General features: G+C 44.2%; 4 protein-coding genes across 5 annotated transcripts in view; 2 read left to right on the forward strand and 2 right to left on the reverse strand.

The window, feature by feature from the left end:
• The window catches only part of TP53INP1 (tumor protein p53 inducible nuclear protein 1), a 19,538-nt gene extending 13,933 nt beyond the window's left edge, over window positions 1-5,605 (forward strand). Inside the window, exon 5 of the mRNA XM_038744550.1 lies at window positions 4,898-5,605. Coding sequence (XP_038600478.1) covers window positions 4,898-4,915 — 18 coding nt within the window. The 3' untranslated portion in view covers window positions 4,916-5,605. The remainder of the gene's footprint in view (window positions 1-4,897) is intronic.
• A 46,491-nt stretch (window positions 5,606-52,096) lies between these two features.
• CCNE2 (cyclin E2) lies at window positions 52,097-71,239 on the forward strand. The gene is made up of 11 exons (XM_038744947.1): window positions 52,097-52,125; window positions 52,264-52,360; window positions 52,798-52,854; window positions 54,365-54,516; window positions 56,713-56,848; window positions 57,563-57,709; window positions 60,552-60,647; window positions 65,528-65,662; window positions 67,714-67,825; window positions 68,327-68,484; window positions 69,836-71,239. Exons 1-11 carry the CDS (start codon window positions 52,112-52,114, stop codon window positions 69,947-69,949), a joined length of 1,218 nt encoding a protein of 405 aa, XP_038600875.1. The 5' UTR covers window positions 52,097-52,111; the 3' UTR covers window positions 69,950-71,239.
• INTS8 (integrator complex subunit 8) lies at window positions 71,170-143,304 on the reverse strand. 2 transcript variants are annotated; one of them, XM_038744946.1, is made up of 27 exons: window positions 143,153-143,304; window positions 131,350-131,524; window positions 125,486-125,626; window positions 123,563-123,634; window positions 122,314-122,365; window positions 116,813-116,995; window positions 114,728-114,835; window positions 109,717-109,872; window positions 107,903-108,003; window positions 106,369-106,510; window positions 104,838-104,908; window positions 103,656-103,831; window positions 102,752-102,885; window positions 101,071-101,181; window positions 98,614-98,815; window positions 96,984-97,105; window positions 92,853-93,037; window positions 90,088-90,121; window positions 88,100-88,150; window positions 87,954-88,015; window positions 83,198-83,316; window positions 79,336-79,439; window positions 78,997-79,047; window positions 75,121-75,194; window positions 74,970-75,034; window positions 74,759-74,802; window positions 71,170-71,392 (listed from the first exon to the last, which is right to left on the reverse strand). In XM_038744946.1, exons 1-27 carry the CDS (start codon window positions 143,280-143,282, stop codon window positions 71,276-71,278), a joined length of 2,982 nt encoding a protein of 993 aa, XP_038600874.1. In that variant the 5' UTR covers window positions 143,283-143,304; the 3' UTR covers window positions 71,170-71,275. The 2 variants fall into 2 exon arrangements, with proteins under 2 accessions (XP_038600874.1, XP_038600873.1); XM_038744945.1 differs by having other exon boundaries at window positions 88,094-88,150.
• Window positions 143,305-152,624: 9,320 nt separating this feature from the next.
• On the reverse strand, window positions 152,625-221,932 carry DPY19L4 (dpy-19 like 4). Its single transcript, XM_038745959.1, has 19 exons — window positions 221,900-221,932; window positions 207,474-207,581; window positions 203,891-204,015; window positions 203,465-203,555; window positions 194,634-194,755; window positions 194,142-194,287; window positions 192,144-192,267; window positions 188,631-188,765; window positions 182,843-182,974; window positions 182,631-182,729; window positions 181,988-182,061; window positions 179,428-179,586; window positions 178,548-178,667; window positions 171,901-172,021; window positions 171,230-171,286; window positions 165,633-165,715; window positions 160,721-160,853; window positions 157,525-157,683; window positions 152,625-154,339 (listed from the first exon to the last, which is right to left on the reverse strand). The coding sequence occupies exons 1-19, from the start codon at window positions 221,913-221,915 to the stop codon at window positions 154,178-154,180; spliced, it is 2,166 nt and encodes a 721-aa protein (XP_038601887.1). The 5' UTR covers window positions 221,916-221,932; the 3' UTR covers window positions 152,625-154,177.
• Between the last annotated feature and the right edge of the window lie 9,852 nt (window positions 221,933-231,784).

Raw genomic sequence — 231,784 nt, forward strand, 5'->3', positions numbered from 1 at the left:
ATAGAGACAGTCCCTACCCAACACTGGGCTCACAGTCTAAAAGTCTAAAACTTGAACCCGTGCCCCCCGACTCCAAAGCCCACGCATGCTCTTTCTGCCGAGCCACTGCTTGAAAATTACCCCATGCCAGAAAAATCACATTCACAGCTGAACGCAGTAAAGTTTGCTGTCTCGTCGTCTAATGCCTCTGGGCCCCTAAACTAGGAGAATAAATGCAATAACCTCCATTCTGCCATAGTGTATGTTTTACTGTGCAGCCGGGGCAGCGTCAGAAGGTCCTTCTGATAGGAGCCTGCGGGTGCTCAGCGTGTGCGACATTAGCAAACCGCTGCACTGGGGTGGGGGGGACTGCACCCCCTCGTTGACTGCACAGCAGCGCAAGATCACTTGTCTTACGCTGTCGAGTCATCTCCGACCCGTAGCGACACCCCGGACACCTCTCTCCCGGAACGCCCCACCTCCCACCTGCCGTCCGGCAGTGGATCCGTGGAGTTTCCTTGGTCAAAACTCTTAATTCAGTGTTCTGTACATCGTAAGCACTCCATAAATACCACTGATGGATTCTTGAGGGGCAGCAAGATGTGCAGAGTGATGTTTTAGCAACATTATCCAGGCAGCAGGGTTAAGTGTGCATTGGAAAGGGGGGAGAGACTGGAGGGAGGGGAAACTGACTCCAGTGGTAAATATTTTTTATAGCTGTCTCCCCCAGTTCGAATGCGGTTGGATGGTGAGATCCCTTGTACATTCAATATTTAATATGCCCTCCATCCTCAGCCCTTATGTACATATCTTTAAATTATTATAAATTAAACTTAATAAATAATATGAATATTATAAATATATTATATTTATATATATTATAATATATTATATGAATATTATAAATATAAATAAACTTATTCATAGAAATGTCTGGCTCCCCCTCTAGGCTGTAGGCTCGTTACGGGCAGGGAATGTGTCTGCTAAACCTGTTGGGCTATACTCTCCCAAGTGCGTAGAACAATGCTCTGCACATAGTAAGTGCTTAATACATGCGATTGACTGATTGATTAGGGAACATGCCACTTGGTTATTCTGTAATTCCCAAGCGCCTAGAGAGCATACTGCACAAAGTCTCCTAGACTGTGAGCCCACTGTTGGGTAGGGACCGTCTCTAGATGTTGCCAACTTGGACTTCCCAAGCGCTTAGTACAGTGCTCTGCACACAGTAAGCGCTCAATAAATACGATTGAATGAATGAAAACCCAGAAGTGGTCTACCATCCGCGCGGCAAACGCGAGTCCCCGCCCTCGGCTCGGTCCCAGGCCGCTGCGGCCCAGCCCAGGGGAGTCTTGACTTGTCGCGGATGGCCTTCCGCTCGCTAGCCGCTGGCCAGGCTAGGAATGGACTGGATAGGCCTCTGCGTGACTCTCCCTCCTAGAGTAGAGTGCTCTGCACCCCGTAAGCACTCAATAAATTGATGATGATGGTGATGATTGGTTAAGCGTGACCCGAAGTAGGCGCTCAGTAAGCCCCTTAGTTCCTCAGAGCTAAAGAGGAGCTCTCCCTCTCCATCCCCCCCCACCTTACCTCCTTCCCTTCCCCACAGCACCTGTATATATGTATATATGTTTGTACATATTTATTACTCTATTTTACTTGTACACATCTCTTCTATTTATTTTATTTTGTTAGTATGTTTGGTTTTGTTCTCTGTCTCCCCCTTTTAGACCGTGAGCCCACTGTTGGGTAGGGACCGTCTCTATGTGTTGCCAACTTGGACTTCCCAAGGGCTTAGTCCAGTGCTCTGCACACAGTAAGCGCTCAATAAATACGATTGATTGACTTAGGAGTACTGAGAGAACTTTTCTTCTAGACTTTGAGCCCACTGTTGGGTAGGGACCGTCTCTATATGTTGCCAACTTGTACTTCCCCAGCGCTTAGTACAGTGCTCTGCACACAGTAAGCGCTCAATAAATACGATTGATTGACTTAGGAGTACTGAGATAGAACTTTTCTTCTAGACTGTGAGCCCACTGTTGGGTAGGGACCGTCTCTATATGTTGCCAACTTGTACTTCCCCAGCGCTTAGTCCAGTGCTCTGCACACAGTAAGCGCTCAGTAAATACGATTGATTGTAAAGCACTGTTCTAAGCACTGGAGTATGTACAAGCTAATCAGGTTGGGCACAGTCCCTGTCATTCATTCATTCGCGCTCAATAAATTTGATTGATTGATAGTCGAGACGGTAGGGTAGTGGAGACTCTCCAGGTGCGACCCTGAGAGGGTTGCAAGATCACAGCCTTCATTCATTCATTCATTCAGTCGTATTTATTGAGCGCTTACTGTGTGCAGAGCACTGTACTAAGCGCTTGGGAAGTACAAGTCGGCAACATATAGAGACGGTCCCTACCCAACGATGGGCTCACAGTCTAGAAGGGGGAGACAGCAAAACAAAAACACGTAGACAGGTGTCAAAACCGTCAGAATGAATAGAATTATAGCTATATTATAGCCTTTAATAATAATAATAATGTTGGCATTTGTTAAGCGCTTACTATGTGCAAAGCACTGTTCTAAGCGCTGGGGGGGGGGTCCCACGTGGGGCTCACAGTCTTAATCTCCCCATTTTACAGATGAGAGGTAACTGAGGCTCAGAGAAGTTAAGTGACTTGCCCAAGGTCACACAGCAGACATGTGGCAAGCTGGGATTCGAACCCATGACCGCTGACTCCAAAGCCCGGGCTCTTTCCACTGAGCCACGCTGCTTCTGTATTATAGACCTGAGTATAGAGTTAACAAAAAAAGCCTCCGGTATCAACAGTATTGCAGCGCTTTCTCTGTGTGGCAAACTGTACCACAACACCAGGGAGAATACGGTAGGGGTTGGTAATAATAATAATAATAATGATGGCATTTATTAAGTGCTTACTATGCGCAAAGCACTGTTCTAAGCACTGGGGAGGTTACAAGGTGATCAGGTTGTCCCACGGCGGGCTCACAGTCTTTAATCCCCATTTGCTGAGGAAGCTGAGGCCCAGAGAAGTTAAGTGACTTGCCCAAAGTCACACAGCTAAGTGGCGGAGCCGGGATTTGAACCCATGACCTCTGACTCCAGAGCCCGTACTCTTTCCACTGAGCCACGCTGCTTCTCCGGTAGACACAGCTCCCAACCTCGACACAACTCCCAACCTCAGGGAGCTTGCTACTTAGTGGGGGAGACGGACGCTAAAAGAAAAAGGAAGGGAGGTGCCACAGAGTTTAAAAATACGGGCAAAAGTGATTTGGGGGTGAGGTGGCATTTTTGCGACTCCATCAACAGCCAAGTTTTTAAAGACGGGGGTTCCTTATCCAGAAGTATCTCCTAACTGTTCTCTTACAGTCCAATAGCTTGTTATGGAGGAAGAGGAAACGTTTTGAGATACAGCGGAGTTGGAGATGCGCAATTCCCCGCGCCTCCCACTGCCATCCAATGGCACGGATAGGGCGATGGGAAGAAAATTGTAGGCCAGAATTTTATTTTATTTTTTTTTTAGACCAAGGATGAACATGGCTTTATAAGAACGCCCAACTCTTCCTTTGTCCATGCAATAGCCAAGGGAAGGCAGTGTGGCCTGAAGGACAGAGCAAGGGAATGGGAATCAGAAAGATCTGGGTTCTAATCCCAGCTCCACCGCCTTCCTGCTGTGTGACCTTGCACAAGTCGTCGTCAATCCGTCAAATGGGGATGAAGACTGGGGGACAACCTGATCGCCCTGTGACCTCCCCAGCGCTTAGAACGGTGCTTTGCACATAGTAAGCGCTTAATAATCAATCAATCAGTCGTATTTATTGAGCGCTTACTGTGTGCAGAGCACTGTACTAAGCGATTGGGAAGTACAAGTTGGCAACATATAATATATATAATATAATATATTATGGTATGGGGATTAAGTCTGTGAGCCCCACGTGGGACAACCTAATCACTTTGTATCCTCCCCAGCGCTTAGAACAGTGCTTTGCACGTAGTAAGTGCTTAAATGCCATCATTATTATTATTATTATTATTATCATCATCATCAATTGTATTTATTGAGCGCTTACTGTGTGCAGAGCACTGTACTAAGCGCTTGGGAAGTACAAGTTGGCAACATATAGTAATATATATATAATATATAATATAATATATTATGGTATGGGGATTAAGTCTGTGAGCCCCACGTGGGACAACCTAATCACTTTGTATCCTCCCCAGCGCTTAGAACAGTGCTTTGCACGTAGTAAGTGCTTAAATGCCATCATTATTATTATTATTATCATCATCATCAATTGTATTTATTGAGCGCTTACTGTGTGCAGAGCACTGTACTAAGCGCTTGGGAAGTACAAGTTGGCAACACATAGCGACAGTCCCTACCCAATAGTGGGCTCACAGTCTAAAAGGGGGAGACAGAGAACAAAACCAAACATACTAACAAAATAAATAGAATAGATATGTACAAGTAAAATAAATAAATAGATAGAGTAATAAATATGTACAAACATATAAACAGGTGCTGTGGGGAAGGGAAGGAGGTAAGATGGGGGGGATGGAGAGGGGGACGAGGGGGAGAGGAAGGAAGGGGCTCAGTCTGGGAAGGCCTCCTGGAGGAGGTGAGCTCTCAGTAGGCTTCTCTGTGCCTCAGTTACCTCCTTGTAAAATGGGGGTTGGCTGGGAGCCCCACGTGATACACGGACTGTGTTCAACCCGATCAGCTTGTACGTACCCCAGTGCTTAGCACAGTGCCCGGCACATAGTAAGCACTTAAATACCATAAAAAGGATAGGTTCGCAAAGACCACTAGATGTAAAATGAATCCTGTCACCTCTAATTACTGTGTATCTTCGGTGTTAGATTAGAAACGTGCTCGTCCTAAAACTAACTTTTCTCCTTTTCCAGGAGGGAAGCACCAAATGAGCTGGGGCAGCACATCCGCTGCTACGTTACGGCCCTCGCTACTCCCACGACTTTTCTGGAACAAACCAAGAGCTTGCGCCCTACCCCACGGGTAAAAGAACACAGCGAAAGACATTCTCTGACTAGAAATAGCCTCCGTCGCCAAAATCTTACCAGGGATTGCCACTCCCGGCAAACCAAGCACAGTGGACTGATTGTGCACCAGCCTTGCCAGCGTCAGTACAATTATTGAGGATTTTTTCAGTTTAAATCATAACTCTGATAGAATACTGTGCGTGTGTGTGATACCTATTTGGAGACAATTTATGACCAATTTATCACAGAGCATGGTTAACTCTGAAACCACATTTCCATACTGTGTATCACTAAAAAATGCCTTACTCTTTGTAAAAAAAACTTTTCTAATGTTTTGAAAACATATCAGTACAACTGCAATGTTTCGTGTTCAGGAGATGTCTTTTTTGTAATGTTGTAACTCTACATAGTCGGACTTCATGGCTAGTTAAAGAAGTTCCTGGTTGAGCTGTGGACTAGGCATCCTTCACATGTTATATTTTATATTAATCAAAACAACTTATTCTCAGGGTCAGTCATACACTTTAATGACCAATACTTGATAACCTTTTCTGTATATAATGGATGCATATTCCACATTAACCAAGCATTAAAGGTGACTGTTGCCTAAGTATATGGTAGAATTCTGACTGAATTTTTCTATTGAAGTGTAACTTAATATTCCACTCCTGCCTCAGATTAGTCAGAAAGGTCACTCTGACACATCAGGTACATTAAGCTTGAAGGTAAATTAGATTTTTCACTTGCCATCCCTGTCTCACGTGGTACAGGCACTACAGGTATTGGAGACAAATTCCCACTTCGCGCAGTGAAATTAAAAGAAAGGGCTTGGGTAACTTTAGGTATAAGCCCATCTGTCCAGAACTCTGGCTAATAACAAAATCTGGTTGCCGTCCTCTATTTTTGACCACTGCCTCTCTCTCCCCACTTCTTAGATGGAATTCAGAAAGTAGCCGTAATCCTGTAGATTTCAAACATCACCTTAAACTTGAGTTTAATTTCCAGAGTTATCCAAGACGGATATACAGGGGCCTTGTTGGGGTCCTGCTGGAAGCTTTCCTTTGAAGCTTGATACTGAGGGTGGGGGAAAGTCTCTAATTCAGGGTTAGCAGTCATGTTCTGAGCTTTTTGGGTTTTTTTTTCCCTTAATGGAAGCTCTTAATACTGTATGGCTTTAGACAATCACATTTATTGAGCACCAGGTGTGTGCTGAGCACGGTCCTAAGTGCTTGAGGGAGTTAAAACAGAATTAGTAGGCATGATTCCTGCCTTCAAAGATCTTATTTTACCACTGTAGATTCTGAACTCCCTATTGTAAAAGGGAAGAGTAATAACTACCTCACAGGAAAGTTGTGAGGACTATATATTCTGAGAGAGAGAGAGAGAGAGAGAAGGTGGAGAGGCAGGGAACTGGATTTAGGCATTTATTGAATCGGTGGGGGGAAGGTGGCTGTATTTCTCCCACAACCCATATCCACTTCTAGTTTGCCCCTGCTCAAATAATATTTGCACTGTGCTTTATATATATATATACAAGTGGTATTGTGTTTTAAAACTGATCCAGTGGCAGGAGAAACATCTGACTGAGCATTCTTATTTTTAAATTCTCTCCGCATGAAACTGTCTCTTGAATAACCTGAGAATGGTGTGGTTAGAAGACCTGCTTAGTGTATTTAGATGCTAACGCTGTGTTGGTTCTTTTAAGGGGCCTGAAAGAAGTGCTGGGAAAATCCAATAATAGAAGAGATGTCAGTTTTGTTTTTTTTTTTTCTTTGCCTTCTCTACCCCCTCCCCTTCTTTCCCTTCCTTTTCCTGTATACTGCTATTTATTTTGTAATTAAGGGCCAAGATCACAAGGGTGATTTCCAAATGGGGCAGTGGATATCTTGTTGCGCCGTGGCTTCTCTAAACCAAGGCTAAGCAAGGAATTACCTAAAAAAAATCCACTTAAGGGTCAGCGTTCTCCAAAGTGACCACCTATGTTCAAATCCTTGATTCCTCTTGCCTGTTTAGCATGACTTGTGTGTGTGCGTGTGCGTGAGAATTACATGAAAGACTTTTTGTAAAAATTTTTCTTTCACGTCTAGTCAGTAAAACAATCTCGAAAATATCGGCTTAGATGATTTCTCAGAGGAAGCTTCTGAGCAGCAAGGAGTCCCCCTTGCTCGTGTGTTACCAAGAACGTGCCAGTAAATAGAGATGTTCAGAACAGATGTTCAACCGTGATTCATTTATTCTCTCAGACTGTTAAATGGAATCTCCCTCTTTGGGGGCCATGCTGATACTTTCAGCCATTTATATCTTGGACTGATACTTTCAGCCATTGATATCTTGGACTGAATTTGCCACATGGGCCTTGGGATTGAAGGCTTTGCAGGTTCCCTGACAATTGATGCCCAGCCCAAGTGACAGACATCTTATAATAGCTGCTTCCTGGGTAGAAACTCAGCTTTTGGGGAGTTCGAACTGATAATCCAAAAAGGCCTAGGATCGGTAAGGGGGCTGATGCTTTCAGACTGGCATGACAATTTCAAAACTGTTGAGAAATTGGAGAAAGTGGTTGAACTTTGAAGTTCTTCGTGGTATAAGACTTCACGATATAGTTGGAAACAGGCTAAGACCTGGGAAGAGTTCTTTGAAATCTAGCCAAATGTATGTTTTAATAGGACTTGATTTTAGTCTTCTTGATGCAAACTAGTATTCCCGAAAAGGCCTTTTGCTGTCAGTTGTATTACATAAAATTAGGGCAGTGGAAAATTCCTGGTTGGGAGAATGATCGACTATTGCTGTGTCCACAGTGGCAAAAATGAAATGTTTGGGGAGAAGGGGGACGGAAAAGTCCCTAAAATCCACAGCACACCGGATTTAAGTACTGCATTTTCCAGGTTTTGTAAATCACACTGTGTAGAATCAGCCTATAAAGTTTATCTTCCTCTACCTTGTAATTTCTGTCCTCTGCTGAACAGTTGAAGATTGACTGTCCACAATTCTTCCTTATCAATGCATTTACAACTTTTCCTTAATTTTCCTTTTTTTTTTTTTACAATATTTTGTAGACCTAATGACTGGATTGTTTTTAACTGTGTTCTGCTTTTCTTTATCCTTTCTTGTGCAACTAATTCCTGTTTACATGTTGTGGTTTCTGCTACTTTTACAGAGTGTTTAAAATATAGTATGTGAAGTCATTTAGTTTTTCATCACTTGTTCTTGTCAGGTTTTTGCATTTTGGTTCATAATTCTCTTCATGTTACCTCATTTCTGATATTTTCTTTTCCTTAAATTCATCTCCCAACTCCTGGAAATACCTTGCATTTACCCATTCCTAAGAAAAATGCCAATACCTAGAGCTTCATTTTCTTTGAGGTGGAAAAGTAAAAAATGAAGGAAGATAAACTCGTTTATCTTTGAACTGTAAGACACTTATTTGAAACGGGAGGTGGGAATTAAATGGTTTCCCATTTATAGACCTATTTTTGCCCCTCGAGGCAATTTGCCACTATTCCCTATCTGGGAGATTCTCTTGTTTTCTTAAAGTTACTGCACAATTTTGTGACACTTCTTGGTCTAAATGCTGACCTCAACAATTCCAGTGAAATTTGAGTTTGGTGTAGATCTTTGCCAAGAGCTGATCAGATACAATGTAACTTATTCCCCGACTACACTTCCACAGAAAACTACTTTATTTAGAAAAATGTACAGTGTTAATGTCTTCAACATTGCTATGTGTGAGTATAGGTAATATGCCACTCTTAAAATATTTGGCCACAGTTGCCATTAAAATAAAGGGGCAGGCTTAAGCAGTTCGAAAACTAGGAAAACCTAGCACTTTTTTAGTTAATGTAGGTTTAAAAAAAAAAACTTGCAACAGTATTTTGTTAGAGTAAATGTTCCCAGTTAGCAAAAGGCAGCTTCAGTATCTGCTTATATAGTTGTGTATCCATGATAAGTTTCTTTTTTTAATGTTTTTTGTATGCCCAAGGTAAAGCTGTACTTTGGTCTGGAATTTAGGTGTCTGTGTTCATTTAAAAGGATGGCTGTCTAAAAACCAGCCTTGAACGGGGGAGGTTGAGGGGTGTATGTGCTGAAATTTTTTTGTGGGTATGGGTATGAATGGGGTATGATTGCCTCTGATTTTATTTCCTTTCCCCGCAAGGCTTTGGACTGTAATCAATATTAAGTTTTTTTTTTGTTTTGTTTTCTGAAGTCTACGTAGTGAAGGGTGGCTTTGGTTTGTCGTAACCTATAACGTTGTGAATTAGTTTTACTGAAAGAATCCTGATGTACAGTTTGCCGAAAGACTGGCTACAGTAGAACTAAATAGGGATTATGTGCCTTGTTAGGGTTTTTAAATGTATATAGACACACAGATGATTTGGAAAAACTTGAAGTCACAAAAGGGATACTTCAGTTGGGATAAATACTGTAAACCAATCTATGCATTAATGGCAGCTTGTTCTTTGAGCCACTATTCCTGTATTTTCTGTTTTTTTGTAGAAATGTTTTGATATTGATTGGTTCATAGTTGGTCGGTTTTGCACAAGACTAAACAATATAATATAGCAGTTTGCCAAAAAGGAGTGTAGCAGTGCTTAAACAAATGTTTATACTAACACAAATTGTACAATTTGGGTTTCAAGGTACATTTTGCACCTCTGGAAAGAGTATATGGCTTTCATCTGCAAATAAAGATCTATTACTACCAAGAAACTGCCCGATTGTGTAATTTCAAGAGTGTTTCATGTAATGTTAGTTATGTTTCATGTAATGTTAGTTACTAAGCATATTGTCTTCCAAATTTCCATCTCCATTTTAAAACTTTAGAATCTCTCTGCTCATAAAGTTTTGGTGTGAGGGATGTACATGCGCTACGTAAATTTTTTTTTCCTCAAGGCCAGTTTTTAATTTCAGAAAAGCCTCGAGCCGGGCTGTATTTCGTAAAATATCTTTCTTACCGCAAAAGCACTGACTACTCAGTAAACATCCGTTCTATCAGTGTTGATAACTCGGGACAAGCGGCAGGGGCCTGGGAGTTGAAAGATCTGGGTTCTCATCCTGCCTCTGCCACTTTTTTTTTTTTTATGGCATTTATTAAGCATTTACTATGTGCCACGCACTGTTAATCCATTGTCAATCGTACTTCTTGAGTGCTTACTGTGTGCAAAACACTGTACTAAGCGCTTGGGAAAGTCCAGTACAACAATAGACACATTCCCTTCCCTTCAACACATAGAAGTGCTGAGGTAGATACAGGGTTGGACACAGTCCCTGTCCCACATGGGACTCGGTCTTAATTCCCATTTTACAGATGAGGTCACTGAGGCACAGAAGTGACTTGCCCAAGGTCACACGGCAGACACGTGGCGGAGCTGGAATTAGAACCCAGGACCTTCTGACTCCTTGTTTACTGTCACCTTGGGGAAGTCGCTGCTTCTTTGTGCCTCAGTGACCTCACATATAAAATGGGGATTCAAGACTGAACCGTATGTGGGAAATGAACTGTGTCCAACCTGACTGTCTTGCATCATCATCATCATCAATCGTATTTATTGAGCGCTTACTGTGTGCAGAGCACTGTACTAAGTGCTTGGGAAGTACAAGTTGGCAACATCTAGAGACAGTCCCTACCCAACAGTGGGCTCACAGTCTAAAAGGGGGAGACAGAGAACAAAACCAAACATACTAACAAAATAAAATAAATAGAACCCACCCCAGTACTTAGTACACTGCCTGGCACATAGTAAAGCACTTCACAAATACTATCAAAAGAGGGAGAAGACCTAGGACTCCTGTTTTCTAGGGAGTTATGCCGAAGAATAATGCTCTTGAGCCACAAAGTTGGGAGCTAACTTTTAGCTCACTCAGGGAAGAGGACTGCAAAGGAGATACTTGAGTCTGATTCCTCTGCCTTCTTTCCTGCTCCACACTCAACTTCATATTTTAATACTTGTCTTCCCCCATTAGAATGTAAGCTCAATGTGGGCAAGAAATGCGTCTTGTGCTTCTACTCTAACTCCCAAAGCACTTTGTAGAGTGCGTCTTGTGCTTCTACTCTCTCAATTGCTTTGCGCATAGTAAGCGCTTAACAAATGCCATCATTAGTATTATTGTAGAGTGTGATACTCTTCATTCATTCAATCATACTTATTGAGCACTTACTGTGTGCAGAGCCACGCACTAAGCGCTTGGAAAGTACGGTTCCGCAGTAAAGACGGACAATCCTTTGTCCACACGGGTTGGCCGTCTAGAAGGGGGGAGGCGGACATCAAAACAAGCAAACAGGCATCAATCTGAATGAACGGAACTATATATCAAAAAAAGTAAGCAGGCATCAATATAAATAGAATTTAGATATATACATAAGTGCTGTGGGGCAGGGAGGGGGGGATGAGCAAAGGGAGCGAGTTGAGGTGATGCGGAAGAGAGGGGGAGAGGAGAAAAAGGAGGGCTCCTGGAGGAGGTGAGCTTTTACCCCTTCAAAGGAAGGCTTAATTTGAAGGGGAGGAAGAGTGATTGGCAAATTTCAGGAAGGAGGGTGTTCTAGGCCAGAGGTTGACGGCGGGACAGGTGAGAACGAGGCACAGTGAGAAGGTTAGCACCAAAGTAGCGGAGTGTGGAGGCTGAGATGGAGCAGAGAAGGGAGGTGAGGTAGGAGGGGGTGAGGTGACGGAGAGCGTTGAAGCCGACAGTGAGGAGTTTTTGCTTCATGCAAAGGTCGTTAGGCAGCCACTGGAGATTTTTGAGGAGGGGACTGACATGCCCAGAGCGTTTCTGCACAAAGATAATCCAAGCAGCTGAGTGAAGTATAGACTGAAGTGGGGAGAGGCAGGAGGTTGGAAGGTCAGAAAGGAGGCCCATGCAGTAATCCGGTCAGGACAGGGCTCTCCATCCCCCCCCCTTACCTCCTTCCCTACCCCAAAACACTTGTATATATGAATATATGTGTGTACATATTTATTACTCTATTTTACTTGTACATATCTATTCTATTTATTTTATTTTGTTAGTATGTTTGGTTTTGTTCTCTGTCTCCCCTTTTAGACTGTGAGCCCACTGTTGGGTAGGGACCGTCTCTATATATTGCCAATTTGTACTTCCCAAGCGCTTAGTACAGTGCTCTGCACATAGTAAGCGCTCAATAAATACGATTGATGATGATGATGATGAGAGACTGAACCAGCAAGGCAGCGGTTTGGATGGAGAGGAAAGGGCGGATCTTGGCGATGTTGTGGAGGTGAGACCGGCAGGACTCGGTGACAGATTGGACGTGAGGGGTGAACGAGAGAGCGGAGTTTTGTTGTCTGTCTCCCCCTTCTCGACTGTGAGCCCACTGTTGGTTAGGGACCGTCTCTATATGTTACCAACTTGTACTTCCCAAGCGCTTAGTACAGTGCTCTGCACACGGTAAGCACTCAATAAGTAAGATTGATTGATTGACACCAAGGTTGCGGGCTCGTGAGACGGGAAGGATGGTAGTGACGGGAAAGTTAGGGAGAGGACAGGGTTTGAGAGGGAAGATAAGGAGCTCTGTCTTGGACATGTTGAGTTTCAGGCGGCGGGAGGACATCCAAGTAGGGATGTCCTGCCCCTGCCCTGCCCCTCATGGGACTCAAAATCTAAGTAGGAGGGAGAGCAGGGATTGACTCTAGACTGTGAGCCCACTGTTGGGTAGGGCCTGTCTCTATATGTTGCCAACTTGGACTTCCCAAGCGCTTCGTACAGTGCTCTGCACACAGTAAGCGCTCAATAAATACAATTGATTGACTCTCCATTTTCCAGGAGAGGAAACTGAAGCACCGAGAAGTGAAGTGACTTGCCCAGGTTCACACGGGAAGCAAGAAGTATCCGTAAAACTGAGGTCACGGGGAAACCGGGACGCTTGCAGCCTGGAACCTCCATGCAGCTGTGGGAAGTCAGTCAATCAGTTGCATTTATGGAGCACTTGCTCTATAAAGAGCACTGTACTAAGTGCTTGGAAGAGTACAGCAGGGTCAGGGATGTCAGTTCATTTAGCCTTTGAATTTTTTTTCAATGGTCTTTGTTAAGTGCCTACTATGTGCCAGGCACTGTACTAAGTGCTGAGGTAATAATGATAGTAATAATAATTATGCTATTTATTAAGTGCTTACTATGTGCCAGGCCTTGCGCTGGGGTGGATCCAAGCAAATCGGGTTAGACACGGTCAATCAGTCGTATTTATTGAGCGCTTACTGTGTGCAGAGCACCGTACTAAGCGCTGGGGAAGGACAAGAAGCAGTGTGGCTCAGTTGAAAGAGCATGGGCATTGGAGTCAGAGGTCATGGGTTCAAATCCCAGCTCCACCAGTTGTCAGCTGTGTGACTTTGGGCAAGTCACTTCACTTCTCCATGCCTAGTTACCTCATCTGTAAAATGGGGATTAAGACTGTGAGCCCCCCATGGGACAACCTGATCACCTTGTAACCTCCCCAGCGCTTAGAACAGTGCTTTGCACATAAGTACTTAATAAATGCCATTATTATTATTATCCATCCCCCCGTCTTACCTCCTTCCCTTCCCCACAGCACCTGTATATATGTATATATGGTTGTACATATTTATTACTCTATTTATTTATTTATTTATTTATTTTACTTGTACATTTCTATCCTACTTATTTTATTATGTTGGTATGTTTGGTTCTGTTCTCTGTCTCCCCCTTTTAGACTGTGAGCCCACTGTTGGGTAGGGACTGTCTCTATGTGATGCCAATTTGTACTTCCCAAGCGCTTAGTACAGTGCTCTGCACATAGTAAGCGCTCAATAAATACGATTGATTGATTGATTGATTGATTGACAAGTTGGCAACATATAGAGACAGTCCCTACCCAACAGTGGGCTCACAGTCTAGAAGACAGTCCCTGTCATTCACTCATTTATTCATTCAATTGATTTATTGAGCGCTTACTGTGTGCAGAGCACTGTACTAAGTGCTTGGGAAAGTACAATACAGTAATAAAGACAATCCCACATGGGGCTCACAGTCTCAATCCCATTTTACAGATGAGGTAACTGAGGCATGGAGAAGTGAAGTGACTTGTATGTATATATGTTTGTACATATTTATTACTCTATTTTCTTGTTCATCCATCAATCAATCAATCGTATTTATTGAGCGCTTACTAAGCACTTGGGAAGTACAAGTTGGCAACATATAGAGACAGTCCCTACCCAACAGTGGGCTCACAGTCTAAAAGACTGTACATATTGTACATATTTATTTATTTTATTTTGTTAATATGTTTAGTTTTGTCGTCTGTCTCCCCCTTCTAGACCGTGAGCCCGCTGTTGGGTAGGGACCGTCTCTATGTGCTGCCAACTTGGACTTCCCAAGCGCTTAGTATAGTGCTCTGCACACAGTAGGCACTCAATAAATACAATTGAATGAATGAATGAAATGGGGATTAAGACTGTAAGCCCCACGTGGGACAGGGACTGAGAGCACTCTGATGATCCTGTATCTGCCCCAGCGATTAGTACAGTGTCTGGCACATAGTAAGCGCTTAACGAATACCGTCATTATTATTAATGCATGAGCTTTGGAATGCCGCTCCCAGAAATCCAGACATCAGGTCGACCTTGTCCAGTGGGTATTCACCCCCGCCTGCTCTAATTTCGTCCTCTCATCTGCCGGGCAACAGTAATAATAATAAAAGTGATGGTATTTGTTAGGCACTTATTATGTGCCAATCAATCAGTCAATCGTATTTATTGAGCGCTTACTGTGTGCAGAGCACTGTACTAAGCGCTTGGGAAGTACAAGTTGGCAACATATAGAGACAGTCCCTACCCAACAGTGGGCTCACAGTCTAAAAGGGGGAGACAGAGAACAAAACCAAACATATTAACAAAATAAAATGAATAGATATGTACAAGTAAAATAAATAGAGTAATAAATATGTACAAACATATATACATATGTGTGTGTGTGTATATATATATATATATAATATATATAATACATATATATATACATATATATATATACATATATATACTTCACTTCTCTGTGCCTCAGTTCCCTCATCTGTAAAATGGGGATTAAGATTGTGAGCCCCCTGTGGGACAACCTGATTTCAGCCTCAGTAATCTAATCAATCAATCAATCAATTGTACTTATTGAGTGCTTACTGTGTGCAGAGCACTGTACTAAGCGCTTGGGAAGTCCAAGTTGGCAACATATAGAGACGGTCCCTACCCAACAGTGGGCTCACAGTCTAAAAGGGGGAGACAGAGAACAAAACCAAACATACTAACAAAATAAAATAAATAGAATAGATATGTACAAGTAAAATAGAGTAATAAATATGTACAAACGTATATACATATATACAGGTGCTGTGGGGACAGTGTGTGCCAGGCACTGTACTGAACGCTGGGATGGAGGCAAGCAAATCAAGTCCGACACGGTCCTCACAGTCTAAAAGGGGGAGACAGAGAACAAAACCAAACATACTAACAAAATAAAATAAATAGAATAGATATGTACAAGTAAAATAAAGTAAAATAAATAGAGTAATAAATATGTACAAATGTATATATTCAGGTGCTGTGTGGACAGTGGGTGCCAGGCACTGTACTGAACGCTGGGATGGAGTCAAGCAAATCAAGTGTGACACGGTCCCCGTCCCACGTAGGGCTCACAGTCTCAATCCCCATTTTCCAGGTGAGGTAACTGAGGCCCAGAGAAGTGAAGTGACTTGCCCAAGATCACACAGCAGACAGGTGGCGGAGCCGTTATAGAACTCATGATCTTCTGACCCCCAGGCCGGTGCTCTAGATACTTCTCCATCCTCATTACCTCCCACGCTCATTGTCCGGGACAGCCGTCTTAGACTTTTAATCCCCTCCTCAAACCCCCTGTTCTCCTGTAGCCCCCATCTCATGCCCCTCATGAACCTGGCCAAGTTCTTTGTCAATAAAATTGAAACCAGTATATATGTATATGTTTGTACATATTTATTACTCTATTTTACTTGTACATATCTATTCTATTTCTTTTGTTAATTTGTTTGGTTTTGTTTTCTGTCTCCCCCTTCTAGACTGTGAGCCCACTGTTGAGTAGGGACTTTCTCTATATGCTGCCAACTTGTCCTTCCCAAGCGCTTAGTACAGTGCTCTGCACACAGTAAGCGCTCAATAAATATGATTGATCATCATCATCATCAATCGTATTTATTGAGCGCTTACTATGTGCAGAGCACTGTACTAAGCGCTTGGGAAGGACAAATTGGCAACATATAGAGACAGTCCCTACCCAGTGGGCTCACAGTCTAAAAATCTAAAAATAAATAGAGTAATAAATATGTGCAAACATATATACACATATATATACTTCACTTCTCTGTGCCTCAGTTCAGGCCTGGTCTCCCTAAAATCTCCTCAGCTTCTCTCTAGTCCCTTCCTTCTCAAGCAGAGTGGCTCAGTGGAACGAGCCCGGGCTTGGGAGTCAGAGGTCATGGGTTCTAATCCCGGCTCTGCCAATTAATGATGGCATTTATTAAGCGCTTACTATGTGCAAAGCACTGTTCTAAGCGCTGGGGAGGTTACAAGGTGATCAGGTTGTCAATCAATCAATCGATCGTATTTATTGAGTGCTTACTGTGTGCAGAGCACTGTACTAAGCGCTTGGGAAGTACAAGTTAGCAACATATAGAGGCAGTCCCTACCCAACAGTGGGCTCACAGTGTAAAAGGGGGAGAGAACAAAACCAAACATACTAACAAAAAATAGGATAGATATGCACAAGTAAAATAAATAAATAAATCGAGTAATAAATATGTACAAATATATATACATATATATGTATATGTCCCATGTGGGGCTCACAGTCTTCATCCCCATTTTACAGATGAGGGAACTGAGGCACAGAGAATCAATCAATCAATCAATCGTATTTATTGAGTGCTTACTGTGTGCAGAGCACTGTACTAAGCGCTTGGGAAGTACAAGTGGCAACATATAGAGACAGTCCCTACCCAACAGTGGGCTCACAGTCTAAAAGGGGGAGACAGAGAACAAAACCAAACATACTAACAAAATAAAATAGAATAGATATGTACAAGTAAAATAAATAGAGTAATAAATATGTACAAATATACATACATATATATGTATATGTCCCATGTGGGGCTCACAGTCTTCATCCCCATTTTACAGATGAGGGAACTGAGGCACAGAGAAGTGAAGTGACTGGCCCAAAGTCACACAGCTGACAAGTGGTGGAGCCAGGATTTGAACCCATGACCTAAGACTCCCAAGCCCGGGCTCTTTCCACTGAGCCGTGCTGCCAATTGTCAGCTGTGTGACTTTGGGCAAACCACTTCACTTCTCTGGGCCTCAGTGACCTCATCTGTTAAATGGGGATTAAGACTGTGAGCCCCATGTGGGACAACCTGATTACCTTGTTATCCCCCAGTCCTTCGGAACAGTGCTTGGCACATAGTAAGCGCTTAACAAATGCCATTATTATTATTATTATGTACTGTCAACTCTCCCATCCTCCCCAGCAGTATCTCAAGATTAAATTTCTCACCTCCTCTCAAATTCTACTCCCTCCACCTGTGCTTCTTACCCCATCCCTTCTCACCTCATCAGAGCAATTAGCCCCCTTTCCTCCCCTCCCTGACTGCCATCTTCAACCACTCCCTTTCCAATGGCTCTTGCCCCACTGCCAAATTGTGCTTCCCAAGCGCTTAGTCCAGTGCTCTGCACACAGTAAGCGCTCAATAAATACGATTGATGATGATGATGGTGCTTTCACTTGCGCCTATGTATATCCTATCCTAAAAAAAAAACCCCTCCCTTGAACCCAAGGCTCTGTCCAGTTATCACCCCATCTCCTTCCTACTATTCCGCTCCAAACTCCTTCAGTGAGTTGTCTAAGCTTCCTCTCTTCAACCCCCCTGTAATCCGTCAGTCACTCAGTCAAATAGTATTTTCTGAGTGCTTACCGTGTACAGAACACTGTACACTCTTCTAGACTGTCGGGTAGGGACCGTCTCTACACGTTGCCAACTTGTCCTTCCCAAGCACTTAGTACAGTGCTCTGTACACAGTAAGCGCTCAATAAATGATTGATCGATTGATTGATGCACAAGTAAAATAGAGTAATAAATATGTACAAACATATACACATACAAGTCACTTCACTTCTCCATGCCTCAGTTACCTCACCTGTAAAATGGGGATTGAGACTGTGAGCCCCATGTGGGATGGTCTTTATTACTGTACTGTACTTTCCCAAGCACTTAGTACAGTGCTCTGCACACACTAAGCGCTCAATAAATCCACTGAATGAATAAATGAATGAATGACAGGGACTGTCTTCTAGACTGTGAGCCCACTGTTGGGTAGGGACTGTCTCTATACGTTGCCAACTTGTCCTTCCCAAGCGCTTAGTACAGTGCTCTGCACACAGTAAGCGCTCAATAAATACGATTGACTGACTGACCGTGTCCAACCTGATTTGCTTGGATCCACCCCAGCGCTTAGTACAATGCCTGGCACATAGTAAGCACTTAATAAATAGCATAATTATTATTACTATCATTATTACCTCAGCACTTAGTACAGTTCCTGGCACATAGCAGGCACTCAACAAAGACCATTAAAAAAAAATTCAAAGGCTAAATGAACTGACATCCCTGACCCGCTGTACTCTTCCAAGCACTTAGTACAGTGCTCTTTATAGAGCAAGTGCTCAATAAATGCAACTGACTGACTGACTTCCCACAGCTGCATGGAGGTTCCAGACTGCAAGCGTCCCTGTTTCTGCTGGCCCCCCACCCCTGTGATCTCAGTTTTACGGATATGTTGCCAACTGGTACTTCCCAAGCGCTTAGTAATAATAACGACAGCATTTGTTAAGAGCTTACTATGTGCAGAGCACTGTTCTAAGCGCTGGGGGGGGATACAAGGTGATCAAGTTGCCCCACGTGGGGCTCACAATCTTTTAATCCCCATTTTGCAGATGAGGTAACTGGGGCTCAGAGAAGTTAAGTGACTGGCCCAAGGTCACACAGCAGACATGTGGCGGAGTTGGGATTTGAACCCAGTCTTTTAGACTGTGAGCCCACTGTTGGGTAGGGACCGTCTCTATATGTTGCCAACTTGTCCTTCCCAAGCGCTTAGTCCAGTGCTCTGCACACAGTAAGCGCTCAATAAATACGATTGATTGATTGATTGATTGACCTCTGACTCCAAAGCCCGTGCTGTTTCCACGGAGCCACGCTGCTTCACCGTGAGCCCGTTGGTGGGTAGGGACCGTCTCTAGATGTTGCCGACTTGGACTTCTCATGTGCTTAGTCCAGTGCTCTGCACACAGTAAGCGCTCAATAAATACGATCGAATGAATGAATGGATGTTTTGTTTTGTTGCCTTGTGGACCGTGAGCCCGTCGTCGGGTAGGGACCGTCTTTGTCACTGACCTATTCCTGGCCTGCTCTTCCTCCTCGTCATCATCCACAGCTGGTTGTAGAGAATGCCATTGTCTAGGGGAGCTCACTATAGCATCCCCACCCCCAAACTCAGGGCAACTGAGGGACGAGTCAGACCGTGCTTCACTCCTCTCTGTTGCTTCCTCTCCATCTCTTCCCCCTTCTCTTCCTCCCAGGGTAGCAGCAAACAAGTTGCCCGGCGCAGAGAGAAATATACATATATATATTTATATATATATATATATTTTATATATTTATATATATATTTAAAATGGTATTTGTTAAGCACTTACTATGTACAAAGCACTGTTATTTATTTTTATTTACAATGGTATTTGTTAAGCGCTTATAGTGCTCTGCACACAGTAAGCGCCCAATAAATACGATTGAATGAATGAATGAACACTGTTCTAAGCACCTGGGAGAGTACACTATAAGAATATAAGAGATACAGTCCCTGCCCACAACTAGCTTACAGTCTAGAGGGGCTCCCGCTCACTTCAGTTCTTGGAAACAGCCCTCTCTAATCCTGGCTCCGCCACCTGTCTGCTGTGTAACCTTGGGTAAGTCACTTCACTTCTCTGGGCCTCAGCTGCCTCATACGGAAAATGGGGATTGAGACCGTGAGCCCCACGGGGGACAGGGGCTGTGTCCAACCTGATTTGCTTGTATCCACCCCAGCACTTGCACACAGTAAGCACTTAAATACCATTATTATTATTATTAATAAAGTTATTAATAAAGAGACAAATCCAATTGTCTCTACTCCAGTACTATCACTTCCGCCCTTCAAGGCCCTGCTGAGAGCTCACCTCCTCCAGGAGGACTTCCCAGACTGAGCCCTTTCCTTCCTCTCCCCGACATCCCCCTCTCCATCCCCCCTTCTCACCTCCTTCCCTTCCCCACAGCACCTGTATATATGTATATATGTTTGTACGTATTTATTACTCTATTTTACTTGTACAGATCTATTCCATTTATTTTATTTTGTCAGTATGTTTGGTTTTGTTCTCTGTCTCCCCCTTTTAGACTATGAGCCCACTGCTGGGTACGGACTGTCTCTATATGTTACCAACTTGTCCTTCCCAAGCGCCTAGTACAGTGCTCTGCACACAGTAAGCGCTCAATAAATACGATTGATGATGATGATGATGACTTATCCTCTCCTGCCTTGACTACAGAATCAGCCTCCTTGCTGACCTCCCTGCCTCCTGTCTCTCCCCACTCCAGTCCATACTTCCCTCTGCTGCCCGGATCATTTTTCTACAAAAACTTTCAGGGCATGTTTCTCCACTCCAAAACCTTCAGTGGCTGCCAACCTCCCTCCACATTAAGCAAAAACTCCTCACCCTTGGCTTTAAATCAGTCCACCACCTTGCCCACTTCCTACATCACCTAGTTTCTCTTCTATTAGCCCCCCCTCCCACGATGAAGCAGCGTGGCTCAGTGGAAAGAGCCCGGGCTTTGGAGTCAGAGGTCATGGGTTCAAATCCTGGTTCTGCCACGTCAGCTGGGTGACTTTGGGCAAGTCACTTCACTTCTCTGGGCCTCAGTTCCCTCACCTGGAAAATGGGGATGAAGACTGTGAGCCCCACGTGGGACAACCTGATTACCTTGTATCCACCCCATTGCTTAGAAAAGTGCTTGGCACATAGTAAGCGCCTAACAAATACCAACATTATTCATTATCTATTTATTACTACAACACAGCCCGCACCCTCTACTCCTCTAATGCTAACAGGAATATACTGTATACTGTTCCTCCCCAACCCCCCCCGCCGCCCTACCTCCTTCCCCTCCCCACAGCACCTGTACATATTTGTACAGATTTATCACTCTATTTATTTTACTTGTACATATTTACTATTCTATTTATTTTGTTAAGGATGTGCATATAGCCATAATTCTATTTATTCTGACGATTTTGACACCTGTCTGCACGTTTTGTTTTGTTCGTTCATTCAATCGTATTTACCGAGCGCTTCCTCTGCACACAGTCAGTGCTCAATAAATACAACTGAATGAATGAATGGCTGTGCCTGACAAGATTAACTTGCATCTATCGCAGCAATTCCAACAGTGCTTGCTACATAGCAAGTGCTTGATAATAATGATAAGGTTGGTATTTGTTAAGCGCTTACTATGTGCAAATAATAATAATGATGATGGCATTTATTAAGCGCTTACTATGTGCAAAGCACTGTTCTAAGCGCTGGGGTAGATACAAGGTGATCAGGTTGTCCCACGAGGGGCTCACAGTCTTCATCCCCATTTTACGGATGAGGGCTCTTTCCACTGAGCCACGCTGCTTCTCTATAAATACCGCAATTACTACTGTTATTATTATTTCAGTTTTATTCAGGTTTCCTCCTCTGCCTCTCATCCTCTTACTGTGGGCACTTCAGAAGGCTCTGTTCTAGTTCCCCTACTCTCTTCTCTCTCTCCATTCAATCAATCAATCAATCAATCAATCGTATTTATTGAGCGCTTACTATGTGCAGAGCACTGTACTAAGCGCTTGGGAAGTACAAATTGGCAACATTCGCTCTCTTAGGGAATTCTTCCACTCACATGGTTTAGTTATCATCTCTATTTGAATGACTCCCAAATCCAAGTCTCTCACCCTGGTGGAGAACTTTGAACCTTATGAACTGGAGATTAAGGAAAAGGGAAGCAGCGGGGCTCAGCGGAAAGAGCCCGGGCTTTGGAGTCAGAGGTCATGGGTTCAAATCTCGGCTCGGCCAACTGTCAGCTGTGTGACTTTGGGCAAATCACTTCACTTCTCTGGGCCTCAGTTACCTCATCTGTAAAACGGGGATTAAGACTGTGAGCCCCCCCGTGGGACAACCTGATCAATCAATCAATCAATCATATTTATTGAGCGCTTACTGTGGGCAGAGCACTGTACTAAGGGCTTGGGAAGTACAATATGGCAACATATAGAGACGGTCCCTACCCAACAGTGGGCTCACAGTCTAGCATATTCGGGACTAGACTGCTTTAGCACCTTCTTCTGTGGCAAAAAATGTAGTAATAAATAAAAAAAAAATTTAACAGAAAAATTCTGTAAACTACTCATGGCTGGAAACATGCTCCTGTATTTTTCAATATTAATGACAGTGGTGAAAAAAATGATAGGCCTGGTCACCTTGTAACGTCCCCAGCGCTTAGAACAGTGCTCTGCACATAGTAAGCGCTTAATAAATGCCATCATTATTATTATTATTACTATACTATTACTATATATATATACTACTATACTATTACTATTATTATTATTACTATTGAATCAACTTCATCATATTTATCGAGCGCTTACCGTGGGCAGAGCTGCGTACTAAGCAGTTGGGAGAGTTCAATATAAGAAGAGTTCGTAGTCACATTGCCTGGCCAGAATGAGCTCACAGTCTAGAGGAGAGACAGACATTGATATAAATAAAGAAATGATGGATATGCACATAAGTGCTATGGGGTTGAGGGAGCGGGTGAATAAAGAGTACAAATCCAAGTACAAGGATGACGCAGAAGGGAGTGGAAGAAGAAATGAAGGCCTAGTCAGGGAAAGCCTCTTAAAAATGTACATTTTTGAGGAGGGGAGCGACGAGAACTGACCCACGTTTATTTTACTTGTACATATCTATTCTATTTATTTTATTTTGTTAGTATGTTTTGGTTTTGTTCTCTGTCTCCCCCTTTTTAGACTGTGAGCCCACTGTTGGGTAGGGACTGTCTCTATATGCTGCCAACTTGTACTTCCCAGGTGCTTAGTCCAGTGCTCTGCACACAGTAAGCGCTCAATAAATACGACTGATTGATTGATTGATTTAGAAAGATGTGTTGTGATACACTGTAGCAAAGAAGAGGGTGTGTGGAGGAAAGAAAGAGGCTGATTGCGATAGTGAAAGCACGAGGTTCTTAGGGTCTTTACAAGGGGCACGGCTGTGAGAGAGGAACGGCTCAATAAATCCGTGAAATATCGAAAAGGAAAAAAAAGCAACAATATTTGGTTGACTGGATGTGAGGATCGAACAAAACAAGGGAAGTCAAACATGACTTAAGTTGTGAAAGTAAGGAACAAGGAGGATAATGCTATTGTTGGCAGCGGTGAGAAAATTAGGAAGAGGGGCGGGTTTCGGAAAGAAATGAGAAGTTCAATTTTAAGCATCTAACCAATCAGTGGTATGGAGTTCTTACTAATACACACTAATAATTGCGGTAGTCAATTGTAGTCATTGTAGGGGGGCATTGGCCAAGGCATAGTAAGGGCTTGCTATGTGCCAAGTATTATACTAAGCGCTGATTATACGAGATAATCAGGTCCCACATGGGGCTCACAGCCTAAGTACATAGTAAGCGCTTAATAAATGCTATCATTATTATTAAGTAGGAGAGAGAACAGGTCTTGGATCCCCATTTTGCAGATGAGGGAACTGAGGCACAAGTCACTTCATTTCTCTGTGCCTCAGTTACCTCATCTGCAAAATGGGGATGAAGACTGTGAGCCCCACGTGGGACAACCTGATCACCTTGTATCCCCCCAGGGCTTAGAGCAGTGCTTTGCACATGGTAAGCGCTTAACAAATACCGTCATTATTATTATTTTTATTAAGTGACTTGACGAAGGGCACTCAGCAGGTATGTGGGGGAGCTGGGATTAGATCCCAGGTCCTCTGACAATCAATCAATCGTATTTATTGAGCGTTTACTGTGTGCAGAGCACTGTACTAAGCGCCCAAGTACACCCAGGCCCGTGTACTTTCTACTAGACCACACTGCTTCTTACTCTGTAGAGTTGGCTGACACTATCCCTGCCCACAAGGAACTTATAGTCTAGAGGGGGAAACGAGCATCATCATCATCATCATCAATTGTATTTATTGAGCGCTTACTATGTGCAGAGCACTGTACTAAGTGCTTGGGAAGTACAAATTGGCAACATATAGAGACAGTCCCTACCCAACATTGGGCTCACAGTCTAAAAGGGGGAGACAGAGAACAAAACCAAACATCCTAACAAAATAAAATAAATAGAATAGGTATGTACAAGTAAAATAAATAAAACAAATTACCGATTGGAGAAATGGCAGACTATAAGTAAATATGATATGTACTTAGATGGTATCAGGCTGAGAGAGGGGTGAATATCCAGGGCTTAAGGGCTACAGATCCGGGTGCATAGGGAGGGAAAATTGGGGAAATGAGGACATAGTCAGGGAAGGCCTTTTGGAGGAGATGGTATTTTAGGAAGGCTTTGAAGATGGGGAGAGTGGTGGTAAGTTGGATCTGAAGGAGGAGGAAGTTCCAGGCCAGTGGGAGGATGTGGACAAGGGGTCAGCGGCGACAGACAATATTGAGGTACAATGAGAAAGGTGGTGTAAAAGAATCAATCAATCATATTTATTGAGCGCTTACTGTGTGCAGAGCACTGTACTAAGTGCTTGAAGTGAAGTGTATAGGCTGGATTGTAGTAGGAATTGAGGAGCAGCGTGGCTCAGTGGAGAAGAGCACGGGCTTTGGAGTCAGAGGTCATGGGTTCGAATCCTGGCTCCACCACATGTCTGCTGTGTGACCTTGGGCAAGTCACTTAACTTCTCTGAGCCTCAGTTACCTCATCTGTAAAATGGGGATTAAGACTGTGAGCCCCATGTGGGACAACTTGATCACCTTGTATCCACCCCCAGCGCTTAGAACAGTGCTCTGCACATAGTAAGTGCTTAACAAATGCCATCATTATTAGTAGGAATTCAGGGAAGTGAGGTAGGTGGGGGAGAGATGATTGAGTGCCTTTGAGCCGATGCTAAGGAGTTCCTATTTGATGCAGAGGTGAATGGACGACCTTCTTATTCATTTTAATGTCCGTCCCCCCCATAGACGGCAAGTTCATTACAGGCAGGGAATAAGTGTGCCTGCTAATTCTGTTGTATTGTAGTCTCTGACGCACTTAGAACAGCAGCGGGGCTCAGTGGAAAGAGCCCGGGCTTGGGAGTCAGAGGTCATGGGTCATCCTGCCTCCACTACTTGTCAGCTGTGTGACTTTGGGCAAGTCACTTAACTTCTCTGTGCCTCAGTTACCTCATCTGTAAAATGGGGATTAAGACTGTGAGCCCCACGTGGGACAACCCGATTACCTTGTATCTAACCCAGTGCTTAGAATTTAGCAAGCGCTTAGCAAATGCCATCATCATCATCATTATTATTATTATTACAGTGCCCTGCGTGTAGTAAGCGCTCACTAAATACCGCTGAATGATTGGAGGTTTTTGAGGAGTGGGGAGATGTGGATAAAATGTTTTCTCAGAAAAATGAGACATGGACTGGAGGGTGGAAAAGCAGGAGGAAAAGGCAGTAGTCAAGGTGGGAATAAAACGGGTATTAAGCATAAAGAACTGAACTGGAGGGAGGTAAAAAGAGAAACCATCAGGAGAAGGGGGTGGAGAAATATGTGTATGATTTGCTAGTAAAGCAGGGTCAATGGGTAGATAATGGTAAATAAATAGGCAATGTTAAGAACTGGGCTGGTAGTTACTTACCCTCGTATTTTCAAATTGAGAACTGGAAGGCAATCATCAGTCAGTAGTAAGCAGAGTACTGTACTTGGGAGAGAACAAGAGAGTTGGTAGATATAACCCCTGCTCACAAGGAGTGGAGGATTTTGCAACCTAGGGGACAAGAAAAATGAAAATTACGAATAAAAGTAAAAACCGAGTTAATGAAAATGCTTTTGTCAAAATTAAAAAAAAAATGCATTCTGCAAAATACAATTTTTTTAAAGGGCACTGACCTAGTCATAAAAGCAGACATGAAGAGTCTTTTTTGAACAAATCTTACACATCATTTTAATGAGTTGAAAACTTGCGAGTGAGGTGGAGGAGAGTGGAAAAGGAAATTAGAACGTGGGCAGGAAAAAAAAAAGCAAAAGTGCCAGTAAGTACTAATCTCCAGGTGCTGCCAGAGAGAGATGGTCTCCTCTGGGCTACACAATCAATCCATGGTATTTAGTGAGCACCAACTATGTGCAGGGCACTGTACTAAGCAGTATTTAGAAGAGGACAATACAAAAGAATTAGCAGATACCTTCCCCGCCCGTAATGAGCTCAATCAATAGCATTCCCTGAATGCTTATTCTGTCCTGAGTGCTTTGGACAGGACAATAGAGTTAATGGGCGCATCCCTGCCCTGAAGAAGCTTACAATTTTGGGAGAACAGATTCAATATTCCAGACAACATTCCCTGGATTTCTGAAAACATAAGCAAGCCGCTAAAGTACTGCTTGTAAATTTGTATAACATTGACACACATTTTAATGAAACACAGGGACTTCTAGACTCTAGACCATAAGCTCCTTGTGGGCAGGGAACATGTCTACCATTCTACTGTACCCTCCCATGTGCTTCGGACTGTCTTCTGGACACGGTAAACGCCCAGTAAATACCATTCATTGATGGTTTTAGCGCCCACCTGCTTTCAGGATACTTGAAAATAAAGATAGAGGGGAGCAATTGAATATTTACTCTAGAAAGGAGGATTGCTTGTTTTTATTTTGACGGAACCATTCATTGATGGTTTTAGCGCCCACCTGCCTTCAGGTTACTTGACGTGAAAATAAAGATAGAGGGGAGCAATTGAATATTTACTCTAGGAAGGAGGATTGCTTGTTTTTATTTTGGCGGAACACATCTGGAATGGCAGACCAGGGCTTTTAAATGGGCAACAAAAATAAGTGAAAAGATACTGCGCAAAAATGGTCTCTTCTAAAGAAATCCTGTTCTTGATTACCTGGTATCTATCCCAGTGCTTTGCAAAGCATGGTGGCACTTTGTATAATAATGGCATTTATTAAGTGCTTACTATGTGCAAAGCATTGTTCTAAGCGCTGGGGAAGCTACAAGGTGATCAGGTTTGGCATTTATTAAGTGCTTACTATGTGCAAAGCATTGTTCTAAGCGCTGGGGAAGTTACAAGGTGATCAGGTTTGGCATTTATTAAGTGATTACTGTGTGCAAAGCATTGTTCTAAGCGCTGGGGAAGCTACAAGGTGATCAGGTTTGGCATTTATTAAGTGCTTACTATGTGCAAAGCATTGTTCTAAGCGCTGGGGAAGTTACAAGGTGATCAGGTTGTCCCACAGGGGGCTCATAGTCAATCTTTTAGACTGTGAGCCCACTGTTGGGTAGGGACTGTCTCTATATGTTGCCAATTTGTACTTCCCAAGCGCTTAGTACAGTGCTCTGCACACAGTAAGCGCTCAATAAATACGATTGATTGATTGATTGATTAATCCCCATTTTACAGATGAGGTAATTGAGGCACAGAGAGGTGAAGTGACTTGCCCAAAGTCACACCGCTGACAATTGGCGGAGCCGGAATTTGAACCCATGACCCCTGACTCCAAAGCCCGTGATCTTTCCACGGAGCCACGCAGGCTGCTTAGTATGTGCTTACCAAATGTCAATCAATCATTATGTATTGAGCGCTTACTGTGTGCAGAGCACTGTACTAGGCACTTGTGAGAGTACAATATAACAGACACATTCCCTGCCAGATGCCTCATTATCATTATTATTGTATAGGACGCCTGGCATCAGAGAAAGAGCCACCAGTTTGGCAGCAAAATAACAACAGGAAGGCAGAGTGAAATTCTTTTCATTCATTCAATCGTATTTATTGAGCGCTTACTGTGTGCAGAGCACTGTACTAAGCGCTTGGACTTTTGTTTTTAAGGTACTCGTTAAGCGATTACTACATGTCTGGCACCGTGTTAAGTGCTGGTGAATATACGAGCTAATCAGGGTGGACCCCAGTCCATGCCCCATATGGGGCTCACAGTATTTATTCATCTCTATTTTACAGATCAATCAATGAATCGATCGCATTTATTGAGCGCTTACTGTGTGCAGAGCACTGTACTAAGCACTCGTGAGAGTACAATATAACAGACACATTCCCTGCCAGATGCCTCATTATCATTATTATTGTATAGGACGCCTGGCATCAGAGAAAGAGCCACCAGTTTGGCAGCAAAATAACAACAGGAAGGCAGAGTGAAATTCTTTTCATTCATTCAATCATTCAATCGTATTTATTGAGCGCTTACTGTGTGCAGAGCACTGTACTAAGCACTTGTGAGAGTACAATATAACAGACACATTCCCTGCCAGATACCTCATTATCATTATTATTGTATAGGACGCCTGGCATCAGAGAAAGAGCCACCAGTTTGGCAGCAAAATAACAACAGGAAGGCAGAGTGAAATTCTTTACATTCATTCAATCATTCAATCGTACTTATTGAGCGCTTACTGTGTGCAGAGCACTGTACTAAGCACTTGTGAGAGTACAATATAACAGACACATTCCCTGCCAGATGCCTCATTATCATTATTATTGTATAGGACGCCTGTCATCAGAGAAAGAGCCACCAGCTTGGCAGCAAAATAACAACAGGAAGGCAGAGTGAAATTCTTTTCATTCATTCAATCATTCAATCGTATTTATTGAGCGCTTACTGTGTGCAGAGCACTGTACTAAGCACTTGTGAGAGTACAATATAACAGACACATTCCCTGCCAGATACCTCATTATCATTATTATTGTATAGGACGCCTGGCATCAGAGAAAGAGCCACCAGTTTGGCAGCAAAATAACAACAGGAAGGCAGAGTGAAATTCTTTTCATTCATTCAATCGTATTTATTGAGCGCTTACTGTGTGCAGAGCAGTGTACTAAGCGCTTGGACTTTTGTTTTTAAGGTACTCGTTAAGCAATTACTATGTGTCTGGCACCGTGTTAAGGGCTGGTGAATATACGAGCTAATCAGGGTGGACCCCAGTCCATGCCCCATATGGGGCTCACAGTATTTATTCATCTCTATTTTACAGATCAATCAATGAATCAATCGTATTTATTGAGCGCTTACTGTGTGCAGAGCACTGTACTAAGCGCTTGGGAAGTACAAACATATATACACACACATATATATATATATATACATATACCAAACATATCAACATCATCATCATCAATCGTATTTATTGAGCGCTTACTGTGTGCAGAGCACTGTACTAAGCGCTTGGGAAGTACAAACATATATACATATATATATATACATATACATATAACAAACATATCATCATCATCATCATCAATCGTATTTATTGAGCGCTTACTGTGTGCAGAGCACTGTACTAAGCGCTTGGGAAGTCCAAATTGGCAACATATAGAGACGGTCCCTACCCAACAGTGGGCTCACAGTCTGAAAGGGGGAGACAGAGAACAAAACCAAACATACTAACAAAATAAAATAAACAGAATAGATAGGTACAAGTAAAATAAATACATATAACAAACATATATACATATGTTAATGAGGTAACTGAGGCACAGAGAGGTTAAGTGACCTGCCCAGGGTCACGGAGCTGGGATTATTTTACTTGTCCATATCTATTCTATTTATTTTATTTTGTTAGTATGCTTGGTTTTGTTCTCTGTCTCCCCACTTTTAGACTGTGAGCCCGCTGTTGGGTAGGGACTGTCTCTCTATGTTGCCAACTTGGACTTCCAAGCGCTTAGTCCAGTGCTCTGCACCCAGTAAGCGCTCAATAAATACGATTGATTGATTAGAACCCAGGTCCTTTTGACTCCCAGGACTGCGCTCTACCCACTAGACCACGCTGCTCCCCATTCTTGTTGATATAATTGATTCAAAATTGCCAATATGTGGAATTATGTAAAATGGGGATTAAGGCTGTGAGACACGTGTGGGACTGCGAATGTGTCCGACCCGATTTGCTTTTATTTACCCCGGCGCTTAGTATGGTCCTCACTTCACTTCTCTGAGCCTCAGTGACCTCATCTGGAAAATGGGGATGAAGACTGTGAGCCCCACATGGGACAACCTCATTACCTTGTTTCCCCTCCCCAGCGCTTGGAACGGTGCTTTGCACATAGTAAGCGCTTAACAAATACCACAATTATTTTTATTTCCTATCATCAATCGTATTTATTCATCAATCGTATTTATTGAGCGCTTACTGTGTGCAGAGCACCGTACTAAGCGCTTGGGAAGTACAAGTTGGCAACATATAGAGACGGTCAAGAAATGCAACTGATTGATTGATTTCATACACACTTGTTTCTTTGCATTCGTTCACTCATTCCGTCGTATTTATTGAGCGTTTACTGTGCGCAGAGCACTGTACTAAGCGCTTGGGAAGTCCAAGTTGGCAACATATAGAGACGGTCCCTACTCAAAAGGGGGAGGAATGTGACTGTTGGTTGTCATAGTACACTCTCCTAAGCGCTTACTCCAGTACTCTGCGTGGCTCAGTGGAAAGAGCCCGGGCTTTGGAGTCAGAGGTTGTGGGTTCGAATTCCGACTCCACCACGAGTCTGCTGTGTGACCTTAAGTCACTTCACTTCTCTGTGCCTCAGTTCCCTCATCTGGAAAATGGGGATGAAGACTGTGAGCCCCATGTGGGACAACTTGATCACCTTGTATCCCCCCAGCGCTTAGAACAGTGCTTTGCACAGAGTAAGCGCTTAACAAATGCCATCATCATCATTATTATTATTATTACAGTTCTTAATACACAGGAAGAGCTTTATAAATACTATTACTACTCCTATCACTATTACTCCTACAGTACAATAAATTCGTTAGACACTATCCTCACTCTCATGGAATTGTCAAAGCAGCAAGGCCTAGCGGAAAGAGCGAGGTCCTGGGAGACGACGGACCCGGGTTCTAAATCCGGTTTGGCCACTTGCTTGCTGTAGGTCCTTGGGCAAGTCACTTACCTTCTCTGTGCCTCAGTTTCTTCATCTCTAAAACGAGGGTGAAAATACCTTTTCTCCCACCCACGTGGACTGTGAGACCCATGTGGGACAGGAACTGATAAACTTGCATTTATCAAACGGGGATTAAAACTGTGAACCCCCCGTGGGGCAGCCTGATCACCTTGTAACCTCCCCAGCGCTTAGAACAGTGCTTTGCACATAGTAAGCGCTTAATAAATGCCATTATTATTATTATTATTTACTCTACTGCTTAGAACACGTTTGAGACATATATATGAGACATATGTTTGAGACATAATAAATAGTAGTAATAACAATAATTATGGGACAATCTCATTACCTTGTTTCCCCTCCCCAGCGCTTAGAACAGTGCTTTGCACATAGTAAGCGCTTAACAAATGCCATCATTATTATTATTATTATATTATTACTCTGCCCACACTAAGCGCTGTGAGCTCGCTGTGATCAGCAATGCATCTGTTGTTATATTGTACTCTCCCAAGCGCTTAGTACAGTGAAGCAGCGTGGCTCAGTGGAAAGAGCCCGGGCTTGGGAGTCAGAGGTCATGGGTTCTAATCCCAGCTCTGCCACTCGTCAGCTGGGTGACTTCGGGCAAGTCACTTCACTTCTCTGGGCCTCAGTTCCCTCACCTGTAAAATGGGGATGAAGACTGTGAGCCCCCCGTAGGACAACCTGATCACCTTCTATCCTCCTCAGCGTTTAGAACAGTGGTTTGCACATAGTAAGCGCTTAACAAATGCCATTATTATTATTATCATCATTACAGTGCTCTGCACACACTAGCGCTCATTAAATCCGATTAAATGAATGAAGGAATAAATGAAAAGAGCAGTGGGGGCCGTTGTGGTGAGAAATATCTATTGATTGCTGTTTATGAGAAGCAGCTTAGCTCAGTGGAAAGAGGCCGGGCTTTGGAGTCAGAGGTCATGGGTTCAAATCCCAGCTCCGACAGTTGTCGGCTGTGGGACTTTGGCCAAGTCACTTCACTTCTCTGTGCCTCAGTTCACTCATCTGGAAAATGGGGATGAAGGCTGTGAGCCCCCCGTGGGACAACCTGATCACCTTCCATCCTCCTCAGCGTTTAGAACAGTGCTTTGCACATAGTAAGCGCTTAACAAATGCCATTATTATTATTATTATTATTATTATTACAGTGCTCTGCACACACTAGCGCTCATTAAATCCGATTAAATGAATGAAGGAATGAATGAAAAGAGCAGTGGGGGCCGTTGTGGTGAGAAATATCTGTTGATTGCTGTTTATGAGGAGCAGCTTAGCTCAGTGGAAAGAGGCCGGGCTTTGGAGTCAGAGGTCATGGGTTCAAATCCCGGCTCCGACAGTTGTCGGCTGTGGGACTTTGGCCAAGTCACTTCACTTCTCTGTGCCTCAGTTCACTCATCTGGAAAATGGGGATGAAGGCTGTGAGCCCCCCGGGGGACAACCTGATCACCTTGTAATCTCCCCAGCGCTTAGAACAGTGCTTTGCAATAGTAAGCACTTAATAAGACGATCACCTTGTAACCTCCCCAGCGCTTAGAACAGTGCTTTGCACATAGTAAGCGCTTAATAAATGCCATCATTATTATTATAATTATTATTATTACAGTGCTCTGCACACACTAGCGCTCATTAAATCCGATTAAATGAATGAAGGAATGAATGAAAAGCGCAGTGGGGGCCGTTGTGGTGAGAAATATCTGTTGATTGCTGTCCTGTCCTCTCCCAAGCGCTTAGTACAGTGCTCTGCACCTACTAGTGCTCCTTAAATAAGATTAAATGAAGGAATGAAAAGCGCAGTGAGGGTCGCTGTGGTGGGTAATGTGTGTTTATTGCTGTATTGTCCTCTCCCAAGCGCTTAGTACATTCATTCAATCGTATTTATTGAGCGCTTACTGTGTGCAGAGCACTGTACTAAGCGCTTACAGTGCTCTGCCCACACCAGCGTTCATAAAATCCGATTAAATGAATAAACGAATGAATGAAAAGTGTCGTTGTGGTGAGAGATATGTTGATTGCTGTACTGTCCTCTCCCAAGCGCTTAGTACAGTGCCCTGCGCCTACTAGCGCTCCTTAAATACGATTAAATGAAGGAATGAAAAGCGCAGTGGGGGTTGCTGTGGTGGGAAATGTGTCTGTTTACTGCTGCATTGTCCTCTCCCAAGCGCTTAGTACATTCATTCAATCGTATTTATTGAGCGCTTACTGTGTGCTGAGCACTGTACTAAGCGCTTATAGTGCTCTGCCCACACGAGCGTTCATAAAATCCGATTAAATGAATGAAAAGTGTGGTGGGGGTCGTTGTGGTCACAAATCAATCAATATTGAGCGTTTACTTTGTGCAGAGCACTGTACTAAGCGCTTAAATGTGCTTAAATCAACAGACAAATGTGTCTGTGGATTGCTGAACTGCCCTCTCCCAAGCGCTTAGCGCAGTGTTCTGCCCACAGTAAGCACTCAATAAATAGCCTGGACGGACTGAACGAATAAATACCGATGGCTGGATTCCAGAATGGCCCAGGGCTCTGCCCTGAGTAAGCGCTCCATCAGGGGGGCCAACTTGTCCTTCCCAAGCGCTTAGTACAGTGCTCTGCACACTGTAAGCGCTCAATAATCAGAGGAGCAGCGTGGCTCAGCGGAAAGAGCCCGGGCTTTGGAGTCAGAGGTCATGGGTTCGAATCCTGCTCCCCCACGTCTGCTGTGTGACCTTGGGCAAGTCACTTAACTTCTCTGAGCCCCACTTACCTCATCTGTAAAATGGGGATTGAGACTGTGAGCCCCACATGGGACAACTTGATCACCTTGTAACCCCCCCAGCGCTGAGAACAGTGCTCTGCACATAGTAAGCGCTTAACAAATGCCATTATTATTATTATTATTATTATCCCGGTTCCGCCACTTGCCAGCTGTGTGACTTTGGGCAAGTCACTTCACTTCTCTGAGCCTCAGTTCCCTCACCTGTCAAATGGGGATGAAGCCTGTGAGCCCCACGAGGGACAATCTGACCACCTTGTAATCAATCAGTTGTATTTATTGAGCGCTTACTGTGTGCAGAGCACTGTACTAAGCGCTTGGGAAGTCCAAGTTGGCAACATATAGAGCCGGTCCCTACCCAACAGTGGGCTCACAGTCTAGAAGGGGGAGACAGAGAACGAAACCAAACATACTGTGCACATAGTAAGCGCTTAATAAATGCCATTATTATTAATAATAATAATTGCGATTGAATGAATCAATCAATCGTATTTATTGAGCGCTTACTATGTGCAGAGCACTGTACTAAGCGCTTGGGAAGTACAAATTGGCAACATATAGAGACAGTCCCTACCCAACAGTGGGCTCACAGTCTGGGACCGAATAAATGTACCAATTTAACAGCTCCAGTGGGGGAGAAAGTTGTGGGGTGCGGGGCCACTCCACGTGGCCGGGGCCCGGCCCGCGTGGGAAGGGGCCTCAATCAATCAATCAATCAATCAATCGTATTTATTGAGCGCTTACCGTGTGCAGAGCACTGTACTAAGCGCTTGGGAAGTCCAAGTTGGCAACATCTAGAGCCGGTCCCTGCCCAGCAGCGGGCTCACAGTCTAGAAGGGGGAGACAGAGAACAGAACCAAACATATTAACAAAATAAAATAAATAGATTAGATAAGTACAAGTAAAATAAATCAATAAATAGAGTAATAAATCCGTCCAAACATCTATCCAGGTGCTGTGGGGAGGGGAAGGAGGTAAGGCGGGGGGGATGGGGAGGGGGAGGAGGGGAGGATAAGGGGGTCGGCGGGGTTGGGGGAGGGGAGAGGGGGAGGGGGCAGCAGAAAGCGCGGCCAAGGCCTTCCTCCCGCCTTTTTTTGTTGGCCTTTTCCCGCGGAGACCCCGGACCAGCCGGATAATAATAACAGGAATAATAGGAATAATAGGAATAATAATAACGGCAATTGTTAGGCGCTTACTATGTGCCAAGCCCTGCAAATCCGACTGAACGAACTAATGTTCTAAACGCTGGGGTGGGGGTGGGGGGATGCAATAATAATAATGATGGCATTTAGTAAGTGCTTACTATAATAATGATGGCAATTGTTAAGCGCTTACTATGTGCAAAGCACTGTTCTAAGCGCCGGGGAGGTCACAGGGTGATCAGGTTGTCCCACGGGGGGCTCACGGTTTTAATCCCCATTTTACAGATGAGGGAACTGAGGCCCAGAGAAGTGAAGCGACATGCCCGAAGTCACACAGCTGACAGTTGGAGGAGTCGGGTTTTGAACCCAAGCCCTCTGACTTCAAAGCCGAGGCTCTTTCCACTGAGCCACGCTGCTTCTCCAATGTGCTACTATGTGCTAAGCCATGTTCTACACGCTGGGGTAACTACAAAGGCAAGTAGGTTGTCCCACGTGGGGCTCACTGTCTTAATCCCCACTTTACAGAGGAGGGAAGTGAGGCCCAGAGAGCAATAATAATAATAATGATGGTATTGGTTAAGTACTTACTATGTGCACACAGTAAGCGCTCAATAAATACGACTGAATTGAATTGAAATGCGCCAAGCACTGCAAATACGATTGAACGAATTAATGTTCTAAACGCTGGGGTGGGGGGATGCAATAATAATAATGATCATAATGATGGCATTTAGTAAGCGCTTACTATGTGCTAAGCCATGTTCTACACGCTGGGGTAAATACAAAGGCAAGCAAGTTGTCCCACGTGGGGCTCACTGTCTTAATCCCCACTTTACAGAGGAGGGAACTGAGGCCCACAGAGTAATAATAATAATAATGATGATGATGGTATTGGTTAAGCACTGCAGGTTGTCCCACGTGGGGCTCACTGTCTTAATCCCCACTTTACAGAGGAGGGAACTGAGGCCCAGAGAGCAATAATAATAATAATGGTATTGGTTAAGCACTTACTATGTGCACACAGTAAGCGCTCAGTAACTACGATTGAATTGAATTGAAATGTGCCAAGCCCTGCAAATACGATTGAACGAATTAATGTTCTAAACGCTGGGGTGAGGCAATAATAATAATGATCATAATGATGGCATTCAGTAAGAGCTTACTATGTGCTAAGCCATGTTCTACACGCTGGGGTAAATACAAAGGCAAGCAGTTGTCCCACGTGGGGCTCACTGTCTTAATCCCCACTTTACAGAGGAGGGAACTGAGGCCCAGAGAGCAATAATAATAATGACGGTATTGGTTAAGCACTGCAGGTTGTCCCACGAGGGGCTCACTGTCTTAATCCCCACTTTACAGAGGAGGGAACTGAGGACCAGAGAGTAATAATAATAATAATAATAATTATAATTATAACAATAATAGTATTGGTTAAGCACTTACTATGTGCACACAGTAAGCGCTCAGTAAATACGACTGAATTGAATTGAAATGTGCCAAGCACTGCAACTACAATTGAACGAATTAAAGTTCTAAACGCTGGGGTGAGGGGGGATGCAATAATAATAATGATCATAATGATGGCATTTATTAAGCGCTTACTATGTGCTAAGCCATATTCTACACGCTGGGGTAAATACAAAGGCAAGCAGGTTGTCTCACTTGGGGCTCACAGTCTTAATCCCCACTTTACAGAGGAGGGAACTGAGGCCCAGAGAGCAATAATAATAATAATGGTATTGGTTAAGCACTTACTACGTGCACACAGTAAGCGCTCAATAAATACGACTGAATTGAACTGAAATGTGCCAAGCACTGCAAATACGATTGAACGAATTAATGTTCTAAACGCTGGGGTGAGGCAATAATAATAATGATCATAATAATGGCATTTAGTAAGCGCTTACTATGTGCTAAGCCATGTTCTACACGCTGGGGTAAATACAAAGGCAAGCAGGTTGGCCCACGTGGGGCTCACTATCTTAATCCCCACTTTACAGAGGAGGAAACTGAGGCCCAGAGAGCAATAATAATAATAATAATAATAATAATGGTATTGGTTAAGCACTTACTATGGGCACACAGTAAGCGCTCAATAAATACGACTGAATTGAAATGCGCCAAGCATTGTTCTAAGCGCTGAGGGACATACAAGGCCATCAGGCTGTCCCGCATGGGAGTCACAGTTTTAATGCCCATTTTACAGATAACCCCCCCACCCTCCCTTCTAGACTGTGAGCCCGTTGTTGGATAGGGACTGTCTTTATATGTTGCCAACTTGTACTTCCCAAGCGCTTAGTATAGTGCTCTGCACACAGTAAGTGCTCAATAAATACAACTGAATGAATGAATGTTGCCAACTTGTACTTCCCAAGTGCTTAGTACAGTGCTCTGCACACAGTAAGTGCTCAATAAATACGACTGAATGAATGAATGTTGCCAACTTGTATTTCCCAAGTGCTTAGTACAGTGCTCTGCACAAAGTAAGCGCTCAATAAACACGACTGAATGAATGAATGAACTGAGGCACAGATAATGATAGAGAAGCACTGTTTTAAGCGCTGCGGGGGGAGTACAAGGTGATCAGGTGATCAACATTGCTTAGCACATAGTAAGCGCTTACTAAATGCCATCATTATTATCATTATTATTATTGTATCCCTCCCACCCCAGCGTTTATTACATTCATTCATTCAATCGTATTTATTGAGCACTTACTGTGTGCAGATCACTGTACTAAGCGCTTGGGAAATACAAGTTGGCAACATATAGAGACGGTCCCTACCCAACAGTGGGCTCACAGTCTAGAAGGGAGAGACAGAACAAAACAAAATATATTAACAAAATAAAATAAATAGTATATGTACAAGTAAAGCAAGTAGAGTAATAAATGAGTAAAAACATATATACATTAATTCGAAACACTAATTCGTTCAATCGTATTTGATTATGTTGCCAACTTGTCCTTCCCAAGCGCTTAGTCCAGTGCTCTGCACATAGTAAGCGCTCAATAAATACGACTGAGTGAATGAATGAATCAGGTTGTTCCACGTGGGGCTCACAGCACACAGTAAGCGCTCAATAAATACGACTGATTGACTGATTGATTGATCCCCATTTTACAGAACGTGGGACTCACAGTCTTCATCCCCATTTTACAGATCAATCAATCGTATTTATTGAGCGCTTACTGTGTGCAGAGCACTGTACTAAGCGCTTGGGAAGTCCAAGTTGGCAACATATAGAGACGGTCCCTACCCAACAGTGGGCTCACAGTCTAGAAGGGGGAGACACAGAACAAAACAAAACATATTAACAAAATAAAATAGAATACGTACAAATAAAACAGAGTAATAAATACGTAAAAACATATATACATTAATTCGAAACATTAATTCGTTCAATCGTATTTGATTAAGTTGCCAACTTGTCCTTCCCAAGCGCTTAGTCCAGTGCTCTGCACACAGTAAGCACTCAATAAATACGACTGAATGAATGAATGAGCTTGTTCCACGTGGGGCTCACAGCACACAGTAAGCACTCAATAAATACGACTGATTGATTGATCCCCATTTTACAGAACGTGGGACTCACAGTCTTCACCCCCATTTTACAGATCAATCAATCGTATTTATCGAGCGCTTACTGTGTGCGGAGCACTGTACTAAGCGTTTGGGAAGGACAAGTTGGCAACATATAGGCTCACAGTCTAGTCTCACAATCAATCAGTTCAGATGAGGGAACTGAGGCTCAGAGAAGTGACTTACCCCAAGGCGACTCTGCAGACCAGCGGCGGAGGCGGGATTAGAACCCAGGCCCTCTGAGTCCCAAGCCGGGGCTCTTTCCGCCGCTCCAGGGTGGTTTTCCCGGCAGGATGGGGGAGGCGAGCAGTCCTTTTCCTGCCGGGAAACGCACGTGGCGGGGCGGCGGGCCCGCTCCTTCCTCACTGTTTACATTCTGCGGCAGGTCCACGTGGTGGGGCCTCCCCGCCCGCTCATTGGTCGGCGCCGCGACACAGACCACGCCCGCTAGCCCGCTCATTGGTCCGCGCTGTCACGCAGGCCCCGCCTCCCGTCCGCTCATTGGTCCGAGCAGCAGTCCCCGCCCACCCAGCAGGCCTCGCCCTCCCATTGGTCCGCGCTGTAACACAGCCCCCGCCTCGCCGCCCTCTCATTGGTCGGCGCCGCGGGCCTCGCCCCCTCCCGCCCGGGGGCGGCTTCGCGGGACCGGAGCGCAGCGTCCCGCGCAGTGTCCTCTCCCCGCGGGCGGGAGAAACATTACTCTATTTATTTATTTATTTTACTTGTACTTATCTATTGTATTTATTTTATTTTGTTAATATGTTCTGTTTTGTTCTCTGTCTCCCCCTTCTAGACTGTGAGCCCGCTGTTGGGTAGGGACCGTCTCTGTATGTTGCCAACTTGGACTTCCCAAGCGCTTAGTACAGTGCTCTGAACACAGTAAGCGCTCAATAAATATGATAGATTGATTGATTGGGAAGAAAGGCGGCCGGGGCTCGGGCAAGTGGCGGGGAAATGCAGCGGGCGGGAAAATAGAAGCGGGAGAGAGGCCTGGAAAGAGCCCGGGCTTGGGAATCCGGTTGATTGATACGGTTGATTACGATTGACTGATTGGGAGTCGGAGGCCGTGGCTCTAATCATAAATACGATTGATTGAATGAATGAATGAACGAGTCGGAGGTCCTGGGTTCGAATCAGCGTGTATCAATGGAAAGAGCCCGGGCTTTGGAGTCGGAGGCCGTGGCTCTAATCATAAATACGATTGAATGAATGAATGAACGAGTCGGAGGTCCTGGGTTCGAATCAGCGTGGCTCAATGGAAAGAGCCCGGGCTTTGGAGTCGGAGGTCATGGGTTCAAATCCCGGCCCCCGCCAATTGTCAGCTGCGTGACTTTGGGCAAGTCACTTCACTTCTCTGGGCCTCAGTTTCCTCATCTGTAAAGTGGGATTAAGACTGTGAGCCCTCCCCGTGGGACAATCTCATTACCTTGTAACTTCCCCAGTGCTTTGCACATAGTAAGCGCTTAATAAATGCCATCATTATGAGAAGCAGCATGGCTCAGTGGAAATAGCCCGGGCTTTGGAGTCAGAGGTAAGGGTTCAAATCCCGGCTCCGCTACTTGCCAGCTGTGTGACTTTGGGCAAGTCACTAAGCTTCTCTGGGCCTCAGTTCCCTCATCTGTAAAATGGGGATTAAAACTGTAAGCCCCCCTGAGGGACAACCTGATCACCTTATAACCTCCCCAGCGCTTAGAGCAGTGCTTTGCACATAGTAAGCGCTTAATAAATGCCATCATTATTATTAGTATTTGGGCAAGTAACTTTTCTGGGCTTCAGTTCCCTCATCTGTAAAATGGGGATGAAGATCCTCTCGCCCTCCCCATCCCCCCCGCCTTACCTGCTTCCCCTCCCCACAGCGCCTGTATATATGTATATAAGTTTGTGCAGATTTGTTGCTCAATTTATTTTATTTGTACATATTTATTCTCTTTATTTTATTTTGTTAATATGTTCTGTTTTGTTGTCTGTCTCCCCCTTCTAGACTGTGAGCCCGCTGTTGGGTAGGGACCGTCTCTGTATGTTGCCAACTTGTACTTCCCAAGCACCTAGTACAGTGCTCTACACACAGTAAGCGCTCAATAAATACGATTGAATGAATGAATAATCCCGCCTCCGCCACTTGTCAGCTCTGTGACCTTGGCCAAGTCACTTCTGTGGGCCTCAGTTCCCTCATCTGGAACTGAGGGGTTCCAGACTATTATTAATAATAATAAGAATGGCATTTGTTAAGCGCTTACTATGTGCAAAGCACTGTTCTAAGCGCTGGGGGGATACAAGTTGAGCAGGTTGTCCCACGTGGGGCTCACAGTCTTCATCCCCATTTTACAGATGAGGTAACTGAGGCTCATGGGGGGGGATACAAGTTGATCAGGTTGTCCCATGGAGGGCTCACAGTCTTCATCCCCATTTTACAGATGAGGTAACTGAGGCTCAGAGAAGTTAAGTGACTTGCCCAGGGTCACACAGCAGACATGTGGCGGAGTCAGGATTTGAACCCATGACCTCTGACTCCAAAGCCCGTGCTCTTTCCACTGAGCCACGCTGCTTCGTGGGGATGACCTGATGACCTTGGATCTCCCCTGGTGCTTAGAACAGTGCTCGGCACATAGTAAGCGCTTAACAAATGCCATCAATATTATTCTCTGGGCCTCAGTTCCCTCCTCTGTAAAAAGGGGATTAAGACTGAGCTCCATGTGGGACAACCTGATTACCTTGTATTCCGTCCAGCGCTTAGAACAGTGCTTGGCACATAGTAAGAGCTTAACAAATGCCATAATTATTATTCTCTGGGCCTCAGTTCCCTCCTCTGTAAAAAGGGGATTAAGACTGTGAGCTCCATGTGGGACAACCTGATTACCTTGTATACCACCCAGCGCTTAGAACAGTGCTTGGCACATAGTAAGTGCTTTACAAATGCCATTGTTATTATTCTCTGGGCCTCAGTTCCCTCAACTGTAAAATGGGGCTTGAGACTGTGAGCCCCACAGGGGAACTACCTGATCACCTTGTATCTCCCTCTGCGCTTAGAACAGTGCTTGGCACATAGTAAGCGCTTAACAAATGCTTAGCAGTGTGGCTCAGTGGAAAGAGCCTGGGCTTGGGAGTCAGAGGTCACGGGTTCAACTTCCGGCTCTGTCACTTGTCAGCTGTGTGACTTTGGGAGAGTCACTTCTGTGGGCCTCGGTTCCCTCATCTGGAAAATGGGGGTGAAGACTGTGAGCCCCCCGGGTGGGACAACCTGATCGCCTGGCAACCTCCTCAGTGCTTAGAACGGTGCTTGGCCCATAGTAAGCGCTTGATAAATGCCATCATTATTTTTACCAATAATAATGATGGCATTTATCAAGCGCTTACTATGTTATTATTGTTAATAATATAATACAATATTACAATACACTATATATAATTACAATTATATATATAATATATGATAATAATATAATATGCTTAGTACAGTGCGCTGCACACAGTAAGCGCTCAATAAATATGAATTAATGAATGAATATAATATAATAATAATAATGGCATTTATTAAGCGCTTATTATGTGCAAAGCACTGTTCTAAGCGCTGATAATATAATTAATATAATTATATTATTACTATTATTATTATTATTATGGGTTCAAACCCCTGCTCTGCCCCTTGTCAGCTGTGCGACTTTGGGCGAGTCACTTCTGTGGGCCTCAGTTCCCTCATCTGGAAAATGATCGCCTGAGTAAGCCCATAGTAAGCGCATATTATGTTATTATTATTAATCATATAACAATATAATATTATTATATTATTGTTATTATTATTATGGGTTCAAATCCCAGCTCCGCCCCTTGTCAGCTGTGCGACTTTGGGCGAGTCACTTCTGTGGGCCTCAGTTCCCTCATCTGGAAAATGATCGCCTGAGTAGCCCATAGTAAGTGCTTATTATGTTATCATTATTAATAATATAACAATATAATTTGATATAATATATTATTATTATCATTATTATTATATTATTATGGGTTCAAATCCCAGCTCTGGCCCTTGTCAACTGTGCGACCTTAGATGAGTCACTTCTGTAGGCCTCAGTTCCCTCATCTGGAAAATGATCGCCTGAGTAAGCCCATGGTAAGCGCATATTATGTTATTATTAATAATATAACGATATAATATCATTATATCATTGTTATTATGATTATGGGTTCAAATCCCAGCTCCGCCCCTTGTCAGCTGTGCGGCTTTGGGCAAGTCACTTCTGTGGGCCTCAGTTCCCTCATCTGGAAAATGATCACCTGAGTAAGCCCATATTATGATTTTATTATTAATAATATAACAATATAATATAATAATAGTATTATATTATTGTTATCATTATGGGTTCAAATCCCGGCTCCGCCACTTGTCAGCTGTGCGACTTTGGGCGAGTCACTTCTGTGGGCCTCAGTCCCCTCATCTGGAAAATGATCGCCTGAGTAAGCCCATAGGAAGCGCATATTATGTTATCATTATTAAAAATATAACAATATAACATGATATAACATACTAATATCATTATGGGTTCAAACCCCAGCTCCACCTCCTGTCAGCTGTGCGACTTTGGGCAAGTCACTTCTGTGGGCCTCAGTTCCCTCATCTGGAAAATGATCGCCTAAGCCCATAGTAAGTGCATATCATGTTATTATTATTAATAATATAACAATATAATATCATTATATTATTGTTATTATTATTATGGGTTCAAACCCCAGCTTCACCTCTTGTCAGCCGTGCCACCTTGGGCGAGTCACTTCTGTGGGCCTCAGTCCCCTCATCTGGAAAATGATTGCCTGAGTCAGCCCATAGGAAGCGCCTATTATGTTATCATTATTAAAAATATAACGATATAACATACTAATATCCTTATGGGTTCCAACCCCAGCTCCACCTCCTGTCAGCTGTGCGACTTTGGGCAAGTCACTTCTGTAGGCCTCAGTTCCCTCATCTGGAAAATGATCGCCTGAGTAAGCCCGTAGTAAGCGCCTATTACGTTATCATTATTAAAAATATAACAATATAACATGATATAACATACTAATATGATTATGGGTTCCCACCCCAGCTCCACCTCTTGTCAGCCGTGCGACCTTGGGCGAGTCACTTCTGTAGGCCTCAGTCCCCTCATCTGGAAAATGATCGCCTGAGTAAGCCCATAGTAAGCGCATATTATGTTATCATTATTAAAAATATAACAATATAACATGATATAACATACTAATATCATTATGGGTTCAAACCCCAGCTCCACCTCCTGTCAGCTGTGCGACTTTGGGCAAGTCACTTCTGTGGGCCTCAGTTCCCTCATCTGGAAAATGATCGCCTAAGCCCATAGTAAGCGCATATCATGTTATTGTTATTAATAATATAACAATATAATATCATTATATTATTGTTATGGGTTCAAATCCCAGCTCAGCCCCTTGTCAGCTGTGCGACCTTGGGCGAGTCACTTCTGTGGGCCTCAGTTCCCTCATCTGGAAAATGATCGCCTGAGTAAGCCCATAGTAAGTGCATATTATGTTATTATTAATAATATAACAATATAATTTGATATATTATTATTATTATTATTATTATTATTATTATTATTTCAAATCCCAGCTCTGCCCCTTGTCAGCTGTGCGACTTTGGGCGAGTCACTTCTGTAGGCCTCAGTCCCCTCATCTGGAAAATGATCGCCTGAGTAAGCCCGTAGTAAGCGCCTATTATGTTATCATTATTAAAAATATAACAATATAACATGATATAACATACTAATATCATTATGGGTTCCAACCCCAGCTCCACCTCTTGTCAGCTGTGCGACCTTGGGCGAATCACTTCTGTGGGCCTCAGTCCCCTCATCTGGAAAATGATCGCCTGAGTAAGCCCGTAGTAAGCGCCTATTACGTTATCATTATTAAAAATATAACAATATAACATGATATAACATACTAATATGATTATGGGTTCAAACCCCAGCTCCACCCCTTGTCAGCTGTGCGACCTTGGGCGAGTCACTTCTGTGGGCCTCAGTCCCCTCATCTGGAAAATGATCGCCTGAGTCAGCCCGTAGTAAGTGCATATTATGTTATTATTATTAATAATATAACAGTATAATTTGATATAATATATTATTATTATTATGGGTTCAAATCCCAGCTCCGCCACTTGTCAGTCATGCGACTTTGGGCGAGTCACTTCTGTGGGCCTCAGTCCCCTCATCTGGAAAATGATCGCCTGAGTAAGCCCATAGGAAGCGCCTATTATGCTATCATTATTAAAAATATAACAATATAACACGATATAACATACTAATATCATTATGGGTTCCAACCCCAGCCCCACCTCCTGTCAGCTGTGCGACTTTGGGCAAGTCACTTCTGCAGGCCTCAGTTCCCTCATCTGGAAAATGATCGCCTAAGCCCATAGTAAGTGCATATCATGTTATTATTATTAATAATATAATAATATAATATCATTATATTATTGTTATTATTATTATGGGTTCAAATCCCGGCTCCGCCCCTTGTCAGCCGTGCGACCTTGGGCGAGTCACTTCTGTGGGCCTCAGTCCCCTCATCTGGAAAAGGATCGCCTGAGTCAGCCCATAGGAAGCGCCTATGATGTTATCATTATTAAAAATATAACAATATTACATGATATAATATACTAATATGATTATGGGTTCCCACCCCAGCTCCACCCCTTGTCAGCCGTGCCACCTTGGGCGAGTCACTTCTGCGGGCCTCAGTTCCCTCATCTGGAAAATGGGGGTGAAGACTGTGAGCCCCCCTCCCTGTGGGACAACCTTAATCCTTGTCACCTCCCCAGCGCTTAGAACAGTGCTTGGCCCATAGTAAGCGCTTAATAAATGCCATCATTATTAGGATTATTAGGAGGTGAATGGTGGGGGGGGGGGCTGTGAGGGGAGGAGGAGCGCGCGCGCGCGCGGGGCTGAGGGAGAAGGGGGCGGGGCCAAGGCGAGGTGTGAGGCCGGGGCGCATGCGCGCAGCGCCGGGTATATAAAGGATTGGCGCCGGCGCCAGCTGAGAGCAGACTGCTGTTGGCGGGGGGGCGAGGTGAGTGGGGGGCTCGGGGGGCTCCCGGGGGGCGGGAAACGCCACTGCCATCGGGGTGCATCCTTTCATTCCTTCGATCCTACTTATTGGACGCCTGCCGTGTGCCCAGCACCGTACTAAGCGCTCGGGAAGCCCAAGTTGGCCACCTAGAGAGCCGGTCCTTACCCACCAGCGGGCTCAACAGGCTGGAAGGGATGGGGAGAAAGGGCACCGACCGGCCTTATTCATAACGATGGCATTTATTAGGCGCTTAGTATGTGCAAAGCACTGTGCTGGACGCTGATCAGGCTGTCCCACGCAGTGCTCGCAGTCTTAATCCCCGTAATAATGATGGTATTTGTTAAGCGCTTACTGGGTGCAAAGCACTGTTCTTAGCGCCCTGGAGAGGTTACGAAGGTTGCCCCACAGTCTTCATCCCCATTTTGCAGATGATGGGAGACAGAGAAGCGAAGTGACTCGCCCAAAGTCACCCAGCGGACAATTGGCGGGGCCGCGATTTGAACCCACGACCTCGGACTCCAAAGCCCGGGCTCTTTTCCACTGGGCCACGCCGCTTCTCCTTATCCGCCGCCCGCTCCCGTGCATCCCATCGTGTATATGATTTAGTAATCAGTCGTTTTTATCGAGCGCTTACTGTGTGCAGAGCATTGTGCTAAGCGCTGGGGAGGTTACGAGGTGATCAGGGTGTCCCACAGGGGCTCACAGTGTTCATCCCCGTTTTGCAGATGAGGGAATGGGGGCACAGAGAAGTGAAGTGACTGGCCCAAAGTCACCCAGCGGACAATTGGCGGGGCTGGGATTTGAACCCATGACCTCTGACTCCAAAGCCCGGGCTCTTTTCCACTGAGCCACGCTGCTTCTCCTTATCCGCTGCCCGCTCTCGTTCATCCAATCGTATATATGACTTGGTAATCAATCAATCAATCGTATTTATTGAGCGCTTGCTGTGTGCAGAGCACTGTACTAAGCGCTTGGGAAGTCCAAGTCGGCAACATATAGAGACGGTCCCTACCCAACAGTGGGCTCACAGTCTAGACTCTATTTTACTTGTACATTTTCACTATGCTATTTATTTTGTTAATATGTGGTGGTGTCTGTCTCCCCCTTCTAGACTGTGAGCCCGCTGGTGGGTAGGGACCATCTCTATATGTTGCCGACTTGTGCTTCCCAAGCGCTTAGTACAGTGCTCTGCACACAGTAAGCGCTCAATAAAAACGATTGAATGAATGAATGGTGGGTGGGGGCCGCCTCTAGATGTTGCCAACTTGGACTTCCCAATAATAGTAATAATAGCATTTATTAAGCGCTTACTATGTGCCAAGCACTGCTCTAAGCGCCGGGGAGGTTACAAGGTGATCAGGTTGTCCCACGGGGGGCTCACAGTCTTCATCCCCATTTTACAGATGAGGTAACTGAGGCCCAGAGAAGTGAAGTGACTTGCCCGAAGTCACACAGCGGACAATTGGCGGAGTCGGGATTTGAACCCATGACCCCTGACTCCAAAGCCCGGGCTCTATCCACTGAGCCACGCTGCTTTTCTAGCGCCTAGTGCTGTGCACACAGTAAGCGCTCAATACTTAAAATGGGGATTAAGACTGTGGGCCCCCCCGTGGGACAACTTGATTCATTCATTCATTCAGTCGTATTTATTGAGCGCTTACTGTGTGCAGAGCACTGGACTAAGCGCTTGGGAAGTACAAGTTGGCAACATAGAGAGACGGTCCCTACCCAACACCTTGTAACCTCCCCGGCGCTTAGAACAGTGCTTTGCACATAGTAAGCGCTTAATAAATGCCATCATTATTATTATTATTATTAATACATACGATTGAATGAATGAATAGGATTAAGTGAATGAATGACTAAGCGAAGAATGCCCTCCCTCCGCACATCCGCCAGGCTAGCTCTCTTCCTCCCTTCAAAGCCCTACTGAGAGCTCACCTCCTCCAGGAGGCCTTCCCACACTCAGCCCCCCCATTCCTCTCCCCCTCCCCATCCCTCCCGCCCTACCTCCTTCCCCTCCCCACAGCACCTGGATATATGTATCTGTACGTATTTATTCCATTTTATTTTATTTTGTTAATATGTTTTGTTTTCCGTCTCCCCCTTCTAGACTGTGAGCCCGCTGGTGGGTAGGGACCGTCTCTAGATGTTGCCGACTTGTCCTTCCCGAGCGCTTAGTGCAGTGCTCTGCACACAGTAAGCGCTCAATAAATACGATTGAATGAATGAATGAATTTTTTTGAGCGCTCAATAAATACTTTGAATGAATGAATTTATTGAGTGCTGACTGTGCGCAGAGCCCAGCACTAAGCGCTTGGGAAGTCCCAGTTGACAACATATAAAGACGGTCCCTACCCAACAGCGGGCCCACAGTCTAGAAGACTTGTCCTTTCCCAAGTGCTTAGCGCAGTGCTCTGCACCCAGTCAGCGCTCAATCACTGAATGAATGAATAATAATCATAATGATACTTGTTCCCTTCATAAGCCCTACTGAGAGCTCACCTCCTCCAGGAGGCCTTCCCACACTGACCCCCCTCCTTCCTCTCCCTCTCCTCAGCATCTGTATATATGTTTGTACGTATTTATTACTCTTATTTGTACATATTTATTCAGTTTCTTTTATTTTGTTAATACGTTTTGTTTTGCTGTCTGTCTCCCCCTTCTAGACTGTGAGCCCGCCGTTGGGTAGGGACCGCCTCTATATGTTGCCAACTTGGACTCCCCAAGCGCTTAGTACAGTGCTGTGCACACAGTAAGCGCTCAATAACTATGAATGAATGAATTAAGCGCTTACTCTGGGGAGGGGCCGCGTCTGTGTGATGCCCATTTGTCCTCTCCCAAGCGCTTAGTGCAGTGCTCCGCACCCAATCGGCGCTCAATAAGTACCATGGAATGAATGGATGATGATACTTGTTAAGCGCTTACTCTGGGGAGGGGCCTCCTCTGTGTGATATCCGTTTGTCCTCTCCCAAGCGCTTAGTGCAGTGCTCCACCCAATCGGCGCTCAGTAAGTACCATGGAATGAATGAATGATGATATTTGTTAAGCGCTTACTCTGGGTAGGGGCCGTCTCTGTGTGATGCCCATTTGTCCTCTCCTTAGCGCTTAGTGCAGTGCTCCGCACCCAATCGGCGCTCAGTAAGTACCATGGAATGAATGAATGATGATATTAAGCGCTTACTCTGGGGAGGGGCCGCCTCTGTGTGATGCCCATTTGTCCTCTCCCAAGCGCTTAGAGCAGTGCTCTGCACAGAGCGCTCAATAAAATACGATTGAATGAATAATAATAATCATAATGATATTTAAGCACTTACTCTGGGGAGGGACCGTCTCCATCTGTTGCCGATTTGCCCTCTCCCAAGCGCTTAGGACAGTGCGCTGCACACAGTGGGCGCTCAATCAATACGATGGAATGAATGAATGATAGTGATATTTGTTAAGCGCTTACATTGGGGAGGGACGGTTTCCATCTGTTGCCTATTTGAACTCTCCCAAGCGCTTAGTACAGTGCTCTGCACATAGCGTTCAGTCAATCCGATGGAATGAATGAATAATAATGATAATGATATTTGTTAAGCGCTTACTCTGGGGAGGGACCGTCTCTGTTGCCGATTTGTCCTCTCCCAAGCGCTTAGGACAGTGCTCTGCACACAGTGAGCGCTCAGTCAATACCACTGAATGAATGAATGAATAAAGCAGCCGCCTTCTGGGGAGGGGGATCAGAGATGGGGACCCCGTTTGTTGGCCTATTTGTCCCTTCTCAAGCGCTTACGACAGTGCTCTGCACACAGTCGGCGCTCAATAAATACCAATGAATGAATGAATAAAAGAGCCGCCTTTTTTTGGGGGGGGGGATCAGAGAGAGTAGACTGGGAGCCCGTTGTTGCGGAGGGATTGTCCCTATTTGTTACCGACTTGTCCTCTCCCAAGCGTTTAGGACAGTGCCCTGCACACAGTGAGCGCTCAATAAGTACGGCGGAATGAATGAATAAAAGAGCCGCCTTTTGGGGAGGGGGGAGGGGGGAGAGAGAGGTGACGGGGACCCCGTTGTTGGCCGATTTGTCCTTCCCAAGCGTTTAGGGCCGTGAGCGCTCAATAAATAACTGATTGTTGGGTAGGGATTGTGTCCACGTGTTGCCGGTGTGTCCTTTCCGAGCGCTTAGCGCAGTGCTTCGCCCCCAGGGAGCGCTCAGTCAGTAGGGTCGGATGGGGAGGGGGGCACGCTAAGGCATGGCATTCAATCAATCAATCAGTCGTGCTGATTGGGTGCAGGGCACTGTGCTAAGCGCTCGGGAGCGGATAATTCGGTGGCTGGCCAAGAAGGGGCTCGTATTGGGGCCCCCCCCCGTGCCAGGATGGAGGGCACAGAGGGCCTGCCCCGCGCTTCTCCCGCTCCTCCCCTCCTTAATTCTCCGCCCCTCCCCGCCGCTCTCCAAATTGGCGCGGAACCGGCTTCCCCCGGCCCGCCCCCTCCCCCCAGGCCTGCCAGCAAGCGCTTAGTACAGTGCTCTGCACCAGGAATCGCTCAGTCAATACGATTGAATGAACCTCGCCCGTGCCCACCTCAGCCCGGCCCCAAAGCAAAAGGACCGGTCATTCCCCTCCCCCGTCCACCCCGCCGCCCAGAAGGATGGGGGGAGGGGGCCATCTGCCCTCGTTTTCCTCCATTCAGTCCTATTTATTGAGCGCTCCCTGGGTGCCAAGCGCTCCGTTTTCCATAGCCGCCCCCCCCCCCACGTGGGTCCCGAGAGGTCACCCCCCTCCCCCAACAATTAATCGCCATTTGTGAAAATAATAATGATGATGATGGCGTTTGTTAAGCGCTTACTAGGTGCCGAGCACCGTCCTGAGCGCCGCGGGGAATGCAAGGTCATCAGGTTGTCCCACGTGGGGATCGCAGGCCTCATCCCCATTTTATAGATGTGGTAACTGAGGCCGGGCTTGGGAGTCAGAGGTAGTGGGTTTTAAGACCGGCTCCGTCCCTTTTCGGTCGGGTGAATTTGGGCAAGTCACTGAAGACTGAGAGCCCCATGTGGGACAACCTGATTACCTTGTTCCCCCCCCCCCCCCCCCCCCCCCCGTGCTTAGAACAGTGCTTGGCACTTAGTAAGCACTTAACAAATGCCATTATTATTATTAAAATGGGGATGAAGACTGTGAGCCCCACGTGGGACAACCCGGTCGCCTTGTTTCCCCCCACCCCAGCGCTTAGAACAGTGTTTGGCACCTAGTAAGCGCTTAACAAATGCCATCATTATTATTATTAAAACGGAGATGAAGCCTGTGAACCCCACGTGGGACAACCTGATCGCCTTGTTTCCCCCCCCCCCCCCCCCCAGCGCTTAGAACAGTGTTTGGCACCTAGTAAGTGCTTAATAGATTCCCTCATTATTATTAAAATGGGGATGAAGCCTGTGAGCCCCCCGTGGGATAGCCTGATCGCCTTGTTTCCCCCTCCCAGCGCTTAGAACAGTGTTTGGCACCTAGTAAGCACTTAATAAATTCCCTTATTATTAAAATGGGGATGAAGCCTGTGAGCCCCCCGTGGGACAACCTGATCACCTTGTTTCCCCCTCCCAGCGCTTAGAACAGTGTTTGGCATCTAGTAAGCGCTTAACAAATGCCATCATCGTTATTATTATTATTAAAATGGGGGTGAAGCCTGTGAGCCCACCGTGGGACAACCTGATCACCTTGTATCCCCTCCAGCACTTAGAACAGTGCTTTGCACATAGTAAGCACTTAACAAATACCATTATTATTCTCCATCCCGGGGCATCCTTGAGGGGCTGAGCAGGACACCTCTTGGGCCGGATTCTCCCTTAGTGAAGAGGGTAGGGTGAATATGGTGCACACCAAGATGTTAATTGTCTAACCACGGGGCACAGAAATGTCGCAAAACGGCAATATCACTCTGCTGGCCGTTGTGTTCCCTCAGTGAAACTCTTCGGGGCGTCTCGGGTCCGAATATGGATTGAAAATTTGGCTTCCCCCCCACCCCTGGCCCCCTTTCTTCTAGAGGGGCAGCGTGGCCTAGTGGGAAAATCCCGGGCTTGGGAATCAGAGGTTGTGGGTTCTAATCCCGACTCCGCCACTTGTCCGCTGTTTGACCATGGGCCAGTCACTTCACTTCTGGGCCTCAGTGACCTCATCTGTAAAATGGGGATGAAGACTGTGAGCCCCACAATCTGATTACCTTGTATTTACCCCAGCGCTTAGAACAGTGAGCGCTTAACAAATACCATCATTAATAATTGTTGTTGTTGTTATTACAGAGGTGGCCAACCATTCTAACGGGAGAATGTCAAGACGCAGGTAACGTTGTGGGTGTGCTTTTGTGTGTGTGTGTGTGTGTGTGTGTGTGTGTGTATGTATGCTTTTAACCGCGCAGCAGCAGAAAATCAGAAGAATTAAAAGACTTCTTCCCCACCTCCCCTCCACCCCCTGGTATAGTTGCCGCCTGCAAGCCAAGCAGCAGCCCCAGCCCAGCCAGGGGGAATCCCTCCAACAACTTCAGCCCCTCCAAACGAGGAAGAGAAAACCCATCCAGGTGAGCCGGGAAATTGGGGGAAAATAATAATAATAGTCGTTATGCACTTAATAATAATAATAATGATAGTCATTAAGCGCTTACTATGTGCCAAGCACTGTTCTGAGCGCTGCGGTCGATACAGGGTAATCAGGGTGTCCCACTTGGGGCTCACGCTTTTAATCCCCATTTTGAGATGAGGGAACTGAGGCCCAAAGAAGTGTCTTGCCCAAGGTCACACAGCAGACAAGTAGCGGAGGTGGGATTAGAACCCACGCCCTCTGATTCCCAAGCCCACGCTCTTTCCACTAAGCCACGCCGGGAAATGCTCGGGGCGGCTAATTGTTACCCTGCCTGGTCAGTTCGGGGGTGGGGGGCTGATGGGCCCTTAGAGGTGCCCACCTGGCCACTTCAGGGGCGGGAGCCACAGCCTAAACCAGGGCTGTTTTCTCCTTCAGGATGCCAAGAAGAGGAAAGACGACCAAGTCAGCAAGAGGCACCAGTATGAAATACGGGTAATGCAGAATTGGGCAACCCAACCAGGCAGGAGGGGGGTGGGGAGGAGACTTAGGTGAAAAGCACCACATTCAGGATGGGGCAGGGCTGGCTGGTTGCCTGGGGGAAGAGCCCCTTTGACACTTTGACCTCTAATTGCCTCCTAGAGGTCGGGAGAAGGGGCTCCCATCTTTGGGCGGGTCGGAGTGTGCGCCTCAATGCCGCAGCCAGGACTGCTGCTGCTGCAGAGTCAGTTTATCCTCCTGCCCAAGCAGCTGGTTCCTCTTTGTAAATCCCTCCCTCTCGGAGCCTCCTGGCACGCCCAGGGCCCGCCTAATCCCGTCGGATATACTGCTCTTTGTTCCCTCCCTAACTGGAGCCCAGGGTCCCCTGGCAGCCTGGCACCTGGGATCAGCTTTGTGCCCAACTCACCCTCCTATTTTTGGATCCTCCTGAGACTTCATTGTCTTCTGTCACTTTTTTTTTTTTTTAACTCCCCCACTCCCTTCCAAAGCCACCCCCCTGGACAGAAAATAGACAACTCTCTCATCAGTTTTCCCATTTTAAACATTTTTTAAATGGCCACCCCCCTGGACAGAAAAGACAGCTCTCTCATCAGTTTTCCCATTTTAAACATTTTTTAAATGTCCACCCCCCTGGACAGAAAATGGACAACTCTCTCATCAGTTCTGCCATTTTAAACATTTTTTTTTGAAGGGTCTCTAGCCCATATCTCTAAAATGAGCTTTAGCTGGGTGTAGACTTTATTAAAAAAAAAAAAAAAGGCCATCTCTCAAATGAGATGGACAGAAAATAGACAACTCTCTCATCAGTTCTTCCATTTTAAACATTTTTTTGTTGAAGGTTCTCTAGCCCCTATCTCTAAAATGAGCTTTAGCTGGGTGTAGACTTTGTTTAAAAAAAAAAGGCCATCTCTCAAATGAGATGGACAGAAAATAGACAACTCTCTCATCAGTTCTCCCATTTTAAACATTTTTTTTTAAGGTTCTCTAGCCCATATCTCTAAAATGAGCTTTAGCTGGGTGTAGACTTTATTTTTTTTTTTTAAAAAAGGCCATCTCTCAAATGAGATGGTGGGAGGCAAGGGGAATCAGCAACTTTGTTGAATAATAACTAATTTGATATCATAAAGGACAGATCTGTTTTAGCTGGGAAAGTACATTGGTGCTCATACTCCCTCTTTTCTTTCCCTCCCCAAATAGCCATTGAATTGTTTGAACTGCGGTTACTTGCCTGATGGGTTTTTTTTTTTTTTGTTTGCTTCCCCACATCAGATTAGTAACTTTGTGGGACTCTGAGATTGTGGATTGGTTCATTTTTTAAAAAATAAAAATCAAATTTGAGATTTTAAAAAATCTATATGTAAACTCCCTGAGGCAGTTACATTAAGTAGAATTATATTTAATTACAGCATTCTAGAAAAGCTTCCATTTTTTTCAGTGGGGCAGCAGATTATCTTGAATAAAATGAACAGTGGTTATTTAATTTTTATTTCCTTCTAAATGACAGAGTTGTTGGCCATCTATGTTGACTGGAGGTATCAGTCCTTGCATCATAATTGAAACACCACATAAAGAAACAGTCACCAGTGACTTCTCTAGATTCACCAATTATAGATTTAAAAATCTCTTCATAAATCCTTCTCCTTTACCTGACTTAAGGTAAGTTATTTTCTGTAACTTCTTTCAAAAAGAACCCCCTCCAGCCCAATCAATAAAGGCATTAAGTCACTGTGACAATATGATTGCTAGTTTGATTTTTTTTGTTCTCCATGGCAATTCTGTAAATAGTTAGTTATTTTAGGGGGTATTTATTTCTGCTCCTATTTGGTTGTGGCGTTTGACAATACTGTAACTTTGTACTGATGATTGTGTTTTAAAGGACTTCACTATTGCGCTTGCGTTTTCGTTTTGGCTAGGAGGGTAATATAAGGAGTAGATGCTAGAACAGTTAAAACCAAGGGTTTTACTTGGTTCAGAATGAAGACAATTCTTGGCTTATCCCATTTGTGGATTTTAATTTTTTTGTGTGTGTGGGGACCTGATCTGGGAGGAGTCCCCTCTCCTTCCCCTTCAAGCCAAGTTAAGAAATAACTGGAAATAACACGGAATGGAGGGCCATTTCCTTGTAGGGTCCTTACCTAACCAGTCCTGAAACTTTTTTGTGTCATTTTTGTATTAAATAATTATTATATCTTGGGTGTGGGGGTTGGAGGAATGGTAGTTATGGCCATGGTGGGATTTCTTGGCTGGGGAGAGAGGGGGGGTCCCATTCTCATTCCTCTCCCTTGCTCTTCATTCATTTATTCAGTTGTATTTATTGAGGACTTACTGTGTGCAGAACACTGTACTAAGTGCCTGGGAGAGTAAAAAAAAATAACAATGACCACACATTCCCTGCCCACAATGAGCTTACAGTCTCTGGCCCAGTTCTTTCAGGTCCCTTTTGATATTCCGGAGCTGAGCTCCCGCCAGTTCTTCACTGCCCTCTCTGAGGTCACCAATCACCTCCTTCTTGCCAAATCCAGTGACCTCTACTCCATCCTAATCCTCCAACCTCTCAGCTGCCTTGGACACTGTAGACCACCTTCTTCTTAGGGAAACACATTCTAATCTTGGCCCAACTAACTTCTTTAGGGGGCTCCTCTACTCTTTCAAGTCACCAAGTGCATCATTCGTCTATCACTGTTTCTAATAATCACTGTGACATTCAAGTGCTTACTACGTGCTGAAGTCAAAACAGAAGATAAATCAGATCCCACATAGGGCTAACAGCCTAAATTGTGGGGGTGAGGGAGGGAGAACAGGTATTGGATCTGCATTTTGCAGAGGGTGGGGGAACTGAGGTACAGAATTATTATATTATATTATTATATTGGACAATATATTAATAATATATAATATATTATATTATTATATTGGACAATATATTAATAATATATAATATATTATATTATTATATATATTCTATTGTTATATTGTCCAATTATTATATTGGACAAGGTTATACAGCAGGTACATGGAGCGGGGATTAGAACCCATGTCCTTAGACTCTCAGGCCTGTCCTCTGTTCACTAGGACACGCTGCTTCCCTGTTCCATCTAATAACAAATCACGCAAATGTATTTGAGCGCCTGCCGTGCGCCAAGCACTCTACTGAAGGCTTGGGAGAGTACAATAAGATTAGTAGACAGGACCCCTGCCCTCTAGGAATTTTCAAGTCCAGCTGGGAAGACATACATTAAAATACATTTTAGGAAGGAAGAAAGAAGGGGTAAGGGTAGGTACCTCAAGTGTGAAGAGGGGGAGCGGTGAGAACCACTGAAGTGGCAGTAGGGAGATGTTAGCTATCTGGATGGGATTTAGGAGAGAATACGTTGCCAACTTGTACTTCCCAAGCGCTTAGTACAGTGCTCTGCACACAGTAAGCGCTCAATAAATACAATCGATGATGATGCCTCAGTTCCTAGTGTCAATTTTAAACTTTAACGATGATAGCATTTATTAAGCACTTACTATGTGCAAAGCAAAATTCTGAGCGCTGGGAGAGGTTACAAGGTGATCAGGCTGCCGCACAGGGGGCTCAGTCTTAATTCCCATTTTGCAGATGAGGGAACTGAGGCACAGAGAAGTGACTTGCCCAAAGTCACCCAGCTGACAATTGGCGGAGCCGGGATTTGAACTCATGACTCCAAAGCCCGTGCTCTTTCCATTGAGCCAACTTTGTACTCGCAGCCCTTGCGCTATCCAGAATGCATTTCCTTCTTCAAAAAGTTTATGGCATGTGATTAAAGAACAGCGTGAGGCGTCGTTTTAAAATCACTATTTTAATCTCAGTTTTTTTGCTTGGTTTTACAGCTGGGGATGTTCTAATGATGTCTGGCTAAACCTGTTAAATAAAGAGACCAAATATGTTCATGACAAGCGTTTTGAAGACCGACATTCTGATTTAGAACCACAAATGAGGTCGATACTACTGGACTGGCTTTTAGAGGTGTGTGTGTGTGTGTGTATATTCACTCTGACTTTTTTTTTTAATGGCATTTATTAAGTGCTTACTATGTGCACTGTTCTAAGCGCTGGGGAGGTTACAGGGTGATCAGGTTGTCCCCCGGGGGGCTCACAGTCTTAATCCCCATTTTACAGATGAGGGAACTGAGGCACAGAGAAATGACTTGCCCAGTCACACAGCCAACAATTGGCGGAGCCAGGATTTGAACCCATGACCTCTGCATGCAAAGCTGACAAAATGCAGTCTTGCCTTATTAACCAAGTGTGTTCACGACCAATGTTTTGAAGTCCCTCATTTTTACTTTGGACCAGAGATGAGGTCGAAACTATTGCTACTTAGCAGCTCTGGTAGAGACAAGAGGGTTGAAATAAATAATCCAGAACTTTTAATTTTAGCCAACTCTTAGAATTATCCATATTGTCCCGGTTTCCCATCAGCATGAATAATTGGGGTTGGTTTAGGTATTTCCCAGAGACGTCTTTTAAGGGTGTACATTTTAATAATTAAAAAACACTTTTGAAACAAGGACCACAGTTTTGCGGTTGTTGGACCCGCAATTGATATTTTTTATGCGTTAGCTGTCTAAATACTTATGAAAGGGGAAAATAGTACTCCAATTCACTGTATGCGTTGATGTGAGTTTTTTTTTTTCCTCGAAGATCATTTTAAGCGTGGTTTTCATCCTATCTATTTTAGGTATGTGAAGTATACACACTTCACAGAGAAACATTTTACCTTGCTCAGGATTTCTTTGATAGATTCATGTCTACACAAAAGGACATAAACAAAAATATGCTTCAACTCATAGGAATTACCTCACTATTTATTGCTTCCAAATTAGAGGTAAGTGCTGTCCCCCCTGGTAGCTCTTCATCACTAATGGCGTAGTCCAGCAGGTATAATCAGATTAGAACCCAGCTCTCATTCATTTGAACGTATTTATTGAGCACTGACTGTGCAGAGTATTGTACTAAGCGCTTGGGAGAGTACATGACAATAAACAGACACGTTCCCTGCCCACAATGAGCTAACTCTCCTGATTTTCAGAGTGTTGCTAACCCTCGTCCTGCCACTCTTTCTCATCCTTCCCAGTAATATCTCGAGGACGTCTCCCATCTCTCTTCTCAAATTCAGCCCCCTCCACCTGTGCCTTGACTCCATCCCCTCACACCTCATCTGCCTCCCTTTTCTCGTCTCTGCCACGTGTCTGCTGTGTGACCTTGGGCAAGTCACTTCGCTGCTCAGTTCGTGTTACCTTATCTGTAAAATGGGGATTGAGACTGTGAGCCCCATTTGGGACAGGGACTGTGTCCAACCCAATTTACTTGTAACCTCCCCAACGCTTAGTACAGTAGCACATAGTAAGCGCTTAACAAATAGCCACATAGCCTGACACATAGTAAGCGCTTAACACACCGTAATTATTATTCTCCCTCTGACTTCCATCTTCAACCACTCACTTTCCAACGGCTCCTTCCCCAGTGTTTCCAAACACACCCGTGTATCTCCTAGCCCTCCTGAGATCCTCGTGGCACCTTCCAGTTATTCATCCATTCCTTTCTAAGCTTCTTAAGTGAATTGTTTAAACTCACAGTCTCCTTCCTCTCGTCCAATTCCCTCCTTGACCGTCCCCCCACTCCCCAATCTGGCTTCCGCCCCCTTCATTCCATAGTCGCTACCATCTCTAAGGTCACCAAAGGAGGTCAAATCCAGTGACCGCTACTCCACCCTAATCCTCCAACCTCTCAGCTGCCTTAGACACTGTGGCCCACTCTCTTCTTGTGGAAACACATTCTAATCTTGGCATCACTGACACGCTACTCACGATTCTCTTATCTTTCTGGCCACCCCTCCTCCTCCGTGTCTTTGACCTGCTCCTCCTCTGCCTCCCACCCCTAACTATGGGTGTCCCTCAAGACTCAGTTTTGGGTCCTCTTCTATTCTCCGTCTCCACCCACTCTCAAAGAGAGTTCATTCGCTTCTTTGACTTCAACTACCATCTCTGTGGGGATAATCCCCACATCTACCTTTCCAGCTCCGACCTCTCCTTCTCTGCACTGTCCCATTTCTTACTGCCTTCAGGACATCTCCAATTGAATGTCCCACTGCCACTTCAAACTTAACATGTCCAAAACAGTACTCCTCATCTTTCCACCCAAACCATGTCCTTCCCGTGACTTTCCCAATACTGCGCCGCCATCCTCCCTGGAGTCTCCCAAGCCCATAACCTTGGCATTGTCCTAAACTCATTTTTCTCATCCATCCCACACATTCAGTTGGTTGCCAAATTCTGTTGATTCTCCCTTAACCGCATCTCTAGCATCCACCCTTTCCCCTCCCTCCAAATTATTGCCATGCTGATCCAAGCACTTATCCTGTCCCACCTTGATTATTCACTCATTCAGCCGTATTTATTGAGCGCTTACTGTGTGCAGAGCACTGTACTAAGCGCTTGGGAAGTACAAGTTGGCAACATATAGAGACAGTCCCTACCCAACAACGGGCTCACAGACTGTATCAGCCTCCTCTATGACCTCCCTGCCTCCTGTCTCGCCCACTCCGGTCCTTACTTCACTCTGCTGCACGGATCATTTTGCTAAAAAAACATTTAGTCGACATCTTCCCACTCCTCAAAAACCTCTAATGGCTGGCTATATACCTCTGCATCAAATAGAAACTCCTTACCATCCGCTTTAAGGCACTCAAATCAGCTCTCCCCCCTCCCACCTTACCTTACCAGTTCCTTGCCCCCACTACAACCCAACCCATGCTCTTTGCTCCTTTAGTGGCAAGCTACTCCCTGTACCTCCGTCTCACCGTCCACCCTTTGCCCACATCCTCTCTCTGTCCTGGAACTTAATCCGCATTCGCAGCAGGCCACATCTCCCCACTTCCTCATCCCTACTGATATCACCTCCTCTGAGAGGCTTTCCATTCAATCGTATTTATTGAGCACTGTGTGCAGAGCACTGTACTAAGCGCTTGGGAGAGTACAGTATAACAATAAGCTGGCACATTCCCTGCCCACAACGAGTGTACAGTGTACTTAGCCTTATTCCCTCCCTTTTATCAGTCCTACACACTTGGATCTATACTCCATAAGCACTCGATACTGACCCCCAGCCCCACAGCACTTTTGTACGTATCCTTATTCCCTGCCATTCCCCGACCTATAAATTTTTTTTAATGGTATTTCAGTGCTTATAAGGTGCCAGGCACTGTACTAAGTGCTGGAGTAGATAATCAGGTTGGACACCGTCCATGTCTCAAACGGGGCTCACAGTCTTAATCTCCATTTTGCAGATGAAGTAATTGAGGCAGAGTGAAGTGACTTGCCCTAGGTCACCCAGCAGACAAGGGACAGAGCCAGGATTAGAATCCAATAAGCCACGTTGCTGCTTTAGGATCTAGAGGAAGTTTTTCCCTCTGGAGTCGGGGCAGGAAACGTGATTACCAATTCTACTGTATTGTCCTCTCCCCAGTGCCTAGTATTATTGTGCTCTGGGCACCATAAATACCCTGAATTGATTGAAAAGTGCTCTGAAAACTGGGTTCCTGTCTCTCTTTAGTAGCATAGATTCTAAAAGATAGTAAAACGCTTTTTAAACGTAACCTGTGGAACTGCCGATTTTTCTGGATGAGAACACCCAAAGAGTCTTAACCATAAAATTGGTTCTCTCTAAAGGAAATCTATGCTCCTAAACTTCAAGAGTTTGCTTATGTGACTGATGGTGCTTGCAGTGAAGAGGATATCCTAAGGATGGAACTCATTATATTAAAGGTAATATACCTTTGTCTTTTTTTTCTTTTTTTTAATATCACGGTGCTCATCAGAGCTCTTCATTGCATTTTTCTTACCTTCATTTATAAATAAGTCTTTCGTGAATAGAAGATGAGGCTAGATCAAATACAGCATGATGGGAATCATACATATATGGAAGTAAGCATAATTGATTTTGATCTGGCAAAATTAAGTACGATACATTTTAGTGAGTTTAACAGCTAATAAAATTTAGTAATAATCACGGAGTCTCTCAATGGTGAAAGACAAGCCAACGAAGCAATAAGACTTGATCAACAAGGGTGATTTCTTTTTACCTATTCTTGACTTTTTTGAATTTTAATCCTGCTTGGAAGGAAGCCTGGGGGATCCTTCACCACTCCAAACGAAATCATCCTTGGTGAGAAATTTCTACGATGTTTCCGAAGTTCTAATAGTAGTGAAGGTGGCTTCTGCTCCCACTTCCCTCTTCAAAAACTTCCATTCATTCCCCATTCCTCTCTGCATCAAGTGAGCTCCCGATCATTTCCTTGAAGACCTTTTTCATCAGCTCTTTCCCCATTCCCTCCCTTCTCCCCTGCGCTCTCGCTTGCCCTCTCGGTTCCTTCTCAGCCCCATTTGAGACTCTTCCCCCTCCAACTACTATGCTTGGAGTGCTCCCTCTCCTTTCCTATTTGACAGACCGTAGCTCTCCCATCTTCAAAGAGAAGCAGCATGGCTCAGTGGAAAGAGACACTTTTATTATTCCTGACACCCCACTCCTTCCAGGAGATTTACCCAATGACTTGTTTTCTTCCCTTCCGTGACATCAATCAATCACTTGACTTTCTTGAGCGCTTATTGTCTGTGAGTATTGTACCTAGTGCTTGGGTGAGGACAATACACCACAGTTGATAGACTGTGCTCCCTGCCCACAAGGAGCTTATTAATACTAATAGTATTAAGCACTGACTATGTGCCAGGCACCGTACTAAGCACTGGACTAGATACAAGATAACTAGATTGAACACAGTCCCTGTCCCACATGGGGCTCACAGTCTGTCTCCATTTTAGAGATGAGGTAACTAAGGCACAGAGAAGTGAAGTGACTTGCCCAAGGTCACCCTGCAGACAAGAGGCCGAGCTGGGATTAGAACCCCGGTCCTTTTAACTCTCAGGCCCATACTCTCTCCATTAGGCCAAATTACTTCTGTTTACGTATATATGTACTCACAGCCACTATAGTCATTCATTCGATCGTATTTATTGAGCGCTTACTGTGTGCAGAGCACTGGACTAAGCGCTTGGGAAGTACAAGTTGGCAATATATAGAGACGGTCCCTACCCAACAACAGGCTTGCAGTCTAATCTAGTCCTTTTATATGTAACTATTAATATATTCCACTCTTTAAACACTCACCAACTCATTTATGTTTCCATTCCTTTTCCTAATAGTAATATATTCTGCATCTTCCTTCTCAATTAGAATGGAAACTCCTAGAGATGTCTGCACTCCATCTATCTCTCTAGTACTACTATCACTCTCTACGTTTATGTGTATTACTTTGTTTATCGGTAAATGTTTTTATGTCTCCTCCATTAGAGTGTAAGCTCTTCTAGACTGTGAGCCCACTGTTGGGTGGGGACTGTCTCTAGATGTTGCCAACTTGTACTTCCCAAGCACTTAGTACAGTGCTCTGCACACGTAAGCGCTCAATAAATACGATTGATTTGTGGGCTGGGTATGTGACACTACCTTATTTTGTAAATTGCAATCACTCTGTACATCTAGTGGGTGCTCAGTTAATGGTCTTACTACTGCTTGAGGGCTAAGATCATGTCGTGTCACCTCATTATACTTTCCCCAGTGCTTAATATAATACCCATGCCCAGTTGGCTCTTACTTATTGAAAATTTTATTTTGTTAGTATGTTTGGTTTTGTTCTCTGTCTCCCCCTTTTAGACTGTGAGCCCACTGTTGGGTAGGGACTGTCTCTATATGCTGCCAATTTGTACTTCCCAAGCGCTTAGTACAGTGCTCTGCACATAGTAAGCGCTCAATAAATACGATTGATGATGATGATAAAGGCACATCTCCTCCAGGAGGCCTTCCCTAAACCCCCACCTTTCCTCTTATCCCATTCCCTTCCGCGTCACCCTGACTTACTCTCTTTTTTCTTCCAGCCTCCCCTCCTGGCCCCACAGCACTTAAGCGCTTAGTACAGTGCTCTGCACTGAGCCACGCTGCTTCTGTATATATGCACAGGGCTCTGGGGTGGGGAGAAGAGAGTGGAGAAAAGGGAGTGACTAGGGGTGACGGAGGGGAGGGGAGACTGAGGAAAGGATGGGGGGCTTAGTCTGAGAAGGCCTCTTGGAGGAGGTGAGCCTTCAGTAGGGCTTTGAAGGGGGGAAGGAATTGGCGGATTTCAGGACGTAGGACGTGGGCCAGGGGTTGATGGTGGGGACAGGAAAGATGGAGGCACAGTGCAAAAATTAGCACCGGAGGAGCGGAGTGTGCGGGCTGGGAAGGGGCAAGGTGACGGAGAGCTTTGAAGCCAATAGTGAGGCATTTTTGTTTGATAAGGAGGTTGATAGGCAACCACTGGAGGTTTTTGAGGAGTGGGGGGGTGACATACCCAGAACGAGTGCCATACAAAGCACTTGGGAAAGTACAATGTAACAATAAGCAAGACACATTCCCTGCCCACAAAGAGCTTACAGTATAGAGGGTGGGTGGGAGATCGACATTAGTAGCAATGAATAAATACCAGGTACGTACTAAAGTGGAATAAGTGGGGCCCAGACTGAGCCCCCTCCTTCCTCTCCCCCCGCCTTACCTCCTTCCCCTCCCCACAGCACCTGTATATATGTTTGTACGTATATACTACTCTATTTTATTTGTACACATTCTATTCATTTTATTTTGTTAATATGTTTTGTGGTCCGTCTCCCCCTTCTAGACTGTGAGCCCGCTGTTGGGCAGGGACCGTCTCTAGATGTTGCCAACTTGGACTTCCCAAGTGCTCAGGCCAGTGCTCTGCACACAGTAAGCGCTCAATAAATACGATTGAATAAATGAATGAAGTTCTGTGGTGCTGGAAGAGGGGGTGAATAAAGGGGCCAAGTCGGGGGGATGCAGAATGGAGTGAGAGAAGAGGAAAGGAGGGGCTGATTCAGGGAAGGCCTCTGGGAGGAAAGATGTGCCTTCAGTAAGGCTTGGAAGGCGGGGAGAGGACTTGTCTGTCAGATTTGAGGAAGGAGGCCATTCCAGGCCAGAGGCAGGACATGCGTGAGAGGTCGGCGATGAGACAAGGGGAGACAGAGGCACAGTGAGAAGGTTAGCATTAGAGGAGCAAAGTGTGTGGGAGAAGCGAGATGAGGTAGGAGGGGGCAAGGTGATTGACTGCTTTAATGCCACATAATAATAATAATGGTAGCATTTATTAAGCGCTTACTACGTGCAAAGCACTGTTCTAAGCGCTGGGGAGGTTACGCAGTGATCAGGTTGTCCCACGGGGGCCTCGCAGTCTTAATCCCCATTTTACAGATGAGGGAACTGAGGCCTGGAGAAGTGAAGTGACTTGCCCAAAGTCACACAGCTGGCAATTGGCGGAGCCACGTGCTAGCCCATCACGTGCCAAGGCCACTAGGAAACTGAAAACCGACAGCATTCGTGCTTAGTACGGTACTCTTTACAGGGTGAGCACTCCTCAAATACTCTCCCCCTTTTAGACTGTGAGCCCACTGTTGGGTAGGGACTGTCTCTATATGTTGCCAACTTGGACTTCCCAAGCGCTTAGTACAGTGCTCTGCACACAGTAAGCGCTCAATAAATACGATTGATGATGATATACCACTGATTAACAGGAATTTTTAAACTTCAGATCATGCTGGGGTGGGAACTGCTATTTGAACATCATACCAGTAGTGCATCACCACTGTTGCCAACTTGTACTTCCCAAGCACTTAGTACAGTGCTGTGCACACAGCGCTCAATAAATATGATTGAATGAATGAATGAATCATCAACCCTTTGGAATCTATCCAAGGGGAAACCTTGGGATGGCATTCCTTTCTCCCATCCCCATTTGCTCACTGCACCCCTGGGGAGTCCCCTGTTTTTGCTCCTGATTGTTCGGGCCCAGTGAGTAAGGCCAACTCATCTCTACCCTATGCCAATTCTGCTGACTTATCTGTAGATTAAAAAGGGCCAGACTTTTGGAGAGAAAGATCTTGTAGGTGGTGTGTATTGTGATTTTAGCACTTAGTACAGTGCTTTGCACATAGTAAGTGCTTAATAAATGCCATCGTATTATTATAAGGGGAGCATTGAGGCCTAATGGAAAAAACCCAGGCCCGGGAATCAGAGGGCCCTGGTTTTAATCCCAGCTCTGCCAATTGCCTGCCGTGTGATCCAGTTTTCCTCATCTTTAAAATGGGGATTTAGTGCCTTTTCTCTTTCGTAACTAGACTGTGAAACCCACGTGGGACAGGGACTGTGTCATTCATTCATTCAATCGTATTTATTGAGCGCTTACTGTGTGCAGAGCACTGTACTAAGCGCTTGGGAAGTACAAGTGTCCGACCTGATTAACTTGTATCTACCCCCAGTGATTAGAACAATGCTTAGCGTTTATAAAAATAATCACAATAATAATAATAATAATAATAATGGTATTTGTTAAGCACTTACTGTGTGCAAAGGCATTGTAAATCTTAGTGATTAGACTGGGAAATTTCTGTTAGTGAGTTCTGTACTCAAGACGATGACGACCGTGTAATTAGGCAAGTGAGAGGAGTCTGTTTCAAGTCTCTAAACAGTTGATGTAATTCTTGTGGGGAAGCATGGCAAAAATGGATCTGGTTCTTATCCAAGAGTTTACTGTGTGTTTTATCAACAGGCTTTAAAATGGGAGCTCTGTCCAGTAACCATCATCTCCTGGCTGAATCTCTTCCTCCAAGTGGATGCTCTGAAAGATGTTCCTAAGGTCCTTTTACCTCAGTATTCTCAGGAAAAGTTCATTCAAATAGCACAGGTACACTAATTGCTTCATCTATTGTGCATTTATTCTCTCCTGCTAACACCTACCAGTCGTCGGAAGTAGAGCATCCAAGGATAAAATTTATGCCAAATGAAAGCCACGTTTTGGAGTTCTACGATAGTGCTGCCATTTAGAAAGATGAGGAGGGAAAGAGGGAAGTGGGGCACAACTTGGAAAAATGCTCAGGATGAATATTCCCTCTGTGAAGATCTCTTAAAACATCCTCAATTTAAGGGGCGCAGCGTCATCTTTGAACCAAAGAACAATTCTGTATTTTGTCCAACTTAAGCTCCTTCAGAAAGGTCTTAGAACAGTGCTTTGCACATAGTAAGCGCTTAATAAATGCTATCATTAAAGGTCCTTTTGAATCAGAAAAGCCATTTTGCTCTTAGACTGCTAGAGACCATCCAGTTGGCCACTTGGGTGGCATTTGGGAGAGTGCAACCCAGGTGAAATGCATAATGTCAAGTGCCCGGTTATCTTTATTTTCAGTTTCCCCTTCTTTCATTGTTTGAATCAGTTCTTGCCATATATAATAGCCCCACCTGTGTTTCAAGTGTTAAAAAAACTTATGAGCAGAAAGCAGACCAATCTTGTTTGTAAACATTCAAGTGTATTTATTGAGCGCTTACTGTGTGCAGAACACTGTACTAAGCACTTGGTAGAGTACAATACAGTAATAAACAGTACAGTATATCATCATCATCATCAATCGTATTTATTGAGCGCTTACTATGTGCAGAGCACTGTACTAAGCGCTTGGGAAGTACAAATTGGCAACATATAGAGACAGTCCCTACCCAACAGTGGGCTCACAGTCTAAAAGGGGGAGACAGAGAACAAAACCAAACATACTAACAAAATAAAATAAAATTTTAGTATATGGCAGTCCATTTACAAATTTTTCATTTAAATTTCTCCTCTCTGTATCTCACCTTTTGATATGTTAAGAGAAATGGATACTCATTTTATAGGCCGAGTAATAGCATCTCTGTAAATACCATTCCTCTAAATGGAGCACGATTAATTTGATTGTGCCTGTCCGTTTGTTGTGTGCCCTATTCATTTACTTGAAGTTTCACCCGAGTTGTCCGACAGAATTTAATTCTTGAGATTGTTCCTTCTTACCTGTCTATATCTAGAAACTGAAAATGGTGAATAATTCATTGACTAATAGGCCCCAGAATACCTCTCCTCAGAACCCACTTTAAGATTACCAGCTCGACCATCAATCTAATTTTAAAAACCTCTAAGCTTTCTCCCACCCACTCTTTTAAAAAAGACCCTGCCCTAGCTGGCAGCTAATTTAATTTTTGCAAGTAGAGGAGAACAAGAAAGGACATAGAGAGGGTGGACTCTAGCTATAATGTTTGCTTATAATGATGAGATGCTTTTGTTTAGGATGAAGGTGGAGGAATGGGAAAACTAGAGACTGACCTAATCAATCAATCGTATTTATTGAGTGCTTACTGTGTGCAGAGCACTGTACTAAGCCCTAATTGAGTGTCTAACATAATCTACCTAATCTCCCACCCCCAAATGATAGTTTAATGAGGTAAACATTCCCTATTTGCAGTTAGTCTCCCTTCTGATGGTCAGTTGGCATAGTGTGAAGAGCAGAGCTGTTTGCTTGATGGGGAGGGAAAAATGGCTTGGCTTTGAACTGTAGGGTGAGTGTTTTTTATTTTTTTAAGGGCAGTAACTGTCTTCATTCATTGTATTTATTGAGCGCTTACTGTGTGCAGAGCACTGTACTAAGCGCTTGGGAAGTCCAAGTTGGCAACATATAGAGACAGTCCCTACCCAACAGTGGGCTCACAGTCTAGAAAAACTGTCTTGCTAGGAAGGTGGTCGTATACTTCTGAATATTAAACTGGGCAAGGCAGATTTTATATTACAAGTCACTTTCTAGTCTCGTCATTTTTCTCTTTTTTAAATGCAAACCAAACTAACCTGTTTGAATCGTTTTTTTCCCCCCTCTCTGGAAACAGAAGCTTCGATACCGTGCTCTAAACTAACTGGAATTTAATGTTTTTCTGTTGCAGCTTTTAGACCTGTGTATCCTAGTTCTAGATTCACTTGAGTTCCAGTATAGGATATTGGCTGCTGCTGCCCTGTGCCATTTTACCTCAATTGAAGTAGTTAAGAAAGCTTCAGGTAATACCTTTCTTTCTAACTTGAGATCCCAAAGAATGAACTATTAATTAGGCTGATAGTTGAAGCGAAATTTTTGTTAAACAGCAGTTCCTCATCCTACTGCAACTTGAATGGAAATGACTTAGTTTTGCTTTTAATTGGCCGACGAACCCGACTTTTCTAGGGTCTGCACCGCAAAACCAGCCAATATTAAAGTCAGATGGGATTTTCGCCCACCCACTGTGCCTGACTTTAATTTGGCAAATTATCCTTTATGCATTCACAGTGGCACTAGTATTCTCGTTTTTGACTTTTGCTTCAATCAGTCGTATTTATTGAGTGCTTACTGTGTGCAGAGCACTGTACTAAGCGCTTGACATGCCGAACTGCACAATGCTCACACCCCCAACTCCGAGATGGGCATCAACACATTTTAAAATTATCATCAGCCTTTGAAATAGTGACGATTTCCATTAAAACCAATTACAAACCCCCTTTCTATCTTTTTTTTTTTCCTCCTAGGTCTGGACTGGGAAAACATATCTGAATGCGTCGACTGGATGGTACCTTTTGTCAAAGTAGTAAGAGAGGCTGCTCCTGTGAAGCTAAAGTCTTTTAAGAAGGTTCCTGTAGAAGATAGGCATAATATCCAGACCCACACAAATTACTTGGCTATGCTGGTATGACTTAATATTTTAATAACTCCAAATAGGTTAGAATGTAGGTTTAAAGAATGTCTTCTGGCTTTCAGCTCCTTTTAATACTCTTAATCAATCAATCAATCATATTTATTGAGCGCTTACTGTGTGCAGAGCACTGTACTAAGCGCTTGGGAAGTACAAGTCGGCAACATAGAGAGACAGTCCCTACCCAACAGTGGGCTCACAGTCTAGTCCTCCTTCCCCACCAGCCCCCGATTTGACTCACTGTGGGCAGGGAATGTCACTGTTTATTGTTGTATTATACTTTCCCAAGCACTTAGTACAGTGTTCTGCACACGGTAAGCGCTTTAATAATAATAATAGTAATAATAAGGATGGCATTTATTAAGCACTTACTATGTGCAAAGCACTGTTGTAAGCGCTGGGGAGGTTACAAGGTGATCAGGTTGTCCCACGGGGGGGCTCACAGTCTTCATCCCCATTTTACAGATGAAAGAACTGAGGCCCAGAGAAGTGAAGTGACTTGCCCAAAGCTGACAGCTGACAAGTGGCAGAGCTGGGATTTGAACCCATGACCTCTGACTCCAAAGCCCAAGCTCTTTCCACTGAGCCACGCTGCTTTAATAAATACTGAATGGATGAAAGAATCCTAGGCCTGGCACTCAGAGGACCTGGGTTCTAATCCCCGCCCCACCCCTCGCTTGGTGTGTGATCTTGAGCCAGTCACTTCATTTCATTTGATCGTATTTATTGAGCGCTTACTGTGTACTAAGTGCTTGGGAAGTACAACTTTGTGTCTCAGTTACTTCATCTGTTAAATGGGGATTCAATGCCTGTTCTCCCTCCTGCTTAAGACTCTGAGCCCCATTTGATATGTACTGTTTCTGACCTGATAAACCTCTACCTACCCTTTTGCTTAGAAAAGTGCTTGACACATAGTATGCGTTTAACAAATACCGTAAAACAATTTAAAAAGCCTCTGCTGGGTATTCGCTTTTCCTCTTAGGAGAAGTAGCAGTATATGCCTACAGGTAGTTCTGACAGTAAAGAAAAGGGGGGTAGGGACGGTCTCTCTATGTTGCCAACTTGTACTTCCCAAGCGCTTAGTACAGTGCTCTGCACACAGTAAGCGCTCAATAAATACGATTGAATACGAATTGCATGAGAATTCTTTCTAGAGTATAAGCTGGTTGTGGGAAGGGAACTAGTCTACCAATGCTGCTATATTGTCACGCTGTACTGTCCCAAGCACTCAGTACAGTGCTCTGCACACACAGTAAGCGCCCAATAAATACGATTGATTGAGCGTGACTTCGTACGCTGCTTTCCGGGAAAAATAATTGCAAAAAACCCCTTTGTTCTTGTGTAGGATGAAGTTAACTACGTAGCAGCGCTCACCGAAGTGGGACAGTTATCCCCAGTGTGCAACGGTGGGATCATGACCCCGCCGACCAGCACGGAAAAATCACCAGCAAAACACTAGAGAATACCCGCAGCGGCTGTTGACCGAAACAAGGGATTTTTTTTTTTTTTTACATCACGGTAGAATGACTCCGATCCGGTTGGATTGCTAAAGCTTTACAGAAACTTAAATTTTCCGACGGTCCTTTCCGGTTTAGACCCCGCACTGCAATGCTGGCTGAAGGACCGACCTGCGATTAGGTCCTCAGGAAAGTGGAAAGTGGCGGTCGGGAGTCGTTTCTTACCACACTGCGCGTTTTTTATATCTCGTTAGGCTAAGTTTACCGCGATCAACTAGGAATTTTAAACTCTCACGGACGTCTGGGCTGGTCAACGGTCAAATCAGAAAAGCTGAGCCTGACTTTTAGACCATCAAGTTCATAGTTGGTGCTAGTTATTTATTGAGCAAATATTGCATCTGTTTACATTGTTCTCGAAGGTGATGTGCAGCTGGGACAGGATGCTGTTACAATCTAACTTTTTTTTACTATGAGAAACGCGAGGTTTAGCAACTAACATGAATTTTTCCATTAGGTATTATATTGTTTTCCTCCTCCCTTCTCTGGACTTTGAGGCCTTAAAAGCTTAAAGGCTATCAGTCAACCCTACTAATCCATTCTGTAAAAAGGGCTTCTTTTTTGGGGCCAGCGCCCGAGAGGTTCAACTCCAAACCAAATGGGAGCCTTCCTCCTAATCCTTGGTGCTAGGAAGTGAAAGTTTCCTATTCTGATTCCAAGGAAACCTTTTTTTAGGGTGAGTTGGACAATGTCACAAGCAAGTTTCTACAAATGGAAAGGAAACAAGGATGTCGTCCCGCCTTAAAACTTCCTAAAGTAAACGTCAGTACTTTGTAGTGAAGTGGTAGCGCTTGAAAGGCCAATTTTGGTGTGGACAGAGGGGGAATGAATATATGCTAACTTTTAGAAAATGCAAATCTGAAAACAATCGTATGTGTGAAGCAGGATGCGGGCGAAGAACTTGGGGGAGGCAGCCGGGCACTTAATCACGGGAAGAACTGATGGGCATAAAATAATTGCATCTCGATATGAGCCGCGACGCAGGATTTAATCAGAAAATTAACTGAATCGCTACTTTACATGTAAATATTTTCTTCCTTTGAAGAAATGGTAACAGATTTAAGCCATTCGCGATACGGTGTGAGGCCTTCTGTATAGTTTTTATAAGATTTTTTTTTCTCCAAGATTGTTGCAGTATTCGAAGAAGAAAACACCACCACTTAAATATGTACATATGTATAAATTTAATCTTAATACTGTTTTAACATTGTTTAAAAATAAAAAGTTAAAATATTTTCCAGTCAAAGGAGTCACACTCCCTCATTAGGAACTCAGAAGTAAAGCTTGGCCATCGCTTGGAGGAACTTCTTTTTTCTTCTCTGTGCTGCAAGCTGTAACACTTCCTCGGGATTACTTGCGTTCAGTTCGGTCTGGCCTATAGCCTTAATCTTTGCGCACGCACAAAAAAATGAATTGTTAGGTACTTCTCTGCTATGGGTTTTACGTGCTGCGTGGGTGGCAACCTCTAGCTCTAAATGCTGACAGTGGGGGAAAAAAAAATGATAGTAAGGAGCTCATTACCGTGTGACATCTCGTCCTTTGAATCCCATTGGCTTTGATATCCCATTTTCACTTACATATTATTTTCCCCACGGCCGAGACCCGTTTTGAACAGGCTGCACTGACCTTGGCGTTGGAAAGGATACTTTCCAGGGCTCTTTTGGGAGTCCAGTCTGCCTCCTGGGATAGCCACATCGTTAGCTTCACCTTCACGGCCAAGAGCTAAGCACGAAGTAAGGGGGTCACCCTGTTCCTCGGAGCCTTAAGGGGGTGGGGAAGGAAAGGAGGAGACCCCCGTGCGAGGTGCAGGTGGGGTTAGAAAAGCTCCAGGGCAGGGGATGAGTCCAGCAGCCCAGGACGGTGATTTCAGAATGGTGCGTGTGTGGTTTTTTGGGCATCAACTGCTCTCACGGGTACACTTTCTTTAGCCCTCCTGCTAAAAACGATTGCCAACCCAGTATTTCGAGGGCAGGTTCCGCCTTTTCTCCTGTTTCTCCTCTCCCTCCTTCTCCAGGTCTTAGAAGGTAGTGGAGGTGACTGCCAACCCAGTATTTTGAGGGCAGGCTCCACTTTTTCTCCTGTTTCTTCTCTCCCTCCTTCTCCAGGTCTTAGAAGGTAGTGGAGTCGACTGCCAACCCGGTATTTCCAGGGCAGGCTCCACTTTTTCTCCTGTTTCTCCTCTCCCTCCTTCTCCAGGTCTTAGAAGGTAGTGGAGACGATTGCCAACCCAGTATTTCGAGGGCAGGTTCCACTTTTTCTCCTCTCCCTCCTTCTCCAGGTCTTAGAAGGTAGTGGAGACAACTGCCAACCCAGTATTTTGAGGGCAGGTTCCACTTTTTTTCTCCTGTTTCTCCTCTCCCTCCTTCTCCAGGTCTTGGTAGTGGAGACGATTGCCAACCTGGTATTTCGAGGGCAGGTTCCACTTTTTCTCCTGTTTCTCCTCTCCCTCCTTCTCCTTGTCTTAGAAGGTAGTGGAGACGATTGCCAACCCAGTATTTCGAGGGCAGGCTCCACTTTTTCTCCTGTTTCTCCTCTCCCTCCTTCTCCAGGTCTTAGAAGGTAGTGGAGACGATTGCCAACCCGGTATTTCCAGGGCAGGTTCCACTTTTTCTCCTGTTTCTCCTCTCCCTCCTTCTCCAGGTCTTAGAAGGTAGTGGAGACAATTGCCAACCCGGTATTTCCAGGGCAGGCTCCACTTTTTCTCCTGTTTCTCCTCTCCCTCCTTCTCCAGGTCTTAGAAGGTAGTGGAGACAATTGCCAACCCGGTATTTCGAGGGCAGGTTCCACTTTTTCTCCTGTTTCTCCTCTCCCTCCTCCACCAGGTCTTAGAAGATAGTGGAGACGATTGCCAACCCAGTATTTCGAGGGCAGGCTCCACTTTTTCTCCTGTTTCTCCTCTCCCTCCCTTCTCCAGGTCTTAGAAGGTAGTGGAGACGACTGCCAACCCAGTATTTTGAGGGCAGGTTCCACTTTTTTTCTCCTGTTTCTCCTCTCCCTCCTTCTCCAGTTCTTAGAAGGTAGTGGATGATTGCCAACCCAGTATTTTGAGGGCAGGTCCCACTTTTTCTCCTGTTTCTCCTCTCCAGGTCTTAGAAGGTAGTGGAGAGCGACTCAAATGGTGGGAACAAGAGGTAAACTGTGGTGGGGAGGGTGTTAGTGGGATGGTAAAGAACAGGGCAACGGTGCGTTCAAATGTAGTGGCAGAACCCAAGCGGAATCAACAGACACTCGAGGGAGGGTCAGCATTAAGCTCTATGGTCTGTTTTAAGAGTCCAATTTACAATTGTAAAATAGCTCAGGATAAAAAAAAATGGTTCCTCATCAAGCAAGCGCTTAGTACAGTGCCCTGCACACAGTAAGTGCTCAATAAATGATTGATTGAAAAAATGATCCAAACTCTTACGGCACACCACTCTCTCTTCTACTTAACCACTCTTTGTCCACCACACCCCAGCTCCCATCCTTTTTGTTCCTCAAAAACTAACCTATTCACTGTGCCCTGTTCTCACCTCTCCCACCACCGGCCTCTCGCTTACACCCTCCCCATGCCCAGGCTGCCCTCTCCATTCCCGACAGACCCCAGCTCTTGCCCTCTTTACAGCCCTTGTAGAATCCCATCCCCTTCCCTAATTTCCAAATGGCCCACCTCACATGTCAGCACTGTGGCTCTGTTAAGTACATATCTTATATACTCTTAGTATATCATATCTTATATACTTATATATGTGTTAAGTACTTACTATGTGCCAGGCACTGTACTAAGTGCTGGGGTTGACCCAAGCTAATCAGGTGGGACACACTGTCCACGTCCCACATAGGGCTCACGGTCTTAATTCCCATTTCACAGATGAGGAAACTGAGGCAGGGGAAAGGACCTGCCCAAGGTCCCACAGCAGACAAGTGGTGGAGCTGGAATTAGAACACAGGCCCTTCTGACTCAAACATCCATGCTCTATCCACTAGGCCACACCACTTCTGCTTTAGTATCTGCATCCTGGCTAGGATGTAAAAGCTCATTTAGTGCAGAAAGCATAACTACTAATTCATTCAATCGTATTTATTGAGCGCTTACTGTGTGCAGAGCACTGGACTAAGCGCTTGGGAAGTACAAGTTGGCAACACATAGAGACGGTCCCTACCCAACAGTGGGCTCACAGTCTAGAAGGGGGAGGCAGACAACAAAACAAAACATGTGGACAGGTGTCAAGTCAGCAGGTTCGAACCCGCTGCCCTGAAAAACAATAATAATAATGATGGCGATGGTTTTTCTACTTGGTGTAGTGGATAGAGCACGGCCCTGAGAGCCAGAAGGTCACAGGTTCTAATCCCAGTTCTGTCACTTGTCTGCTGTATGACCTTGGGCAAGCCACTTCACTTTTGTGCCTCAGTTACCTTATCTGCAAAATGGGGATTGAGACCATGAGCCCCATGTGGGACAGGGACTGTGGCCAACCCAATTTGGACACATAAACACTTATTAACAAATACCATTATTATTATTCTTGTACTTCCCGTAGCACTTAGCATAGCGCTTTGCACACAAGTCTTCACTTGATACAGTAGATCGAAAAGTGACAAGACTTTTTCTAAATAAGAAATATTAAAAATTGCACCCTACAAATACTGTTCCCTTCCTAAGCTTTGATATCCCAAACAATCATTCAACAAGGATTGCACCCTACAAATTAATACTGTTCCCTTCCTAAGCTTTGATAGCCCGAACAATTAATCATTCAACAAGGAAATAAACTTACCGCGATCTGTCTTTTATCTGTTTCTCCTCTTTTATGGTGAAGATCTGGATGGATTAGTCAAGGAAACCCGAGTAGTGTTCATAACAAGAAAGCCGCTTAATCCAAACCAGGAATTCTGTCATCCACTTGTCCCCTTATCGGTTTGGGAAACTTAGAACGTTTTGAATGTTTTTTGTCCTCTGTTCTAGTCCAGTGCCCATGACAAGGATACATGTTAAGTATTCCAAAATGGTAACATCCCATATGTAGTCGTAATACGAATCCATGGCATCATGACTGCAAGCAAGACAGTAATTCATCAGTTTTAGTTCCTTCTTGAATAACTACATTTTTGCTTTATTCGATCTCTGAACCCTGCTTACCTGTTTTGTTCCTGCAGTGACTTAAATGCTGTTTTGTAGTCCACTTCCCTGAGAAACTGGCATAAAATTGCCACCTGCATGAATGGAATTGAAGTCTTTCAAAAATTGGTTTCATGCAACTCTGAAGATCCAAAACCTTTATTCACTCCCCACTCTTGGAACCAAAGACCAGAGTTTGTGGAAGAATTCCCTTGCCTAATCTGAACCAGGGGGAACTTCTGAATCACGCTTGGCTATGTGGTCGGTGTAGTCTAAACTCTTTTGGTCCACGCCTCGCCTGCCTTTTACCCCCCATCCTCCTAGAGGAGTTGACTCCATTTCGGACTCAATCAATCAATCGTATTTATTGAGCGCTTACTGTGTGCAGAGCACTGGACTAAGCGCTTGGGAAGTACAAGTTGGCAAAATATAGAGACGGTCCCTACCCAACAGTGGGCTCACAGTCTAAAAGGGGGAGACAGAGAACAAAACCAAACATCCTAACAAAATAAAATAGAATAGATATGTACAAGTAAAATAGAGTAATAAATATGTACAAACATATATACAGGTGCTTTGGGGAAGGGAAGGAGGTAAGATGGGGGGGATGGAGAGGGAGATGAGGGGGAGAGGAAGGAAGGGGCTCAGTCTGGGAAGGCCGAGCAGTGGGAAGACTCTGGGAAGAGTTTGGGAGGGAAGAAAGAAAGAAAGAAAGAAGGAAGGAAGGAAGGAAAGAAGGAAGGAAGGAAGAAAGGAAGGAAGGAAGAAAGAAAGAAAGAAAGAAGGAAGGAAGGAAGGAAGGAAGGAAGGAAAGGAAGGAAAGGAAGGGAAGGAAGGGAAGGAAGGGAAGAAAGAAAGGAAAGAAAGAAAGAAAGGAAAGAAAGAAAAGAAAGAAAGAAAGAAAGGAAAGAAAAAGGAAAGAAAGAAAGAAAAGAAAAGAAAAAGAAAGAAAAAGAAAGAAAAGAAAGGAGAGAGAGAGAGAGAGAGAGAGAAAGAAAGAAAGGAAGGAAGGAAGGAAGGAAGGAAAGAAGGAAAGAAAGAAGGAAAGAAGGAAAGAAAAGAAAGAGAGAGAGAGAGAGAGAAAGAAAAAGAAAGAAAGAAAGGAAGGAAGGAAGGAAGGAAGGAAGGAAGAAAGAAAGAAAAGAAAAGAAAAGAAAAAAGAGAAAAGAAAAGAAAGAAAAGAAAAGAAAAAAGAGAAAAGAAAAGAAAAGAAAAAAGAAAAGAAAAGAAAAGAAAAGAAAAGAAAAGAAAAGAAAAGAGAAAAGAAAAGAAAAGAGGTATCAGCCCCGGGGATATGGGCACTGGAGGAGAAGACAACAGGAGTAGAGGGCCGGAGTGGGAGAAAAGATGCAAAGAGCAGGGCCAAAGGGGAATGAAAGAAAAGAGACCCTACCCTCTCCTGCTCACTGCCACCCGGCCCCCTCTACAAATCCATCCTCACTCCTCTTAATAATAATTGTGATATTTCCTCCATCCTTATTATGCGCCAGGCATTGTACTAAGCACTGAAGTAGATTCACCTGTCTCCATGTTTTGTTTTGTTGCCCACCTCCCCCTTCTAGACTGTGAGCCCGCTGCTGGGTAGGGACCGTCTCTATATGTTGCCAACTTGGACTTCCCAAGCGCTTAGTACGGTGCCCCGCACACAGGAAGCGCTCAATCAATACGACTGAACGAGTGACTGAATTCAAGGTTGGACACAGTCCCTGTCCCACGTGGGGCTCACAGTCTTAATCCCCATTTTACAGAGGAGGTAACAGAGGCAAAGAGAAGCGAGGGGGACTTGCCCAAGGTCACACAGCAGACAAGGGGCAGAGTCAGGATTAGAACCCAGGTCCTTCTGACTCCTGGGCCCGTGCTCCATCTGCTAGGCCACACTGCTTCTCTGCAACTCCCGCCCTCTGCCAACCTTTAGGGGAGGGAGGGATGGAATCGCCCTACAATCTCGCTGCCTGGCAGACCCAAGGGCCAAAACTGGACTATAAGTCTTGGTTGCGTGTTTGAAAAATTCATCTGAGTGGCCTTGGTCACGTCAATTCCAGCAGTTACCAAAGCTCTGCCAACCTTTACTGTGTGCTCTGCACACAGTAAGCGCTCAATAAATACGACTGTCAGTTTTCTAACCAACCAGGCCTATCATTTTTCTCACCGCTGTCATTAATATTGAAAAATACAGGAGCCCGCTTCCGGCCATGAGTAGTTTACAGAATTTTTCTGTTAATTTTTTTTTTTTTATTACTACATTTTTCGCCACAGAAGAAGGTGCTAAAGCCGTCTAGTCCCAAATATTCTAGACTGTGAGCCCACTGTTGGGTAGGGACCGTCTCTATATGTTGCCATATTGTACTTCCCAAGCAAGCTTAGTACAGTGCTCTGCACACAGTAAGCGCTCAATAAATACGATTGATTGATTGATTGAGGGAAGGGAGGGATGGAAAAGGCTCGGCCCACTAAGCCCCAGCTCCTGCCAGAGCAATAAATTCCAAAATGGTGTCAAACACAACATGAAGCGGACACACAATTTCCCTGTTTCCCACCGCCCTCACCCGCGTATACAGGCCCAGAGTTGGGCCCGGACTCATGCTCTCCTGGCAACAAACCCGGATTAGGAGCAGGACAGGAAATCCATGGGATTCACTCAGTGACTTAACTCAGTGAAGAAGTGAACGAAGTGGTTTGTGGTCTCTTTCAGGGGCTCCTCCTCTTTCAGGAGTCCTCCTCCTCCTCCAACTGTGGGGGTCCCTCAAGTTTCAGGGACGCCTTCTGATCTCCATCTCCATCCACCCCCTCGGAGAACTCCCATGGCTTCAACTACCACCTCTCTATGGATGATACCCAAATCTACATCTCCAGCCCTGATCTCTCTCCCTCCCTACAGTTTTGAAGGGCCAAAACTGGACTATAGGTCTAGGTTGCATGTTTGAAAAATTCATCTGAGTGTCCTTGTTCACGTTACCAAAGCTCTTCGACTACAAGAATCTCTGAGTCCAATTTATTTTTCTAAAGAGAAAAAAAGCAAAACAAAACAACCCCAGTCGGATGTGATCTTTTTCTTTCCCTGCTCTTCCCACAACTAAAAGGTCTCTAGATGTGGTTCTTTAAATCCTTCAGTCAATGGACTTGGGATCCACTTGGGATTACCCTGAAATTTTTCTCATTTGGGAATGTTTTGTTTCATTAACACTCCATAAAATACTTTGATCCAGGCAACAGATATGTAGAAGCAGTGTGGCCTAATGGAAAGAACCCGGTCCTGGGAATCAGAGGAATCCTGGCTCTGCCAATCACTTGCCTTCTGACCTTAGTAAATCACTTAACTTCTCTGTGCCTCAGTTCCCTCATCTGCAAAATGGGGATTCAATACCTGTTCTCCCCGCTACTTACACCGTGAGCCCCACATTCATTCATTCAATCGTATTTATTGAGCGCTTACTGTGTGCAGAGCACTGTACTAAGCGCTTGGGAAGTCCAAGTTGGCAACATATAGAGACGGCCCCTACCCAACAGTGGGCTCACAGTCTAGAAGGGGGAGACAGAGAACAAAACATATTAACAGAATTAATAGAATAAATATGTACAAGTAAAATAAATAAACTAACTTCTCTGTGCCTCAGTTCCCTCATCTGCAAAATGGTGATTCAATACCTTTTCCCCCCCCTACTTAGACCGTGAGCCTCACATGGGACCTAATTATCTTGTATCTAACCCAGCGCTAAAAATAATTATAATTATTATGAAAAATAAAGTGTTACAGAGGTAAAGCTCACACAAACTAAAAGAGCTGAAACATTTGTGCACCCTCTAAGAGAACCTGGAAGCCCAAATACCGTGATGAGATACCCGGAGAAATGCAACATTAGCACCACTAAAACAATCTGAATTTACGGACGTACTAACCTGCGTGTGGCAGTTGAGCAAAGAACAACATTTTATCATCCGTTTTATGACCTACAGAGAAAAGCAATTCTAGTTACTTTCAGAGTTACTATTCCAGATTTAGAAGTCAGATCCCCTAATAACAAACCAACAGAACTTGCATTTTTCGACATAAAACTGAACACGATTTATTTCCTTTTCTAAGATTTTTAGATCCCATCTTCCGAACACTTACTTCTACACCTTGTCAACCACTGCAAGCTGTCTATGTTCACTAGCTGCATGACCCGTAAACAGTCTTAACTGCAGAGAACGTCTTATTTGTCCTGGACTACGTACGAATTTTAAGTAACAACTAACCTGGTCTGTGTATACATCCGGCGGCACAGCCTTATTGAAGAAATCAGAACATACGGCTCCTGCCTGAAGGTAATAGTGAAGAGCTGCTGAATACTGATTAGTTGCTGGAATGAGAAAGATAAAACAGATGATTAGACAAACTTTACCACTCGCTTTCCGTAAAATGGGATCATCAGCACACAAGACAGCTTGAGGAAAATGTCGTATTCTTGAGTTTGAAGACCTTGTATAACTTGGGAGATGGAAAGCGGTGATCAGGTCTGGGAATTGTCAGGGGAACTGGGTCTTGGCTCTACCTCTGGACTGCTGGGTGACCTCGGGAAAGTCACTTAATTTCCTGGTGCCTCAGTTTCCTCACCTGTAACAGGGGGGATTCTATACCTGTTCTCCCTCCTAGACTCCCAGTCCCATGTGGGACCTGATTAGCATGCACCTACCCCAGTGCTTAGCACAGTGTTTGACATATAATAAGCACTTAAATACCATAATTGTTATTGTTATTATTATTATTAGTAGGCTGGCAAACTTCACCAAGCAGTTTCAGAGGCCGCCTGAGCCCTCCCTACCATTTACTAAGTAAAGCAAATCCAGATTAATTCAGGTTTCCTTTGCTGAACTAAGAGGACTGTGAGACTTTGTTTGGTTTTCTGCTGAAAGTTGAATGAATTGGTCAAACACCCAACCTGAGCTTTCCCACAGAGAAATGTACGATCAAGTAAGGAATATTTGTGCTGATTTGACAATGAGCGTTCATCTCTCATTACAGGCCACCACTTAGAACACAGTCACAGCAAGAGTTGCCTGACATCTGCTTGGAGAATGGGTGTGAATCCGGCAAGGTTGAGAATCCCGTGATTCTGACTTAGTTCAGGCTAGTAAATCTGACGAGCCCACTGTTGGGTAGGGACTGTCTCTATATGTTGCCAACTTGTACTTCCCAAGCGCTTAGTACAGTGCTCTGCACACAGTAAGCGCTCAATAAATACGATTGATTGATTGACTGATTGAATTAAGTATGTGGAAAACAGCAAGCAGACCCATGGAGACAGGGTGACAACTACAGCATGTCAGCAACAGATTTCCGATTCAATAACTCCCTGGGAGATTACAAGTGGCAGAACTCTACCTGCTCTGTCACAGTGGATCTTCCCAAGCTCTTGGTACGGTGCGCTGCACACAGTAAGCGCTCAATAAATACCACGGATTGACTGATGCAACAAAGCCATTTTAGATGCGAAAGTAATAAGGTCCAGGCCTAGAAAATTGTGGGTTCGGCCTTTGTGGATACACTCCTGGCCTCCACCGGGACAGGAAAATGAGAGGACAAAAAGAAAAACAGGACAAGTGAAAGAAAAAGAGAGTAAGATGGAGAAGGGGCATCCAAGGTATCTGAAACAGCAAAGAACTGAAAGACTGAGGATAGAGAATACGGAATAAGTGAAAAACAGCTGATGTATGGAAGAAATCAACTGCATTTATTGAGTACTTACTGTGTGCAGAGCACTGCACTAAGTGCTTGGGAGAGCACAGTAAAGTACGAAAGAGTACAAGTAGACCCTTTCCTGCCCACAATGAGCTTACAGTCTAGAGGGGGAGACGGACATTAATACGAATAAATTACAGATTTTTACAGAAGTGCTGTGGGACCTGAGGGGGAGGAGGAGGCGGAGAATAAAGGGTGTAAATCCAAGTGAAAGGGTGATGCAGAAATGAGTGGGAGAAGAGGAAACAACAGCGCTTAGGGAAGCCCTCTTGGGGGACGTGCATTTTTAATAAGCTTTTGAAGTTGGTTAGCATGATCATCCGTCGGATATGAAGAGGGAGGGCACTCCAGGCCGGAGGCAGGAGGTGGATGAGAGATTGACAGCGAGACAGACAAGATCAAGGCTCAGTGAGTGAGTTGACACTGGAGGAGAGAAATGCGTGGGCTGGGTTATAAGAGGAAAGCAGCAAGGTAAGGTAGGAGGGGGCAAGATTGAGTGTTTTAAAGATGATGGTAAGGATTTCTGTTTGATGCACAGGTGGATGGGCAACCACTGGAGGATCCTGAAGTGTGGGGAAACGTGGACTGAACCGTGTGTAGAATAATGATCCAGGCAGCAGAGTGAAGTATGGGTTGGAGTGGGAAGAGACAGGCCGTTGGGAGGTCAGAGAGGAGGCCGATGCAGTAAACAAGGAGGGAGAGGATAAGTGCTTGGATTAACTTGGGTAGCAGTTTGGATGGAGAGGAAAGGGTGAATCCTATCATTCATTCATTCATTCAATCGTATTTATTGAGCACTTACTGTGTGCAGAGCACTGGGCTAAGCACTTGGGAAGTACAAGTCGGCAACATATAGAGACGGTCCCTACCCAACAGCGGGTTCACAGTCTAGAAGGGGGAGACAGAGAACAAAACAAATTAACGAAATAAAATAAATAGAATAAATATGTACAAGTACAATAAATACAGTAATAAACATGTACAAACGTGTATACATATATATAGGTGCTGTGGGGAGGGGAAGGAGGTAAGGTGGGGGGGATGGGGAGGGGGAGGAGGGGGTGAAGGTTGAACTGACAGAACTTGGAGACACTGAATAAGTGGGTTGAATGATGATGATGATGATGATGACAACAACAACAGGTATTTGTTAAGCACATACTCTATGCCAGGCACTGTACTAAGCACTGGGGTTGATACAAGCAAATCAGGTTGGACACATCCCACCTGGGGCTCACCATCTTAATTCCCAATTTACAGATGAGGTAACTGAGGCAGAGAAGTGAAGTAACTTGCCCAAGGTCACCCAGCAGACAAGTGGTGGAGCGGGGATTAGAACCCATGACCTTCTGACTCCCAGATGGGTGCTCTATCTACTGCACCATGCTGCTTCAAAGAGGGATGAGTCAAGGACAACGACAAGATTACAGGCTTAAGAGACAGGGAGGATGGTGGTGCTGTCTACAGGGATGGGAAAAAGTTAGGGGGAGAACAGGGTTTGGGTAGGAATATGAAATGTTATCTTTTGGACATGGTAAGTCTGAGGTGTCAGCAGGACATCTAAGTAATAATAATAATAATGGCATTTATTAAGCGCTTACTATGTGCAAAGCACTATTCTAAGCGCTGGGGAGGTTACAAGTTGATCAGGTTGTCCCACGGGGGGCTCACAGCCTTAATCCCCATTTTCCAGATGAGGGAACTGAGGCCCAGAGAAGCGAAGTGACTTGCCCAAAGTCGCACAGCTGACAAGTGGCGGAGCCGGCATTCGAACCCATGACCCCTGACTCCAAAGCCCGTGCCCTTTCCCCTGAGCCCCGCTGCTTCTCTGTAGAGAGAAGTAGAGAGGTCTTGAAGGGACTGTGTCTGATCCGACTTACTGCATCCAGCCCAGCGGTTAGGACAGTACAAGAGCAGAACAAATACAACTATAATAATAACGAGGGGGTGGGTGGGAAACAATGAGAGGAAATACATAACAAGGTCGCAGCGTGACTACAGGATGCTAATACCACGGCAATTAATACTGAACCAATTTTATTACAGTATTAGATGACACTTGTTCTGCTGAAAATGATGCACTCTAGACAGTCTCCCCCTTCTAGACCGTAAGCCCGTTGCTGGGTAGGGACCATCTCTATATGTCACCAACTTGTCCTTCCCAAGCGCTTAGTACAAGTGCTCTGCACACAGTAAGCGCTCAATAAATATGACTGAATGAATGAACTATAAAACAATACACTCCCCAGCCCTCCCTTTACTCCTTTACCATCAATCTGCACTCCCATCACTAGTAGTTACTGTCTTAATTTAGGGAGGAATCACGTTTTATTTTTAAAAAAACAAAGGACACTCGAATCAAGTAAATGTTTCACTTACCAAAATAAATGTCTGCCTGGATAATGAGCCAGGAGTGGTTGTTGGCGTTTATAGTAAGTGCATACCGAACTAGCTCTTTGACAGTAATGGCAACAGCTTCAAAATCCACGGCTTGAAGGCTTAAAAAGGGATATTTTACAGTTACTTCTTTTGCACGTGCAAACGTTACTTTTCATCACACATTTATAATAATAATAATAATGTTGGCATTTGTTAAGCGCTTACTATGTGCGAAGCACTGTTCTGAGCACTGGGGGGGCTACAAAGTGATCAGGTTGTCCCACGGGGGGGCTCACAGTTTTCATCCCCATTTTACAGATGAGGGAACTGAGGCTCAGAGAAGTGAAGTGACTTGCCCAAGGTCACACAGCAGACATGTGGTGGAGCCGGGATTTGAACCCATGACCTCTGACTCCAAAGCCCGGGCTCTTTCCACTGAGCCACACTGCTTCTTAAAGAGACACCTATATGAGACACCTATAGAGAAACCTTAATAAAGATGAGAATTAGGTAAATGCCTACACCGATTTAAATTTTATAATTCCGATAAAAGTGCACAAACCATCATGGACGAGACCCTTCATTAATATTTACTGACTGCTTACTTTATAGTACAGGGTTAAACAGGCCTTTGGGAGAATATAAGTATATTCATACCTGCATATATATACCTGTATATATGCTGGTATGTATTTATTACTCTATTTATTTTACTTGTACTATGTCTGTATTTATTACTCTATTTTACTTGTACATATTTATTCTATTTATTTTATTTTGTTAATGTTTTGTTGTCTGCCTGTCTGTCTCCCCCTTCTAGACTGTGAGCCCGCCGTTGGGTAGGGACCATCTCTCTATGTTGCCAACTTGTACTTCCCAAGCGCTTAGCACAGTGCTCCGCACACAGTAAGCGCTCAATAAATACGACTGAATGAAAGCGTAAAAGATATGGTCTCCTTCTAGACTGTTCTGCCCCTCTAGGCTGTAAGTTCCTTGTGGGCAGGAAGCGTGCCTACTCACAGTAAGTGCTTGATAAATATGATTGACTGATATGGTTCCTGCCTTCTGTGTGTTTACAATCTAGTGATGAGCTGATCAACACACATGGTAAATACGTAAAAAGATGTAAAAGGGAAAAAGGAAATCAAAATCGAGTAATAAAGCTGAAGAGCATCGGGGTGAGGGGATTAGTTGAGGAATACCTCCTGAGGGTGCTTTTCAGAAGGGCTACCTCATTGGGTCCTTTTAGACTGTGAGCCCACTGTTGGGTAGGGACCGTCTCTATATGTTGCCAATTTGTACTTCCCAAGCGCTTAGTACAGTGCTCTGCACACAGTAAGCGCTCAATAAATACGATTGATTGATTGGGTCTAGGAAGAGACAAGACAGTTTCTCGAATGAAGGTTCAAACAGGTCTCTCTCTCAAGAGGCTAACAAGGTTAAATTCAACAAACCCAAGAAACGCAAAACCCTCAACCAATTTTACTTCTAAATGGATGAAATAAATCCACATTTCTGCCTCATTTCTGCCATTCTGAAAGTAAAGCTTGGTATGGACGCGGATGGAGAGCCCACTGAAAAATGCTCTGGAAATGGAATGAATTCATTTTTGGGTCCCTGACGGAGGGCTGTCAGGAAATAATGGCTCTACTCTGAGCTGACCCTTCCGCCAGGTGTTTGCTTCTTCAACCACAGAGAAAATGCTGGTTCGTCTTCACAGGAAAATTTGCAACAGAAAAAGTATGGAAATCAGTGGCCTAGTGGAAAGAATACAGGCCTGAAAGTCAGAAGACCAGGGTCCTAATCCTGACCTCACCACTTGTGTGCTACGTGACCTTAGGCAAGTCACCTAGCTTCTCTGTGCCTCAGTTACCTCATTCATTCATTCACCCAATTGTATTTATTGAGAACTGTGTACAGAGCACTGTACTAAGCACTTGGGAGAGTAAGCTGTAACAATAAACGGACACATTTCCTGCCCATGAGTTTACCTCATCTGCAAAATAGGGATTAGGACTGTGAGAGCTATGTGGGACAGAGGCTGTGTCCAACCTGATGAACATGTATCTATCCCAGTGCTTAGTACAGTGCCTGGAACATAGTAAGCACTTAACAAATACCATAAAAAAGGTGCTTAAGAGTGGCACAATGGAATGACTGTGGGTGTCACTTTGCATTCTCACTGATGCCTAGAAAACAATGTTTTCACAATGCTGTCCCACCAATATATTATGGTAGCAATCGCCTTCACACCTTTGTGCTCTAAATGGGAGCCTGGCACTTTTACTTGGATTTCTACAGTTTATTAGAGCCACTGTAAAATGGGCTTTTTGGGTATCTTTACAGGCACTAAACAGTTGGGCTTATTCTACGAAACCATCTTTCTTCTGTATTATTACCACTTCTGAGGTTGGATAAAAATAATACTAGTTAATTGCCCACTCTGTGCTATGCACTATACTAAGCACTGGATAACGATAATACTCGTTCAGCCTTTACTGTGTGCCAAGCACTGTTCTAAGCTCCAAGGTGGATACAAGTTAATCAGGTTGGACACAATCCCTGTCCCAACAGATGGGGTAACTGAGGCAAAGTGAAGTGACTTTCCCAAGGTCACATAGCAGACAAGTGGCAGAGCTGGGACTAGAACCCATGACCTTCCAACTCCCAGGACTGTGCTCTATCCACCATGCCATGCTGCCCAGTGTCTAGCAACTCAGAACTGGGGAATATTTTGGGACTCCAAACCAATGTTCCCTAAGCTTGCTCCAGGAGTTTGCTGCCACCATTCTTGAACAGTTAGATTTGAAACCCCTGGAGAAGCGCTTGGGTTCAGCTAGTCAGTCCAGCGCTTTCAGCCCCCAAACTGTGCTCCTCTAATGTTAACCTTTTCACTGTTATCGAGTATCGATACTCAATCGAGTATCGAGTATTACCGAGGTTCGATCTCCTCTGTCTCACCAGGAACCCCTCACCCACATCCTGCCTCTGGCCTCTCTCCTCAATAACTCTTCCCCCCCTTCAAAGCCTCATTAAAGGTACATCTCCTCCAAGAGGACTTCTCCTCCCTTCCTCTTCTCCCATTCCCTTCTGCATTGCCCTGACTTGTTCCCCTTTATTCCCCCCGCCACACCCCAGTCCCACAGCATTTATGTCCGTATCTGTAACTGATTTATTCCATTAATGTCTGTCTCTCCCTCTAAACTGTAAGCTCGTTGTGGGCCGGGAATGTGTCTGTATACTGTTGCACTGTACTCTCTCCAGTGCTTAGGAGTGCTCTGAACACAGTAAGTGCTCAATAAATTCGACTGGCTTTAAATTTTGGAGGAATGCCAAATTCAAGTCCTCTCCCAGCCCCTGCATCTGCAATATTACAAACTACACCCAAAATACACACAGAGGCACACTGGCTACAAACAGATAACTAGTATTGACTTTGGTAAAGGTTTCAGCAGCAGCAGTAATTACAAAAGAGAATCTTAGAAAGGGCCCGGGCTTTGGAGTCAGGGGTCATGGGTTCAAATCCCGGCTCCGCCACTTGTCAGCTGTGTGACTTTGGGCAAGTCACTTTGCTTCTCTGGGCCTCAGTTCCCTCATCTGTAAAGTGGGGATTAAGGCTGTAAGCCCCTTGTGGGACAACCTGATCACCTTGTAACCTCCCCAGCGCTTAGAACAGTGCTTTGCACATAATAAGCGCTTAATAAATGCCATTATTATTATTATTAGGCTAGATCCAAGGTAATCGTCTTCCCTGATCTACTGGTACTTTTTAACTTGAACACAAAGGTCCCTGCTCCCTGAGCCCATTTCTAATCTTCCTTAGCCCAAATTCTCTGTGGGCACATGGTCCCCAGGTCCTTTCCTGAGAGTTCACCCCACTTCCCCTCAGCCTTCCTGGAGAACGCCAGCTTCCCAAGCCCGTTGCCTTCGGAGGCACAGCAGAAACACTACTTCCCACGGCTCATTTCCTTCAGATGCCAACATAGACTCTCCCCTCCCACTTTCCTGGCCTTCTCTTTCTTTTTTTTTTGATGGCATTTATTAAGCGCTTACTATGCGCAAAGCACTGCTCTAAGCGCTGGGGAGGTTACAAGGTGATCAGGTTGTCTCATGGGGGGCTCACAGTCTTCACCCCCATTTTACAGATGATGTAACTGAGGCACAGAGAAGTGAAGTGACTTGCCCAAAGTCACTGCATCTCTGCATCACTGCAGTCTCTGCATCCACGAAGCACATATTACTACACATGTCTGCTGTGTGACCTTGGGCAAGTCACTTAACTTCTCTGAGCCTCATTTACCTCATCTGTAAAACGGGGATTAAGACTGTGAGCCCCACATGGGCCAACCTGATCACCTTGTATTCCCCCCGCCCCCAGCACTTAGAACAGTGCTTTGCACATAGCATTTAACAAATACCATCATTATTATTATTATTACTCATAGCTAGTAAGATGGTAAAGGGAGGAAATCTGGTCTTTTCCTTCTCCTGAACTCTTCCAAATGTTAAACTACAGTCTTTTGCACACAATTGGCGCTCGATATATACTGCTGATGAGGATTTATGACAAATTCCTGGTTCCCTCTCTGATCACATAGTACAATTATCCATATTTTGGGTTAAATGAGCAATTGTAACAGGAGTTGTTAAGAGAATAAGATTTGCTTTAAGCGCCGTGACTAAGATTTGGTTGATTTTACTGGCTGCGAATATTAGAAATAACTTCAGAGTAGATATTCCATAACGGATTTCTTACTTGGGAATGGAGGATGGCCAAATAGACATGTGTTCTGCGGTAATATCGTTCACGATGTCCTCCTGGGAGGGAAAAAAAAGCCAATCGATAAGAAATTTCTTTCCAAAATGGAAAGAGGAGACAATGTGATAAGTACTAACCCGTACATTGTGCAGTTTCACAAATAAAGATAATATAGTAGTCAAAACCAATGGCTCCTGGAAAGGAAGCAAACAGAAAGAAACAAGGGTTACATAATCCACCTTTACTCTCCACTTTCGGAGGCAACCATTGTGCAACTATTCCAAATCCTTGCGGGAGACTAAATTTTAGAGGGTGCTAAGCGGATGTTTATTTTCCTTTAAAGGTGGGCGAAGAGGCTGGGACAGAGCTGCGATTCCGGAGTTGCCAGGAATCTCATGAAGGGGAGTGAACTTGAGCAGGTCAGAGGGAATTAGCACTTCTTCCAAACCTGGAAAGGTGGACCAGCTCAGAGAGGGGGCCCTGCCAACTTTCCTGCCCAGCGGGCCATTGTCAGGCCTTTGCCAGGACATCATCATCATCATCAATCGTATTTATTGAGCGCTTACTATGTGCAGAGCACTGTACTAATTGCTTGGGAAGTACAAATTGGCAACATATAGAGACAGTCCCTACCCAACAGTGGGCTCACAGTCTAAAAGGGGGAGACAGAGAACAAAACCAAACATACTAACAAAATAAAATTAATAGAATAGATATGTACAAGTAAAATAGAGTAATAAATATGTACAAACATATATACATATATACAGGTGCTGTGGGGAAGGGAAGGAGGTAAGATGGGGGGATGGAGAGGGGGACGAGGGGGAGAGGAAGGAAGGGGCTCAGTCTGGGAAGGCCAATTGCCAGGAATGACGATATAATTTAATGGTACTTGTTAAGCGCTTACTATGTGCCAAGCACTGTTCTAAGCACTGGGGAGCTTACAAGGTAATCAGGTTGTCCCACGGGGTGGGGGTGGGGGGGGCCTCACAGCTTTAAACCCCATTTTCCAGATGAGGTAACTGAGGCACAGAGAAGTGAAGTGACTTGCCCAAGGTCGCACCACAGAAGTAGTGTGGCTTAGTGGAAAGAGGTTGTGGGTTCTAATCCCGGCTCCGCCACATATCAGCTGTGTGACTTTGGGCGAGTCACTTCACTTCTCTGTGCCTCAGTTATCTCATCTGTAAAGTGGGGATGAAGACTGCGAGCCCCACGTGGGACAACCCAATTACCATGCATCTACCCCAGTGCTTGGAATAGTGCTTGGCACGTAGTAAGCGCTTAACAAATACCATTATTATTATTACTATTATGTGGCAGAGCCAGGATTAGACCCAGGTCCTCCTAACTCCCAGGCCTGTGCTCCATCATCATCAATCGTATTTATTGAGTGCTTACTGTGTGCAGAGCACTGTACTAAGCGCTTGGGAAGTACAAGTTGGCAACATATAGAGACAGTCCCTACCCAACAGTGGGCTCACAGTCCAGACACTAAACCACACTGAAGGCCAAAGGGGGAGGGAGGAAGAGTTTTACACTGCCTTTGGAGACATTCCTCCTCCTCCTCCACCCAGGGTTTTTTTCCTGTGGCGGGACTGCCACATAAACTGAGGCATAAGTGGACACGGGTAGAGCGGGAAGGGAAACACGATAGGGACGAGGTTCCTGGAGGGGTGACACAGGACCTAGGACCACATGAAACTCCAGAACGGAGAGGGAAAAGGACAACTCTTTGCACCTTTTAGACTGTGAGCCCACTGTTGGTTAGGAACTGTCTCTATATGTTGCCAATTTGTACTTCCCAAGCACTTAGTACAGTGCTCTGCACATAGTAATCGCTCAATAAATACGATTGATGATGATGCACCTATGCTGGAAACTGGCTAGCAGACTCTACGATCCGGCAGGCTCCGGGGGGTCAAGGATCGCCTGTGTCTACGTGCCAAGGTCCTAAAGGTGCCTACTTTAAAGTTTCTCCCCAGGGAGGGAGGTACCCGCCGAGTTCTGTGCCCCAATTCCACACTTACTAGTAACTTCAAATTTTAAGGTGGAATTCAGATGTCGTTTTCGGGATTTATGACCATTTTCCAAGTCAGTGGGCAAGTTACAGCAGTTTTCTTATGAAACCTACCCGCAGTTTTTTGATGAAAGAGAGCAGCTCACTCCTACATGATAAAGAACAAAAGAAAATTTAATGTCCGTTATTCGATATTTGACGATTCTGACAAAAATCAATGAAATAATTTGTAGATGTGCATATAAAAGAGGTTTTCTGCCTGGCACTAGGCAGAAGGCATCTGTGTGCCTTTTTAATTAATAGCTAGATCCTCAGGTATAAACCTAGGCATTCTTAAAAGTCTACCACATTACATTCAACCTGAAGTACCCGAGAGCACACAAGCTGCCCTCGAGCCACGTCTAAAAGCAGGAAGGCTACAGACATAAACATACAATGACGTAACATACATATATTTAAAAAAAATAAAATAGAAAAAGCATTCCTGCTAATCACTTAAAGATGCTGCACTTTTTCTTCTCTTTTATCCTGTCCTCTTATCTCGGAATTTCCTCCATCACCCTTCTCGGCTCCTGGCTTGGCTACTTTCTGCCGTATGACCTTGGGCGAGCCACTTAATATCTCTGTGCCTCAGTTACATCATCGGTAAAATGGGGACTCTAGACTGTGAGCCCGTTGTTGGGTAGGGATGAGGTCTCCGTTGCTGAATTGTACTCTCCAAGCGCTTAGTACAGTGCTCTGCACACAGTAAGTGCTCAATAAATGATTGAATGAATGAGTGGATGAATGAGCCCCACGTGGAACAAACTGATTACCTTGCATCTACCCTGGAGCTTAGAATGGCGCTTGGCACATAATTATTATTGTTATTCTCAATTCTGCCTGCCACTCTCCTCATAGCCCTCAGTTTTTTTTGGTTATCAATTAATGGTATTTATTGAGCACTGACGCTGTGCAGAACACTGCACTAAGCTCTTGGAAAATACAATACCACAAAGTAGACACAAAGCCTGCCCACAGGGTACAGTCTAAGGGGGAGACAGACTTTGAAATAAGTAAAAGACAGGGGAAATAGTAAAGTATAAGGACATGGGCACTGGTGCTTTGGGGCTAGGGAGATGGGGGCTTAGTCAGGGAAAGCTTCTTGGAAGAAGTGTGATTTTAGGAAGGTTTGGAAGGTGAGGGGAGTGGTGTGGACTGTAGGATATGAAGCGGGAAAGAGTTACAGGCCAAAGGGAGGAGATGTGGGCAAGACGTCAGCGACAGGAGGGCAGGAGACGGAGGTACAGCGAGTAGGGTGGTGCCAGAGGAGCGGAGTCTGTAAGTGGGATTGTAGATCAGTGAGGTTAGGTCGGAGGGAGAGGGCTGACTGAATGCCTTAAAGCCGAAGAAAAAGAGTTTGACGTGAAGCTGGGAGATCAATGGCTGGAGGTTCTTGAGGAGTGGGGAACTATGGACTGAATGGTTTTTCAGAAAAATGATTCTGGCAGGGAGTGAAGTGTGGACTGGAGAAGGGGAGAATGGAGGCAGGGAGGTCAGAGAGGAGGCTGATGCAGTAGTCAAGGTGGGACTGGTAAGTGCTGGGATCAGGACAGCAGTTCGGCTGGAGAGGAAAGGGCCGATTTTAGAGATGCAGTGAAGGTAAAACCGACGGGAGTTCATGACAGACTGAACGTGTGGTTTGAGTGAAAGAGATGAGTCAAGCATAATGCTCAGGTCATGGGCTTGTGAGGCAGAAAGGATGGTAGTGCTGTCTACAGGGAGAGGAAAGTCAGGGAGAGGAGTTTCTCTACCCATTTTACTGCTCCAGTATCTGCCCCTCTCTATCCCAGTCTTTCAAACTCTAGGCCTCTCTTCTGCCTTTCCTCATTTTTCTACTTTTTGCCCGACACTTTATTGTCCAATCTTTCCCTGTTCCCATTATCCTTATCCCGCTGAGTCACTCGTATTCTGATCTTGCAATTGCCCTATCTACCCTTCCTTTTCCTCTCCTGTTCTACCATTCTCCTGTATTCTCCCTGTCCTTTCTGTTTTGGTCCTTTTTGTCTCTCTCTAGCTCTCTCTCCTTCCTCTTCTCTTGGATTCCGCCTCTCTCTCTCCCCTTCCTCTGACCAACAGGGAGAGAGATTCATCATTATTTCTGTCCTTCGCCTTGTGGCTTTTGGTAGTGTTCCAGGACCCTCAAGGAGTAGGGATTTCACTGGTATCATCCACGCCTATTTCCATATTGGAGGCCTGTTCTTGCCAGAACGTGTAATGTGCATTGCATTCACCGGTGTGGCTGAATACTGATAGGAACAACCTTAATAAAATTCTACCTACAATCAGTCAGTGGTATTTACTGAGCACTTACTATGCGCAGAGCACTTTACTAAGCACTTGGGAGAGTACAACAGAATTAGCAGACACGTCCCCTGCCCATAATGAGCTTACAAATGTGGAATAACACAGGAATTCTCTTTTTTTTTGCAACAATAATGCCCTGGAGGCTTCTGATTGATTCATCTACCGTCATGTGCTCTTGGCTACTATGCGGCAGGACTTTCACGCCAATCAATATCTGTTCTGCTGATCCATGGAAGATTCAAGAAGAAATGACAGAAGGGCCGCCTCACTCTCACACTGGAAGATGCTTGAGGCCTAACATTTCTCCTCAGTTAATACAGTCAGTCAGTAGGTTAACTGTATTTATTGAACACGTACTGTATGCACAGCACTGTACTAAGCGCTTGGGAGAGTACAATTTAACAACAGACACATTCCCTGCCTACATCCCTGGTGTCCTGACTGTTCTTAGGCTAGCTAACTTAAATAGGAACAAGGTCAAAAACTGATGGTCAGATTACCGAATAAAAAAAAAGAAATCAAGGCCAACACACCTGTACATAATCCCCAATGTCGAATCTCTCTGCTTTATTAAGCTTATTCTGCCATCATTTCCCCGTTTGTGTTGGCTGGACACACTGCAGATCTGGACAACCACTTCCCAGAGATCCTTAGCTGTTCGTCTGCTTTCTTTAGGGCCTGGAAGTTCTTTGCAAGTAGCTGCCAAAAGTTGTCCCAGCTTTAAGAGAGCAAAACAAAATGAAGTTCACAAGAGTCATAATAGAACTGAATTCAAGTGTGGTTTTTTTTGTCGAGCACAAACTATGTGTCAGGCACTGTATTGCGCACTGGGGTAGATGTATCATCCCCCTCTCCATCCCCTCATCTTACCTCCTTCCCTTCCTCACAGCACCTGTATATATGCATATATGTTTGTACAATTTTATTACTCTATTTATTTAACTTGTACATATCTATTCTATTCATTTTATTTTGTTAGTATGTTTGGTTTTGTCTCCCCCTTTTAGACTGTGAGCCCACTGTTGGGTAGGGACTGTCTCTATATGTTGCCAATTTGTACTTCCCAAGCGCTTAGTACAGTGCTTTGCACACAGTAAGTGCTCAATAAATATGACTGATGATGATGATGATGCAAGCTAATCAGGTTGACCACAGTCCCTGGCCCACATGGGGCTCAGTTCCAGTCGCCACTTGCCAGATGAGGGAACTGAGGCTCAGAGAAGTCAAGTGACTCGCCCACGCTCGCACAGCAGACAAATGGCAGAGCCGGGATTAGAGCCCAGGGCAGCGTGGTTTAGTGACAAGAGCCCGGGCTTGGGAGTCAGAGGTCGTGGGTTCTAATAATAATAATGGCATTTATTAAGCGCTTACTATGTGCAAAGCACTGTTCTAAGCACTTGGGAGGTTACAAGGTGATCAAGTTGTCCCACAGGGGGCTCACAGTCTTAATCCCCCATTTTACAGATGAGGTAATTGAGGCACAGAGAAATTAAGTGACTGCCCAAAGTCACTAATCACAGCTCCGCCACTTAATAATAATAATGATAGCATTTATTAAGCGCTTACTATGTGCAAAGCACTGTTCTAAGTGCTGGGGAGGTTACAAGGTGATCAGGTTATCCCACGGGGGGCTCACAGTCTTAATCCCCATTGTACAGATGAGGTCACTGAGGCCCAGAGAAGTGAAGTGGCTTGCCCAAAGGCACACAGCTAGCAATTGGTGGAGCCAGAATTTGAACCCACGACCTCTGACTCCAAAGCCCAGGCTCTTTCCACTGAGCCATGCTGCTTCACACTTCTCAGCTGTGTGACTTTGGGCAAGTCACTTCACTTCTCTGGGCCTCGGTTACCTCATCTGTAAAATGGGGATTACAACTGTGAGCCCCCCGTGGGACAACCTGATCACCTTGTTACCTCCCCAGCGCTTAGAACACTGCTTTGCGCATAGTAAGTGCTTAATCAATCAATCATATTTACTGAGCGCTGTGTGCAGAGCACCGTACTAAGCGCTTGGGAAGTACAATATGGCAACATATAGAGACGGTCCCTACCCAACAGTGGGCTCACAGTCTAGAATATTTGGGACTAGACTGCTTTAGCACCTTCTTCTGTGGCAAAAAATGTAGTAATAAAATAAAATTTTAAAAGAAAAATTCTGTAAACTACTCATGGCTGGAAGCATGCTCCTGTATTTTTCAATATTAATGACAGTGGTGGAAAAAAATGATAGGCCTGGTTGGTTAGAAAACTGACCTGGAATATCATAGAAGGAAGTTACAGGTTAACAAATGCCATTATTATTATTATTATTATTATTACTATTATTAAATCCACTCCATCATAGCTCTCCCCACCTTCACACCCAGCCGAGAACCCTGTTTTTTCCAGGAGGCCTCTCCCAATTAAGTCAGAACACCTCAGCTGCACTAACCCACCCCCGTCTTTAGTGCCGCTGTCGTTTTTTTCCAGCAATCAACTGAATTTATTAAGCGCTTACTGGGTGCAGAGGACTGTACTAAGCACTCGGGAGAGGACAATATAACTGAGTTGGGAGAGACGTTCTCGCCTATCCGCAGCACTTATCGGTCACTTACCACTCAATAGTCTCTATTTATTGAGCACCAATTCATTCATTCAATCGTATTTATTGAGCATTTACTGTGTGCAGAGCACTGTACTAAACGCTTGGGAAGTACAAATCGGCACTGTGGGGAGAACACTGTTAAATCTTGGGGAATGTATAAGAGAATTAACAGACTTGGAGAGGGGGAGAGAAACTTGGGCACTGTTGGGTAGGGACTAGTCTCTATATGTTGCCCACTTGTACTTCCCAAGTGCTTAGTACAGTGCTCTGCACACAGTAAGCGCTCAGTAAATACGACTGATTGATTGGGCAATCCAAAATAAATAAATAATAGCATTTATTAAGTGCTTACTATGTGCAAATAGTACATACATAACAGTACAATAGCAAATAGGAAATACGATTGATGATGCAAAGCACTGTTCTAAGCGCTGGAAGAAAGGAAGGTGCTGGAATGCCTACAGGCAACACTACAAAGTCCAGGGGGATAAGCTGGTAAACTCATCACGGGAATGTGTCTATTGATATATTGTACTCTCCCAAATGCTTTGTCTAGTGCTCTGCACAGGAAGTGCTCAAAAATACCATTTGTTGACTGATCTAGGGAAAGGCAGTTTAAAAAGGAACCGTTTTCATTGTTACCCACTTAAGACACCAGTGAACATTTCTGAGACCTCAGATCTTGATGTCTGACTGTGGTAGGAGCTGGAAGAGGAGCTCTGCACGCTGGGGAGCTACGTGGCCTTGGAGCTGCAGGAAGAGGAAGAAGCGCTTTAACCGCAAAGCTTCCTGATGGCTCCCTGAGGATGTGGGAGGTGGGTCGGGACCGTCTCTATATGTTGCCAACTTGTCCTTCCCAAGCGCTTAGTACAGTGCTCTGCACACAGTAAGCGCTCAATAAATACGACTGATGATGATGGTGGGGACAAGGGGGAGAGGGAGGGAGGCTGATCCTCGTCTCCTTCGCCTTCGGGGAGATGCCTGGGCTTCGGTCAAAGGCCGGTGCCTGCGAAAAGGGTGCGGGGCTTTGGGGAGCGCTGAGCCCAAAAGGTCCCCAAACCTGGGTTAGGAGATCGGAAGAACTGGAAGGCTTTAGGGCCCAGCGAAGGGTGACTGGGGTCTGGGCACCCCTAAAATAACTGCAAAGCTCTTTTGGTCGGGATTTAGGGCTGAGAACCCTCAGTGATGTCCTTCTCCCCGACTTCACAAAAGATGAAGCAGAAGCTGCATGGCGGAGTGGATAGAGCACAGGCCTAGGAAATGCTTACATGACAAGGTCAGGGTCCCAATCCTGGCTCCGCCACTTGTCTGCTTAGCGCTCAGTACAGTGCTCTGCACACAGTAAGCGCTCAATAAATATGATTAATTAATTAATACGATTGTCTGCTGTGTGACCTTGGGCAAGTCACTTCACTTCTCTGTGCATGAGTTACCTCACCTGTCAGACGGGGATTGAGACCGCGAGCCACTCGTGAGACAGGGACAGTCTCCTATCTGGTTTGCTTCTATCTACCCCAGCACTTAGTACAATGTCTGGCACACAGTATTTACCACAATGATTAGTAATAATAAGAACTGCAGATGGTCCCAATGCAACAGAGAGAGATGGCTAGAGTTGCCACAGCCTTTTGCTTTACCCTAGTCTTTACTCATTCAGATTTGTCAAAAGTGCCGTACACTCTTTTGGATTACTAGTTTTTATTAAACAAGAAAACCGTATGATATAATGGAAAGAAAATATCTGCCTCTTCCTCTTGACTGTAAGCTCGTTCATTCATTCAATCATATTTATTGAGTACTTACTATGTGCACAGCACTGTACTAAGTGCTTGGAAAGTACAATTCGGCAACAAATAGAGACAATCCCTACCCAACGTGGCAGGAAACTTATCTACCAACTCTGTTGCTTCGAACTCTCCCCGAGTGCGTAATACAGTTCCCTGCACACAGAAAGCACTCAATAAATACCACGGATGAAGATGACGATGAAAGATAATACATTTTTGAAGTACTGCCTAAAGAGGCAGGTGTACTGACCCTATCCCCCCTACAACTATTTCAAACGAACCCTCTCCATTACCTTCACATAGGGGTTACTCTGAAGCAAAAATGCCGGAACTTGCAGAGTAAGGTATTCATTTTCCCGCCAATTTAACAGGAAAGCAACACACTCCTCTGCTACAACTTGTCGGAGAGGAATATCTAAAAGGAAAGGAAATTTGTTAGTATAAATGCTGTTACATTAGAAGTGGGAGGACTTTGCCTATGTTTATAATCTACCTTGAATATAACGGAATTTTCACTTGGCTCATTTAGTCTGAAATCCCCGAGTCTCCAGCAACATAAACTGCTACTCCAAATTCTCTTGAAAGTCTGGTGATTCTTCATGATTTTGCCCTTTTAATTCCCCACAAACTTCAAATCAGAACACATAGTAAAATTCTTAAAAAGGTTCTGATATGATTTGTGTATTCCTGGGTACTTTCAACGAAATGTGTCATCATTTCTGCTTACTGCATATAGTAAGCGCTTAATAAATGCCGTTATTATTATTATTTTCCCATTAACGGTTTACTATGCGCAGGCTCATAACTGAGTTCAAGTCTCCCGTGTTCTAGAGAGACACTGTGGCCTAGTGCAAACAACACAGTCCTGGGAGCCCAAGAGACCTGGATTCGAATCCTAGTTCTGTCATCTGTCTGCTCTGTGGCCTCAGGTAAGCAGTGTGGCTCAATGGAAAGAGCCCGGGCTTGGGAGTCAGAGGTCATGGGTTCAAATCCCAGCCCCGCCAATTGTCAGCTGCGTGACTTTGGGCAAGTCGCTTCACTTCTCTGTGCCCCCGTTACCTCATCTGTAAAATGGGGATTAAGACTGTGAGCCCGACATGGGACAACCTGATCACCTTGTATCCTCCCCAGAGCTTAGAACAGTGCTTTGCATATAGTAAGCGCTTAACAAATGCCATCATCATTATTATTATTACTTCTCTGTGCATCAGTTTCCTCATCTGTAAAATGGGAGTGAAATGCCCAGTTTCTCTCCCCTTTACACTGTGAGCCCTATGTAATAATAATAATAATAATAGCATTTATTAAGTGCTTACTATGTGCAAAGCACTGTTCTGAGCGCTGGGAAGGTTACAAGGTGATCAGGTTGTCCCACAGGGGGCTCACAGTCTTAATCCCCATTTTACAGATGAGGGAACTGAGGCCCAGAGAAGTGAAGTGACTTGCCCAAAGTCACACAGCTGACAATTGACAGAGTCGGCATTTGAACCCATGACCTCTGACTCCAAAGCCCGGGCTCTTTCCACATGTAGGACAGGGACTGTGTCTGACCTGATCACCTTGTATTCACCCCAGTGCTGAGTACAGTGCTTGGCACATAAGCGTTTGGGCGTTTATCAGACACCATCGTAATCATGATTAGTTATTTTAAAGACTTTGTGTACCTCATAATAATAACAATAATGATGGCATTTATTAAGCGCTTACTATGTGCAAAGCACTGTTCTAAGCGCTGGGGAGGTCACAAGGTGATCAGGTTGATCCTGATCAGGTCATGTAAACCAACCCCACCTTCAAAATGTGGGAGAATGTTTTTCTAAAAGACACCCACGGTCGGCAGATTTGTGCCTTTTCCCTTAAGGGAGAGGCACGTCTTTCGATTGCCCCGGATGTTTTTAGGTTTGATGTGAAAAGAATTCTTACCGGGAAGCCTCATTTCCAGATAGCCTCGGACTCTACTGATAAGGTCAGAAGGAGGACGGTCCCCTGATTGCCCCGGTCCGGCTTCATGGGTGTGAATGTCCAGCAGCAGCATCTCATTCAGCATGACCTGCCGTAACTTGGGAGAGAATTCCGTCACCAGCTCCAGGCAAGCAGCAAATAGCTGTTTAGCGTGGATAAAGTCCTGTGGGAAAAAATGACCAATTACACATTCACTGTCACTTCGGTCGCAAGTTCTAAATCCACGACATAAGCTGTGTTCCCCGGATAATTAGTGAACCAATCCTAGATATTTCAATACCTGAAGCAATCTATACAGAAATCCAGCGGCCTAACAAGAAAATACAATATATCCCATTGGAATCTCATCAACAAGACCTGTAACAGTGGGAAGGAAGTAATGGTGAAAGACCTGGGAGATATACTGGAAGAGATCTTATTATAAGCTATTTTTTTTTATTTTAAATTTTTTTTAATTTGTAAAGCACTGTGTCAGGCACTATATAAGGTCCTGGGGTAGATACAAGATAATAATAATAATAATAATAATAATAATAATAATAATAATGGTATTTGTTAAGCGCTTACTATGTGCCAAGCACTGTTCTAAGCACTGGGGGGATACAAGGTAATCAAGGTTGTCCCACATGGGGCTCACAGTCTTAATCCCCATTTTACAGGGGAACTGAGGCACAGAGAAATGAAGTGACTTGCCCAAAATCACCCAGCTGACAAGTGGCGGAATTGGGATTAGAACCCATGACCTCCAAGCCCATGCTCTTTCGACTGAGCCATGCTGCTTATCTAATCAGGCTGGACACGGTCCATGTCCCATGTGGGGCTCAGAGTCTTAAATCCCATTTTACAGATGAGGGAACTGAGGCACAGAGAAGTTAAAGGACGTGCCCAAAGTCACTCAGCAGACACGAGGTTGAGCCGGGATTAGAACTCAGGTCTTCTGACTCCAAGGCCCATGGTCTTTCCACCAGGCCACACTGCTTACCCTTGGCTTTCATCCTGGTTGGACTTGAAGCAACAGTAACAGAGCCAGAGATTCACCCTCAACAATTACTCTGCCACCAGGCCTGAAAAAACGCAGAAAGAGTAAAGCATAATAAAACTGAAAATAAGATGGCAATGCGTGACTCGGGATAGGACCAAAAAACTCAGGCCTGTGAACTCTGACTTGAAATACCACTTAAACACCAAGTCAGAACAGGATTTGTTCTGCTCATAAAAGTTAAAATCAGAAATCTCAGAAACTTTTAGAGCACATGAACTTTCCTTGTTTCACTTAAGTACCCCAGAAAAGCATTTCCTCATTGCGCTTGCATTAAAATGGAAACCATCAATAGCATTCACTGAGCGCTTACTATGTGGAGACGCGGCATGGCTCCGTGGAAAGAGCCCGGGCTTTGGAGTCAGAGTTCATGGGTTCAAATCCCGGCTCCGCCAACTGTCAGCTGTGTGACTTTAGGCAAGTCACTTCACCTCTCTGTGCTTCAGTTCCCTCATCTGTAAAATGGGGATTAGGACTGTGAGCCCCCCGTGGGACAACCTCATCACCTTGTAAGCTCCCCAGTGCTTAGAACAGTGCTTTGCACATAGTAATAGTAATAAATGCCACCATTATTATTATTAACCCTGTATACTGAGCACTTGGAAGAGTACAATACTTTTTAAATACTATTAAACAGTTGTATTGTGTAATCGAGTTTCTTAAGTTAAGAGCTGAAAAAGGGCTGAGACTAAAAACTGTATTTCTGCACAACAGATGAACGCAACACGTGAACCAGGCATTTTAAGGACATATTTTATTTGGCTACAGCTATGCAATATTCATTTCCAAGATTTTAAAAACAACTCTGCACACCCAGGTATAGGTTTCCTTTTTTCTGCTGTTTCCAGGCTAAAATGTCATCTTCAGAGAAAATTTCAATAAAGCATTTTATCATGAGTAGATGTATTTTAAAAAAAAAATAGGGAGAAGAGATGAGGCACTAATCTTTAAAAACAAAAACAATGTAAGGGGAATGAAAAATCCTTAGAGTGAAATCAATGCTATCGACTGAGTTAAAACGCTACTTTAAATCTTCTAAGTACTGGACCACCCTGGACTCAAAATGTAGCGACAGATCAGATGAAGTGGAAGTTTCTAGCTGCCGGACTGTTGGGTTGAGGGGGACGTTTTCGGGTTGGTTGTGGAAATCGCGCTGGAAATGCCTTCCCTGGGCATAGCTGCCCGGGCTCCGGTGCACTGCAATCGCTGCTTCCAATTCAGTGCCCTTCTAAGCTCCGTCCCCATGACGAAGGACACGATCGCTTATCCCCCTCCAACCCACCTCCACTCCGTGACCCTAGATCTACGGTGGCACTGTAAAACGGACCGCTACCCAAGGGGACCATTAATTTGGCCCGTTTAAGGATGATCTGACTTACCTTGACAATGCTGCAGTGCAAGCCCTTTGCCATAAGGATGTAAACCAGATCTCGTGTCAAACTGTCTTTGATTCCTAAAATGACATTACTGTAAACTGCCGGCACTTCCCACTAGGAGGAAAAACATAAAGGGCACACTTGTTTTTGCAAAGTCTCTACAAAATAGCCAAGTGCGAGAAACAAATGACAAATTCTAGGTTAGAGCTGGCGAGAGGCAACCTCCAGGAAAATTTAAACATGTTCGGTGATAATAGTAGAAATTAATGATTATGGTACTTAAGCGCTTACTTCATGCCAAGCACTGTTCTAAGCGCTCGAGTAGATCAGGTTGGACACAGTCCCTGTCCCAAATGGGGCTTACACTCTTAATCCCCATTTTACAGAGGAGGTAACTGAGGCCCAGAGAAGTTAAGTGACTTGCCCAAGGTCACACAGCAGACAAGTGGTGGAGCTGGGATTAGAATCAATCAATCAATCGTATTTATTGAGCGCTTACTGTGTGCAGAGCACTGGACTAAGCGCTTGGGAAGTACAAGTTGGCAACATATAGAGACAGTCCCTACCCAACGGTGGGCTCACAGTCTAAAAGGGGGAGACAGAGAACAAAACCAAACATAGTAACAAAATAAAATAAATAGAATAGATATGTACAAGTAAAATAGAGTAATAAATATGTACAAACATATATACAGGTGCTGTGGGGAAGGGAAGGAGGTAAGATGGGGGGATGGAGAGGGGGACGAGGGGGAGAGGAACCGTATAGATACCTGGCTTACAAAAACTCCTCTTTATCCTCTCCCAATTGCTTAGGGCAGGGGTCTGCGAGCACAGTTAAGTGCTCAATAAATTGATTGATTATAATGTTAGCATGACAAAAGATGCAGCACCAGCAGTTAAGCCAGTTAAACCAAGAGTATTTGCAAGAGAAAGGATGCCTTGAGAACCCGATTCAAAGTGGCTCTTTCCTCCCGGCCCTTGGAAAATGTTTCGAAACTAGAAGCCTAGTTTGGCAGTAGCAATATATTATTACCTTCCTCCACTTTCTGAAGACACAGACAACTTCCTGTTTTCTGTCCCAGTTTCCCTGGTTTATTCTTCTCAGGGCCCCTTTCACATGTTACTCCAACTCAGTCTGGCCCCTTTTTCCTACTCCAGCATGATAATGGTTTGAAAGTGACTATCATGTCTGCTTAATCAATCGTATTTATTGAGCGCTTACTGTGTGCACAGCACTGGACTAAGCACTTGGGAAGTACAAGTTGGCAACATATAGAGACGGTCTACCCAACAGTGGGCTCACAGTCTAGAAGGGGGAGACAGACAACAAAACCAAATATACAAAAACTTTTATTCATTCATGCAATCGTATTTATTGAGCTCTTCCTGTGTGTAAGAGCATTATGTGTACAACAACTTTTACTCAGTCATTCAATCGTATTTATTGAGCTCTTTCTGTGTGTACTGTACTAAGCGCTCGGGCGAGTACAGTACAACAGGCACATTCCTGGCCCACAAAGAGTTTATAGGACACCTTAGGTGGAGATGGGGCAATTTTTTTAAAAAAAGAAACATTAAGCCAGAAACGTCTCAGGCCACACTGTTAGAAATCCTCTCATAATACGAATCGAAAAATGAAACGCAGTAACTTTTAACCCTTCGCATTTACTAGGGGATGATTTACCTTACTAGAAACTGTCCAGAACTGGCGTTCCGAGGTCATGCCGTGCAGCTCAATTAAAATCTGGCGAATTCTCCAAGGATCCACTGATAAAATAAGCTGATGCTCCAGCTGGCCAATGTTGACACTTGCTGACGCTAAGTGGTGAAAAACAACGTTGGCTATCTAACTTGCGGAACGAAAGTTTAAGGACTAGTTGTGACAAAGACCCGATTTGATAAGCGGGAGTCAGGACTCTGTTTTACAGAAATTAAATGGAACCATAATGTAATTCCCAAAACATCCATGCTGAGCTGGGTGAAGAATGATTTCATTACTCCACAACTGAAATCTCTGTACAGTCCCAGCTCCTTACTAACACTATAATCTCATACCTTAAACCGTGCTCACAAAGAAGGAGAAGAAGAATCCTACGGTGAACTGAGAAACATTTTCAACCGACTATACAACAGATGTCGGGAGTGATTTTCACCTTGAAAGCAATCTAAATAATTAACTCTAAAAACTGACCACGAATTTCTAACTTTCACCTTCATTTACCACCAAACCAAGTTACGTAGGGATACTCTAGAATTACAAGTAGAGACTACCTGTCTGTGGAGAGGAATAGCAATCAATCGTATTTATTGAGCGCTTACTGTGTGCACAGCACTGTACTAAGCGCTTGGGAAGTACAATATGGCAACATACAGAGACGGTCCCTACCCAACAGTGGGCTCACAGTCTAGAATATTTGGAACTAGACGGCTTTAGCACCTTCTTCCATGGCAAAAAATGTAGTAATAAAATAAAATTTTAACAGAAGAATTCTGTAAACTACTCATGGCTGGAAGCATGCTCCTGTATTTTTCACTGTTAATGACAGTGGTGGAAAAAAATGATAGGCCTGGTTGGTTAGAAAACTGACCTGGAATATCATAGAAGGAAGTTACAGGTTTAGTGCACAGATTTATTCGAGGGCACCTTTTCCTCATCTGGTCAACAAGCAACTTCCGCTCATCATCTTTCAGCAGCGAAATGAAGAGTTCGTGAGAAGAAATCATGAAGACAAACTGCAGATCTTCCAGTCCCAAACACAGGTTCCTGGGGAAGCAAAAAAAGGGACTGCCCGTTGATGGAAATCTGATGACAAATCCGATCAAGCGTGAATGGGAGAAGCAATCGGCATAGCTTATCATGAAATACCCGCGATCGTGGCTCTTTATGAAGTCATCGACACGCCATAAAGACGCAAAGCGATGTTTTATTTATGAGGGGATTTCAGGGCTTTTTGTTTGAACTAAATTTTAACATTAAAGAGAAGCAGCGTGGCTCAGTGGAAAGAACCTGGGCTCTGGAGTCAGAGGTCATGGGTTCAAATCCCGGCTCCGCCAACTGTCAGCTGTGTGACTTTGGGCAAGTCACTTCACTTCTCTGTGCTTCAGTTACCTCATCTGTAAAATGTGGGTGAAGACTGTGAGCCCCATGTGGGACAACCTGATCATCTTGTAACTGCCCCAGCGCTTAGAACAGTACTTTGCACATAGTAAGCGCTTAATAAATGCCATCATCATCATTAATGCCCCACAGAGTTGAAACTGGAAAAGAGAGCCTCACTATGGCCAAAAGAGGGGACAATTTGTGAGAAGTAACAGGAGTGATTGCCCTCCGGAGAACCGGGTCTGGGTCAGTTTAGCCATATATTTCCTTCCCATAGCTTCTTGCGTAGACTGAGCAGCTTCGGGTGCCTAAAAACCCTCCCAGCTCCTTCTTGATGGATGAGGCCGAGGCCTGAAAAATGGCATTTTGGCTTCCAGCTCATCCACCCTCCAGCAGTGGTGGGGCTGAGCTCTGCCTCCATCTGAGCAGCCCATCTTGTCCCTTTCTGGAGCGATGGCATGCCCATCTCACCTCTTCCCCACTTGTAGGATCATGGCATTCATTCATTCACTCAATCGTAGTTTTTGAGCACTTACTCAGTGCAAGGCACTGTAATAAGCGCTTGGGAGAGCACAGTATAGCAAGTTCTCATTCCTTCTAAAAATCTCTGTCCCCTTTACCACCCTGCACTCCGAGTGAAAAACTGACACCATTGTCTCTAGTTACTTACTTCAGAAATGCTGCCATGTTTCCTTTCAAAGTTTCTGAAGCTTGTTCTAAGTTTATTGATCTGGAACATACCTAAGGGTTTGAAGTAATGAAAATTAAGGACTCGAAGTAATGAAAGTATTCATTCAATCGTATTTATTGAGCGCTTACTGTGTGCACAGCACTGTACTAAGCGCTTGGGAAGTACAAGTTGGCAACATATAGAGCCGGTCCCTACCTGACAGCGGGCTCACAGTCTAGAAGGGGGAGACAGAATATAAAAGAACTTTTTGAAATTCATTCAATTGTATTTATTGAGTGCTTACGGTGTGCAGAGCACTGTACTAAGAGCTTGGGAAGTACAAGTTGGCAACATATAGAGACGGTCCCTACCCGACAGCAGGCTCACAGTCTAGAAGGGGGAGAGAGAATATTAAAGAACTTTTTGAAATTCATTCAATCGTATTTATTGAGCGTTTACGGTGTGCAGAGCACTGTACTAAGAGCTTGGGAAGTACAAGTTGGCAACATATAGAGACGGTCCCTACCCGACAGCGGGCTCACAGTCTAGAAGGGGGAGACAGAATATAAAAGAACTTTTTGAAATATGGGCACTTTAAAAATTCGAGCTTTCAAGTTTGATACGGATGGTTATGACGGCTCCAAAATTCCTCTTTTCAAGACTACCTACCGAAGAAAAATTAAAAAACATTAACAGAGCCAAGTGAATATCAATGTTGAACCTAAGGAAATAAGCAATCCAATTATTATTATTTTTTTTAAATCTCTCTCTCAGCAATAAGTCATTAAATGAATCGGAAGTGAAAACGATTTTCACTTGGGAACCTAACATACTCAGGGTGGAGAAGTGGCTCATCTTCCAAAACCCACATGCGCTGCTGGATGAAGATCGAGATTATGCATTTAGATGGGTCTGAGCAATGAAGTTTTGGAACCCAGTTAATCTACTAGCATCTAAAGTATATTCCCCTCAAGGAGGGATGTGTGAGCAGAATAAGTGACAATCTAGAGTCATCTGCCCAAGGTCATGAAGCAGATAAATGGCAGATCTGGGATTAGAACCCGGGTCCTCTGACTCTCAGGCCTGAGCTCTTTCCTCTAGGCCACCCTGCTTCTCAATTTAGACTGTAAGCTCTGTGTGGGACAGAACTGAGTCGGAACTGATTATCTTGTACCTCAATACAGTAGTTTTTATCAGGGAATGGATACAATATGGCCCCTGGGGCAGATGCAGTTTATGTCATGGTGCAAGAGCAATTTCACTTCCGTCACTGGAAATTAGGGGTTGTTGACTGTACTGCTTTTTAAACCTCTTAATCCACTCTCTTTCCCCCACTTTCCTTTCCCCGGAGAAGTCCACACATTTGAAAATTTGGCCAGTGTCCCTCCGGCCAAAATAACTTCCTACTCCGGTTCTACCTACAAAGCCACAAAGAAAACCTACACAATTCAGGGTCGTGGAAATTATCGAAATGTATAATTCTAAAGGTGCCGGTTGAAAGCTGGCATCAGTAGAAAAGGAGAACTCTTACCTCAAGAAGGAAATCAATTTTCTCCTTATTCGGTTGAAGGAATAGCTGATTAAAATGAACACTAACTGTTCTTCCCTCAAGTACATCACAGACTGTGTTGCAAGCACAGACTTTAAAACAGATCTCATCTAGCGCTTCATTTCTGTAAAGTACAAAAAACGGGGTTATGAACAAATACTAATGGAAATGTGCCCTAGTATAAAAATAATTTCACAAATACAACCTGGGGGAGTTACATCTTCAGATCCACAAAAGAAGAAAAACATAAACAGAATGAATTTTGACTGTATACAAAGAAATTGCGGAAGTTCAAGTCAGCGCTAGATAACAGATTCGGCCTCAGCTTCCTGTCTGCCTGCAGGTCATTTGTGCACTTTGGATCTTTTCAAACATTAAATTAAGTAATCTATAAAAAGGATCAGCTAAGTATTAAGAGTGGCCACCCGGCAGCTATTCAAAATCTAGGAAAGATAATCAGGTTTCTAGGGTTTAGGTGCTGCCGTTGCAATGGGATACACACCTGGCTCAATGAGACAAATTATTTACTCTGTTTCCATCCCAATAAATCAATGGTATTTATTGAGCGCTCACTATGTGCAGAGCACTCTACTAAGCTCTTGGGAGAGTGCAATACAACAGAATTAGTGGACATCCGTAACGAACTTACAGTCTGGGGGGGACGGGACAGACATTAATATAAATACTTTTTAATGCATCATTTAAATAACACAATTTTGATTCGGACGAATGTGAACAGTCCTCTGCTCCCAAGCTGCCTCCAGTCAGGCTTCTGGGCTAACACGCCCCTCACCAAATGGCCTATTTTGGGTCTTTCGTTACTGTTTTATATGTATATATATACATATATACATATATATATATATTTGTACATATTTATTACTCTAATGATTTATTTATTTTACTTGTACATATTTATTCTATCTTATTTTGTTAATATGTTTTCATTTGTTGTCTGTCTCCCCCTTCTAGACTGTGAACCCGCTGTTGGGTAGGTACCTGTGTGTATATATATATATATATATATATATAATATATATTTTTTGTACATATGTATTACTCGATTGATTTATTTTACTTGTACATACTTATTCTATCTTATTCTGTTAATATGTTTTCTTTTGTTGTCTGTCTCCCCCTTCTAGACTGTTGGGTAGGGACCGTCTCTATATGTTGCCAACTTGGACTTCCCAAGCGCTTAGTACAGTGCTCTGCACACAGTAAGCGCTCAATAAATACTACTGAATGAATGAATGCAAAGCCATGCCCGGGCCCGACGGGAGACTGGCTAGTTAGCTTTGACCAGGAGAGTGGGCATATCCGCCCACCCATTCGCTCTGAAGTCAGATATCCCAACCCACCCCGCAAATCCTCCAAGCCCCAGAGTCCCAAATGAACCATATCGAAGGGAGCCAAAAGCGTCGCCAACAATACACTCCTTGTGATGACGACAAAGAAATAAATTTGTTTCCCGATAGCAGAAACGCAAGCTTAATCATTCAAGTAACTGACTTACCCCTGTTGAGCTTTCTGGAAGAGTTCTCTCAGAACTGACTGCCTGAATTGAACAGGTAAATTGAAGGTTTGATTATCTTCGAGGAAAATCTTTATTACTTCCTGGAACACATATGTGGCAATGCATTAATTTTCCAGGTTACATTATTCATTCATTCATTCAACTGCATTTACTGAGCGCTTACTGTGTGCAGAGCACTTTACTAAGTGCTTGGAAAGTACAATTCAGCAACAAATTGAGACAATCCCTACCCAACAACGGGCTCACGGTCCAGAAGGGGGGAGACAGACATCAAAACAAGCAAACAGGCATCAATAACATCAGTAATTTTTCTACTACAGAGTGCAATGGAAGGAAACAAAGAAATCATTGCTCTCAATTCTACAGCTCAGCGGAATATAAGTTGCCCAGTGTTTTACAGTACAAATATTAATTACAATTCCCCCTCCTTCCCCTCCCCACAGCACCTGTATATATGTTTGTACGCATTTATTACTCTATTTATTTTATTTGTACATATTTATTCTATTTATTTTATTTTGTTAATATGTTTTGTTGTCTGTCTGTCTCCCCCTTCTAGACTGTGAGCCCGCTGTTGGGGAGGGACCGTCTCTAGATGTTGCCAACTTGTACTTCCCAAGCACTTAGTACAGTGCTCTGCGCACAGTAAGCGCTCAATAAATGCGATTGAATGAATAACTCCAGCCCCAGGCATCATAGGTACCAAGATTTGGAGACTGCTTGAGAAAGCAGGGTCCGACTTCTGCCCACAGCCTGAGAATCAACTGTGGGGGCTGGGTTGGTCAAATGTGGGATCCAAACAAGCACTTGTCACAGTTGAACAGATATTTCCCTGACTGATCTACAGGAGCGGTTGTAGCAAGATGCAAAATGCAAAGGACTTGAAGAGTTCAAATAAGAAAGATTCCTTTATCTAGGCTTGGGTTAAATTGGATTTCCACAGTTCTTTTCACAGGTTTCCAACTGTCTCTTACACATGGCCACCAGGTAATTTCCCGGTGGACAGAGAGAAACAGAGTAACACAGAGGGAGAAACGCAAACACCAACTAAAAGGCAAGGGGCTAGCAACAGACACACGGTGATCACTTTAAAATGTGTTTCTGCTAGCTTTTTTAAAAATCAAACTACTTGGTAAAAGGCGCAGTCGTTACAAAGTTGTGGTCGCTGCTTATGCAACCAGGATTCCATCTTCTTTGAGAAACAAAAAAAATCTATACCACGAAGGCTCCACTGAGGAAATCTGAATTGCCGCCAAACTGTTGCAAATGTTAAATGAAAACCTGAGTACAAATCCACAGGAATCCCGAATGCTCCCATGATGCAAGCAAAGGAAAAAAAAAGTCAGAACGCAAAACTCCTTGTCAGAGTTGCAACTCGAAGTCTAAATCACGTCAAAACGCTAGAATAATTTTTAGGAGAATGCACGTGAAAGTTATTTTTCAGGTACGGATAGGGTGGGGGGAAAAAAAAGAACAGTGCTTTGCACATAGTAAGCGCTTAATAAATGCCATTAAAAACAAAAAACTTCCTTCTTCCTATCTAGGCTACCCTTTTAATGTTTTCTACAAACTCTCTTTTCACAGAAATTCCACATGAAATTGAAAGGGGAGTCATACTGCAGGCTGAGTGTAAAACTCGGAGTCTCATACAGCTTTAAAACCGCACACAACTTCTAGACTTTCCGAATCTTCCCTTTGGCCAAGTTGTTTAAGAAAGATTGATGTCGGAAAGGCACGCATTCCCATGTGATCATCTCCCACTCCAATTCAATCCAGTCCTTCTGCAAACTTACCTGATAGTTGCCGGATCGCATGCAGGTATGGATTTGACCGTATGGCGTTGATTGTTGTGCCGTATTATCAGCAGAAGGTGCAAGAACCCCACAAGCCTGACAATAGCCAGCTAACCGATTCTCATCTATACTGCAGTGAAGTGATAATGAACCGAGCTGGAAAAGAAAAGGTTATTTTCCGTTAGCAAAATCGGCATAAATGACATTCAAGTTGAAAACACCGTCCTTACATTTCAGTGATAGACTGACTGGTTAACCCTAACGAAAAAGTATTTGGGAATCTATGACCATCGTGACCAAAAGCTCTTCTTTTGGGGATTTAGAGCCTTGGGTGGGATAGGCAGGGGGGCTATAGTGAGACATGAAAATTTGGGCTGCTGTTCCACGTAATGAACAGAGAGTTACACTGAGGAAAAAGGATAGAGATAGACCAAAAGTGATTTTTTTTTTTTTTTTACAATTATGGCTTGAAGGCTAAAATCACAATAAAAAATTGGTTGAGAAAGTACAAGAAAAACAAAAATTACCAAAAAGGCTTTTCAAAAATGATTATTTTGGGGTTAAAAAAAACAAACAAACAAGATCACTATGCCAAAAGTTTCCTTTTACGGTATTTGTTAAGTGCTTACTCTGTGCCAGACACTGTACTAAGCGCTGGGGTAGATACAAGATCATCGGGTTGGGCACAGTCCCTGTTGCCCGATATAAGGCTCACGATCGGAATCCCCATTTTACAGATGGGGCAACTGCACAGAGAAGAAGTGACTTGGCCAAAGTCACCCAGCAGCCATGTGGAAATCAAGGTGCCTTTGATTTCCGGGCCTGTGCTCAATTGATTCATTCATTTCCTCGTATTTATTGAGCGCTTACTGTGTGCACAGCACTGTACCAAGCGCTTGGGAAGTCCAAGTCGGCCACATATAGAGACGGTCCCTACCTAACAATGGGCTCACTAAGCCGCACTGCTTCGCTAGTTCTTTCAGGTCACGAGAGCCCAGCAGGGAAGCGTTGTCCATATATTCAGGCAGTTGTAAGTGCTGCAAAAACTGGAGTAGTAAAAACACCGAGGCTCGGCACCGCAGGACTTCCACATACCCAAAGATTTTTCCTGACTTTCGGACACTGCCGATTTTACCTCACGTTTTGTGGATGAAGCGGTGATGAAATTTTCATTTATTAATATTAACACCTGCCTTTCCTTCTAGACTGTAAGCTCGTTGTGGGCAGGGAATGTGTCTGTTTATTGTTCTATTGTACTCTCCCGAGCGCTTAGCACAGTGCTTTCCCCACCATTAGCCCTACTGAGAGCTCACCTCCTCCAGGAGTCCTTCCCAGACTGAGCCCCCTGCTTCCTCTCCCCCTCCACACACCCCCGACCCTACCTCCTTCCCCTCCCCACAGCACCTGTATATATGTATATATGTTTGTACGTATTTATTACTCTATTTATTTGTACGTATTTATTCTATTTAATTTTGTTAATATGTTTTGTTTTGTTCTCTGTCTCCCCCTTCTAGACTGTGAGCCCACTGTTGGGTAGGGACCGGCTCTATATGTTGGCAACTTGGACTTCCCAAGCGCTTAGTACAGTGCTCTGCACACAGTAAGTGCTCAATAAATACAATTGAATGAATTTCAGCCATTTCAGAAACAGGTGGCTGGCAACTCCGGTTCCCGACATGACAAAGTTCAGGAGGCTTTAAAGGTGGGTGGATTCGCGGGGTGATGGATTCTCAAGGGACCTGGGTAGCACTAGGGAGGAAGGGAGGGGGAAAAAATAAAAACGGTAGAAGCAGCGTGGCTCAGTGGAAAGAGCCCGGGCTTTGGAGTCAGAGGTCATGGGTTCAAATCCCAGCTCCACCGATTGTCAGCTGTGTGACTCTGGGCAAGTCACAACTTCTCTGGGCCTCAGTTCCCTCATCTGTCAAATGGGAATTAAGACTGTGAGCCCCCCGTGGGACAACCTGATTACCTTGTAACCTCCCCAGCGCTTACAACAGTGCTTTGCACATAGTAAGCGCTTAATAAATGCCATCATTATTATTATTACACGCTTACTATGTGCCAGGCACAGCACTAAGCGCGAGGGTGGATACAGGCAAATCAGGTTGGATTGGACACAGTCCCTGTCCCATGTGGGGCTCACAGTCTCAATCCCCCTCGTTCCCCTCTCCATCCCCCCATCTTACCTCCTTCCCTTCCCCACTGCACCTGCATATATGTATAATGCTTGTACATATTTATTCCTCTATTTATTTATTTATTTTACTTGTACATATCTATTCTATTTATTTTATTTTGTTAGTATGTTCGGTTTTGTTGTCTGTCTCCCCTTTTTAGACTGTGAGCCCACTGTTGGGTAGGGACTGTCTCTGTATGTTGCCGACTTGTACTTCCCAACCGCTGTGTGCTCTGCACACAGTAAGCGCTCAATAAATACGATTGCCTGACTGATTGATTTTCCAGATGAGTTAACTGAGGCCCAGAGAAGTGAAGTGACTTGCCCAAGGTCACAGAGCAGACAAGTGGCACAGCAGGGATTAGAACCCATGACCTTCTGACTCCCAAGCCTGTGATTTATCCACGAAGCCATGAGGGGAGGTGACTTATAGGACTGGGCAAAAATAGCCGGTAAACTCGTTACGGGCAGGGAACGTATCTGCTGATTCTACTGGACTGTACTCGCCAAACGCTTTGAGAAGCAGCATGGCCTAGCGGATACGACACGGGCCTGGGGATCCGAAGGACCTGGGTTCTAATCCCGGCTCCGCCACTCATCTGCTGTGTGACCCTGGGCAAGTCACTTTACTCCTCTGCGCCTCAATTACCCCATCTGGAGAATGAGGATCGAGAGTGTAAGCCCTATATGGGACCGGGACCGTGTCCAACCTGATTATCTTATATCTATCCCAGCGTTTAGAACACTACCTGGCCCATAGTATTCAATCATATTTATTGAGCGCTTACTGTGTGCACAGCGCTGTACTAAGCGCTTGGGAAGTCCAAGTTGGCAACAAAGAGAGACGGTCCCTACCCAACAGTGGGCTCACAGTCTAGAAGGGGGAGACAGAGAACAAAACATATTAACAGAATAAAATAAATAGAATAAATATGTACAAGTAAAATAGAGTAATAAATACGTACAAACATACACACACACACACACATAGTAAGCACTTAAATACCTCAATTCTTCTTATGAGTACAGTGATCTGCAAATAAGTGCTCAATAAATACCACTGTTAAATCGACGATGTGCACACTGCATGGGCTGGGACTGTGGAGGGCCCATATCTTGCATCTACCCCAGCGCTTAGTACAGTGCCTGGCACACAGTAAGCATTTAACAAATCCCCTCATTACTACAAAAGCCAGGTTGCCCACTTAGTCAAAAATCTGGTTGCCTAAAAGGACTGAGATTTAGCGGCGCCACAATAAGCGTGCAATATTTGCCTTGGAAATTAATTCTTTGGTCCTGAAAAATTTTTAGTAGAGTGCCTGGCGCACAGTAAGCGCTTAACACATCCCCTCATTACTACAAAAGCCAGGTTGCCCACTTAGTCAAAAATCTGGTTGCCTAAAAGGACTGAGATTTAGCGGCACCACAATAAGCGTGCAATATTTACCTTGGAAATTAATTCTTTGGTCCTGAAAAATTTTAGTAGAGTGCCTGGCACACAGTAAGCGCTTAACAAATCCTCTCATTACTACAAAAGCCAGGTTGCCCACTTAGTCAAAAATTCTGGTTGCCTAAAAGGACTGAGATTTAGCGGTGCCACAATAAGCGTGCAATATTTACCTTGGAAATTAATTCTTTGGTCCTGAAAAATTTTAGTAGAGTGCCTGGCACACAGTAAGCGCTTAACAAATCCTCTCATTACTACAAAAGCCAGGTTGCCCATCTAGTCAAAAATCTGGTTGCCTAAAAGGACTGAGATTTAGCGGCGCCACAATAAGCGTGCAATATTTGCCTTGGAAATTAATTCTTTGGTCCTGAAAAATTTTTAGTAGAGTGCCTGGCACACAGTAAGTGCTTAGCAAATCCCCTCATTACTACAAAAGCCAGGTTGCCCACTTAGTCAAAAATCTGGTTGCCTAAAAGGACTGAGATTTAGCGGCGCCACAATAAGCGTGTAATATTTGCTTTGGAAATTAATTCTTTGGGTCTGAAAAATTTTTAGTAGAGTGCCTGGCGCACAGTAAGCGCTTAACAAATCCCCTCATTACTACAAAAGCCAGGTTGCCCACTTAGTCAAAAATTCTGGTTGCCTAAAAGGGCTGAGATTTAGCGGCGCCACAATAAGCGTGCAATATTTGCCTTGGAAATTAATTCTTTGGTCCTGAAAAATTTTAGTAGAGTGCCTGGCACACAGTAAGCGCTTAACAAATCCTCTCATTACTACAAAAGCCAGGTTGCCCATCTAGTCAAAAATCTGGTTGCCTAAAAGGACTGAGATTTAGCGGCGCCACAATAAGCGTGCAATATTTGCCTTGGAAATTAATTCTTTGGTCCTGAAAAATTTTTAGTAGAGTGCCTGGCACACAGTAAGCGCTTAACAAATCCTCTCATTACTACAAAAGCCAGGTTGCCCATCTAGTCAAAAATCTGGTTGCCTAAAAGGACTGAGATTTAGCGGCGCCACAATAAGCGTGCAATATTTGCCTTGGAAATTAATTCTTTGGTCCTGAAAAATTTTTAGTAGAGTGCCTGGCACACAGTAAGCGCTTAACAAATCCCCTCATTACTACAAAAGCCAGGTTGCCCACTTAGTCAAAAATTCTGGTTGCCTAAAAGGACTGAGATTTAGCGGCGCCACAATAAGCGTGCAATATTTGCCTTGGAAATTAATTCTTTGGTCCTGAAAAATTTTTAGTAGAGTGCCTGGCACACAGTAAGCGCTTAACAAATCCCCTCATTACTACAAAAGCCAGGTTGCCCACTTAGTCAAAAATTCCGGTTGCCTAAAAGGGCTGAGACTTAGCAGCGCCACGATAAGCGTGTGATATTTACCTTGGAAATTAATTCTTTGGTTCTGAAAAATTTTTCCCTGGCATTTTCATATGCAGCTGAGTTTGTAGAGCCCTGCTGGAAGTACACTGCTCCCAAATCGTAGCACACCTGAAAAAAAAGGAGAGCGAACCCTTTATTTAAAATCTACACAGTCCGAAAAGACCTCTGTCATTTGGTTTCTTCAGCTCTTTGTGGGCAGGGAACGCGTCGACCAATTCTGCTGAATTGTACTCTTCCAAGTGCTCAGTATAGTGCTCTGCATAAATAAGTGCTCAATAAATACCATTGATTGACTGATTAAAAGGCCTAGCACCTATAGTAGAAGGAGCATCATAGTATAGGTGATAAAGCCCTGGCCTAGAAGTCAAAAGGTCATGGGTTCTAATCCCGCCTCAATCAATCGTATTTATTGAGTGCTTACTGTGTGCAGAGCACTGTACTAAGCGCTTGGGAAGTACAAGTTGGCAACATAACCGCTTGTCCACCGCTTGTCAGCAGTGTGACCATGGGCAAGTCACTTGTACTTCCCAAGCGCTTAGTACAGTGCTCTGCACACCGTAAGCGCGCAATAAATACGATTGATTGATTGATTTCACTTCTCTTCTCTCAGTTACCTCATCTGTAAAATTGGGACTGAGACTGTGAGCCCCACATGGGACAGGGCCAGTGCCCAGCCCGATCTGCTGGTAACCACCCCGGCGCTTAGTACAGTGCCTGGCACATAGTAAGTGCTTAACACATACCACAAATAGTATTATTATTTATTAGTAGTAGTAGTAGTAGCACCACGTAGATAGGAGGTGTTCTATTCCCAGAGGCGGAATTGATTAATTTGACATTAAGTGCTCGATTAATTTGGTCTTAAATTTTAATGCTGTATTTTTCCTGAAAAATTATTACTCTATTTATTTTACTTGTACATATCTATTCTATTTATTTTATTTTGTTAGTATGCTTGGTTTTGTTCTCTGTCTCCCCCTTTTAGACTGTGAGCCCACTGTTGGGTAGGGAAGGTCTCTATATGTTGCCAACTTGTACTTCCCAAGCGCTTAGTACAGTGCTCTGCACACAGTAAGCGCTCAATAAATGCGATTGATTGATTGATTGATTGAAAACAGTCCACAGTGAATTGTGAAGCAGTGTGTCACAGAACGAAGAGCACGGGCCTGGGAATCAGAGGATCCGTAGCCTGTGAGCACGGAATGAGTCCACCAACAGCTGGACTGTACTCTCCCAAGCGTTTAGTACAGTGCTCTGCACACAGAAAGCGCTCAATATATACCATTAGATTGAGTGCTAAATCTGGGTTCCAATCCCGGCTCCACCATTTAACTTTACCGTGATAAAAGAGGCACATAAGCAAGTCGAATACAAATTATACGGAAAGCCACGTGGCCTGATGGACAGAGCCCGGGCCCAGGAGTCAGAGCCCTGGGTTCTAATCCCACCACCACTTCTTGCCTGACCTTGGGCAAGTCACCTGACTTCTCTATGTCTCAGTTGCCTCTTCTGTAAAATGGGGATTAAGACTGTGAGCCCCGTGTGGGGTACGTACCGTGGTTGTATCCACCCCAGAGCTTAGTACAGTGCCTGGAACGTAGTAAGTGCTTAGCAAATACCAGAATTATTATTTTCCCTGTCGGTTACTGATTTTTAACATTTTCTCTAGACTGTAAGGTCTTTGTGGGCTGAGAAAGTAACAACTCTAGTGCATTGTACTCTCCCAAGTATTTAGTACAGTCTCTGAACACGGCAGGCACGCAATAAATACTATCTATCGACCGATTTCCTCCAACCCTGTATCACACTGCATCCCAACAGGATTGTACTGTCAGAAAAATGTTTCCTTCCTCCCCAGCAATGGTCCACCCAATGTGTTCACGGCAAAAATTGAAGGTATTTCCAGATCTTTTCTGCTCTAAGCGGGGAAGGCACAGATGAGAAAATGGTCAACGACAGGCATGGAACTACAGACATGGTGGGGCAGAGAATCTCAAATCGTTTCACTTTAAAATACAAATTTCATCTCATTCCAGTAATTCGGGAAAGTTGTCCAGAATACCCTGGAAAACTGAAGCACTGTACCTGACACTGCATTTCCTCCATTCTGACTTTCAATCCAGCAGTTGAACTCTCGGTTTCTCCATTCACCATTCCTGGTTCCATGGCCAGTAAATCTAAAGTCCTCATTGTGTGCACATACAGATCCTTGTCTAATTTAAGTGCTGCTTCTAGCACCAAGATAGAATCAGCAGCCTGTTCTTTGAGCTACGATAATTAAAAAAAAAAAGAAAGAAGTATCACTAATTCAGTGGCAATAAGAACAGATTACATTAGAACTATTAGCCCTATTATGACTAAAGCTACTACAAAAACTTCAAATACTTTTTTAAAAAAATATAAAAAAATGACACACTGTCAAAGAGAATGCATGCAAGAGATGACTGGTTTTACGATATATTTTCATACTGAATTGGAGGTAAAGTCTATAAATATATTTTAGAGTAGGTTAACCAACTCAAGAACAGGAACATTATTCTTATCTAACAATTTTTAACAAATTATCTTACAGCAACTTGTTAAAACTGTAAAATGGTTAACCTACTTTAAAATATTCCAACAGGAAAAGCCAACCACGAATCCTAGATAGAAAGCAGTGTGGTCTAGTGGACAGAGCACAGGTCTGGGCACCAGAAGGAGCTGGGTTTTAATCCCAGCTCTGCCACTTGTCTGCTGTGTGACTCTGGGAAAGTCACTAAACTTCTCTGTGCCTCAGTTACCTCATCTGTAAAATGGGGGTTACGACTGTAAGCCCTGAATGGGACAAGGACTGTGTCCAAAGAGCCCTAAACAGGACAGGGACTGTGTCTAACCTGATTAGCTTTATCTACCCCAGCGCTTAGTATACTGCCTGGCACACAGAAAGCGCTTAATACCAGAATTATTGTTTCCCCTGTCGGTAATTGATTTAACAATTTATCTAGACCGTAAGGTCTCTGTGGGCTGGGAAAGTGTGCTTGGCACATAGTAAGCGCTTAATACCAATAAAAAAAATCCTATCTACAAAACTTTCCTGCTGACAAGTATCATTTCAGTAGCTTTCTTCCAACAGGCTCCACATAAACATCCCTTCTTAATGGTGGGACAGAACAAATGGCATTTCTAAAACCTACTTAATGGTTTAATAATAACAATGGTATTTGTTAAAGCGCTTACTATGTACCAAGCACTGTTCTGAGCACTGGGGTAGATACAGATTTATCAGGTTGGACACGGTCCCCGTCCCACGTGGGGCTCCCAGTCTTCATCCCCATTTTCCAGATTAGGTAAGTGAGGCACAGAAAAGTAACTTGCCCAAGGTCACAGAGCAGACAGGTGGCGGAGCCAGGATTAGAACCCAGGTTCTTCTGATTCCCAGGCCCATGCTCTGGCACATAGTAAGTGCTTAACACGTACCACAAATAGTATTATTATTTATTAGTAGTAGTAGTAGTAGCACCACGTAGATAGGAGGTGTTCTCATTCCCAGAGGCGGAATTGATTAATTTGACATTAAGTGCCCGATTAATTTGGTCTTAAATTTTAATGCTGTAATGCTGTATGCTAAAAAGTCATGTTGCTTTTCAAGTTCCTGAAGCCCTACCAAAACTCTCTGTGTCCTTTGGGCTGCAGCTAGGCTACAACCCAGAGGGGACACGGCAGGGGAAAACTCCTACGGCAAACCCTTCAATTTATGCCACAGTCCTGTGGAAGAGCAACTGATGGGCGGGTGTTTACAACTTTAGGAGGAAATCTGAGAAAAGTAAAGAGAAAATCTGCTCAAATATACACCCTTGGTGGGCTAAGAGTGATGCTAATATTAAAGGAATAAATAAATAAAAAACAAAAGATAGGAAACTCCAAGAGCAGGCATTTATTCCGAGATTGCAGGCCCAATTTCTACCAAAACGCAAGCCTCGTTAATTGAGGGTTTGCAGAAGCCCGTTTTAAATGGATGGCTACATAAAATGATACCAGAATGATGAGACAAGGATTGCTATATGGAAACCGCAAGCTCCCTGTATACGGTGAGCTCCCTGCGGGCAGAGATCACATCACCATCATCATCATCAATCGTATTTATTGAGCGCTTACTATGTGCAGAGCACTGTACTAAGCGCTTGGGAAGTACAAATTGGCAACATATAGAGACAGCCCCTACCCAACAGTGGGCTCTACCGACTCTGTTGTATTATACTTTCCCAAACGTTTGATGCAGTGCTGTGCGCAAGATTCGCGCTCAATAAATATCACCGATGGAGGAGATGGCTTTTTAGAAAGGCGCCGAAGGAGGGGAAATGGCCGTGACTTGGTGAAGATTAGTAGGGGTTATTTCCACTTCAGAGGGAATGGTATGAACGACTGAAGAGGTGAGTCAGCTGAGTGAAGAGACATTGGGCGAGCCCCCTCTTTTAGACTGTGAGCCCACTGTTGGGTAGGGACTGTCTCTATATGTTGCCAATTTGTGCTTCCCAAGCGCTTAGTACAGTGCTCTGCACACAGTAAGCGCTCAATAAATACGATTGATGATTGGGCGATGAGTTTAGGGGAGATTAACAGCACCGGCTGAAGGGTAATGGGATAAGAGGGCAACTAGGCTGGACAATAGCCAACCGACAGAGAACTTTGAAACCAATGAGTTGGAGCCTGTCCTTCGTGTAAGACGTAAGCTCGTTGTGGGCAGGGAATGTGTCTGTTTATTGCGAGATTGTACTCTCCCAAGCGCTTAGTACAGCGCTTTGCACACAGTAAGCGCTCAATATGAATTAAAAACAAAAGATGGAACGGAGGAGTTATTGGAGGTTAGAAGAGAAGATTGTTTTGCACCAACAGGCATTTTGGAAAGATGATTCACACAGCCGAATGTAAAATAGATTCAATCGGTGGTATTTATTGAGCACTTACTATATGAAGAGCACTGTACTAAGCACTTGGGAGAGTTCAATACAACAGACCTCTTCCCTGCCCTTAACGAGCACACACTCTAGAGGAAGAAGGGAGTCTGAAGAAGGGAGAGGCCTACGATAGGTAGACAAGTGCTTAGTACAGTGCTCTGCACACAGTAAGCGCTCAATAAATACGATTGATGAAGGCTCTACTGCAGTAATACAGCCAGAAGGGGATTACAATTTGTGTCAAGGGAGGAGTTGGAAATCTAGAAAGGAAATACTGAGGAAGACATGGTAAAGCAGACTAAATCATCATCAATCGTATTTATTGAGCGCTTACTATGTGCAGAGCACTGTACTAAGCGCTTGGGAAGTACAAATTGGCAACATATAGAGACAGTCCCTACCCAGCAAAATAAAAAAGTGGGATCGATGATGACAGTGAAATTGCAAGCTTTTGGGATGGGAGTGGAAGCGATCCTTTGGGGGCTTCTACTGGATACTCCAACACACTGTTTACCACCAATTATTACAGGCAATAATACTGAAGTAAATAACACCACCAAATTTCTACTTCTCTAAACAACAGATCAAATTTTATCATTCTCTAATTTATTTATAAAACAAGTTTTCCACAAGTCCATCTCAGCAGAAATCAGTAGCAACCATAAATTATCTGAAGTCGGTCAAACATATTTATTGAGAGCTTACTGCATGCAGAGCACTGTACTAAGAGCCTAGGAGAGTAAAGTATAAAAATACAGACACATTCCCTGTTCACAGAGAGCTCAGTCTGGGGGCGGGGGGGATGATGACAAACAGTAATATACATTAATATAAAGAAGTAAATAAATTACAGATATGTACATAAGTGCCTTTTTTTCCCCTCTTCATAAAAGAGGCCTCCCCCTCTAGACTGAAAGCTCCTTGTGGGCAGGGAATGTAATAATAATAATAATGGCATTTATTAAGCGCTTACTATGTGCAAAGCACTGTTCTAAGCGCTGGGGGGATACAAGGTGATCAGGTTGTCCCACGTGGGGCTCACAGTCTTCATCCCCATTTTACAGATGAGGGAACTGAGGCACAGAGAAGTTAAGTGACTTGCCCAAAGTCACACAGCAAAGTGGCGGAGCCAGGATTCAAACCCATGACCTCTGACTCCAAAGCCCAGGCTCTTTTCCCACTGAGCCATGCTGCTTCCCCTAATGTGTTTATTATTGCACAAGTGTATCCACGGAGTCGCTACGAATCGGAAATGACTCGACGGCACTTTATAATAATAATAATCATAACTTTCCCAAGGGCTTAGTACAGTGCTCTGCATACAGTTAAGTGCTCAATAAATACGACTGATTGATTGAGATTTTTTTCCCCCTCCATTAACTTGCCTCATGCTTTCCCAACATGGCCTAGTGGATAGAGTACGGACACAGGGGCAGAGGATCTGGGTTCTAATCCCAGCTCTTGTCTGCTGTGTGACCTTGGGCAAATCACTTCACTTCTCTGTGCTTCAGTTGCCTCACCTGTAAAATGGGGATGGAGACTGTGAGCCCCACGTGGGACAGTGAGCCTGTTGTTGGGTAGGCATTGCCTCTGTTGTCGAATTGCGCTCAATAAAAACGACTGAATGAATGAATGACAGGGACTGCGTCCAACCCGATTTGCTTGTATCCACCCCAGCCCATCACATAGTAACGCCTTAACAAATATACCGCAATTATTATGTGGGACAGGGACTGTGTCCAACCCAATGATCTTGTTACTACCCCAGCGCTTAGTACAGTGCCCCTCACATACCTCAATTATTATGTGGGACAGGGACTGTGTCCAACCCAATGATCCTATTTACTTTGTAACCACCCCCCTTTTCCTCTCCTCCTCCCCTATTACCCCCTCTCCCTCTGCCCTACAGTATTTGTATATATTTGTACATATTTATTACTCTATTTTACTTGTACCTATTTACTACTCTATTTTATTAATGATGTGCATATAGCTATAATTCTATTTATTCTGATGGTTTTGACACCTGTCTCTGTGTTTTGTTTTGTTGTCTGTCTCCCCCTTCTAGACTGAAAGCCCGTTGTTGGGTAGGGACCGTCTCTATATGTTGCCAACTTGTACTTCCCAAGTGCTTAGCACAGTGCTCTGCACACAGTAAGCGCTCAATAATATGATTGAATGAATTAATGAATTGAGAAGGAAAAAAAAACCATCATCATCATCATCATCAATCGTATTTATTGAGCGCTTACTATGTGCAGAGCACTGTACTAAGCGCTTGGGAAGTACAAATCGGCAACATATAGAGACAGTCCCTACCCAACAGTGGGCTCACAGTCTAAAAGGGGGAGACAGAGAACAAAACCAAACATACTAACAAAATAAAATAAATAGAATAGATGTGTACAAATAAATTGAATAAATAAATAAATAGAGTTTAAAAAAAAAAAAAACCAAAAAGCTAAGCCTCAGAAAAAACCCACCATAATATTATTGGTAAAAGACTACAACCTTCATCTAACTATAAGTCTAAAATTCACCAAATCTAAAATTAACACAACAAATATTCACTCATTTAAGATCGGTAGACAGCTTTTTCTTTGCTCAATGCATATTAAAATACCAAAACTAAAGAATACACATAGAACTCACCACTTTCAAAATATTTTCTGTCAGTTCCTTTTCCTGCTGCATCTGATTCATACTAAAAAAAAAAAATTAAGGGTTTATTAATATTAAGGGAGGCTAACGCTAAGAACACAACACAAATTGCTGAAACTGAAAAAATGCATTAATTAGTAACAAACTGACAGATAAACAACTTAAATGGTTACTGTACTTGTTTATATAACTCTTCCATACTTTATTCCATTTACGTCAACTTTTAAAAATGAATCCCTTTGTACTGTACTGTATACTTTTGGTCTCTTTCAGAAGTTTCATGTTGTGTAAGCACACAGTACAATGAAATGCTCTATGGATTGTCACAAACTAATACTTTAGAAATTGTTTTGGATGGCTAAACTTATTTTGAGCTCTACATTTCAAGTCTGGGTTTAATACCTATATACTCGCTAAACTTATTTTGAGCTCTACATTTCAAGTCCGGGTTTAATACCTATATACTCGCTAAACTTACTTTGAGCTCTACATTTCAAGTCTGGGTTTAATACCTATATACTCGCTAAACTTATTTTGAACTCTACATTTCAAGTTCGGGTTTAATACCTATATACTTGCTAAACTTATTTTGAGCTCTACATTTCAAGTCCGGGTTTAATACCTATATACTCGCTAAACTTATTTTGAGCTCTACATTTCAAGTCTGGGTTTAATACCTATATACTCGCTAAACTTATTTTGAGCTCTACATTTCAAGTCCGGGTTTAATACCTATATACTCGCTAAAATCGCTAAAATTATTTTGAGCTCTACATTTCAAGTCTGCATTTAATACCTATATACTCGCTCTAATGAAATGTATTCAAGTTCATTTTGTAAAAGTTTGTGGGTTGCCCCGATTGTCCCTTGATGATAATTCTGTCTGTTGTCCTGCTGGAGAACTTGACGATTTTTCTTAACAATTTTGAGCCATTTTTATAACTGCCATACTATAAACTCACTAAGGTGAAACAAAGGACAGTCCCTGCTTAGTGCTCCTCGCTACCACAACCCAGTGAATTTCACTCTTGGTGGTTTTTCCTTCAAACACCAATGAAAACTAAAATCTTTGAGTCAGAAGACAACTTTGATGTTTATGTAATTTTTCTTGGTTTGTTACTGCAAAGTCTCCGAAACGTGCATTCTTAAAAAACCTTAAAAAAAAATATTACAGCTCTCAAACAGATCTTATTTTGCCAGGGTGACAGGGCAACATTTAGAAGTACATTTGCTGACTTACACGCTCAGCTGAGGGGGACCAGGTTTCACTTGTTTAACAGGAAAGCTACTCTGAACGATTGTCCTGATTGCCCTGAAATAAAAACAGAACTGAATTTAAAACTCAGAAGACTGGCTTCTAAAGAGAGGAGTAAACACATTTAAAATTGTTCATTATACATTAAAATGTTCAGTATCCAGGGCCAGCTATCATCCCAACATCTGCTGGGAACAAGTGTCTCATCAGATTTCCTACAGGTATTTTTGCCATCTGCTGCTCTGCATAATTGCCACTTTGGCCTCCTCCTCTTCACGAGTCCTGCTATCCTTATTCAATCGTATTTATTGAGCGCTTACTGTGTGCAGAGCACTGTACTGAGCGCTTGGGAAGTACAAGTCAGCAACATATAGGGACGGTCCCTACCCAATAACGGGCTCACGGTCTATAAGGGGGAGACAGACAACACAACAAGATGAGACTGTGAGCCCACTGTTGGGTAGGGACTGTCTCTATATGTTGCCAATTTGTACTTCCCAAGCGCTTAGTACAGTGCTCTGCACATAGTAAGTGCTTAATAAATACGATCGATTGATTGATTGATTGATTGATCTCGGGACAACACTGCTTTAGCAAGGATTCTGGAGCTTTTTGTTGTTTTTTAATGGTATCTGATAAGCGCTAAGTGCCGGACACTGTACTAAGCGCTGGGACTGACACAAGCTAATCAAGTTGGATACAGTCCATGTCCCAAACGGGGCTCACGGTCTTAATCCCCATTTTACAGCTAAGGTGACTGAGGCCCATAGAAGTGAGATGACTTGCCCAGGGTCACACAACAGACATGCGGAGGATCCAGGATTAGAACCCAGGTCCTTTCGACTCCCACTTTTCCACTAGGCACAGCTGCTACAAAGAGAGGGCCCGACGGGTCCCCTAACACCGAACCGGTACTTTTATGTCGCTTTGCATTTATAGTATCTTCTTTCCGACTGGGTCTGTCCCCAAACCTGGCCCTGTGACCCCCAGGAGGGCCAGGGCCCGTGTCTAAACTCTCATCTGTGTGTGGTGAACAGTGCTTAGTACAGTGCTTGGCACATTCAGTAGGCACTTAATATATGAATGAATACCATGACTACTAGTACCACCATTACTGATTTACTAAAAAAAAAAATCAGGTTAATACAGCAGGCTACAATGTTATTGTTTCCATTTTAAAATGGCACGATTATGTCCCCTCAATTTTAACAATACAACCGTGGAATATGTTAAACGCTTAGTATGTGCCAAAATGTTTGGGACTGAATCTTTTTTGGGTACGAAGCAGCGTGGCTCAGTCGAAAGAGCCCGGGCTTTGGAGTCAGAGGTCATGGATTCAAATCATGACTCCACCACTTTTTCATTCAATCATATTTATTGAGCGCTTACTGTGTGCAGAGCACTGTACTAAACGCTTGGGAAGTACAAGTTGGCAACATATAGAGACGGTCCCTACCCAACAGCGGGCTCACACTTATCACCTGTGTAGCTTTGGATAAGTCACTTCACTTCTCTGGGCCTCAGTTCCCTCATCTGTAAAATGGGGATGAAGACGGTGACCCCGCCCCCGTGGGACAACCTGATCACCTTGTTAACCTCCCCAGCGCTTAGAACAGTGCTTTGCACATAGTAAGCGCTTAATAAATGCTATCATTATTATTATTACTGTAGACACAAAAATAAACAGGTCAGGCACAGACTCTGTCCCACACGGGGCTCAGAGTCCCAGGGGGAGGAAGAATGGGTACTTGATTCCCATTTTGCAGATGAGGACACTGAGGCACTGAACAGTGACATCACTTGCCCAAGGTCACACAGCAGACAAGTGGTGGGGCCAGGATTAGAACCCAGATCTCCTGATTCCCCATGCCTAGTGGAAGAAATCCCAAGGCGAGAACAAGGTCTTACCATCTATTGTAGAGCAGGATCGCCATGGCAGTGTTTGGAGGTAGAGTAGACAGATCCATGTCTACGTGCTTTGTCCCTGGAGGCACTTTACTGATGCACAGCAACTCGTTTAGCAGCATGTTCAATACAGGAACGGACAGACTGAAAGAAAGAGTATTCTACATCTGTAAGACGTTCACGCTTCTACTCATACGCAGAATAACATATTTTGGTGCCTACAACAAATCACAGGGTTAAACATCTATAGAAACAGTGGGGGAAAAACTGACTTTGTTTCCCAAGGTATCGCTAATAAATTTTCCTTTTTCTAAAATATTTAGAGGAAAACAAACTACCTAAGAAACAACTTTTTCTGGAACAAATATTTTTACAAAACTCCACAAACGTACGGCAAACTCTCTGGAATCCAAAATGTTTGGGACTGGGTACCAAATATCTGGGTGGCAAATATTTTGGATAACTGAGAAGGAAGAGAGGGGAGTTCGCTGTCAATTTCTTGCCTACGTCCTGCCTCAGGCCTGGAATGCCCTCCCTCTTCATATCTGTCAGACGCCCCCCCACACCCCCCTGCATTCATTCATTCAGTCATATTTATTGAGCGCTTACTGTGTGCAGAGCACTGTACTAAGCGCTTGGGAAGTACAAGTTGGCAACATACAGAGACGGTCCCTACCCAACAGTGGGCTCACAGTCTAGAAGGGGGGAGACAGAGAACAAAACAAAACATATTAACAAAATAAAATAAATAGAATATGTACAAGTAAAATAAATAAATAGAGTAATAAATACGTAAAAACATATATACAGGTGCTGTGGGGAAGGGAAGGACGTAAGGCGGGGGGATGGAGAGGGGGAGGAGGGGGAGAGGAAAGAGGGGAATCCTTGGGCAATCCTTGGGAATTCTCTTGGGCAATCACTGGAGATTCTTAAGGAGTGGGAAAACATGGGCCGAACATTTTTTTTAGAAAAATGATCTGGGCAGCAGAGAGACGCATGGACTAGAGTGGGGAGAGGCAGGAGGCAGGGAGGTCAGCAAGTAGGCTGATGTAGTAATTACAGTGGGATTGAATAAGTGCTCGGGACGGAAAGGAATGGAATGGATGGTTTTTAGCTATAAACCCACAGGATTTGGTGACAGACTGAATATGTGGGCTAAATGAGCGGGCCGAGTGGAGTACAGTGATCTGGTTACAGGCGTGTGAGATAGGGAGGATGGTGGTACTGTCTACAGTGAAGGGACAGGTAAGACGTCTGGGTCGCATTTCTGACCCAGGTTTCGGGTCCAAATGAGCATCAGAACTGTAAATATCAATTATCCAAAACTGGAGACAATTGAAAATTCAAACACTGACACAGTCACTAATCTCTAGTCACTTTACCATCTCTACCCTCAACCACCCTGAAATCCCTCTCTCCAACTGCAACCTCAACTGCCTCTCTGCCACATATCTGTCCTTCATTCATCCTCCCTCCCATCCCACAGCACAGACGAATATAGCAGCGTGGCTCGGAGAAGCAGCGTGGCTCAGTGGAAAGAGCCCGGGCTTTGGAGTCAGAGGTCATGGGTTCGAATCCCGGCTCCGCCACTTGTCAGCTGTGTGACTTTGGGCAAGTCACTTCATTCATTCAATCGTATTTATTGAGCGCTTACTGGGTACAGAGCACTGTACTAAGCGCTTGGGAAGTGCAAGTTGGCAACATATAGAGACGGTCCCTACCCAACAACGGGCTCACAGTCTAGAAGGGGGAGACAGACAACAAAACAAAACATATTGACAAAATAAAATTAATAGAATAGTAAACACGTACAAGTAAAATGGAGTAATAAATCTGTATAAACATATATACAGGTGCTGTGGGAAGGGGATGGAGGTAGGGTGGGGGGGATGAGGGAGAGAGGAAGGAGGGGGCTCAGTCTGGGAAGGCCTCCTGGAGAAGGTGAGCTCTCAGCAGGGCTTTGAAGGGAGGAAGAGAGCTAGCTTGGAGGATGTGCGGAGGGAGGGCATTCCAGGCCAGAGGGAGGACGTGGGACGGGGGTCGACGGTGGGACAGGCGAGAATGAGGCACGGTGAGGAGGTTAGCGGTGGCAGAGGATCGGAGGGTGCGGGCTGGGCTGGAGAAGGACAGAAGGGAGGTGAGGTAGGAGGGGGCGAGGGGATGGACAGCCTGGAAGCCAAGACTGAGTTTTTGCCTGATGCGTAGGTTGTCTGGTAGCCAAACTGGAGATTTTTGAGGAGGGGACTAACATGCCCAGAGCGTTTCTGCACAAAGACGATCCGGGCAGCGGCGTGAAGTATGGATTGAAGTGGGGAGAGACAGGTGGATGGGAGATCAAGGAGGAGGCTGATGCAGTAATCCAGTTGGGATAGGATGAGAGATTGAACCAGCAGGGTAGCGGTTTAGATGGAGAGGAAAGGGTGGATCTTGGCGATGTTGCGGAGGTGAGACTTTTAGACTGTGAGCCCACCGTTGGGTAGGGACCGTCTCTATATGTTGCCAATTTGTACTTCCCAAGTGTTTAGTACAGTGCTCTGCACATAGTAAGCGCTCAATAAATACGATTGATGATGAGACCGGCAGGTTTTGGTGACGGCTTGGATGTGAGGGGTGAACGAGAGAGCAGAGTCGAGGATGACACCAAGGTTGCGGGCTTGTGAGACGGGAAGGATGGTAGTGCCGTCAACAGTGATGGGAAAGTCAGGGAGAGGGCAGGCTTTGGGAGGGAAGATAAGGAGTTCAGTCTCGGACATATACTTCACTTCACACTTCACTTCCCTGTGCCTCAGTTCCCTCATCTGTAAAATGGGGATTAAAACTGTGAGCCCCCCGTGGGACAACCTGATCACCTTGGAACCTCCCCAGCCCTTAGAACACTGCTTTGCACATAGTAAGCACTTAAATACCATTATTATTATTATTATTACTTATCTATGTATTTATTTATATTAATGTCTGTCTCCCCCTCTAGACTGTGAACTCTCGTTGTGGGCAGGAACGTATCTGTTGTTATATTGTACTCTCGCAGGCACTTAGTAAAGTGCTTTACACACAGTAAGCGCTCAATAAATACGACAATGAATGTCTTATTCCCCAAGAGACCTCTGATCTAATCGACCCCCTCCAATTTTCTCAAGTCATCATGCTGCAGTTAGTCTCCACACCCAAACTACCACACAGATTGACACCCCCAATACCACCCTCTTTACTGAACTCAACACATTTGCTCCCCCCATCCCTTCGATCTCGTATCATTAAGCCAAAGCCCTGGATCACCTTTACAGTCCGCTTCCTTCACTCCTGGGTACGAACCGCAGAGCGCTGCTGATGGAAACTCAGAAATCGGGCCAACCTTGTCCACCTCAAATTCATCCTTGCCTAGTTCAATTTTTTTTTTATGGCATTCGTTAAGCACTTTACCATTCACTAAGTGCTGAAGTAGATACAAGCCGAACATGTTGGACGCAGTCCCTGTCCCACACGGGGCTCACAGTCGTAATCCCCATTTTACAGATGAGGGAACTGAGGCTCAGAGAAGTGAAGTGACTTGTCCAGGGTCACGTAGCAGGTAAATGGCGCTTAGCACAGTGCTCTGCACACAGTAAGCGCTCAATAAATACGACTGATGATGAAATGGCGGAGACGGGATTAGAAGCTAGGTCCTTCCGATTCTCAGTCCCGTGTTCTAGGGCCTCCCTTCAAGGCCCTACTGAGAGCTCACCTCCTCCAGGAGGCCTTCCCAGACTGAGCCCCTTCCTTCCTCTCCCCCTCGTCCCCCTCTCCACCCCCCTCATCTTACCTCCTTCCCTTCCCCACAGCACCTGTATATATGTTTGTACATATTTATTACTCTATTTTACTTGTACATATCTATTCTATTTATTTAATTTTGTTAGTAAGTTTGGTTTTGTTCTCTGTCTCCCCCTTTTAGACTGTGAGCCCACTGTTGGGAAGGGACTGCATATGTTGCCAACTTGTACTTCCCAAGCGCTTAGTCCAGTGCTCTGCACACAGTAAGCGCTCCATAAATACAATTGATTGATTGATTGATTCTATCCACCAGACCAGGCTGCTTCTCTATCTCTGCCCTCTCCTCTGCCAGGCAACATTATTTTCTCCATCCTTATCGACTCCCACCCCAAAAGCCCTCCACGGTTGTTTCAGACGTCTAGCTCTCTCAAACTTCCTGTACCCCCACTTCTTGACTCTGACTGGCTACATACTTTACCGATAAAACTGATACCACCAGGAGTGATCTCCCTGAAACATCTCCAATCTCTCCCTCCTCCCATGCCTTCTTCAACTCTCCCACCATTCCCAGCAGGGTCTCAAGAGATCTCCCACCTCCCCTCAAAATCCACCCTCTCCAGTGAGCCTCCAACCCCATTCCTTCACACTTTATCAAAACGCTTACTCGCCCCCTCTCTTCTCCCCCGCCCACTCTTCAACTGTTCACTTTCCAAAGACGACTTTCCCACTGCTGTGCAAGCATGCTCACACATCTGCTCACACACTTCTAGACTACACTGTTGTGTAGGGACCGTCTCTATCTGTTGCCAACTTGTCCTTCCCAAGCGCTTAGTACAGTGCTCTGCACACAGTAAGCGCTCACTAAATACCATTGAATGAATGAATGAACAAAAGCCTTCTCTAACATCTCTTTTCTCCACCCTGTTCACTTTCCTTTCGGCATCCTCTGAGGCCTTGGGTCTGTACCCATAAAGCACTTTGATAGTCACCCCAACCCCAGCCCCACAGTAATAATCATAATAACATTTACTAAGCGCTTACTATGTGCAAAGCACTGTTCTAAGCGCTGAGGAGGTTACAAGGTGATCAGGTTGTCCCACGGGGGGCTCACAGTCTTAATCCCCGTTTTGTTTTGTTGTCTGTCTCCCCCTTTCAGACTGTGAGCCCACTGTTGGGTAGGGACTGTCTCTATATGTTGCCAACTTGGACTTCCCAAGCGCTTAGTACAGTGCTCTGCACACAGTAAGCGCTCAGTAAATACGATTGATTGATTTTCCAGATGAGGGAACTGAGGCACAGAGAAGTTAAGTGACTTGCCCAAAGTCACACAGCTGACAATTGGCGGAGCCGGGATTTGAACCCATGACCTCTGACTCCAAAGCCCGGGCTCTTTCCACTGAGCCATGCTGCTTCTCTTGTACCTAAGTACCTTCTGTCTTCCCCTGACTGTTATTTTGATGTCTGTCTCCCTCAGATTGCAAGCTCCTGGAGGGCAGGGAGTGGTTTTACTGACTCTACTGTATTGTACTCTCCCAAGTGCTTAGCATAGTGCTCTGCACCTAGTAAGCACTCAAATGCCAACTGCTGTCACCTTACAAAGTTTCAAAACTGCCAATAACTTTCCTCTCAAATTACCTTTATTAATCATAGGCAGCAGCCACGCTTACAATTTAAAACGATGTCCAGCCACGATAGCATTTAAAATGAAAAACGAACATCGGCTCCCGGTTTCCAACAATCACTTTTCATTCACTAGATCGTAAGCTCCTGGAGAGCTACCACATCTGCCAACTCTACCGCACTGTACTCTCCCAAGCACTTAGTACAGTGCTCTGCATACAGTAAGTGCTCAATAAATACTACACGAGTCCGTTTTCTTCATCGCCTGCATTCAAATATGTCTTACGTTTAAAACACTTTCCTTTCACGTTTCATCCTGAATATCCAGTGGGTTGCCAACTTGCACTTCCCAAGTGCTCAGTACAGTGCTCTGCACACGGTAAGCGCTCAATAAATACGATTGAATGATTACTTTGGCACCACAAGACAGGGGGACAACGGAGCCCCGAAAGGCAGTGATTTAAATGAAATTCGGGTTGTGAATTTGTATCCAATACCTCTTTTCTAGCACGTCCAAGTCCCACTTCAAATGCGCCGCAACTTTCAGCGCGAGGAGTTTTAAAATACGATTTCTCTTGTTATCGACTGGAGGCTGGACCTGATTTTGTTCATTGACCGACGGTTTGGATGCCTGTTCCAAAAACTGAACGATCAGCTGAACCGGTGCGGGATCTAGGATGAAAAAAAAAAACAAAAAACAAACAAAAAAACCAACCATAAATTTAGAAATAGAAAACTTCACGTCTCTTTAAACGAGGACTTCCGATGCAAGCTGAGGGTTTGGGGTTGGAGAGGGAGGTGGCCAGTGAGGGTGTGATAGCCTCATGTGGGGCTCACAGTCTTAACCCCCATTTTACAGATGAGGGAACTGAGGCACAGAGAATAATGATAATAATAATAATAATAATAATAATAATAATAATAATAATAATAGTGGTATTTTTTAAGCACTCACTATGTACCAAACACTGTTCTAAGTGCTGGGGGAGATGCAAAGTGATCAGGTTGTCCCACGTGGGGCTCACAGTCTTAATCCCCACTTTACAGGTGAGGGAACTGAGGCCCAGAGAAGTGAAGTGACTTGCCCAGGGTCACACAGCAAACAAGCGGCGGAGCCTCACTTCTCTGGGCCTCAATTCCCTCATCTGTAAAATGGGGGTTAAGGCTGTGATCCCCCCATGGGACAACTTGATCACCTTCTATCTCCCCCAGCGCTTGCTTAGTACAGTGCTCTGCACACAGTAAGTGTTCAGTAAATACCACTGATTGACTGATTCTGTGTCATTCAGGGAATGCACCTTCCCAGTGCTTAGCACAATGCTGTGAACAGAGTATGCACTCAATAAATGCAACTATTTGGGGCTGTGGAGGGACTACAGATTCTGATGGAAGGATCTGTAGTTTTCCCCCTTTCCCACCAATCAATCAATCAATCATATTTATTGAGCGCGTACTGTGTGCAGAGCACTGGACTAAGCGCTTGGGAAGTCCAAGTTGGCAACATATAGGGACAGTCCCTACCCAACTGTGGGCTCACAGTCTAGAAGGGGGAGACAGAGAACAAAACCAAACATATTAACAAAATAAAATCAACAGAATAGATATTATCATAATCATCAATCGTATTTATTGAGCGCTTACCGTGTGCAGAGCACTGTACTAAGCGCTTGGGAAGTACAAGTTGGCAACATATAGAGACAGTCCCTACCCAACAGTGGGCTCACAGTCTAGAAGGGGGAGACAGAGAACAAAACCAAACATTAACAAAATAAAATAAATAGAATAGATATGTACAAGTAAAATAAATAGAGTAATATGTACAAACATATATACATATATACAGTGCCCCAGCGACTAGCAAGCAAGTGGATGAATTCATCGATTCACTCAATTGCATTTATCAAGTGCTTACTGTGTAAAAAGCGCTTGGGAGAGTGCAATACAAGAACGAACAGACATATTCCCTACCCACAATGAGGGGAGAAGCAGGCAGGATCTCCATCCTACAGTGCACCTTTCTCCCGGGATAAGCTCGGGGGGAGCCTTCTTGGAAATGGCCTGGAATTGACCAAAACGAGGCCAGCGGGGAAAGCCCACCCTCTCTCCCTCCCTCCTTCCTTTTGGGGTATCATCATCAATCGTATTTATTGAGCGCTTACTGTGTGCAGAGCACTGTACTAAGTGCTCTCCAAAGGGCTCCAGGCCCTGGGGGCAGGAGAAACAGAGATGGGATGCACGGAGGAGGGAAGGAGGAGGACAGGGAAGAGGGAAAGAAGAGGAGCAGGGAGGAGGGAAGGGGGGGTGCAAGGAAGAGGAAAGAGGAGGAGGGAGGAGGAGGAGGAAGGGGTGCACTGATGCCTATTTCCTTGTTTTGATGTCCGTCTCCCCCCTTCATTCACTCATTTATTCATTCAATCGTACTGACTGCGTGCTTATTGTGCAGAGCACTGTACTAAGCGCTTGGAAAATACAATTTGGCCACAGATAAAGGAGGCCTTCCCAGACTGAGCCCCCTCCTTCCTCTCCCCCTCCTCCCCCTCCCCATCCCCCCCGCCTTACCTCCTTCCCCTCCCCACAGCACCTGCATATATGTATATATGTTTGTACCTATTTATTACTCTATTTTATTTGTACATATGTATTCTATTTATTTTAATTTGTTAATATGTTTTGTTTTGTTCTCTGTCTCCCCCTTCTAGACTGTGAGCCCACTGTTGGGTAGGGACCGTCTCTAGATGTTGCCAGCTTGTCCTTCCCAAGCGCTTAGTCCAGTGCTCTGCACACCGTAAGCGCTCAATAAATACGATTGATTGATTGATTGTCTCCCCCTTCTAGACTGTGAGCCCACTGTTGGGTAGGGACCGTCTCTAGATGTTGCCAACTTGTCCTTCCCAAGCGCTTAGTCCAGTGCTCTGCACACCGTAAGCGCTCAATAAATACGATTGAATGAATGAATACCCAACGAGAGCCTCACAGTCTAGAAGGGGGAGACAATGAAACGGGTAGACAGGCGTCAATACCAACAAAACAGATCAAGAGCATTTAATTGCTGTACACACAGCCCTCCAGACTGTGAGCCCGCGGTGGGTAAGGATGGTCGCTCTCTATTGAGCGCCCGCTGTGGGCACAGCACTGGACTAAGGCTTGGGAGAGGGCGGTTTGTTAAGCGCTCTCATCGGTAGAGTGGGGATTAAGAGCGTGAGGCCCATGTGGGACAAGAACTGTGTATAACTTGTATCTACCCCAGTACTTAGAACGGTGCTTGGCACATAGTAAATGCTCAACAAGTTATATCTACTCTATTTATTTATTTATTTTACTCTATTTATTTTACTCTATTTTTTATTTATTTTACTCTATTTTTTATTTATTTTACTCTATTTTTTATTTATTTTACTCTATTTTACTCTATTTTTTATTTATTTTACTCTATTTTTTATTTATTTTACCCTATTTTTTATTTACTTTATTTATTTTACTCTATTTATTTTACTCTATTTATTTTACCCTATTTATTTATTTTACTCTATTTATTTTACTCTATTTTTTATTTATTTTACTCTATTTTTTATTTATTTTACTCTATTTTTTATTTATTTTACTCTATTTATTTTACTCTATTTATTTTACTCTATTTTACTCTATTTATTTTACTCTATTTTTTATTTATTTCACTCTATTTTTTATTTATTTTTATTTATTTTACTCTATTTATTTTACTCTATTCATTTTATTTGTACATATTTATTCTATTTATTTTATTTTGTCAATATGCTTTGTCTTGTTGTCTGTCTCCCCCTTCTAGACTGTGAGCCCGCCGTTGGGTAGGGATCGTCTCTATATGTTGCCAACTTGGACTTCCCAAGCGCTTAGTCCAGTGCTCTGCACACAGTAAGCGCTCAATAAATACGACTGATTGATTGACCGTCTCTATTATGTTGCCAACTTGTTCTTCCCAAGGGCTTAGTCCAGTGCTCTGCACACAGTAAGCGCTCAATAAATACGACTGAATGAATGAATGAATGAATGAATGGCTGCATGGTACTTTCCCAAGCGCATAGTCCAGTGCTGTGCACACAGTGGGTGCTCCTGGCTCAGTGGAAAGAGCCGGGGCTTGGGAGTCAGAGGTCATGGGTTCGAATCCCGGCTGCATCACTTGTCAGCTGGGTGACCTGGGGCAAGTCACTTCACTTCTCTGGACCTCAGTGACCTCATTGTCAAATGGGAATGAAGACTGAGCTCCACATGGGACAACCTGATGACTTTGTATCCACCCGAGCGCTGAGAACAGTGCTTGGCACATAGTAAGCGCTTAATAACTACCAACATTATTATTATTATCATTACTACAGACGACGGAATGAACGAAAGGCAGGCCGGGAGGATGCTCTGCACATAGTAAGCGCTCAATAAATACAGTGTGTCTTAGTGGCAAGAGCCTGGGCTTGGGTGTCAGAAGCCGTGGGTTCTAATCCCATCTCCGCCGCTTGTTTGCTGTGTGACCCTGGGCAAGTCACTTCACTTCTCTTGGCCTCAGTTCCCTCACCTGTAAAGTGGGGACTAAGACTGTGAGCCCCACGTGGGACAACCTGGTCACTTTGTATCTCCCCCAGTGCTTAGAACAGTGCTTGGCACATAGTAAGCGCTTAAAAGCTACCACTATTATTATTATTATTCTCTGTGCCTCAGTTCCCTCATCTGTAAAATGGGGATTAAGACTGTGAGCCCCAGGTGGGACACCCTGACAACCTTATATTCATTCATTCAATCGTATTTACTGAACGCTGACTGTGGGACAACCTGATCACTTTGGATCTCCCCCAGCGCTTAGAACAGTGTTTGGCACATAGTAAGCGCTTTAAAAATACCACCATTATTATTACTATTATTCTCTGTGCCTCAGTTCCCTCATCTGTAAAATGGGGATTAAGACTGTGAGCCCCAGGTGGGACACCCTGACAACCTTATATTCATTCATTCAATCGTATTTATTGAACACTGACTGTGGGACAACCTGATCACTTTGGATCTCCCCCAGCGCTTAGAACAGTGTTTGGCACATAGTAAGCGCTTTAAAAATACCACCATTATTATTACTATTATTCTCTGTGCCTCAGTTCCCTCATCTGCAAAATGGGGATTAAGACTGTGAGCCCCACGTGGGACAACCTGATAACCTTATATTCATTCATTCAATCGTATTTATTGAGCGCTGACTGTGTGCAGAGCACTGGACTAAGCGCTTGGGAGAGGGCAAATCGGCAGCAGATAGAGACGGTCCCAACCCAACAACGGGCTCACAGTCTAGAGGGGGGTGACAGACAACAAAACAAAACATGGAGACAGGTGTCAAAACCCGTCAGAATAAATAAGAATTATAGCTATAAATAGTTTATATCTCCCCCAGTGCTCAGAACAGTGCTTGGCACATAGTAAGCGCTTTAGAGAAGCAGCGCGGCTCAGTGGAGAGAGCCTGGGCTGGGGAGCCAGAGGTCGTGGGTTCGAATCTTGGCTCCGCCACTTGACAGCTGTGTGACTTTGGGCAAATCGCCTCACTTCTCTGGTTTATAAATTATTAAACACTATCGGATTAGAGAAACGGAAGGGGTGATTGAAGTGGTTACACAAAAGGAGTTTTTTCTCCCTTGAAAATGAACTCGCTCTTCCTCAAAAAAATCACTAGTGACATTAACATCCGTGCTCTGCACACAGTAAGCGCTCAATAAATACGACTGATTAACATTCATTGATTTGCCATTAAAGATAAAATGGACATACAGGGTTAACTGGCGATCAAACAATTGTTCTTTAACTCAGTTCCCTCATCTGTAAAATGGGGATTAAGGCTGTGATTCCCCATGGGACAACCTGATGACCTTGTATCACCCCCAGCGCTTAGAATAGTGCTTGGCACATAGGAAGCACTTAACAAATACCAACATAATCATTATTACTATCAGAATAAATAGAATGATAGCTATAAATAGCTTGTAATCTCCCCCAGCGCTTAGACAGTGCTTGGCCCGCAGTAAGTGCTTAATACCAACATTATTATTATTACCACCAGAATAAACAGAATTATAGCTATAAATAGCTTGTATCTCCCCCAGCGCTTAGAACAGTGCTTGGCACATAGGAAGCACTTAACAAATACCAACATAATCATTATTACTATCAGAATAAATAGAACGATAGCTATAAATAGCTTGCAATCTACCCCAGCGCTTAGACAGTGCTTGGCACGCAGTAAGTGCTTAATACCAACATTATTACCACCAGAATAAATAGAATTATAGCTATGATTAGCTTGTAATCTCCCCCAGCGCTTAGACAGTGCTTGGCATGCAGTAAGTGCTTAATACCAACATTATTATTATTACCACCAGAATAAATAGAATTATAGCTATAAATAGCTTGTAATCTACCCCAGCGCTTAGACAGTGCTTGGCACGCAGTAAGTGCTTAATACCAACATTATTACCACGAGAATAAATAGAATTATAGCTATAAATAGCTTGTAATCTCCCCCAGCGCTTAGACAGTGCTTGGCACGCAGTAAGTGCTTAATACCAACATTATTATTATTACCACCAGAATAAATAGAATTATAGCTATAAATAGCTTGTAATCTCCCCCAGTGCTTAGCACGCAGTAAGTGCTTAATACCAACATTATTACCACCAGAATAAATAGAATTATAGCTATAAATAGCTTGTAATCTCCCCCAGCGCTTAGACAGTGCATGGCACACAGTAAGTGCTTAATACCGACATTATTATTATTACCACCAGAATAAACAGAATTATAGCTATAAATAGCTTGCAATCTCCCCCAGTGCTTAGACAGTGCTTGGCACGCAGTGAGTGCTTAATACCAACATTATTACCACCAGAATAAATAGAATTATAGTCATACATAGCTTGTAATCTCCCCCAGCGCTTAGACAGTGCTTGGCACGCAGTAAATACTTAATACCAACATTATTATTATTACCACCAGAATAAATAGAATTATAGCTATAAATAGTTTGTAATCTCCTCCAGTGCTTAGACAGTGCTTGGCACGCAGTAAGTACTTAATACCAACATTATTATTATTACCATCAGAATAAACAGAATTATAGCTATAAATAGCTTGTAATCTCCCCCAGCGCTTAGACAGTGCTTGGCACGCAGTAAGTGCTTAATACCAACATTATTACCACCAGAATAAATAGAATTATAGCTATAAATAGCTAGTAATCTCCCCCAATGCTTAGACAGTGCTTGGTACACAGTAAGTGCTTAATATCAACATTATTATTATTACTATCAGAATAAACAGAACGATAGCTATAAATAGCTTGTACTCTCCCCCAGCGCTTAGACAGTGCTTGGCACGCAGTAAGTGCTTAATACCAACATTATTATTATTACCAACGGAATAAATAGAATTATAGCTATACATAGCTTGTATCTCCCCCAGCGCTTAGAACAGTGCTTGGCACATTGCACGTGCTTAACAAATACCAGCATCACTATTATTATTTCCATCAGAATAAAGAGAATTATAGCTATAAATAGCTTGTATCTTCCCCAGTGCTTAGAACAGTGTTCGGCACACAGTAAGAGCTTAATACCAACATTATTATTATTACTGCCACCAGAATAAATAGAATTATAGCTATATATAGCTTGTAAATATGTACAAGTAAAATAGAGTAATAAATCTGTACAAACATATATACAGGTGCTATGGGGATGGGAGGGATGGGGAGGAGGAGAGGAAGGAGCATCTGTGTGTATATATATATATATGTGTGTTTATACATATTTATTACTCTATTTATTTTACTCATACATATTTATTCTATTTATTTTATTTTGTTAATACGTTTTGTTGACTGTCTCCCCGTTCTAGGCTGTAAGCCCGTTGGGTAGGGACCGTCTCTAGATGTTGCCAACTTGTCCTTCCCAAGCGCTTAGTCCAGGGCTCTGCACACAGTAAGCGCTAAATAAATTCATTCATTCAATCAATCAATCGTATTTATTGAGCGCTTACTATGCGCAGAGCACTTTATTCATTCATTCAATCATATTTATTGAGCGCTTACTGTGTGCAGAGCACTTCATTCAATCGTATTCATTCATTCTTTCAATCGTATTTATTGAGTGCTTACTGTGTGCAGAGCACTTCATTCATTCAATCGTATTCATTCATTCTTTCAATCGTATTTATTGGGCGCTTACTGTGTGCAGAGCACTTTTCATTCATTCATTTGTATTCATTCATTCAATCGTATTTATTGAGCGCTTACTGTGTGCAGAGCACTTTATTCATTCATTCAATCATATTTATTGAGCGCTTACTGTGTGCAGAGCACTTCATTCAATCGTATTCATTCATTCTTTCAATCGTATTTATTGAGTGCTTACTGTGTGCTGAGCACTTCATTCATTCATTCGTATTCATTCATTCAATCGCATTTATTGAGCGCTCACTGTGCGCAGAGCACTTCATTCATTCAATCATATTCAATTCATTCAATCGTATTTATTGAGCGCTTACTGTGTGCAGAGCACTATACTAAGCGCTTGGGAAGTACAAGTCGGCAACATCTAGAGATGGTCCCCACCCAACAGCGGGCTCACCGTCTAGAAGGGGGAGACAGACAATAAAACAACACATATTAATAAAATAAACAGAATAGTAAATATGTATAAGTAAAATAGAGTAATAAATATGTACAAACTACATATATACACATATACAGGTGTGCTGCTGACTTGTCCTTCCCAAGTGCTTAGTCCAGGGCTCCGCACACAGTAAGCGCGCAATAAATTCACTCATTCATTCAATCGTATTCATTCATTCAATCATTCGCATTCATTCATTCAATCATATTTATTGAGCGCTTACTGTGTGTAGAGCATGATACTAAGCGCTTGGGTAGTGTAAACTGGCAACATCTAGAGATGGTCCCTACCCAGCAATGGGCTCACAGTCTAGAAGGGGCAGACAGACCACAAAACAACACATATTACCAAAACAAAATAAATAGAATAGTAAATATGTACAGGTTAAATAGAGTAATAAATAAGTACAAACTAAATACATACATACATATATAGAGGTGTGTTGCTGACTTGTCCTTCCCAAGCGCTTAGTTCAGGGCTCTGCACACAGGAAGCGCTCAAAAAATTCATTCATTCATTCAATCAATCATATTCATTCATTCATTCAATCATATTTATTGAGCACTTACTGTGTGCAGAGCACTGTACTAAGCGCTTGGGAAGTCCAAGTTGGCAACATCTAGAGCCAGTCCCTACCCAACAGCGGGCTCACAGTCTAGAAGGGGGAGACAGACGACAAAACAACACATATTAACAAAAGAAAATAGAATAGGAAATACGTACAAGTAAAATAGAGTAATAAATCTGTACAAACATATATTCATTCATTCAATCGTATTTATTGAGTGCTTACTGTGTGCAGAGCACTGGACTAAGCGCTTGGGAAGTACAAGTTGGCAACATCTAGAGACGGTCCCTACCCAACAGCGGGCTCACAGTCTAGAAGGGGGAGACAGAGAACAAAACAAAACATATTAACAAAATAAAATAGAGTAATAAATATGTACAAGTAAAATAGAGTAATAAATCTGTACAGACATATATCCAGGTGCTGTGGGGAGGGGAAGGAGGTAGGGCGGGGGGGGGGGGGGGGGGATGGGAAGGGGGAGAGGAAGGCGCCTCTATATACATATATATTTTTGTACAGATTTATTACTCTATTTATTTTACTTGTACATATTTGTTCTGTTTATTTTGTTAATATGTGCTTTGTCGTCTGCCTCCCCCTTCTAGATTGTGAGCCCGCTGTTGGGTAGGGACCGTCTCTATCTGTTGCCGACTTGTCCTTCCCAAGCGCTTAGTCCAGTGCTCCGCACACAGTAAGCACTCAATAAATACGATTGAATGAATGAATATGTTGCCGACTTGTCCTTCCCAAGCGCTTAGTCCAGTGCTCCGCACACAGTAAGCGCTCCATAAATACGAGCGAATGAATGAATGAATGTGTTGCCAACTTGTCCTTCCCAAGCGCTTAGTCCAGTGCTCCGCACACAGGAAGCGCTCAATAAATACGACTGAATGAATATGTTGCCAGCTTGTCCTTCCCAGGCGCTTAGTCCAGTGCTCTGCACATAGTAAGCGCTCAATCAATATGATTAAATGAATGAATATACACTGCCAACTTGTCCTTTTCAAGCGCTTAGTCCAGTGCTCCGCACACAGGAAGCGCTCAATACGATTGAATGAATGAATGAATATGTTGCCAATTTGTCCTTCCCAAGCGCTTAGTCCAGTGCTCCGCACACAGTAAGCGCTCAATAAATACGACTGAATGAATGAATATGTTGCCAGCTTGTCCTTCCCAAGCGCTCAGTCCAGTGCTCCGCACACAGTCAGCGCTCCATAAATAGGAGCGAATGAATGAGTGTCGGAGTCGGGACAGTAAGCGCTCAATAAATACGATTGAATGAATGAATGAATATGGTGCCAGCCTGTAGTTCCCAAGCGCTTAGTCCAGTGCTCCGCACACAGGCAGCGCTCAATAAATACGACTGAATGAATGAATGAATATGTTGCCAACTTGTAGTTCCCAGTATTTATTTTACTTGTCCATATCTATTCTATTTATTTTATTTTGTTAGTATGTTTGGTTTTGTTCTCTGTCTCCCCCTTCTAGACTGTGAGCCCACTGTTGGGTAGGGACCGTCTCTATGTGTTGCCAACTTGTCCTTCCCAAGCGCTTAGTCCAGTGCTCTGCACACAGTAAGCGCTCAATAAACACGATTGATGATGATGATGATGAAGAGCTCAGTAAATAGGAGCGAATGAATGAGTGTCGGAGTGGGGACAGTAAGCGCTCAATAAATACGATTGAATGAATGAATATGTTGCCGACTTGTCCTTCCCAAGCGCTTAGTCCAGTGCTCCGCACACAGGAAGCGCTCAATAAATACGATTGAATGAATGAATGAATGTGTTGCCAACTTGGACTTCCCAAGCGCTTAGTCCAGTGCTCCGCACACAGTCAGCGCTCAATAAATACGACTGAATGAATATGTTGCCAGCTTGTCCTTCCCAGGCGCTTAGTCCAGTGCTCTGCACATAGTAAGCGCTCAATCAATATGATTAAATGAATGAATATACATTGCCAGCTTGTCCTTTTCAAGCGCTTAGTCCAGTGCTCCGCACACAGGCAGCGCTCAATAAATACGATTGAATGAATGAATGAATATGTTGCCAATTTGTCCTTCCCAAGCGCTTAGTCCAGTGCTCCGCACACAGGCAGTGCTCAATAAATACGATTGAATGAATGAATGTGTTGCCAGCTTGTCCTTCCCAAGCGCTTAGTCCAGTGCTCCGCACACAGGCAGCGCTCAATAAATACGATTGAATGAATGAATGAATATGTTGCCAACTTGTCGTTCCCAAGCGCTTAGTCCAGTGCTCCGCACACAGGCAGCGCTCAATAAATACGATTGAATGAATGAATGAATATGTTGCCAACTTGTCGTTCCCAAGCGCTTAGTCCAGTGCTCCGCACACAGGCAGCGCTCAATAAATACGATTGAATGAATGAATGAATATGTTGCCAACTCGTAGTTCCCAAGCGCTTAGTCCAGTGCTCCGCACACAGTAAGCGCTCAATAAATACGATTGAATGAATGAATGAATATGTTGCCAGCTTGTCGTTCCCAAGCGCTTAGTCCAGTGCTCCGCACACAGTCAGCGCTCCATAAATAGGAGCGAATGAATGAGTGTCGGAGTCGGGACAGTAAGCGCTCAATAAATACGACTGAATGAATGAATGAATATGGTGCCAGCTTGTAGTTCCCAAGCGCTTAGTCCAGTGCTCCGCACACAGGCAGCGCTCAATAAATACGACTGAATGAATGAATGAATATGTTGCCAACTTGTAGTTCCCAGTATTTATTTTACTTGTCCCTATCTATTCTATTTATTTTATTCTGTTAGTGTGTTTGGTTTTGTTCTCTGTCTCCCCCTTTTAGACTGTGAGCCCGCTGTTGGGTAGGGACCGTCTCTCTATGTTGCCGACTTGCACTTCCCAAGCGCTTAGTCCAGTGCTCTGCACACAGTTAGCGCTCAATAAATACGATTGATTGATTGATTCCCAAGCGCTTAGTCCAGTGCTCCGCACAGAGGAGGCGCTCCATCATATTGATAAATGGACTGACGACTGAGTGAGTGAGTGAGTGTAGGCCGTCGGCGGGTGTCGGGGTGCCCTCACCGGGACAGGCCTTCCTCAGATGTCGGTCGAGCAGCGACGGGTCGAGCAGGAACTCGAACCAGCAGGTCTGCGGCGGGGTGCACGGGCGGCTGCACCGGGCCGCCTCCCGGTCCGCCGCCTCCGCGCTCATCGCCGGGAACGCAACGCCGGGGCGAACGAACCAACGACCGACCGACCGACCGACCGACCGACACGCTCCCCCACAGACGTCGCCGCCACACTCTCCACGACCGACCCAACCACCCCGCTCCCCCCACACAAAATGGCCGCCCGGCCCTCCCTCCTCTCTTCCCTCCCTCCGCCCGGGCCCCAGCCCCGCCCACGGGCCCGCTCTCCACCAATCAGAAGCCGGATAAAGGGAGGGTGGGCGGGGCCTAGTGCGCCCTCCTCCTCTCCCCTCCCCGTCCCTGGCCTTTCTCCGCCAATCAGAAGCCAGATGAAGGGAGGGTGGGCGAGGCCTGGTACGCCCTCCTCTTCTCTCCTCCCTGCCTCTGGCCTTTCTCCGCCAATCAGAAGCCGGATTAACGGGAGGGTGGCCGGGGCCTGGTGCGCCCTCCTCCCCTCCCCGCCCCTGGCCTTTCTCCGCCAATCAGAAGCCGATGACGGGAGGGTGGGCGGGGCCTGGTACGCCCTCCTCCTCTCCCCTCCCCGCCCCTGGCCTTTCTCCGCCAATCAGAAGCCAGATAAAGGGAGGGTGGGCGGGACCTTGTGCGCCCCTCCCCTCTCCCCGCCCCTGGCCTTTCTCCGCCAGTCAGAAGCCGGATAAAGGGAGGGTGGGCGGGGCCTGCCTCGCCCCCTCCCCCTCCCCTTTCTCCGCCAATCAGAAGACAGATAAAAAGAGACGGTGGGCGGGGCCTGGTGCGCCCTCCTCCCCTCCCCTCCCCTCCCCTCCCCGCCAATCAGAAGCCAGGTAAAGAGAGGGTGGGCGTGGCCGTGTGCACCCTCCTCCTCCTCCTCTCCCCGCCCCTGGCCTTTCTCCGCCAATCAGAAGCCAGATAAAGAGAATGTAGGCGGGGCCTTCTGCACCCTCCTCCTCTCCCCGCCCCTGGCCTTTCTCCGCCAATCAGAAGCCAGATAAAGATGGAGTGGGCGGAGCCTTGTGCACCCTCCTCCCCCCTCTCCGCCAATCAGAAGCCAGATAAAGAGAAGGTGGGCGGGGCCTTGTGCGCCCGCCTCCCCTCCCCTTTCTCCGCCAATCAGAAGCCAGATAAAGGAAGGGTGGGCGGGGCTTGGTGCACCCTCCTCCTCTTCTCCCCTCCCCTGGCCTTTCTCCGCCAATCAGAAGCCAGATTAAAAAAAAGGGGAGGTGGGCGGGGTCTTGTGCGCCCTCCTCCTCCACTCCCCGCCCCTGGCCTTTCTCCGCCAATCAGAAGCCAGATAAAGAGAAGGTGGGCGGGACCTTGTGCACCCACCTCCTCCTCTCCCCGCCCCTGGCCTCTCTCCGCCAATCAGAAGCCATATTTTTTAAAAAAAGAGAAGGTGGGCGGGGCCTTGTGCACCCTCCTCCCCTCCCCTCCCCTGGCCTTTGTCCGCCAATCAGAAGCCAGATAAAGAGAAGGTGGGCGGGGCCTTGTGTACCCTCCCCCTCCTCGCCCCTGGACTTTCTCCGCCAATGAGAAGCCAGATGAAGGGAGGGTGGGCGGGGCCTGGTACGCCCTCCTCCTCTCCCCTCCACGCCCCTGGCCTTTTTCCGCCAATCAGAAGCCAGATAAAGATGGTGTGGGCGAGGCCTTGGGCGCCCTCCTCCTCTCCCCTCTCCTGGCCTCTCTCCGCCAATCAGAAGCCAGATAAAGGGAGGGTGGGCGGGGCCTTGTGCGCCCTCCTCCCCTCCCCTCCTTGCCCCTAGCCTTTCTCCGCCAATCAGAATTCAGCTAAAGAGGCTGTGGGCGGGGCATTGTAGACTCTCCTCCCCTCCTTGCCCCAACCTTTTTCCGCCAATCAGAAGCCAGATAAAGAGAGGGTGCGCGGGGCTTTATAGGCCCTCCTCCCCTCCCCTCCCCTCCTTGCCCCAACCTTTCTCCGCCAATCAGAAGCCAGATAAAGAGAGGGTGGGCGGGGCCTCGTAGCCCCTCCTCCCCTCCCCTCCTTGCCTCTAGCCTTTCTCCGCCAATCAGAAGCCAGATAAATAATAATAATAATAATAATAGTAATAATAATAATAATAATAATAATGACGGCATTTGTTAAGCGCTTACTATGTGCAGAGCACTGTTCTAAGCGCTGGGGGGGATACAAGGTGATCAGGTTGTCCCACGTGGAGCTCACAGTCTTCATCCCCATTTTCCAGATGAGGTCACTGAGGCTCAGAGCAGTGAAGTGACTTGCCCAGTGTCACACAGCGGACAAGTGGCGGATCCGGGATTCGAACCCATGACCTCTGACTCTAAAGCCCGGGTTCTTTCCACTGAGCCACGCTGCTTCTCTAACACTATAATGATGATGGTGGCATTTGTTAAGCGCTTGTTAGCTTGTTAATGTTACCTTACATTGTTAGGTAAGGATTGTCCCTATCTGTTGCTGAATTGTACTTTCCAGGCGCTTAGTACAGTGCTCTGCACACAGTAAGTGCTCAATATGAGTGAATGAGGGGAGGGGGAGCAGAGGAAAGGGGGTCTCAGTGTGGGAAGGCCTCCTGGAGGAGGTGAGCTCTCAGTAGGGCTTGGAAGGGGGGGAAAGTGTGCTAGTTTGACGGATTTGAGGAGGGAGGGCATTCCAGGCCAGAGGTAGGACATTCGGTGGCTTGCTAACCCAAATCTGAGATTTCTGGCTACTTTTGTATTTTAAGTTCTCCAAATTTTAAAAGGGCACATCATTTGGGGTTCAACGTGGCTCTTATTTCAAGAAGATAATAGTTCCCCGCTTCGCAGAACCAAAATAATAATAATAATAAGGGGACCAATGCAGTCGGTTCTGCCATAATGCATGTTTCCACTATGCATTTTTAGATAGAAGATGACAGTAAAATTAGGGAATGTTTTTCCAAAAACACTCGTTTGCCTGAGCCCCCTCCTTCCTATCCCCATCCTCCCCCTCCCCACAGCACCTGTATATATGTTTGTACATATTTATTACTCTATTTATTTTACTTGTACATATTCTATTTATTTTATTTGGCTTATATGTTTTGTTTTGTTGTCTGTCTCCCCCTTCTAGACTCCGAGCCCGCTGTTGGGTAGGGACCGTCTCTATATGTTGCCAACTTGTCCTTCCCAAGCGCTTAGTACAGTGCTCTGCACACAGTAAGCGCTCAATAAATACGATTGAATGAATGAATGAATGGTATTTCTCCAAGGACAGCATGGCCCCTCCATCCCCATGTGGGACATAGACTATGTCCAACCTGATTTGCTTGTCTGTACCCCAGTACAGTGCCTGGCACCTAGTAGGAGCTTAATACTGACCCTGCTAATACGGAATTCACAATAATTATGACACGATATCCCCTTGGCTTCCTCCTTTTACCCTCAGAATTTCTACCAAAGGCAGGTTTTGTTCTCCAAAGGGAAATTTGCATTGATTTAAAAGCTTCATTTCCAGCCATGCAGCTGAATGCTCAGAGAGGCTGGAATTCAATCAGGGACAAGAGATGGAGTCCTTCCACATTTCGGCTGCTCCGTAGACAAGAGGTAATTAGAGAAGAAAGACAGAACGGACAAAGCTAAGCTCAGAACGTGAACACCCCTACATTACTACCACACTGTAATAAAACGACATTAAAAACAACGCTCTATAATCCATAACGGACCCCCCCCCAATTTCAGTAAGAGTTTACTGTGTCTGAACACCCTCGAAAAAACAAAGAACAATTTACAATTCCCAATCCAACTTTATTACTGAAATGGAAAACAAACAAATTATCATGAACAAAGGAAATTTTTTCCAGAAGAAATCCTGTTTGAGGCTACAAAAACCAAGGTACAATCATTTGGCTCAAATGGCTCAAACTTCTGTCGTTTTTCAAAGATGGAATAGCTCTTCAAATAAAAATGTCTCTACACCAGCCACACATTTGTCCTAGGATTGGGACCAAAGGTGAGCAAAAGTCAAAATAGCACATTTCAAATACGTTGAATGGCTGCTCAGAGGATAGGTACTAGTTATTCTTCCAAACGTTACATAAAATTTCAGAATAAAAAAGCTAAACTACTCACGTTTCAATTCTTAAAAATGGGAAATTTGCTGCCAAATTCTAGCACCTCGTTCTCCATAAAAGGAATACAACTTTACAATCTTATCACTAACTTAAATACAGTATGCCTGTCAGCTGTCGAACTGCACATACCTCTCATACAATCAACATTCAAATGTAACCATTTCCAGGAGAAATGATATTCAGAAACGACTATGTCCCTTGGAACACTTTTAGCCATCGCAACAATGAAACAAAGCAAAAGAAACACCACTTTCAACAATACTGATGGACAAAAGGGTCATGACAAATACATTTCTTGAGACCGTCCATTATTAAGTTTTAATGTGTGGACTCCACGCACTTAGACTGCCTAATTACAAGGTAATATTCCAATGTAGTGATATCGGCACCGCTTTAATTTCCCATCACGGACAGCGTGGCCGAGATGAAAGAGCAGGGTCTTGGACTCGGGAGCTCTAGGTTCAAGTCACAGCTCTGCCATTGATCTGCTGTGTAACCTTGGGCAAGTCACCTTCTTTGGGCCTTACTTCCCTCATCTACAAAATGGGTATACAATACCTGCTCTCCCTCTTTCTTATACTGTTAGGCCCATATTCATTCATTCAATTGTATTAACGAGCGCTTACAACAACAAACAAATGCTTTCCCTGCCCCTGCTCCCAGTCTAGACACTAAATCCAAACTGGTAACCTTGTACCTTCTTCCTGTGCTTAACACACTGTAAGCACTTAGATTCCATAATAATTATTATTCTAATACACATCAGGGGCTACATGACTATTGGTTTCTATTTAGACTATTTGGATACAGAAATGCACATTGAAATCTCACTCATTACAGTCGAGGTTATGTTGAAATAATAACCAAAAAGAGGAAATTAGAATTGCATACCTAGGATTCAATTTCTCCCAACTGAGTTTCAAGATACAGAAACAAACAGGTTAACCCTGGTAAATAATAGTTTTACTAATGAAAAGTAATTTAGCTAGAGTCTGATAGGCTTCGGTACTCTTAAAGGAATTGAGGCCCTTAGTAATTTTGTATCTCTAAAAAGGTAAACATATCTCTTGGGATTTCAACCATAAAAGAAACTCTTAAACCTCTACAAAGAACCCTCAGATCTAGACAGCATTGTTTAACAACACTTCTAAATTTTAAAAAATTCCATTTTAAATATGGAGTTTTGTAAAATGTTTGAGGGTAAGCACAGTTATGCTCCTTAAACTATAAAACCCCTTTGGTCTACAGTAAAGTCTCAGAAATCTGGAAGTTCAAGATAGGAATGTCAAAAAGGCAGCGTGGTTCAGTGGAAAGAGCCCGGGCTTTGGAGTCAGAGGTCATGGGTTCAAATGCCGGCTCGGCCAACTGTCAGCTGTGTGACTTTGGGCAAGTCACTTCACTGGGCTTCAGTTACCTCATCTGTAAAATGAGGATTAAGACTGTGAGCCCCCCGTGGGACAACCTGATCACCTTGTAAACTCCCCAGCGCTGTTCTAAGCACATAGTAAGCGCTTAATAAATGCCAAAAAAAAAAAAAAAAAAAGAAAGCCCAACAGTCAACCTGTTCTGCTTGGTCATTCAAGTTAGTCTTCCTCCGGCTTTGGGTTTTGGAGAAAACACCAAGCAGAGACGAATCAGTACTTTCTTTCCTGAAATGTTTGCTCCCTGTTTAAGAGAAGTTTGAGGGTAGAGGCAGAACAGTCCCATCTTGGGAGGGTATAATAATAATAATAATAATAATAATAATAATAATGGCATTTATTAAGCACTTACTATGCGCAAAGCACTGTTCTAAGCGCTGGGGAGGTTACAAGGAGATCAGGTTGTCCCACAGGAGGCTCACAGTCTTCATCCCATTGTACAGATGAGGGAACTGGGGCACGGAGAAGTGAGGTGACTTGCCCAGAGTCCCACGGCTGACAGTTGGCAGGGCCGGGATTCGAACCCATGATCTCTGACTCCAAAGTCCGGGCTCTTTCCACTGAGCCACGCTGCTTCTCAGCTGTGTACTCCCTGTTTCCTTCTCACACATGGCATCTCTGGGAGTGCTTTATCAGCCCAGTGGGTGAGGTAAGAGGGAGGCAAAAGGGAGCTCAACTCCCAGGCCCAAAGAGAGCCCCTGAGAAGAGTTCCCATGTAGAAGTGGCCTGGAAGCGTCCTTATTCGGACCACACCGACCCCCAACCTCCATGTGGGGCCATCTGTCCACCAAGGATCCACAGAGTGGGGCTGAATCAATCAATCAATCGTATTTATTGAGCGCTTACTGTGTGCACAGCACTGTACTGAGCGCTTGGGAAGTACAAGTTGGCAATATATACAGTCCCTACCCAACAGTGGGCTCACAGTCTAGAAGGGGGAGACAGAGAACAAAACCAAATGTATTAACAAAATAAAATAGAATAGATATGTAGTCACAGAACACCTGTACAAGGGGAACAAAATGGATTGGGAGCCCCATGAGGGCCTCGAACCGCGTCCCCTCTGACTGATCACCTTGTATCCGCCCTCGCGCTTAGCACACGGTAAACATTTACTGTACCATAATGACTACGAAGACCTCACCTGAGCCCACAGGGCGGACTTCTGGAGGAAAAAAATATAACTGCCCCTGCTGCCACATTTGGAAAAACAAGATGTCCTTCCCAAAAACTATCAAGTGCAGCGTGGCTCAGTGGAAAGAGCCCGGGCTTGGGAGCCAGGGGTCATGGGTTCTAATCCCAGCTCCGCCACTTGTCAGCTGTGTGACTCTGGGCAAGTCACTTCTCTGGGCCTCAGTTGCCTCATCTGTAAAATGGGGATTAAAACTGTGAGCCCCACGTGGGACAACCTGATCACCTTGTATCCCCCACCAAAGCTCAGAACAGTGCTTCGCACATAGTAAGTGCTTAACAAATGTCATTATTATTATTATTACTCAAGGCACTTATTCAACTTTACAATAGCCAAAAAATGATTTGGATTGCCTTCAAGAAATATTTTTCCCCCTTGAAACGGTGCTTCTTGGAGTAGATTTGCACAGCTCCTGGAGAATCAACCAATTAATGGTATTCATCGGGCGCTTCCCAGGTGCAGAGCACTATACTAACATCTTGGGAGAATACAACAGAATTAGTGGGACGCTCCCTGCCCAAAATGAGTTTACAGTCTAGACGCGGGCTAGGGCTTTACATGGGGCTTGGTTTATGCTGGGATTTACCGAGGGCACAAAGTAAACACTTAAATACCACAATTATTATTACCCTTTCTACCAACTCTAGTACACTGCATCTCCTGAGCACTTAGTACAGTGCTCTGCACAGTTAGTGCTCAATAAACACCATGGATTGAGTGCCATTTACAAGCTCTCCTCAACATCAAATAGCACGATAGATCCCAAACAGTGAAGTGGGACGCGTGAGGAGAATGAAAAACAGTCAAACACCCCAACAGCCGCTCTACGGCGAGCTGAAATCAAGAAACTAAAATCAAGGAAGACAGAACAGATTTTTAAGGGCTCAGTAAAACCAACCCTAGTACGATGCTTCATTCCCGCTGCAAACCGGGAGTTAATTGCTAAAGACAGAAGAAGGTTTAGTGCAATTAAGAATGGAGTGGGTCTTTTTGAGCAATAGCTTTTCAAGGCACGAGAAACAAAGATGCAAAAGTGAGAAAACAGTGCCAAGCAAACGTGAACTACCAGAACAAAACCAGAGCCACGGCCTGGGCGTATACTACACTGCTTGACTAATGGGTCCTGCAGTGAAAAGATCTTTCAGTCACACAGGCACTTATAAGTGAATTACACCACTGGCTTAGAATATGCAATATAGTTTATGTAATATGTACGGTTCTTTTATTTGGGACGATGGGAATCATCTCGTAAAATGATTCCCGATAACTACCCTCATCTCTCACTATAGAGGTCTTCCCTTGATAGTCATGATACGCAACTGCTAATTTCACTTTATTAAAATAGCCAATTACAAAAACCTTTAAGTCCTTGTAACATTTCTGTTTAGGACATTTAGACTGTGTCTTATTAGACTTTTAGTCTTTTAGACTTTTAGTCTTATTAGACTTTTAGACTGTGAGCCCACTATAGGGTAGGGACCGTCTCTATATGTTGCCAACTTGTACTTCCCAAGCGCTTAGTACAGTGCTCTGCACACAGTAAGCGCTCAATAAATACGATTGATGATGATGATGATAATGTGACAAGAAGTTCACTGACTGAGCTCAACAGCAAAAGGATTTATAGAGCATTTACTGTGTGCAGAGGGCTGGAAGCAACCTTGGGGAGAAACCACAAGAAACAGAAATATAAGCAATATTACTTTTAAAATAAATTACAACTCAATTGTCTGCTTATTTTATTCTCCCAAGATTTGGAATGAACTTCGAATTGTATTTGCACCCACCACGCACTACACAATCGTGCAAAAGAGATATGTTTCTTGCACAATTAGATCAAAGATACTGAATAGTGTAGTAAAGGGTATTACTAAAAATTACTGACAACCCCCCAAAAAAGGAACTTGAATGGAACTGCATTTTACACGTTTGCCAGTTTTACAGTGCCTACCATTTTCGGGCTAATAAAAACATGCACATGATTTTGCAAAAATACATCCATGTATAATGAAGTTAACTGAAAACTTTTCCCTCCCTCACACTTTATAGTAAATGCCACACAAATGAAAATTCTGAAAAATGTTTCATGTAAACATGAGAGAAAAACTCACAATTACCTTATCAACTTAACATGTGTGTATACATGATCACCTATCCTGAAATCAACTCTTCTAAAAGTCAGTTCCAAGACTTATTGAATTCCTTTAGATACAATGAAGTTAACTGAAAACTTTTCCCTCCCTCACACTTGCTTATAGTAAATGCCACACAAATGAAAATTCTGAAAAATGCCTCATGTAAACATGAGAGAAAAACTCATACACACAATTACCCGATCAACTTAACATAATGTGTGTATACATGATCACTTATCCTGAAATCAATTCTTCCAAAAGTCAGTTCCAAGACTTATCGAATTCCTTCCGAATTTCACCTTGTGGATCATGAGCCACTTGAAATTAAATGCAAAAATCAGGAAGGACACTGGCAAGGCTTTTAGGCTTCTAAAATAACCACCATGAAAGTTTAATCTAAATTTCCATCTTATCTCGGTATTTACGGTATGGTCAGCATTTTGTTAATAACAACACATGTAGCACTCAATTAGGGGTTTGCAATAAATTTCTGGGGATCATGGCCATGCACGCTCAGTAAATATGAATTTAACTAACAATGCGTTTTCTTTCACCCGAAGATTAAATGGACTTCGGATTTTAATATTTCTTTAATGGGTTTAAAACAAAAAAATTCCACTATATAACAGCAGCCCGTAACAAAAAAGTTACAAAAAAACCTTTACCTAAGGAACCATTCAAATTTGAGGGAGTATTAAACAGTTATTTTACCTTATTTTTAAAAACCTGACAAGCATCCTGTCAAATATTAAAATCAAGTAAACCGAGTAAACACTTTACTGATTAAAATGGCAAATTTATAGCTGCAACAAAAACTAACTCCACTACAGGTAATCATACTGAAATAAATTTTGTACCCATGTTTGGAATTTGATATCACATTGTACAAGTCTAAGCAGCGCAGTTTCCCAGTCACGACGCATTAGTGGCGTTCTTGAAAACTCCTGCGTTATCATAATAGCGTGTTTTTAATCAACTGTGGTTTCGATGGAATATAAGTGTTAGAGCAAGGATGTCTGGAAAAAAAAAATGAAGCATTACCCGGTTTCCATCATATCAAGTGAAGTTCAGTAAGGTCGTGGAAGATGAGGAAAGCCTGCAATTGTACATTTCGAGCAGCCGGACATTGGGACTCTGTCCAACCTATTTTGTATCTACTCCGTGCTTAGTACAGTGCTCGGCACATAGTAAGCGCTTGACATATACCACTACTATCATTATTATTTCTCCCCTTATCCTGAGGCTGGGTGCCTCTTGCGGACCAGGGACTGTGTCTAAATCTTACGCAAGTATTTTTTCCCCCAGCTCAGTACAGGGTTTTGCATCCACTAGGTTCTTAGTAAATACAATTACTCCTTATTGGTGCCTGACAGAGAACCGGACTGTAGCTACATAAAGTTTCCAGAAAACGATGAATTTTAACTAGCTGCAATGGGTTTCCTTTGCAGTATTAATGTGTCACCCTGCAGTCCTGCTTGAAATAAACGTTAACACGCATTTCTGGCAGAGCTTCAGCATATTATAACCAATTCAGAGCCACCTTATTGTAATTACGGTCCCTTACTTATCCATCAAATTCCAGCCAAATCACATTCTGACGTGTCAACGTGCTGGCAGCAATGCCTGTATTTAAGAAAATGTCACATTTTAACAGTCAGGAAATTTTGATTGCATTCAACATTAGAAAAAAATAACACTTCCCTTTAACAGAAATTCTATTTACAGTTGGACTATAAATGTCTCTCCAATGACTCTGTTCCTGATCACCTTACTGAAACAGGGAAAAGAATTTATGCTTTCTTGAAAACCCACGATGAAGATTTACATGTATTGTAGAAGGAAAAAATTGCACAGTTTGAAGTGAAAATTTGGAAGACAGGCATTTCACTGAAAATAGAAAATTGGTAGGTTTGATATTTCCTTACAGTACAGTAACTCAATGTGCACTTGTTTACAGAACTCCAGGTCCAGCTAAAGTAAAAAGATATCTCATCATTTCCAATGTCCATTCTTTGAACCACAAATCCCGCTCCCCCCCTACAAAAAACACACAAAAAGTAGGAAAATAACCATTCCCTTCCTTTCATGTAACATCAGTCTTTGAACAGAAGCCTCTGCTCTTTTTCAGGATTGGAAGGATATCACAGTGTTGATTTTATATACAAAGTAGGATCTGTTCCAGTATACTCGAGTGAAATAATTCACATATGGAGAATAGTTCATTTTAATCTCATGACAAAATCGGCCATATTTTGAGTAGGCGAAACTGTCTCCTTCGCAAACCACCTGACAAAAGAGATGAAACAATACGTTAAAATACGCTTTTTTAAACTGTCATTCAATCGCATTTACGGAGCGCTTACTGTGTGCAGAGCACTGTACTAAGCGCTTGGGAAGGACAAGTTGGCAACATCTAGAGACGGTTCCTACCCAACAACGGGCTCACAGGCTAGAAGGGGGAGACAGACAACAAAACATGGAGACAGGTGTCAAGATTGCCAGAACAAATAGAATTAAAGCTAGATGCACATCATTAGCAAAATAAAAATAAAAAGAATAGTAAATATGTACTAAACGTTTTCCAATGGCTGTTAACACTGCCCCAATATTTCCTAACATAGTGTTGTGATGACCCAGCCAAGAGGAAAAAGTCTCAATTGTATTTTCAACACAGTCTTACAGATGTCTCTTAAATATCTGATGCAGAAAGAAATATTTGAGACCACCAGCATCTGAATATTGCTTGTCCCATAGCAGGGCACTGGAGAATTTCATTGTTTGGAGAAAGTCTTGTAAACTTCTACAAGAAATTAAACCAGTGCGGCCCAAGAGGCCGGCAGCGGGAGCGGGCAGTGAGATCTGAGATGAGGAGAAGGCTCCCAAAGCAAGGGTGAAAGCAGTAATCAATCAATCAATCGTATTTATTGAGCGCTTACTGTGTGCACAGCACTGTACTAAGCGCTTGGGAAGTACAAGTCGGCAACATATAGAGACGGTTCCTACCCAACAACGGGCTCACAGTCTAGAAGGGGGAGACAGACAACAAAACAAAACATGGAGACAGGTGTCAAGATCGCCAGAACAAATAGAATTAAAGCTAGATGCACATCATTAGCAATATAAAAATAAAAAGTACAGTAAATATACGTTTTCCAGTGGCTGTTAACACTGCCCTAATATTTCCTAACATAGTGTTGTGATGACTCAGCCAAGAGGAAAAAGTCTCAACTGTATTTTCAACACAGTCTTACAGATGTCGCTTAAATATCTGATGCAGAAAGAAATATTTGAGACCACCAGCATCTGAATATTGCTTGTCCCATAGCAGGGCATTGGAGAATTTCATTGTTTGCAGAAAGTCTTGTAAACTTCTACAAGAAATTAAACCAATGCTGCCCAAGAGGCCGGCAGCGGGGGCGGGCAGTGAGATCTGAGATGAGGAGAAGGCTCCCAAAGCAAGGGTGAAAGCAGTAATCAATCAATCAATCAATCGTATTTATTGAGCGCTTACTGTGTGCAGAGCACTGTACTAAGCACTTGGGAAGTCCAAGTTGGCAACATATAGAGACAGTCCCTACCCAACAGTGGGCTCATGGTCTAAAAGCGGGAGACAGAGAACAAAACCAAACATAATGCTTTAGCCTAGTGGAACAAGCAAGGTGTCAGAGACCTGGGTTCTGATCCTGGCTCCACCTCTGGCCTACTGTGTGACCTTGGCCAAGTCATTTAACTCCTCTGTCCCTCGGTTCCTTCACCTGCAAAATGGGGATTCAATACCTATTCTCCCTCCTACTTTAGACTGTGAGCCCCGTGTGGGACCTGATCATCTTGGATCTAGCCCAGAGCTTAGCAGAGTGCTTTGCACATAGTAACTGCTTAACAAATACCACAGTCATCACTAGACGAGTGGTGGGATAGATGAGACCTGGAGAAGATGCTAGCAGCAGGACGTTGGGGGGAGTGACCTGGCTGAGACTCTCATCAATCGTATTTATTGAGCGCTTACTGTGTGCAGAGCACTGTACTAAGCGCTTAGCCTAGCGCTTAGGCTAACCTACCCACCTTTCCACCTTCCCACCTTCCCACACAAGTAAATCTCACCCAATATCCAATGCATGTGCTAGTCCTCGAGACTGTAACCTCATTCTGGGCAGGAAATGTGCCTGAAATACCGTTGCACTGCACTTCACCAAGCGCTTAGTACAGTGTTCTGCATAGAGTAAGCGCTCAATAAATGTGACTGACTAATCTGGTCCTCCCTGTTCATGTCCAACCCTCTAAATGGCCCGATTTCTTTTTTAATATCCCAATTTTTTAGATTTTAATAGGTCCTTTTTTCAGAAGGACCTGGATTCTCCCCTTGCCTGCTTTGTGACCTCGGGAAAGTCACTTAACTTCTCTGTGCCTCAGTTTCCTCATCTGTAAAATGGGAGTTCAATGCCTGATCTCCCTTCTGCTCAGCCTATGAGCCCCATGTGGGACAGGGACAAGGACCAACCTGATTAACTTGTATCTACCCCAGTGATTAGAACATTCATTCATTCATTCAATTGTATTTATTGAGCGCTTACTGTGTGCAGAGCACTGTACTAAGCGCTTGGGAAGTCCAAGTTGGCAACATATTAGAGACAGTCCCTACCCAACAACGGGCTCACAGTCAAGAAGGGGGAGACAGACGACAAAACAAAACATATTAAAATAAAATAGAATAGTAAATATGTACAAGTAAAATAGAGTAATAAATCTGTACAAACATATATCCAGGTGCTGCGGGGAGGGGAAGGAGGTAGAGCGGGGGGATGGGGAGGGGGAGAGGAAGGAGGGGGCTCAGTCTGGGAAGGCCTCCTGGAGGAGGTGAGCGTGTGCCTATTGTGTGCAGAGCACTGTACTAAGCGCTTGGGAAGTACAAGTTGGCAACATAGTGCTTGACATATAGTAAGAGCTTAACAAATGCCACCGTTAACTTTATAAAAATAGTAATTCTTAGCATCCTGAATTCAAAAGCTTTAGCTAAAAAACTACACAAAAATTATAGAAAAACTGAAGTAAATATATTGTTTTCCAACCCATCTCACCACTCAATCACTGAATTAGTTTATTTGTAAATTCTAAGAACCGAAGCCTGAAACCCAGGGAGCCAGAGAAGCAGCGTGGCTCAATGGAAAGAGCCCGGGCTTGGGAGTCAGAGGTCATGGGTTCAAATCACAGCTCCACCAACTGTCAGCGGTGTGACCCTGGGCAAGTCACTTAACTTTTCTGTGCCTCAGTTACCTCATCTGTAAAGTGGGGATTAAGACTGTGAGCCCCCCGTGGGACAACCTGATCACCTTGTATCCCCCTCCAGCACTTAGAACAGTGCTTTGCACATAGTAAATGCTTAACAAATGCCATCATTGTTATTATTATTATTTACAAGCCATTGTTTCTGCTTCTGGCAATAATGAACTTTCCCCATGTTCTGGGTTACTTACGTGGCCATTAGCGACGTCCAACAAGTCTTTAACCCTACAACCTCTCATGGTTCCAACTTCATTGCATATCGAATCCTCTACAACCAGGTAGTTGGCTTTGTAGGATGTGAGTATTTTATAAACATCTTCAGCAGACCTCTTTGAATAGATCTGATAAATCTGTAAAACGGGAGGCCATTGAAAATCAGAACGGTCAGAACGGTTACATCAGATGAGAAGGCAGGGAAACTTGTTTTTATTTCAGTGTTTCCTTAGAACCGAGGATGTTCTTTTATACGAACTGTTCACTGCTTAGCAAACCTAAACGAAACAGTAGCTACCTAATTAGAGGGAGGGAAGAAATGAAAGATTATGTTGCCAACTTGTACTTCCCAAGAGCTTAGTACAGTGCTCTGCACACAGTAAGCGCTCAATAAATACGATTGATTGATTGATTGATTGAAAGAGAGAAGCAGGTTCCTCTGGTGTTCATTAATAGGAAGAAAATAAGGTGAAGTTTACTAATGTTACTGTATTCTTACACTGTCAAAAGTCAGTTCTCCTATAATGTGCTCTAGACTGTGAACTCCTTATGGGCAGGGAACATGCCTACCAACTCTACTGTACTGTACTCTCCCAAGCACTTAGTACAGTGCTCTGCACATCATAAGCCCTCGATAAATACCACTGATTGACAGGGTGGCATTCTTGCAGAATCCATGTCAAGGAAAATGAGCACTTTGCCACTCATACCACTTCTAATGCAGCACGCGTGGCCACAACAGCTTCTTCTGAAAACACTTTGTTTTCTATCCATTCATTCATTCATTCAATCATATTTATTGGGCGCTTACTGTGTGCAGAGCACTGTACTAAGCGCTTGGGAAGTACAAGTTGGCAACATATAGAGACTGTCCCTTCCCAACAGTGGGCTCACAGTCTAGAAGGGGAAGACAGACAACAAAACATATAAGCCAAATAAAATAAATATGTTCAAGTAAAATAAATAGAGTAATAAATATGTACAAACATATATACATATATACAGGTGCTGTGGGGAGGGGAAGGAGGTAGGGCTGAGGGGATGGGGGGGGAGGAGGAAGAAGGGGGCTCAGGCAAACAAGTGTTTCTGGAAAAACGTTCCCTAATTTTACTGTCATCTTCAATCTAAAAATGCATAGGGGAAACATGCATTATGGCAGAACCGACTGAATTAGTCCCCTTATTTTTTTTTTTTTTTGGTTCTGCGAAGCAGGGAACTATTATCTTCTTGAAATAAGAGCCATGTTGAACCCCAAATGATGTGCACTTTTAAAATTTGGAGAACTTACAATACAAAAGTAGCCAGAAACCTCAGATTTGGGTTCACCGAATGAAAGTACAGGTTCTTTAAACCTATTTAAATATGGCAGTTTGGTAAATAAATCCGTATCAAAAATTAAAAATTATTTGGAACTCTGAAACCATTAGAAATATCAGTGTCAGGCATATACCCAAGGTTCTTTGGATTCAGCAGGGATGAATAACTATTTAAACACAAAAATTTCCTAGATTCCGCTAGAACCAAGGCCAAAGGGATTTCACTCTATTGTACTTTGACTTTAATAGAAAATGCTTCCACTTTTGCACAGAGCCGTAAAAAAAGGAATCCCCAATGTTAGGCAGGGTTGGGGCAAGGGATTTCCCTCCTGACAAGCTTCTCACAGAAACTGGGGGAGTATCTCCTGGCACTGCACTGGCCACCACCAGTTCCAGGGAAGCAGCGTGATGTAGTGGATAAAGCAGGGCTTGGGAGTCAGAAGGTTGTGGGTTCTAATCCCAGCTCAGCCACTTGTCTGTTGCGTGACTTTGGAAAAGTCATTTCACTTCTCTGTGCCTCAGTTACCTCACCTGTAAAACGGAGATTAAGACTATGAGCCCCACGTGGGACAGGGACTATGTCCAACCCTATTTGCTTGTAACCACCCCAGTGCTTAGTACAGTGCCCGGCACATAGTAAGCGCTTAAGATATACCATAATTATTATTATTATTACACCTCACCAGTGACTCCTGGGGTCCCTGCCCCCAAAATGAACAAGGACCCTCTGTTGCCCGTTACAGCTTGCAACTGGGGGGGCAGGACCACATCAATCAATCAATCGTATTCATTGAGCGCTTACTGTGTGCAGAGCACTGTACTAAGCGCTTGGGAAGTACAAGTTGGCAACATATAGAGACGGTCCCTACCCAACAGTGGGCTCACAGTCTAGACACGAACCCACATACAGTGCTGATGGAGTTAAAATGGCATCCCCACATAAATCAAGGCCATGACAGACACACAAACAGACTTAGCGGAGGTGCACATGGACTCCATGAGACATAAATGGGTACTTTTGAATGGGAAAAAATATTATTATTAAGACTACTACTAATAATAATGGTACTCATTAAGCACTTAACTATGTGTCAGGCACAGAGAAGCAACATGGCTCACTAGAGAAGCAGCATGGCTCACTGGAAAGAGCCCGGGCTTGGGAGTCGGAGGTCATGGGTTTTATTCCCGGCTCCGCCACATGTCTGCTGTGCGACCTTGGGCAAGTCACTTAACTTCTCTGAGCCTCAGTTCCCTCATCTGGAAAAGGGGGATTAAGACTGTGAGCCCCACGTGGGACAACCTGATCACCTTGTATCCCCAGCGGCGCTTAGAACAGTGCTTCGCCCATAGTAAGTGCTTAACAAATGCCATCATTACTATTACTAAGCACTGGGGAGAATACAAGCAAATCAGGTTGGACACAGTCCACTGAGAAACAACACTGCTGCCTCCTTTAGAATCAATTCTATACTAAATTCATTAAAAAAAAACAACTCATTTCCTAAGGAAAATCCTCAATACTGGCTCCCTCTGAATGGGTGGTAGCCTATTTTGCTGCCATAAGAGAAACTGGCCTACGAAACTCTCCGGACATCTCTTCTCTCATTGATTTTTCTTTCTTTCTTTTCTAAGGAAAATCCTCAATACTGGCTCCCTCTGAATGGGTGGTAGCATATTTTGCTGCCATAAGAGAAACTGGCCTACGAAGCTCTCCGGACATCTCTTCTCTCATTGATTTTTCTTTTTTCCCCTCTTTGTCTTTCAAATCAATTAGGTATATCTGCACATTCACAGACATATGTGGGTAAGTGCCGTGGGAAAATCAACAGATCAGTCCCATCCCCCAGGTGGGACTTACATTTTCATTTCTCTTCAGAAGATCTTCATCATTATAAAGAGGCAAATTTGTCACCATCCATCCAGTACACAACTTAATCACCCCCATTAATTGGGGACTTCCTGCAAATACAGCTGCAACAGGAGCCTGCCTTCTGCAAAGTAAAAACAAAAATAAAAAAACACAAAAAATTTCTATTCCCAAATGGACGGGTCAATGCTTAGGAACCCGCTCCAGCATCACTTCTGAAATCTCAAACAGCTTAAAATAGAGTGAAAATTTCAGGAAAATGGTCAGCTCTTGGGGAAGGCACTGGAATAGGCCGTAGCAGTGTCAACTTTTCTAGGCTGGGTAGTAACTGTTCACCAGATTGAAAATATTCTTAAAAAAAAGAGGGAGGAAAGTAAACGGGAGCGGAGCAGACTATGCCTTGGAGCAGAGCACCATTCAGAAAGTCATATACAGGCATATATCAATCAATCAATCAATCATATTTATTGAGCGCTTACTGTGTGCAGAGCACTGTACTAAGCACTTGGGAAGTACAAGTTGGAAACATATAGAGACAGTCCCTACCCAACAGTGGGCTCACAGTCTAAAAGCTTGGCCATTGCTATTCTTTTTATGGCATTTGCTAAGTGCTTACTATGTGCCAAGCACTGTACTAAGCACTGGGGAGAACTCTGGGGAGTTACAATCTACTCAGTTTGGACACAGTCCATGTCCCATGTGGGGCTCCCGATTAATCCATGGTATTTATTGAGCACTTACTATGTGCAGAGCCCAATATTAAGCACTTGGGAGAGTACAATACAACAGAATTAGCAGACACATTCCCTGCCCATAACGATTGTACCCAGTCTTAATCCCCATTTTACAGATGAGGTAACTGAGGCACAGAGAACCAAAACGACTTGCCCAAGCAGATAAGTGGCGGAGCCGGGATTGGAGCCCAGGTCCTTCTGACTCTGAGGCCTGGGCTCTATCCACTAGGCCACACTCCTTCTCATTAATGAGCCGGCACTAAAATTCTGACATTTAACTGGAGGCGGTGCAAACGAATAGCCAGTGGGGGACTGCTCTTTCTCCATCTCCTCCTCCTCTGCTCTCTCTTTTCACTTCAAGTGCTTAGTACAGTGCTCTGCACATAGTAAGCGCTCAATAAATACCACTGATTGATTGATTGATTGAGCAGCCAGAGGGTTTGGAGCTGAAGACCTGGCTCTGCTTGGAAGGTAGGAGGCAAGGTGAATGGCTACTGCTGAAGTAGGGGCAGGGACTCTTCTGGTCCTCCCCGTTAACGAAGACAGCGCACACGCTATCAGATGCATTGCGGCTCTTGATGTTTCTCCTGACTTCTGCCAGTGACTGATATGACAAAATTGTTATTTAACCATCATCATCATCAATCGTATTTATTGAGCGCTTACTGTGTGCAGAGCACTGTACTAAGCGCTTGGGAAGTACAAGTTGGCAACATATAGAGACAGTCCCTACCCAACAGTGGGCTCACAGTCTAGAAGGGGGAGACAGAGAACAAAACCAAACATACTAACAAAGGAGGGAAGCAAGTAAGGGATGTTAATAATAATAGTGATAATTGTGGTATTTGTTAAATGCTGGCTATGTGCCAAGCACTGTAACAATAATAATAATAATCGGCATTTGTTAAGCGCTTACTATGTGCAAAGCACTGTTCTAAGCGCTGGGGAGGATACAGGGTGATCAGGTTGTCCCACCTAGGGCTCACGGTCTTAATCCCCATTTTACAGATGAGGTAACTGAGGCCCAGAGAAGTTAAGTGACTTGCCCAAGATCACACAGCAGACATGTGGCGGAGTTGGGATTCGAACCCATGACCTCTGACTCCAAAGCCCGGGCTCTTTCCACTGAGCCACGCTGCTTCTCTGTACCAAGCACTGGGGTAGATACAAGATAATCAGGTCCTCCATGGGGCTCACAGATTAAGTAGGAGGGAGAACAGGGATTTCCCCATTTTGCAGATCCCCATGGGGCTCACAGATTAAGCAGGAGGGAGAACAGGGATTTCCCCATTTTGCAGATGAGGGAACTGAAGCACAGAGAAGTCAAGGGACTTACCCAAGGTCACCCGGTAGGTATATGGTGGAGTGGGAATTAGAACCCAGGCCTGTGCTCTATGCCACGCTGCTTCTTGAAGGGGACAAGGAAGCACGGAAATGGTGGGGAAAGGTAAAGAACCAATATATACCTCGTGACATGGCTGCCTTTATAAGGATAGGGGTGTTCCAGAGCAGGGGAGGAAAGCAAAATTGTTGGGGGGGTGTATAGGGAGAAAGGGGAAGGGAAAGCACGAAGGGGGTGGAGGGAGGGGAAAAAGGGTGGGAGAAAGGAAAGATTAAGGAATATTCCTGTTCAGGCTGACCCTTCCCTCAAGAGGGCAAGCCAAAGAAATCTTTAAGGTGCAAACTAAGTTGAACAACTTGTACATTTCTTTCTCTCATGAAGACTGGCCAAGAATTGCCCTGCCTGTGGCGGCAGAACAGCGAGTATCCCCCCACCCTCACCCCAAATTCCAAGGTAAAACCCCTCTAGACTGTAAGCTCATTGTGGGCAGGGAATGTGTCTGTTTATTGTTACACTGTACTCTCCCACGTGCTTAGTACAGTGCTCTGCACAAGGCGCTCAACAAATACGACTACTATCTGACAAACGGATCACGAAGGAATCTGGAACCCAAAGGATGTGAGAAGTGAAGCAAGTCGCAGACCTAGCCTCCAAGAGGGCATGTCTCCACCACCCTCTCAAAGAAACAGAGACTCAGAGACACAAAGACGGGGAACGGAATCAAAGTCTGCAAGAAACTAGAGGCCAAAACTAGTTCAGAAGTTCAAGAATGCAGAAATTAAAAACCCACGACAAAAAAAAACTTGATTTTAGCTCAGTGAACCAGGCCAACCCAAAAAAGGTCTGATGTGAAAATATGAAAGGACAGAGAAAGTATAGTCCAACTGGCTTCAATGCAGTAACTAAACTAAGCTGGGAATGTAATCAAATACAGCTCAGCTGATGCTGGAGAATGCTCAGCATATAGCTGAGATGGCTTCGTGATGTCTTGGGACTTGTTTAGTTACTGCAGGGGAGCAGCATGGCCTAGTGGCCAGCGCATTGGCTTGGGAGTGAGAGGACGTGGGTTCTAATCCCGGCGCCACCACTTTCATTCATTCATTTAATCGTATTTATAGAGCACTTACTTACTAAGCGCTTGGGGAGTACAAGTTGGCAACATATAGAGACGGTCCCTACCCAATAACGGGCTCTCAGTCTAGAAGGGGGAGACAGACAACAAAACAAAACATGTGGACGGGTGTCAAGTCGTCGGAACAAATAGAATTAAAGCTAAATGCACACCATTAACAAAATAAATAGAATAGTAAATATGTACAAGAAAATAGAGTAATAAATCTGTACAAATATATACATTTACGTACTTTGGGGAGGAGAAGGAGGTAGGGCGGGGGGGATGGGGAGGAGGAGAGAAAAATGGGGAGGGAGTAACATGCCCAGAGCGTTCTGCACAAAGATGATCCGGGCAGCAGCGTGAAGTATAGACTGAAGTGGGGAGAGACAGGAGGGTGGGAGATCAGAGAGGAGGCTGATGCAGTAATCCAGTCGGGATAAAACGAGAGATTGAACCAGCAAGGTAGCGGTTTGGATGGAGAGGAAAGGGCAGATCTTGGCGATGTTGTGGAGGTGAGACCGGCAGGTTTTGGTGACGGATTGTCTTGTCTTCAGAAGCAGAGTGGCTCGGTGGAAAATAGCCCGGGCTTTGGAGTCACAGGTCATGGGTTCAAATCCCGGCTCCGCCAATTGTCAGCTGTGTGGCTTTGGGCAAGTCACTTCACTTCTCTGGGCCTCAGTTCCCTCATCTGTAAAATGGGGATTAAGACTCTGAGCCCCCCGTGGGGCAACCTGATCACCTTGTAACCTCCCCAGTGCTTAGAAAAGTGCTTTGCACATAGTAAGCACTTAAGAAATGCCATTATTATTATTATTATTGTTACTGTATGCTGTGTGACTTTGGACAAGTAACTCCACTTTTACGTGCCGCAGTTACCTCAACTGTAAAATGGGAATTAAGACTGTGAGTCCCACATGGGACAACCTGATTACCTTGTATCTACTCCAGTGCTTACAACATTCATTCATTCATATTTATTGAGCGTTTACTGTGTGCAGAGCACTGGACTAAGCGCTTGGGAAGTACAAGCTGGCAACACATAGAGACGGTCCCTAACCAACAGTGGGCTCACAGTCTAGAAGGGGGAGACAGATTGCTTGGCACGTAGTAAGCACTTTAATACCATAATCATTCATTCATTCATTCATATTTATTTAGCGCTTACTGTACGCACAGCACTGTACTAAGCGCTTGGGAAGTACAAGTTGACAACATATAGAGACGGTCCCTACCCAACAATGGGCTCACAGTCTTTGTGAACAGTCTTGTTCACAAAGGAGACCCCAGTGCCATTTGTTGGCAAATATGAATACTACTGCACTAGTTGCATCACTTTAACTTGCCAACAGCTTAAAGTAAGAGGAAGAGGCAATATATGAGCTCGGAGCAGAAGTAGAGAAAGACTGAGGCAAAGTGAGTCAGAGACGCACAGGCAGATACCTAAAGGCAGAATAAAAGAGAAAGTGACAAAGGAAAGGGGGACAGATTCAAAATGACACAGAAAGACAGAGAGAGACTCAGAGGCCAAAAGAGTTCATGGACAGGTGTGGAGCAAGGGTGAATCTGTCCTACATCAATTAAGATTTCAACTGGTAATTTATAGCAACACCATTTTTCCCAGATCCTTTGGCAGCAACTAAACATCAGAGCTTTAAAAAAAAATTTCCACTTAAAGTCATACATTTGAAAATATTTTCTGAATTCCATTCTTACTTTATCCAGGTCATGAGTTCCACTGTATCTGGGTCATAGAACTCCTGCAGTTCGGAAAGCTCTGTCATTATTCTTGGAAAAAACTACAAAGAAAAAAAAATACATTTTTACATTGAAAGATATAAAGCGGATCACAAATCTTCACAATTTTGTAGCCATACTTCAATAAAGCCGATATCCCAATTTAGTGCAGGATGAAAAGTGTAATTTCCTGGAAAATTCCTCCTTCACAGGCATGGTATAAAGATTAGCTACAATTTTTTTTTAAAAAAACCTTGTGCTGTCATATAAATGCTTACTTGTAATAGCCATTACTAATGAAATCTTCTATCTAAAATGAAAACTCGCAGAAGAGACCTCTGTTGTAAGCCCAACTCTGCCACATTCATTCATTCAATCATATCTATTGAGCGCTTAGTGTGTGCAGAGCACTGTACTAAGCGCTTGGGAAGTACAAGTTGGCAACATATAGAGACGGTCCCTACCCAACAACAGGCTCACAGTCTAGAAGACTGCTATGTGACCTTGGGCAGGTCACGTAACCGCTCTGTGACTCAGTTTCCTCATTTGTAAAACGGGGATCCAATCCCCTGTCCCCTTCCTCAGACTGTAACCACATGTGGGATGGGAGCCACGTATGATTTGACTGTATTGTATCTACTTTGGTGTTTAGCCCAGTGCTTTGCACCACAGTAAGAGGTCAACAGATATCATGATGATGATGATTATTTATTATTACTAAGGAATTGACTAGATTGAGAGTGGCACTGGCAGGGACAAGAGTTCAAATGGCATTACAGGTCATATTTCTGCTGGGCCTGCAGAAGTATATATGTTGCCAACTTGTCCTTCCCAAGCGCTTAGTACAGTGCTCTGCACACAGTAAGCGCTCAATAAATACGATTGATGATGATGAAGTAGAAAGGCAGGAGTGCAACCCGTTGTGAAGAGTACGGAAAGGGTTTTAAAGGGCAGGACTCACCGACAGTTGAAGTCCATTAATCAATCAATGGGATTAACTGAGGGCTTACTACGTGCAGAGCACTGTACTAAGCGCTTGGGAGAGTACAATAAAAAAAGAATTAGCAGACACATTCCTTCTCAGCATCGCTACGGGAGGGAGAGTTGAGCAGAGGCCTACCCATTCGATTCCTAGCTCGGGCAGCGGTTAGCGAGCGGAAAGCAATTTGCTACAAGCCAAAACTCCCCTGTGCTGGGCAGCAGCAGCACGGGAGGGAGTCGAGGGCGGAGAGACTCAAGTTGACTGCGCGGAGGGAGACAACAGGAAACCACTTCCATAGTTTTCCCAAGAAAACCCTATGGATACGCTTCCCGAACAATTGCAGATGGAGAATGGGGGCGTTCAGGGAGAGATGCAGAGTCCCTGTGGGTCAGGGATGACTCGAAAGCGTAAGACAAGACAAGAAGACACTTTGAAGCGACCTTACGGACACTATGCCATAACAGCATAACCATATAAGCAGCCGTCTGTTTTGTTAATGATGTGCATTTAGCTTTAATTCCATTTGATGACTTGACACCCGTCCACGTGTTTGGTTTTGTTGTCTGTCTCCCGCTTCTAGACTGTGAGCCCGTTGTTGGGTAGGGACTGTCTCTGTATGTTGCCAGCTTGTACTTCCCAAGCGCCAAGTATGGTGCTCTGCACACAGTAAGTGCTCAATAAATACGATTGAATGAAATGGTTAAGGTTTTCCTAGATGTCTCCATCTCGTGGAACACCCCAAGAGGCTCTTCGGTCGGAAACTTCATTGCTGATGGCACGGCACCAAGAGTCATTTGGCCACTTAAAGAACAGACACTAAAACCCAGTCGCCTGAGTCCTAGAGCTGTGCACTTGGCCCTGACCAACAGCAGAGCTAATTCATAATTAATAGTCACTAAATAATATTTTCAGCAATGGCTATGTTTCTTCCAGCGCAGCACAGAAATAAGCTTATTCAAGCTAAGAAAATGACTATTTTCTTATTCTGGAGCACTAGAATTCCAGTTCTTTGTTTCACCAGGTTAGTTTGGTTCTTTTTCCCCAAGGCTCTGCTTTTGGATTCAGTTCAGTGGGATGACATTTTTAGACTGTGAGCCCACTGTTGGGTAGGGACTGTCTCTATATGTTGCCAATTTGTACTTCCCAAGCGCTTAGTACAGTGCTCTGCACATAGTAAGTGCTCAATAAATACGATTGATGATGACATTCATTCATTCAATTGTATTTATTGAGCGCTTACTGCGTGCAGAGCACTGTACGAAGCGCTTAGCACTGTACTAAGTGCGACATTCTCTCTGTATAGTTGGCTTAATGTTACAGCTAAACCTCACAAGTTGGGCTCCATTAATTTGCAGTTTTTACTTATTCACAATACAGTTTTACTTTTACTTTAATGACCGGGCAGAGAAGCAGTAGCCACGGGGAGGGGCCAGTAATACAAAACTAAAAAGTAGACGGAGGAGGTAAAAGAGGGTGAGGAAAATGTGTAGGTCAGAGGAGAGATGTCAAAGCAGTCAAGAAAAAATAGGGTAGGTGGATAGGGCCGTAAAGGTCACCTGGTTGAAATTTTCCAATTTCAACAGCCCTAGAACTCCCCTGCTCTCTCTTGTTGAGGGAAAAGGAAAAATGGGAAAGTATATTTGGGTGGGCATCAATCAGTCGATTGTATTCATTCATTAAATCATTTATTGAGTGCTTACTATGTGCAGAGCACTGTACTAAGTGCTTGGGAAGTACAAGTTGGCAACATATAGAGACGGTCCCTACCCAACAGTGGGCTCACAGTCTAGAAGGGGGAGACGGAGAAGAAAACAAAACATATTAACAAAATAAAATAATTAGAATAAATAGGTACAAATAAAATAAATAGAGTAATAAATACATACAAACATATATACATATATACAGGTGCTGTGGGGAGGGGAAGGAGGTAAGGTGGGAGGATGGGGAGGAGGGTGGGGAGAGGGAGCGCTTCCTATGTGCAGAGCACTCTACTAAGTGCTTGGGAGAGTACAACAGAATTAGCAGACATGTTCCCTGCCCATAATGAGTTTAATAATAATAATAATGATGGTATTTTTTAAGCGCTTACTATGTGCAAAGCACTGTTCTAAGCTGGGGGGATACAAGGTGATCAGGTTGTCCCACGTGGGGCTCACGGTCTTCATCCCCATTTTACAGATGAGGGAACTGAGGCCCAGAGAATTCATTCATTCATTCAATCATACTTATTGAGCACTTACTGTGTGCAGAGCACTGTACTAAGCGCTTGGGAAGTACAAGTTTGCAACATATAGAGATGGTCCCTATCCAACAGCGGGCTCACAGTCTAGAAGTGAAGTGACTTGCCCAAAGTTCACACAGCTGACAAGTGGCGGAGCCGGGATTCGAACCCATGACCTCTGACTTCCAAGCCCATGCTCTTTCCACTGAGCCATGCCGCTTCTCTACAGTGTACAGTCTAGAGGGCATGTATGCGAGAGATTATGGAAGCAGCACATCATTCAATAAGAGATTAAGATGCTTCCTCTTTTCCCTTTCCACCTGAATCCCTTGTTGTCCGATTCTCTCACCATAAGAAACATTCATTCATTCATTCAATCGCATTTATTGAGCGCTTACTGTGTGCAGAGCACTGTACTAAGCGCTTGGGAAGGACAAGTTGGCAACATATAGAGACGGTCCCTACCCAACAGCGGGCTCACAGTCTAGAAGGGGGAGACACTTAGGACATGTTCAGGGAATTGACCTTTTTCCAGGAAAGAAGTATTCGCAGTATCTGCAGAGTGAGTTCAGGAGAAAATTAAATGAAAGTAATTTCTTTTATATTTATATATACATTTTTATATATTTATAAATATTTACATGTATGTATATAAATATTTACCTATTTATATATATTTATATATATGCATATATATCCTGTTTTTTATATATATATATATATATATATATAAGCATAAAGCAGCTTATAGAGAGAGAGAAGCAGCGTGGCTCAGTGGAAAGAGCCTGGGCTTGGGAGGCAGAGGTCATGGGTTCAAATCCCGGCTCCGCCACTTGTCAGCTGCGTGACTTTGGGCAAGTCGTTTAACTTCTCTGTGCCTCAGTTACTTCATCTGTAAAAGGGGGATTAAGACTGTGAGCCCCCCCGTGGGACAACCTGATCCCCTTGTATCCTCCCCAGCGCTTAGAACAGTGTTTCGCACATAGCAAGCACTTAACAAATGCCATCATTATTATTATTATTACACACATATAAATAAAAATTTACTTACTTATTCATATTACTGTCTTCTCCCCCATGGACTGTAAGCTCATTATGGGTAAGGAATGTGTGTCTGTTATTTTTGTTGTATTGATCTCTCCCAGGTGCTTTGCTCATAGTAAGTCCTCAATAAGTACCACCGATTGACTGACTGATGAGAATCACAGCATTTTGCAGACTATTTACACCTGCTGCTACTGAATAAACTAGTTATCATCATCATCATCATCAATCGTATTTATTGAGCGCTTACTATGTGCAGAGCACTGTACTAAGCGCTTGGGAAGTACAAATTGGCAACATATAGAGACAGTCCCTACCCAACAGTGGGCTCACAGTCTAAAAGGGGGTTTGGTTTTTTTTGGCCGAGGCAAAAGGCAGTCAAAACTGCAGTAAAACAATTTTATATCACCCAAGAAGAACAAAAGCACCCCAAAAAGGGTTTGGGCTACTTGATAATAATAATAGTAATAATAATTTTGGTATTTCTTAAGTGCTTACTATGTGGCAAATATCGTACTCGGCACTGGGGTAGATATAGGACAGACAGGCCCTACTTGGGGCTGACAGCCCAAGTAGGAGGGAGAAAAGGTAGTGAATCACCATTCTGCAGATGAGAGAAGTGAGGCACAGAGAAGTTGAAGTGACTTATCCAAGGTCACACATCAGATCTATAGCGGAGCCAGGATCAGAACCCAGGTCCGTGCTGTTTCCATTAGACCATGCTGATTCTTTTTGCCAGACACCAAACTGTTTTATAATATTTTTTGGTCACTCCAAAAACCGTGTTCAAGGCTGACCTGGGTTTAACAAAGCCCACGCAATATATCCAGCCCTTGTGTACCATTACTATGTACGTAGCGTGGCTCAGTGGAAGGAACCCAGGCTTGGGAGTCAGAGGTCATGGGTTCTAATCCTGACTCCGCCACTCGTCAGCTATGTGACGAGTCAATTCACTTCTCTGTGCCTCAGTTATCTCATCTGTAAAATGGGGATTAAGACTGTGAGCCCCACGTCGGACAACCCGATTATCTCGTACCCCCCCAGAGCTTAGCCACTCGTCAGCTGTGTGACGAGTCACTTCACTTCTCTATGCCTCAGTTATCTCATCTGTAAAATGGGGAGTAAGACTGTGAGACGCACGTGGGACAACTGGATTACCTCGTACCGCCCCAGAGCTTAGCACATAATAAGTGCATAACAAATGCCATCATTATTATTATTATTGTCATTACATAGTACTACCTACATGAAATATTACTTTCCTTGTTTAACATTACGATGCTGACAAGGAAATGTCCACCCAGGGCAAAATTTTATTTTCCTTACCTCCTTCCATAAGCTAAAACCTATTATAGTGGGCACTGCCATGCTCAGAATGAGAGCCTAAAATATTAAGAACAAAAAAAGGTTATGAATCCTCTGCATTAAAATATCATTGTCACACGATATATTTCAACGACAAAAACTTCATGCATGACTGACGACTCAAACCGCATAAAAGCGCGTATTAAAATTAGGCAGTAGGTACAAACGAAATGCTCCTTAGCAGCATTCTGGTGGAGAACATCTATTGGAGAATAAAAAGAAGTACAATGAAGAGTCCATAAAAACGTTCATGAACTTCTAACTGAAAATCGGATATAAATGAAGTTTAGCGGAAGAACCGGTATTTATCTTAGTGTGGGGGGGAAAAATCAAGCTGATACCAAGCTGCCATCCCCACGATGGCACGAATACTTATTAAATACTGCACGAATACTGCACGAATACTTATTAAATAGCTCTAAGGTACTCTGCCAGTGAAAATGAACACCATTAGATTCTCAAAGAACTGACAACGAATGAAGTTCAAAGAGTTCAAGCCTTCTCCTGATATTGTTTCAATGCCAATTTTTCTATCCCGTTAGCGTGGATTATTATAATCTAAGTGTCATTGGCATTCCCGATCTTCCACAATTGGGGGAGATTACACCCTTAGAACGGAATGACTGGCTCACCAGCAATAACGGGTGCACTGCTTTCAGTCGAAGCCACTTGAAAAGTGTCATCCAAAGCTCTGGAGAACATACACCAAAGGCTGCAAGCATGCACATATAGGGGGTCCAAAGATATTTCATGCTGGAGAAGAACACAAACATCTAAAGATGAAATTCCACATGTATTTTTGGGGACAGCTGCAGTATTTATAAAGCCCTCACTAGGTCCTAGACACTGCCCTAAGCAGAAGCAGCGTGGCTTAGTGGAAAGAGCACAGGCTTGGGAGTCGGAGGGCCTGGGTGCTAATCCCGGCTTCCCCATTTATCAGCTGTGTGACTTCGGGCAAGTCATTTAACTTCTCTGTGCCCCGGTTACCTCATCTGTATAATGGGGATTAAGACAGCGTGGCTCAGTGGGAAGAGCCCGGGCTTGGGAGTCAGAGGTCATGGGTTCGAATCCCGGCTCCACCACGTCTGCTGTGTGACCTTGGGCAAGTCACTTCACTTCAGAGCGCTTAGTACAGTGCTCTGCACACAGTAAGCACTCAATAAATACGACTGATTGATTGATTCTCTGAGCCTCAGTTACCACATCTGTAAAATGGGGATTAAGACTGTGAGCCTCACATGGGACAACCTCATCACCTTGTATCCCCCCCGGCGCTTAGAACAGTGCTTTGCAAATAGTAAGCGCTTAACAAATACCATTATTATTATTATTATTATTATTATTATTATTATTATTATTCTCTGAGCCTGTTACCTCATCTGTAAAATGGGGATTAAGACTGGGAGCCCCACGTGGGACAACCTGATCACCTTATATCCCCCAAAGCGCTTAGAACAGTGCTTCGCACATAGTAAGCGCTTAACAAATGCCATCATTATTATTATATAGAAGGCGCTTAACAAATACCATTATTATTATTTCCCCAGCACTTAGAACCGTGCTTAGCACATAGTAAGTGCTTAACAAATGCCATCATTATTATTATTATATAGAAGGCGCTTAACAAATACCATTATTATTATTTCCCCAGCACTCAGAACTGTGCTTAGCACATAGTAAGTGCTTAACAAATGCCATCATTATTATTATTATTATGTAGAAAGCGCTTAACAAATACCATTATTATTATTTCCCCAGCACTTAGAACTGTGCTTAGCACACAGTAAGTGCTTAACAAATACCATCATTATTATTATTATTGTTATTACACTCAGAACACAGAAGCAGCTTAGTCTAGGAAAGACATCACAGGACTGGGATTCAGAGATCCTGGGTCCTAATCCCCGGCTCCGCCACTTACCCACTGTGTGATCTTAACTTACCTTCTCCGAGCCTCAGTTTCCTCATCTGTAAAACAAGGATTCAATACTGGTTCTCCTTCCCACTAAGACTGTGAGTCCAGGGACGGACAGGGATGGTGTCTGCCCCGATTACATTGTATCTACCCCAGTCTTTACCCTCTCGCACCCAGACTCTACCAGTCTCGACTTTGGGAGGGAGAGTCATGGAGAGGCCCACCCATTCCATTCCTAGACTGGGCAGAGGCCACTGAGTGGAAGGCAAATCTGCTACAAGTCAAAACTCCCCTGTGCTGGGCAGCGGTGAAACAGGAGCGAGTCGAGGGCGGAGACTCAAGTTGACCGCGTGGAAGGTGGTAATTTTACTCTATTTATTTATTTATTTATTTTATTTGTACACATCTATTCTATTCATTTTATTTTGTTAGTATGTTTGGTTTTGTTCTCTGTCTCCCCCTTTTAGGCTGTGAGCCCACTGTTGGGTAGGGACTGTCTCTATATGTTGCCAATTTGTACTTCCCAAGCGCTTAGTGCAGTGCTCTGCACATAGTAAGCGCTCAATAAATACGATTGATGATGATGATGATAATGGTACACCACTTCCATAGTTTTACAGAGAAAACTTTGGGATACACCACCAGAACGATTGTGGATGGAGGTGGGGCGTTCTGGGAGAGAAGCGTCCATGGAGTCGCTAAGAGTCGGAGATGACTACACAGCATAAGGCGCCGGCGTTTATTATGGCGCTTGCCACATAGTAAGCACTTAAATACCATCATTATTATTACAAGATAAACAGATTAAGACACAGCCCTGGCTACTTCATGCATGACTGACGACTCAAACTGCATAAAAGCTCGTATTAAAATTAGGCAGTAGGTCCAAATGGAAAGGTCTTGAGAAAATTTCCTCCCTTCCTTTCTTTCCCACCCCAAGCCCATCTGCATCACCTCACCTCACTCCCTTTGCTCTTCCCCCACTCCCCACCCCACAACATTTATGTATTTATGTATATATGTATAATTCTATGTATTTATATTGATGCCTGTTTACTTGTACTTGACTTAGCTTTGGGCAAGTCACTTCACTTCTCTGTGCCTCAGTTACCTCATCTGGAAAATGGGGATTAAGACCGTAAGCCCCATGTGGGACAACCTGATTACCTTGTATCTCCCCCAGCGCTTAGAACAGTGCTTGGCACATCGTAAGCGCTTAACAAATACCAAAATTATTACTAATTGTTATTACTTGTTTTGATCTCTGTCTTCCCCCTTCTAGACTGTAAGCCCTGTGTGGTCACGGACTGTCTCTCTTTATTGCTGAATTGTACTTTCCAAGCGCTTAGTACAGTGCTCTGCACACAGTAAGTGCTCAATAAATACGACTGAATGGTGAATACTCCCCCACAATTCTACACCGAGGTGAAGAGGCGTGAAGAAGTTGGGTACAACCTGACCTCCGACTTTAGGCCTCAGGTTAACTCTTCCTTCACCTGGATCCTTGAAAGTAATCAACTTCAAATCAGAATAGCTCAATGTGGAACTGAGAAACTAAAGTAACAGGACCAAGGACTAAAAATGTGATGGTTCCTTAAAATGGGGGAAAACTGATGATATGGAAAAGCATTTTTCTTCTCTTTACTGAATATTACAATCAACGAATGATCATATGTTACAGAATTCAATGGGCATAAGGGGAAGAAATGACCTTGATATAGAGAAAAGGGTCGCTCACTGTGGGCCAAGAGGACAAGGAGAAGGGATGGGGGGATACGATGACAGTGACAGATTGGGGAAGAATTTGTGAGGAAAAGGCAGAGTGGGTGATAAGGAAGGGGCACGGACGTTACAGGAAGGATCGTAAGCTCTAGAGATCAAAAGAAACAAGGAATATAATGGAGATGGGAGTACCCGAGAATGGAGAGCTATATATAACAGGCCTAAGTGACTAGGGTGGTTGGGAGGGAGTGCTTCCATCACTATATGAACAAAATCAAAATATAAAGAGCTCTTAATATTCTTGGTGGTGTACCATGATGCCAGATTTTTTTTTCCCTTGAGCTATAGGAATTAAATAGCATCTGGAGAAAGTTAAGAAGGTTAATGAAGCAGAAGTGCTGCACTACTTTAGCAGAAGCAGCACGGCTCAATGGAAAGAGCCCGGGCTTTGGAGTCAGAGGTCATGGGTTCAAATCCCGGCTCCGCCAATTGTCAGCTGTGTGACTTTGGGCAGGACACAACTTCTCTGGGCCTCTGTTACCTCATCTGTAAAATGGGGATGAAGACTGTGAGCCCCACGTGGGACAATCTGATCACCTTGTATCCTCCCCAGCGCTTAGAACAGTGCTTTGCACATAGTGAGCGCTTAACAAATGCCATCATTATTATTATTATTGAGAAAGAGAGTAATAAGCATTGCAGGCATTGTGATGATTGATATAAGTGGAGTGTACTGTGCTTTGAAAAGTCTTTCTTTCAACAGTGTCAGAGAATGTTGGTTCAGACTATGTTTCAAGGAAGTATGAATCCTGCAAGAATGGTGATAGGCCTTCCATATCGCTCTTCCTCATAGAGGAAACTTTATTTTGTTTAGTGCATCTGGCAGGTTCTACATTTGTTCCCCAATCCAATATCCGTTTGGGATGTGACACACCAACCTCCCCACAACCCAAAACATAAAGAAAACAAAAAAAGCCTCCACAGATTTACAGAGAAAAGTGGCAGAATCCTAGCAAATAGCTTGCCTACCTAAAGGACTGGACTGTCAGGAAGAAACTCTTCAATCTCATAAGAATGCTTCGTCTTTTTTGGGATTACCACAGATCCCTTCTTTTGGATCGCCCAGTCAAATGCAAGATCAGACGTGCCTGGGAGAGACCGAGGTAACTTTGTCCCCTTCCCGTTTCCTTTTGGGACAAAAGGGATGACTCCTGAGATGTCAGGAGGGACTCCTGGGAAAATTTCTAGAGGACTCGGTTATATCCCCCTCTAGACTGCAAGCTCCTTGTGGGCAGGGAACCTACCAACTCTGTTGTACTGTACGATAGTAAGTACCCAGTAAGCACTCAATAAAAAAAACTGATAATAATAATAATAATAATAATAATAATAATAATAATAATAATGGCATTTATTAAGCGCTTACTATGTGCAAAGCACTGATGGATCGATTCTCTGCTGGAAAGTACAATTCAGCAATAGAGACAATCCCTGACCACACAGGGCTTACAGTCTAGAAGGGGGAAGACAGACATCAACACAAATAATAATAATTAGTAATAATTTTGGTAAGGTTGCAATCGGTTTAACTTGGGTAGGGCTCCCACCAGGCCATTTAAAAGCATGGCTCTGCTTGAGATGAGAGGTTTACAGCAGGCCAGACTCAGTGGGTAGTAAAAGCAGAAAATAAGGGAGAGAAGTAGGAAACAGCCTAAGAAGGATTTCGGCCATATCCGGGATCAGTCCCAGCTGGTCTGGGCACTCAACCAGAGAAAAGCAACAGCTGGGTGCAGGGAGGAAGTTGGCTGGGTTTCATGGGGTTGGCTCCTTATGTCAGAGCCCCCAAGGAAACTTTTACTTTGAATGAAAACATCTATCTCTGGCCCATGACACACAGACCAGACCAATTCACCCGGGAGTATTAATGTTAATCCTCGCTGGGGAGCCTGTGAGTTAGATCATTGTCTTTGTCCCTTTCTTACAGAGAAGAAAATAAAGGCCAAAACCTGTCCGTTCCCAGGTATAGCCTAAGAGGAAGGGGAGGGAGGGGGGAATGTCCTTGATTGATAGCTCAAAAACCCTGAGATGCCCTTCTTTGGAGGCTTTAGCTCAGAAAAGACATCTGAATGGCTTGGAGAAAACACAAAACTTACTATTTTATGGTATTTGTTAAGCGCTTACTAAGTGCTGGGGAAAATACAAGTTAATCAGGTTGGATGCCGTCCCTGTCCCACATAATAATAATAATAATAATAATAATAATAATAATGGCATTTATTAAGCGCTTACTATGTGCAAAGCACTGTTCTAAGCGCTGGGGTAGATACAAGGTAATCAAGTTGTCCCACGTGGGGCTCACAGACTTAATCCCCATTTTCCAGATGAGGGAACTGAGGCCCAGAGAAGTGAAGTGACTTGCCCAAAGCCACACAGCTGACAAGTGGCGGAGCCGGGATTTGAACCCATGACCTCTGACTCCAAAGCCCGAGCTCTTTCCACTGAGCCACGCTGCTTCTCATAAGGCTTGTGGTCTGAAATCCCCATTTTACAGATGAGGTAACTGAGGCACAGAGGAGCGAAGTGACTCGCCCAAGGTCACACTGCAGAGAAGCGGCAGGGTCGGGATTAGAAACCAGGTCCTGCTGACTCCCAGGCTGCTTCTCTCAAACACCCTGGCCTTTGAACAGATGTCCCAAATAAATAATACATATGCCAATACAACTGAGTTCCTGGGAATTCTGTCACTTGAGATCACAGGCGCTTTCCGATATATTTTGCTTTTGAGATAGTAGCACCCTTATCCAAGTGAATGGGTGCTATGTCTAACGGTCGATAATAAAAAGTGTCAATAATATGTAGTTGAAATTGTAAAGCTCAGCCAATTAGCTTAAAGCTTAAAGTCGAATCGTGGATAGCATTGCTATGTCGCCTTTTGGACCCAGGCAGAGAGATGGGAGAAACACTGGAATAAGGAGCAAATGAAAATGGAATTGGCTGTTGGGATTAAGCAGTTTCAGGCCACAGTTTCTTTCTATGGAGTTTATCAAAAATTACTGGGAACCCTGATTTTTATGGAGGCAGGGAAGAGAGCTGAATGAAGAGTAAAAAACAACTGGGATTTCCAAGGACTTCAATTCACCAAGAAAACAACAAATAACCTTGTTGGCTGAGGATTCTACTCCAGGTTGCCAAACTTCAGAAAGTGGAGTACATGGGACTATTAAAAATATATCTGAGCACTGACGGGTAAAATAAGCATCTGACTAAGGTTAATTAGCCAATTAGGTGGAAAATGGATAATTCATTCATTCAATCGTATTTATTGAGCGCTTAGTGTGTGCAGAGCACTGTACTAAGCGCTAGGGAAGTACAAGTTGGCAACATATAGCGGACACGAAGCAATTGTTGGGCCTCACATTCACTGCCCAACTGAAGTTCAGAAAAAGTTTGCATGGCTCTGGTTTGCTATGGTTAAAAAATAGGTATTGGCTCACTAAGTTAGCACTCAGAACAATGGCTCGCAACCTGAGGAAAGTCATTTGTCCAGCCTAAGCCTATATTCTTCCCCCAGCCACTCATTACTTATCTTAATCAAAATACAAAAGTCACACCAAAAACGAGGTCAAATAACATGACACTTACCCTTCCAAGCCCATCGCAAGAGATCCCAGCAAAAGAGTGTGAATCACATGATAAACTATTTCTGGTCGTTCTCCAATTCTCCCGTCCTCGAGAGTAACCGCGTCTCTCACGGGCTCACCACTGGATATGGAAAAGATACCGATAGAGGTTTTTACCACATATTTGCCAACCAACATTTATGTGAGATATCTGTCCCTGGCTACCTGCTGCGGGTGGCCTTTGAGAGACTGTCAGCTATTCAAGTAGCCCTGGGCTGATTACAGAACCGATCCGTAATTTTCACCAAAAAGCAGCAGCAAATGAGGAGAGGGTGATTCCCCATGCAGGGCCAGCTATTATCACAGGACCAGCTCCAAACTGGTTTCCACTAGGCCTAATCTCAGAGCAGCTAAAACATCCTCAAACTAACCTGGCTACCTAGATGTCCTCTAAAAACCTGCCTCAGCCTGGTCAGGGACCCCAGGGTTAGAAAATAACCCGACTTGTTAGCTATCAGCGGTCTCGTTGTGAGCGGGGAACATAACTATCAAGTCTGTTGTACTGTACTCTCCCAAGCTTTCAGTACGGTGCTCTGCACACAGTAAGTGCTCAATAATAATAATGATGGCATTTGTTAAGCGCTTACTATGTGTCAAGCACTGTTCTAAGCACCGGGGTAGATACAAGGTTATCCCACGCCAGGGCTCACGGTCTTAATCCCCGTTTTACAGATGAGATAACTGAGGCACAGGGAAGCGAAGTGACTTGCCCGAAGTCACACAGCTGATAAGTGGCGGACCCAGGATTAGAACCCACGACCTCTGGCTCCCAAGCCGGTGCTCTTTCCACTAAGCCACGCTGCACCTCAATAAATACCACTGATTGATTGATCGGTCCTCACCTGATTCTCCTAAAAATAACCTGCACTGTGGAAAAAAGGCAGATCGTTAATACCAAAATATAGAAAGGTAATAGTGATGACTGTGTGAGCCGCAAAAAAAACTCCTGAGATGGGGCTTGGAGGGACTCCTGACAGAGAAGCCAATTCATGGTAAAATTCCTAGTAAAGATAAAAACAGAAATTAAAAAAACATCCATGGTATTCCAGATCAACTAAAAAAAATGCTAAGTACAGAGCTCTGCCCACAGTAGGTACTCAATAGATACTATTTATTGATTGATTATATTTCGTTGGTGGAGCCAAAACCTGAAAACATCCTTTGGCAAATATGCTTGGTTGTCAAAATACAGTGTCTTCAAAACTACCTCCTGCTAAAAGATTTTCCATCAGAAACATACCACTAGGACAGTTTGAAAAGAACAGAAAACTAACATAGGGCACATCAAAACTCAGGCTCTTGGGCACCTTTCAAAAGACAAGAAAGCTGAAGCTGAGATAATTACGCGGTGTTCTCGGGGAAGCGATGCCAACCCTTAGTCACAGCCAGATAAAAACAACAATAAACTTTTATCTTACAGAAGGAACCGACTCTGCCGAGCCAGGTTCCAATCGTCTTTCAAAATATATATTTAGATCATCGTCCACTTCCATGGTCAAAGCCATTTCTGTTTTTTTTTTCCCCTAATAACAGGTTACGCAAATAGTTCTATGACAGTCTGGCAACTGCCTCTGGGGCAGTCAGGATAATCCAGAGTAAGGGGCAATCAGTTGACAAGATAATAATAATAATAATAAAAATGGCATTTATTAAGCACTTACGATGTGCAAGGCACTGTTCTAAGCGCTGGGGTGGATACAAGGTGATCAGGTTGTCCCACGGGGGGCTCACAGTCTTAATCCCCATTTTACAGATGAGGTAACTGAGGCTCAGAGAAGTTAAGCTCGTGGTGACTGTGGTCAGTGAAGCTCCAGAATCCAGATCAACTGGAGGAGCCCTCTTTGGTGATTTCTGCCTTCCTGAGGCAGCCACGCCTCTGAGACAATCCCTTAAAAAAGCAGGGTGGATAGGATCTATTGAGGGCCAACTAACAGGGGCCCAGTTTGGGCCTGGCAAACTACCTGTGACTCCTCAATGCCCTCCACCTATTTTCTCACTTCCATCTTGCCTCTACTCCTTTTCATGCTCCCCTTTCCCCACTCATATAACAATAATAATGATGATGGCATTTATTAAGCGCTTACTATGTGCCGAGTACTGTTCTAAGCGTTGCGGAGGTTACAAGGTGATCAGGTTGTCCCACGGGGGGCTCACATTAATCCCCATTTTACAGACGAGAGAACTGAGGCCCAGAGGAGTTAAGTGACTTGCCCAAAGTCACACAGCTGACAGTTGGCCTGTGCTCTTTCCACTGAGCCACGCTGCTTCTCTATATCTGGTCTTGCCCCCGTTCCCAATTTTGAGCGCCAGGAAATCAGATCGCATTACATTTGCACTACTACAAGCTATAGCTGTCATGGTTTATTGCAAATGTCAGGTTCTACTAGTCTCTACACCAAGAAGGCTTACGTGAATTCACCACGATCGTCAGCAACTATTTTTGTGGGCTCAGTCCCACAGATTTATCACCCCAAGGGCGAAACCCAATTTTTCCGATGGCTTCTTCAATTTGCCCAGAAAACACCTGACTTCAGATACTTCCCTCTCGAATTCCAGTTGCCGCTGACACTAAACCTTGTCCGGGAGAGGCCGGATGTCCAGCATGTCTCTATGGCTAGTCTAACCTCCTTTCTATGGCTAGTTTATCCCCCGTCTTTCCCTCGAAACTGTCCTGGAGGAGGTGAGGGCCATAGTACGTGACCGCAGTTGACTTCCCTGATGCTGATGTACCTCATCCTAGCCTGCCTTTGGTGGTAAAATTCGTAAGCCTTTCAAACTCCTCCTCTCCTTGAGCTCGTCTTACCTTGAAATCCCTCCTTTACTGGTTTTTTTCTTATGGTATTTGTTAAGCACTTACTATGTGCGGGCACTGTACTGAACGCTGGGGTAGACACCAGCTAATCCGGTCGGACCCAGTCCATGTCCCACATAAGTTACCATTTTATAGTTGAGGTAACTAAGGCATAGCAAGTTCTACTTGGCCTACAATTGTCACACAGCCCTAGGATAGGTTAAAGCAATATTTCTAAGGTTTTGAGCACAACTCACTTATGCCCAAAAGTCACAAATGGAACTTTAAATATGTCCTCTAGGTACAACAAATTATTACTCTATTTATTTATTTTATTTGCACTTATTTATTCTATTTATTTTATTTTGTTAATACGCTTCGTTTTGTTGTCTGTCTCCTCCTTCTAGACTGTGAGCCCACTGTTGGGTAGGGACCGTCTCTATATGTTGCCAACTTGTACTTCCCAAGCGCTTAGTACAGTGCTGTGCACACAGTAAGCGCTCACTAAATACGATTGAATGAATGAATGAACAACTTGCTCTGTATTTTATTGCTTATTCAACTTTTCCACACTAAGCTTTTCAGGCAGCAGTACTATCTTCAAACCTTACTTTGTCATGTTGAGTCCAAATTTCACTTCAAGGAGTTTTAAAACATGGCCATTTTCTCTGTTTGGAATAAAAGTCTGAAAAGAAAAAAAAAAGACAGTAAGGAGATTTTGCAGTAGATTAAACATTTCTAAATTGTGCTTCTAAATGGCTCACATTCTCACACTCACAGAATACGAAAATTAAAAGCGAAATTGAATAGCGAGTACAAGAAATACATCCAGATTCTATCTTGGACCCAGTTAGCTCACCCATCTTCTGGGGACCCTCACTTGCCTCTGAATAAAGTTTATTCTATTTTCGTACTAACAGTGGGTCATGATGAAATTTAATTACCACTGGCTAAAAATAATTTTCTTATAAGGAAAAAAAAGTTGAATGCTGTACCAAAACCCCATAAACCACTCAGGAGGCCTCTTTTGAACCAAGTTCACATGATAGTCATATGGTAAAGGCATTTGAACCATATTTGTGGAGTTGCATGATTTATAGTGTAATGTTTGAACCAACATGTTTTCACTTGCCTTCCTTTTGACATTCATTCATTCATTCATTCAATCGTATTTATTGAGCGCTTACTGTGTGCAGAGCACTGTACTAAGCGCTTGGGAAGACAAGTTGGCAACATAAGACATGAGTCTCTTACCTTCATGACAATGTTCAGGGTCACTGTGAGTGTAAACACCAAGTAAAAATGCATTACTTTCATCATTTTAGCTACGAGTGTTCCTTTTTTCATATTCAGCTGTGGAAAGGAGATTTGGATAAAGATGATGAACATTAAATAAGATGTACAGTAAAACTCAGCAAGAACAAAATCAAAGCACAAAACCCACAAAGAGATGCCATCCTGATTACCTGCAGGCATTTAGTAAACATTAAGGCTGCTACTAAGCTTAATAATGGAGACACCAATAAAGCTGGATTCTCAAACTGTAAGAGATATCCCAGGAAGAGAGAAAATAAGTAGATTTTGTACACTTCATGCACCTGTTGGAAAAATAAAATCAATTAAAATTAAATTAGGTTTGAAAAACACTTCTTGTCGTTTAGTTGAGCTTATATGTATGCGAGAGCAGAATGTCATGACCGTAAAAATCTTTAATTTTAGTATTTCTGCAATAACTCCTTTTCTATTATTCAAGATCCTAGTATAATGCCATCCACACAATGAGCACTTAACAGGTTGCAGATAGTACTATGCCTACAGCAAATATTAGTAATAAAAATAATTGCTATTATTATTATGGGATTTGTTAAGCGCTTACTATGTGCCAAGCAATGTACTAAGCACTGGGGTAGATACAACATAATCGGGTTGGACACAGTCCCTGTGCCACGTGGGACTCGCAGTCTTAATTCCCATTTTACAGATGAGGGAACTGAGGCCCAGGGAAGTGAAACGACTTGTCCAAGGTCACACAGCAGACTAGCAGTGGAGTTGGGATTAGAACCTAGGTCCTCTGACTCCTGGGCCAGTGCTCTACCCACTAGACCACGTGGCTTCTTGTTTATGCTTAATAAGTGTACATGAACTTGATAATGTATTAAATACAAGAAACTCATCCCACTGCATCTCTAATTTTGCAACTCATCTCCCTCTCCAAGTGGATATCACGATTATTTGAAAGAATAACATTTCATAATTCTTTCAGAATACAATTCTCCTTCCTTTAATGGCAGTTCCATATATTAATCATGAAAACATTTCAGAAATGCTGATGAATTTTGGGAATGATGATGATGGCATTTATTAAGCGCTTACTATGTGGAAAGCACTGTTCTAAGCACTGGAGAGGTTACAAGGTGATCAGGTCGTCCCACGGGGGGCTCACAGTCTTCATCCCCGTTTTACAGATGAGGTAACTGAGGCACAGAGATGGTAAGTGACTTGCCCAAAGTCACACAGCTGACAAGCGGCAGAGTGGGATTTGAACCCAAGACCTGTGACTCCCAAGCCCGGGCTCTTTCCACTGAGCCACGCTGCTTCTCAATGATTAGCATTTTTATCCAAACATCTCAAATACGGTTCCACTGCCTATTCCTTTTGTGCTACAGAGGATGAGTTGTCTATAAAACATATTCAATATTCATATTCAACATATTCAATTGAGGAAGAAGCGTGGCTCAGTGGAAAGAGCCCGGGCTTTGGAGTCAGAGGTCATGGGTTCAAATCCCGGCTCCGCCACTTGTCAGCTGTGTGACTTTGGGCAAGTCACTTCACTTCTCTGGGCCTCAGTTACCTCATCTGTAAAATGGGGATGAAGACTGGGACCCCCCCCCCGTGGGACAACCTGATCACCTTGTAACCTCCCCAGCGCTTAGAACAGTGCTTTGCACATAGTAAGTGCTTAATAAATGCCATTATTAATACTTCTGAAAAAGCTCTAAAATTTCTTTCACTGATTGTACACAGCAAGAATCTGCAAATATTTATCCAATAAGTTTCAGATTTTATAATCATAAGCTCCCACTGTAGATTTACAATACGTGGATCTTTACAAAGAGGCTGGTCAGGACCAAAGGAAAGGAGGAGAGAAAGAGGAAGGATGAGAGGAAGTGGGGAAGGTGGATGATGGTGGCCCTGGGCCCCTCACCCAATCAATCGATCAATCAATCAATCGCATTTATTGAGCGCTTACTGTGTGCAGAGCACTATACTAAGCGCTTGGGAAGTACAAGTTGGCAACATACACAGACGGTCCCTACCCAACAGTGGGCTCACAGTCTAGAAGAGAGACCAAATAGGACTGTTGGTTGCCCAGGGAGAAAGAGATCAGGGATTTCCCTGATTCCAGCCTGTGCTGCTACAGGCTCTGTTAATGATGGTGTTTGGTACACACTTACTATGTACCAACCACTGTTCTAAGCACCTGTATATATGTATATATGTTTGTACATATTTATTACTCTATTTATTTATTTATTTTATTTGTACATATCTATTCTATTTTATTTTGTTAGTATGTTTGGTTTTGTTCTCTGTCTCCCCCTTTTAGACTGTGAGCCCACTGTTGGGTAGGGACTATCTCTATATGTTGCCAACTTGTACTTCCCAAGCGCTTAGTACAGTGCTCTGCACACAGTAAGCGCTCAATAAATACGACTGACTGATTGACAGATAATAATAATAATAATGGTATTTATTAAGCGCTTACTATGTGCAAAGCACTGTTCTAAGCGATGGGGAGGTTACAAGGTGATCAGGTTGTCCCACGGGAGGCTCACAGTCTTAACCCCCATTTTACAGATGAGGTAACTGAGGCCCAGAGAATAATAATAATAATGGCATTTGTTAAGCGCTTACTCTGTGCAAAGCACTGTTCTAAGCTCTGGGGAGGATACAAGGTGATCAGGCTGTCCCACTGGGGGCTCACAGTCTTAATCCCTATTTTACAGATGAGGTCACTGAGGCCCAGAGAAGTGAAGTGACTTGCCCAAAGTCAGACGGCAGACAAGTGGCAAAGCTGGGATTTGAACCCATGACCTCTGACTCCAAAGCCCGGGCTCTTTCCCACTGAGCCACGCTGCTTCTCTGTGAAGCAAGACACAAGATCATCAAGTTGGACAGAGTCCCTGCCCAATGTGGGGCTCACAGTCTTAGTCCCCATTTTCCAGATGAGGTAACTGAGGCACAGAGAAGTGAAGTGACTTGCCCAGGGTCACACAGCAGACAAGTGATGGAGCTGGGGTCCTTCTGATTCCCAGGCCCGGGCTCTTTCCACTAGGCCATGCTGGATCTCTGTTCCATCTTTCTGCTTTATTCTAGGTCTCCCACCGAGAGGCAGAACTGGAGCTGGGAAAAGGGAGGATTCTGGCCCAGACTGGGATAGTGTCTGGGAACATGGTGGGTGACACCAAGGCCAATGGGGTCCCCGCCCTACCCTCTGCCTTGGGGTTCTTCCAGGAAGATGGGTCACCTTGGGGCTAGGATTCCCACCTAGGCTGCCCAATCAATCAATCAATCAATCGTATTTACTGAGCGCTTACTGTGTGCAGAGCACTGGACTAAGCGCTTGGGAAGTACAAGTTGGCAACATATAGAGACGGTCCCTACCCAACAGCGGGCTCAACAGTCTAGAAGTTTGCTAGACTGCTCACAGTTTGCCCAGCTCTCCCAAGCTCCCCGGCAGGAATGTTAAACTAGGCTGGCGCCAGCTCCGCCAACACCGGTTACACAAATCCTAGGGCCGGACCCACACCACAACACAAAGTTGTGACTTTGTGACCCAGGACCCACACGGGCTCCAAGTGCTTCTGAGTCCCCGCCTTACCTCCTTCCCCTCCCCACAGCACCTGTATGTATGTTTGTACATATTTATTACTCTATTTATTTATTTTACATGTACATATTTATTCTATTTATTTTATTTTGTTAATACGTTTTGTTTTGTTGTCTGTCTCCCCCTTCTAGACCGTGAGCCCGCTGTTGGGTAGGGACCGTCTCTATATGTTGCCAACTTTGGGGGGGGGGCGGACGAGCTGCTTTAGTGCTCAGCACTTAGAACAGTGCTTAGCACGTAGTAAGCGCTTAACATATGTATATATGTTTGTTATATGTATATATGTTTGTTATATGTATATATGTATATGTATATATATACGTATATATGTTTGTACTTCCCAAGCGCTTAGTACAGTGCTCTGCACACAGTAAGCGCTCAATAAATACGATTGATTGATTGATTGGACTTCCCAAGCGCTTAGTCCAGTGCTCTGCACACAGTAAGCGCTCGATAAATATGACCGAATGAATGAATGAATGAGGTTACACCCAAGGCTTCATCTTTCCTCTTCGGCTTTGGTATGCAATTTGCCACTCACAATTTCCCCCGTTAAGAGAAGGAAGTTTCTGTTTTACAGGCAAGGATAGGCGACGGAGGCCACGCCTGATCCACAGAAAGCCTAATGAGAGGGTGGAAAACTGGTTTATAGATTCCACCAAAGTATTAACAGCCCTGGCGAACCTGCTTTGTTCACCCTAGAGAGTTGTTCCTCTTACTTTTTGATAGGGCAAATACACTGAGTCACTAGAGAAGGGTGTTCTTGTTGGGAGATTACACCCTTGTACCGTCTTCTAATTAGCTTTGGAGCTAGATCAATCAATCAATCGTATTTATCGAGCGCTTACTGTGTGCAGAGCACTGTACTAAGCGCTTGGGAAGCCAAGTTGTGCTGTCCAGGGGAGCCGGTGGCCCCAAATTTCCCTCACCCCCACCTACCTGGAGACTAGGGAGCACCCCCCCCCCCCCAACCAGCTGGCAGTGAGGAGGGGGGGACAGGACAGAGGGGATGGAAACGTCTAAAAGGCATCAATCAAGGCATGAAAAATAGTCATTCACTTATTCACTCAATCATTTTTACCGTGCGCAGAGCACTGTACTAAGCGCTTGGGGAAGTACTGCCATAGCCTTAGACTTGTCCTGTGTACATCTGATCCCCAAATAGATCCTTCTTCCAAAAAGTGATCTTCACAAACATATTTTCCCTGGGCAGATAAGGCTGCTTCCTGAGAAACCCTCAACTTTCTCCATGACTCCCGATCTAAACAGTGGAGAAAGCCTGGGTGGCACAGATAGGCGCCGTAATTCATGTTTTTCAAAACGAGGTACCATGAGTCAATACATTAGACCCCAAGAGGAAGATGAAGGGTGGTTTTCAGATGAATTTCTAAAGAAATTTTAGAGCTGTTTCAGAAGTATTGAATATGTTTTATAGACAACTCAGCCTCTGTAGCACAAAAGGAATAGGCAGTGGAACCGTATTTGAGATTAATTTCTCACTGAAAGCAGTGTGGCTCAACGGAAAGATCACGGGCTTGGGAGTCAGGGGTCATGGGTTCAAATCCTGGCTCCGCCACTCGCCAGCTGTGTGACTCTGGGCAACTCACTTCACTTCTCTGTGCCTCAGTGACCTCATCTGTAAAATGGGGATTAAGACTCTGAGCCCCAGGTGGGACAACCTGATCACCTTGTATCCCCCCAGCGCTTAGAACGGTGCTTTGCACATAGTAAGCGCTTAACAAATACCATCATTATTATTATTATTATTGAAGACAAAAAATTGCTTTGATGATAAAGGAATCATACAATACAGCCTGATTAATTGACTAATCCAAAATTTGTGAAAGCCCTGCTACTTGCCCCCTGCTTCTTCCCTCTGTCAATCAACGGTGCTTACTGAGTGCTTGCTGTGTGCAGAGCAATGCACTAAGCACTTAGCACTATCTTCCTCTAAAAGAAGGGAAGCAGGTTTGGTATAAACCCTGTGGTTTATAAACCTTCGGCAAACCAGGGCAGAGAACTCGGGTGGGGAAAGAGAGAGCAGTTGTGCCGATTTAGTTGCTCTCATAATAGATTTAAGTGCACATAGAAAGAGACAAGACAGAAGAGGAACTAGGAAAAATAAGCTATCACAGACACTCAGTACTGCAACAAAATGGCATCTGCACTAAAATATGCTTCTCACAGTCTTCCCTAATTTGGTCTCAATCCCCCTAACTGAACTGATGAGGTTAAGTAATTCTGGGTCACTAGCACTTTCAAAAATGTGGAAAAAACAAACCTTTACATTTTAAGAACACACAGAAATGCTGAAACCATCATAGAGCACTTTAACGTTTGGATTGATTTTCAGAAACGAATACCTTGTCTGCCTGTACCAAGGAAAAGCTGTCCAGCAGGAAGAGAGAAACTGCTTGAAGGAAGAGGAGATAGTGACTGTATTCCCACATCATCATGAAAGTGTATGTCGAAGCGCTCACCAACAAGTAGCAGAACCTCTAGGGAAAACAAGAGAAATAACCTAAATGCCACACAACGTCGTCACTGCTACCATTCATTAGGTCATTTCCTAAAATGTGCATATGTACATATCCAATCAATCATATTAATTGAGAGCTCACTGTGGGCAAAACATTGTACTAAGAGTTTGGGAGAGTACATTATAATCAGGCAGACACATTCCCTCCCCACAAGGAGCTTACGGTCTTCAGCAAGAGACAGATAATGTAAATACATTTCAGATATATATAGAAGTGTTTTGGGGTTAAGGGAGGGGTGAATAAAAGATGCAACTCAAAGTGCAAGGGTGACACAGAAGGGAGAAGAGGAAGGGGAAGGCCTACTTGGAGATGTGTTTTAATAAAGCTAATTTATCTGTAATTTATTTATTTATATTAACTTCTGACTCCCCCTCGAGATTTCATAAGCTCCTTGTGGGCAAGGAACGTATTCAATTACTCAATTGTATTTATTGAGCATTTGGTGCTTCGGAGAGTACAATAAAACAACAACGTATCTACAACTCTACTGCTTTGTGCTCTGCCAAATGCTTAGTACAGTGCTCTGCATGCAGTGTTCAATAAATACTACTGGCTGATTGATTGATAAGGAAAAACTTGCTTACCGAGATTGAGAACCTCTGAAATAGTCTAGTAAGGGACATAAACAAGTCTCTGTTCCTCAAAATCTTTACCTGCCTTGGATGGTTTAGTAATTTCCTTGCTTTTAGAATGGACAAAGTCCCTTCAAAACGCTACTGTTCTAAAGTTTGTGCCCTCCTCTCAACCCCACCAAGAGAGGCAAAAAAACAAGGACAGGGAAGTGAAACTAAAAGTGAATTCAGAATGAAACAGAAAAACAAGAGACTGAGAAGGACACCAAAAGAGAAATTATGCCATAAAGGGAGTTGGAAAAGTCAAAGTCAATGTGCTATAAAACTGAAACAGGGCAATATAGAAATGTTGTCATTAAAAAGCCAAGGACATTTCTGCTAGGCCCTTCTGATAATTCACTCCCTGTAGCTCAGCAGTTGAAAAAAAAAATCAGTTTGCCCTGAGCCAACTGTATCTAGTTTGAGCTGTGCATCTTTCCTGTGTCCCTTGGCGCTATCCTTGACTCCTAGTTAGCATTCAACCCACATATTCAATCCAACTCTAAACGCTGTCGGTTCCATCTTCACAACACTGCTAAAATCCGCCCTTTCCTCTCCATCTAAACTGCTACAATGGTACTACAATCACTTATCCTAACCCACCCTGATTACTATATCAGCCTCCTTGCTGACCTCTCAGCCTCCTGTCTCTTCCCACTCCAGTCCATGGTTCACATTCAGGACATGTCTCCCCACTCCTCAAGAAACTCCAGTGGTTGGCCATCCATCTCCGCATCAAACGACAACTCTTCACCACTGGCTTCAAGGCACTCAACCACCTTGTCCCCTCTTCCCTCACTTCCCTCCTCTCCTACTACAGCCCAGCCCTTTTAATGCTAACCTTCTCACTGTACTTGATTGTTTATTTCCCCGCCGATCCTCCCCAACGTCCTGCCTCTGGCCAGGAACGCCCTCCCTCCTCAAATTCGACAGACAATTACTCTCCTGGACTTCAAACCCTTATTGTCTGCCAGCAAACAACTGGCAGAGCCAGCCTTAGACTCCCAGCCCCACGCTCTCTCCACTAGGCCACACTGCTTCTCCAGGTTCTCCTCCTACTTCTCTGGCTGCTCATTCTCAGTCTAGTTCACAGGCTCCTCCTCTGTCCCCTGCCCCTCAACTCTAGGAATCCTTCAAAACTGAGTTCTCAATCCCCTTCTATCTCCATCTACACCCACTTCCTTTGAGAACTAATTCACCCCCATGGATACAACTCCCATTTCTATGCGCATGATTCCCAAATCTACCTCTCCAGCCCTGTCTCCCTCTTTCTCTGTAGTTTCATCTTTCCTCCAGCCCTCGGGACATCTCTACTTGGACTCCCCTGCCCCTCAACTCTAGGAATCCTTCAAAACTGAGTTCTCGATCCCCTTCTATCTCCGTCTACACCCACTTCCTTTGAGAACTAATTCACCCCCATGGATACAACTCCCATTTCTACGCGCATGATTCCCAAATCTACCTCTCCAGCCCTGTCTCCCTCTTTCTCTGTAGTCTCATATTTCCTCCAGCCCTCGGGACATCTCTACTTGGATGTCCCGCCAACACCTCGAACTTAACATATTTAAAACAGAACTCCTTATCTTCTCTCCCAAACCTTATCCTTCCCATCACTGCAGAGAGAACCACCATCCTCCTTTCATTCATTCATTCATTCCTTCATATTTATCGAGCACTTCCTGTGTGCAGAGCACTGAATTAAGCACTTAGGAGAGTACAATGTAACCATAAACGGTCACGTTCCCTGTCCATCACTAGCTTACAGTCTAGAAGGGGAGACAGACAGCAATATAAATAAATTACAGATATGTATATAAGTGCTCCTTGTTTTAAAATCCCCTAACACTGGTGATACCTTTGATTTATCCCTCATCCAACATATTCTACATGTCAACAAATCCTGTTGATTCTACCCTCAATACATAGAAAAGCAGCGTGGCTCACTGGAAAGAGCCCGGGCTTGGGAGTCAGAGGTCATGGGTTCAAATCCCTGCTCCGCCCACTGTCAGCTGTGTGACTTTGGGCAAGTCAATTAACTTCTCTGTGCCTCAGTTACCTCACCTGTAAAATGGGAATTAAGACTGTGAGCCCCCTGTGGAACAGCCTGATCACCTTGTAACCTCCCCAGCGATTAGAACAGTGCTTTGCATATAGTAAGCGCTTAATAAATGCCATTATTATTACTATTATATACTCCAAGTGGCCTTCCCTGACTAAGCCCTCATTTCCTCTGCTTCCTCTCCCTTCTGCATCGCTCTGGTACTTGGATCTGTTCCCTTTACACACTTGCTTTTCACTTTGCCCTTAGCTTCACAGCACTTTTGTATATATCTGAAGTTGATTTGGAGTCTGTCTCCCTGTCTAGACTGTAATCTTTCTGCAGGAAGGGAAGAGACAGGTCTACCAACTCTTTTACACTGTACTCTTCCAAGCACTAATTCCTATACTCTGCACTAAGTGCCCAATAAATACAACTGATTCATTGAAACTCTAATGAAACAATGTTATCTGTGAGTGTGAACTCTCTAGAAAGCTAGAGAAAATGCTGGAACTAACCATGGGATAAAGAACTTATTGATATATTGAGCCCTGGAGTATAGTTTTCAAAATGTTGTGAGCTCTCTTGAAAACACCTACATATTTCTAATTCCTTTTCCCCCTAAATGGATATTTACTACACAGCTGAACAAACTGAAATTTAATAAACAATAGCCTTGTATTTTACCTCCGCCGAAGCATTTATGTTGTTTTTCAAATAGCCGGTAAGAGCAGCAACTTGACAGGCAAAATATGGCAGTGCCCAGTTTTCTCTTGAAGGAATGGAGTATTCGATTCTTGTTGTATCTGCCCTACTCAGTACAGATGAGAAATAGACATCGTTGATTTTTCAAATATTTAAGACAGTTTGACGTTAATCATGTTCAATGATTTTTGCAATCCTAGCTATTTACACTTTGCTTTAAAGATGTACTGTTTTAACTACAAAAATGGCAACATATTGGAGACCACCAATTCATCTATCAGAAGTTGGTTATCCACAGTAGTTGGGACAGAGGCCTGTCTGGATAATTAAGGCCCCTGGATAAAGTTAAAAAGTGATTGCCCTGACAATTGTCACTGGGAGACCCAAGGTACAAGAGAAAAGCTAAGAATGCAAGAGAAAAGCTAAGAATGTGGCCTTTTTCTCCAATGGCTTCGTGCTCAAGATTTGCTAGCCCAGCAGCTTAGAGGAACGTTGAGCCAGATTAGGGTTGTGTCCCAACTGCTTTCTTACCCCAAAACATGACTACGTTTGTCGATTTTAGAGTCCTAGGGGACAAGGATCGTGTCTACCGACGTGATTATACTCTCCCAAGCACTTAGTACAGTGCTCTGCACACACTAAGTGCTCAATAAATACTATCGACTGTCAAACTAATGCTCTACTGTGCTCATTGGTGTCTTCTGCATTTGAAGCGTCATTAGCCGCGCCGGTAGATGCAACTAAAGACTGACACGTAACCAACAGTTCTTACAGCACTACATACCCCTCTTTCTGAGCTCGTAATGGGCAGGGCACGTTTGCTGATTCTGTTGCACTGTACACTCCCAAACACTTAGTACATTGCTCTGCACATAGTAAACACTCAATAAATACCAGTGATTGACTGATTGATGTGAACACCACATTTTGGTTCCCAGGGCTAGCCACAAAATAGTCAAAAATCTCTTCTTGTTGCCAGCTCCGTTTTCTACCTTGGTTCACAAAGACATGTCATGTTTGGCTGCCTCCTTCTACAACGGAACCCCAAAGAGGTAAGATAGGGGAGCGTCATCTTTCTAGGGTTCTTCTGTTTGTAAAGCTCCGCTTCAGCTTGCTAAATAACAGCAGCTTGAATTTCTCGCTGTCACTCCCGTTCTCCACACCCGCCCTGTGCAACGGCGTTGCAGGGCAGTGCACCCTACTTCACGCTCGCGAGCTGGCTGCATTTTAGGACTTTGTGGTTTGTGACGCCCGTTTCATGTTAAGTCGTGGCGCTATTAAAACCATGCAGGAAGTCAGATATGCTGCTTTGCGCGTGTCACAGCTGCTAAATGATGAAAGCTGGTCACTACTCCCATTCTGCAGTCTCTGATTTTCAAATAGGCCCAATTTTGGCCTAGAGTGGCCATTTTTCTGCTGTGGCAATTTCTCAGAAAAACACAAAAAATGAAGGATGTTTATGTTGACGATTCAAGGTGCCAAAACATAACTTTCAATTGTCACCAAATTTTAAATTTATTTTTCATGAAATGTACTTATTTTTAATGACCCCCCCCGGCCCCTGCCCAGCACGGGCTAGAGTCAGTGTTGTGAGCGGTCACCCGATCCGTCCACCTTTCTCCCGAAATGACATCTCAACACACCCAGCCAGATGATGTCCAGTCTATTTTTAAAGGCTTCCAGAAAAGGAGATTCTAAAATCTTTTGCTTCAACTTGCTGTCAGCCTATCAATCTACACGCATATATGGCGAGGCAGCTGGTCAGATTCAATGTCAATTCTCACCATCTGGACGCCTCTCGCTTTCCAAATGTGGCGCTGTACGATTACGCGTGTGAAAGAAAATAAGAGGCGTGACAGGGGAAAAAAAATGAATGATCACAGGTACTTTTCATTTAAATCGAGCCGATCAAATCTGAAGGAATGCCAGCACAGGAAAAGAAGTAAACCAAGATGAAACTATAGAAACCACTTCTCCTACCTGTTAATAATGAACCATGCAACAGTGAGCATGCCTGCTAGCCAAGTTCCACTCATCACCCAACTCGTCACAAACAAGGCAGTCACGTAAATTCCCTGCAGTCCAAAAACAATCCCAATGTAGAAATACACTGGCTCAATGACCTCCTGAAACAGGAAACAAAAGAGGTATCATGACCAAAATCTAGAGGAGCGGCAAGACCCGGTGGCAAGAACACGGGCTTGGGAATCAGAGGTCCTGGGTTCTACTCCCGGCTCTGCCACCTGTCTGCTGTGTGACCTTGGGCGAATCCCTTCACGTCTCTGGGCCTCAGTTGCCTCCTCTGTAAAACGGATGCTTAGAATAGTGCTTGGCACCTAGTAAGCGCTTAACAAATGCCATAATTATTATTGTTATTATGATTAAATGCATCCAACAGAGATGGTGGCCATTTTAAGCAGTCTACATTGCATAAGAATGGAAACACTGAAGTGTCACAGGAGACATACTTACTTCGCTACCAGTTGCTTGATACAGTATGCTGGCAATCAGTTCTGGATACAAAGTCATCTGTTGCACTGCATTTATAGTCTTCAGTGATACTGTTTTGTTGTTATGTGTCAGCTCATAAACGCCTAAGGGTAGAAAAATTCTTTTACAGACCACTGGACTTCCCAAGCGCTTAGTACAGTGTTCTGCACACAGTAAGCGCTCAATAAATACAATTGAATGAATGAATGAATCCTCTCCACCCCCCCCATCTTACCTCCTTCCCTTCCCCACAGCACCTGTATATATGTATATATGTTTGTACATATTTATTACGCTATTTATTTATTTATTTTGCTTGTACGTATCTATTCTATTTATTTTATTTTGTTAGTATGTTTGGTTTTGTTGTCTGTCTCCCCCTTCTAGACTGTGAGCCCACTGTTGGGTAGGGACTGTCTCTATATGTTGCCAGCTTGTACTTCCCAAGTGCTTAGTACAGTGCTCTGCACACAGTAAGCGCTCAATAAATACAATTGATTGATTGATTGATTATCTTGCTTCTGCATCAATTGTACACCCAATTTGCCTTAGAGTTGTCAGAATCATAAGGTTTACTGAGAGCCCTAACATCTAGACTGTGACCTACTGCTGGGTAGGCACCATCTCTGTATGTTGCCAACTTGTACTTCCCAAGCGCTTAGTACAGTGCTCTGCACACAGTAAGCGCTCAATAAATATGATTGAATGAATGAATGAATAATGCAACAAGTTAATATCAAAATTTCTAAAATCTGAAGTCAACATTTCTTTTTCACAAACACTGGTGAAAATTTCAGTATTCACAGAATAATAATTAACAATAATTACAATAATGGTATTTGTTAAGTGCTTACTATGTGCCAAGCACTGTTCTAAGCACTGGGGTAGATACAAGGTAATCAAGTTGTCCCCCGTGGGGCTCATAGTCTTAATCCCCATTTTATAGACGAGGTAACTGAGGCACAGAGAAGTTAAGTGGCTTGCCCAAGAGGCAGTGGAGAGATGTATTTGTTTTACAAGCGTATTTAACATGTCACTTCGGTGGCATGAACTTTAGGAAACACTTGCTTTACCTAATTCTTCCACTAATCCCTGAAGTTTGACCTGTTTGGAACTTCACTCTTACAACACTCACAAACTACTACACAATCGGCCGAAGGAACTGTTGTCTTATGCTGTCGAGTCGCGTCCGACCCATAGCGACGCCATACACACATCTCTCCTAATAATAATAATAATAATAATGACAGCATTTATTAAGCGCTTACTATGTGCAAAGCACCGTTCTAAGTGCTGGGGAGGTTACAAGGTGATCCGGTTGTCCCCCAGTCTTTATCCCCATTTTCCAGATGAGGTAACTGAGGCCCAGAGAAGTGAAGTGACTTGCCCAAAGTCACACAGCTGACAATTGGCAGAGCTGGAGTTTGAACCCATGACCTCGGACTCTTCCCTTCCCTTCCCCACAGCACCTGCATATATGTTTGCACATATTTATTACTCTATTTATTTATTTGTTTATTTTACTTGTACCTATCTATTCTATTTATTTTATTTTGTTAGTATGTTTGGTTTTGTTCTCCGTCTCCCCCTTTTGGACTGTGAGCCCACTGTTGGGTAGGGACTGTCTCTCTATGTAGCCAACTTGGACTTCCCAAGCGCTTAGTCCAGTGCTCTGCACACAGTAAGCGCTCAATAAATACGATTGATTGATTGATTGACTCCAAAACACGGGCTCTTTCCACTGAGCCATGCTGCTTCTCTTCCTAGAACGCCTCATTTCCACCTGCAATCATCATCATCATCATCAATCGCATTTATTGAGCGCGTACTATGTGCAGAGCACTGTACTAAGCGCTTGGGAAGTATAAATTCGCAACATATAGAGACAGTCGCTACCCAACAGTGGGCTCACAGTCTAAAAGGGGAAGACAGAGAACAAACCCAAACATACTAACAAAATAAAATAAATGTTGCATATCCATAGTTTTCTTGGTAAAAATAGGGAAGTGGTTAACCATTGCCTCCTTCTGTGCAGTAAACGAGTCTCCGTCCTTTACTCTCTCCCATGCAAACACAAGTGAGTTTTAATTTGTAGCCGATGGCCTTCCACTCATTAGCCACTGGCCAAGCTAGGAATGGAATGGGTCGGCCTCTGCTTGACTCTCCCTCCCGTAGTCAATCAATCAATCAATCAATCAATCGTATTTATTGAGCGCTTATTGTGTGCAGAGGCGAGACTGGTAGAGGACTGGAAACTCTCCAGATGCGACCCTGAGAGAGGGGCTGAATGAATACCCTCCCTGGAACAAAATGGGGCACGCAAATCCTCTTCCCTTTCCCATATTCTTGGTTAGAACCAGTTTCTGCACAGAACTGGAGTCCAGCTGATGATATCAGCATCCCCAGTAGAATTCTTGGCAGCTGTGTGACCTTGGGCAAGCCACTTAACTTCTCTGTGCCTCAGTTACCTCATCTGTAAAAGGAGGATTAAAATTGTGTGAGCCCCCCGTGGGACAACCTGATCACCTTGCATCCCTCCCAGCACTTAGAACAGTGCTTTGCACATAGTAAGTGCTTAACAAATACCATTAAAAAAAATTCTAGCATTCACTTTTCCGAGTGCTTTTTTTATGGTATTTCTTAAGTGCTTACTATATGTCAAACACTATTCTATATATATATATATTAAATAGATTAATAAATAGATTAATAAATATGTACAAACATATATACCTATATACATATATACTATATATAGTATATATGTGTGTGTGTGTATATATATATATATACATGTATATAGGTATATATGTTTGTACATATTTATTACTCTATTTATTTATTTATTTTACTTGTACATATCTATTCTATTTATTTTATTTTGTAAGTATGTTTGGTTTTGTTCTCTGTCTCCCCCTTTTAGACTGTGAGCTCACTGTTGGGTAGGGACTGTCTCTAGATGTTGCCAACTTGTACTTCCCAAGTGCTTAGTACAGTGCTTTGCACACAGTAAGCGCTCAATAAATACAATTGGTTGATTGATTGATTGATTGATTGATTCTAAGGGCTGGGGTAGGTATGCAGAGAAGCAGCGTGGCTCAGTGGAAAGAGCCCGGGCTTTGGAGTCGGAGGTCATGGGTTCAAATCCCTGCTCCGCCAACTGTCAGCTGTGTGACTTTGAGCAAGTCACTTAACTTCTCTGTGCCTCAGTTACCTCATCTGTAAAATGGGGCTTAAAATTGTGTGAGCCCCCGTGAGACAACCCGATCACCTTGTAACCTCCCCAGCGCTTAGAACAGCGCTTGGCCCATAGTAAGCAATTAACAAATACCATTAAAAAAAATTCTAGCATTTACTTTTCCAAGTGCTTTTTTTTTAAGGTATTTCTTAAGCGCTTACTACATGCCAAACACTATTCTAAGGGCTGGGGTAGGTAGGTAGAGAAGCAGCGTGGCTCAGCGGAAAGAGCCCGGGCTTTGGAGTCAGAGGTCACGGGTTCAAATCCCTGCTCCACCAACTGTCAGCTGTGTGACTTTGGGGAAGTCCCTTCACTTCTCTGTGCCTCAGTTACCTCATCTGTAAAATGGGGATTAAAATATTGTGAGCCCGCCGAGGGACAACCTGATTACCTTGTAACCTCCCCAGCACTTAGAACAGTGCTGGACACGTAGTAAGCGCTTAACAAATACCAACATTATTATTATTATTACAAGTTAATTAGGTCGGGCACAGTCCCTGTCCCCCATGGGGTTCACAGTCTAAGCAGGAAGGAGAAGAGGTCTTTAATCCCCATTTTACAGTTGAGGGAACTGAGGCTCAGAGAAGTGAAGCGACTTGCCCAAGGTCACACAGCAAGCAATTGCCAGAGTCGGGATTAGGATGCAGGGTCCCTTGACTCCTGGACGTTTGCTTTTTCCACTAGGCCATGCTGTTTCTCCTTCAAAAAATATTCTAAGTCAGTGGAACATCAGGGCCCTTGTCCCTGTCAGGACTGGCAAGAGCCGGCACTTTCTGCTTGCCGTTAATAATTCCCGATGACAACAATAATTATTATTATGGTACTTGTTGAGCACTTACTATGCGCCAAGCTCTGTACTAAGCGCTGGGGCAGATACAAGATGATCAGGGCAGACACAGTCCCTGCCCCACATGGGGCTTACGGTCTAAGTAAGAGCAAGGACAGGGAGACATTTTCCCAGCCTACCTCCTTCCCCTCCCCACAGCACCTGTATCTATGTTTGTACAGATTTATTACTCTATTTATTTTCCTTGTACATATTTACTATTCTATTTTGTTAATGATGCCCCTCTAGCTTTACTTCTATTTATTCCGATGACTTGATACCTGTCCACATGTTTTGTTTTGTTGTCTGTCTCCCCCTTCTAGACTGTGAGCCCGTTGCTGGGTAGTGACCGTCTCTATATGTTGCCGACTTGGACTTCCCAAGCGCTTAGTACAGTGCTCCGCACACAATAAGCGCTCCATAAATACGACTGAATGAATGAATGAATGCATGTGCATAACGAGAAGCAGAGAGAAAGGTGGAGAGAGAGTAGAGAGTTGAACTACCAAAAACTGCACCGCTTTGATCAGAGAAGTCAATGAACTCTCAAGGAATTTTCCAAAATTTGGAGAATCGGCATCGCCTAGTAACTAGAGCACGGGCCTTGCGGTCAGAAGGATCTGAGTTCTAATCTCGGCTCTGACATTTTCATTCATTCATTCAATCGTATTTATTGAGCGCTTACTGTGTGCAGAGCACTGGACTAAGCGCTTGGGAAGGACAAGTTGGCAACATCTAGAGACGGTGCCTACCCAACAGCGGGCTCACAGTCTAGAAGCGGGAGGGGGACACTTGTCTGCTGTGTGATCTCGGGCAAGTCACTTCACTTCTCTGTGCCTCAGTTACCTCATCTGTAAAATGAGGCTTACGACTGGGAGCTCCATACGGGACATGGACGGTGTCTGACCTGATTAGCTTACATCAACCCCAGTGCTTAGTATAGTGCCTGGCACCTACAGTAAGCACATAACAAATACTATTTAAAAAAAAACCCTGATAATGAAAAAAGTCTTCCCCATATCTGCAGTCTATTCCCAACCTCCACTGACCACATACCAAGGTTATTGTATTTGATGACACTAGAGTTTTTCACTGTTAAATAGTAGTGATTTAAATTAAAAAACAAAGAAACCAATTATCCAGGAGGCCTTCCCAGACTGAGCCCCCTTTTTCCTCTTCTCCTCTCCATACCCTGCCCTACCTCCTTCCCATCCCCCCCACCCTCCCTCCTTCCCCTCCCCACAGCACCTGTATATGTTTGTACAGATTTATTACTCTATTTATTTTACTTGTACAAATTTACTATTCTATTTTGTTACTGATGCCCATCTAACTTTACTTCTATTTATTCCGATGACCTGTCCACATGTTTTGTTGTCTGTCTCCCCCTTCTAGACTGTGAGCCCGTTGTTGGGTAGGGACCGTCTCTATATGTTGCCAATTTGTACTTCCCAAGCGCTCAGTACAGTGCTCTGCACACAGTAAGCGCTCAATAAATACGACTGAATGAATGAATGAATTATCCAGTAAAAAGGATAATATGGCTAAACAGATCGATCAGTAGTAGTAGTAGTAGTAGTAGTATTTGTACATATTTATTACTCTATTTGTTTATTTATTTTACCTGTACATATCTATTTATTTTATTTTGTTAATATGTTTGGTTTAGTTCTCTGTCCCCGCCCTTCTAGACTGTGAGCCCACTGTTGGGTAGGGACTGTCTCTATATGTTGCCAACTTGTACTTCCCAAGCGCTTAGTACAGTGCTCTGCACACAGTAAGCGCTCAATAAATACGATTGAATGAATGAATGAATTATCCAGTAAAAAGGATACTATGGCTAAACAGATTGATCAGTAGTAGTAGTAGTATTTGTACATATTTATTACTCTATTTATTTGTTTATTTATTTTACTTGTACATATCTATTCTATTTATTTTATTTTGTTAATATGTTTGGTTTTGTTCTCTGTCTCGCCCTTCTAGACTGTGAGCCCACTGTTGGGTAGGGACTGTCTCTATACGTTGCCAACTGGTACTTCCCAAGTGCTTAGTACGGTGCTCTGCACACAGTAAGTGCTCAATAAATACGATTGATTGACCGATTGATAGTATCTGTCAAACACTCAGTCCAGCACACTCGACTAAGAATTTGGTGAGGGCACTAAATCAGAAAGGCAATTAAGACATCCATCATTTCAAATAAATAATGTAGGTCAATGAAAAGATGATTTATTTGAAGTGGTGAGGGCCTTTAAGCAGTACATATTTAAAATTATAATTGTGTCATCTCCAAATGTGCTGAGTGGTGGCATCCAGCGGTGATTTTTAGACTGTGAGCCCACTGTTGGGTAGGGACTGTCTCTATATGTTGCCAATTTGTACTTCCCAAGCGCTTAGTACAGTGCTCTGCACACAGTAAGCGCTCAATAAATACGACTGATGATGATGATGATCTGCAAACGCTGAGGAAAGAGAAGGGGCAGACATAGGAGCAGAAGGAAGGGAAAGGAGAAGAAGAGGAATCACAGTCACTTCCGCTCCCACTGTGAAGCAGTGTGGCCTATGGGAAAAGAGCACAGGCCTGGGAGACAAAGGGCCTGGATTCCATCGTCATCATCATCATCATCATCAATCGTATTTATTGAGCGCTTACTATGTGCAGAGCACTGTACTAAGCGCTTGGGAAGTACAAATTGGCAACATATAGAGACAGTCCCTACCCAACAGTGGGCTCACAGTCTAAAAGGGGGAGCCAATCCTGGCTCTGCCAACTGCTTGATGTATGACCTTGGGAAAGTCACTTGGGACACACAGCTTGGAATGACAAGCGTGGAGGTGCAGGACTACGAAATGTTCAACCCAGAGGGGCTAAGACTGAACCTCAGCAAGTCCTGGCAGAAAAAAAAGTCTGCTTTTTCCCCAGCGGCTGGTTTTGCACCGTGGTCTTTCCCTGCCCCAGTTGACGGAATGGTTCCCAGGCTCCGGCCTTCTCGCCTTCCGCCTCCTCTTCCCCACAACCCACTACCAACTAGTGTCTCCAATTCCTTCTCCTTCATCCTACCTTACTCCTAGTCTGTATATATGTATAATGTTTGTACATATTTATTACTCTATTTATTTATTTATTTTACTTGTACATATCTATTCTATTTATTTTATTTTGTTAGCATGTTTGGTTTTGTTCTCCGTCTCCCCCTTTTAGACTGCGAGCCCACTGTTGGGTAGGGACTGTATATGTTGCCAACTTGTACTTCCCAAGTGCTTAGTACAGTGCTCTGCACACAGTAAGCGCTCAATAAATACGATTGATTGATTGATTAGGCTGGTCCTCCTCCCTGCCTCAGAAGAAAACCGAGGCCGCGCTTTAGTCCCCTTTTCCTGGTCTTAGCAGAGGACAAGAAGGAGGCGGAACAAAAGACACTTCCCTCACCCAATCTGCTTCCTCCTCGCCCTGGAATGCCGCTCCTCTAGACTGCAAGTTGGTTGCGGCAGGGAATGTGATTGTTATATTGTATTCTCCCAAGCGCCTAGTACAGTGCTCTGCACACAGTAAGCGTTCAATAAATACGAGTGAGTGACTGACTGACAGAAGCCTGCCCACGGAATGGAACAGTGGGCCCCAAATGGCCTTGTCTCTTTCCACCCACAGTTAGAGGGCCTTGGGGGTCAATGTACTTAGGGGAAAGGGAAAAGGAGAGTGTGGTAAATTCTTTACTCAGCGGGCACGGATAGCTGATTTTGGCCCCGACAAGCGTCTGTAGGTGCGATTGTTAGCTTGTGTGCATTAAGATGTAGTATATTTTTGTGTACGAGAGAGAGAGGGAGTGTACATGAGAATTTCTGGGAATATGAACAGCCCGATAGGAGAAGCAGCCTGGCTTAGTAGAAAGAGCACAGGCTTCGGAGTCAGAGATCGCGGGTTCTAATCCCGGCTCTGCCACTTGTCAGCTGTGTGACTTTGGGTAAGTCACTTCACTTCTCTGGGCCTCAGCTATGGGGATTAAGATTGTGAGCCCCTCATGGGACAACCTTGTATCTATCCCAGTGCTTAGAACAGTGCTTGGCACATAGTAAGCGCTTAAATACCATCGTTATTATTGTTATTACTACATGAGCAAGGAGAAAGGACAAAGATAATCATAAAAAAAGACTAGGCATTTCCACAAGTCCTAAAATATAATCCTGGATCAAACTAAAGTTGTTCATTTGTTTTTGAAAACCTCACAGACGTTAACACCCAGCGTGGCTCAGTGGAAAGAGCCCGGGCTTTGGAGTCGGAGGTCATGGGTTCAAGTCCCGGCTCCCCCACTTGTCAGCTGTGTGACTTTGGGCAAGTCACTTGATTTAAGCAGCGTGGCTCAGTGGAAAGAACCCGGGCTTTGGAGTCGGAGGTCATGGGTTCAAGTCCCGGCTCCCCCACTTGTCAGCTGTGTGACTTTGGGCAAATCACTTCACTTCTCTGCACCTCAGTTCCCTCATCTGTAAAATGGGGATGAAGACTGTGAGCCCCCCGTGGGACAACCTGATCACCTTGTAACCTCCCCAGCGCTTAGAACAGTGCTTTGCACATAGTAAGCGCCTAACAAATACCATCATTATTATCACTATTAGTTTACACCTATCTGAAAAGATCTAATGGGACATATAGAAACAGACCCTTTACATTCATGTCTGTTTAGAGAACATTATTTGCCTATTGCATAAAAGCCGCTTGGTAATTAATAAATGTAAATATGAGTGCCATACCTCTTTCAAATGAAGGAGCCTTTAACATTTCTTTATAAAAGGAGTAATAAATGGCACTGTCACCCTGAAATGTGATTTCCCGTTCAAGCTCCTAAAAGAAAACCAAATGATTATCAAAGTATTTATTTCCTTCATTCTCTCTCCCGCCCAAAACCAGGTTCATGTTACCCTTTTTTTTTTTTTGGTCCTGAAACGAATCCTACGACTTTGGTTGATTTTGTGGGACACCTAATTAAGCTGAATGCATAAAATTATGGAATCCCACCTGTACGCTATGTATCCAAACCTTTTATTACACAGAAATTTGCAGTTTTCAAAATATTCAAGGGTGAAATATTTAATTAGTTTGGTGTCCAGACATGCCCACAGGATATGACTCCTTAGGAAACACAAACAAAAGACATCCACGCAAATCTATTTTCTTACCTGCCTGCTGGAAAACCAGAATTTCCGTTCGTGGTACGTCGAGAGGTACAAGGCGTACATCATACCACTAGTAACTGCTGCAAGGCAGCCGAAGAAAAGCTTTGCAAAACGCTGAAATAACACATCTGAAAAAACAGATTTCGAAAAAACAGTCAGAGAAAATGCACTTAAAGTGAAAAATAGACTATTTTCAAATAAGAATACTGGATTGGAATTTTTTCAGTATTTCTAGTTTGTTAAAAATTCATTCATTCATTCATTCAATCGTATTTATTGAGCACTTACTGTGTGCACAGCACTGGACTAAGCGCTTGGGAAGTACAAGTTGGCAACATATAGAGACGGCAACAACGGGCTCACATTAATTGGAAGCAATATAGCCCAGTGGAAAGACCACGGGCCTGGGGGTCCGAGGCCCTGGGTTCTAATCGCGCATCGGCCAACTGTTTGCTGTGTGGCTTTGGGGAAGTCACTTAACTACTCTCTGCCTCAGTTTCCTCAACTGTAAAATGGTGATTAAATCCTACTCCCTCCTTCTTAGACTGTGAGCCCCATGTGGGACAGGGATTGGGTCAAACCTGATAAACTTGCATCTAACCCAGGCTTAGAACAGTGTTTGACACATAGTAAGTGCTTAATAAATGCCTTTGCAAAAAATACCACTTTATATTACCGTCGAGGGCTTTTGGCAACAAGGAAAAAAGCCAAGAACGGTTTTCATGCACACCATATTACGATTTAGTCCAGCAGCTCCCAAAAGGAGAGAAGCAGCATGGCCTAGTGGATAGAGAATGGGCCCGGGAGTCCAAAGGACCTGGGTTCTAATCCCGGCTCTGCCTCTTGTCTTCTGTGTGACCCTGGGCAAGTCACTTCCCTTCTCCGGGCCTCAGTTCCCTCATCTGTAAAATGGGGATTAAGACTGGGAGCCCCATGTGGGACAGGGGCTGCGTCCAACCCAATTTGCTTGTATCCATCCCAGAGCTTAGTACTGTGTCTGGCACATAGTAAGCACTTAAATTCCACAATTATCATTATTATTATTATCATTAAAATAATTAAACCCATTACCTAGCAACCAAGAAAGCCCGGGGCTACAGAGCCCTTACCGATTTGGCTGACAGATTTAGAGAAAGTTTTCCTTTACTTCCTGAATTCTGTACAATTCAGGCATCCACCTGCCTCAAGGACGGCACTTAATGGACAAATTGGCGATCGATTGCACAGTGCCATAGAAATGTCAGTGATACTATTTATGAGATGAGACCCACTAGCTAAACTCACAGATCTCATTTGGAATCAATCAATCATATTTATTGAGCGCTTACTGTGTGCAGAGCACTGTACTAAGCGCCTGGAAGAGTACAGCATAACAGAGTTGGAAGACCCAATCCCTGCTCACGACGAGCTTTACCATCTAGATGAGGAGAAAGACATTGACATAAATGAATAAATTACGGATAAGTACATAAGTGCTGAGTTAAGCGCTTAGTACAGTGCTCTGCACACAGTAAGCGCTCAATAAATACGACTGGATGAATGAATGACGGAGGGAGGGGTGAATAAAGGGAGTGGAAAAGAGGAAATGAGGGCTTAGAGAAGGCTTCTTGGAGATATGCCTTCAAAAAGGCTTGGAAGCTGGGGACGGCATTTGTCTGTTGGACATAAAGAGGGAGGGCTATTTTTAATGGTATTTGTTATGGGCTTACTATGTGCCAGGCACTGTATTAAGTGCTGGGATAGATTTAATCAATCAATCATATTTATTGAGCGCTTACTGTGTGCAGAGCACTGTACTAAGCGCTTGGGAAGTCCAAGTTGGCAACATATAGAGATGGTCCCTACCCAACAGTGGGCTCACGGTCTAGAAGGGGGAGAAGAGAACAAAACATATTAACATAATAAAATAAGTAGAATAGCTATGTACAAGTAAAATAAATAAATAAATAAATAGAGTAATAAATATGTCCAAACATATATACAGGTGCTGTGGGGAAGGGAAGGAGGTAAGGCGGGGGGGGCTTAAGCTAATCAAGTTGGACACCGTCCCTGTTCCTCACGGGGCTCACAGTCTTAATCCCCATTTCCCAGATGAGGAAACTGGGGCACAGAGAAGTAAAGTGACTCACCCAAGGTCACACAGAAGACAAGTGGCAGAGCCAGGATCAGAACCCAGGTCCTTCTGATCCACTAGGCCACGCTGCTTCTCTTTCCAGGCCAGAGGCAGGACGTGGGTGAAAGAGTGTGGCTCAGTGGAAAGAGCCTGGACTTGGGTGTCGGAGGTCCTGGGTTCTAATCCTGGCTCTGCCACTTGCCAGCTGTGCGACTTTGGGCAAGTCACTTCACTGGGCCTCAGTTCCCTCAACTGTAAACTGGGGGTGAAGACTGTGAGCCCCACGTGGGACAGCCTTGATTACCTTGTATCCCCCCCCCCCGCCGCCAGCGCTTAGAACAGTGCTTGGCACATAGTAAGCGCTTAATACCAACGTTATTATTAAGACAGACGAGACGGAGGCACAGTGAGAAGGTTGGCATTAGAGGAGCAAAGTATGCGGGCTGGGTTGTAGTAGGAGAGAAGCGAGATGAGGTCGGAGGGGGCAAGGTGACGGGCTTTAAAGCCGACGGTGAGGAGTTTCTGTTTGACGCAGAGGTGGATGGGCAACCACTGGACGTTCTTGAGGAGTGGGAAAACATGGACTGAACATTTCTGTAGAAAAACGATCCGGGCAGCAGAGTGAAGTGTGCACTGGAGTGGAGAGAGAAAGGAGGCTGGGAGGTCAGCAAGGAGGCTAATACAGTAATCAAAGCACGTGAGCCCCAAATGGAACAGGGACTGTGTCCAACACGATTTCCTTGGATACACTCCAGCACTCAGTAAAGTGCCTGGCACAAGGTAAGCGCCTAACAAAAACCGCAATTATTATTATTATCATTAAAGCAGGATAGGATGAGAATTTGGATTAATGTGGTCGCAGTTTGGATGGAGAGGAAAGGATAGATTTTAGCAATGTTGTGAAGGTTGAACTCTCAGGATTTAATGAGAGATTGAATTTTGTTCTCTGTCTCCCCCTTCTAGACTGTGAGCCCACTGTTGGGTAGGGACCGTCTCTATGTGTTGCCAACTTGTACTTCCCAAGCGCTTAGTACAGTGCTCTGCACACAGTAAGCGCTCAATAAATACGACTGAATGAATATGTGGGTTGAATAAGAGAGATGAGTCGAGGCTAACGCCAAGGCTACAGGCTTGTGAGTCAGGAAGGATGGTGGTGCCGTCTACAGTGAGAGGAAAATCACGGGGAGGCCAGGGTTTGGATGGGACGATAAGGAATTCTCTTTTGGACACGGTAAGTTTGAGATGTCGGCAGGACATCCAAGCAGAGATGTCTTGAAGGCAGGAGGAAATGCATGACCGTGGAGAGGAAGAGAGACCAGGGCTGGAGATGGAGATTTGGGAATCAGCCATGTAGGAGTGGTAGGTGAAGCCCTGGGAACGAACGAGTTCTCCAAGGGAGTGGGTGAAAATGTTAAGGAGCCATATCCACAATGGGCAAAAGACAAGCGACACTGTAAAAACAACGAAGCTTACATCTTGGTGACTTCCCCGAGGCAGGAGTATCTTTGGTTTTCCCGAGGCTGGTTTCTTCCTTCCCTGAGCAGCTTGGTTTCTTTCTTTGTCGCACTTCAATTGTCACTCCTTAAAATATTTCAGAGAGTTATGTCATTATGAAGCCTGCCAAACTGTTTTAATTTAATACTTGGAGTTAATTACCTTGGTATAGCACTGAAAGGAGCACTAGAAACGTACTGCGATGTTATCTTGAACCTAATAAAACTTTCCTAGAATTCCACGGCAGATTAGATTTCCAAAAAGGCTGCTTTCTTACCCTAAAGTAGTAAGACGGCAATGAAATAGGAAGGTTCCATCTTGACATTCTAACAAACCTTTGAGTTCGGCTCTTGAATTTATATCATCTTCAGAACCTTTCAAGGGAAAAGCAGTTTATCTTATTTTATTGTGTCGGCTTAATGAGCATGACAGAGTTGTAGAATAGAGGCTGATTCTCTAGACTAGTAAATGACAACCCACCCTACTTCGCGCTAATTCGGGCATTTTTAATCATGCTTCAACTTTCCGCCTTTCAGCTGGATGTCACGCTGCCACTGAGGGACGGCGTGGATACATCAACTTCTCAGATAATCCAAAACACTCATTTCAGTCAACTGTTTCAGTCCCTTGCCTCATCAAACGAAGTTACAGCCGATTCAACCTTTTTTTCCATCTCTCTTTGCCCCCCTCTGACCCCCACTAGGAAGCCGGCAACGGCAGGCAGCACGGAAGAGAAGCAGCGAGAAGCCTGTGTAGTTCACATGCTGGGAAATTCGCCCTGAAAAATTTTGAGTTGGCAGTACTGATACCGGCTATTAAAAAAAAGAGTTAATATTTCCTATCCTATTTCTGCTTTAGCTGTGAAAACAAAAGTGAAATTAGTATTGGGGCACTTACTCTGAGCTAAGCACTCTATTAAGCACTGGGGTGGCTACGAGACAATCAGATTGGACACAATCCCTGTCCCGCATAAGTTTCACAGTCTATGTAGGAAGGAATAGGATTTAATCCCCATTTCACAGGTGAGGGAACTGAGACCCAGAGACATTAAGTGACTTGTCCAATGTCACACAGCAGACAAGAGGCAGCATGGCCTAGTGGATAGACCACACGCCTGAGAGTCAGAAGGAGCTGGATTCTAATCCCCACTTCGCTACTTGCCTGCTCTGTGACCTTGGGCAAGTCACATCTTCTCTGTGACCCAATTCCCTCATCTGTAAAATGGGGATTAAGACTGAGAGTCCCACGTAGGTGCATGGACTGTGTCCAACCCCATTAGTGCTTAGTATAGTGCCCGGCACACAGTAAGCGTTTAACAAATAACATTTTAAAAAAAGTGGCAGAGCCAGGGTTAGTACCTAGATCCTCCGACTCCAACACCTGTGCTCAACTCTGGAACAATCCTGAGCCAGTCTCTACAGTGATACCCATTTTAGATTTTCCCAAGAGCTATCTTAGGGGATCCGAAATAAGCACTTAGTATACTGCTTCGCATAGAGTAAGCGCTCAATAAATTGACTGAATGAATAAATGATCAATTAAAATGAGGATTTGGGGGGGCTACCACCCCACAGGCTGTACAGTCCATTCCGACTTAATTTTAGGCTCAAATGTGTCATCGGATGCTCTAAAAGGTCATTAATTCTGGATTTTTCTTATCTTTGCTCCTCAAATCGTCTGTGGGCAACGGAGGGTCCACCGAGGAGGGTGAGGCTGTCTGTCTGGGAGGGGTGGAGGAACTCTTCATTGCTGCTAGAGTTCCCTTAATCAATCAATCAATCAATCGTATTTATTGAGCGCTTACTGTGTGCAGAGCACTGTACTAAGCGCTTGGGAAGTACAAGATGGCAACATATAGAGACAGTCCCTACCCAACAATCAATCAATCAATCGTATTTATTGAGCGCTTACTGTGTGCAGAACACTGTACTAAGCGCTTGGGAAGTACAAGTTGGCAACATATAGAGACAGTCCCTACCCAACAATCAATCAATCAATCGTATTTATTGAGCGCTTACTGTGTGCAGAGCACTGTACTAAGCGCTTGGGAAGTACAAGTTGGCAACATATAGAGACAGTCCCTACCCAACAGTGGGCTAACAGTCTAGAAGCAGGAGACAGACAACAAAACCAAACATATTAACAAAATAAAATAAATAGAATAGATATGTACAAGTAAAATAAATAGAGTAATAAATATGTACAAACATATATACAGGTATAATAATGGTTATTTGTTAAGTGCTTACTATGTGCAAAGCACTGTTCTAAGCGCTGGGGGAATACAATCAATCGTATTTACTGAGCGCTTACTGTGTGCAGAGCACTGTACTAAGCGCTTGGGAAGTACAAGTTGGCAACATATAGAGACAAGGCGATCAGGTTGTCCCACGTGGGGCTCACAGTCTTAATCCCCATTTTCCAGATGAGGTAACTGAGGCACAAAGAAGTGAAGTGACTTGACCAAAGTCACACAGCTGACAGTTGGAGGAGCCGGGATTTGAACCCATGACCTCTGACTCCAAAGCCCGGGCTCTTTCCACCGAGCCACGCTGCTTCTACCCAACTCTTAACCAACTCCGTTCCCAAATTTTGCTTCTCCTGCAAAACACTGGCCCCTGGGATCCCACTGAAGCCAATTTCTCCCAGACTAAACAGCTTTGCTGCTTTCATGGCCAAAACACTGAAAGCCCAGGACCCTGGAAAAACTACCCCAAATCAGGCTTTGGAAGGGAGGGAGAGAATCAGGGGCTCCCCCTCCACCAATCAATCAATCAATCGTATTTATTGAGCACTTACTGTGTGCAGAGCACTGTACTAAGCGCTTGGGAAGTACAAGTTGGCAACATATAGAGACAGCCCCTACCCAACAGTGGGCTCTCTTGACCAATTCCTCTAAAAGAATACAGAGGAACGGGAGAAAATCGGGGAACATTTGCTATCGCACTCACATTGACCGTGCAGACCATAAATCCACAAAGATGAATTTCTAGAATCAAACTATAAAATCAATCAATCGCATTTATTGAGCGCTTACTGTGTGCAGAGCACTGGACTAAGCGCTTGGGAAGTACAAGTCGGCAACACATAGAGACGGTCCCTACCCCACAGCGGGCTCACAGTCTAGAAGGGGAAGACAGAGAACAAAACCAAACATACTAACAAAATAAAATAAATAGGATATGTACAAGTAAGATAAACAAATAAATAGAGTAATAAATATGTACAAACATATATACATATTTACAGGTGCACTGAATGCACTGAATTGCTCTTTTCAGCTGGATGCCTTTGTTAATTATGATATTCGTTAAGCGCTTCCTCTATGCCAAGCACTGTGCTCAACACTGGGGTAGATACAAGATCATCAGGTCCTACATGGAGCTTGCATGTCTAAACAGGAGGGAGAACAGGCCGTGAATCCCCATTTTGCGGATGAGGGAACTGAGGCACAGAGAACCTAAGTCAATCAATCAATCAATCAATCAATCATATTTACTGAGCGCTTACTGTGTGCAGAGCACTGTACTAAGCGCTTGGGAAGTCCAAGTTGGCAACATATAGAGACGGTCCCTACCCCACAGCGGGCTCACAGTCTAGAAGGGGGAGACAGAGAACAAAACAAAACGTATTAACAAAATAAAATAAATAGAATAGACATGTACAAGTAAAATAAATAAATAGAGTAATAAATATGTACAAACATATATACATATATACAGGTGCTGTGGGGAAGGGAAGGAGAGCAGAGCAGAGCAGAGCTCGGTGGGCAGAGCATTGTACTTAAGCATTCATTCATTCAGTCGTATTTTCTGAGCACTTACTGTGTGCAGAGCACTGTACTAAGCGCTCAGGAGGGAGTGTACAACACAACAGAACTGGTAAACACATTCCCCGGCCACAGTGAGTTTACAATGTAGAGGGCCTAATGTAAAAAGCCTGGGCCTGACAGTTAGGAGACCCTCTGGGTCTAAGTGACATGCCCAATCAATCAATCGATCGTATTTATTGAGCGCTTACTGCGTGCAGAGCACTGTACTAAGCGATTGGGAAGGACAAGCTGGCAACAGGTAACACAACAGTTGTGGCTATGATTAGATACAGCTACAGAGTCACACTCACATATTTTTACTTAGTATTACAAGTAACACATATTTTTAGCAATTTAGAGGCACATGAATATATTTTTACTTAGTATTATAACACATATTTTTAGCCTATTTATTTATTTATTTTACTTGTACATATCTATTTATTTTATTTTGTTCATATGTTTTGCTTTGTTCTCTGTCTCCCCCTTCTAGACTGTGAGCCCACTGTTGGGTAGGGACCGTCTCTATACGTTGCCAACTTCCCAAGTGCTTAGTACAGTGCTCTGCACACAGTAAGCACTCAATAAATACGAATGATTGATTGATTGATTGATTTTAGCCATTGTATTACTGCACTAAGCTATCATGATGCTTAGCACGTAGTAAGTGCTTAACATACGTATATATGTTTGGTATATGTATATATGTTTGGTATATGTATATATGTATATGTTTGTACTTCCCAAGCGCTTAGTACAGTGCTCTGCACACAGTAAGCGCTCAATACGACTGATTGATTGATTGATTAAGTTTCTGGGGTACCAAGAAAAGGAGCAAAAATGAAGGCCTTCTCAGGCCCTTTTTAGCAACATTGACAACCTGTGGCTGGTCATAAACACTTTCAAATATTTTCTGAATGTGAACCCTACAAGTTTTCCATCGATGAAGTTTTCCAAGAATGCCTCTTCTCTCGAAAAGAACTAAATTCACTTTAAATGCTAAAACTATAAAGAGCTGTCGTCTTAAAAAATATCCACAGCCTCATTTTGGGCTACACAATGCTAGATCAACCAATCAATCGTATTTATTGAGCGCTTAGTGTGGGCAGAGCACTGTACTAAGTGCTTAAAATTAAAAATAAAATTAAATTTTAAAATAAATAAATTAAAATTAAAATTAAAAATAAGTAATATTGGGCCCAGCCTCAAAGATACCCTCTTCTCCTCTCTCCTCTCGAAAAGAACTAAATTCACTTTAAGTGCTAAAACTATAAAGAGCTGTCGTCTTAAAAAATGTCCACAGCCTCATTTTGAGATACACAATGCTAAATCAACCAATCGTATTTATTGAGCGCTTACTGTGGACAGAGCACTGTACTAAGCGCTTAAAATTAAAAATAAAATAAAATTTTAAAATAAATAAATTAAAATTAAAATTAAAAATAAGTAATATTGGGCCCAGCCTCAAAGATACCCTTGCTGTTTGAAACGTAACGAACGAAGGCTCACAGCACTTCAGGTTACTGTAATTTGGGGGTTTTTCAATTATTTTAGCTTTTTAGTTAGAGCTCAATCATTAATGCAATAAAGGAAAGACCCGGAGCACGGGCCTGGAAATCAGAAGGTCATGGGTTCTAATCCCACATCTGCCACTTGTCTGTGTGACCTTAGACAAGTCACTTCCCTTCCCTGTGCCTCAGTTCCCACCTCATCTGTAAATTGGGGATAGAGACTGTGAGCCCCACGTGCGACAGGGACGACGTCCAACCCAATTTGCTTGTATCCACCGCAGCGCTTAGTACAGTGCCTGGCGCATAGTAAGTGCTAGTAAGAAATCCCACAGTTATTATCATTATTAGTCCTACCTCACATAATTCTATTTATTCTGACGGTTTTGACGCCCGTCTACATGTTTTGTTTCGTTGTCTGTCTCCCCCTTTGAGACTGTGAGCCCGTTGTTGGGTAGGGACCGTCTCTATACGTTGCCGACTTGTACTTCCCAAGCGCTTAGTACAGTGCTAGGCACACAGTAAGCGCTCAATAAATACGACTGAATGAATGAATATTATTGCAATTAATCATTCATTCCTTCATTCAATCTAGACTTCATTCAACCTTTTAGACTGTGAGCCCACTGCTGGGTAGGGACTGTCTCTATATGTTGCCAACTTGTACTTCCCAAGCGCTTAGTCCAGTGCTCTGCCCACAGTAAGCGCTCAATAAATACGATTGATTGATTCAATCGTATTTATTGAGCGCTTACTGTGTGCTACTACGCTCTTCCCATGTACTAATCATGGAAAGAAAGGAGGATCAAATGATACATAAGAAGGGTTTAAAAGTGAGGTTTGCTCGGTCTGCAGAGATCACACAGCCAAAAGATGAAGGCAAAAAAAAAAAAAATCATAATTGCAGCCAAAGATCCATTTAAAAAAGTTGTTTGGTTCCAAAACTGTTTTCTTAAAAGGTCTTAAATGGGCATGAACGTTTATATTTTAAAATCTGCAAACAGAAAGAAGTAGAGACGGAACATGAAAACAGCAAGAGAATAGTCATCCGCCCTTTCACTGAATTCTTCCAACGCCCTCTTCCCACTTGGTTGCTTTATATAAATATATTTTTTTAAAAGTCTAAATTAGAGCAACTCATCATCCCACCCCCGGGATATTTCCTGGGGCAAAATATCGCCCTGTTTCCAGAAATGCAGCACAGCCTAGGGGATACGGCACTGGCTGGGTTCTAATCTTGACTCTGCCTCTTGTCTTCTGTGTGACCCTGGGCAAGTCACTTCCCTTCTCTGGGCCCCAGTTCCTTCATCTGTAAAACGGGGATAATAATAATAATAATAATAATAATGATGGCATTTGTTAAGCGCTTACTATCTGCAAAGCCCTGTTCTAAGCGCTGGGGAAGTTACAAGGTGACCAGGTTGTCCCATGGGGGGGGGCTTGCAGTTTTAATCCCCATTTTACAGATGAGGTAACTGAGGCCCAGAGAAGTGAAGTGACTTGCCCAAAGTCACACAGCTGACAGTTGGCGGAGCCGGGATTTGAACCCGTGACCTCTGACTCCAAAGCCCGGGCTCTTAACACTCCGTATGGGACAACCCGATTCCTTGGATCCACCCCAGTGTTTAGGACAGTGCTCGGCACAGAAGTAAGTGCTCAACACCATAATTATCATTATTGTTATTATTATTAAACGCATTAATCTACATGTTGCCCAGAGTCCAACCATGGCCTGGTGGCTAGAACACGGACCTGTTATTATATAAATAATATACATACACATACATATATAGAGATATCTATATCTATATAATCTGTAGATATATCTATCTATATATCTATATATATAGCTATCTACCTACAGATAGCTATATATATAGATCTATGTATAGATCTAGATAGATAGATATAGATAGATGATAGATAGATAGATAGATAGATAGATAGATAGATAGATAGATACAGATTGACAGATGGATAGATGGATAGACAGCTAGCGCTATATATATATATCTATATATCTATATATCTATATATCTATCTATCTATCTATCTATCTATATATATATATATATATATATAGCTAAGCAGTGTGGCTTAGTGGGAAGAGCCTGGGCTTAGGAGTCAGAGGTCCTGGGTTTGCTCCGCTACTGGTCAGGTGTGTGACTTTGGGCCAGTCACTTCACTTCTCTTTTCTGGGCCTCAGTTCCCTCATCTGTAAAATGGGGATGAAGCCTGTGAGCCCCACGTGGGGCAACCTGACTACCTTGGATTTACCCCAGCGCTTAGGGCAGTGTGTGGCACATGGTTAGTGCTTAAATATCATCATCATCACATATATATGTGATATATATCACATATATATGATGAGGATATATTTATATGTGATGATGTGATGATTATATATATATATGTGTATACATATACATATATATACACGTGTATGTGTGTGTATATATATATATACCCAGAGCTTAGAACAGTGCTTGGCACATAGTAAGCGCTTAACAACTGCCATCATCATCATCATCATCATTCATTCATTCAGTCGTATTTATTGAGCGCTTACTGTGTGCAGAGCACTGTACTAAGGGCTTGGGAAGTATAAGTTGGCAACATATAGAGATGGTCCCTACCCAACAGCGGGCTCACAGTCTCATTATATATTTGTATGTGTGTGTATATGTGTCTGTATATATATATGTGCTTGTATATATATGTATGTGTGTGTATATATGAATGTGTGTGTGCAGTGCTTATAACAGTGCTTGGCACATAGTAAGTGCTTAAATACCATCATCACATATATACATATGTGTGTGTGTATATATATGAATGTTTTTATATGTGTATATGTGTTTTGTGTGTATATATGTGAGTGAGTGTGCAGCGCTTATAACAGTGCTTGGTACATAGTAAGCGCTTAAATACCATCATCACATACATACACATATGTGTATGTGTATATATGTGTTTTTATATGTGTATATGTGTGTGTGTGTGTGGTGTGTGTGTGTGTGTGTGTGTGCAGCACTTGGCACATAGTAAGCACTTAAATACCATCATCACATATAGACATATATGTGTGTGTATATATATGAGTGTTTTTATATGTGTATATGTGTGTGTGTGTGTGTGTGTGTGAATGTGCAGCGCTTGGCACATAGAAAGCACTTAAATACCATCATCACATATAGACATATATGTGTGTGTATATATATGAGTGTTTTTATATGTGTATATGTGTGTGTGTGTGTGTGTGTGAATGTGCAGCGCTTGGCACATAGAAAGCACTTAAATGCCATCATCACATATAGACATATATGTGTGTGTATATATATGAGTGTTTTTATATGTGTATATGTGTGTGTGTGTGTGAATGTGCAGCGCTTGGCACATAGTAAGCACTTAAATACCATCATCACATATAGACATACATGTGTGTGTATATATATGAGTGTTTTTATATGTGTATATGTGTGTGTGTGTGTGTGTGAGAATGTGCAGCGCTTGGCACATAGTAAGCACTTAAATACCATCATCACATATAGACACATATGTGTGTGTATATATATGAGTGTTTTTATATGTGCATATGTGTGTGTGAATGTGCAGCGCTTAGCACATAGTAAGCACTTAAATACCATCATCACATATAGACATATATGTGTGTGTATATATATGTTTTTATATGTGCATATGTGTGTGTGTGTGAGTGCGCAGCGCTTGGCAGATAGTAAGCACCTAACAAATACCATCGTTATTATACCTGTGCCATTTGTGCCCCCACCGAGCCCCCACCCAGGAAAGTGCACACAAGGGGAAGCAGCGTGGCTCAGTGGAAAGAGCCCGGGCTTTGGAGTCAGAGGTCGTGGGTTGTCCCCATTTTACACTCTTACACGTCACACTCTTAGTCCCCATTTTACAGAGGAGGAAACGAGTCCCAGAGAAGTGTACTAAGCGCTTAGTACGGTGCTCTGTAAACAGTAAGCGCTCAACAAACACGGTTGAATGAATGAATGAAGTGACTTGCCCAAGGTCACACCGCTGACAAGTGGTGGGGGCCAGGATTCAAACCCATGACCTCTGACTCCAAATCAATCAATCGTATTTATTGAGCGATTACTGTGTGCAGAGCACTGTACTAAGCGCTTGGGAAGGGCAAGTTGGCAACATAGAGAGACGGTCCCTACCCAACAGTGGGCTCACAGACTGTGAGCCCCCCGTGGGACAACCTGATTACCCTGTAACCTCCCCAGCGGTTGGAAAAGTGCTTGGCACATAGTAAGCGCTTAAGAAATGCCATCATGATTATTATTATGATTATTATTTTATTATTAATCGGCCCCTTCCCCTCCCCAGCCCCGGGGGCTTTCAGGGGCCCTGCTTTGGGGCTCCTTTGCTGCCCACCATTGCGGGGGTGTTGGTTGGGGGAGGAAGAATACTAACGGTGCCTGTTATCAATCAATCAATCAATCGTATTTATTGAGCGCTTACTGTGTGCAAAGCACTGGACTAAGCGCTTGGGAAGTCCAAGTCGGCAACACATAGAGACAGTCCCTACCCAACAGCGGGCTCACAGTCTAGAAGGGGGAGACAGAGAACAAAACCAAACATACTAACAAAATAAAATAAATAGAATAGATATGTACAAGATAAATAAATAGAGTAATAAATATGTACAAACATATCAATCAATTGTACTTATTGAGCGCTTACTGTGTGCAGAGCACTGTACTAAGCGCTTGGGAAGTACAAACATATATACATATACATATATACACATATACATATATACATATCATCATCAATCGTATTTATTGAGCGCTTACTGTGTGCAGAGCACTGTACTAAGCACTTGGGAAGGACAAATTGGCAACATCTAGAGACAGTCCCTACCCAACAGTGGGCTCACAGTCTAAAAGTGGGAGACAGACAACAAAACCAAACACACTAACAAAATAAATAGAATAGATAGGTACAAGATAAATAGAGTAATAAATATGTACAAACATATCAATCAATCAATCGTATTTATTGAGCGCTTACTGTGTGCAGAGCACTGTACTAAGCGCTTGGGAAGTACAAACATATATACGTATATATATATACATATACATATCATCATCATCAATCGTATTTATTGAGCCCTTACTGTGTGCAGAGCACTGTGCTAAGCGCTTGGGAAGAACAAATTGGCAACATCTAGAGACAGTCCCTACCCAACGGTGGGCTCACAGTCTAAAAGGGGGAGACAGACAACAAAACCAAACATACTAACAAAATAAAATAAATAGAATAGATATGTACAAGATAAATAGAGTAATAAATATGTACAAACATATCAATCAATCAATCGTATTTATTGAGCGCTTACTGTGTGCAGAGCACTGGACTAAGCGCTTGGAAAGTACAAACATATATACATACATATACATATATACATATCATCATCATCAATCGTATTTATTGAGCGCTTACTGTGTGCAGAGCACTGGACTAAGCGCTTGGGAACTCCAAGTTGGCAACACAGAGACAGTCCCTACCCAACAGTGGGCTCACAGTCTAGAAGGGGGAGACAGAGAACAAAACCAAACATACTAACAAAATAAAATAGACTAGATATGTGCAAGATAAATAAATAGAGTAATAAATATGTACAAACACATCAATCAATCAATCGTATTTATTGAGCGCTTACTGCGTGCAGAGCACTGGACTAAGCGTTTGGGAAGTACAAACATATATACAGACATATATACATATCATCATCATCAATCGTATTTATTGAGCGCTTACTGTGTGCAGAGCACTGAACTAAGCGCTTATCATCAATCGTATTTATTGAGCGCTTACTGTGTGCAGAGCACTGTACTAAGCGCTTGGGAAGGACAAATTAGCAACATCTAGAGACAGTCCCTACCCAACAGTGGGCTCACAGTCTAAAAGGGGGAGACAGACAACATAACCAAACATACTAACAAAATAAAATAAATAGAATAGATAGGTACAAGATAGAGTAATAAATATGTACAAACATATCAATCAATCAATCAACCGTATTTATTGAGCGCTTACTGTGTGCAGAGCACTGGACTAAGCGCTTGGGAAGTCCAAGTCGGCAACACATAGAGACGGTCCCTACCCAACTGCGGGCTCACAGTCTTGAAGGGGGAGACAGCCAACAAAACCAAACATACTAACAAAATGAAATAAATAGAATAGATATGTACAAGTAAAATAAGTAAATAAATAAATACAGTAATAAATATGTACAAACATATCAATCAATCGTATTTATTGAGCGCTTACTGTGTGCAGAGCACTGGACTAAGCGCTTGGGAAGTACAAACATATATATATATATATATACATATATACATATCATCATCATCATCAATCGTATTTATTGAGCGCTTACTGTGTGCAGAGCACTGTACTAAGCGCTTATCATCAATCGTATTTATTGAGCGCTTACTGTGTGCAGAGCACTGTACTAAGCGCTTGGGAAGGACAAATTGGCAACATATAGAGACAGTCCCTACCCAACAGGGGGCTCAGTCTAAAAAGGGGAGACAGAGAACAAAACCAAACATACTAACAAAATAAAATAGACTAGATATGTACAAGATAAATAAATAAATAAATAGAGTAATAAATATGTACAAACATATCAATCAATCAATCGTATTTATTGAGCACTTACTGTGTGCAGAGCACTGTACTAAGCGCTTGGGAAGTCCAAGTTGGCAACATCTAGAGACAGTCCCTACCCAACGGTGGGCTCACAGTCTAAAAGGGGGAGACAGACAACAAAACCAAACATACTAACAAAATAAAATAAATAGAATAGATATGTACAAGATAAATAAATAGAGTAATAAATATGTACAAACATATCAATCAATCAATCGTATTTATTGAGCGCTTACTGTGTGCAGAGCACTGGACTAAGCGCTTGGAAAGTACAAACATATATACATACATATACATATATACATATCATCATCATCAATCGTATTTATTGAGCGCTTACTGTGTGCAGAGCACTGGACTAAGCGCTTATCATCAATCGTATTTATTGAGCCCTTACTGTGTGCAGAGCACTGTACTAAGCGCTTGGGAAGTACAAGTTGGCAACATATCGAGACAGTCCCTACCCAACAGTGGGCTCACAGTCTAAAAGGGGGAGACAGACAACATAACCAAACATACTAACAAAATAAAATAAATAGAATAGATATGTACAAGATAAATAGAGTAATAAATATGTACAAACATATCAATCAATCAATTGTATTTATTGAGCGCTTACTGTGTGCAGAGCACTGTACTAAGCGCTTGGAAAGTACAAACATATATACATACATATACATATATACATATCATCATCATCAATCGTATTTATTGAGCGCTTACTGTGTGCAGAGCACTCTACTAAGCGCTTGGGAAGGACAAATTGGCAACATCTAGAGACGGGCCCTACCCAACAGTGGGCTCACAGTCTAGAAGGGGGAGACAGAGAACAAAACCAAACATACTAACGAAATAAAATAGACTAGATATGTGCAAGATAAATAGAGTAATAAATATGTACAAACATATCAATCAATCAATCGTATTTATTGAGCGCTTACTGCGTGCAGAGCACTGGACTAAGCGCTTGGGAAGTACAAACATATATACATACATATATACATATCATCATCATCAATCGTATTTATTGAGCGCTTACTGTGTGCAGAGCACTGGACTAAGCGCTTGGGAAGGACAAGTCGGCAACATCTAGAGACGGTCCCTACCCAACAGTCTAGAAGGGGGAGACAGACAACAAAACCAAACATACTAACAAAATAAAATAAATAGAATAGATATGTACAAGATAGAGTAATAAATGTGTACAAACATATCAATCAATCAATCAATCAATCGTATTTATTGAGCGCTTACTGTGTGCAGAGCACTGTACCAGGAGCTTGGGAAGTACAAACATATACATACATATACACATATCATCATCATCAATCGTATTAAATTGAGCGCTTACTGTGTGCAGAGCACTGGACTAAGCGCTTATCATCAATCGTATTTATTGAGCCCTTACTGTGTGCAGAGCACTGTACTAAGCGCTTGGGAAGGACAAGTTGGCAACATCTAGAGACGGTCCCTACCCAACAGCGGGCTCACAGTCTAAAAGGGGGAGACAGAGAACAAAACCAAACATACTCACAAAATAAAATAAATAGAATAGATATGTACAAAATAGAGTAATAAATATGTACAAACATATCAATCAATCGTATTTACTGAGCGCTTACTGCGTGCAGAGCACTGTACTGAGCGCTTGGGAAGTACAAACATATCTACATACATATCATCATCATCAATCGTATTTATTGAGCGCTTACTGTGTGCAGAGCACTGGACTAAGCGCTTATCATCAATCGTATTTATTGAGCGCTTACTGTGTGCAGAGCACTGGACTAAGCGCTTGGGAAGGACAAATTGGCAACATCTAGAGACAGTCCCTACCCAACATCATCATCAATCGTATTTATTGAGCGCTTACTGTGTGCAGAGCACTGGACTAAGCGCTTATCATCAATCGTATTTATTGAGCGCTTACTGTGTGCAGAGCACTGGACTAAGCGCTTGGGAAGGACAAATTGGCAACATCTAGAGACAGTCCCTACCCAACATCATCATCAATCGTATTTATTGAGCGCTTCCTGTGTGCACAGCACTGTACTAAGCGCTTGGGAAGGACAAATTGGCAACATATAGAGACGGTCCCTACCCAACATCATCATCATCAATCGTATTTATTGAGCGCTTACTGTGTGCAGAGCACTGTACTAAGCGCTTGGGAAGGACAAATTGGCAACATATAGAGACAGTCTCTACCCAACAGTGGGCTCACAGTCTAAAAAGGGGAGACAGAGAACAAAACCAAGCATATAACAAACATGTATACAATAGACCAAACATATATACGTATGTTAAGCGCTTACTACGTGCTAAGCACTGTCCTAAGCGCTGAGCAGTAAAGCAGCTCGCCCGCCCCCCCTCCCCCCACGGGCCCTCACCTCCTTCCTCCTCCATGGCGGCGGCTCCGGGACTCCCGCCTCCCCTTCGCCGGGGCGGGGCGCTGCAGTGCGCTGCAGTGAGGTGCAGTGCGGTGCAGTGCAGGGCCGTGCAATGCCGTGCAGTGTCGCGCGGGGGCAGTGCAGTGCGGGACCGATCCGTGCAGTGCGATGCAGTGCCAGTCCCGGGCAAGGCGGCCTCCTCACGGGGAGGCGGGGCCCCCTCCTTCTATCACTCTTTATTTATTTATATTACTCTATTTATTTATTGACTATTACTCTATTTATTATTTATTTTATTGGTACATATTTATTCCATTTATTACTATTGACTATTATTGAGTATTTATTGACTATTACTCTATTTATTATTTATTTTATTGGTACATATTCATTCCATTTTGTTAATAGGTTTGGTTTTGTCCTCTCCCTCCCCCTTCCAGGCTGTGAGCCCAGGAGCAGTGGGAAGAGCCCGGGCTTTGGAGTCGGAGGTCATGGGTTCGAATCCCGGCTCCGCCACCTGTCGGCTGTGTGACCTTGGGCAGGTCACTTCGCTTCTCTGAGCCTCAGTTCCCTCATCTGGAAAATGGGGATGATGACTGGGAGCCCCACGTGGGACAGCCTGATCGCCTTGTAACCTCCCCAGCGCTTAGGGCAGTGCTTTGCACAGAGTAAGCGCTTAACAAGTGCCATTATTATTATTAGGGACCTTCTCTAGATGTTGCCCACTTGTCCTTCCCAAGCGCTTAGTACAGTGCTCTGCACACAGCGGGCGCCCAATACATACGATTGAATGAATGGGGGCCGGGCCGTCTCTATCTGTTGCCCACTTGTCCTTCCCAAGCGCTTAGTACAGTGCTCTGCACACAGCGGGCGCTCAATATATACGATTGGATGAATGAATGAATGAATGAATCAATCAATCAATCAATCGTATTTATTGAGCGCTTACTATGTGCAGAGCACTGTACTAAGCGCTTGGGAAGTACAAATTGGCAACATATAGAGACGGGCCCTACCCAACAGTGGGCTCACAGTCTAAAAGGGGGAGACAGAGAACAGAACCAAACATACCAACAAAATAAAATAAATAGGATAGAAATGTACAAGTAAGATAAATAAATAAATAAATGAATGGAGTAATAAATATGTACAAACATATATACATATATACAGGTGCTGTGGGGAAGGGAAGGAGGTAAGATGGGGGGGATGGAGAGGGGGACGAGGGGGAGAGGAAGGAAGGGGCTCAGTCTGGGAAGGCCTCCTGGAGGAGGTGAGCTCTCAGCAGGGCCTTGAAGGGAGGAAGAGAGCGAGCTTGGCGGATGGGCAGAGGGAGGGCATTCCAGGCCCAGGGGATGACGTGGGCCGGGGGTCGATGGCGGGACAGGCGAGAGCGAGGTACAGTGAGGAGATCAGCGGTGGAGGAGCGGAGGGTGCGGGCTGGGCTGGAGAAGGAGAGAAGGGAGGTGAGGTAGGAGGGGGCGAGGTGATGGACAGCCTTGAAGCCCAGGGAATAAATATATAATAAAAATAATGATAATGATAGCATTTTTATTAAGCGCTTACTGTGTGCAAAGCACTGTTCTAAGCTGCTGGGGAGTTTACAAGATGATCAGGTTGTCCCGCGGGGAGTTCACAGTCTTAATCCCTCTTCTAGACTGTGAGCCCACCGTCGGGTAGGGACTGTCTCTCTATGTTGCCAACTTGTACTTCCCAAGCGCTTAGTCCAGTGCTCTGCACACAGTAAGCGCTCAATAAATACGATTGATTGATTGATTGATTGATTGATTGATTGATTGCCCACTTGGACTTTCCAAGCGCTTACTCCAGCGCTCTGCACACAGTAAGCGCTCAATACATGCGATTGGATGAATGAATGGGGGCGGAGCCTCCTCAGGGGAAGGGGGCGTGGTCTCCACAGGGGGAGGGGGCGCGGGACCGTCTCCATGTGTTGCCGACTTGGAGTTCCCAAGCGCTTAGTACAGTGCTCTGCACACAGTAAGCGCTCCATAAATACGATTGGATGAATGAATGAATGAATGAAGGCGGAGGGGCGGGGCCTCATCAGGGAAGAGGGCGGGGCATCCTCTGAGAATGGGGCGTGGCCACCTCAGGGAAGGGGGCGGGGCCTCACCATGGGGCGGGGCCTACTCAGGGGAAGGGGCGGGGCTTCCTCGGGGAAGGGGGCGTGGCCTTCTCAGGGAAGGGCCTCGTCTGGGGAGGGGCGTGGCCTCTTCACGAGAAGGGGGCGTGGCCTCTTCACGAGAGGGGCGTGGCCTCTCCAGGGGAGGAGGTGTCGTCTCTTCAGGGAAGGGGGCGTGGCCTCCTCAGGGGAGGGGGCGGGGACTCCTCAGAGGCAGGGGGCGGGGCCTCTGCATGGGGAAGGGGGCGTGGTCTCCCCAGAGGGAGAGGCGGTGCCTCTTCATGGGGGAAGGGGTGGGGTCACCTCAGGGAAGGGGCAAGGCCTCCTCAGGAGAAGGGGCGGGGCCTCCTCGGGGAAGGGGGCGTGGTTTTCTTACGGAAGGGGCGTGGTCTTCTCGGGGAAGGGGCGGGGCCTCCTCAGGGGAAGGGGACGGTGCCTGACCGTGAGCCCACTGTTGGGTAGGGACTGTCTCTGTATGTTGCCAATTTGTACTTCCCAAGCGCTTAGTACAGTGCTCCGCACACAGTAAGTGCTCAATAAATACGATCGATGATGCCTGTTCATGGAAAGGGGGCGTGGTCTCCTCAGGGAAGGGGCGGGGCCTCCTCAGGGGGAGGGGTCGGTGTCTGTTCGTGGAGAGGGGGCGTGGCCTTATCTGGGAAGGGGCGTGGTCTTATCAGGGACGGGGCGGGACCTCCTCTGGGAAGGGGCGTGGTCTTTTCAGGGAAGGGGCGGGGCCTCCTCAGGGGAAGGGGACGGTGTCTGTTCATGAAAGGGGGGCGTGGTCTCCTCAGGGAAGGGGGCGGGGGCTCCTCAGGGGAAGGGGACGGTGCCTGCTCATGGAGAAGGGGGCGCGGTCTTCTCAGGGAAGGGGGCGTGGCCTCCTCAGGGAAGGGGGCGTGGTCTTATCAGAGAAGGGGCGGCTTCCTCTGGGAAGGGGGCGTGGTCTCCTCAGGGAAGGGGGCGGGGCCTCCTCAAGGGGAGGGGGTGACGCCTCTTCACGGAGAAGGGGGCGTGGTCTCCATGGAGATGGGGCGTGGCCTCATCAGGGAAGGGGCGGGGCCTCTTCAGGGGAGGGGTAGGGTCACCTCAGGGGGAGGGGCGGGGTCTCCTCAGGGGAAGGAGGAGGGGCCTCCTCAGGAGGAGGAGGAGGATAATAATGGCACAGTGCTTTGCACATAGTAAGCGCTTAACAAATGCCATCATTATTATTATTATTATTCTCTGCGCCTCAGTGACCTCATCTGTAAAATGGGGATTGACCGAGAGCCCCCTGTGGGGCAACCTTTCATTCATTCATTCATTCAATCGTATTTATTGAGCGCTTACTGTGTGCAGAGCACTGGACTAAGCGCTTGGGAAGTCCAAGTTGGCAACAGATAGAGACGGTCCCTACCCAACAGCGGGCTCACAGTTTAGAAGGGGGAGACGACAACAAAACATATTAACAAAATAGAATACATATGTACAAATAAAATAGAGTAATAAATCCATACAAACATATATACATATATACAGGTGCTGTGGGGAGGGGAAGGAGGTAAGGCGGGGGGGATGGAGAGGGGGAGCCTGATCACCTTGTAACCTCCCCAGCGCTTAAAACAGTGCTTTGCACATAGTAAGCGCTTAATAAATCAATCAATCAATCGTATTTATTGAGCGCTTACTATGTGCAGAGCACTGTACTAAGCGCTTGGGAAGTACAAATTGGCATCACATAGAGACAGTCCCTACCCAACAGTGGGCTCACAGTCTAAAAGTCTAAAAGTCTAAAAGTCTAATAAATGCCATTGCTATTATTATTATTATTATGTGCACCTGAAAAGTTGGACCCTGGCACAGCACTGGGAAGCAGCATGGCCTAATAGTTAGAGCACAGGCTTGGGAATCTGAGAGACCTGGGTTCTAAAGACAACTCCACCACTTGTCTGCTGTGTGACCTTGGGCAAATCACTTCACTGGGCCTCAGTTACCTCATCAATCAATCAATCAATCGTATTTATTGAGCGCTTACTATGTGCAGAGCACTGTACTAAGCGCTTGGGAAGTACAAATTGGCATCACATAGAGACAGTCCCTACCCAACAGTGGGCTCACAGTCTAAAAGGGGGAGACAGAGAACTGAACCAAACATACCAACAAAATAAAATAAGTAGGATAGAAATGTACAAGTAAAATAAATAAAAATAAATAAATAAATAGAGTAATAAATATGTACAACCATATATACATATATACAGGTGCTGTGGGGAAGGGAAGGAGGTAAGACGGGGGGATGGAGAGGGGGACGAGGGGGAGAGGAAAGAAGGGGCTCAGTCTGGGAAGGCCTCCTGGAGGAGGTGAGCTCTCAGCAGGGCCTTGAAGGGAGGAAGAGAGCGAGCTTGGCGGATGGGCAGAGGGAGGGCATTCCAGGCCCGGGGGATGATGTGGGCCGGGGGTCGATGGCGGGACAGGCGAGAGCGAGGTACAGTGAGGAGATTAGTGGTGGAGGAGCGGAGGGTGCGGGCTGGGCAGTAGAAGGAGAGAAGGGAGGTGAGGTAGGAGGGCGCGAGGTTATGGACAGCCTTGAAGCCCAGGGTGAGGAGTTTCTGCCTGATGCGCAGATTGATTGGTAGCCACTGGAGATTTCTGAGGAGGGGAGTAACATGCCCAGAGCGCTTCTGGACAAAGACAATCCGGGCAGCAGCGTGAAGTATGGATTGAAGTGGGGAGAGACACGAGGATGGGAGATCAGAGAGAAGGCTAGTGCAGTAGTCCAGACGGGATAGGATGAGAGCTTGAATTAGCAGGGTAGCGGTTTGGATGGAGAGGAAAGACCTCATCTGGAAAACGGGGATGGAGACTGCGAGCCCCACGTGAGACGGGGACCGTGTCCAACCCAATTTGCTCGTACCCACCCCAGCGCTACGTACCGTGCCAGGCACAGAGTAAGCACGTAACGAATACCGGAATTATTATTAGCTGCATAGCATAGTGGATAGAGCACGGGCACGGGTGTCATGAGGTCATGGGTTCGAATCCGACTCTGCCACTTGTCAGCTCTTTTGACTTTGGGCAAGTCACCTAGCTTCTCTGGGCCTCAGTTACCTCATCTCTATATGTTGCCAACTTGTACTTCCCAAGCGCTTAGTACAGTGCTCTGCACACAGTAAGCGCTCAATAAAGACGATTGATGATGATGATGATCTGTAAAATGGGGATTGAGACTTGTGAGCCCCACATGGGACAGGGACTGTGTCCAACCCAATTTGCTTGTATCCACTCCAGCACTTAATACTGTGCCTGGCACATAGTAGGAGCTTAACAAATACCAATATTATTATTATTATTAAGTGAGGCCACCCGTCCTCATTTCTAACAGCAAATGGGGCTGCTTCCCTCATTTATTTTAGTGTCACTTACCTCCCCCCACCATGTTATTGTTATTATAACAATAATTATTGTTATATTTGTCAAGTACTTACTACATGTCAAACACTGTTCTAAGCACTAGGGTACACACAAGTTAATCAAGAAGGATGGTCTCCGTCACACAGGCGGCTCACAGTTGAAGCGGGAGGGAGAACAGGCATTGAATCAGCGTGGGCTTTGGACTCAGAGGTCATGGGTTCAAATCCTGGCACCGCCAATTATCAGCTGTGGGCAAGTCACAACTTCTCTGTGCCTCAGTTCCCTCATCTGTCAAATGGGGGTGAAGACTGTGAGCCCCCCCCCCCGTGGGACAACCTGATCACCTTGTAACCTCCCCAGCGCTTAGAACGGTGCTTTGCACTCAGTAAGTGCTCAATAAATACGATTGAATGAATGAATGAATGCCATCCTTATTATATAATCCCCATTTTACAGGTGAAAAAACTGAGGCCTAGAAAAGTGAAGTGACTTGCCCCAGGTCAGACAGCAGACAACTGAAAGAAACAGGATTAGGACCCAGATCCTCTGACCATCAGGTCTGTGCTCTTGGCACTAGGCCTCGCTGATCCTGTGACCCCCTTGAAGGCACTGCTCACCTTTTCTAATCCTACTGTATTCCCTCCAAGCATGGTTGACTGATTGGATCAGGCCAGATAAAGGCAACTCAGTTTTTCAGGATCCGTGCCGGTGTCGAGGTGACCCACTTCATCTCATAAATTCTGAACCGGGAGATGCACGGGACATCACACTTTGAGCGAAACACACTGTGCAACGTGAAACACGAAGCTGCTCGGTTACCTTACCTGTAAAATGGGGATTAAGACTGTTGAGTCCCACGTGGGACAACCTGATCACCTTGTATCCCCCCCAGCGCTTAGGACAGTGCTCTGCACACAGTAAGCACTCAATCATCATCATCATCAATCATCAATCGTATTTATTGATGAGCCCAACAGTGGGCTCACAGTCTAAAAGGGGGAGACAGAGAACAAAACCAAACATACTAACAAAATAAAATAAATAGAATAAATACGATTGATTGATTGATTGCTTTGCACATAGTAAGCACTTAACAAATGCCATCATTATTATTATTATTATTACTACAGGTGGCATGATGCAAAAACGTACCCAAGTTTAGCTGCTCCTACTGTGCTGTGCTGGGGAATCAATCATATTTATTGAGCACTTACTGTGTGCAGAGCACTGTACTAAGCGCTTGGGAAGTCCAAGTTGGCAACATATAGAGACAGTCCCTACCCAACAGTGGGCTCACAGTCTAAAAGAAGGGGAAGTGGGGGAGCCCTGAATCCCACCATTTCCTCCAGAGTCACTGCCTCCTCATCCCCTATTACTCTATTTATTTATTTATTTTACTTGTACCTATCTATTCTATTTATTTTATTTTGTGAGTATTTTCGGTTTTGTTCTCTGTCTCCCCCTTTTAGACTGTGAGCCCACTGTTGGGTAGGGACTGTCTCTATATGTTGCCAACTTGGACTTCCCACGCGCTTAGTACAGTGCTCTGCACATAGTAAGCGCTCAATAAATACGATTGATGATGATGATGATCCCCCCTCCCAGATCCTTCTGAACTCTACTATCACATTGGAGCCGCAGAACGTGGCCTTAAAAATCCAGAGCCACAAATATCTGGTCCTGACGGTACCAGTCAGAGATGAGGCCGGCCGAAAACTAGGATGCCCAGTATTAAACCTGATAACTGACCATAGCAGCTGACCTTGGTTGGTTTAAAGTCAGGAAATCTTGGGATAGAGCCAGGCTGGCTCTCGCTATTAGGACTTGAGTTATTCTAACAAAAAGTGACATTGTGATTTTTTGAGAGAGGGAGGAAATGTTGAATTGCAGCTTTTTTCCCCTGGTTTTGAATCCATAGTTGGCCATTCTCACTTAATCTGTTGGGAGCGGACCACAGTAAGCACTTAATAATTTACTGTGAGCCCGCTGTTGGATAGGGACTGTATGTGTTGCCGACTTGTACTTCCCAAGCGCTCTGCACACAGTAAGCGCTCAATAAATACGATTGATTGATTAAAAAAGAAGCAGGCCATTTGGGCTACCAGACTGTGAGCCCACTGTTGGGTAGGGACCGTCTCTATGTGTTGCCAATTTGTACTTCCCAAGCGCTTAGTACAGCGCTCTGCACACAGTAAGCGCTCAATAAATACGATTGACTGATTTCGGAGAAGCAGCGTGACTCAGTGGAAAGAGCCCGGGCTTGGGAGTCAGAGGTCATGGGTTCTAATCCTGCCTCCGCCGGCTGCCATGGAGGAGGAAGGAGGTGAGGACCCGTGGGGGGAGGGGGGTGGACGAGCTGCTTTACTGCTCAGCGCTTAGAACAGTGCTTAGCACGTAGTAAGCGCTTAACATATGTATATATGTTTGTTATATGTATATATGTATATATATATGTATATATGTTTGTACTTCCCAAGCGCTTAGTACAGTGCTCTGCACACAGTAAGCACTCAATAAATACGATTGATTGTCAGCTGTGTGACTTTGGGCAAGTCACTTCACTTCTCTGGGCCTCAGTTCCTTCATCTGTAAAATGGGGATTAAGACTGTGAGCCCCAAGTGGGACAACCTGATCACCCCTGTATCCCCCCCAGTGCTTAGAACAGTGCTTTGCACATAGTAAGCGCTTAACAAATACCATTATTTGTACCATCACCACAATTTTCTTGGGTACTTGAAGGGATTTAGGGGGAATGGGGACAACAAGGAGTTAGAGGCAGAGTGCGGTGCAAGTAAGAAAGTTAGCTTTGGAGAAGCGAAGCGCGGAACTTGGGAATCGTGAAGAATTGAGATAAAGGTGGGCAAGCCATTACCACACCCTTTCTCCAAGGAAAGGGAATATCGAGCTGGACGGACAATTGTTCCGCAATCCCATTTCATGTACAAGTGAAACTGTAATCTCATTATGGGCTGGGATTGTGTCTGTCGTATTGTTATATTGTACTCTCCCAGGCGCTTGGTATACAGTGTTCTGCCTAAAATAAGCGCTCAATAAATCGATTTGATTGATTTTCTTGGGGAAAAAAAGTCAGTGGTGTTTATGGAGCACTTACTGTGGGCAGAGCACTGTACTAAGCACTTGGGAGAGTACAATATAGACAATTCATGTCCACAAGGAGTTTACAGACTAGAGGGGAAGACAGAATTAAAATTAATTACCAATGGATCATCATCATCAATCGTATTTATTGAGCGCTTACTGTGTGCAGAGCACTGTACTAAGCGCTTGGGAAGTACAAGTTGGCAACATACAGAGAGAGTCGGATACGTACATAAGTGCTGTGAGGAGAACATCAAAGTGCTTCAGACCCAAAGGAGAGCTAATACAGGGAAGTAAGAGCTTAGTCAGTCAGTCGTTAGTATTTATGGAGTGCTTACTGTGTGCGGAGCACTGTGGGGGAGTACAATATAACAATAAACAGATACAGTCGCTGCCCACAAGGAGCTTAGAGGCTAGAGGGGGAGACACGTTAATATAAATATAAATTAAATAAATTACAGGTATGTACATATCTCCTCAAAAATCTCCAGTGGCTACCAATCAATCTGCACATCAGGCAAAAACTCCTCACCCTGGGCTTCAAGGCTGTCGAGCACCTCGCCCCCTCCTACCTCACCTCCCTTCTCTCCTTCTCCAGCCCAGCCCGCACCCTCCGCTCCTCTGCCGCTGATCTCCTCACTGTGCCTCGCTCTCGCCTGTCCCGCCATCGACCCCCGGCCCACGTCCTCCCCCGGGCCCGGAATGCCCTCCCTCTGCCCATCCGCCAAGCTAGCTCTCTTCCTCCCTTCAAGGCCCTACTGAGAGCTCACCTCCTCCAAGAGGTCTTCCCAGACTGAGCCCCCTCCTTCCTCTTCCCCTCATCCCTCTCTCTACCCCCCCGCAGTGTTACCTCCTTCCCTTCTCCACAGCAGCTGTATATATGTTTGTACATATTTATTACTCTATGTATTTATTTTACTTGTACATATCTATTCTATTTATTTTATTTTGTTAATATGTTTGGTTTTGTTGTCTGTCTCCCCCTTCTAGACTGTGAGCCCACTGTTGGGTAGGGACCGTCTCTATATGTTGCCAACTTGTACTTCCCAAGCGCTTAGTGCAGTGCTCTGCACACAGTAAGTGCTCAATAAATACAACTGATTGATTGATTGATTGATATCTCTTCCCCTCTCAGGACCGCACCTGGAGAGTTTCCAGTAATCTCCCAGTCAAGCAGAGGCAGAACTGTACCATTCCCAGCTTGGGCAGTGGCTAGCAGTGTTTTCCCCCTCCTCAAGAAACTGCAGTCGTT

The sequence above is a fragment of the Tachyglossus aculeatus genome, chromosome 4 (assembly GCF_015852505.1).
Source record: "Tachyglossus aculeatus isolate mTacAcu1 chromosome 4, mTacAcu1.pri, whole genome shotgun sequence".
NCBI classification, from domain to species: domain Eukaryota; kingdom Metazoa; phylum Chordata; class Mammalia; order Monotremata; family Tachyglossidae; genus Tachyglossus; species Tachyglossus aculeatus.

Excerpts from the sequence above, each read along its gene's own strand:
- CCNE2 (XM_038744947.1), top strand. Across the intron at positions 65,663-67,713 it reads AGTTCATTCAAATAGCACAG|CTTTTAGACCTGTGTATCCT; the intron begins GTACACTAATTG and ends TTTCTGTTGCAG. Across the intron at positions 67,826-68,326 it reads AGTAGTTAAGAAAGCTTCAG|GTCTGGACTGGGAAAACATA; the intron begins GTAATACCTTTC and ends TTTTCCTCCTAG.
- INTS8 (XM_038744945.1), bottom strand. The coding sequence starts at position 143,282 with ATGAGCGCGGAGGCGGCGGACCGGGAGGCGGCCCGGTGCAGCCGCCCG. Across the intron at positions 98,816-101,070 it reads TGCACTGCAGCATTGTCAAG|GACTTTATCCACGCTAAACA; the intron begins GTAAGTCAGATC and ends TTTTTCCCACAG. Across the intron at positions 71,393-74,758 it reads CAGATAAAAGACAGATCGCG|ATTAAGGCTATAGGCCAGAC; the intron begins GTAAGTTTATTT and ends GCGTGCGCAAAG.
- DPY19L4 (XM_038745959.1), bottom strand. Across the intron at positions 194,288-194,633 it reads ATCAAGCAACTGGTAGCGAA|GAGGTCATTGAGCCAGTGTA; the intron begins GTAAGTATGTCT and ends TTCCTGTTTCAG. Across the intron at positions 160,854-165,632 it reads GAACTCATGACCTGGATAAA|AAGGCAGGCTCCTGTTGCAG; the intron begins GTAAGAATGGAA and ends TTTACTTTGCAG.